This window comes from Nilaparvata lugens, chromosome 1 (assembly GCF_014356525.2).
Source record: "Nilaparvata lugens isolate BPH chromosome 1, ASM1435652v1, whole genome shotgun sequence".
Lineage (NCBI taxonomy): Eukaryota > Metazoa > Arthropoda > Insecta > Hemiptera > Delphacidae > Nilaparvata > Nilaparvata lugens.
Window position 1 is genome coordinate 49,808,334 of NC_052504.1, and position 235,387 is coordinate 50,043,720.

Sequence of the window (235,387 nt, forward strand, 5' to 3'; positions counted from 1 at the left end):
GATTTTACACTCAACAGTATCTGTATAACGACTGCAATAATCGTACGGAGATGCGTAAATGATACATGAAATTGAAGAGAATATGTTTCTCTAAGGGCTCATGATTAGCAAGGATTTTTCAATTTATCGTTAAAAAGTTATAAGGCCAAAAAGATGAAAAAAAATCATAGCCGAAAGGGGATTTCTTCAAAATGTGATACCTTCGAGAGCTCATACCTAGTAAACTATGAATGATATGTAAAAATGTTACAAATGAAACTTGTAGGTTAATTTGTAAGCTTTAATTTTCTATTTGACAAAAAATTTCGAAAGACGCATACTGATCGAGATATACGCCAAAAAGCAAAATATGGTACTTTCAAACCATCCCCACCCCCTTAGCACAGGGGGTAGGAGTAAGGACTTTTGATTTGTTTACCCCTTACTATCCTTATAAGAGCTGCGGGGTCAAAAATTGTGTTCCAAACTTTTCCCTCTATACCTTTTTATGAGAATTCGTTGCCTGGACCCTGGACTATAAGTAATCATTTTGATTTGATCTGTTTGAAATCAAGTGAGTTGAGTCTTCTATAGGTACGGTACTAATCAATCTTGAGCTATTAAACAGAGTTGATAAAAATTATGGAAACAGCTCAATATTACTTTTACCTGGATAATTTGACAGAATATTTCATTGGGGGATCCTATTCCAAATAAAAAATCTAATTTTCTGTCGCTTCAAAATTTAATCCGCCATCTAGGATCTGCTATTTTGAATCCAAATTATTTTTTTTATGGGTAGGTGTGATAAGCTAATCTCGATACAGAATTTCAGCAAAAACCGCTCATCGATATATCAAAAAGTTCTAAAGCTATTCAAAGTTACATTGAAAATAAATAATACAAAAATGAAATTTTAATTTTTGCATGATTTATTTTCAATGAAATTTATTTCATTTCTGTACGATTTATTAATATCTTTAAAGATATATTGATGTGCGGTTTTCGCCATTCATTTTCTCTTGAAATTCTGTATCGAATAAATGTATCAAATAACCACCTTCCCATAAAAAATTAAGTTTGATTCAAAATTTCGGATTCAAAATGGTTGGCCAAAATTTTTTCTCGACAGAAAAGTAGTTTTTTTTTAATTCGAATAGGATCTCATTGAAACCTAATTCACTGTCAAATTAGCCTTGTAAAAGAAATATTAAGTTTTTTCCATAATTTTTATCAACAATATGTACATTCAATTACCTAATATGAATAATATTGTAATAAGCTTGATTCTAGTAAAAAACCTAATGGTTGGTTTTCTTGTCCAGTCCAATCACAGTATAAAGTATAAATGATTGATATGAAAAACATAATTATAAATGTAACTTAAGTTATATATTCTTGCAAAGCATGAAAATAAATTGTACCTGTCAGGAACCTCTGAATTGAAAGCAGAACTCTGTGAATGCCAATTACGAGCACATATCATTATAATATTTAAGTACGGTATCCAGAATGTGCATGCCACCAACTCTTCGAACGTGATTGAGCTGTTATTCATGGTTTACAACAAACATGAATGTTGAAAAATAAATTGGCTACGGTATGATAATGAAGTTCTCGTATGGTAAATTATTAAGAAAATCTCACTTCTGACAAAAGTTGTTCCTATTATTCTACATGATAAAATTGGGCGCGAAATTTTCAGCAAATATAAATTTCTGCCCATTAGAGTAAAATCTATCGAGTGGAATGGTGATAATGTTTTGTCCATGAAAATTTATGAAGTGTTTGTTTCTTATCAAAGCATTCATGACCATGATTTGCTGAACTATTTTTTATGAGAAGATGAAATCTAGTGAAAATCCTACCGTACCGGTATCTTCTGTGAATATATATCTACTTTTTCTTATCTTGCATTAAATCTTGTGGAGCAAAGAAAATGTTGCATGAATTTATGTGGTCACTGCATCCAATTACGCACCTATCACGAGTTCTAGGTACATTTCCTCTCTCAGTAAAAAATGAACGGTTCAAAATTTCTAAAATCCAATTTCTATATTCGTGGATTCTGATGGTTTTAACATGGATTCATCTCATATCTCTACCACTCTACATCTTGATACTGAACCTATCACCAATCTATCCATGGTTGCCAAGTCAGGAATCAGTCATTATGCATCAAATGAGCAGTTTACTGCTTCTGAACATAAATTCGCACATTAACAGTAAAAGCGTTTTTCTTAGGATGTTCAACGCTTTGCTCATATCATTAATGGGTGTCTCAGGATTCTATGTGTGCATATTCAAAGTTACTCCACTTTTCCTGAGTTTCTACATAGAATGGACAAAGCTGATACAATATTTCACAGATTTAGACAGCAAAAATTGTTGAAATTGAATATCAAACATAGAGAATTTTGTAATAAACTAAACGTGCTATTCTTTGTATTTGGGATTTCAACATTCCTGTTTTATATAGGGAGCTTGTTGATTCAAAGAGGCGTGTCCTTCACGTTGTTCTGGTGTTTATGCTTGGGAACTGTTAATCTAGTCGCTTTAGTTGTGGAATTGCAGTTCAGTGCTACTGTTAAAATGCTGCAGATCAGATTCAAAGCGATTAGTGATATCATAAAAAATTACCATAATGATGATCTTCAACTCTGGCAAAGGTAGAAACAAAATGAGAAATTGAATAATTTGAACACTGTATTCAGACAAAGATGTTTCTTTTTTATTTCCTGTAGAAAAGACAACATATATACTGTACCTATTGTGTTTTTAGTTGATGTGAAATAATTTCTTTGGACTACAATTCACTTGATCAATTATTAATAATGAATCTACTTATCGATCAAGATTAGTTCAAACTTTAATGGAAGAAAAATTGACTCTCACCAATTTCAACTTAACAACAGTCAATAGAAATAAACCAATTATAATCTCATGAATTAATCATAATTATTATAGTTGTCAAGGGCAAACAATCACAATTTTGCTAAGAAACATAAGATATAAAAATTGTTTATTTCATACTGGTTACAAAGGTAATAAGTCAGTGTGCCAACCAATTTGTGCAGAGTGGCTGATTGCATTTATTGAGAACTCTGAGAATAATTAATAATTTTGGGTTGCACAAATGGGATCGATTTTAATCCTAGATCAGTGCAATCTTAATTTTTCCATTAGGTTGAGAATGGAATATTCATTTATTTTGATATAATAATACAACAGATTAATCTTTGAGAAATAAGGTTCTTGAACTTGACGCTATTTTAAGTCGTAATGAGGTTGATATCATTTGTTTGAGTGAACACTGGTTACGTGAGGATGAGATTAATTTTTATGTGCCTCAAAATTTCAAACTATGACTATAGTTTATAACTATAGCTGGTTTTTACCCTATGGCGGTTCTTCAATATTTGTGAGGGAAGGAATTGATTTTAATATTATTGACATTACCTCTTACTGTTTTATGATGAATAGAGTTTATGAGGTTGTTACCGGTATATGATCAACTGGTCAACATATCTAATCCTGGTTGGAGCAACCCAGCACAAATGATTAATTTGCCAGAATAACGTAGTCTTTTTTCTCACTCTCTACTCTACTTACTTTTCATTACGGTACCGTACTAAATGTTTAAGGTTGATGCTATTTAGCTTTAAATTAAGATTCACTTTAAACTGTCAGCATTGATTGGATGTAAAGCATTGATGTTATCTAAACAAAATTAATATTGAAAGTTTGTAGTGAATCTTACTCCAGTTGGGTTGGTAGGATATTTTTTTTATTCAGCACATAAATAAATAACATGCTTAACTTCCATAAACTTTTGTACTGGAATATGAAAGAAGCGATTCCTTTTTCTGTTGTATCGATACAGGAATTCTATTACAATAATCAAGTTTTAAGTTAGTCAACAAAACTCGTGACAAAAGAGTGAAACCTTGAGAGAATTAAAAAGTAGAATATTGCCATAGATGAAAACTTTATTGGGATATAAATGAATGAATACGATACCTACTAATTATTATGTTCAATTGAACTTACTTCCGTATTACAGAGATCAAAATAAACTTTGGAGATTTGCAAAGATATACGAAACAAGACGGCTCACCAATAACGGCTCAAATATTTTTGTAACAACCAGAAGAGTTGTTAATCTGCGTCAAGTACCGCTGAATACAATTGAGTCGCTGCACAACTATTACCGAGAGCTGGCCGATCTGGCTTGGCTGCTGAACCGAATCTACGATTGCCACCTGTTGATTTCCACTAGTTGCTGCTTCTCAAAGTTGGTGCTCAACTTGTACTTCTCGATACTGGGATACGTTGTGAGCACCGGCTCAGTGCGGGTGGATGGGCTCATTGGCATGGTGCGGACAGTTATCTGGACATTCCTCTACTTTTGGAGAATTTTCCTCCCCACACTGGTTTCTTCAGAAATGGCGGTGCAGGTGAGTGCGAAACATTCATTTATCAGTATGTATGACATGTGCTTCGCACCGGTCTGCAAAAAACACCATGAATAGATGGCATTATATCAGCTCCCTAGCATTGGCGGTTCCCCACCCCCCGAGAAAGTTAAATGATTATTATAGATCACATATTCAATTTTTCGTCCAATTTTAACCTAAAAAAGTATCATTATTAAATATCAGATAGTTCATCGTTGAAGAAGAATTACAAAGAAATACTCATGTGGGCATTGACCGATTTGCAAAGAAGGGGTCCAGAAGATTCGGTTTCGTGGAGGCGCTGGTAAGCTGCTGTAACGTTCAGATAAGTTAAACTCCATGCGCCTGCTTCTCCCGTTGTAATGGTGTCTACCATAGAGAGTATAACTCTCTAACTATCATTATTTATGAGTATAAAAGTCGCTTGCCGGCAATTTGAAACCCACCAAAAGCTGTAGGTCCGCTCATCTCTCATCATCATCCGTCTCATTACTCACCTAATGACCACCTTTTGATTTTTTCCAGGTCAAAGATATTCGCCATTCTCTAGCGTTAATCAATAATAGATTTCTAGAAAAAGAAGCTAAAGAAGAGGTAATTCACAGCTTCTAATATTATCAATATTTTATGATATCTCTTCATTATTTAAAAATGCACAAGAATCAAATAATAATGTGTGCAATCGATCACTTATTTATAATAAATGATACCTTATTATCATACCTTACTGCTCAAAGTCTATATACACACATACCGTAAATTAAGATATTTATTAATATCTATATGGATATCCAGCCATGAAATATTATATCACTGAATTCCAATTCCTAAAAAATGTTAATTCAAGCAGAGAATTTCCACAAAAATACACAATGATTAAATAATAACTTATTAACTTAAAAAAATTGATTTAAGATTTGCATATAAATGAATGAATATTTATTGAGATTAAATTAATTTATTATTCTTCTTTCATGTTGCAGCTTATGATTTTCATGAAATATGCATCATATAGACGAATTGAAATTGATGTTTTTGGTATATTCACACTAAATTTCAACCTTTTTAGTTCAGTGAGTACACGTTATAAATTATTTTTATCAACTAGCTTCGTACTCCATTAGCATGGCAAGTTTTTTTCTAAAAATAAAACTTACTTCTTATTTATTTGTATTTTTTAACACATAATTTAAAATGTTTTCGTGCAAACCGCACCTATCCAAACGTTCGGTTAGTATGGACTCTCATTGGTTGAAAAAGCATTGTAAAATAATATGAGGATTAAGATATGAATCAGCTATCTGTCTTTGTAATGATTCACTTCACTGTTTTTAAAATAGTAAAAAAACACACAATTCTTCATTGCAGGCTATGAAATATGGAACAACCTACGTGGTTATTCTTCTGCAAATGGTTGGCTATGAAGCTAAATAAATTCTCTCACTTGAAATTATTCGAGCGGCTCCTCATTCCTGCCCGTGAGTTTGTTTTTTTTTGTACTACCGATAAGGCCTATTTAAGTAGGTCACTCTAATTGAAAAGTAATAATCACCAACTAATCAAATTTGGTGAGACTTCAATTAAATTTAAATTCATTTCACACACTAAATGCATTACGATAGATTACATAAGTCATTCAGTCATTACAATGCATTAGGCTTACATACAGACATAGGAACTGATACCACTGCTGGTATAAGATAAACATGTTCGCCAGATGAAGAATGAGTCGAGTCCGACGGCTGTAATCAATACAAAAATATTGACTCTATGGTCGTCTTGATTGATAGACTCAATTTATTTTCAGTTTTTCATTACTCCTATCAGATTTAATTTGTAATAATATTTTCTTATCATTTATTGGATGGCTTCTACTTTGAACAACTTCACTTCAATTTATTGAACACCGATTAATTTGATTGACTCGAGATGAATTTGAAATGATTATATAATACCATACTTTGCAACTTACCATACTGTCTTGCATTGGCATTCGTTCATTGATACAGGATATAGAAAATTATTTTTTCAAATATTGGGCATAAAGGTGAGCGTAAATTCGTGAGGTGTGCTATTCACATTTTACAGTTTTGCATCGTCGTACCTCCCATATTTTAAATTGGGCACACTAATAATAATAATGTTTCATAAGGTACGTTAAGTTACAAGGAAATTAGCGAAATTTCGAATACGTACACCTTCAAATACCAGCTTAGTAGATAAAACATTTTAATACTAGGAAATTTGAAAAATTAAATTCCCCATTTAAAATAAAATATTTTTCAACTGTCTAATTAAATAAAAAAAAGTTTTTAAATCTATTCTACTCAATCTACTCTGAAAAGACTAATAAGAATTTTCTCCCTAATAATGGATTGAATATTAATAAGATAGATAGTTCTGAGAGTGTATAAGATATTTGTATTGATTATAACCGTATTCACCAAAAATTCAAATCCACCTCAGACTGGAATAATATTAATGAAACCCTTATTCAAATGGCTATAAAAAACTCAAAATTAAATATGCAGATTATATAATTATAATGAACATCTCGAAAGGTGAAAGTAGAATATATTTCAAGATCTAAAAAACGTATACTAGGTACTGTAGTACTTGACAACAGGTAAGTGACCAAATTGGCTAATTCACAATATTTATCCATCCACAGGTATCAAAATTAAATAAAAGAGTATTTTCATCTCTAATTTGTATTGTGTTCTTGGAAAATTAAAATGATTTAATAATCATTTAGGGTTGATGATATTATGTTCCTTTCATAGTAAAACCAATCAATTAGAAATTTGAATTTAGTTGATATTATCAATATCATAAATGTAATGAAAAATAATGTAATTGATGAAATTCTTTCTTAAGAGAAAACCACTATGAGATCAAAAGTTTGCAGCGGGTGAAATGATCAGCAGACAAGAAAATGAGAATATTTCCATGATATACCTTACATTAAAGCCTACTGCCAACGTTTTGATACATTATTGAATTATTATAACTTTATTATACAGTACTTTAATAATTCTATTTTCAGTAAATCGTTGGATCCTGATCGAAGCGAAATGCTTCTACAAGATACTATTAAAGAGAGCAATGTTCAATCATTGAAACCATTAATTAGCATGGCGCAAATATTCAGTACAATGCCTCTCCGAACCGGGAAAGATCTCAGGAAATCCATAGCTGCATTCTCAATAACTTCAAGTATATTGCTGGTTATTGGCTCCTACACGTTTCTAGTACCTTTGGTGGCTTTGCTCGGCAATCAGACCAGTTTGTTTATGGTGATGGACTTGAAAAAGGTGCAAGAATTTGCGTTGGAATTCTATGGGCTAATGATCAATGTAGTGAAAATCACGAATAAACTGAGAACTCATGACAAAGTGAACAAGAAAGAAGAAACAGATTTGATGCAGTTTGCGGACCCTTTCTTTGTAACTGCTACAGGTCTTGGCACGTATTTTGTTGTTCTCTTTAAACTTCCCAGAAAACTGCCGGATTTCCACCATCGACTACAAAGAACTGACAGACTACTCCACAAAATACAATCAAAGTCGTACATAGAACTGAATTATAAAACAAATTACTTCAGTAAAAAAAGTGTGGCGTTCATTGTCACCAACTGTTTTTTACCTGTGCTTTATTACACATATCGTGTTTATGATAGTGAAGGTTTCACTATTGCTGCGACTTGGTTCAGTTTGCTTGGAGTGATCAATTTAATTGTGTCGACTGTTGACATGCAGTTCATCAATTTTGCGAACTTGTTTCGGCTAAGATTTGATGTCGTTAGCTCTATAATTAGGGCAATGGGCAAAAATACGGAAACTAATGAAAGAAAAAACTCTTTGCAGGAAATGTAAGTAATTATGAATTTGATTATAAAATTCTGAGTCTTACCGTATGAATTACCGTCTCATATTTTTATAAATCAAGTTAATCTTAGGTCCAGTTGCATTAATATGAAATTCTTGTATTCAATAAATATATTTTGCAGATAACTTAATGCTCAAAGTGGGAAAGTATAGGAAACTCACAGAGGTCTCTACAGCTTAACGATCGTATTTTTTTTGAAATCTTCATTAATTTCAATTTTCTTAAATTTTATCTCAATATAATCATAATATTGTGAAAATTCCGCTATATTTATCCAAGTCAAATATAATATTCATTTGAAACTTGAAGGCCTATATATTTGAAGTAACATAGCCTACTCTGTAACTCGAAACTTGTTCAAGATCTAAAAAATTAAGATGTTTCTTTCAATTTTCAACTGCTAATGTGGCCAATATAGACGAGTATCCTCTACTGTATACAGGATGAATACCAACGGTTATGGGGCGCGGCTATTCCGCTCTTACTGTTCCCCATTGCATACATCTAGATGCATACACCATTAAAGAGTAAAAAAATTCTATCGCGACTGTTCCGCTCGTATAGTAGGGTCCCAAGTAGAAGAAATTACAATGAATTGGATGCAAGTTTTGCAAGTGCATATACTAAGCATATGAATAAACTATTGGCACAATCAATACCAGAATTTTCCAATAAAACATAAAACAGGTTCATAAAACATTAATACCGCAGTAGAAAACAAATGTTGAAACATAGAGATAAAGAAAACAATTGCAAAATATTTTTATTCGTAACAGACTAATCATAAACGACCATCCTTATCCGTTTCTTCATTCATTCAGGAAATGCAGATATTCAAAATACGTATGTTGTTTGACTACCGGCTGTAAAAATAAATTAAATAAAAAATGGCTTTGCACAAAATTTCATTGTTGTACTGTGTTTGAACAGATATCTGAATATATTTTTAATAAAATCGTCAATAATTTATCAGATATTTAATCAGTTTTTCAAAATCTGCAATTTCAAAATTTTTTTATGCTCTAAAAGAACTTTATCTCAGTTTGAAAAATAATCGAGTTTTCATCTTCTTAGTTCCAGCGGTAACCTTATAAGAAGTCGAAATAATTCGGAACGGTTAATTATTTCAAGGAATGTGAGTGCTCTAACACAGAAAACACAATTTGAAACTGAGTACCTTTCAACATCTGCCGAAATTGAAGTACTGCGCTATTACATACAGGAATTATTTGACCTGGTGGAACAATTGAACAGTATCTATGCAGTTCACCTGTTTTCCTCGGTTATTGGTAGCGTTGCAAGGGTTCTTTTCGAAGTCTACTTCTTTTTGAGTGGACAGCTATCGTTGTGTGGCCTGTACCTGCCGCATCGCAGCTACAGTCTTATGCTCATCCTGTCCATATGGACCTACCTCTGGAGAACACTGGCCCTCACAATCATCTCTTACATGGTGGGCAATGCGGTCAGTTAAACAATCAACAAAATCAACTTTTTTTAATTCTATACACTAGCTAATATTTTATTTTATATATTGAGTTCAGATGTCTATAATCACACTACTATATGGTTGATGTAGAAAAGAAAACATTTTCTACAGTTGCGGTAATATAAATATTAGATTGAACAATACTTGTTTTTCCATTATAATTTTAAAGGCATCCATTGTTTATCAGTGGAAAGACTGTACTGAGAGAGTAGAAGGTTCTCTGTAGATTGTGAGCTAAATAGGGTAGACATTCACTAATCATTTTTCTTGATTGAGTGGTCAGTGAATTATCTGTTAATGTATGGTACTTATTTTCTGATTTTTTTCTTTGTTAATTTTGGTGAAAACAAAATTTATGAATCGATATTTTTGGTATAAATAAAATTGTGTCTACTAGGTGTAATTTTATCTCATTCATTGAATTGATTATTATTTTATTCAATAGTCACCCTGTGATTGATGTTGCAAATACTTATTAGGAGAGATGAGAAGATATAAGAATTATCTGAGATAAAAATTCACAACACAGTATACGAGTTACAAAAATGCTTTGGAGTACACCCATGTTCACATTCAGTCATATTGGAACAGTACAATTTTCTCTAATAAATCACCCCTTAATAGATAGATATTAATCTATCAACTACAGTAAAATGACTACTCGGTGTTATTTGTGAATTGGAATGACGTGACTTTTGAGTGAAATTGCCTTTCATATGTGACAAGCTCGTTACCTGTAGGGGCAGATCCCAAGGTATCTATTATTTGAATGATTATAGCCTTCAACTGCCATGGGATTGTGCTACAAATTGAATATCATACACATTACAAGAAAGTGATAGAAGCCAATAATTTATTTGCTTGTTACATGTGTCATATTAGATTGTTGTGTTATTGACAATAATTTCCATTTTTCTGATGTACTGCTGAACATCAAAATAGATCACAAATAAGTTGTATTATATTAAAGGTAACTACTGAACCTTTTTCAGTGCATAAAAAACTAAAATTCACTCATTCATTTAATATTTGTGGAAATTCGTTCATTTGATTGAATTTGTAATTACTCAACTTTCTTAGCTTTGAGTAAAAGAATATTAGGCTAATTTTAATATTATTCAATCGTATATGAAGTACCATAAGATTTCTTTTATCCGAAGTGAGTGCTTGAAAAACTGTTGTTGGAGGGAAATCTTTCAATACATTGAAGGATACGGTAGTTCGAATAGTGATATTCAATTCAATACTAGAGATGTTTGCATCTTCCACTTGTATTAGTTTCATTGAATTCATTGTTTCTACCATTGAATCTATTAGATTTTAAAGAAAGATGAGGGAAGGAGACGAAACAGTTTCTGCATTATATCCAGTGATTTTGTTGTCTCGAATTTTTGGTGTGATGCCTTTGAAATTGAAAAAATCTGGCCTGATCTATTCCAAAGCCGATCATTACTATACGATGTTCCTGCTAATGTGTGTACTAGTGCTAGGCTTATCTCTGCCTATAAGCGTAGTACTTTTGAATAACACTGCAAAATTTCAAAACAGTACGGTAGTTACTAGAAATATCAACGAATTGATTGCTTACAATGCGCTCTTGAAATTCGACAGTGAGAATGGAGCAATCCAGATCCTAACTTTGAAAATAGTGAGTCCTGTTTTGATATTATGTATTGCGTCAAGTGCTCTTTACATAGCAACTTTTTTCATTCCGAAATTATTCCTGAAATTCATTAACAAAGTCGATGAAAGTGATCTTATAATAAAAAGTCTTGAGTTACAAAAAACTACCGCCGCAAATAATCAGTATACAAGTACTCACAAAAGATGTGCAATTACTTGTCTCATATTTGGCGCCACTGCAATTGCATTACTATTTTATTATATAATTCCGGTTGGACTTGAAAGATGCGCTTTCACTTCTTCCTATGTGAGTTTGATGACATTTTTAAACTTTTCTGGGCTTTGTGTGGAACTACAATTTGTCAATTGTGCATATCTTCTGAAATTGAGATTCAGAGTTGTGAATGAAATATTGGAACAATACATGCAGAAAAGAGAGGTGCTTCATCAGAGGTAAGAAGGTTTCAATTGGAACAAGTTGCTATGTAATATGTAAGTTGGTTGAATATGTAATTTCGATGTATCCCTACTAAATTATAGGATATTTTCAGTTCAAATCATAGCTACAAGAAAAATATTTTTTTATTTCTAACTTTTTCAAAATAGGTTGTATTATCGTTAATTGAACAATGTTTAATAAAGTTTTTATAAAGTTTAAAAAACTTATTTGATAAATATTATATTTTAAAGTAAATTTGTGAATATGTATTGCAATATAGAATGTTGATGATGAGTAGCCATGTATTATGATTGATGATGGATAATATATTGATGAACATTAGCAATTACCGTATGAGAAATAGCAGAAGTCCTGGTCGGAATGTTAAAAAAGTTTTACAGTATTTCTGTCATCAATATTATCAATCAATCAAGAATCTTCTTTATTTCACAATGCATCACTAAGTACAAAAATTATCATATAAAAATAATATGAAATATAAAATAACAATACCGTAATTAAGTACTTAAATTAGGGTGCCATATTATAGATTACGGTTACGATTTGAATTTGCTGTTTCATCAAAATCATCAATAATTACAGTTCATATCAATTATTTCTTGTCATTTACAGGGAAAAAATTAAACTAATAGATTGCAGACAGAAAATCTACCCCTGCTTGAAGAAACTTGAAACGAACTTGCACTCATCAGACATAATCCTTCCTTTGTCGATGGTGCTGGAAACACTGCTATCATACTACCGAAAGCTGTGCAGCCTTGTCAAGATCGTCAACACCATCTATCAAAATCAGTTGCTCTTCTCGACTGCAGGCTGTTTCATCAAAATCATCCTGTGCGTTTACTTCTCAACGTTTGGTCACGTTGTGAGCACGGGAAGCGTCAACACTCAACCGCTTCAGACAGTTCTCGAATCAGCTGTTTGGACTACCTTCTATTTCTGCAGAATATTCAGTTTCACGCTGGCCGCTGATAGCTTGAGCTATGAGGTAAACGTCTCAACAATCATGCTGATATAACAGTATGCCTAGCGAATTTCAAGAATTTCCCTGGCTGCCATACATTTGAAAACCAATACCATCAATGAGAATCAGGGGCATTTATAAGATGTACTAACAATCACGAATCATTGCAGATTTTGATAAAATTTCTTGGATGATAATATATTTTATAAATATGAATTTGTAGCAGTAAGTGAAGTTGAAAAATTTATATCTATAATAATGAATTTATGCCGTCATGCGGAGCAGAAAAGAATTATATTTGTTAGTTACGTGCGTCCTAACTGGAAGGGGATATTTTTGTTCTTACCTCCCTCTACTGAGAGCCGTCAAAGAAAAATGTGAAACTGAAGTGATACTCTTTCTAAGCATTCAAGCCTCTGAACTGAACAACTACTTGCGTATTATACAGTACCGGTACAGCTAGTTGCTGGAATAAAACATCTTCAATTAGCCCCCCTCCCATGAGAAATGTTTTTCTAGAAACTCCCCATGATGATTGGGACGTCTTTAGGAAGAATTTATTTTATCAGAGTGATTTCGCTAAATAAGAACAATGATCTATGTAGATTCTATAATTTTATTCCAAACAATAAAATAAAAAGATCTATGAATGAATAATATTTTCATCCAAATCCTCTGGAATTGAGTCTTAAGGTCTGAAAAATGGAGCACGCGAATTAAATATAGAAAAGATAATAAACATGTAGAATATTATAGGAAATAAATGAATGAAGTTCACCCTTTTGAGTCATAATTGAGTCTACTAATTGGCGATATCTGACATGAAACATTCAAGTTGTTACATTATTTTTAGAAGACTTTTGAAAAATTGACCTATGAAAATTCAAATAAAATTCGATAGATCAACCAGATACCTTATGCAAGAGTTCTTGTTTGGCAGTTCAACATAATATATTATATTGCATTTTTTTCAATTTCATGACCACACAGGATCACTGTAGTCTCTGGTTAGTCCTCTTTCTTCGTTTATTCGCTTCAATTCTCTTCCTTTCTTCCCAGTACCTTTTCATTCTGTCAGATCTTTCTTTTCTCAATTCATCTGAACAAACCTGTTGCCTTCTCCTTATTGTTTTTATAGATAAGATCCTTTTTCTGTCCGTGATGGTTTCCCTATAGATTTTTGTGCGATTTTTGACATCGTCAATAGTTAAATTTAGTTCCGATATGTCTTTTTTTATTTCCACAAGCCAAGGAATTGTGGCTCTGTCTGTTTTCGCACTCATGAATTTTTCAATAAGTCTTCTTAACAATCGATTCGCTGGGGTTCTGAGAATATGTCCAAAGAAAGAAATTCTCTTTTTGCGCATTGCGTCAGTTATTGGTTCAATTTCTCTATAAATCTGTTCTCTTGGAAGGAGTCTGAACTGGTTGTCAACTACATGTTTTTTATTTATGCAGGTTCTAAGAATCCGTCTTTCAACTCTTCTTATAGTTTCTTTAATTCCATTTCCATCAATATTGAAAAGTGTTTCACTGCAATACATTGCTTGTGATCTTAGAACTGCCTTGTAGTGTTTCAGTTTTGTATGAATGGAAAGACTTTTTCTCTTATAAGTGTCCCTAGTTACATGCTGTCCCTTGGAAAGCTTTGAAATTCTGGCCTTCCATGAGGCCTTCTCACTAAGATTATATGTAATCGTCTCTCCTAGATATCTAAAACTGTCCACAATGTCAATAAGACTTCCGTTAATATTAATTTTATTTATACACAAAGGATTACCGTATATTGCATTTTAGAATAAGTAAAAATCGTACTATTTATTGATCTTAACTATGAGAAACAAAAAAATCAATGTTTTCTAGTGCAATCAACCATTCTGAAGACTCGTTAACGATTACCCGTTAACGATACGGTACGGCAAATATTGACAGTGTAATTGAATAGATAATGGATCAATAACTTGTACTAGGTATAATGAATTTACTTTGGTCTGCCAACATTTGTTGAATAAGAAGTATTGATTTTCTTTATAAGGGATTTTGACAGAAGTGAATCTGACATAATTATTTGCCCAGATTAATCGAACCCATAATCATCAACAGTTCAGATGACTTTCATCAATTTGTTTTTCAATATTTCATTTTTACATTGCAACTAGTTGAATAGACTCTTCAATTTTTAATTGTTCCACTTTTGATACTACTTCATCAAAGATAAACAAAAACTGGGTCCCAATGGAAAATATTCTCAAGAATTGAAGTTACAGTCCACAGCTTAACAGGTCAATACTATGTTGAAAGATGAAGCAAGAGTTTTTTCCACCACTCTCCTTCTACTATCAAAGCTTTTCGGAGCTTTTTTATTGTTTGACAATTATTTTAGTTCTGTTTTAACGGTTTCTCTAACCGGATTAACTACTGTAACTCTTATATTTTCTCCAACATTATTTGAGCAATTCATCAAAGACAAGGTGACAGAGCTTCAGTCAACCATCAACTCCACAAAGAGCGAGGAGGATGTGAATAATTTCGGGTTTTTCACAGCCATGTGCTACCCGTGGTGTGTATGTTCCATGGGTTTGAGCGCTCATTTTACCGGCTACCACATCTTCAAAAAGTATCGAAACACATTGTACAGATATTACAGGGAGCATTCGTGCTTGATAGATATTCAGCAGAATTACAGCAGAGAAAAAGTAATCTTCTCCAGATTTTGTTCAGTGTTGATATTCTCTTTAATTCCCAACACAATTATGTTGATGATATTCGTTTTCATGAATTATAGAGGATTGGTAATTTCGAAAGTGTTTCTCTTCATGAACGTTCTGAATGTATGCTCGACATGTTGTGAGGCTCAGTTCTGTACAATTAGCTGCACATTGAAGCTAGCGCTCTGTAAGTTGAATAAGAAGCTGGAATGCCTGGTCGAGGCTATCGATATGATGATTTTGTGGCAGAAGGATCAAAACTCAAATATAAATCAGGAAAGTGAAGAATTAGTTGTGAAAGAACACAACGATCACAGAATAATTCAATTCGAACAAGAAAGTCAAACATGTGCCGTTGAAAATCAAAGTTCTAAAGAAAATATATTAATTCACCCTAGAACCTCAAATTACACCGAGAAATTCCATTCAGCCTACCCCAACTTCAATTCAGAACTTAGAGCAAGCCATTCAATCTACCGAGAAAACTGGCAGTTATTCTCCATTATCAAGTCGGTATACAGTTTACAAATGCTTTTCTCCATAACGTCGTTGTTCGGTTTGATTCTGATGAGTTTGCATTTTCTAATACTGAAAATAACTGGAAAAAGTAGGGAGAGAGCAGGTCTCAGTACAGTCGAATTCTATCTTGTACACAATATTATACGATTCATATTGCTTTTGACTGTTGGACACCAGTGCTCCACTAAGGTATTGTTAGCAACAATATTATTTTTGAATTTATTTTCTTTTAGTAAAATTGATAAAAATTCAACTTTTGATATTGAAAAATTACAATCTTGAATGTTGAAACTACAAGATTTAAAATATTTTTTATAGATCTATATTTTTTCTTTTATATCTTGTATAGGCAATAATTATACAAGATATATTGTCATGCATGTATCTAAATGTTTCCACTTCCTTCCACCTTCTAACCTACCTTCAACGCTCCATTATGCCTGGACACTTTTTGTGTCCCTTTACTCGTTTATTTATCAATATAATATATATTTATCGATATTCAACTATCCATTATTTATCTACGTCTTACTAAATACGGTATGTAGGCTATTATGTGAACATACAAAAAAAATAGCATTAAATATGTTGGTACCTAGTCCAGTCACTATATACATTGGCGCTTGCAATATAATTATATTGTAGTTCTGATTTTTTAATATATTATTTGGATACATGAGAGAATTCCAGAACCAATTTCTCCATGCAAAATTTCCTTGTGCTAGATACAGAGTGGCCCAAAAACCTCGTATTTCCGGTTCATTTTCGAGTTTTCAGCTATTTATACCAAATCCAGTAATCGGACAAAAATTTACCCCTCTTTTTTTTAGATTATAAAATTCTGAATAAAATGAGATCATTCGATCATTAGTTTTTGATCAATAATATCTTCCGATTGTTACCATTTAGATGTGTAATTCAAAATCCCTCTGGGCGTAATGTTGATGTGCTCTACAATCTGAAACCAGGTAGAGAGCTCAATCTCATATACAGGGTGATTCATAATTATGGTAAAATAATTTAATACGTGATGGTAGAGGTAAAAATAAGAAAAAAGGTTCTTATAAACATATATCCATAAACGCTTCATTAGCGAGCTATACAGGGTGAAAGATTTCGCCTGGAATTCAGTTCCTCTGGTGAAATACACCGATGCTGAATTGCTTGGGGACTAGTTTTTGAAAAACTTATGCTGGAGTCATATGGAAAAATATCTGAAAAATTGAATAAAACTAGTCTGGAAGCTGTAGTGTGAGTAGTTTTTGAGAAAAAAGTTGAAATATGCAAAAAATTCAAGTAGAAAAACATAGACTTCTACGTTTGATGCCCAATAACTTTCTTTAATGACCAGTAAACAAATAATTTTTCGCAATAAAAATTGTAGAGAATTAAATTCTGAAAAGATTGATGTAAGCTGTGTAAACTAAATTTGAATAAAAGTTGGATAAAATGTATTCTTATGTAGTAGGTACATTACACCACAAAAATTTGCTGTTTTATGAGGAGAGAACTAATAACTCATAAGTTGTAGCTGATTGCAAATAAAATATTCGGTTTTTTATGAAAAGTTTTTTTTATATGAAAGTAGCATATCTAAATTACATTAAACTTATACCAAAAGACTAGTAGATTATGCCATTAAGCCTGGGAGGAAGCTCGAACAGAAGTAGATGATCTCCTATGATTCCTGCCCAAATGTTTACTGAAAACTGATGTTGTGGAAGATTAGGATTGATAGCATGTGGATTCTCAGCTGCCCAAATATTTTAGTTGTGGACGTTAACGATAGCTGTTCTTGTAAAGTGTGCCTCGTCGGTAAATAAAACGGTTGTTAAAAAGTTTGGGTAAACAAGTTTTACTAAAAACCATCGGCAAATACCAGCACCGGGAATACAGTCTCGTGGCAATAGAGTATGAACTTTCTGGAGGTGGTATGGATGTAATTGTTGCTCTTTTAGTATCCTCCAAATAATAGATTGATTGACATTAAACTGCACTGACAATTCTCTCGTGTTCTTCTCGGGATGTTCATAAATTTCATTAAGAACTTGTTCTTCTAACTCAACAGTCTTAGTAGATCGGGGTCTGCCTGCATAAATGTGCTCTTTGGATATCAAAGAATCTGTCTCAGACAGACGTTGATGAATAGTGGCAAAAAACCTTGAACTTGGACATACTCGGTTAGGTAAGTTCTCTTGATACAAACGTCTTGCTTCAGTACTATTACAGTAGTGTCCCATTCCATACATTAAATGCATGTCAGCTAATTCGGAGTATGAATAATGTCTAAAATTACCTGCCATTTTTTAAAAAGTTAACACTTAACACAAAAGCAAAGTGAAATGGTTACAAATAACTGGTTAATAGGTTAAACAAAAAACACAGCGCGGCTACAGTAGGCCTAACTTACAGTTTGTTTTTTTTGTTCAACAGTGAGCTAAAATATTTCTGAAAATAATTTTCAGCTGATAATTTCTTTTAAATATTTTTTTATTTAAAACAAAATAAATCAGCTGTTTTGGAACAGCTGTTCTTAAAATCAATGTTCTATTTGCAATCAGCTACAACCTATGAGTTATTAGTTCTCTCCTCATAAAACAGCAAATTTTGTGGTGTAATGTACTACATAAGAATACATTTTATCCAACTTTTATTTAAATTTAGATTACACAGCTTACATCATTTTTTTCAGAATTGAATTCTCTACAATTTTTATCGCAAAAAATATTTGGTTACTGGTCATTGAAGAGAGTTATTAGGCATCAAACGTAGAAGTCTGTGTTTTTCTACTTAGATTTTTTGCATATTTAAACTTTTTTCTCAAAAACTACTCAGATTCCAGACCAGTTTTATTCAATTTTTCAGATATTTTTCCATATGAATCCAGCATAAGTTTTTCAAAAACTAGTCCCCGAACAATTCAGCATCGGTGTATTTCACCAGAGGAACTGAATTCCGGGCGAAATCTTTCACCCTGTATAGCTCGCTAATGAAGCGTTTATGGATATATGTTTATAGGAACTTTTTTTCTCATTTTTACCTCTAATATCACGTATTAAATTATTTTACCATAATTATGAATCACCCTGTAGATTTCCAGGTACACCCGACAACAATGCTCCTTGTATTGTGAAAACACCCTATTTTTAGCTTCAACCATCATCATCAACTAAATTGTCCACATTTTTCTAAATATTCGAATCTCATTTCACAAACATTTTTTTCCATGAATCGTTTACAGCAAATAAAAGAAAAGATTCCATTGTAGCCCACATTTCAAGATCAAGTAATGTTTTTTATAATAACGGGTTACCGAGATACAAAGCTTTGAATTTAGAAATTATTTATTTTTCTGTGTATTGAAATAATAAGGGTTGAAGAACTCTCAAAAATTTATTTTCCATTTTTCGAACGAATTTGACTTATGATGCATGATTTTACCTTGACGAGCCGAGAAGAATAAAGTGTAGTGCGATGAGATCCGACCATTGTGACAAAACTACGGTTAGTCCAGTCAATATAGACATAAAAAAGGGGGTGTGCTTGCAATTTATATTGTAGTTCTGATACTTTAATATATTATTTGGATACATGACAGAAGTCCAGAACCAATTTATTCATGCAAAATTTCCAGAAAAAAGCGAGAGCAAATTTTTCTGTCCGATTACTGGATTTGGCGGAAACAGCTGAAAACTGGAAAATGAACCGAAAATTCGAGGATTTTGGGCCACTCTGTATCTAGAACAAGGAAATTTTGCATGAGCAAATTGGTTTTGGACTTCTTTCATGTATCCATATTATATACAAAAAATCATAAATACAATAGATATTGCAAGCATACCCCCTTTTTATGTCTGTATTGACTGGACTAACCGTAGTTTTGTTTGTTTTGAAAACTTGTAGACTTACAAAATTGAGTTTATAAGCATATAAGATTACGAAAAATACAATATACGAGTTTATATATTATCATTTAATATTATATTTGATAGTCTCTTATATTAATTTGATTCATATTTTCTTGTTGTGTTGCTACATTGAACTGGATAATATAATCAATCAATTTGTACTTTATGTTCATGAATATGGACATAACTTTATTCAATTATTTATTACGTGTGATTCATTCCCCATTATCATCAAGCTAAGTGTGTGCAAAAAATTGGAAATTCCAAATAGTTCGTCTAAAATCATGTTGCACATTTTCAACTCTTTCGCAAATGAAGTCTCTTTTTCCATTTTTTTAAAGTGATTCCTAGATACTAGTAGGTAAACACTAATTAATAAAAAACTATTCACGGTAGGTAAGCATTAATTTGTTACCGGTAGCCAAAGCACAATGCATGGAAGTCAATAACAAAAATCCAAACCTTCCAGCTCATCATTAAAATACAGTTCATAATGATGTTGAAGATTTTGGGGCTTTTTTAATTTTCGACAATTCTTTCAACATGCTCCTAACATTTATTCTGATGTCGCTCACAATTTTAACTTTCGTTTGCTCTCCAATGATGTTGGAAGACATCATCGAGGATGAAGTCACATCTATTCAAACCTCCGTCAACTTCACTAGAAGTCAGGAAAACGTGAACAACTTCGGCTTTTTTACAGTGATATGCTATCCGTGGTGTGTATGCTCTATGGGCATAAGCGCACACGTAACGGGGTATTATCTTTTCAAAAAACATCGTTCCACTTTGTATGAATACTATGCCAAGTATTCAACGTTACTAGAGCTAGAACAAAACAGAAACCGAGATTTAAGATTGTTCTCAAAGTTTTGCCTGATTCTCATATTTCCACTCATCCCAAACACCGTCTTCTTGATTGTATTTATATGTATGAATTACAACGGGCTAGTTGTCTCAACAGTTTTCATCGTTTTGAACTTTCTTAATGTATCGTCCAACTGCTGTGAAGCTCAATTCTGTACTATCAGTTACACATTGAAATTGGCTTTTAGTAAACTAAATAAGAAACTTGACCGCCTTGTTGAAGCGATTGACACAATGATTTTGTGGCAAGTGGAGGAAAAATCCGATACAATTGAGGAGAACAAAAAAAAATCTATAGAGAATAAAGAGCACACCACAATTTCATTGGAGCGTACAGATCACCTTCACAATAAAATGCAAAGATCAATGGAAAGTACTCACAGTCATTCCTATTACAATAGAAAATTCAGTACTTTGTGTCCAAAATTCTATGCAGAGCTGAAAACATCGCACTCGATGTACCGCGAAAATTGGAGACTATTTTCTATTTTGAAGTCGGTCTACAGCTTACAAATGCTGTTTTCTATTACATCTTTGTTCGGATTGATTCTTCTCAGTCTGCACTTCTTGATTATGAGAATAACAGGCAAAAGCAGTAAGAAAGCTGGTTTCAATACAGTTGATTTTTATCTGTTACACAACATTGTTCGATTTATATTGCTATTGAGCATAGGTCAACAGTGCTCGACTCAGGTATTGTCCACTCTTCATCTTCCATTTATCACGTTTTTCCATTGTACTGTAACAGAATTTTAAACCCCTTTTTAACTGGAATTGTGTGTAATTTTCTATTACTTCTTATTTGTTTGTAAGAAATCTCATCAAAATATCAAGAATTTCACCTCAACACCAAGTTGTTGTCAACAACCATTGATCAAAAACTGATAAATTCATATCTATTAAAATTGAATAAAATATTGATACATGTGAATGGATTGTTTGTTGTTTTTACCCATTTCTGAATTCATTTGTTATAAAATTTCTGAAATTTTATAAAAAAATCATTAAAATGAAATGAATAATAATGTTCAAATAATGTTCATTAACTTAATGTTATAGTTGCTTTACTACGTTTACGTCGACAATCACTCTCATCTATTATCTCATAAACTTTCCTAATCTTAAAGATTGTGTACCGTACTTGGTCTTACACACAATATTGAAAAATTATCGAAGAATATTAATTTCATATTGTATAATAATAGGCCTGCAATGTTTCAGGCAAAGCAAGTAAAACATCTGGTTGCGTCACTCAATAACAGATTTCTCGATAAGGAGTCCAAAGAGGAGGTAATCAAAGCAAATTTATTTGTTTGATTAGGCTATGCTCTAAAACACTCATTTATAAATTACTTAAAATATACTATTATTTAATAGATTGACGAACTTGAAAAAATATAGTTGCACGATTTTATACAGCTATAGTATTATTGATAACAAGTTACAACGTGTTTCAATGGTACCTACTTTTCAAATTTTGTTTTTCGGATCATGCATGATTTTAGACGTGGACTTGCACATAACATAATTATGTATTCAATTTGATCACACCCCAAGTTTCATTATTGATAACAAAAATGAAACTTGGGGTGTGATCAAAGTGAATGCGTATATTAGGCTATGTGCAAGTACACGTCTCAAATCATGCATGATCACGTTGTAACTTGCATGTAGCTGCTCACATTGAACGCAACAAGCAAGTGTACGCTTTCAGTGTGTTTCTAATGCCCAGATTTTGTTTCTCATCTGCACGCTTGGTAATGCATAACCAAGCTTGCACTTGCACTGATTGTGCCCACCAACAATGATGCTTTGTTTAAACAATCAATGAGCTATCATCAAGTGTAGCCCATATCTACAAGAGTCGGCTGCGATATTCATGAACATATCTCTTACATTTAAAGTATGTTTTACATATTTTTCAGCTCATGATATTTTCAAACTACGTTATGAGTCATGAAGTGGAATTTGCAGCTTATGGATTTTTCACACTTAACATGCGTCTTCTTACCTCGGTATGTTACGGCGATTCTTTCATAATGTTATTCCATCATGAATTCATAAAATAAACTTATTATTGGTATGATTGAATACATAAATTATAGTTCATTGATGATATTTCAATGCGAAATTTATGGTAACTTTATGTAATATGGTGTAAAATCAAAATATTATATTATTTCTGCGCTTTATAAAAAAAGTTTTTACCACTTTATATTACCGTACAGTTATATGATGACAATAATAAGTGGTAGGATTTTTTTTCAATTCACAATAATTCTTCATAAATCAAAGTATGCTTTACTGAAATTTTCGTTACCTGTAATACTGTGCTGTGATCCTTGAGAATAAAGGATGATTGTACTGGAACAAGCCACTGTCTCCAATATTAGTGATAAATTATTCCAGCTTCTCTGAACCAATTAAAGAGTATTCAAGAGAGAATGAGTAGTACAAATCTCTTCAGTTGACAGCTGCAAAATGCAATATTTTCAAGTAGATAAAATAATTATTAAATTTGTTTAATACATATTAATCTTCAATTAATATAATCAATATATATTAATCTTGTGGTACTGGCAACGAATGCTCAAATAGAGGTATAGAGGGAAAAGTTTGGAACACAATTTCCAACTCCACAGCTCTTTTAAGGATAGTAAGAGGATTATCATATCAAAAGTCCTCACCCCTACCCCCTGTGCTAAAGGGGTGGGGGTGGGTTGAAACTACCATTTTTTCATTTTTCGCATAATATGCATATATTTTTCGCATATATTATATCTCGGAAACTATACATATTATGAACATTTTTATCCTGTAAAAAATTAGTTTTTTCTTCCATTTTTTCGCTCTTTCAAGTCTTATAACTTTTCAAAAATTAATGAAACAAGAATGTGCTAATCACGAGATTGTAGAGCATTAAATTATCTTTCATTTCATGTATAATTCAAATATTTCACGCATTCCCATACGATTGTTGCAACAGTTTTAGTTTTGAGAGTCTTTCTTTGGTAGGAAGTTTAGAAACACCCCCTGTGTTTAGTTCCGCAGACATTCCAATAGGTACTCAATATGAATGATCATACTGGAGCACACTGCCAATTCATGATGACACAATAGTGTGATATTCAAAGAAAGTCACTTGTAGCAAATCTTGAGATTTGACACTCAAAACAAACACTTGCAACAATCGTATGGGAATGCGTGAAATATTTGAATTATACATGAAATGAAAGATAATTTAATGCTCTACAATCTCGTGATTAGCACATTCTTGTTTCATTAATTTTTGAAAAGTTATAAGACTTGAAAGAGCGAAAAAATGGAAGAAAAACTAGTTTTTCGAAAATGCATCACTTTAGAGCATAAATATCTCGAAAAGTATCGGATTTATCGAAAACCTCTACTAGACAAAACTTGTAGGAAATTTATTATGCTTCATTTTTAGTTGATTATGTCCATAGAACACATTGTTGCCAATATATTAGGATGTAAGTAATAAGTGGAAAATGCAACTTTCAAACCACCCTTATACCTTCAGCACATGATGTAGGGGTTGGGATTTTTTATATGCTCACCTCCAAACTCCATTGATCTATTGTTGCTGAACAGAAAATTTCACTCTCAACACTAAAACTGCTGCAACAGTCGTTGGGAAATGCGTAAAATAGTGAAAATATACATCAAATTGAAGATAACTTGATGCTCTATCAGCTCATAATCAGCACGGATTTTTTTCATCAATCGTTCAAAAATTATAAGGCCGAAAAGATTAAAAAATTGGAGGAAGAAGTGTTTTTCAAAAAATGTCTCACCTTCAAGAGCGAATATCTCAGAAACTATGAGAGATATGGGAAAAATGTAAAGGACAAAACTTGTTGGTAATTTTGTAAGCTTCAATTTTTCACAGGATAAAAATTTTCATAATATGCATAGTTTCCGATTTATATGCGAAAAATGAAAAAATGGTTCTTTCAAACCACCCCTACTCCTTTAGCACAGGGGGTAGGGGTGAGGACTTTTTATATGATAATCCTCTTACTATTCTTAAAAGAGATGTGGAGTTGAAAATTGTGTTCCAAACTTTTCCCTCTATAATCTTTCGTTGACTGGACTATAATCAATAATTGAAAAGTGCAGATTCGCGTTTGAACCAACAGCTGAAGATGTGTTGCTTTCAAATAGGAATCAACGATACTTTGGTTTCAAATCAAACTGAATAGACTTTACAATCAGTGTTTTTCAATAGAATATAAAGTTTTGAACAAATTATACTAATGTAGCATTCTTTTTTAATTCAAAATGTGTTCTATGGCTTATATTCATTTGAGAATTAGTATTAGATATTAAAAATTAAAATGTTGAAATATCGTTTCCAATATAAAGTATTATAACTGTGCATATTCCATTTTCAATTTCAGGCTATAGCAGCAGGCACAACTTACTTGGTGATTCTAGTGCAATTTCATTCTGGATAATTTTGAACAGTTTAATTCGATTTAGGTGAAGCTAATTAGATTAGATTGTGTTGAACAACTTATTTGGCCCTGCTTGACACATCACATAGTCTAGTCATCATCTTAGAAGATTCAAAAATCGAATCTAGAGTATTATAATGTAAAAATAGTGGATTTACAAAATAGCACACTCAATAATTGTAACTTTTGAGCAGAACATTACTGAGAAAATAAATTCCATACTATATAGTGATCACAACATAGAAGTCTAATCAATTAATATTTTATTTATAGAGTTTAAATCAGATAACTGATTTCAAACTGTGGTTTGTCTTTTATCGAAGTGTTAGAAGATAAATTGGAGAATCTAGAAGAATTTATAATACAAATATATAGTTTTACTTCGTCTGCACAAGATTATTTGAAGTTTTAAATGAAGCTGTAGATTATTGATTTGTTGATTTGTTTCTGATATTAATTAGGGAGGGTGAGTGAGTTGTAAAATGTGAAGAGAACTGTAAATTTATGAGTAAGTTAAGCATCTAATAAAAATACGAATTATAATAACACGTAAAGTTACCAGTGAAAATTTGAATATGCACAATCTACATCACATGAGTCTTTTTAATAAGGATTCAATTGATTTGCAATATTATTACTTATAGACCTACTATCTATATCAATTCTTAAACAAGAATACATATTTCATTGTCATTAATAAACGCTTCAATACAAATCTAGTCCAATTTTTATTTTTTTAACCTGAATTTCTCTAATTATTGGTTTAATGCGAAAATTAATGTTATTATAAGGAAAGGCTGACAGTTTCAACAAACTTTTCATAAATTTAGTAACGGTATGTATTCAAATAAAAAACTGTAGATCTATTCAAAAATTTAATGAAGGAAAAATATAAATTACAATTGATATATTTACAAAATTAGATTGATGATGTAGAACGATAATAATTTACAAACATAACTTACATACTTTTACATTTTGTGAGATTCATAGTACATGCTGTTCATCACAAATCAAAAAGTAAAATTTTATTTATATTGGGATGCTTAGATGACTTTCATGAAAGTAGAAATTTTGTTTGAAACATTATATATATAAAGCTTCTCAATTTTAATAGCTTGATCAATATTGGTTAAGCGTAATACATGACATAATATGACAATTTTTCATAAATAGTAATTGATTTTGATGGTTCCATTCTTCAATTTTGATGATATTTCAAAATTTTGATTGAGAAATCTTTAAAAAATAATAATAAACTATTCGTGAATAAATACTGAACTTATCTGGGTTGTTAATTGTTGTGAACTACTATTTTGCCAGTTGTACAGGTAAGTCAATAATATTAAACGGTCAAATCAGTCATTGGAGTTACGTTCTCTACAGAATATTGAGTAAACTTACATTCAATTTTTTACAATCGTAACATCATTTCGTTTTCCAGAGTATGAGATGTACACCGACTATATGAATAACAATATGAATTTTAATAACACGCAAAATGCTAAAATGAACACAAGTATTCTAATAACTGTCCAAAAATAGGTAACTTTATAGCTGAAAACCTATCTAAAAACAGACAAGTAATGCGTTCTTAGTCAAAATGTCTTTCTCCTTCGATTAGTCGTCATTTTTATAACAATTCAAGTCTCAAATCACGATTTACAGATAAAATAAAGCTTATTACAATAACGTCTTAATTTACAGTCTAGTTAGCCATCAATAGACTTGTCAAATTAAACAAAGACAAAAATCTCCGTCATATTCATTACAATAAATAGGATGTTTCTAGTATGAATAAATACATTTGTAGAGGAAAGGGTAAATATGTTATTTGATAGGCATTATCGATAAAGTTGCTTTGTAGAGCCGTATGTGGAGAAAATAACGACTAAAATTCAGTCTAAATAATATTTAGGACAGAAAAGGTAGGAACAAGTCATTCTTGCATATAACGACAAAGTATTGCTATATTATCCAACTTAGTATTTATCAGTTTGGAATTTGAAAAATCAATAACTTACTTTAAAAACATATTATTAGCGCCCACCACTGTATTTTTAGAGTCCAATGAAAAATTTATAATTCTCTAAACGTCATAAATAATAATTTATGTATTTATTCTTTTCAAATAAAAAAAATTGTTTTGACAATTTTAGATTTATTACAGTAATAATTATTATGATTTAAAAATTGTTTTTTATGAAATTGGATGAAGCATACATGAAATTGAAGTTTATTTCTCATCATCATAAGAAACGTTACTGTACCTAATGTTTATCTCGTAGGTATGTGGAAAGAACGTCAAATCGGGTTAATCAAATTCATTCAATTTTCTGTTTCTAAGAATGCTGAAATTTTAGAATTTAAAAATTTATTTAGAATATTCAATTATTTGAAATTAACGGTTTTTTATTATTCGGTTTTTTAAATTGATTTATCATAAACATATTTCAAGGGTATGGTATGTACATGGAAATTCATGCAACATGGATATTAATTATTATTCCTATTCAAGAAAAGTAAAGTATATCTCAAGTCTACAGTTTTTGTATTCCCAAAAATTTTACAAAACATTGAATTAAATATGACATCTATTTTCCCACGAATAATTTTTATCAAAGAGGTCAGTACCTACCTTACCTACAATAGTCATGAATCGATCAATTGTTACCTAACTGATTAAAGATGGGTAATATTGTTACAGTATTATTATTATCATGTTTAATAATTTTTATATTTGATAGAAAAATAAAACTTTCATTATCAATATAAATCATGCGTTTTAAGGGTTTACAACTTTCCTTACATTTTTAGTACAAAACGAAATAATAAATTATTTTCGTTGAAAGGTTTCATGTTGAAAGATGAAAAGTCATTCTTCATGCAGGAAAAACATTGAAATATAATTTATCATTTAATTCTTTTTCTAAAAACAAGTATTTTGCTATGAAATTACCATGAAAACTGTACTAAATACAGTTTTCTGTTTAGAATGATGAAAATAATAAATTAGCTTAAGACTGAATGTCAAGGATTAGCTTTTATAATAATATTCTCTCACACATTGAACTGGCATTTATAAAATAATAAAATTACGTAACACAATCAAGTGTGACTGTTATTCAATTAATGAAATGAATGGCAGTACGGTATTTGACAAAATGATCTGCCATAGCCTACTAATCTACCTTCTTTGTAGTGAACTCCACGATAAATCGATAATAATATAGATTTATAAAAATGGAAGTATCATTATAAGAATAAAAACTTCACATTAAAAACTGTAGAAATTTGAGTAGAAATGTGAAAATAAAATGAACATTCAACAGCATTGTTTGAAGACTAGAAGTATATTATAGTATTTGGCAATTTCTAGTCTTTCTCAATTCATTGTCTAGGACAGTGCAAGAGTATGATCATTAATACAGTTGTAAATCATAATTCAAATACAATTAAACTTAATTAGTCTGATTTAACTCCATGGTAACTTTTAAATTGACTGTATCGCTTATTTGAATCATGAATGATAAGATGATAATGAATGTAGCAATACATGTGATTTTAATATTTTATATTAATTAAATACATATTAATAAATAGGTATAATAATTAAGTTGAATAGGTTATATATCATTTTTTTAACTGCAGAACTACAGATAATAGACAGCTGAGCATGATCTGTTATGAATACACTCAAACTTACAAGTTTCAATAGAAATATACATCACAGTCTTTTGACAATAATCATATCAACGATACATTAAGAAAAGCTTAGTTGTATTTATAATATTTATTAGAAGTACTTCGTTAGAATTTTTATTTTCACGCGTTTAAATTTATTTTATATAATATTAACATGCAATTAATTATCTATTATTAGTCTTGATAAAGCGTTTGGAAATCTGTGCTTGACATTGATTAAATATTAATTAGACATGTATTGTTTGCTAAGGAGGGGGAGCATTGGGGAGATATAGGAGGGGGAGGTATATAAGTATATCACAGGTATAGATATTATGACAATAAATTCTCTGCAAAGTATGAAGTCATAACATGAATTCGGTGAGATACTGAATTATAAAGATATAGTTAGAAGATCAACGATTCTTGAATAATATCCTGTTTTTAATAAGAGTCCAATTAAGAAAACATTGCATATACATTCGAAAAATATTCTGGTAGTTTATAAGTCAAATGTTGCCTACAATAATGAATAGAACTTATCAGAAAAATAATTCGAAACGAACTACGTAAGACGAAACGTTTGATAGAGGATAATTTGATAGTTGAAAACAAAATATACTAATATAAATATAAATTTTGACAAAATTACATGCAACATAAGACTGGAGAAACCTATACAAAAGTAGACCAATTTTCAGTGATGAAGTTGAGAAAATAACGTCCCATATTGTAATAGCGTTCTAATATCAATAGCGTTCATCAACATCAATATGAAATGTATTAAATGATCTGCCTCAATATCACTCACGTTCACTGCTTCACAACAAGCAAGTTAATTTTTCTTGAATAGTAAAATTGTTAATAATATTCAAAGCATTTATCAACTTTCATTAATCGAATAATGATTTACGGTGTTCTGTATTTTTGCCCAGCACTATAATCATGTTAATATGATATTTAAACGTTCATCAGCTTTCGAAGAAAAATGTGTGACACATATGCCATCATAAAGTCATCTTCACTGCTTCACAAAATGAGAATCATGTCCTATTTATAATGATATTAAATCATTCATATACTTCCTATATGAAATGTCCTGACATTTTGTTTATGATGACATAATATTATTTAGAATAGAAAGCATTCATTAACTTAAACTGTAATATAGAATGTCTGACGTATTTATCTGCCCCAATATCACTGCTTCACTGCTGCACAGAATGAAAATTCCATCCCCGTATATTGTTATAGTAAGATTCACTTTACTGATAGAATTTGTTTCATGAATAACACCGACGCATTCATTCAATCCATGCTGATAGTTGCAAGTGAATCTCACTATGTATACAGTAATAATAAGTGGTGATGAAATTTCAATTTCCGAAGCCCAACTTGGGTTTGGCGGGCATACGCAGCGTGATGGACACGGGGCGGGGGTGGAATCAGGCCTGCGGAATAGATATGACGACTGCGTCGGCTGACAGCGAGCTGGGTTCCAGGATGGCGGGCAGACCGGAAGTGGCCGGTGCTCCGGAAGTGATGACGTCAGCCGCCTGATTACTTCCGGCATTGGAGCGCGATTCGGCCAGCTGATGAAAGAACAGCGAGCGTAATGAAGAGACAGTCCTGCAATCAAATCGATGCCATGTTACAATCAACTGTCACTGACTCAACAAACGAGCAATTGATTGTCGTTCTAATGTTTAGTCCACACTCTTGCCAAGTCGCTTGCCAAATGGTCAACATGAGCGGCTCGCCATCCATTTCACAATGTGAACAGGAGACAACCAGCCCATTAAGATTAGTGATAGGAAGCCACTCGCCCTCGCTTGGCTTGCCTTTGCTCGTCTCGTCTCCTCAAAAATCGGAGCGAAAGCAAGTGAAGACAACCGGTAGCATAGTAGTCATCCACACTCTCGCGCTCGTCGTCATTTGTACGCACTCGGCAAGAGTGTGGCGCCGGCATAAAAGTGACAGTCATAATATGGTTCTAACACCTTCAACAGACATAACTGGGGACTTGTACACTGAATCAATATTACTTATTATGGAGAAGGAAATCACGACCTATATAGAGATATAGACATTATGAGAAAATGGTTTCTAAGAAAACTTTGTCAAACCTCTTCTAACTCTGTAAGGTTGATAGTAAGTTGAGGATGATTCCAAACAAGATTTACGTGCTGTCACTTTGTTAGGTTGGCAGTAAGTTGAGAATACACACGTATATTAAAAACAAAGACGTTATAATTAAAATCAAAGACGTATTAAAAACCACCAAAAAATTAAACAGGACACTGCTGCCTCAATCATTGGTTTCTTCTGTTAGTTATTTAAGATCAGTGGTTTCTTCTGTTAGTTATTTAAGATCAGTGGTTCCTAATATAACACACAGAGAGGACAGAGAGGGATCATAGCGGTCTTAGGTAGGCCCATCTATACCAACATCCTCCTCTCCAACCTCTCTGATCCAATATCGCTCCCCGTAGCCCATATTCTCTAAAATTATTTGTTTTTCAAATTTGACAATGTGTACCGTAGGCTATCTAGATGGATCTATTGTACTTGCACTACGAACCTTGATGAATTAGCTCCACTAGCACTGGGCTCAGTACTGCTATTATGCTTTCTGGTAGATTTGCAGTGTCCTCTTTCGGCGTCTATGAAACTGACATTATCGTCAAATCGAACTCTCTCCAGTCCAACCTCGTCACCGCTATCACTTGTCTGCAAATTTAAAAATAATTGATAAATTTCAAGATAATATATCTGCTAATAACAATGTTTCTTGTTTATAACTTTGATAAAAGTTTTCTCAGTATCTGATACAATATGAATTGTTCATTCTTGTTAATAGTGATCAAGTATATTTTATTTTTCATAAAAATATATTTTTTATGATTATTGTAAAAATTCATACATTATTTTCATAATAATAGACTATTAATAATAATAATAAATATTTTTTTATTTTGGTAATTCATTATATTTCCACATGATCTAAAAACAAGCTAGCAATTTTGCGGAGGTAGAATAATAAAATAGAGCTATAAGCTTTGTCTAAAGTGGGACAAGGTTGGCAAATCAATGTTAATCGAAGCTGACCTTATAAGGTAAATTTCACTACTTAATACAGTATATTTTATAATTTATTATTCTATAATAATTGTAAAGCATTCTGGCTGACCTGTCTATCAAGCGGCAAGCGCCTCCTCGCCACTCGACGCATGAGTCCTGAGGCGAGTTCCTCGAGTGAGCTGAGTGATGCCTCGAGTGGATCATTGCGCAAGTCTCCTGCGCATGGGGTGGGGGTAGCCCCTCCCCCCTCTGTGCTGCTGCTCCCCGTCGCCGTGCGGTAGTTGGAAAGTGAGCCGTTGTCTATCTGCTCAAACAATTATTACAATTTATTGTTATACATCTTATTATACATCATTCAAGTTACAAACGTAACAATATTGCAATAAAAACTGGTACAAAACTTCTTCTGTTCCTAAATTTTCCCTAATAAATTGACCAATGTAGAGTAGTGGCGGCTCCTCTTAAGGTTGCACAACCCCCAACAAATAAGACAATAGAAAGAGACTTTCCTCTTTTAAAACATCCTAATAAAACCTCAATTTGATGGTAAAATTATTTTCTTAATTCCGGCAAAATTCGTACAGCAAAAAGCCAGAACAGATAGTCCAACATTTTGAATTTGCGCGGTCCGAAGAAAGAACGCATAGAATCTGCGTTCGCATAGAATCGTGAGCGCTTAAGTACAAGCGGCAGTAAAAAAAATATATTTGTGCTATTGTATTCCCAGGCTTATAATATCAGGACTTTCTATTTCTAATGTATTGTTTGAATCTTGTAACTTATTCATTTCCTTGTTATCTCTTACAGTGACTTGGAATTTTGTTGAAAAAATGATATAATTCAAGTTCTATGTAATGACAATTTAATAATCCGTATTTATTGCTTTCTTATTCACTATGAAAGTTAGGATTGATATTTGCAACCTCTTAACTATTTTTACACCAGCCGCCACTGATGTAGAGTTATTCCACTTTCAATTAGGCTACAAACTACACTATAGTAATTAATACAGTGATGATACGGTCAGACAGTGAAATTCAATTTAAACTATCAGTATTCTTTTATAAAATATATCAATGTTTCACGTTCAAACAATGCTGACAGTTGAAAGTGAATTTCACTACAGCTGCATGCGTGTTGATATTCTGTAAATAGGAAAATTCGCAAGAGAAACAGTTTTGTATAAATCCTTTCCCAACCATTGATTTGACCTGTACAGATCATCAACTTTTCAATATAAAAGTTTATGTTGAGAGGAAACAGTAGATGTTAGTATACTAACGCCATCCACTAGTGTAACGTAATCGTGTGAGGAACCTTCTCTATACAATTTTGATATTATACAATGTAATTCTCTTCTTAAGAATATCATTCAATTAAAATTAATTTCAAAACGTTTCCTCTGACATTATCGACAGTGAAACAGTTGAAACCCTGATGGTTAGTGCTATTAGCTTCCAACGCAGGTGTGCAGTCAAAATCTGATCACCTGTCAATCGTAAATATCCGTTAAAACATCATGTAAGTGGCTAACCAGAGCAAGGTAAATCAAAAGGATAAGACCATTTTTATGTGAGATTGAAACATGAATGTAACCAGCGAACGAAACGTATAATAATATGGTGTCTATTATTTGTACCTTTTCTTTTTCTCTGGGCGTTTCTTTAGTTTCAAATAGTTTAATATAACGCGAATATGGAATATGATGTTAAGTAAACTGTATTCAACTTCTAAACTGTCATCTTGAAATAAGAAAATGAATGGTCAAATAGATTGACTTTGAAGGTTTGTTCATGTATTAGGCAGACCACTAACGGCAGGACAAGCACGATACACAAGTGGCCATAAATTGTTGTGTCTTAACAGCAAAAGGCTTCGAGCTAAATTTTTTGATATCAGGTTTTCGTACCTCCGATTTTTTGATGTTTATTTCTTCTTCTCTATCTGAGGTTGAATTTTATTTCTATAGGTAATAATAATTATTTGTAATTTTCCAGTGGTTTATTTAAAGTTATTGGTTGTTTATTTTATGTTGAAAGCCTCTCGCTGATGACAAAACATGCATGTTGACCCTATCCCAACCTTCCCCGCATGTAAATATAATATAATATACTGTATATATTTTCAAACGAAATAGATCATTTTGAATTGAAAAACCTTTTCTATTTACCTTGAAGTTAAGGACAGATCCGGCGAGGGCACGAGTAGAGGCTGCTCCATCGTCGGCCAGTGACTTGTCCTCGGAGAGAGAGAGCGAGGTGGTCGCCGACGCCGTCTCACTGCTCATGCTCAGTCGCTGACTCGACGCCACCTCTGCTTGCACGTCCAGTCTGAATCACCAACAAATTCGGTCAAGTACAACGAAATAGGAATAGAGAAAGATAATCTCTAACAATTTTTTTTTTTTTGAAAATATAATATTTATAACATAAGTAGAATAGATAAAATGTGAAATGGATCTAATTTAGACACATTTTTTTGAAAATATATTTATAATATAAGAATAATAGATAAAATGTGAACTGGATGTAATTTAGACACTGATACTTAAAAATTGAAGATCGACTTCTGAATTTATTGTATTTTAAAAAATTGTATATATGTACAATTTCCAATTTAATCTTTTGTGATTGTTTTGCAATAAATTATTCAAATTTATAATATTCGATTTGCAGTTACTGTTATAGTTAGTTACTGTTACTCGATAGTAGAGTCCTGCTTTCCAATCAATTTTTGTTCTTCTGTTATGTTGAGTAGAAATATAATAATTTATTATGGGATGAGAATATTCAAACATTGGCAGACTGCAAGAAAATGATATCAATGGTTCTTTATGGGAGGATTCACATATTGGTATATTGCAATGTGAAGAGCTATAAAAACTCCTTTTTCTTGAAGCCGTTCTCGGGATTTGCCGTTTCGTGTGAAGCCGATTTTACAAATAATCTAGTTAAGCGTACATTTTCGTTTGTGCGTAAATTTCCGCAGTCGACGACGACATGCATTGTTGACATTCATACTGTCCAAATTTAAAATGTGCTAAAACAGCTGATCAAATAACATTTCATTATTTGTGTTTATTATTCAAGAATCGAACATTTCTAATAATATCAACATACTGCTATTCAAAAGTATAAAAACGTATAAACTCAACCTCCCCCATTAAAACATAATTGAACATAATCTTTTAGGTTATTTAGACAAATTGAAATCTACCCAATCTGAGATCCTCACCCTGACGTGGTCGATGACAGCATTTACACACAAACGAAACCCCAGGTTTAGATGTAATTTTTTCAGGTTCACGGCATCTGCTGTATTTTACGAAATACGAAACATACATCGGTCTTGTGCCTAAACAGCCTATTTAAATCTATTATTTTTTGGAGATACCAGTGCAGCTGGCTGGCTTCTATTTCTGCTATTTGATCTGAAGAAAAACATTTGTGGTTTTGTTTTTGGATATTGGATGACTTATATAAAATCCCTAGTCGACTTTGGATATTTTCGAATGCACCGGCCTCAGAAAAATAGCTAAGTTGCAAAATCCATTCTCAACTTCTCCAGGAATTGATAAATCAAGTGATATTCACACTACTTGCAGACGAAATAGAGTATTGTACTTTCAGCAAGTGAAATTTATTATTAGACTACTGATTCACAAATTTTGTCCTGGTACACATTTTTTGGAAATATGATATTTATAATATGAGAAAAATAGATAAAATACTGATACTTAAAAATTGAAGATCGACTGAATGCATTATTGTCTTTTGTATAATAGTTACTCGCGCTTTCGCGCTCGGCAGGGGGCTTCGCCCCCTGCACCCCCAGTAGGATGGTTTAGCAGCCTCCGCGCTCCGGCTGGGAGTTATTAGTTAATAATTAGTAGCTTATTATTTTGCATCTCACTAAGCTGTTTGATTTTGTTATCTTGTTACTTTTTTGCAACTTAGAGTGGCTTCTCGCACCCCCTCCGCCATCGCTCCTTATCTCTCCAGTCATCCTCTCGCAAACCTCTGCATTCCATCTCTTCCAACATATTTCCTTATTCGATCCATATTTTCGTATTACTTATCATTGTAAATATTGTGAATTGTATAAATAGAATTTTGATTTGGAATATGCCCAGTGTCCCATGCTTATCACTCCTTATAATATAAATGTTAAAATGTAACACTTTGTCTGTGGCACCAAACAGAAAAGATAGCATGAGAAGATATCCCATGGTATAGGACGTTTATGCTTTCAATTTCACTGTTAACTCAAGCCGATATAGTCCTACAGTGAGGTCCACGTTATAATGGCAGTGTTGATTACCAATGGTATTGCTATCCTTGTCTATCATTGATCAAAGCGGATAGTGCTATCTCTTTCTCGCTTTGCTCTGTTGCCAGATCGTCTTTTAACAGTGTAGAATTAAAAATTAATTACATTTCATCTTAATTATGGAAAGTGTTTATTGAATTATTGAAAAATATAATTTCTTGCTTAGAATATAATCGATCATTTTAAATGAGAATGAACAGTTAATATTACATCAATAAACCTGTATCAGCTACCGTCTATAGAAGGCATTGACAAGACTGAGGATCGGCAACGTTGCTCTCCAATCTTTCTCCACTGCCATTATAACGTGGACCTCATTACAGTAGTTCTTTATCGTGAAGCTATACTGAAGCTAGTATAGAACCAGAAGCTAGTACTGTGCCGTTCTTTCACTCTCACCCGGCTAAAACAGTAATAGGACAGCAGTCGACAGTAATCGGCTTGAAATTTGGAACATAAACGACCTATACCATGGGATGCTATCTGTGATGTCGATGGTGGTACTGGCACTGACCTGTTTGCACCAGCTATGCTTCCGGTGAGGCCGGCCAGACTGGCGGATTCGCGATCGGCGTCCCTCTCGCCCAGCTGACTGCCACTGCCCAGCGACAGCGACACCTCCCCTATGCTCGGGTTGCCTCCCGGGTGGCTCACTGTGTCACCATCTGCCACAAAACACACCATAAAACACTACACAATAATGGCAATTTCATCAATTTACACACAAATATCGGGGCACCGAGCTTCGCTCGTTATTTATTTATTGATAAACAGAACTCAATTCTTTAAAATGATTGGGAAAGGACTAACAGGCACAGCCCAAAACTGTTTCTTCCCCGAATTTTGATTTATACACTATAACTATTCTAAAAAGTAGGTTATGTTCCATACACTTGAATTCAGGTCAAATTTTTAGTCCAAATATTTGAAAACATGAAAGTCCTAATTTAGATTGTTTACATACCAAATTGAATAACAAAATAACCCTCACTAATCACTTAGAACTGTAAAATAATGATTAACTTTGAATATTATGATATATACCATCTCATGTCAACAAATCAGTTTATTTTGATCGAGTCAATTAAAATTTCTAGATTTCTCGCGAGATACGGTAAGCTAATTGATTACACAGCTGATCTCCCACACAGGCACATGCATATTCTGTTATCGACAGACGACGAAATTATCATCTGTTTTTCAAAGAATGAATTATCGTTTTAATGTCGTTCAGCGAGTTTTCCCAAGGATGAGACCTAATGCAATCGAATTTTTATATCATAAACCTACTATGTTCCAAATTACGTGAAAATCGTTAGAGCCGTTTTCGAAATCCGTTGAACATAAATAACCAGATATAAATATAAATAAATAACCAGATATAAAAATACAGAAATTGCTCGCTTAATAAAATAGGATAACAAAGATTGAAATATAATATGATTGATATTGATAGTTGTTTTTAATCGGATACATGTGATTATAGTTTATGCAAATGTTGTATTATAAGAGTCTTCAAAGCATGAATTGGATGTGAATATTATCTCGTCATAAAAGCATGAATTGGATAAGAATATCTCACGAGTGCTTTGAAATCCGAATACATAGTATGAATTATAGACTTCGCCAATTCTACATACAGCATTTCATGCAGTTGACATTGAAAGATAACTAATAGGAAACATGTGATATAGTTTATGCAAATGTTGTATTATAAGAGTCTTCAAAGCATGAATTGGATGTGAATATCTCACGAGTGCTTCAAAAATCTGAATACATAGTCTGAATTATAGACTGCACCAATTCTAAATAGCATTTAATGCAGTTGACATTGATAGATAACTAATCTCTTTTAGGGGATGTCTCTTTTAGGTTTAATTACTTGTAGTATCCTAAAACATTAATTATTATCATTTTACGTCTGTAAGAAATATTATATTGTAATTAATAATTATTATTGCTCTGTTTCTTTTGTTTTCGTAATATGATATGGTTTAGTGCTTATTAATGGTTGAAATTGTTTTGTTCTTTAATTGTGTTTTTATCATTATCATATCTATCATTGTATATTTAAGTATATGGAATTGTAGAGAACTCGTTCCTCACACACAGGCTTTGCACATGTGAGGAACCTTCTTCAAGTTTTTTATATGTATATTGCTTGTACTTTCTAAGAAGAAGAAGAATTTCTCTGATTGCCAATGAATTGCAACCAGAGGAGTTTATTGACAAAACATATACATAATTGTTATATTATACATTCAAAATTGCTAATACTAAACTTATTCTAATTATGAAACCCTTATTATGAATAAAGATTAAATTCAATTTCAATAGATAACTAATTGGATACATGTGATAGTAGTTTATGCAAGTGATAGTGGTTGTATTATAAGAATCTTCAATGCATGAATTGTATGTAAATATCTCATGAGTGTCTCGAAAACTAAATACAACAGTTGCAACACTATTTGATAAGATGGTCGGAGACTCACCGTTAGGTTTGTTGGCCATGACTGTCATGATTTCGTTTTCGTCGTCGAACTCGAATCGCACGCCGGCGCTGGAGGTGGAGACGCCGCACCCGCCCGACCGGCACAGCGACACCGGCACCACGCCATACACGTAGAACAGCAGGATCGGCACTCCGATGCCCACCGCCAGGCCTGCCAACACCGGCGAGATCAGCACCTGCAACACACACCAAACAAGCCGTTCAGAAAAGCAAGTCAATCATGAGACTATATTGGTACTAATAGATAATACTATTGGTAGGCGCTATAAGTACTAATAATACTAATATTGGTACTAGTAGTACAATTATTAGTACTATTATATACAATAAGTTTAAAATATAAAATTAAAATATTTGATTCCCAACTTTATTTAAGAAATTAGTGTTGTCTTACCATCTATTGGTACCAGCTTGTTCTAATACTTATATTACAGCTAGTACATTAATTATTATTGGTACTATTAATACTAGCTAGTAGGCTACTATAGATAGATATCACCATAAGACAACACTCAATTCATTGAATAAAGTTGGGAATCAAATATTTCAATGTCGAAAATCATAACATAGACCAGACATTATTAGAATAATATGTTTAGAAAAGCACGCAATCATGAGAATATATTGGTACTAATAGATACTAGTGGTAGGCTACTATTAGTACTAAAATAGTACTTTTATTGGTACTAGTAGTACAATTATTAGTACTATTAAATTACAGTATAATCATTGCTAGTGCTAGCTGGTACTAATAGATGATAAGACAACACTGAATTCATTGGATAAAGTTGAGGATCAAATAATTTAATTGTATGTCTAAAATCATGAACATAACCAAGAAATTATTATAAGAATATGAATGAATATAATCAATCTATATTTATTATAACTACAACAAGCTTCGCTCTCTTGAAAAAATAAAGGCAGTCATTCTATTCTATTCTACAAAAAATAATTCAGTCACGAAACAAACGTCGACTGCCCTTATTCTGCTGCAGCAAAATCAACTTGTTCTCGTCATTGAACTATCAAGACGTATAAGGCGGGTGAAGTTTTGATAAATCGGAATCCCATTTACAAAAATACAGATTGAGATTAAGCAACACACAATGATGAGATTCGCATCCCACACCAAGAAAGTGGTTTGTCTTCTATGAAAATAATATTCATTTATTCATGAAATCAATACAGATTGATATTGAAGAAGAGTAGAAACAATGCCATAAAAAAGAATTCAAAATACAAGTCAATAAAGAGATTAAAAACTAGAACAAGGCAAGAAAAACCAGACTTCGTATTTTAAGTCAATAAAATTCTAAAATCTGAAACTCTTCGGGTTTATCGGAAATTTGACTCCTTTTTTGAAACTTGTAATCTAGAACTGGGACCTAATTGAAGACAGATAATTGAATTTGAGCTCAACTTATCAACATCATTAGCTAAGAAAGGTGTAAATGATTTTTTCTGTGCTACGGCTGGATTTGGCGAAAATTGCAGAACACTCAAGAAAAGACTAAAATTTAGAGGTTTCGGAACATTCTGTAGGAAGCTCAAGAAGGTTGATTTTTTAAATTAAGTAGACTAACTATTCTCCAGAATAATTGCACGAGAAATTAAGTTAGGTACCGTATGCTTTTTCCCGCAAAGGGAACATGGTTGTTTTCATCGGATTCGATTTCTTTGTACTATTATAGAGTTTTGACATTTTTTATTGAAAAGATATGCTTCAATTTATATCTCCATATGTGCGTAAAACACTACTTGATTCAAATCTAACCTTGTTTGAGATTACAAATCCTTTCATAGAACCTGAATTGCTAGTCTGGGTTAAGTGTTAAGATGTATGGTACACTTCAACTCATGTGTCATACATGATATCAAAAGACGTCTTAACGTCTAGAGTCTAGGGAGCTCCTTTGTAAGCTTCATAACATGTAATGAAGGTTGAAAAAGGCCTATATCTTGTAGCTTGCTTCTCTTCAAAGTGCTTGAGCATGAAACGTGACAGTTTACTGAAAGATGTATTCACACAAGATTTATTCAGTATAATATCCTTGACTAGGAAGCATTATAAAATGAATGGCACTAGACCAGTCTGCAACACACACATAATATAATATGACTATTGAGTGAGTAAGATGTTATGTAACTCACTATGATGATCTATATTGCCCATTATGATACATCCTCATTAGAGTAGGATTGCATCTCTTGATGAGACCCACACAAATTGATCACTGCCAGGTATTCTGGTGACAATCATTGATGTGAAACTGTATCCAGCCCTAGTCACAGCCTCAAACAATTTCATCTTGATATAATAATCTACAATGAGAATTTATTTTAATATGGTACTTTAACAATATTGCATGATCATCAAATAATAGCTTTCATAACTAACATCCAATTACATTACCACAATGCATTTTTTTACAATGTCTTGATCAAGATGTAAATTTCGGATTGAAAGATATCAGGCAAGGATTATCATATTTTTTCCACGGTTAAACAGACATTGACCAAAAAGAGTCAAAACACCGCGGAAAACTCAGAAAAACAGTGGACAAACAGCGGTCTGGTAACCCTAGACATATCCTAGATTTCAATTGATTCTTTCAAGAGCAAGCATATAATTGCCTGATCCTTATTCAATATTAAGAGTAAATTCTGTCTCAAGATGCTGTGTGGAAACAAATAATAATTATATTTTTAATTTTAGATAAAATTAATTATTGATAACATATACATTTTTGTATGATAGTATCAATGAATTTTTCCGTCATTTAGCATAATATTGTCGATCAAAGCTGACGTTGATGACAGTGATATGAAAACATAGGTAATCACTTTGGACTCGAAATCTTAAAAAGTGAATAATTGTGGCTCATGAAGGTTTTACACCCTTTCCATGCGGGCGTATGAAGGATATGATTATAAAAATTGATAGAAACGAGATTAATTAAGATTAAAAACTTAATTCATAAAATTTAGTTTGTGTTAAAAAGAAAGTTGCTTCAACGATATTTTAGAAATTAATTCTACAATTCTAGAGGTAAATTTTCATGTGAACCGCAAACGAAATTTCCAACCTCTAAAAAGGACCGCAATGGGAATTATTATAAAGGGTGGAAAAATGTTTTCCACACTGTTAGACAGGGATTCTTCAGAAATACATTTCTTTATGAAAACCTACTCGTGTTGATCTCATCAACAGAGGATATTTGAACAGCAAATTCGAAAAAGCAATGCGAGCATTTTTTGTAAAGCCATCTGTTGGGAATTACCTCTCCCCGCAGCACCTGAATTCCAACTTCCCAGAGCTTATAAGAGTATGCTTAATCAAAGCTTATAAGCTCAAAAGCTGATCTCCCCCCGTTTGAGCTTATAATTCGAGCTTACTTATGTGAGAGAGGTCCGTATTTGGAACAGCATTACAACTCCCTTGGAAATATAGAGCGCGAAGTGAGGAGAATTTTCTAGAAGATTATACCTGGTATGCTTTTAGCATTAAAAAGAAAAACCTTATCCTAAAAGGGTATAGTGTTTTAAGAGGAAGATGTAGACAGGATCCAATTCAAGTTAATTGGAGTTTGTTCTATGAATATTTTTTCTAGCAGAAAATTTCTTCAACATACGATCTGTTAGTAGTCAAGTTAGTAAACTTTATCCAAAAGCTGAAAGTTTTAAACGTGATATCCACTTGAATTACATGAAAAGCATTGATGATACAAAATGAATAAACATAGAAGTCATGGAGACTTCATTATGAGTAAGATAAAAATGTAAGGATATAAAACAAAAATGCAATTGCAAAGACTTTGAGACATTATTCATGAAAATTAATATATTTCATTCATAAACATTCCTCAAAGTAGATTTATCATTCACCTCAGTAATAATATCGGAGTAACATTTGAGTAAACAACGCTTTTTTTATTATGGGCTTTTATTGGTAGTTTTCTCTGCACCCAAAGGGTGCATGGAGAGGTTCTGCATGAAAAGGAAATAACGGCTTCCTTTATAACAAAAATAAATTCTTTACAATTTTTTTCTATGTTTTTTCATAAAAGAATTTCTCGTCATTCTATGAATATGGTGGCGTTTGGGGAACTGTTTCCTAGGTTTAATATTTACAACAATAGAATGAATACATTAATTTATAAAAAAATCCTTTGAACATCATAATAGTGATGAGGCTCGAATATTTCCACGATAATTCATTTCATCAAATTATTGTCATGCTATCAATACATTCTTGCTAGGGACACATTCCCTTTTGAAATTTCAACTCAAGTTTTAAATTTACAACAATAAAATCCAATTAAAATACATTTTCAGGGTGCATTTTTTTATCAAACTTTTATGGATAAATTCGTGCTTCGTGCACGCCCACTTATAAAATGTCAAACCACGATCAATATTTACAATGGAATTCAATTAAAATACGTTTCAAAAAAAAATGTCTTTCAAACTTCCATTGCCATTCTGTAGGGCTTGCAGCACATGTAAATAATTCGTAAACGTAAACGTTGCAATATATCTGGGACCTGGTAGAATCGAGCGGATGATACAGGCGAACAAGTCTATTGAGTGAAGTTGCAAAGGGTGACCTTTACAGAGCGGCGGACGGAGTTACACTTCATTAAACCGAAAAAGAGCGCTTGTCATTATGCGCTCCACTCCACTCCCCTCAGCCAGTTCAGAACAGATCTCTCATCGCTTCAAACTCAACCGCCCCCACACCAACTCAGATATTTCATTGTTAACTATAATCATGCCAGCTTCAATGGCTCACCCCTTTTCCACACCTCCACCATCCCCGATAACATCCCGTTCAAACATTCTCTTATCAGTTCAGAGAAAATTCTGAGCAAAAAAGCAACAAGTTCAAGCACTTGATCGATTGCACAACTTGCAAATCATGTGAATTTTCTTTATAATCTTACAAACTATGGTAGAGAATGAATATTTTATTAGTTTAGGGTTGTTTGATTAGCAAAAGTGTGTGCTTAATTGCATAGCTGGGAAAATCTTGATGGATGAGAAAATTCTTGAGAAAAAAAGGAATTTCCAATATATAATAATATACAAGGGTGGGTGAAAAGCCCGAGAACGGCTTAATATCTCATACACAAAAGTCATTTGATTGTGGGTGTGATTGGGGAACCTACTCAAATTGAAAATACTACTTTACCAAGACTTCAAAAATCTGGTCCGCCATCTTGGAACCGCCATATTGGATGCAACTTTATTTTTTTAAATAGGAAGGTGGTTATGCGATAGATGATTTCGATACGAAATTTCAAGAAAAGAAGAATGGTGAAAACCGCACATCGATATCTCAAACCGTTCAGAAGATATTCACATTATTAATCAATACTATTCAAAGCAGAAAGGAGAGAAAAAGCCACACCCACCATCAAATTACCTTTGTGTATGAGATATGAAGCCGTTCTCGGACTTTTTCTCTCCTTTCTGCTTTGAATAGTATTGATTAAAGACGTGAATATCTTCGAAAAGGTTTGAGATATCGATATGTGGTTTTCGCCATTAATTTTTTCTTGAAATTTCGTATCGAAATCATGTATCGCATGACCACCTTCCCATTAAAAAAAATAAAGTTGCATTCAATATGGCGGACCAGATTTTTGAAGTCATAGTAAAGAAGTATTTTTTACTTCCCTTGCCCTATTACCATAGGTAAGGAAAGTATTGCTTTCTGAAAAAAATAAGGTACCCCAATTTTCTAAATTTCTATACGTTCCAAGGTCCCCTGAGTCCGAAAAAGTGGTTTTTGGGTATTGGTCTGTATGTGTGTGTGTGTGTGTATGAGTGTATGTGCGTCTGTGTACACGATATCTCATCTCCTAGTTAACGGAATGACTTGAAATTTGGAACGTAAGGTCCTTACACTATAAGGATCCGACACGAACAATTTCGATCAAATGCAATCCAAGATGGCGGCTAAAATGGCGAAAATGTTGTCAAAAACAGGGTTTTTCGCGATTTTCTCGAAAACGGCTCCAACGATTTTGATCAGATTTATACCTGGAATAGTCTATCAACTGATAAGCTCTATCAACTAAATTGATAAGATTGAATTGATAAGCTCTATCAACTAAGAGAAATAACCGAAGTGCAACGGCCAAGAACACAAATCCACCAAATCAACTTGGGAGGGAGAGAATTGAAATTGGGAGATGATGATAAAGATATGGCGAATTCTTTCAATGAATTTTTTATTAGTATTGGATCAAAACTGGCCCAGGACATTCTAAATAGCGATTGTAATGGCGCAGATGAGCATGCGGCAGCTGATCAGATAGTCTGCCGGTCATTATTCTTTACACCTGTCAGTGAGGACGAAATGATAAAAATCATTAATAGTCTTAAAGCTAATAGTGCACCTGGACTCGATAATTTAAAACCAGATTTTTTCAAACAGAATAATACTATACTTGCCAAGCCTTTAACACATATTGCAAACAGAATTTTTGAGGAAGGTGTTTTTCCACAGTGTCTTAAGGAAGCTGTCATTTGTCCAATCTTCAAAACAGGAGATAAGAAAGATATGAATTGCTACAGGCCCATATCATTACTCAGTACATTATCAAAAATTTTTGAAAAGTGTATCAAAACAAGACTGATCACCTTTCTTGAAAAAAATAATCTCCTATCGCCAAACCAATATGGTTTTAGATCTAGTCGCAGTACAAATGATGCTATCCACTATGTGACCACTCAGATTGCCGATAAAATAAACATTGAAGAGAAACCATTAGCAGTATTCTTAGATTTAAAGAAGGCTTTTGATATGGTGTCACATGACATTCTTCTTTCAAGGCTTGATAACTATGGAATAAGAGGAGTCGCATGGAATCTTTTCAAGAGCTACCTATCAAACCGAACACAATGTGTCAGAGTCAATGGATGTATAAGCAACAAGCTGACTGTAAAGTTTGGAGTGCCACAAGGAACAGTACTAGGACCAATTCTTTTCCTTCTCTACATAAATCCATTATGCAACATGGTAATAAATGGATCAATCACCACCTTTGCAGATGATACTGTTATACTGTTCTCTGAACCGACCTGGGAGATGACCTGGAGAGAAGCCGAGACTGGACTTCAGAGGGTGTCTCGCTGGTTGGCTGAAAATCTGCTAACATTGAACCATGAGAAAACCTTCTTTCTGACCTTTTCGGCGACTCAACATGGAGAGCCAACAGGAGATGAGATAGTAATCAAGAATCAATGGAATAACACTTCATACACAGTTCACAGGAAACAGACACAGAAATACCTGGGAGTTACTATGGACTCTTTTCTGCGCTGGGATCATCATCTCAATGAATTATGCGGGAGACTGAGGAAGACCATCTACAGATTCAGGATTCTGAGGACACTGGTCGACAAGGGATGTCTAAGGGTTGTCTACTTCTCTCTAGCGCAGTCCCTCATGCTGTATGGGATTGTGGGATGGGGAGGTGCAAGCTTCTTGCACATTGAACCGCTCCTCAGGGTGCAGAAGCTGATCATGAGGGTCATCAACCAGAAGCCTCAACGCTATTCATCATACCAGCTATTCAATGAGTTTGACGTGATGGATGCAAGACAGCTTTACTCCAAGGAGATACTATGCAGATTACACAAGAACCCAATAACATTTCAAACTAGAAACCACAACCACAACACCAGATACAGGAATCTTCTCATCACCAGTGTTGCAAGGAAGGCACTATACCAGAGACATTTCAATCATTTAGCACCAAAATTATATAATCTACTTCCTGCAAACTTTAAACAGATTAATCTTCCTAGAAAGTTCAAAGCAATAGTACACAATTGGTTAATGAGCAAAGGAAGACAGAACATAGAAAACATTATTTCAAATAACAACTAACCACCTAATGACTTACTAAACACTAACTAATTGATAATACACACAAAAAACTAACAAAACCTACTCTAGAACATGGTACGCCATAGTGGAGTAGGTCAATTTCCACACAGAAAAACTAAACAAGTAGAGAACACATTATAAGAACCTTTTGTAACTAACTATTGTATGTAATATTGTAATTTATCTAATATTTTTGTAATTGATGTTGTAGTTTTAGTTTTTTGGGAAATAAACATTTATTTATTATTATTAACTGCAACAAGTCGTATATCTGTAAAAATTTCAGGAGCTTTGCCTCATCTATGCAAAGTTTGATTTTAGATTCTCAATTATCAGCCTTCATATACAATTTAAACAAGGAATTTCAAGTGGAAAAGATTGAGAATGAAAATCTCTGCAATTAATGTCCAGTAGCATTTCCACCTAGAATTGAAAATAAACTTGAAATCCGAGAAAATGTGATTATTAAAATTCAACAAAACAAGTCTTAAATAAATCAGCAGCAAGCAATGGAATAGAGTTTATAGAGGCACATTTGCATACTTTTGACAAGGACTGTACACGGCACGGATAGACAGAGAGGTTAACCAACAACCCGTCTGCGGTTGCTCTGCGTGTTTTCGTAGGTCACCCTCTATAGCGACCAGTGTCCAGTCTATAAGACCACCTGTAACTCCCTCGGCTTTGATTAATGGGCCAGTCTATTTGCCTATGTAAATTTGGATCGACATTAGGTACACACTCCTGGCCAAACGAGGCTGCCTGCCTGATGATAAATTATTAACAACTGTGTCTGCTATAAAATACTTATCAACCCTCTCTGAGCCAATAATAATGATTAATTATTGGATACTCTTACTCTCCCTGTGGATTTAAGTAGAGATGTAAAGTTATTTATTCCGTTTCACTTTGTGGTTTAGTGTGGAGCCGCATGTATTCACAATATTTCATCACAATTTACAACCAGAACAAAAAATTTAATTTTTCATGACATTTATTAACATTAAAGCACTTTTCTTTCAAGTGTTTATTATAGACGCTATTATAGATCAAACGTCCGATTGGTTATAAGAAATTCACTCGCTATAGAATACACCAGCTATAAAATTTATTAAGGCGAAATAAAGAATTTGGTTCATTTTATCGAAGCTAAGATCAAACGTTCTGTTCCTACTTTTATCAAGTAACACAATGTACTTCCACTATGTAGTCATTGATTTCGTCTAGTCAACTCACAATTTGTCACAATCCTTTGAAATTTAATAAATAAATGTATTCTAATTATCGTACAAAGGTACTTATTTTTTGAGTAGAGGTACGCTTATTTACATAATTTCTTGAATTTAACTTGACCTGTATCGTTCAATGAGAAGAAGCCGCGTTGACAACGATACAATGTGCGATATGTAGTAAGATTCACATCAAATTGTCACCATTCCTTGAGAATAACATCAATGCTTCTCGTCCAACTAACGCTGAAGTGAATAGCATTATAAAAACATCGACGCGCGCATGAGGGAAATTCGTGCCGCTCGAAGGGAATTTAGCGCTGGCTAAGTTGGTGTAGCGTGTGGCGGGGATTCGGCAGACTATCGGCAGACAGTACAGCATGTCGAGTGGTGGCAGCGGCAGCGATGGAGAGGGCGGAGGCGGCGACCTGGAGGAAGGCGGGGGCGGATGTCCGGTGACGAGCGCATGGCTGGAGGCGGTGCTAGCCGAACACCATGGCCTGCCTGCCGACTCCAACAACGACGACCTTCTCACAGTCGAGCAGCTGTCCGCCCGCCCCGGGTGTGATGCCGCTGACAGCGTCCTCTCCGACATCCTCGCCGTCTCCGTCCGCTACCGCCTCCACGACCAACCCCGCCACCTCCACCTCATCGTCAAACTCCTGCCCCAAGATCCCTTCAGTCGCTACTTTGTCACCGAGGCTCAGTTCGACCTGCGCGAAATCAAGTTCTACACCAAGGTGGGCAACACGATCCTCCCCAAAATATTCTCTCAATAAAATGTCTTTCCTTTTCCTCATCTACTAGTTGGTTTTCAAAGTGCCTTGTGTTATCGAAATAGCCAACCATTTTCTCAACTAGTATACGTGATGATTGGAATAAATCATCTTCGGAATCGGGTGTGTGATGAAGGGTGCTTTGCCATTTCAATAACATTTAGTCTCTTTTTCTACAATTTGGTTTTTATAGTGCCTTATCATGTCCAACCTATTTATTGACTAAAATACGTGATGATGGAAACGAAATGACTGAATTCGAGTTGGTTTTTCATAGTGTCCATTGGGATCCCACAAATGTGTTCTTTCAATAATAAATTGATGTCTCTCCTTTTTCCCAAATGGTTAAGAATCACATTTCCAAAGAAGATTTTTGATAGTTTATTGTATGTTCCCACAAAGTGCTCTTCCAATTAAATTTCTATACTTTCCCCAACTAAAAAACGTGATGATGAAAGAGATCATATTTTTCAATGTAAGTGTCTTGTGTGATGGTCTAACCCAGCCCAACCCCAGGTGTTCGATACTTGTGATAGTGATATTGTGATGTGCAATGTATAATTGTGAGGTATAAATTACACTATCAATTCATCAGCTAACGCTGGGTTGCAACAGGCACAGGCGATTTTCAAAATGTTGATAAAGAATAAGCAAAAGTAGCAGGTAGGACAACGATGTTGTATTTGCACAAGACGTGAACTAAGTAATGAGAATGAAGTTATGTTATAATATTATAGTCAAAATAATTGTAGATAAATAAAGGTCTACAGTGTGTATAGACTTCATATGTGGATCTCCTACACCTGTAGCCTCACTCAATATCACTATGTACAAGTGGGAATATATTTATACAATTGGGTGCTTATTATTCCACTTATAATAACTTTTAGTCGACTAATTATGAGGAAACATGAAACATTTTTAGTTTCCAACCACAATACCAAACGAATTCAAAGTTTACAAACATACTACTCTGTCATCAGTCAATCAGTAGTCAATTAGTAGTGCACGAAAGCACAGTACCTTCCTAAGAAGGTAATAATAATAGTACCGGAAACTTCTAATAATTATGCACTATTTTAACGATACTATAAGTTACACCTTATAAAATTGAATAAAACTAGTCATGATTTAAAAAAAACTGTTGTTAAAACCTGCGAGAAATGGATTATTCTGATAATTGGAAAACTTGCTGTTTGGAAACAATACACATTCATTGTAGAACTTTTCTACCAAATTGTTCATTAATGACATCATTGGGGACTTTGTTGGTAATTAAAATCAATATTTCAAATTCTTAGTTCAATGACTCAATGACATAATTATATTATTGTTGAATTTACAATAGGGATTGAATTTTTTTAATTAATGGGAATCCAGTTGGAAAAACCTTTCAAGATATAATGACACGGTATTATTTTAATTTCAAAGACCAATGCATGATTAGTACTCTGCAGCTAAAATAGAAAAACAGCTAGCAGAATTGTAGGTTATGTACTTCATTTTAATACAAACAATATGAATCCATCGTTTCTGCTATATAATATAATGAGATCTATACTTTATAAATGGTATTATTATTACTTCTTAATTATTCATGTAGTTGAAAACCTAACCCAGTCATCTAGTTTGATAAATTTAGCTTGTACAATAAACTTATTAATCGTCTTACATTAAGAGTCGATATAGTAGCCTATAGTATTTCATTAATAAGGATACTAAATTCATGTTCAGGTGCAAAGTAGCTTTTTATCTGTAAAATTTTAAAGTACCCTAATATTTACTGATAGTAGAATGAGTTTCAAAGGGAATTAAGTAATCGATCGATTCATATTGATTGATTCAATTTCAATGCAGTTCAACTGCATTGCAATTGACTATGATCAATTGAAATGAAATTTGAAAATATGATAGAATAGATTCAATTCGAGCGTTACTATTGTGACAAATTAAATCAAATTTGAACATTGTTTAAAAATATACCTCTCACTTTGGCCATGAAAAACCTCAAAAACGAAATAAAATGATTAATATTCAATCAAATTGTCATATAGTAAAGATACATTATAAATGTGGAAAATAATGATAGGAAGAGAAACAGGCAACAAAACTGGTGTGAGTCACGCGAATGTTCAATATAAGTGCGTCAGTATGAGTTATTATGAGCATCGATTGGCGAAGCTGAGTGCTAGATTGTGATAAGACTCGCAGCAACACTCCCCGACCCCGCCACAATATAAAGCCATCTGTGAGTAGACAATGTACATTATCATTTATCATCACACAAATGCATCTAGTATACAGTTTGAAGTTCCGAAAAAATTAATCATGATTTTTTTAGGCAGGGTAAATCTAATTAAATTTAAGAAGAGATACAAATAGGGCAAACGGTTATCTCTATTTTTAGAATTTGCATGTTCAAATATCAATTAGAACTTTTCGTCATGAGTGATTCATATATTCTAGCTATACTTTCTCAGAGAATTCCACTAATGAGATCGAAATTCGACTGATACAAAATACTAATTTGAATTAATCAAAGTTCTTCACAAGAAAACTGAACATTTGAAGATTTTCAATCAATTACTAGTTCACGCACCATACCCTATCATATTCTGATATAAGATATTATAGAAGAGACTAATGGTTGAAATGAGATTTTCGATGTATTCATTTTATTACTAAATTTTATCAATATAATCAAAAAGTGAATATTATTGGCATAAATTTGGTCTTGTTAGAATTAATTGTTCTTTTGGTCTTTGTCTTGAAACCCCGTCCACTTTCGAATCCGTATTAAATTCATCGAATAACCTCCTATGTGGTGAACTACATGTCTAGTCTTGTTTGTCTTTCTGTTGTAGTAATATGTAAATAAGGCTTTGACAGTGGAGAATAGGTATTCCATGTGAAACGAATATCATGACAACGATGAGGGGGGGGTGACAAGTGCCTCAATATTGTTCTAATTATACAGAAATGTACATCAAGATTCAGACTTATATGTAGAAATAATAATATTTGAATATTATTTGCAGGATATTTAGAAATATTACAGCGTTACTAACTTAGAAAACACACCTCGTGAATAACACTAGCAATGAAGAAGAGATATTCCATCAAGACAATAAACTTGTAGAAGAACAGAGAGAAAAAAGAGCTAGAGAACACCAGGCTCAACATGACATCTTTTCAGTTTCTTGTTTGGTTATAATTATTTTTTTCCACTATTGCAATGAATGATTGCATGAAAATATAATATTCATTGTATGAATGATGAGAAGATTTTTGAATTTTTACAAACGAACTTTGATATGGTTCACTATAAAGATCCATTCCACGAGAGGTATTCCATCTAGACAACATTTATTTGAGAATGTTCTGGGTTAGAAGAGGTATTCCATCAAATCACACCATTTTCAATTCAAATCTTTGTAACCAATAAAAGAGGCACTCGAACAAACCCACGCCATTTCCAATTAAAATTTTGTCCTAGAATTAATTTTCTTTGATAAAGGGTTTTAAAGAGGTTGGAAGGGGTATTCCATCAAATCCACACTATTTCCAATAAAAACCTTTGTGATCAATAGAAGAAGCACTCCAACAAACTCACACCCATTTCAATTAGAATCTCGTCCAAGAATTGATTTCATTTGATGAAGAGTTTTGAAGAGGCATCCATCAAACCGATACCAATCTAGAAATGACCGACACATGTCAGTTTGGGACAATAGGATCCTGATGCATGTTTGTGACAGGTGGTGCCAGACCTGCACAGCCTCGACTCGAGTGTGGAGCTACCCATTCCGCAGTGCTACCACGCGCGCTACACGGCCGACGTGGAGTCAGTGCTGGTGCTCGAGAACCTCAAGGAGCGAGGCTACGAGGGCGTCGACTTCTCCAAGGGCCTCACGCTGCCTCAGGCCGAGTCCGCGCTCGAGGCTGTCGCGAGGCTGCATGCACTCGGGCTCGCCTTCAAGGTACTTTCAATCAGTCAATACTCTATTTATTTCGGCGATTCTTTCTGAAAACTGAGGAGTTGGTTGCCATTCAATGTACCCTCCTATTCAGTCTCCATTTGATTTAATAAATACTTTATGAAAATCGAGAAGATAATTATTTATCATTCACCACCAAGCTTTAAGGTACACTTCCTTCTCAATTACTGCATAATTATTAACATAAAGCAGAAAGAGAGGAATTTACATTTTCATCCATCTTCAAAGTAACTAAATCCACCTCATCCATCGGTGATCATTTTTCATTTTTATTAAGGAGTTACTAATTATTATAGAAATCACTGATATCATCTTTGGTTTTTTATATAAACACAACTAGTTTCAAGCACTCATGCCATTTTCAAGGAGTGGGGTAAGCATGGGGTAAGCGATAAGGTACATCTTAAGTTTTTTATTATTTATAAAATTCTTTTCAATTATTATGTTTTAACATTTTGAAAGGATTATTTGAAATTAATCTTGAATTATAATACATCCTCCCTTCAGATTGTTTATAGATTTACACTAGTTTCAAAACAATGTAGTCTATCAAAATTATTCAAGGAATTTAACTTTTTCATATAAATCAACTTTTAATATAAAAATCTTGGTTAGCTAAGCTATCTAAACCAAAACTTTCCTTTACAAAGCTAGTTTCCAGTGATATTTTTCTACATTCATACATGCTCAAACGTGTTGTACATTAATTCACTCACAACTGTTATACAATAATACTGTTTTCCAGTAATTCACTCACACCTACATTACACATCAGCCCTCTCTAGTTGGATGTCTCGGCTGGAGGAGAAGGGCAACTGAACTAGGTTCAGTACCTAGCCACCCCAAGCTAAAAGCAGTGAATCCAAATAGACGTGATAGAAAATGATGTGTGAAATGAATTGCATTTGAGCCAGCTCTAATTGAATGTTCTTCCCAACGAGTTGTCAACACTGTAGATGTAGGTCTAGAAACAGCTGGCAGCTGCGACAACTACCGACTTTTCATCCGTTTTCCACTGCTTTCAAGTCGACTGTACTTATTCATGCAGCATTGCCATCCTCACTAGGCCGGTGCATGCTGTTAGAGGTGGATGTGATTGCATGCATTCAATTTTTATGAGAACAATTTGTAAGCAACTTTACGAGTAACACCAAAAGACATAGATCAATGGATGAGGTCTAAAACTAAACTAAAACGATAACAATTGACAGCAGTCCAATCTAGCCAGCTGACAGCTGAACCTAGACCTAATATTACAGTTGTACCAGCTGGCTATGCCTACATTCATAAATTATTATTGAAATAAATGTACTTGAATTTGACGAGATTTGAATTTGTTTGACAGATAAGAGATAAAGTAGCCCTGGACGAGCACTACCCGTTCCTGTTCCAAACGGCTCGCGCATCCGACTCCTATCAACAGCTGGTGGAGCGAGGCCTGCCACAGCTGGCAGCCTTCCTGCGCACGCAGCCCCAAACCGAGCACCTACTGCGCAGCCTGAATGACATCAGGCCGCACACCAAAGACATCATAGCCGCGCTGCTGGCGCCGCAGGAGCCCCTCGCACTCATCACGCACACCGACTTCTGGTGCAACAACCTGCTCTTCACACAGAACGACCAGTGTGCCGTGCTCGACTGGCAAATGGTAACAGTCCACTCACTAGATGCTCAACAGATTGATCCACAATTTGTGTAACAAGTGTGCGAGAATCAACTTTGTCAAACAAGATATAAGGATGATAGATAGAATAAACAGATCAAGAAATTTATCAAAAGATAAATGCCATAGAGATCTATCGAGTTTGGTAAAATGTTTGTACTGTATTCATGTTGCAGACTACACCAAGTCACTTATTGTCGATAATTTTCCAGTTTTATTCAATTATCATTTCCAGCATAATATTTCGTAGTCTTCCCAATGACTAGTTCCAACTTGTGTTATCACCACCTTTCATCAAATTCAATCGTTTCAAGGCTTATATTTCTTAGTTTTTCCCCTTGCAATAATTAATTGTGTGCAACATATTGTACTCTGGGTAATAAATTATGCATTAATATTAATGCATCATGTTATTCAATTGAGTGAAGTGTCTGATACATATTCTGTTCATATTTTCAAGTTGTAATCAGTTCATACAGCGATTAGGCTCATGCATGTGCAGGGGGTCCTGTGTTTTCCATGCTCATTCATTGCATAAGAATGTATTTGTAATAATGTTGAGTTGAAACTTGAAAGAGGAAATTAATTCAAATTTGAATTTTATGTCCGATAGGTAACATACAGCCGGCCAACCAACGACGTGGCCTCCTACTGGTCAGCTCCCTTCCGACGGAGCTGCGTCGTTCGCACACCTCTCACCTGCTGGACCACTACTGGACGACGCTGACTTCCCTCGCGCGACGCCTCCGGGTCGACATCGACGCCGACCTCGGCTACGACCGACGCCGTCTGTCGGCCGACTTCCGGCGGTCACAGCTGCTCGCACTCCTACTCTGCATCGGGTCAGTCGACGTCGCCCTCGGCAACCCCGCCACCGAGCAGCGACTCATCGACGTGCTGCACGACCTGCACGAGGACGGCATCCTGTCGCTCGAGGTGCTCGATCTACCCAAGCACTAGGAGGCGCCACCCACCGTACACCGATTATTGTCACAACAGTACCCGATTCTGAACACTTGTGATTACAATATGATATGAATGTTGATATTTTTTGCGAATGATATTATTTCAAGTAAAACAATTCTGGAGAGAGAAATTATTAGATGTCAATGTTTGGGAATATTATTCCATTATTGAAATGTTTCGTGAGAATGATATATGAATTCTGTACACATGAGTATTCATTATTAGAGTAACTATGAGATGTTAATTATTTTGAAAATGATATTACTACATTATTGAAATGTTTCACATGAATGGTGATTATGAGTTTCTTAGATTTCTCGAAAAAGTTTTGAATTATGCTTGTAAATCTTGGTTTAAGCTTGTTTTTCTTTCAATCGGTGTCATGATAAGTAAATTGTTCCCGCTGACGAGTTTTTCATGAAGCGATGTTTTTATCGAATGTGCCAATAATGTACTTGAAAGGTGAAGTGAGGGTGAAAATACTTATTTACCTCAATGTTTTTTATCATCTGATGAAACTATCTGACTAAAATATTGATTATTGTGGAATATTTATTTATAGTTGAAATGTCAATGATAAATGTTTTTAGGACGTACATGCATACAAGAATGTGTAATGAAGGTAGTATTTAATATGAAATTGATTTGAAAAATGAATTAATTAAAAAACGTAACTGAATTGGTTTTTGAAATGTGCTAAGATCGGAGTACGGATTTTTGGTGGACAATATGATACCCAAGACATCCCTCCCCCCTCTAAACATGAATACCATTCTTCCCCCCCACTGATACCAAAAATCGCACGCCCAAATTCTATCTATCGCTATCAAATTATAATAGTATATATTATTATATTTTAAGATTATTATCATGACTATTGATTACAATATAGGAAATTGTTGTCGAACGAAGAGTTTTAAATATTATATGTATATTAAAATATTGTACCGTATTTGAAAAGTTGCATCTTTCATTCATTGGAACCTATTTTCATCACTATGCATATTGTTGAACAATAACTCTATCAACAAGTTTTAACCGATAATAACAAAATCTGAACAATTAGAACAAATTTATTTGCTATTTTCAAGACAAACAAAATTACAGAAAATGAAATACATTATATTAAGATACTCATAGAGCAAAGGATTTCCTAATTGGAAATATTGTATATTACTAGTTCCACAGAACTTATTTGACCGTGATCAATTACGGTTTGAAATATCCAAGAGGTTCCAGATTTGTTTAAGCATAGAAGTTATAGAATAATGTTCAACATATTCGAAGCATTGATGTGGAATACAATGTTTCAAAGTAAAATTATTCAACATAAATATGAGAAAATACATGAACTAGTATAAATGGTGAGAAAGCTCTAAAACTAGTAACAACCAAGATTACAGATTTCTATCTACTGCACAAAAAACCAATACCAATTTTTAGCTTCAGAGAGTTGTAAAGCGATAAACCTAGTAATAACTCTGACAATAGAGAATAGCTTTCTATCAATTGTACTTGGGAACAAAACTCACTTTTACTACTGTTTTGAGAAGTACGAAGTAAAAAATATGAAATCGAGGATGCTCGATTTTTGACAAGCGTTCTTACTTAAAACCCATATTCTACAACAAAAATGAATACTAATCAAAAAGTATACTTGTTTCCAAAGATTCACTTCCTAACTCAGTATCAAATCCAAGACCACCAAAGTAACAACCCATATTTCCATATATGATCCCAATGCAGTATCAGTTCCAAGTACACAACAAAACACAATAATACAATAAAAAGAAGAGTATGTTTCCGCAGAGCAACCAAAACCCATTTTCCATGCAGAGCTTCAACATTCAACATGTGATTCGTAATGCAGAATCAATTCAGTTGTGATCGATATGGTGGGAAGAACATTCTATTATATTTGATGGGACAAAGTAGGGATGCGGCCCACATCATTCTTGAGACGATCTCGAACGCATCGACAACTAGTACGTGAAGCAATTTCAGAAAGAGAGAGAGAGTGTGTTGCCGAGTGAATTATGACAAGCCGTCGTCGTAACGGAAACGAAAGAAAATTTCGGTCGGGAACCGCAATATTGGATAGAGCGGCGAAATTGAGGAAATAAGGAAACGGAAATAATAAGGAGGATGAATAAGAGGAGGATGAGGATAGGAGGTGGAAGTTGCATGAAGAGGAAGAGTAGATATAGACGTTGAATGAATCAAGGGTGAAGGAGAGGAAAGGGGAAAAACGAAGAAGTTGTGAAATAGGAAAAACAAAAATGGAGAATTGAGGTTGAAGTTGAAGAACTCTTGAAAAGAATGAGTTGAAAATTTCATCCAAATATTAAGCAGATATGGAGGAATAGAATACAAGAGAGAAGCAAGAAGATAAATGCAATGAAAAAAGAGAACTTGAAGGAGAAATGAAGTTAGAACAAATAACTATTTAAGTGAAAGTTGAATGAGGAAGATGTGGAGAGAGTGGGTGGAGGAGGAGAAGATCAAAAGAAGAACGAGAGGGAGCATTATGTCTCGTACCCCTCGTTAGATATGATGTTTAAGAGATTGTGTTAGAAAAGAAAAATAGTAGAAGAGTAGAAAGATGAAGTGAGAGAGCATAATTGATGGAAACTTGGGAATGTTGACTTGTGGATGAATAAACATAAGAACAAGAATCAAAAGTTTGGTAAGGATGAGCAGGAGAAGAAGAAAATAACTTATAGAATTCATAGGGAAAACAGGAGAAGGAGAAGGACTATGTAGAGCGAAACGAAAATCATGACGATTAAGATTATAAATAATTAAATCAAAAGGAGGAACTTGAAGATGAAGGTCTTGTGGATACTGGAAAAACTATAGAAAAACAGAATCAATGGTATGAGGAAAAAGTAGTAGGGGAGAAATAAGAAAAAGCAAAATAGAAGAAGAAAAGATAAAGGATTTTATAAAATAGAGAAGAAAATAAAGGAATGACAAAATGAAGACTTTTCCTTGTATGGTGCGAACGTGACGCACTATCGGCAGTATCTGACGCACAAGAAATGCGAATCAGGCTGCTTTCCCTCATCAAATACTTCCCTTTCCCAGCACTCACTTATACCTCCTCACTCCTCACCCAATATTCAACTCGTGCTAGGCGTATAGGCGTATCACCTCAATTACAATATCTTCATCCGCCTCCCTCTAATTAGGCAAACGAGTCTTCCAAATCACACAACTATGTTCCTAGAATCTAATGTGGAAAATGTTATTCGTACGAACATGGTGCTTGCACAGTGTTGACTTCGAATAATTCAACTAATATTCATATCAAGTAGGATTCAAGTTACAGTTAACACAATGAGTAATAATATCGATGACATTTGTAGGATTGATATTGATGATTTCACAACTACTTAAATGAGAAACTAAATTTTGTTTCGCTGAATCGAGAAATTTGCTACACTACAAATCACAAATATTTGGTAAAGTAAAGCTCAAACATCTTCCGAGCAGCCAAATATGTATAAACTAAAAACTATATAGTTTACAGTGAATGGAGCCGAGATAAGACACGCCCATAGATGACAGCATTCAAACAACAGTCATGAAACACTATCAAATAAAATCTAAATAACCTACAATATGATAATATGTATAGACAAGATTGCAACCATTGGTGGTTGATTCCACTAATCATCAACATCTTCTTCTTCTTCTAAAATAACGACAAAAACAATATTTTATTTTCATTTTTATCTTCTTTTCCTCTTTATAATATGTTTCCTCCTTTTTTGAAATTGGACTACTAAATATATGTTTTACAAAAGAAAGGACGAGAAATAAGAATGTTTTTTCCAAGTATTAATCTCTTATTATTAAGGCACTTACATGATCAAACATATTTACCTGGATAACTATCATAATAATTCAATACATATAAACTAGAGCTTCAAGCACATTTTCAAGAAACAATTTGATGATTCTCCTCTATTCAATGACATGAATTATTGGCAATTCCACTATACCAACAAGTTGTGAGACGGAATACATCTGTGTTAATATAAAGCCATTCTTACCATAAGATGTTATACATCTTTCAAAGTAAACTTGAACTTTCAAAGAAACTAACATTTTAAGAGACAAGTATTTCGAGATTCATTTGGTGATGTTGTATATCTCGATAGCCTACAATAATTATGAATGCACAATTAAACAAAAATTATGAATGCACAATTAAACAAAAACAATTATTTTGCATGTACATTAATGCAGTGTAAGATTAATGCAGCTTAAGATTTGCTAGACAAAAGCAAAGTACCCAGTGGTTTACAATATTTTAGATGTATCAACGAGTTCTACAGCAATTTCTAGATGTTACAATTTCTCATGATTTAAGGGTGGTAGTGTTCTAAGGGCTGTGCTGGATGGGGATGATGACTAAGCATCGGGGAACGAATTAGTGAAGGGGTGAGAAAGGTCTATGACGTCATTATAAAATGCATGAATTTATTAGGTTCATTAGAGTACCATCATTGAAAGTAACAATGATTGATTTAGCTACTTCTAAAGTTCGTGGATCAAGAGTCTTCAAAATTCACAATAGTACTCACTTTTAATTGTCATCATTGTGAAAAAGTATGGGGGGCATTGATATTATTCATAAGCAATGCTGGGATTTCATAGTGAATCTCACTATCGACTTATTTTACCATAGACTGCTTTTTAAATAATTCAGATTGATAAGAAAACAAAGATATTGTCAAATTTCACAAAAATTTAACTAAAACAGAACCATGGTTCTGTTTTAAAGTTTTTAATAAATTGTTAGTGAAATTTGACAATATCTTTGTTTTCTTATTAGGGAGAGATTTCACAACATCACCATCAATTCTACTAATTTTTATTCAGATTGACTTGGTGATGATACGCAGTGTTAATGCAGCTCAATGTTTTCTATTCAAATCAATAAACATTATTTGTATCTATCACTAAAAATATCGGGGCACCGAGCTTCGCTCGTTATTTATTTATTGACTTTTGAAACCGAACACAATTCTTTAAAATGATTGGGGAAGGACTAACAGGCCCAGCCCAAAACTGCTTTTTCCCCGAATTTTAATTTATACACTATAAATAGTCCAGAAAGTAGGTTATGTTCCATACACTTGAATTCAGGTTCAATTTTCTGTTCAAACATTTGAAAACAAAAAAGTTCTAATTTAGATTATTTACAAACCAAATTAAATAACAAAATAGCACTCACTAATCACTTAAAATTGTCAAATAATGATCAACTTTGAAAATTATGATATACTCTAGTTTAGAAGGATTATCATGTCATGTCAACAAATCAGATTATGTTGATCAAGTCGATTAAATTTTCTCGCTAGATAAAATTTCTCGCTGATTGATTACACAGTTGGAAATAATAATTCTGTCTCTCTCCCAGGCACTCACATCTTCTGTTATTGACAGATGATGAAACTGTCATATGTTTTTCCAAGGATGAAAAATTGTTATTCTTTTCATGTCCTTCAGCGAGTTTTCCCAGGTATGAGACCTTGTGCAATCGAATTTTTATATCATGAACCTACTATGTTCCAAATTTCGTGAAAATCGTTAGAGCCGTTTTCGAGATCCGTTGAACATAAATAACCAGATATAAAACACTACTTATTGACATGGGCTGCTTTTAAACTAATAAAACAAAATAAATCTTATAGCACCCTTTATTCTTTAAAGGTTCAACTATTTTAAAGTTTTTTAAAGAATAAAGGGTGCTATAAGATTTATTTTGTTATACCAGATATAAAAATATAAACAGACATACAGAAATTTCTCGCTTAATATAATAGGATTTCAAGTATTCATCGTTGACGAGTCGACTATTCAGTATTATTCATTCTTGAAGAATATTTAATGGAAGAGTAAGTACGTTAAAGGGACATAATGAACTAAAGATGTTTACTTGCAATTACCAGATGATGTCCCAGCTACCCAATTAAACTATAGATTAGATCGTCTGACGAGGTTTTTCAATGCAGTGCACATTATTTACAGAGCCTGAATTTTACAAAGGAAAAACCTTGAAAGTTTGATGATCGGGCAGAGCGTTGAGCGTGGAAAATGATCTAGGTTGAAGAGAGATAAAGAGAGCAGAAGAGAGAATGTGAAAGAAAAACAGAGATGATAACTACTTGGAGGAGAAAAACACAGCACTAGGCCAGACAGACCTACGTGCTTCTTCAAGTGAATGGAAGACTCGGGAAAACAGGTCACCTCTTTGGCTCTTTGGCTTGCTATTGCTACCGAGTCAGGAGACATCACCAGTTTTCTTCTGCACAGATAAACCTCATGAATAGTACTTGATTATTTCCATGTCGTAGCCTATCATTTGGCAGAGATGAATTTTGAGAAACATACTTCTTCATTTCTAGTCAATAGTCTCAAAAAAGTTACTTAAACTCAATATTTCATTTTTCTACTCTTTTATTCTTATTTTTGACCAACCCTAATTGATAAAACTTTCGTTTAGTGGACATTGGAAGAGATAGAATAGTAGAATGGAATAGATGGTTTACGGCTGTTGAAACCGTATCGGGCAGTAAATGCTCTTTGCTGGTTGTTTCTGGGTGATGTAAATCTTCACACTTTCAATTTTTATATATTCTTTCCTGATTGGTCTACAATGCTAGCTACAGAAAGTTCTAAATTCTGCCAGTGGATGGCAGTATTTACTGGGTGTAAAAATATGCACATCTTCCAAGCTCTCTATTCTACATTCTTGGAAGTTGAATTTAAATTTTAAACTTCTTTTGATATTGCGAATAGTTTAATATCTATATTATATTATTTTTTCTCAATTCATCAGTACTACCCTATTATTAAAAAATTATAATTTACGTATATATTTGAAAGAATACATAGTAAAATCTTCAAATAATTGCGCTCCGCTTGGTTTAAGGAACCAACATTTTGAAAAGCATCCACATTTTCTAGTAATGCAGTGTAGATTCTTTTTATTAGAATTTTATACAATTCCATGCATTTTACAATGCAATTTATTTTTATGATCAGCACTATTGTCTATGGTAAATACTCTCCCCCAACATCCATAGAACCTTTTTACCGCAAGAATGACACAGCATAAAAATGCCATCTTCTTTCCAATCATAGACCATAACTCATTGCTTGAAAATTGACTATCATTACAAAGCAATCGGAGGATAGTCAGAGAAGAATGTGACTATAACTAAGAATGCAGGCGAGTGTGGATACTTCAATGAAAAGTAAGATTGTACAGATGAAGCTGATCAAATCGAGCGAATAAGAAAGGCGTGTCTCATCCTCCACCTACTCCTCCTCATCCTCTTATTCCTCTTTCTCCTCCAGCTCCCACTTACATCCCTCACGTGATCGCCCCTCACAGGTGAGAAGATGCCTCTCCACTCTCTTTCAGCTAGATCCGGAAATAGCCGACTTTATCGTCAAAGCTTGCAAGCTGCTCAACATTATGAAGACTCAACCACTATCATCCGTCACTTGAATGTACGTCTCAGCATCTACTTCATGGAAAGGCATTAGATAAATCCTTTTCCGCAAACTTTTTTCCATGTTATACTATTATTCGTGAATTTACATTCTACTTTACATCCTTCTACCCATTCGAAAAGTATGCCAAATTCATACAGATAAAATTACATTTTTTTGTATTTAAGTTTTGTCTTCTTTCTTCTCACATGAAAGAGCATAGATGTCTTGACATAAATATAGGCTACAGTCAGATTGAAAACTTTCCAAGATCGAGTACTGAGCACTATCTGGTACTGTATACAATATTTCATTATTGTGGGAAATTTTAACCTAACAGTTGGCAAAATATATAATTGCACACATTGGTCAAGTGACGTGCTCTTCATACTCCCGTTGCTTCAGGCCAGCTTCACCAACCATATTCAGTGTTATTAATTCTATTACTCTATAGGCTCAAGTGAACAATCCTAGGAGCATCACCCTCACCAAACGAAGGAGTTGCTATTCAACAATAACCAATTCAATTACATGGCAGGGAAAAGATATTGCAAGACAATATTGTTCCATAAATATTTTCTACTTCAAATAGCGTAAACGGTACTATCGAGCTGGACTTTGAAAAAATGCAATCTAACATAGGCTGGGCTGCGAGACCAGTGTGCACAGTACAGCAGTTAGCAATTGAATTATAGTTGGCGACTCCCTGCAAAAGACATAGACTCGCATTCAAGCGTCATTATAAACGCAATGACCCGAAACAACACAACGACCTGCAACGAAATCCAACGGAATCGCGTTGTTCTATTCCCGGCCAACCAAGACATGACTCAGCTCCCGGTAAAATGAAAACGATTATTATTTGCTAGTGTTTTGTTCCGGAGCTGAAAAGTTACTATTTTCTCTTGGCCATAATTTAGTTAACTAAAGTGGCAATATAAATAGAGGTAATTGACTTGGAACAGTAGTAAGCCTGAGTAGTAATAACTTCACAACAGTAGTAACTTCACTTCTTGGAATAAAAGGAAAATGAAGAGTATATGCATCATTCTCATTCGAGTACCCAACTGAAATTAAAACAAAAAATATACAGATCAAGGATTTACTTCAATCGGATATACTCAAAATGAGCCCAAGTACCACCTCAGACGCATCCTTAATTTATTGGACATGGGATGAAAAAAAGAGTGCTTCCGACCTCCCTATCAAGATAAATCTTGACAAAAAAGGTGGCAATCGATTTGTAATTAAATTTACAAAAACAAGTTATTCTTGTAAAATCAACGGTTTTTTTTTGATATTCAAGAAATACAATTTTAACCGACGACCATTTTGTTTTATAAGTTTTTAAAAAATGTCATAATTTTTTTTGTGGCTCTGTCCTGTTTTCATAAATGATTTTAAAAGTTTCATTTCCGTATGTTCAGCCATTATTGAAAAAAGAGAGTACCCTAAGCGGCTGTTCAAGTAGCTAAGGACAGTTTGAAAGTAAAATTCAGATATGTTTCGTACCCAGGAACAATGCCCTAAAATATTGGTATTTAAAACACCCCATATAATAATACTCTAACCGGTACCGACTGACTGGTTAAAACGAGATGCTCTGGTCGTGTGTTGAATTAAACTAAACAGGATTATCTAAATTTAACTATAGGCTATAGTTATTAATACAGTAGATCATAGGTGAGGGAGACATGACATTGTAATGCTTTATTCATGGCAATGCTGTATCATGAATAGTTGAGTTGAATATCTAACAGACAACAGGGCGTATTTCGAGCTCCAAACTCCGTAGTTATTGCTACAATAGGAGAGGGGGAAATACGTACTCCAACTCGACATTCAATTAAACTCATTACGTACTTGTCACAATCAATTGAATCATCGTCCAGAACCCAGAAAACAGCTTTACACAGATTCACTCCAAACTGGCAGCATTCCTTATAAATAATGCCAATCATTCCCATGCAACCAATGCTGATTCAAAGTGAATCACACTATACTACGTACATTTCTCATGACTACTGACAAAGGATTCGGCATTATGCAACAAATAAATTAATTCATTGAGCAAATGAATCCGTCATTATGCAGCGAATGAATCAATTCGATGTTGTGACATGTGTTGGGTGCTCAATTTGATTAATAGTCAGATTACAGCGTTCTGAATGTGGAAATACAGTACTTCACTAACGATAATCGACAATATTGATTAATTGTTACGAGCTGATCTAAATAAAACTCTCCTTTGAATTATTAAACTCAGTAATTGGAATTGAATATAAGAAAGAGAAAGAGAAAGAGAGAGAATGAGAGAGTGAATGTGCATAAATTGAACACAATCTCGCAAACGAGCATGTTTCACAGAAAAATTGATGTATTGTAAATCGGTGAAAGCCGACAATAGTATATGTTGTAAACTCACTATTTTTTATGAAGTACATACTTTAAATTTATACATACACACCTTTCTATACTAGTGTGTATTCATACAAGTCAGTATTGTTTCAATGGGAACCATTGATGCTATTTAGATTAGATTAGATTTCTTTATTTATGTATGTTACAATATTTACTGGCTTATACACTAATTTACATTAAATGACGGTAATGCTATTTTGGCGATAATGCTATTTATAAGGAATAACAGACGAATGACAGTGAATTTCATTACAATGTGTGACAATAAAACTTTGAGCAGTTGCTGTTGGAGTAAGTGCTCTCATTACTCCCATTTGGAGGGTGATTGCTAGAGCTCAGCTCAACTAACAGCGATGTGCTTCCAAATAAATCGGGTGGTTCAGTTTCCATGCCAGGTGGTTCGGAACCCACATCAAACTGTAATCCCATTAATTTTCCAAATTTCCGAGAAAGGAATCCTCAGAATTTTCCGAGAGCAACCAATTTCCATATCACTGAAAGTGGAGCTCCACGAAATGAGAGATGAAATTGGTAATTACGATCTTAAAACTTTGTGGAAAATGAACATGTATTCTACAAGTGGCGTCTTTCAATTCTGCCACTCTTTTTTCAACTTTTGAGAGGAATTAAAATGGTGGCCCTCGGCAGCACTTGATGCGGCGGCCTTTGACTGATCAATTGGGCGCGTTTTAGTACACTTCTATCACAGTGACATTCACTCCAAACTGGCAGCATTGTTGAAATGGGAAGCATTGATGTTAACACTATCAGGAAAGCTGACAGTTTGAGGTGGATCTCACTAGAGAGGGAGTACACCACTGTTCCCTGCCGACTGCAGATAAGGAATTAGAGGTGGTGGGGGGAGGTGTTGTAGGGATGGGAAGAAAATGGATTAAATAAGAAAAGGAGAGGAAAGGGTGTATGGGTAGATTCATGAGATGGGGTGGAGGAGTGAAGGGAGGAGGCAAGGTCGTGCACTAAAGGAGGAAGAGGAGAAGGAGGAGGTGGAGGGAAAGAAGGAATTCGGGTAGGTGTTTGAAGGAGAGGGCAGGAGCAAGTAAAGGGATGAAAGAGGAGGATTTGATGGGGAGAGTAAAAGGAGAAGGAAAACGCGTAGGAGTAGAAGGAGGAAAGGGAAATAGGGAAAAGGAGTCGAAGAAGGAGAATAAGGAAGAGGAAAAGAGGGTGGAGAAACTTACGAAGAAAAGTACAATAGAAGAAAGAGAAGAACTCGTAAAAAGAAATGTAGCTGGAGTAGGAGAAGGAAGAGAAGGGGAAGGAGAGGAGGAGGTGGTAGTGATAGGGGAGAAAGAGGAGGTAGAGGAGGAGTGATTTATGAAGATGAGGGGCAGTAGAAAATGTGTAGGTGGAGGATGATGAAAAAGAATGGGAATGGAAGCAGAAAAACTGATTGAAATTAGGAGTAGAAGGAATAAGACAGGAGGAAGTAGATGATGGTAGCTGTTGAAAGAAATTCTAGGATAAGGAGGAGGAATACGAGAAAGAGAAGAAGGATAGGTAGGAGGAGAAGGAGAAGTATGAGGAAGAGAAGTGAGAGGTAGAGCATGAGGTGAAGGAGGAGGAGGAGGAGGAGGAGTAGTAGGAGAAGATGAGGTGGAGGTGGTGGAGGAGGAGAAGTAGGGAGTGGTGGTCGAGGAGGAAAAAGAGGAGTAGGAGATCCAGAATGCTGGCTGACTGAGATGCTGCAGTCGAGATCAGCTGGTCACTCACACACGCACAGGCGCGCGTGCCCTCCGCATGGCAACGACAACCGATCAATATCATGCGACGCTGTCTGGCTCTGGCTTGCTCATAACCTAACCTCCTCCCCCCCCCACACACACAATTCATTCCAGTGAATCACCTACTAGCACCCTTCACCCTTATCTATCAAGTCAAGCACCGGCAATTAGCGCCTCAAGTACACTCCTAGATCCGATTATTTTCGAAAAAACCGTAATTGCATTTCAGGATTCATAATTGCTTTCGTACTTGAAACCACACTGAAGCTGCATAAATGATGTAATTAGGCTATCGCTATTCAAATATTGCATAGCCTATGATAAAAAAACATAATTGCATCAGGAAGCTCATAGTTGCTTTGGAAACTAGCCTGAATGTTGCATGAATGTCTCATAAATGTTACAATTATCGTTGTATCAAGTACGCATAGAACATATATTATGAAAAAATTAATTTGGAAAGCTCATAATTTATTTCAAGCTTTGCATATATTGAAAATTGCTTAACCTAAATGATATTATATGTTATCTGAAATGACATCACCATACTACTTGTACCTCGGATTATTTGAAAACCTCTATGATTGCATTATTTGAGAACTCGGTATTACTATAACTTGAAACTATAATGCATGCTGAGTAATTTTGCAATGAGGTGATGGGTTAGCACGTACAGTATTAGGTGGGTTCCATACGCCGCAAGGTAATACTGCATGTCATAACAACGGAATCTTTGCAGAGTTGGACTCAAGAAGATAATACCCTCCCAATGGAAAAATCGAGAGCATTAGAGCGATCAAATGGGTTTTCCTGCATGGATATCCTCACTAAGTTTGTTTGAGCTGATATTTAGGCAATTATCTATTCTGAAATATCATTGAGCAATTTAATCTGTGCTGTGGATACAGACAAATGACATGCAATACACAACATGCCAACGGATAAATGTATTATTTATTCATGTATGACAGAATTTCTCCAAAAAGGAACTTAATGATTTTTCCATTTCAGTGAATATTTTCCCACACTCATCATAAATTGAAATTCATTTCTTTGTAGTAGTTGAATTGTGTTAAATTTCAACATCAAATAGTTTAATAATTAAAGGTGATAAAACTTAAAATTATTTCTCGATTTTTCAATAAGTGATTGTGACAGCTTCTAGTCGTTTTATAAGAGTACAATATTAGAGCCTACAATGCACAGTTGAAAAAATGGGTAGGTAATAACCTTACTTAGTGATGTACGGGACGAAAACCAATTTAATATTGAAACAATATGCCGTGAGGAAAAGCCTTACTACATCCAGCTATATTGAACCAGTGATACAATGAGAGCTCAGTTTGTCGCTGGCTCCCACTTTGTCAGCATACGTTGAATGGAAAGTATTAATTTTATTCATACGGAATGCTGACGGTTTGAAGAGAATCTGACTACACGGCTCAGCATTGTAAGAGTGATGCTACATCACTCTCAAAGGGGTGGGTAGTGGTCGGAGGGGGGGGAGCGATACTCATATCACACAACACTTTTGACCCGAGTGGCGCAGTTCTAAATATTTATGGAACTTTATGACACCTGTTGAACAAAGATTGCTGCTGTTCTATGGCTCTCTATTTCTGTACCTATTTACGCTAGAAACAATATTATGCCACGCCCCATCTGTACCGTAAGCAGTGGAGGCTTCTCATCCAATTAATGAAATTTATTTCACACAGAAGATTTTTCTCTACAGATGTGATCTATATTTAAAGAAATAGTATAGCTGAATAAGGATGATCTGAAGTAAGATTATAAACAAATATTAATAATGACAGAAAATGTACGGTATACAGTAAATTGAATGATCTGTTATCTGATATCAACTGATTTCCATTATCAAGATCAATTAGTCTTAGTTGGTATTTGATATTGTTACTCGCCTACAATTTAGATGGTTTCCGAACCACCGGGAAGTGATTTTGAACCTCATAGCTATCAGGTAATGAAGTAGGGATCAATGTTCAAAGTTTATCAGTCATTAAATTTCGCAATACAGTAGTTAATTAAAACCAGTTAAATGAGAAGACATGTCATGGCCCGATTTTGTTCCAGAAGCACTGAAATTATTAATTATTCCTAGTATAAATATGCCTGGTGATGAATGCACTATAGTGAGATCCATGTTAAAATGGCAGTGTTTGATTAGCAAGGGTATAGCTATCCTTGTCTATTATTCAACAAAGCGGATAGCGCTATCTCTTCCTCGCTTTGCTCTGTTGCCAGATTTTAACAATGTAGAATTAATAATTAGTTAACAAAATATTTCATCTTGATTTGAAAAATCATTAGGCTATGAAATTTTTGAAAAATATAATTTTTGCTTGGTAAAAAATAATTGATTATTTAAAACGAGAATGAACAGTTAATATTACATCAATAGACTTGTATCAGCTACCGTCTATAGAAGGCATTGACAAGACAGAGGATCGGCAACGTTGTTCTCCTATCTTTTTTCACTGCCATTATAACCTCACTATAGGCATGTTAGACAACAAATTGAATTATGATTTTGAGATAATTGTTAGGTACAAATCTACATTTGAACAAAATAATTCCACCCTAAAAACGTCGAGTTGGGAATAAACGATCAATTTTTAATTTCTAGACAGCAAGAAATGGGAAGAATAAAAATGTCATTTGAATGGGAAGTGCTGGAAGAGCAAACAACATTTATTCTCATTGAGCATTTGAGTCTGTGAAGGCGCAGGACAAACTGTGTTGAAATGCCGCATAGAATTATTTACAACGGAATCAATTTGTCGGAGCTTAGAATGAAAAGAAGATACTTTCCATGACAGACAAATAGACGACAGCAACAGTTGTCGGGGAGTGAGGAAGGGAATTTTTTGAGGGGGGAGGGGTGTCGTGTCAATGAGGAGGATCAACACGGATTGCACTGGAAGTATAGAGAGAGAAAGAAGAAAAGGATAGATTTACTGCACGATATCTATCTAGTGTCCTAGAATGCATTTAAGAAAGAGAAAAACTGATGAAAAAATGTCGAATGAAAGAGAACGAGGAAAAGAGAGAGTTAGAGAGAATCACGTGATCGACGTTGTCCTCGGAGGCCGATGAAGGACAAAATGCAAGCATGACTCATCCATACTTCACGCTTGCATTAATCATCAACGCAATCACGCCACGAACCACTGACTATAGTGAGAATCTCTTTGAAATGTCAGCATTGACTGAATACGAGGCACTAATGTTAATAATATGGAGTTCTGACAGCTGTTTTTTGCAGCAAAAACCAAGTTTAGTTTTCGTCACTCGTGCACAAAATTAATCGAAAACCAACCTTCACAAATTAGGCCTGATAGGAAAAAAGTTTGAATCTTCTCAATCAGAACTTATAGTTTCCTACATTATTGAACATGATAATTTATTCCCTGACCACATTGTAAATAATTAATGATGGAGTGGGGATTCAAGATGTCTTTCAATGATGGAATGGGGATTCAAGATGGCTTTCCATGATGGAGCAGGGCATATTCAGTAAGAACGGAGTAACACTGAATTTTTACAATGTGGACAGGGAATAAATTATGCTCAATAATCTACTAACCTAGATCTGTTCTGATCTAGTTCGATAATCAAGTAGTTGATATCTATTTCTTCTTATGACCCACACCTAAAGAAAGATTGGCGTCAATCGATCACATTCTGCAATCAATATTTAGGCCCGGCTGCACAAAAGCCGGTTAAATTTTAACCGTGATTAATTTCACGAGAACCAATCAGAGAAGGCCTTCAAGATAAGACGGCTTCTCTGATTGGCTCTCGTAGAATTAATCATGATTAAAATTTAACTTTTTTGCACCAAGTCTGTTAATAAATCTTTGTTCTGAATTAGTTACTTATTATTGATGAACAAAATAATTAGATTAATATTATAAGAAGAAATACTTTAATTCGAACATTCTCGATTTTAATCGAAACGTCATCTTCCTTCATATCTGTAAGAAATACGAAATCTTATGGACAATTAATAAATAGCAAGAACCAAATGTGACAATGGATCAGGACCGAGTTTTGAAAGGAAATTGTGCCAGGACAGAATCATTTTTAAATGTTATACAGTCGAAACCTAGCAATGCTACGCAATAAAAATTGTATGGGTTGTTCTCATTTCTAGAATATTTAATAACAGAACTTATTTATAGTTCACATGTTTGGCTCAATGATTTTTAAATATGATCATTAAAGTTACAGGTTACATGATCATAATATGACATGACATTACATGATCATAATAACATGTTACAGGTTACAGTTTACATGATCATTTAAAGTTGGCTACATGATTTTTCAATAATTAATGATTTCATTGTTATCATTTATTATTGTTATCAAATTTTTATGAACAATTCACCAGATGAACGAAATTCAGTATTGAGTCAGGGCAGAATGTTTTGAGATGGAATATAGTCGGTACCTACCGTTACTAATACAACCGTATAATGCATAGTATTGGAAATGCTCTGCCTACATTATTTTATTATGAGAGCGTGCAAAGGTAATAACTCCGCGCAAAATGACGGAGTATGTGGCGATTCTAAATGAGATTCACTGTCAGCATTGGATGAATGGAAAGCATTGCTGTTAATCATAAGGAATGCTGACAGTTTGGAATGAATTCCACCGGCTCTCGAATTGAAGCGTGCATAGATCTAATCTGCATCAAATTCACATCGGAGCTGCTTCTGCTCTGCTCTGCTCTGCTCTGGCCTCTGCCCTCTGCCTCTGCCGTGCAGCGTTGTAACGTTGTAATGACAGCACCACCGGACATCAACAGCAAACAACAATACCAAGCCGAACTAATTGACATTCATTATTCCCGACTCCTCTCCTCCATCATCCTTGTTCTTTTCTATCCCAAATTCACTCCCACTAACTCTCACTGTTTCTCTGTGTATCTCTTTCTCTTTTCCTCATCATATTCTTATAATCTTTGCCTTTTCTATCCCAAATTTACTCTCACTGTTTCTCTGTGTATCTCTTTCTCTGTTTCTCATATTTTATTTCAAATTCATTTCCACTTACTCTCACTGTTGCTCTATGTATTTCTCTTTCTCTCTTAATATCTCTCTCTTCGATCCATAATATTGTATAGACTATTCATCTGGCTTCCGCACACATGACACATACTCGAGGTTTTAGTAGCCTACGCCCAATATCACTGAAGCGAATCAGAAATACACTTTGTTAACCAGTCGAAACTCAAGTTATAAAACCGAAATTAATTTAGCTACAACAAAATTATTCTAGGATTTGAATATTTTGGACTTGAAAGATATACACAGCTCATTCCTATAGGACAACTATAGAAATTCAGAAACGAATTGGTGCTTCACGTTATTCATTCTTATTCTGAAATATGGAGTTCTACATTTTGATTCTGAATACTATTAACGATCATGTCACGTAGTTGATTTTTCAAGATCCCTTGACTATTCACAATCAATAATAAAGACCAATTATTGAAAAGATCAGAACGATCAATTACTGAAAGGTAGGAACAAGTTTAGTATTTGCAATATATTCTAATTTAACAGAAATATGAAAGGGAATTTTCCAAATTCTATAAAGCGGCCCATACACCTACAATATTATTGCGGGTTTATTTAATTTTGATTGCACAATGTTTTGATGGTGGCCTCTAAATTGTCAATATTAAGGTTCGTACAAAATATTGAACTGTATGGAGACGATATTGAAGGTTGTGCGATATGTTGCACAATTTGAGCACAGACACTACAACCACAATGTGCAAATAGAAGTCAATACCGGAATTTTATACAGAGTTCTAGTGTTGAGCTCTAAATATTTTTCTTGTGTGATGATTGCTGTGGCTGCAAGTCGAGGAAAAAAGGCTCTCAGAAAAGAAAAAAATGGGCCAAACAGTGGTTTATTGATACGGAAAAGTATTTCAACGATTAATTACTCAATGATTTGAGAGTAATAATTGAACCAAGTGATTTCAGCAACTTTGTATGTGTGGACGGAAAATAGATTAATTATTTTTACAAACACTAAACTCGTTTGGATATATTTCATACGATTGAAAAATATAAAATTATTACAGTATAATGAATTATGATTCAGGATTATAATTTTGTGGATTTTTGATAGATATGGCAAATCTATTCATATAATATTGAAGAGGCAGTAACTCATTAATTCATCAGCAGATCTGAAAATCTACAGAACTAAAAATATTGAATAAATTACAAATTCTAAGGACTGGGAAATGTTCAGAAATGATTTGAAAATATAAAAATCACATTTTATGAAGTTTAAAAAAATGAATCAATTGCCACATTGATATCTAAGAATATTACTCATTTCTTGTTATAAAGATTCGGGAAAGTCTCAGTTCGTCGAGACATCACGCGTCAACTTTGACCATTTTTTGAGATACAGAGACAAGTGGGAAGTTAAGCTGGTATTATTTGGTAATTTTTGAATTATTACTATATCCACTAGTGTTTCTGGAAGCAACACGAACTTGTCGAACTGAAAACTGGACGTACTGAAGTTGCCTACTTGGGCTGATTCTTGATCAACTGAGATTTCGATGAAGTGGATGTCAACCAAAAATTCGTAAAAATTTGAATTATTAGTTACATTGATATTCTTGTATCATTCTGGGGGAAAACCATTCATCGATCAACACAGGGACTATCACTTTTAATATAGACGTGGTTCATCGAAAGGATTATAATCGTCAAATATGAATTTGGAATGTAATTATAATTTCAAGCCAATCCTATATTTATTTAGTTTTTATAAGCTATTCGTTCATTAATTGAAAATTCAATCACAATTCATTTAATTGCAATTTCATAAATGACCTGCCTGGTTGGTCTAGTGGTAAGGAGCGTAACAAACTTCGGTCTGCTAGCACCGCAAGGTTCGTGGGTTTGAATCCCGCCGATGGCATGAACGTTTGATCATCTCATCAATTCACCAACACACTTTCCATTACCCACGCATAAGCCAAGATAAAATCTCATGTGGGCATCTTCCGCAATAAAAAATATGATTCGGAGAGAACAACAGGCATAGCCCAAATAAGTTATTCTGCAAATTTTCATTTATTTAACCGTTCGAAGCTTGTACGACATTCTTGGACTCGATAGACAAGAGGTGTTCTTAACAAACCTGTACTACATAGTTTATAATCCGTATTGTACTTGAACAAAGCATGAAACAGAAATAGAAATAAGAAGACATAAAGTGTTGATGACTCACCGAAGCTGTGACTCCACTGATAATCGCCAGATTCCTTTTGTGCTTGTTTGCATGTTCGTAGCGTGTGTACAGCTTGCGTCCAACCCATACTGGTATTCCTGCAACAAGTATTTAAAAGTGGTGTTTACAATATTGAATTTAATGGATTGTAATTTTCAACAGTTTTAGTGATAATAATAGTGGATTCCAATTTAATTCGATCATTTATTTATCAATACAATATTATTACAATAATCTATAATAGCAGATATCATAATCTGAAAGTGAAAAGCTAAGCTTAGCTTGTACTATTCCTCTTTTAAATTTTAATAGTAATGAAGTCCAAAAGGTTGTGTATGTCATGCACTTAAAATTTCTGGTCCGAGAATACTTCTTGAGAATAATTGCGAATGATAACAAATTTGAATTTAGTAATATTGTTGGAATATTCAAGGTTGATCATTTCAATAATATTGAATTAGAAATAATGAGCTGAAATTTTACAAACTATGAAGCTTAAGTAAGTTATTGAAAAATAGTTTTCGTTTTGTTTTTCTAACAAAATACTGGTATGATTTTTATTTGTGGCATCTTATTTCAAGATAAATAATTAGAATTTGGTAGAAGAGATTCCAATAAAAAGTTGAATTTTGTGATGAGCATCTCACAAATGTGAATGCATCCGCTTTCAGTAAATACAATATTTTAAATGACTTTTTTCTTGTAAGTTACTCTGTTTTAAAGAGCTCGAATTTGAAAAAATATAGGAGGTCTAACTTCAATTTCTGTTCGGAAATTAATTAGTATTACATTTAACTGAATGAAAATTTAAATTGACTATCCACAAAATAAACTTTTCAATGAATCAATAAATCAAGAGAAAATGTACTGGTCAAACAGTATTGAAGTTGAGTTTAGAATGAATAAGTCATATTCCTGTATGTAGACAAACCAATCATGAAAATGTTATTATTGTGTGTAGACGATAATATCATCATAGAAGTTTTAGTCGACTGTCATTGATCTCAAAATCAATTGTCAGAAAGGATTGGTATCGAGCATTGTATAAAATCTTGTACTACTGTTTCAAGACAAAGTATTGTCTGGTACAGACAATTTTTTTAAACATTTCTATTATTTAAACCATTATTCTATCATTAAAGAATTACTGGAATACCTTATAATATCTTAATAGGATGATGTTAATGTTGTCTGGCAGTTTTGTGAGAGTCGTCAACTTACAATTCGTAAGATTTATCTTAAGGTAAGACTTCGGTGTTCATCTACCTGTCATTCAATCATTATTAGAGCCTACTTGAATCAACAACCACGCTGTTGCAAGTTAATTTTCATCCATATAATACTCTCAATTCCATGAAATAATGACCGATGATCATAATTATGAAGTGATTGATTATTGACTTTTGTTAGCTTTTACCATAGACTAAGTAATGTTAGATCTGTGCTTTTACATCACATAACAGTCAATGTATTCGTCAACAGAATAAGTAACAAGTGCAGTCCAAAAATGTAGTAAATGTAAAAAATAGATTCAATTGAATTTATTTGATACTCAGTGTGTATTCAATCAAATTTAATACTACTGTAACTGGTGAATCTACATATAATAACATGTAAAGCTCACATTGTCCTGTAAATTGATTATTGACTGCTATGATTGCCATTCAAATTTCGCTTCTAGTAAATTTATTCGTCCCAACTAGCATCAGAACAGATTTCTCAATTGCTAGTTTTCTTCACAAAAGAACTTGGAAAGTACTTGACTTTGACACAGTTAATCAAAATCACCATGTTCTGGTATCAAATAAACATGCAACCTTAATAAGTGATGTACAAGGGGTCCCAATTTTGAGCCAGATCATAATAAATATGGTGGTGGCAAATATATCAGAAAGGATATTATTCATGATTGAAAATGTAAAGAGGGAAGAATAGTCAAAAGTGGAATGTGGATGCATTGAAACGGACACAAACAAAGAATGCTTACCAGAGGGCAATAGGTGAGAAATTAAATTGCTGGGAGTAAGAGACTCTAGAAGAAGAAAATCTAGATAATGTTTGGACTAAGCTGAGAGACACTATAATTGATTCTGGTGATAAAAATATTGGAAGGAAATGGAGAGAAAGGAATGCTGAATGGTATGACCAAGAATGTAAGGCAGCTGTTGAGGAAATAAACAGAATGAGGCTCACTGTTATGCAAAGAATCACAAGAGGCAATGTGGAGATCTACAGGGAGTGCAAACGAAAGGCAAAGAATTCAAAGTACCTCAGAAGACAAGATGAGTGTATACAGGATTCGCACACACAGATTTTATAAGACTGTGAAAGCCATGAGTCAAGGATTCCAACCAAGGACCGATATGTAAAGATAAGGATGGTGAAGTGATTTCAGAAGAATCACAGGTGTTGGAGAGATGGGCAGAGCATTTTCAACATGTGCTGAATGGAAATGAGAATGGAGGATATAAGAGATTCGGACCCCATGTTACCAAACAGCTGATATTGAGGTTGAAGCTCCTAATTGGAGAAGTACTTGAACCGTTGCAAGTCACCAGTTGAAGACTCCATAACAGCAGGGATGCGGAAAATGGAAGAGATAAGGTGATAGATGAGATTTTTTTAACTAATACTGATAATATGGAGGAAAGAAGAATTACCCAAGGAGTGACGATTTTCTTAAAAATACTAAACTCACTCTCTGAGAGAGAGAGTAATTGGTGAATATCAATGTGGCTTCAGGCCAGGAATAGGAACAATTGACCCACAGTACGACAGTTGATAGACATATGCACAGAAATCAATGTAGATTTACACATGCTATTCATAGATTACAAGCAGGCTTCCAACTCTGTAATAGTTGAAAATCTTTTAGAGGCACTAGACATTTTCGTATTCCCTAGAAAAATTGTAAAACTAACAAGCAATAATGTCAAAGTGGTGATTGGAGGAAAAATGAGCAGAGCATTTCATATTTATCAAGGAGTGAGACAAGGAGATGCGTTTTCAGCACTACTTTTCAACCTGGTTCTGCAAAAATTAGTTGAAAAGTTAAAACTCATAAGGAGTATAATCTTCAATCTAGACAAGGACTAGCCTATGCTGACATAGTATTGATGATTTGCAATACAATAGAAATTGAAGAGATTTTTCTTACACTAGAAAAGGAAGGTCAGGAGATAGGCCTTGGAATAAACAAAAACAATACCAAGTATATAAAAGTGACTTCATCTCTGGCAAGGACGATCTTCAAGTCGGTGAATACAGATTTTAAAGTGTTGCGAATTTTTTTTACCTTGGTACTGAACTCTATATGAATAACAATTTTACCAATGAAATAAGAAGAAGAATTGACCGAATTGACCATGGTAACACGGTATACTTTGCAAACAGGAGCTTAATAAGATCTAGATTGATATTAAGATGTACGAAAATTAAAATATACCGAATACTGATAGGACCGGTTGTTAAGACATATGGTTGTGAAGCTTGGGTTCTTAGCTCTCAAAACACAAATATCTTGTGGATTTTTGAGAGGAATGTTTTTAGGAAAAATTTATGATCAGATATGTGAGGAGGAAGGATGGCGAATAAAAACTAATCCTTAAATCAACACCATTTTACAAGAAAGAGATAGAGCACTGTATATAAAGTCTAGAAGAATCAGCTGGCTAGGTCATGTGCAGAGAAACGAGGAGAGCAGAATGCAGAGGCAGATGCTTGTTGCAAGGATAAAAGGAAGAAGAAGAGGCCGCCCTAGAACACACTGGCTGCAGGATGTAGAAATGTAGAAAAGGACTTGACATGCTCAGGAGTGAGGAGTTGGAAGAGGCAGGCATGTCAGACAGATTATTAGAGACGGATTGTCGAGGAGGCCAAGGTCCACGCCGGGCTATAGCGCTCCATAAGTAAGTAATTGAGTAAATTTATTCGGCCACAAAAGTAAGTAAAATGCTACAGGTTAGAAGATAATACCACTTTAGATAATTAATAATCATTCAAAGAATGATTCAAACTTTACATTAGATTATGAACATTTAAAGAAGGATGAAAACTTTACCCCATTAAGGGCCCTACACACTTACGGATTTTGCCTGTGTCCTTGAACGGCTCGGTGCAAAATCACTACACACTTGTTGTGAACAACGCAAGTCTCGTTGTACTTTTCAAGTCTATCCTCTCCACCGAAATCTGATTCGTTCAATAATGGAGATATAGGAATTTTGATTTCAGATTTGGATTCATCGGCCCCAAATTATTTAAAGCGCAAGTCCATTTTCGAAAATATCCGAAAACAAGGAATTTATGGCTGTTTTTGAAATATCTTTCTATTATTATAGTAAAAACGTACTAGGGTAATAAGATAATAATTCTTCTGCTCACAAAGGGACAGACAAAGGTTTTTAGAAGTTTTTGAACACTTAAAAGTTTAAACATGAGAATTTTAAAACTTAAAAGTTCTATTTTTTTTTAATTTAAACTTTGAAAAGATGAATCCAAATATGAAATCAGGACTTCTGATTCTGAAATCAGGATATGAAAACTTTTTCCATTATCACCTAATAGAATAAAAAATGAATAAATTTCTTCATAGAAATAGAATTCTTCATTAATAACATTCAAGTGTTCACGGAGTTTTTATCTTTTGACTATTTTTGTGTTCCCGCCAACCATTTTATTAATTTGAGGGCGCTGAATCCGAATCTGAAATCAGAATTTTGCTATCTCGATTTTTAGGCGATTTAGATTCTCTATAACTTCACGCGCCCGGCCGGAAGAGCCTGCACACTACAAATTCTCTCCCGAGACGAGCCGCGCCAGTAGCCCTGTACGGATTTGACCTGGCTCGGCTCGGAAAAAAATCGCCTACACACGTTTTGCGACCGAGCCGAGCCGTGCCAGGCCAAATCCGCTAGCCGCCACAGGCGAAATCCGTAAGTATGTAGGGCCATTTAGATTAAGAATGAACAATGGATTAAATCTCAAGAAAAATGAATAGCTTACCAGATCCGATAATGTTCGAACATTTCAAGGAAAATGACAATTTATGAAGAAATAGGAAAGTTTATTTACCAATGATGATTGCAGGTACAGCAATGCCGGCCACTAGGCCTATGCCAACAGGAGCGCCAACCAATGTGCCCAACTGCCACAGAATCTTCTTTTTCCTCGACCACGGCTTTTTACCCCAGAACGTGCATCCCGACGGGCTGGAACATACGACAATTACAAATTACTCATTTATTAATTCAACTTGATACTTATAAAAAAACATGCTCCCACTTGCATATCAATTACTTTTTATTCAACAAGTGGTACTTTTGTTTTGTTTATTTAATTTAATCCAGTATTCTTAATGTAACGATCTATTCACGTAAAATATAAAAATATCAAAAATGGTGTCAGTCATAATCGAGTTTTAAACAATAAGCTAACATTTCAACCCTGCTATCTGCCATCTAGCAGATAAGGCAGCTCTAGCCCAGCTAAAGAGATAATACTTCAAAAACAATTTAGGCACCTCTACCCTTCCTCATATCCTTACTGGCAAATGATAACAGGAAAGTACAAGAAACAAATTGGCCAGTGACGGAAAAAGAGCAGTGCGGTCCCAAAAGTTGCTGTGTCGAGTTGCCGTATCATGTCGAGTCTCGTGCCGTGTGTTGCCACATGCTGTAAAAAATCCACATTAGCCGATCAGCCAAGCCAGTGCATGCAGTTGGGCTGAGAGAAACGCATGCGCGTAGGCGAATCATTAAGAAAATCACATTTATTATTGTCATTTGCCAGATTCAAATTATACTTATTTTATTATGGGATGTTCATATTAAATACATATATGTAGAAAAATTAGATATTCATATTTATCTTTTAAATTTTACCAAGTTAACAGAATTCTTAATAAGAACCACCTGAAAATGATGTATCATGCTCTAGTCAAGTCACTTCTGCAGTATGGCATAGTTGTTTGGGGAGGCTGTTTCAACTGTCATATTGCTGAATTATTTGTTGCACAAAAACTGATAATTAAAACTATATTAAGCAAACCTAGGCTCTATCCAACGGATATGTTTTTTAGTGATTTTGAGGTCATGACTATATGTCAATTATACATAAAAACCGTAATTGAGTACTTAATAAAATATAGATCCGATTTTCCTCTCACAATAAACTCTACACTTAATTATTATAATCGAAGGGCCACTGCTAACAAATATGTAAACTATAACACTAATATTGAATGTATAAGGAGGCAGTTAATTTACATAGGTACTAAAATAATAAACCTCATTCCAAATCACTTTCTCATGGACAATAAGATCAGCGGAAAAATTAAACTGGATATAAAAAACTGGACATACAGTAATTTCTTCTTCCATTTAGATATATGACTCGAGATTTCTGCTCCAGCATTATTTTTCATTTTTCAGTGGACTCGCTTACCTTTATTTTGAGTACCTATTCCTCTGTTTTCTTACTTCCCCCCATTTCTCCCTTACCTTTTTCCCTCATTACTTCTCTTCTCTTCTTTGCCTGCCTATTACATGGGAAACCATAGTTGGCTAGGTATCTTCCTCTCTTTTTTTCTCTTCTCCAACACACCCAACCACAAAGCTCATGGTTTTTTATATTTGTAACATTTTATTGTGTTTTATTTGTTTCATAATTCTTTGTAATTTTGTTTTGTCTTGTTTTGTGTGTTTTTGATAAAATAAAATTGATTGATTGATTGATATTTACCCATCTCCTAGTATATTATTTTTATCCATAATCATCCTAAATAATATCAATTTTCCTAATTATATTTTCCTGTATTTTAAAAATAAATTTAATTCCAATCATCATAACCTCCTTTTAAAAAGTTTACAAGTTATTATTTTTGATAAAATAAAAATTCCATACTTGGCTATCTGGAGCACCAAGTTTGAAGAAAAATATTAACTTTCAGTAAAAATCGTTACACATTGCATGTTACACATGGCTCACGAACAGTGACAGTTCATAAAAACCGTTACATTATCAATAAGTGCAATTGTATTATATATATTTTAAGGTAAGCACTTTATAATTTTCTTCAGCATTTGGTAAACGAGAACTTGCACTCCTTTCAATATTGAAACTCTTTCTTATAATTTCACTAGAATCCTTTGAAATGATTTAGAGAATTTTCAGGATGTTCTAAGGAATGCAGTATTATATAGTTCAAAATTACAGCCATCAAGCAGAAGTTTCTTACTGGTCATAATAAATATTACAGTATTTCAGTTGTTTATATAATTTTTGAACAAACATCTAAGCTACACATTATGAAAATAGCATTCAAATTTTGTTGAAAGATCAATTTGTAAATAGTTTGTAATATAATCAAAAGTACCTTTCTGCCTAGCCCTGTATGGGAATAAAAAATTACAGAAAAACAAAAATATTGGAAATGCAAGCTCTATTATGTGGGGTGCTATGGTGAGATTTACTTGTCAGTATTGGTTCAATTGGATTTACAAAAGCAACCAATCTAGTGAACACTGGCGCTTTAGTAATTCAATATATATATATATAGAATTGATGCTATTTATAAGGAATGCTGACAGTCTGAAGTGAAAATTATATATATATATATATATATATATATATATATATAATATATATATATATATATATAAATGAATGTCTGTGTGTTTGTTTTTTATGTTTGTTCCCTATAGATTTGAAACAAACACACAACTTGTACTTGACACAACGGTATGAAACTTTGGGAAAATGTTGTGTGAATGGTTTCTGACCAGAAATTTTAATAGGGGGGCTAATAATAATTAATTATTAATCAATTTTTAGACGTATATTTTCGAAATTGTCGGGCGAGCGGCTACCGAAGAACGGAAAGATGATCATGATTCAAGACCATATTGTGATAATATGATTTAGCATCTAAAGCTACCAGCTGTAATAATAAAATCGAATGACCTGGCTGGCTCAGGTCTGGTGTCAGAGTTTTCAGGGCCTCTGAAATTACCAGCTGTAATAAACAAGTCACCCTGTGATAAATTGTGTACTGGTATTGAAACGATAGTTCGGAGTTGAAGTGTAGTTGATTGGTACCAGCTGTATAGATAATAGTTCTTCCTTAGAAGACCTATACAAATAATATCACTCCCCTATCATTGAGAAACTGGAGAATGTTGGAAAAAATGACTCACCTCATGAAAGAGTTGTTCATATTGCATTCATTAATTACTAAAGAATGACAGAATAATTGAATTTTTTTTTTAATTTAGCTTAGCTTATATTCATACTAAAATAGAAGATGGAAAGAATATGGAACTCTTCATGATTCATCGTACATCGCAAATTTCCTTGACCATCTATTGACAATCAACAACTATGAACACATTAAATTCATCTTTGAAACACTGATTTAACTCATCTATTTTTTTTTATTTCAACTCTTTACTGATAGAAATTACTACCAATTAATTGAGAAGAATATGTTTTCGGAATAATAAATGATGCATGACTAAGCACATAGGGAGTCCGTATTGAGATGTAAATGAAAATATTGATTGTCAGATAAAATTCATGATTCACCAAATAAAGTCAAGTGTGACATGAGATACATTGACTTTTTGGCGGTACGAAGTTCGCCGGGAAGGCTAGTTGTTCATAAAGATTTTCAAGTATTTATCATAATTTATCTGAAAAGTGTTCAAACTGTCTTTTTTTGATTGTCTAGAATCCAAAAAAACTTTTCAAACTTATTTTTCTCAAGATGGGTAGTGGTTTTTTGGACACCTATTAAATTTAATAAACCATTAAAACAATAGGCTTAAAAGTCCATTAGATTTAATAGGTGTTTTAGAAACCGAGTCTAAGGCCCGTATGCAGATGCTCGGTTAAAACTGAGAAATTCCAGATGTTTGTTTAAACCCCGTATGGAACACATTATGATAAACACAACCATATCTACTAGTAAACATGGTTTAGCATTAAACGTAGGTTATGCATAATATGGCCCCCAAGTTTTATTTCTGAATAGAACGCACTGCTGGCATTTAATATTTTCTTTTGCCTGCAGTGCCAAAATTATATTTTTTAATGTCAAACTATTATTGATTATTTTACCTATAATTGTTTATGTAAAGTTTTCATTATGAGGTCCAAGTTGAAAGTCCCAAAGACAAATTCAACAAAATTTCAAAGATGTTTCCTATTTCTTGGGCCAAAATTTCACAATATTCTACCAGATGAAATCAGAAATGAGATTAATTACAGACGATTTATCCGTGGAACAAAGAATTGGCTATGGCTTCATTCACCTATCGAACTGGAAAATTTTTTCAGGGTGGTGGGCTGACATGATTTCTTATCAATCTAATTTACTGTGCTTGAATATAATTATGTTTTCATTCTCTCCCCATTTTCCAGAACAAACACCTCATGACCTGTATTATATGACTTATATTGTTGACTTTTTGTTTTCTCTACGTTCTATATGAAGGTGTAAGCTTCAATGATTGATTTCTATTTGTGGTATTCTGTTATTTAAATACATAGACTGTTCTAAGTCTATATTTTGAAATATGCTTGTGAGTTAATGTGTGTGTGTGTGTGTTTTCTTTTTTCAACTCCTGCTCTCGTACAAAAGCTTCGTGCTTTTTTGTTAGTGAAATTTATTGTTTGCTTAATTATTTCTTGACATCATCATCATCAGCATTTTCAATATTTTAGTTATAACTAATTTTTCATGGTGGAATTCATGTGTATTTTAAATCAAATTATATTACTAAAGAAAAGTTCTTTTACTGATGATTTTTATGTTACAAATAATGTGAACAATAAAATTGATTTGATTTGATTATGGTTTTTATTGTAACTAGTAGGAACCGCAACCAAGATTGAAATAATTAATAGAAACTTAATACTATGCTATGAAAGTGAAGCTCACCTCAAATAATGGAGATCACTGATTTCTTTCATGCAGAGCCAACAGAACTCAGCCCCACAAACGGCACAAGTCATGTGGTTGCACGAACCGTCATCCATCTTCACTATCAGCACCTGACATCTCGGGCATGGTTTGATGTCATCTCCTAAATTAAATCATACTTTTCAAATTCATTTCATCAAATCAAATTTCCTAAATACATCAATTATTCGATTAACAATATCAAACATAAATTTCTACTCCTGCAATGGATTTTAATATCAATATATCTCGAAGCAATACTCTGATGTATTGTGTGAGTTCAGATAAAAGTTAGTTGTGTTGTATTAAGTTGTCATGTATTATGTATAAAGTGTGTTAAGTTTAAATACTTAGTTGGAGTTGAATTGTAAAAGTGGTATGAAATAGTATTGAAGTGAATGACATTGAATTGTAAGCCTTGTGTTTGTGTAATATGTGGGTGTTGTTTGTGGGTCTACGATAATATTGTAGATCTATTATGTTGACGATCTGACATCACAGATTTTAGTTCAGATACAGGTGTGGTGAATATAGTTCAGTAGTGTTGTACTATTTGTGTTTCTATGGTGTATTGTCATAATGTGTTATAATATTATATCGAGTGTTGTGTTGAATTGCTTTTGTGTATGGAGTTGTGTTTAGTTTTTTGTGTTGTTTTGTAATATGGTTTGAACTTATGGTGCTGACCGTATTGTGTAAGTTGAATCGTGTGATTCTGTTTTGTGTAAAGTATTAATGTGTATGTTGTTCTGTGTGTATTAAGTTAGCTTGAGTCTAGTGAAGTACATTGTGTTCTGTGTTGAGTTCAGTTTTTGTATATTGTATGATTCTATTGAATTTTATTCAGTGAGTAGTATTGTGTTCATCATAATAACATAACCTACAGTGCATTTAAAATGAAGTTTTCTTTACTGAGGATGATGCTCACATGAGCTTTTAGCTTGTGCGGAGGTAAATTAATGATAAGGTCATATCTCCGGCGGGATTCGAACCCACGATCAGGTAGCACTACCAGATTGAACGGAGCAACGCCTTAGTCGTCCCGTCTAGCCAGGCCGGCCAAAATAGATTTAGTTCTTGGTTAACGATGGTCATCTCCTACACCTGCCAATTAATAGGTGGCCATCTTTTATAGACCTTATATATACAGTGATGTATATATACAGATCCTGTCCGGAAAGTAATGTCAATTAATATTCTACGACGCGACTGTAAATTACAGAGTGCTGCGGCTGTGGAATAGTAGTGGTGGGGGATCTTGGGAACAAGGCCGACTACGAGCAATTCGTCTCCGCCCTGCCGGAGAGTTGCTACAAGCATTTCCGTGAGAATTGTTTTTATCCTGACGCATCAGAGTTCCGAATGAATATGAAACGGCTGCAGCGCTCTCTCAAGCCATGCAGTGTAATGAGGACCCAGACTTTATGGAAATGTAGTTGACCAATGAAAATGGGTCGTAGTCGAAAACCCAAGACTCATCTCCAGTGATTACAACTCCTACAGCCGCAGAACTCTGAATGAAAAATCAGTCGCGTCGGAGAAAATCATTGACATTAGTTTCCGGACAGAGCAGGTATATATTTAATCGAATATTAGTGATCAGGTCTTTGTGATTAGTGATTGTCTGTTAAACAGCAAAGTTTTGGCTGAACAAGGAGTCCCTTCGAGCATGGAATACATACTGTGTTGCGAGTCCTGGCTGAAGGAGATGGACGACGAGCGTACGTTGGGCGATCGCTGGGCGCGCGCCGCGTCGCACGTCTGGTTGGGGTGCCAGCCGGCCTTGCAGTGGTAGCAGAAGTACGAGTCGCAGCCCTCTCTCTCGCACCTGATCTTCGGGCAGCTCGCGCAACCTGCTGCTATTACTGCATAGCTGCAAAACAATTCAACTCATTACAACATTTGTAACTTTTCCGTGCTGAAAATTCCCAGTTATAGAACCGGTTGCACAAAAGTTCTAAGAGCTTCAACCCTGATAAAGTGCTACTGCATAAAATTAAGTTATTGCATAACAGTATTAAAATCTTTATGGAATTTGATAATATCATTAGGTTATACCATTTGATAAAACTATTATATCATTTGATAAAATCATTATAGCACACGGAAACTTTACCGTGTTGAAAATTCACAGTTTTAGGCCCGGTTGCACGAACATTTCATGAAATTCAACCGTGATCAAGTGCTGATTAAAGATATCATCCGCTTTTCTCATTTGTTCTCCTGACATTCAAACTTCATTTAATCACGTTTGAAATTTAATACAATTTTGTGAGACCGGGAGTTAGTTTTTAGCATAACCCGACTTTACACAAGATTATCGTTGTTTATTAGCTAAGGGTACGTTTATGTCGGAGCTGTGATAAACGATCCTAGTAACGATGAGAGAAGCGATGCTAGTAGGGAGTAGCGCTCAGCTTCTATCGACTGTTCATGCCGACAGTTGTGCTTAAAGCTTGATTCGTGAGTTCATGTTTTGAAAAACCAATTTGTATATGCTATAATGAGTGATTCTGATGAAGATTTTATTTTTGCATCGAATACAGTATTTTTCTTAACTATATGAGAATGGAAATAGAAACTTTCGACTACATTTTGACGAGAGTTTCCAATAAGTCCTATCATGGCAGAGGAGCGATTGATGCTAACATTAAGGTAAGTAGGTTTATACAAAAAAGTTATATTCTTTGATAAAATAGAAACAATTGAATTTATTCTTGAAATGCATACATCAAGGTCTATATTATGTTTCATTATTATCATTGACAGTAAGAATTTTGTAATTGAATAAGAAATACTTTAATAAAGTAAAGAAAATGTCACTTGCTTACGAAACTCCACATATAAATCAACCCAAATCATGAAAAAATATTGGTCCATGTTTGTATTTTGTAGTCTACAACTCGATACTAGCCTCGATACTAGCTTCGAAAATGGACCGAGCCATTATCGATGCTCTTATCGATGGTCAGGACCCAAGGTCGATTTTCATCGCAGCTCCGACATAAACAGGCCTATTAGAATGCACGTTGGTATTATCTACGCGTTGCTAGAATCGCAGCTTTTATCACTAATCGCAGCTCCGACATAAACGTACCCTAACTTATAAAATATATTTATCATACTCTCCACTATGAAGAGCTTTAAATTCCCTATCGAAAATGATCTTGATAATATCAATAATTTATTGTTATCATTTCACAAGATACTCGTACAATTACTATTCGATCAAATAATTTTTAGTCACAAGTGAAACTCAGTGGAGTATGGAATTTTTTCAAGAACCATTACTGCGTATTTTAGCTATAGTGAGAGTCAGCATCCAATTAACAATAATTTACTATCCTTGTATGTCATTAGGCAAAGCATCTACTGTAACTCCGCACCGTTTCCAAATTAGCAATATTTGCATTGCCTATATAATATTGCAATGAATCGACAATAATTGATATTCAAACCATATACGGGGATGAATTGAATCAAGTCTATCTACTATAGAAGACGGTCGAAACGGGAACGTGGCAAGTATGCTCTCCATGGAATCCACTGACTTTAAAACGTGAATCTCACTAAGTAGTAAAATTCTGAGTCAAGTTTGTCAGAATAAATTTCTGGAAGGCCCTCTGAATAAATTTCTTAAAGAATATAACTTACTGCGAAGATAAATTTTAGATCGTAGTGGTAGCGTGGCTCACGTCCGGTTGTTCCAAATTTCTTTCCTTCGATTTAATGTAGCATAGTCCTCGCGATGGGGAAATATTAATTTAGCAACTCATGTCTTAGAATGACTTCACTGAGTTCATGAGAAATTATTAGAGTTAATTACATTTACTTGAATGAAAAATGATTATAATTTGTGTCTCATGGATTGGGCTGTGGTCTCTAGGAGTTGTGGCAGGCGAGTGGGGTGATTTTCTCTTTTCCTTTCTCGAGGGTACTTCCTTATTCCTAATTTACATAAAATTTAAATAGCTAACCCTTTTGGGGACACACTGTCAATATACTGATACTGAAACTTGTAATCATGGATCTTATCAACTACAGCAGTTTCACATCAAACTATCTGCAGGTTAAATTTCATTAGTGATATAAGTGATGCAATGTAACCATACTCTCCATTTCTAGCAGCATCATCATAATCCTCCAGCTCATACTAGACTTGGAATTCATATGCTAAATGAGTTGTCTGCAATAGATTGAAATTGAAATGAGCAATAGTTGATTGAATGAGAAGCATCTACGTTCGACGTTATTTGTATGGAATGCAGGCAGTATAGTGAAGTCACTATACTGTAGTTCAACATTGATAGAAAATGGTGATAATCATATCTCATTCCATTAGAAAATTGTTTCCTGATCAATTAATATTGAATTTAAATATAATGATAATAATTGAACGAGCGTAAGCGAGTTCTCACTTCTGACTTGCTAAAGGTTAAAGTCGTTGTCCGTCTGTTGTTCGTTCTACAATAACTTAAAAAAAATAATTGATCTCATAGAAAATTGAATTCATTGCAAGCAATAAATAACTACAGTTTTCCATTCATTCATTTATAACATCGGCTGAGGCTATTTGGGAGCTATCACACCCACTGACACGTCATGATTTTACTGGTTAATACACAACATAATTATTTACAACTTTTAGATCAACAAAATGATACGTGTTGATATATCAATGATCCCCGGGTTTAAACCCTCTCAATACCAAAAGTTTTTTAACCAGATCACTCTCGTGTTATCGGATGGGCACGTTAAACGGTTGGTCCCGGCTGAAGTATGACAATCGTAAGGCCCATTGACGACTTAAATTATATATTCAGGCGGTGGGACCTTCCCGCAAGGGACTCCCCACCAACAAAAGCCATACGAATTTACTTTTTTATTAATGTGCGGTTTTCGCCATTTAGTCCAGTCACTATATTATACATTGGTGCATGCAATTTATATTGTAGTTCTGATTTTTCAATATATTATTTGGGTACATAAGAGAAGTCCAGAACCACTTTCTTCATGCAAGATTTCCTTGTGCTAGATACAGGGTGGCCGAAAAATCTCAGCTATTTCTGCCAAATCTCGTAATCGGACAAAAAAAAATTTGCTCAAATTTGATCAATTTTGATGAATTTTAGTTTTTGATCAACAATATCTTCCAATTGTTACCATTTAGATGTATAATTCAAAATCCCTCTGGGCGTATTTTTGTGCTCTACAATCTGAGATCAGGTAGAGCGCTCTATCTCATATAGATTTCCAGGTACACCCGACAACAATGCTCCTTGTATTGTGAAAAACACCTAATTTTCAGCTTCAACCATCATCAACTACATAGTCTTCACATTGATATTTCGCACAATGACATAAGTTCATAAGATTATGCTCTATGTTCTATGAGAATCACCCGATAGATGCACTTCATTTCAGTATTTCCTAGTGGAGAGGCGCGCTTAAGGACACCTCAAGGATCAAAATTTCAAATATTTATAACTTCTGACACAATGCTCAGATTTCATCGTACTACACTTCATTCTTCTCGGCTCGTCAAGGCGGTCCAAAATCATGCATTAAAAAGTCAAATTCGGTCGAAAAGTGGAAGATTTATTGTTGAGTGTCAGTACTAAAGCCCATATTCCAATACACAGAAAATATCTAAATTTTCCGGATTTATTTCACCAATCAAATCTCATTGTATGGAAATATTTTTTCATAAATCGTTTACAGCAGGTGAAAGAGGAAATTATATTGTACATTTCAAGATCAACTAATGATTTTTATAAATAAGGGGTTACCGAGATACATAGCTTTGAATATAGAAATTGGCCATTTTTTGTGTATTGCTTTAGTACACTCAACAATACATTTCCCACTTTTCGATCAAATTTGACTTATGATGCATGATTTTGGACCGCCTTGACGAGCCGAGAAGAATGAAGTGTAGTACGATGAAATCTGAGCATTGTGTCAGAAGTTATAAATATTTGAAATTTTGATCCTTGAGGTGTCCTTAAGCGCGCCTCTCCACTAGGAAATACTGAAATGAAGTGCATCTATCGGGTGATTCTCATAGAACATAGAGCATAATCTTATGAACTTATGTCATTGTGCGAAATATCAATGTGAAGACTATGTAGTTGATGATGGTTGAAGCTGAAAATTAGGTGTTTTTCTCAATACAAGGAGCATTGTTGTCGGATGTACCTGGAAATCTATATGAGATAGAGCGCTCTACCTGATCTCAGATTGTAGAGCACAAAAATACGCCCAGAGGGATTTTGAATTATACATCTAAATGGTAACAATCGGAAGATATTGTTTATCAAAAACTAAAATTCATCAAAATTGATTTTTTCTTCAAATTTCACTCATTTTTGAAAAATTATAACTCAGCACTCATTAGAGATAGAGAGTTTTGAATGATCTCATTTTTTTCAAAATTTCATAATCTAGAAAAAAGGCGAGAGCAAATTTTTCTGTCCGATCACGAGATTTGGCAGAAATAGCTGAAAACTGGGAAATGAGCCGAAAATATGAGGTATTTGGGCCATCCTGTATCTAGCACAAGGAAATTTTGCATGTAGCTGCGATATGCGCTTGCTAATACTTGTCGACTTGGACAATTCAATTAAAAATATGTGCTTTAAGATCAGCTTGATAAACTAGCCACTAATAATCCAAATATATATATTAAAATCTCTAGTACTTAGCAGATTCCTTTGTATCGAATATATATTTTTATCTCAGGGTGCAAGATTCGGCACCTGACGGAATAGGTAGAGCCATTCATCTAGTGAATTAGAGCTATAACAAACTATCGCAAATTATATTGCAAAAATTAAATATCATATGCATATGTTTTAATAGCCTAGATTTTATACTTCTTTGATCCAATAGAATTTTCTGAAATGTATTGATCTATATTTTTTCTTCAATAAAATACCTTTAATACTAATTTACTTGCGCAAGTATTACTCTTATTAATTCTTAATTTATGATAAAAAAACCCTTTCGACGAGCTAGCTTTGATTATTAGATTAATTCGAAGCACTAGGGCGCCCATCACTAATTCAATATTTATCACTCACGTGTCGAAAATCTTCTTGTAAGCCGCCGATGTCAATCCAACTCCATGTGGTCCGGGAATATGGTAGCCGGAACCATATCTACTAGTAAACATGGTTTAGCATTAAACGTAGATTATGCATAATATGGCCCCCAAGTTTTATTTCTGAATAGATCGCACTGCTGGCATTTAATATTTTATTTTGCCTGCAGTGCCAAAATTATATTTTTTAATGTCAAACTATTATTGATTATTTTACCTATAATTGTGTATGTAAAGTTTTCATTATGAGGTCCATGTTGAAAGTCCCAAAGACAAATTCAACAAAATTTCAAAGATGTTTCCTATTTCTTGGGCCAAAATTTCACAATATTCTACCAGATGAAATCAGAAATGAGAATAATTACAGACGATTTATCCGTGAAACAAAGAATTGGCTATGGCTTCATTCACCTATCGAACTGGAAAATTTTTTCAGGGTGGTGGGCTGACATGATTTCTTATCAATCTAATTTACTGTGCTTGAATATAATTATGTTTTCATTCTCTCCCCATTTTCCAGAACAAACACCTCATGACCTGTATTATATGACTTATATTGTTGACTTTCTGTTTTCTCTACGTTCTATATGAAGGTGTAAGCTTCAATAATTGATTTCTATTTGTGGTATTCTGTTATTTAAATACATAGACTGTTCTAAGTCTATGTTTTGAAATATGCTTGTGAGTTAATGTGTGTGTGTGTTTTCTTTTTTCAACTCCTGCTCTCGTACAAAAGCTTCGTGCTTTTTTGTTAGTGAAATTTATTGTTTGCTTAATTATTTCTTGACATCATCATCATCAGCATTTTCAATATTTGAGTTATAACTAATTTTTCATGGTGGAATTCATGTGTATTTTACATCAAATTATATTACTAAAGAAAAGTTCTTTTACTGATGATTTTTATGTTACAAATAATGTGAACAATAAAATTGATTTGATTTGATTATGGTTTTTATTGTAACTAGTAGGAACCGCAACCAAGATTGAAATAATTAATAGAAACTTAATACTATGCTATGAAAGTGAAGCTCACCTCAAATAATGGAGATCACTGATTTCTTTCATGCAGAGCCAACAGAACTCAGCCCCACAAACGGCACAAGTCATGTGGTTGCACGAACCGTCATCCATCTTCACTATCAGCACCTGACATCTCGGGCATGGTTTGATGTCATCTCCTAAATTAAATCATACTTTTCAAATTCATTTCATCAAATAAAATTTCCTAAATACATCAATTATTCGATTAACAATATCAAACATAAATTTCTACTCCTGCATTGGATTTAATATCAATATATCTCGAAGCAATACTCTGATGTATTGTGTGAGTTCAGATAAAAGTTGTTGTATTCAGTTGTCATGTATTATGTATAAAGTGTATTAAGTTTAAATACTTAGTTGGAGTTGAATTGTAAAAGTGGTATGAAATAGTATTGAAGTGAATGACATTGAATTGTAAGCCTTGTGTTTGTGTAATATGTGGGTGTTGTTTGTGGGTCTACGATAATATTGTAGATCTATTATGTTGACGATCTGACATCACAGATTTTAGTTCAGATACAGGTGTGGTGAATATAGTTCAGTAGTGTTGTACTATTTGTGTTTCTATGGTGTATTGTCATAATGTGTTATAATATTATATCGAGTGTTGTGTTGAATTGCTTTTGTGTATGGAGTTGTGTTTAGTTTTTTGTGTTGTTTTGTAATATGGTTTGAATTTATGGTGGTGACCGTATTGTGTAAGTTGAATCGTGTGATTCTGTTTTGTGTAAAGTATTAATGTGTATGTTGTTCTGTGTGTATTAAGTTAGCTTGAGTCTAGTGAAGTACATTGTGTTCTGTGTTGAGTTCAGTTTTTGTGTATTGTATGATTCTATTGAATTTTATTCAGTGAGTAGTATTGTGTTCATCATAATAACATAACCTACAGTGCATTTAAAATGAAGTTTTCTTCACTGCGGATGATGCTCACATGAGCGTTTAGCTTGTGCGGAGGTAAATTAATGATAAGGTCATATCTCCGGCGGGATTCGAACCCACGATCAGGTAGCACTACCAGATTGAACGGAGCAACGCCTTAGTCGTCCCGTCTAGCCTGGCCGGCCAAGATAGATTTAGTTCTTGGTTAGCGATGGTCATCTCCTACACCTGTCAATTAATAGGTGGCCATCTGTTATGGATGTGTTCTGAAGAACCAAATTCTCTTGATCTTGACCAATTTCGACATTTGATGGAAAAAATAGTTTTACATTTCCAGAGATTTAAAACACGAGCACATACTTAGTGCTATGAGTATTCCTGATAATAGAATATAAAAATGAAATTAGATTGATCAAATTTGGATAAGCCAACTACCAACTATTATAAGTCTTAGGCCTTATTTATATGTTGTATATATACAGATCCTGTCCGGAAAGTAATGTCAATTAATATTCTACGACGCGACTGTAAATTACAGAGTGCTGCGGCTGTGGAATAGTAGTGGTGGGGGATCTTGGGAACAAGGCCGACTACGAGCAATTCGTCTCCGCCCTGCCGGAGAGTTGCTACAAGCATTTCCGTGAAAATTGTTTTTATCCTGACGCATCAGAGTTCCGAATGAATATGAAACGGCTGCAGCGCTCTCTCGAGCCATGCAGTGTAATGAGGACCCAGACTTTATGGAAATGTAGTTGACCAATGAAAATGGGTCGTAGTCGAAAACCCAAGACTCATCTCCAGTGATTACAACTCCTACAGCCGCAGAACTCTGAATGAAAAATCATCAACATTAGTTTCCGGACAGAGCAGGTATATATTTAATCGAATATTAGTGATCAGGTCTTTGTGATTAGTGATTGTCTTTTAAACAGCAAAGTTTTGGCTGAACAAGGAGTCCCTTCGAGCATGGAATACATACTGTGTTGCGAGTCCTGGCTGAAGGAGATGGACGACGAGCGTACGTTGGGCGATCGCTGGGCGCGCGCCGCGTCGCACGTCTGGTTGGGGTGCCAGCCGGCCTTGCAGTGGTAGCAGAAGTACGAGTCGCAGCCCTCTCTCTCGCACCTGATCTTCGGGCAGCTCGCGCAACCTGCTGCTATTACTGCATAGCTGCAAAACAATTCAACTCATTACAACGTTTGTAACTTTTCCGTGCTGAAAATTCCCAGTTATAGAACCGGTTGCACAAACATTCTAAGAGCTTCAACCCTGATAAAGTGCTACTGCATAAAATTAAGTTATTGTATAACAGTATTAAAATCTTTATGGAATTTGATAATATTATACCATTTGATAAAACTATTATATCATTTGATAAAATCATTATAGCACACGGAAACTTTACCGTGTTGAAAATTCTCAGTTTTAGGATCGGTTACACGAACATTTTATGAAATTCAACCGTGATCAAGTGCTGATTAAAGATATCATCCGCTTTTCTCATTTGTTCTCCTGACATTCAAACTTCATTTAATCACGGTTGAAATTTAATACAATTTTGTGAGACCGGGAGTTAGTTTTTAGCATAACCCGACTTTACATAAGATTATCGTTGTTTATTAGCTAAGGGTACGTTTATGTCGGAGCTGTGATAAACGATCCTAGTAACGATGAGAGAAGCGATGCTAGTAGGGAGTAGCGCTCAGCTTCTATCGACTGTTCATGCCGACAGTTGTGCTTAAAGCTTGATTCGTGAGTTCATGTTTTGAAAAAATGCTATAATGAGTGATTCTGATGAAGATTTTATTTTTGCATCGAATACAGTATTTTTCTTAACTATATGAGAATGGAAATAGAAACTTTCGACTACATTTTGACGAGAGTTTCCAATAAGTCCTATCATGGCAGAGGAGCGATTAATGCTAACATTAAGGTAAGTAGGTTTATACAAAAAAGTTATATTCTTTGATAAAATAGAAACAATTGAATTTATTCTTGAAATGCATACATCAAGGTCTATATTATGTTTCATTATTATCATTGACAGTAAGAATTTTGTAATTGAATAAGAAATAGTTAATAAAGTAAAGAAAATGTCACTTGCTTACGAAACTCCACATATAAATCAACCAAATCATGAAAAAATATTGGTCCATGTTTGTACTTTGTAGTCTACAACTCGATACTAGCCTCGATACTAGCTTCGAAAATGGACCGAGCCATTATCGATGCTCTTATCGATGGTCAGGACCCAAGATCGATTTTCATCGCAGCTCCGACATAAACAGGCCTATTAGAAAGCACGTTGGTATTATCTACGCGTTGCTAGAATCGCAGCTTTTATCACTAATCACAGCTCCGACATAAACGTACCCTAACTTATAAAATATATTTATCATACTCTCCACTATGAAGAGCTTTAAATTCCCTATCGAAAATGATCTTGATAATATCAATAATTTATTGTTATCATTTCACAAGATACTCGTACAATTACTATTCGATCAAATAATTTTTAGTCACAAGTGAAACTCAGTGGAGTATGGAATTTTTTCAAGAACCATTACTGCGTATTTTAGCTATAGTGAGAGTCAGCATCCAATTAACAATAATTTACTATCCTTGTATGTCATAAGGCAAAGCATCTACTGTAACTCCGCACCGTTTCCAAATTAGCAATATTTGCATTGCCTATATAATATTGCAATGAATCGACAATAATTGATATTCAAACCATATACGGGGATGAATTGAATCAAGTCTATCTACTATAGAAGACGGTCGAAACGGGAACGTGGCAAGTATGCTCTCCATGGAATCCACTGACTTTAAAACGTGAATCTCACTAAGTAGTAAAATTCTGAGTCAAGTTTGTCAGAATAAATTTCTGAAAGGCCCTCTGAATAAATTTCTTAAAGAATATAACTCACTGCGAAGATAAATTTTAGATCGTAGTGGTAGCGTGGCTCACGTCCGGTTGTTCCAAATTATTTCCTTCGATTTAATGTAGCATATTCCTCGCCAATGGGGAAATATTAATTTAGCAGCTCATGTCTTAGAATGACTTCAATGAGTTCATGGAAAATTATTAGAGTTATTACATTTACTTGAATGGAAAAGGATTATAATTTGTGTCTCCTGGATTGGGCTGTGGTCTCTAGGAGTTGTGGCAGGCGAGTGGGGTGATTTTCTCTTTTCCTTTCTCGAGGGTACTTCCTTATTCCTAATTTACATAAAATACAAATAGCTAACCCTTTTGGGGACACACTGTCAATATACTGATACTGAAACTTGTAATAAGTGGATCTTATCAACTACAGCAGAGTTTCACATCAAACTATCTCCAGGTTAAATTTTATTAATGATATAAGTGATGCAATGTAAACATACTCTCCATTTCTAGCAGCATCATCATAATCATCCAGCTCATACTAGACTTGGAATTCATATGCTAAATGAGTTGTCTGCAATAGATTGAAATTGAAATGAGCAATAGTTGATTGAATGAGAAGCATCTACGTCAAGCAGTATAGTGAAGTCACTATACTGTAGTTCAACATTGATAGAAAATGGTGATAATCATATCGCATTCCATTGGAAAAGTGTTTCCTGATCAATTAATATTGAATTTAAATATAATGATAATAATTGAACGAGCGTAAGCGAGTTCCCACTTCTGACTTGCTAAAGGTCAAAGTCGTTGTCCGTCTGTTGTTTGTTCTGTTTGTTCTACAATAACTTAAAAAAAAATTGATCTCATAGAAAATTGAATTCATTGCAAGCAATAGCTACAGTTTTCCATTCATTCATTTATAACATCGGCTGAGGCTATTTGGGAGCTATCACACCCACTGACACATGATTTTACTGGTTAATACACAACATAATTATTTACAACTTTTAGATCAACAAAATGATACGTGTTGATATATCAATGATCCCCGGGTTTAAACCCTCTCAATACCAAAAGTTTTTTAACCAGATCACTCTCGTGTTATCGGATGGGCACGTTAAACGGTTGGTCCCGGCTGAAGTATGACAGTCGTAAGGCCCATTGACGACTTAAATTATATATTCAGGCGGTGGGACCTTCCCGCAAGGGACTCCCCACCAACAAAAGCCATACGATTTTACTTTTTTATCAATGTGCGGTTTTCGCCATTTAGTCCAGTCACTATATACATTGGTGCATGCAATTTAAATTGTAGTTCTGATTTTTCAATATATTATTTGGGTACATAAGTCCAGAACCACTTTCTTCATGCAAAATTTTCCTTGTGCTAGATACAGAGTGGCCCAAAAATCTCAGCTATTTCTGCCAAATCTCGTAATCGGACAAAAAAATTTGCTCTCGCCTCTTTCTAGATTATAAAATTCTAAATAAAATGAGATTATTCGGAACTCTCTATCTCCAATGAGTACTGAGTTAGGATTTTTCAAAAATGAGTGAAATTTGAAGAAAAAATCAATTTTGATGAATTTTAGTTTTTGATCAACAATATCTTCCAATTGTTACCATTTAGATGTATAATTCAAAATCTCTCTGGGCGTATTTTTTTGCTCTACAATCTGAGATCAGGTATAGCGCTCTATCTCACATAGATTTCCAGGTTCACCCGACAACAATGCTCCTTGTTTTGTGAAAAACACCTAATTTTCAGCTTCAACCATCATCACCAACTACATAGTCTTCACATTGATATTTCGAACAATGACATAAGTTCATAAGATTATGTTCTATGAGAATCACCCGTTAGATGCAATTCATTTCAGTATTTCCTGGTGGAGATGCGCGCTTAAGGACACCTCAAGGATCAAAATTTCAAACACTTATAACTTCTGACACAATGCTCAGATTTCATCGTACTACACTTCATTCTTCTCGGCTCGTCAAGGCGGTCCAAAATCATGCATTAAAAGTCAAATTCGGTCGAAAAGTGGAAGATTTATTGTTGAGTGTACTAAAGCCCATATTCCAATACACAGAAAATATCTACAATTTCCGGATTTCTTTCACCAATCAAATCTCATTCTATGGAAATATTTTTTCATAAATCGTTTACAGCAGGTGAAAGAGGAAATTATATTGTACATTTCAAGATCAAGTAATGATTTTTAAAATAAGGGGTTACCGTGATACATAGCTTTGAATATAGAAATTGGCCATTTTTTGTGTATTGGAATATGGGCTTTAGTACACTCAACAATAAATTTCCCACTTTTCGACCAAATTTGACTTATGATGCATAATTTTGGACCGCCTTGACGAGCCGAGAAGAATGAAGTGTAGTACGATGAAATCTGAGCATTGTGTCAGAAGTTATAAATATTTGAAATTTTGATCCTTGAGGTGTCCTTAAGCGCGCCTCTCCACTAGGAAATACTGAAATGAAGTGCATTTATCGGGTGATTCTCATAGTACATAGAACATAATCTTATGAACTTATGTTATTGTGCGAAATATCAATGTGAAGACTATGTAGTTGATGATGGTTGAAGCTGAAGATTAGGTGTTTTTCACAATACAAGGAGCATTGTTCTCAGGTGTACCTGGAAATCTATATGAGATAGAGCGCTCTACCTGATCTCAGATTGTAGAGCACAAAAATACGCTCAGAGGGATTTTGAATTATACATCTAAATGGTAACAATCGGAAGATATTGTTGATCAAAAACTAAAATTCATCAAATTTGATTTTTTTTCCTCAAATTTCACTCATTTTTGAAAAATCATAACTCAGTACTCATTAGAGATAGAGAGTTTTGAATGACTTATTTTTTTCAAAATTTCATAATATAGAAAAAAGGCGAGAGCAAATTTTTCTGTCCGATCACGAGATTTGGAGAAATAGCTGAAAACTGGGAAATGAGCCGAAAATACGAGGTATTTGGGCCACTCTGTATCTAGCACAAGGAAATTTTGCATGAAGTAATTGGTTCAGGGCTTCTCTTATGTACCAAAATAATATATTAAAAAATCAGAACTACAATATAAATTGCAAGCACATCCCCTTTTTTATGTCTATATTGACTGGACTAATTCATTGTCAAAATTCAAGTATTTGAGAGTGATCATTATCAAGCAGTTCGTAATAGAAAGAAACATTGAAGAGTATTCATTTTCTCTTGGCTTTTTGTGTAGTTGAGAAATTGATATTGTGGTAATTATTTAAATTGAATGAAAAAGACTAAGAAATTGTCAAAAAACCACAGATTTATCGATACTTAGATTTCCAAGTATCAATAAATCTGTGGTTTTTTGACAATTTCTTAGTCTTTTACATTCAATTTTCTCTTGGGACTCTGTATTGAAATCATGATCACCTTCTCATTTAAAAAAATGAATTTGGATTCTTATGAGGTTCAAAGATGTTGAAGCAACAGAGTAATATTTGAAGAGTATTTTTCATTTCAAATAGGATCCCCAATGAAACCTACTGTCAATTTTTTCTTGTAAGAGAAATATTTAGCTGCGTTTTTCATAATTTTCAACAACTCTGTATAATTAAAAGTTGCGTGTTTCAAATATTACAATACAAGCTCTTGAGCGAGTTCTCGAACACAGGTGGTCACTAGTTACTAATAATTAGTTGTAGGATTGTACCTGCAGTCGGGTGCCGGACACCAACGCGTGTCAGGGTCAACTGCCAACACTCTGCGCACCATGAAGTCTTCATATTTCTCATATTGCGTCTTGTCATTCAATATCATCCTTATATCTGCAACACACATCATACATCACATTAATCATGCACGCTTCAACCTATCAAACTTTGTAATAGATTCCAAAAAGTCAACTAAGATGATAAGATCGAATTAACAAAATACTTGAAACTATACGAGCGGAATTCCAAGCGTATAAAGACAATGTATCCCGTCAACAAGCGTTCAGTCGCCTCTATTCAGATTGTATAGGAGGGGCATAAAGTCTTATTAGAAAAGACTTCCAGAGATCCTCTATTGAGAACTAACAAATCGAATAGCAACTAGATGAATTATTTCAACAAAACTGTCTTTTTTCTTTAGGGCTAGCCTACTTTTGAATAATAAAAATAATATAAATCTGAGTACTTTTTAAAATTATTACGTCACTTAAATAATAATTAAATAATCAATTTAAAAAGGGTACTCTGGTTTATATTTTTATTTATTATTCAACAAAACTCTATGCTCAAAACTGGTTGAAAGATTCAAAGATGCGAGGGCTGCTCTGTGCGACTGTCGGTCTATAGAGTTCAGGCAAACAAAGTTGGGTTGGGAAAGCTTAAGTCAATCCAGTCTTATGCAATCAATCTACAAACATCATGAATAAAAAGTGACAGTATGCATAGTATATTACTGAAATTGTGAATATCAACTACAGAGGAGTCACTGTGAGAAGCGAAACCAGGAATTTGTTCTGATACTCATACAAAATTGTACCGCTTCTTATGTGATTTGTTTATATAATAATCGTCGAAAATTTTGACTGAACAATTTTTTCAGGTTCTATTCCAAATCGGTAGCATGATTAATATTGGAAACTGGTCAAGTTTTTATTTGAAATGTATTGTTAGTATGAAATTAAATTATAAATATTCTTTATTTAGCGGAGTAGATTCTTTATCATTGGATAGATTAAATTTCAACTACATAATGCTCAAAAAGATACCTATTTTAATCTTACTTAACAGAAATGCATTATTCTTGTTATGTAATACATGGAGGAAATACCAACACACTGAAAGAAAGATTGTGTGAGATTTTCATATATTCTTCATTCACGTTGTTTTAGTTATCTACCTCATTGGCTACTTTGGCCATGAGTCCAATACTATCAATACATTGATTTTTACTTTTAATGACAAAGCTGTTAAAACAGTTGAATACAACTATATTGACATATAAATCATCTGACACGCACGCACGAGCAAACGAACGAATACATTAACCACTTGTGGCTACTTGCAGATCATAAAAATCTGATCTATATTTCAACCTATTTTTACTTCTTGCAGTGAGTTGCATGTATCTAGATGATCTAACGTCATTATAACATCTAGTCCTAGTAGGTCGCGCTAGGAGTACTGTTATATATAGTACATTATAACAGATCAGTGGGGAAGTAAGAGTGTTCGCTAGGCCCACTCCAATCCTATGAAGGAGACAGAAGTGATAATTTCCGAGCTCGGGATTTAGCTAAGTTCTAGACTTTGAACAGCTGGAGTCAGAAAATTGACTTTCCGAAATGGGGCGTAGTCGTAGTCAACGTTTAAACTAAATTTCGAAAAACTAGAAAATTTAAGACAAAATAAAATAAAGAGAAAATAGTGTAAAGTTCCAGCTATTTTGAATTATTTAGGAATGTTTCATTTCGCCAAGGAAAAACGTTTCCAATTATAGAATAATGAGAAAATGAAGATTATCATAAAAACTACGACTACGCCCAGTTTACTGAGCATTATTATTACCTTAGTACTGAGGTTTATTTTTATATATGTCAGAGTTTTTAGGTTACACCTGACCTGATGGGTCTTTCAGAGCCTCGGACAGGACCTAACGACTATAATAAGGCAGCCGGGATGACGACTAGACGTGTCCATCCAAAACACAAATTTATTTTTACTATGTTTATAAACCAAGGCCCAGATGATGAAAAGACTGACCGTTGGGGTGCATAGGCTCAGAGCACTCAGGACAAGCGACTCCTATCCTGGACTCAGATATCTCGATGCGCAGATACTGCTGGAAGCAGTCGTAGCAGGACCGGTGCGGACAGGTGCACAGCCGAGGGAAGTACTCTGACGGCAGCTCGGCCAAGCACAGTGGACACTCCACCAGGCCACCCACATCACCGCTCTCACTCTGCAAACACAATATTTATTTATTTAATCATTCAGAATTACACAACTTACAGAAAATTACCACAGGCTTATAAGCCCAAAACGGTTCCAATTCTAATTTATACAACAGTCCAAATGTAGCTAGGTTATGTGTCACTTAACATAATATAATCCAACATTCAAACAAATTCAATAAGTAGAATGTTTAAGCAGTGCGAGTTGCTTGACACAAACTGCTCTAATGACGACCTCCTCAAATTCAATGACAAAGCCCTTAGGGTGGCTAAATTTTGGACGGGAAATAAAGTATAATGGTTACGGCAAATAGTTACAATACATTTATGAAACATGAAATAGTAGTGATAATAATAGATGACCTCCACATCACCACTCACTGCCAATCTGTTTCACCAAATGGTCCCAAGTGACTGATTGAGTATTATGCTTGAGGGATTTTTGCGAGGAATGAACGGATTTTTACCTTTATATATTTCAAATAGCAAGAGAAGAGAATTAATAATTAAAGTTTTGACATTCCTAAAATAGAATGAAAGCCCGCATTCATGTAAAGCCTTTAGTTCATTCTTGAAAAAATTGCCAGCTTCAAAGACATTGATTCTGTGATTTAGTCTGTTGTCAGTTGAGAACTTGAGATAAACCTAAAAGAGGCGATGTACAGCTTCTTGTGTAGGAATGAAAATCCTAAAATAAGATCTATTATAAGAACTAACCTAACCAAGTATCTTATAACCTACTATAAGACTTGAATTTTAAAAACACTTATGGAGTGAAATGCACTTAAATTGGTAGTGACAATCGGTTCGACCTGTTGTGGGTATACAGTCTCCGATCGATCAAATTAGTTTGTATATTACTTTGATCTTGTTTTGGAGCGTTTCTATGTTTTTGCGTTGTTGATATTGGAGATCCAGTATCAAATAAAAACGTTTGAAATTTTCACAACCACATATACATTGAAAAATTAAAAACCTAGTTTTGGATGCTACCCACCATGAATGTAGTGGGTACACTTTAGTTTAATAGAGATTGATAATGGAATAGTGTACAGTAGACTACAGTTTACTAGAGATAGTGGCGAAGAAACGGATAATGTTGAAAAAGAATCGTGGCAGTGACGATGTGTAGAAGTTTCATCATCTCATTCCAAAATCTTATCTTGGTCTAAATTGGAATTGGAGTGTTACACTCTTAACAAACTATACTATAATTGAATAGAATGTACAATGTGCAAAAGGCAAGGAAAGCATAGTTTCCCATACTCTTCCAACATAAAGTTCTCATAAATTCATCATGATTATCGATAAGACTAGACGTTTGTGAACAGGTGCAACAAATACCAGGACAAAACCCTGATAACAAAAAGTATGTCATTCGTGTAGAAATAGAATTGTGTGAGCAAATCGATACTTCAACTACCTGCGATAATTGGAGCATACTGTTAGTGTGTTCACAGCAGTTTCTAATTAAAATTTGTAGCTGTCATTTTACCAGAGAAGTATTTTAGTTTCTACATGCGATTTTATGTTTATTAGTATTATGTTTGTGATGTCACATTCAAGTAAAACATGTTAATCATGACAAATGCATAAATTTATTCATGTCTGGGCTTATTTTACACACATCAATCGTTACGGATTATGTATGTACAGTTGCTATTTGAAAAAGTTATTCATTATTATGTCGTTTTCTAGTTATTTCTTGTGAGTGGTGGAGTAGATATATAGCAGAGAGTAAAAACATTACAAGATTTCAGGAATTTAACACAATTTTTTCAAACTTTATGTTCGGCTCAACAGCTTTCTGAATTATGAGTCCAAAGAAACTTCAATAACCGTCTATATTAATTAACGATTCATAACATCAATATAAGCTGAGTTCGACTGGATGACTATTAGCCACATACAAAAAAAATACTATAGAATCGTCTGATTGGTTGCTGGACATTTTTCAGTTCCATTGAATAGTTAATATCGATTTTTATAACATCATGTATATTATGTGAGAATAGAAAATAAATTTGATTTGATTTTGAACCAAGTCGAACCCAACAAAGTTCGATCATGAGAATCGTTTAGAAATAGCGCCCAAAACTCAAGCTACAAGTTGAAAAACTGTTATTGGTGAATGGTCAGATGTGAAATTGATTAAATGATAGTCTAGATAAATAATATTAATGATAATAATTCTAATATTCTCATTCAGACATATAAGACTTGACGTTGATCAATAATTTAGAATTGATCTCGCACGATGCAAGAATAACTCTCCAAGATTGGGTGTTTTTTTTCTGGATTATCCATGTCCATGTGAGCTTTTCTAATGAGAGGACAACATGATGCAATAAGCAAACAACCAATCTCTTGATCAGCTGTGTAACCACTACTACGATTACAGCTAGATTCCATAAAGGTTAATGGCGTCTCATCCTCTTCGACTCTCGGAGTTCTCATATTTTTACACTTTGAGATAATAAGTAAATACTACTCCACCCAAACAAAATATCAGTTAACTAAGACTGGGAGGAATATGTTTGGTGGATTCCATATTCAATCATTGATATTACACACTCAATGATGAAACATCATCACATTAATAAATATAACAATAATTCAAGAAATCCTTACCTTTGCGACAGACGCTTTGCTAGAGCTACGAGGCAAATCGCCTTTCTCCATATCACGTGATTGGCCGGCTTTTGCATCTCGTGCCCCAGCTGAAAAAATTAAGAACAATTAAAAAAAAATAATAATGAATTCGAAACGCAATAAAAGTAAATTTAATCAGAACCTGTTCACCAAGGTTCAATTTTTTTGGTTGAAAAGAAGGTAGAAGTAGACACACTTTAACAGTTAATTTGAATGCCAAATATTTGGCTTAAACGCTATTAATGGTCATAGTTTTATCCTAAGAAACTTCTTTTGGTATGAGTATACCATAAGCAAATTTATGCTCATTTTACAGTCTAAACAGGGGACTTTGGCAATTCACTATAACATTACCAGCTTGATATACACTTTTTATCATTCTTTCATTTTCATTACACATCATTAAATTAGATTCACTTCACTAACATTAACTTAAAATTTCCGAGTAAATGTGAAAGCATGATTACATAAGGTGATAAAATTATGCATCATTCTATCCTAGAATAAAATAAACACAAATTGAATATCAAGCTCTCAATTATTGTCAAATTCAATTCAATTTCACAATTTTAATTTTAATCAATGTCCAAGGAGAAACCATTATGATAGATGGTTACATAGACTGGCATACACTGTAACTCGTTGATAACAGTTTTGTATTGATGAGTTCTGCCTTATATTCTTGTTCATTAGTTATCTGCTTCACAAATCAAGTCCGGTTTTGCATTGAAATGACAATTTCATATTTGACAAGTACATATATTGTTTCTATTGCGTGTATATTATATTATGTATATTATCATATTAAATTAAACAACTTCAATTGATTCAACCACTTGATTATCAAATTATTTAGAAACTAGATTATACTACTATGAAACTCCATGAAAGTGTAAAATCAGCAGCCTAAAATATATAGTTTGATTAGAGCAAAATTATTAGTAATTGATTGACCTAACCAATATTCATTCAACTACATTATATTGATCCAACCAGACTATACAGTATATATTATCTCAAGTTTCAATACTTGAATTACGACATAGCAGTCTGATTTCTATGTCGTATTTCAAGTATAGAAAAGTGATCATTAACAAGCAGTTCGTAATGGAAAGAGTATATATTTCACTGAGTTCAATAACTAACAGGATGTAACTCTCCAAATACAGCTTGGTGAGATATAGTGATATTTATCCATAATAGAACACTGGAATATTGTCTAAATATATCACGATTTTATTAAAAAGTTACAAACATGTTTGAATACCTATGGTGCCATATTCAGTGTTACAAACTTTAACAATTCAATGGATGTAACTCTCTTGAGGCAGCAGCTTTTACCCAATTTTTTGAAATACCTTTAATACATCTGTGCTCAACTTACTTCCAACCTAACAAAGCTGGATAGCACCAGAGAGTACTATAGAATCTAACATACCATTTAATTTCTATACTATCTGTACATATAGAATATTACATTCTGTACTCTCTGGACAGCTGATTCTATACTCTCTGGACATATAAAGTATTACATTCTATACTCTTGAGATATTATATTATAGAATATTACATTCTATACTCTCTGGACATATTATATTATATAGAATATTACATTCTGTAACCTCTGGACACTCTGGACAGCACCTAAATCTTGTTTGGATATCAACTTACTACCAGCTCAAGGAAATTAGACGGAGCCCTTGTCAGGCACAGTAGCATGGTTCAACTCCAAATGATGGTATTATCTAGTTCAGTTAGAAGACCTACGGTATTGGTTTTGTTAATTTGAGTTCAGGTTATTATTCAGTTCAGAGAGTGTGTGTTTTGCTAATTTGAGTATAGATATGAGTGAGTGACCTGTCTGACAGAAAGTGGCCCGGGATGGTCCCCCAGTGGCAGCGGCGCGAATCCGCCTGGCCAGCAGCGGACTGGAGTAGAGCAGACGTCGCAGCGAGAATCGCGCCAGGCCTCGTTTGTTGCGAGACGCCGACGCCGACGCAGACGCTCCTGACGAACACGTCGAGTGACTGTCCGCCGTCGTCTCCGACTTACGCATCCTGCAAAAAAATAACGAAAAATTAGTAATTCATTCATTCAATCTATAGATTGTACGTGGAAGACAGTGTTAAATAGTTCAATTTCAAAAAGTGAAAAACATTACCTACTTTTGATTTTCTCTATCAAACTTTGGAAAAGAGACAGTTTTGGGATAGCCAGTTGTTCCTTTCCCCAAAAATTCGTATGATTGGTCCATCATACGAATGCTTGTGAATCAATAAAATGAATAAAATTGTGGGGTATCTTAACATAAAAACCATCAATAAGACAGACATTAAAATATAATATTGTAAATCAACACCAGCAGAATTCATTTTTTTCTGATGATGATGATGCCCACATAAGATCTACGCTTGTGCTTGGGTAATGAGACGGATGATCATCAGAGATGAGTGGAGCATTGTTGAAGTATGATACACAATGCACGACCAAATAAGTTGCTAGAAAACAACACCAGAAACTAAAAATCATCATCATGAACTCAAAATACCATTAGAAACTAAAACACACTTGTTGATAACTTGATATTTTTGTCATAAAATTATATCATACGATGAAACTGTATATGATTGATATATTATTATGTGTTCAATATATTGAGTATTGTAATAGCAGATTGTATAAGGCCAACAGTTACAATAAAGTACATACTAACAAGAAACAATAAAATTCAATACGACTAATTTCTTTATGATTTTAAATACTGTAAATGATGTTCAAATTTAGATCTGGAATACACATAAGCCTTGGAAGTCTTCAAGAAGAAGAGCATACGATTATTATTTTGAATGGAAAAGATATTTCTAAGGAATGAAAATTCATCTCACTATTTATTAAATCTTGGGAAAATGACATTTTATACTCTTTCAACATGCTACGAAGGCCACGTTCTATTTCTATGGTTAGATAGTGCATTTCTATTTTCTCACATTCTAAACGAATTTCTAATACCATTACTATCATGAAATGCTGTTTTGTACAGAGATTGCTTCCTGACATCATGATAGGTCAAAGGGTTCTGCAAGAAACGATTGAAAGAGGTTGCCGGTTGCCGGTGAGAAATTCATCAATTTGAAACATGTGGGTGAAATTATTCCTTTATAACGATTTTTGTAAATAATTGACTAAAAGCCTGACCTACAGTCAGATGCCTGAAACATATTTTATGATACATAATTGTATCATATGCCTAAAGAATAACACATCAGGATTAATATATCGGGGACCGAGCTTCGCTCTGGAGTACAAAAGCATTAAAACTTTATTACAAAAGAAGAAATCATACAGAAATGTTTCATCTAATAACAGTAAATTGAGATTAATTCCCAGAGGAATGCAAAAATTTCCCTTACAAAGGCCCAGTTGCACAAAAGCCGGTTAAATATTAATCCCGATTAACTTCACGTGAACCAAATCAGAGAAGACCATTTCAAAAAGATGGATCTACTGGAATTATTCAGGATTGAAAATAACCCGGCTTTTTTTTGCAACCGGCACTAAGTACCTGATTGAATGATTACAAAAGTTCAACAGCTGAGTCATAATTTTGACACAGTCCTATACACATGAACTCGCTCACTCACTTCCATCACCAACAGACGACGAAATAATTATTATCAGATGTTTTTCCAAGGATGAATAATAATTATCCTTTTAATGTCCTTCAGCGAGTTTTCCCAGGAATGAGACCTAGTGCAATTGAATCTTTATATTATAAACCTACTATGTTCTGAATTTCGTGAGAATCGTTAGAGCCGTTTTCGAGATCCGGTGAAATACAAACATATAAGCATCTAAACATATAAACAGAAGTTGCTCGTTTAATAGTATAGGATAATACCTCATCAAGAGGATTGCGGAACTGAATTGTTCATATTTTCAAGGAAACTGGATTAAAAAATACAGTTTTAATAATAAGAGTTTGATAGCCAGAATTCGCTCATGTTTAGCCATTTATTCCACAATTAAAATTAAAGCATCCAGCAAAGTGATGAATGACGCGGTTAAAATTTAATTACTGTTATAAAGAAAACTAATGACTGTTATTAGAGCTGAGCCGTTATCATACTCCGTCAGTGGAACTTCATTTCAGAGATATTTCTAGTCATAATTAAAAATAAGTCAATGACATTTGGCCGTCAAAACGGAATATGGAATTTCTCTCTTTTTTGAATTATAGTTGTTATCAGTTTTAAGTTTAGATAAGGAACGTTCAAGTGAAATAGAAAAATATAATACATATAACTTTCTCTATGTGATTCAACCCTCCTTGAAGATTTTGACAAAAAATGCATTGTTACTGTATTGAAGTTTTTTAGGCTATGTAGTTGTCACAAAGCCTTGATTATGTCTCACAATATACAATACACAACATTATTAATTTTCTTTTAAGTTTACAGAAAAATCATTCATACTTTATTTCAATCTATCAATTATTTTTACGGTATTTTCAGAAACCATGACAGCTTTTGCCCAAATCTGCGTTTTTTCCAACAATCTGAATTACCGAGAATATTGATTGCTGTGGATTATGGTAGCCTATACCACGGATTAAAGAACAACAATTTTCTATTCTCTGTGCATATACCCTAGGTTAGTTTAGTTTCAAAAAGATTGAATTTATTTAGCTCAATTACATGTATTCATTTATTGAATCACTATCCAATTGTATTTGATAATTTTATTACAGGAGTGAAAGATCCAAATCGGCAATCCGATCCTGAACCTAAAACATAGGCCTACAGAAAGTATTTCAAGGATTAAGACTCCTGAAAACCCAAGATGATCATCACAAAAATATTAACAATAAAATACTTTTGTGAATTACATTACTATACTTTCAACTTCCTCTATTTCTTTCAATACTCCTTATTCATACTTTCCAGTCATACTTGGAATAGAAAGGATTCAGACCAGAAATATGAATAATATCGTAATGTCAGAAACTACAAAGACATTTTCAAGGATTGAAAAGTAGACACAGTTGCTGAATTTAAATTGCATATTACAACACAATAGAAAGCCGAACATCAACCAACCATAAATAGTTCAATGTCCTAATGCATTTCTGAAAAAAATTCAAAGCATTTATAAAACATCGTGGAGCTTTAAAGAACTGGCACTATTCCAGAACATTCCCAAAACTACGATCTTCCTCTCGGCAAGAGAAGTTTTCAATTATTCAAAACTAAAATTAAATACGCATATGTGCCAGATCCACCTTTATTACAATAAGTAAAAAAATCATGACGGGGTAAAACATTCTTATTTAAGTTCTGAAGTTACAGTACTTTGTGGATTTCTAAAAAAATATGAATGTACCGAGCATTCATGAATTTCTAACTGAACTGGGATGGTGAACTAACAAAGTTTATTTTCGTTCTGGTTTCCGGTGGAACTCATGCATGATGAATGAGAAAGCTATTTCATCTTGTTTTTTTAAAGCAACAATATTCATGACTGTTGAAATAAATGCTTTTTCGACCTTATTATTTGAGGAGTATTGATCTACCTCATTTCTTCCAACTTAACTCATAGAATTGAATTAAAATGGAAGCAGAGTATAGAATGTGATACATTTATAGAAGCAGATTGGATACGTACATTGAAGCAGAAAGAATTAGATGTGATACATTCTATACTCTCTGGAGGGTATAGTGAGGGTAATGGTGAATTTGATGAGATGATAATTAAAAGCGTCAATACCAAGATACATCATCAATGAAAATTGCATTACATTAGAATTCTTTGCATCCTACCAGAAAGCAAACCAGAATATAAGTACATAGCATAACAGTTCCCAGTAAAAATGTTGAATGAAATTAAAAGTTACAAGTAAAAGAGAAAAGAAAAGGAAGAATTTGAAGAGATGATTATGGACATTCACATCCCATAGGCCTTCATCACAAGTGAAAAATGCATGATCTAAGAAAATAACCATGAATAGAATACGCTCACAGACTCACATATAGTGTTCCTATGAGTAGTTGATTAGTGAATGAGAGAAATGATTAGTGAATTAGTGAAAGAGAGAAGACAAGGAAGACTAACCCAAGTGAGTTGATGATTGAAAGTATCCATCATATATCTTAGGCATCATCATTGAAAATTACATGGTCTCAGAGAGCAGCCAAAATATATATAGCACTTCCTAGTGAAAATAGTGAATGAAATGCAAAGTGACAAGTTAGTGTGTGTGAGAGAGAAAGAAAAGAGAGAGAGAGAGAGAGTAGATGATTGAAAGTGTTGCATGTCAGCGTCAACGAATCAGCTGTTCTCGTAAACAAAGTACGCGGTCTCGAAGAGGGAGTGAGAGAGTGTGTATGAGAAGAGGGAGGAGTAAGAAGAGCTTCCTGATATGAATGAACGGGCCCAAGATATTTATTAAATTTTTCACAGCCGTTGACGGGTAGAGAGGCGGACATTCAGCAGCACTAACTTTTCACTTCTTTCAGTGTCTATTACGTCGAGGCAACGTAACAGATTAATCCAGTTCAGTGCTCCATATATAGCCCACAGCAAGTGATGCTCCAAACCAATTGTGCTATTCAATATTCTCACTTATGGAAAATCTCTACTGTTCACATTCTAAACCTTGGGATTCAAGCACATTCTACCACTAAACATCTCTTGAATTCACAAAATCCAAATTTTAACTCCCCGACTCTAGCTGTACCTTTCAGGTCTTTCAAAAGACATTTAGACGTAAGGTCTTTTGAAGTCTTGAGTCTTGTCAAACGAAAACAGCTATCATTAGGATGATCACATACAGAGATACAGTAATCAGTATATTTAAGTATAACGACGTTTATGTTTCTTTTACTACAGTAATCTGTATACTTTATTATAAAAACGTTTGTTTCTTTTACTACTGATTGAAACGATTTGCTTCAAAGGAAGTTCATAAGTAGACTGGTCTTAATTTTGTATAATAGTATTTTAGTTACATTTTTTATAAGAAAACGTTGAATACGATTGATCATTGACTTACTGCTAGTACAAAGCTTATACTAAAGTGCCTATAAATTATAAACTCAACCACGAGTATTTTGAGTATTTTGTTTTTTGAGTAGGCTACTTTGTAAAACGTGCTCATATCTATCGTATCATCATAGTGATCATTTGTATCGTACTCATGAGCTTTGGTATATGTATGTTTATTTTTATTCTATTCTAAATTATGGTTGAATCTATTGTAAAATTGAAATAACTTTATTTGTTTGAAAATTATTAAAACGAGAATTGATGAATAGTCAAACGAGTGTGTAATAGTCAAATAGTGATTCATATGAGATATGATTAACATGTGATGAGATTTAGTAGAATAGTACTTGTGTAGAGTGTGAACATGTATAAGAGAAGAATTCAATGATACAGTATTATAATCAAGAGTTTTCGTTGAAAGACTTCTTAAATATATATGAAACAGGCTCCCAATTCAATATCAATTTGACGTCTGATTAATCTTCTAATCCTATAAGAGCGGCGCCAAACACCCTGCCTTCTCATCTGTGATGGAAGACTGCAACCCTATAATCACCTGTAATTAATGTCTTGCAAAATTACGTTCCACTTGTAATCGATTGGCAACTGACATCAGAGGAAAAACGATTCAGAGTGGGTTTTCCGGCATAACAATAGCAGTGCTCAGTGATTTGCTTGCTATACATTATTATGCAATAAATTTGTACTTCTATTCCTAGGGGGTAGTAGATTTTTTTACCAATTCATTCCTAACATTGAGGTTGCCTATAAATAAGTTCTATGTTCATAGAACTATAATAATAGCTCCATATTATTATAGTTCTATATGAGAGGTATTGGTCTATGAACAATCAATGAGAAACAAAAATATTATTTCGCTGTAGGATGAGAATTATATAAGTATTTGATTATGCTTGGGTGATGAATTGAGAGATGATCTAAATCCTAGACGCTTGGCAGGATTCGAAGATTCGAACCAACAACACTGTTTCAGCTTCAGCATCAGCATCAGTCTATCGAACGTTGATAGATGATAGCGGCATTTGAAGAACCAATATATACCACTATACTTATACAGTATAATGATTTAACTTATTACAGAAAGTTTTAGTAGTAAGTTTACTACTACTCAAGTAGTATTACTAAAGTTTATTACTAAAACTACTAAAGTTTAGTATTTTAAGTTAAAAGTTTACTACTACAATAGCATTAGTTTAGTTTCAATTATTCAAGTACAGTTGTATCATCGTTGATGATTTATTTTATTATCAAACAATTTGAATGGTGAGCTGAATAGTGTTATAATGGTAAATTTGTAAACAAATTGAGCAAGAACTAGAAATTACAATTTATTAATAGTAATTTATTCAAGAGAAGATTCAATGAAATTCAAGATTTTAATACTGTAACACCGTATGAACAGCAAGAGCACTACTGAATGGAAAATAGCTAGAAAAGCATCCTACTCCATCATTATTTACTGGTGTTTCAGATTCGATAAACATTATGGAATATTTCCCGCATTTGATTATGATTATTTAGATGGATTAGAGCGATAGCCTACCTACTCGTTATGAGTTCGGATGGACCAATTAAGATAATTGTATTCATTCAATTGATATGGGGAAAACATGAAAAAATATTAGAAATTATTCCTATTTGTCAAGACTAGATTTACCAGTTACTTGACCCAGTGATTCTTATCAACTTGTTATTATCAAGAGGGAATAACTTGTTTTCGAACCTGGGAGTGCCCCTGTATCAGTCCAATAAGGCCTCTAACTAATCAGGAAGATTAGAAACTTAATCAGATATTATACTAATATTGGCATTTGATATTATCCATATTTAAATAGTATGAGGTTTTTGCAAAACTATCTACAAGCAATGAGAACATTGAGTCAATTGAAGTGTAGTTTGCGCCAAAGTTAGCGTTCCTAAATGAGCAGGTTTCAACTTCAAAATTAACAAACTTCAACAAAAGCTTCAAATGGGTGAAAATTGAATGCTCATTTGAAATATTATTATATACCTTGAAATTTATTTTTGACAGACTGGTTGGACTTTGATAATTAATAGTTAATGAGTGCATTGAGGAGACCAGAAAAGAGCATTGAATAAACGGCGTCAGAGCAACAAGAGAGCAAGAGACACTTTGTGCTATGGTATGGTTAAAAGACTATTTACCTGATAATATTTCAACGACTGAATTTCGAGAAGCTTGGAGATAGTTCAAATAGATTCAATATTGTAAGATATTGATAAACTCATACTCGTGTTCAAATTATAACAGATGTAGACCTACAAACCACTAAGTAAACTCGTGAACAATGTATGAGTCATCAAAATAGAATTACTGATAGATTCATAAATTATTCATAAAAGTAGACTGATAAGAGTAAGCAACAGTATTGAGCAACATTATCTTACAAAATTAACAAAATAGACATAAAAACCACATTTATGGCATCTCCATGCACGAGATAAGTGTGTTTGGATTTGAAATTTAGAGATGAAGCCAATAATGAAGTTGCATCTTTTTATACATAAATAAATGATTATATAGCCCATACTTATTTGATTATTCTGTACATCCAAGTCTTTAATAACTTGACATATTTTTTTAATGTAGACATCTTCAATATTAACGGGAATAAATATACGAACAGAATCCAAAGCTTTCATTGGGTAATCAGTCTAGTTATTTACAGATGAATTGTGCACTGCACATATACAGTATTCCCAGTTCTCTCCACTATAATTTCTACTTATACTTCAATTGTTGAAATTCGAAATTTTAAGCAATTTGGGACCAACTGTAAAACACAACTGAACACTAAAACAGGACTAACATTCTATGAGCTTTGATGAATAGAAAATAAATGATGAACCAACGACCCAGAACAGCAAAAATTAGCAAATAGCTAACAAGAATCCTAATTGTAGCTTTTCCTTCTATAGTTTGTACAACTGATAAAATTTTGCTGTCATATCAGAAATATTGGTCATAAATGCACAAGAATTCTGGACATTACATATTGTTAAGTTAATTAACAATTCAATTATTTTAAAGTATGGAGTACAAATCTGAGAAGAGTTTGTGAGAAGGACATGATTTATAAGATTTAATGTTATATGATTCTTGCCTTTCATCTGGTTGAAACTAACTTGGTATACTGATTGGATCAAATCAAAAGTGTATAATTATTTGTAATATCATCGATAGTTCCTGTAAATGATTAATTTGAGCTATAATTTCAATGAAAGTTTTCTACTAAACTCTTCGAGAGCTTTTCAAGCATCTTAAACTTTGTCATAACTGGCAAACTAATTTCTTATTAAATTCAACAATCATTATTAATTTCACTTCACTTCTTCAACACTATATTGGATATTGATACTACTAGTATTACAGTTGTAACTGAGAGTTTCATGTACTTTTGTTCATATGAAAGATGTTCATGTTATTTCCAGACTTTTTCAGTGTCCAATTCAAGAGACATTCATATCCTAATCTTGACCCGATTTTTCAAGGATAATTTGAGAATTCTATCATGATATCAATTAATTATGGGTAGTCTCATCAACAGTATTTTATTTATTTTTATTGACTAATAATATAAATGGGAAATTATGTAACCCGATATGATCATGTTCAGATTGACTGTGAAAGCTGAGAGTAAGGACACATTTTATGTCTAATCAGATATTGCTTCTATGAAATCGATTTCTATTGCGTAATAGCCCTGGTTTTATTGGTTACAATAAACCATTGTGCTATTACAATAGCCGCGAAGCAGCACGTCATCCGGCATATCGTAGTTCAACATTTAACCATACTTAAAATAATGATTAATCACCAACCAAAATAGTAGAGATAAAAGTTTGACACTCAACTTGATAAGTTATCATTTAACTCATTCAAAGAATGATCATAAACACATTCCTCATATGTGATGCAAACAACTATTAACATTCTCAATAATAACAATTCATAATCATGAATAATTGAATCTGAACAGTATGAATTCAGTGATATAATGTTAAAAAGCATTGTAATTAATCTATGGGACCACTTTCTAATTACAGTAGTTCATCTGATACGTTTTTTAGAAGTGGCGATATTATTAATTACTTTAACGGCGTACCATTAACTTACATATCGACATAACTGGAAGGAAACATCAAAACTAAAAAAAGAACGAAGGTGAAATTGAGACAAAGTAACGATCAACGCAATGGATTTTCTCAAGGAATCTAATTATTTGCTCAATCACATTGAGCAAAACTCATTTGATTCAATTTTCTTCAAAGCTGAAGTAAGTTGGGTGAGTATGTTCCCCATGATTTTATGGAAATAACGAGATATCTAGTAAATATGTATAATGGTTTCTCTATAATAAAATATACACTACAGATTAACATTCTAACAGAGACATACTTATTGATGTGCTTCAAATACATCTACTCAAGACATTCTATCCACGAAGATTTGGATATTGGATATTCTACTGAATAGCAATAACCTTTTTTTTAATGAAGAATTTTAAATTTTCAAAGTCATGCAAAATAGTTTTCGATAATTTGATAAAATTTCTCACCTAGTTTTGAAAAACAATCCAAACTACAACACCACAAAACGTAAATTAGCTCAACTGAATACACACACCAACGAAATAAATTAAACCAATAATAGAAAATAGCAATTTTATTCGCAGAGCACTATTCACTTACAGAACAATTTGCACACTCAATTTAAACAACTTCAACTATTGTCTGCCAAATTTTCACAAAATAGAAGGGGATAACTCACTCACACACTCGCAATGCACAACGACACGTACACACTGATATGGGACGCAGTACAACAAACCGGATATTTATTTTTATGCAAACAGCATCAGATATATTTATACGCGATGGTACGGAGTAATTGCAGTGTGTCTGTCTAGCAAGCATGTTCTCAAGACACTGATAGTGCGATCACTAAATTTGAGAGTACTGACTGACGTTCAAGACCAAAACAACCAGCTGATACATTACATATCAACCCCCTCTTGCCACTCCCCTCCCACACACACACACAAGCTCTACCTAAGATGTGACGCACCGCGAGATGATTCATCAACCGACGCATGCAATAGATAACTGTTTTGCAAATTTCTGTGCAGAATGTTGTTAACATCAACTATTGTAGTACAGTTTACTGTAGATACAAGTGTGGAGTGTTCATGCAGTTTATTGCTGAAAAGTGCTGATAGGGTGCGTTAGGATTTTGAAACTCATGCCAGGAATGCGGCCTTCTAAAAGTTTAATGGTCCAATTTATGAATAAAGAATGTATTTTTTAAATTAATGAGAAAATATCCAATTTTACAATATTTCAAGGACCAACTCCTTACCCAATGATTAACATACCCAAGACCAATTTTTTTCGCTGAATAGTATGCTCACACGAGTCCTAGAATTCTGGGTGGAGCACATTTTCTGATAATTCAACCAATGTACAACATCCTGTTGTTCATTTACAAAAGTATAATTTCAAATGATTAAATACAGAGAAATGTGTATTCGATTTGTGAGTTAATTCAAATCTTATGATTCACAATATATTATTTTTTATAATTGATTTATTAATTGCAATTGTAACATTAACATCATTTATTAATTTTGACCTTTGGACGTTTGTAATGGGCTGGGCAGAGCAAGGTAGAGTGCTATTATTTTGTAATCGCCGAGTATTTCTTTTAAATGTTGGAATTAAAATAAATTTCCAAAAAAATATTTATTCATTTAAAACTGAGGAGTTATTTTAAGCTAGAACCCTGAAATTTAATTAGCAGTATTAAAATGAATACCCCTTGTGGACGGAAATCATGCTACCACTTCAACACATTATATTTTAAGGTCCATCACACGGATGAGGTTTACATTGACATTTGTGATGAATTTTTTAAATAGACCTCATGAGAAGAGAGAAAAATTGTGATTACCTTTTAAAATGAAAGAATTTGCTAAAGGAATAGTTAGCGACCGAGCGATAAAGCTTACTTATCAGTAACTGTATATTAGATAAGAGTACCGTTCTATACCGAATATTTTCTAGAAAATTATTCAATAAAATTATAATTATTCTGCAAATAAAGCACGAATTAAATACATAAAGTCACAAGTAAGAGATGGGATGTCGAAAAACTTAAAAATCAACAGAATCGAAATGACTACATTAGACTTGTTCAGATTAAAACCAGAGACATGTTAGGCTCAGATGGGGTTGAAGAAGTATGGTCCAAACTAGCCACTGGCTTGAAAGAAGCAGCAGATGAAGCGATCGGTGAAAAGAGATGGGTGAGAAACGAGAAATGGTTCGACGATGAGTGCAGAGAAGTAATAAGAGAGAAGAATGAGGCAAGAGCTCGGATGATTCAAAGGGAGACTAGACGCAACTGTGAGGAGTACAAGCAGAAACGCGCGATAGCCAATAAAACATGTAAAAGAAAGAAAAGAGAGGCAATGAAGAATCAATTGGGAGAAATAGAGTGCTTGTACAGACAAAATGAAACACAGAAGTTTTACAGTGCTATGAAGAAAATTAATAGAGAATATAGGCACAAAATTAGCTCCTGCAAAGACAAAAGAGGAAAAGTTATAAGTGAAGAGGACAATGTAATGGAGAGGTGGGCAGAACACTTTGAAGAACTGCTAACATCAGCAGAGACCAATGAAGATGAGGGTGGTCGAAACGGGAAACGGGATGAGGAACCACCAATCAACACAGATGATGTACCACAGCCAACATATGAGGAAATAGAGGCTATTGTTAAGCAGCTCAAAAATGGCAAAGCAGCTGGGGAAGATAATATACCTCCTGAAATGATAAAATACGCTAGTCATTTCACAGTGCGGAACATACATGAGCTTATATGTATGATTTGGAGGAAAGAAGTCATGCCGCAATGCTGGAACATAGGCCTCATATGTCCCATTTATAAGAAAGGAGATAAACTAGAATGCTCCAACTACCGTGGGATAACTCTGCTCAGTGTAGTTTATAAAATCCTTTCAAGTGTAATCAACAAAAGAATGACAATATATGTAGAACGAATCATTGGAGAGTATCAGTGTGGTTTCCGTCCTGAAAGAGCGACAGCAGACCAAATCTTTACAATAAGACAGATCACAGAAAAGTTCTATGAGCATGACCTCGACCTACACATTTTATTCATCGATTTTAAACAAGCCTTCGATAGTATAATAAGAGGTGAGTTATGGAAAGTACTAGATCATTATGGCTTACCGAAGAAGTTGATCAAACTTGCCAAAATGTCAATGAACAAGACTACGGCCATGATAAAAGTTGGATCTAGAAAAAGTAGAAAGTTTGAGTTCAACACTGGCGTAAAGCAAGGTGACGGACTGTCAGCACTCCTATTCAATGTTGCATTACATCGTGTGATAGACGTCATTGACAAGAGAGGCAGCATTTTTCATAAAATGTATCAAGTATGTGCTTATGCCGATGATGTAGCCATAATTGCCAGAAGAAAAGATACCCTCCAGGACACGTATAAATTACTAGAAAGAGAAGCACAAAAGATTGGTCTCCTAGTCAATGAAAATAAAACAAAATACATGAAAATATCAAGAAGTCAAGCGCGAAGGGTTCCACAGAGTCTGAGAATCGATAATAGGTTGTTTGAGGGAGTGAAAAACTTCAGCTATCTGGGTGTTGAATTGAATAATCAGAATATGATGAGCACCAGTATCAAACAAAGAATATTGTTGGGAAATAGAGCATACTACAGCAACATGAAGCTTCTAAAGAGCAGGCTCATCAGTAGAAGCAACAAGCTTAAGATTTATGAAACCCTTATAAGACCTGTAGTTACCTATGGCTCTGAATCATGGACTTTGACTAAGGAAGACCAACATAATTTAAGTGTATTTGAACGAAAGGTGCTTAGAAAAGTGTACGGTCCTGTAAAAGAAGGAGAAGAGTGGAGAAGGAGAACCAATGCTGAACTTGAACTATTAATAAAAGGCCGTAGTATAGTACGCTTCATAAAGGCACAGAGACTAAGGTGGTTCGGACATATTTATAGGATGGAGGAAACCAGAATGCCAAAAATAATGCTTAAAGAGAAGCTTCACTCAAGAAGAAAACAAAGCAGACCAAGAATTCGATGGGAAGATGAGATAAGGGATGATTTGATAAGGATGGGTTATAGAGGATGGAGAGGATTTATAATGGATAGAAACGTTTGGAGGAATGTTGTGGAGGAGGCCAAAGCCCACAATGGGCTGTAGAGCTATAACAGAAAGAAAGCACGAATTATTTATGAATTGCTCATTGAATTTTGAGGTTACACTTTGTTTACTATCGATCAGATGTTTTTAAAGCAGTTCGAACACAGCTGACTGATTCAAAGTATTGTCAAAGTATTGCAAGGTATAATATCATTCCTAAAAATTAAAAAAAACTATCAATAAAGGACCAAGAATTTCGAATAAAAAATAAAATGTGTGTATTTTTGTTAAAATTATTTATTATTTAAGAAATTATATTATAATGTCAAGTCTTATTGTAACTAATTAGGTCATAGCATGAACATTATATTATTGATAAAATGGCAGAAATTAATTATAACAGTCTCAAACATAATAAGAATTGTATAAGAATATTAATTTATTAATTATTACTTCAACTGAACCACATGGTAATTAAATCTCTTTGGCAAGCCTAAACCAATCATAGTGCATAGAAATAGCACCAAAAAGGTGATCGTTTGAAAGCAACACATGTTAATCTACTATCAGACAACAAACCTGCCTTATCATATACGCTAGCACATATACATTGTATAAGAGGAACTATGTCGAGGAGCTTAAGTGGTTTTAAGAATTATATAAATTGAACTATTATCGTAATTAAAGGAATTATATTCTACTGCCTGCCACTGACGTCACGTCTACGTCACAATCGTTCTACCAATGGCAAATTTTTATGCAAATTTACTACACCGAGATTCTCAGAAGAAAGGTCTAGCCAAGAAGCTTAGAGAAAAAGACTTCACTTCCCTTTTGAAATCCTCACCGTTCAGACCTCGTTATAGTTACCAAGACCTATTTGTAAAATTTTCGTTCGATTTTATATGTTTTATTTGTGAGCCAATATTTTAGGCTATTCTAATTGTTATTTGTAAATCTATTTTTCATCAATCGATAAATTAAAAGTTTAAAGTTAAATCATCCCTTAATTAATTTGGTGAAGGAAATATTAAATTAAAATTCCCCACGTGCTGAGACCGAAGCCTGGATTGCTGCCGACCAAACAATTTTGATCCAAAGAAGAAAACCACGACCGCCAAGGAATTTCACGTGAGTTATAAGTTTAAAGGGGCCCCAATCTACGCTTCGAAAATATTACAGTGCAGAAAAATATAAAATTTTCTTCGTTAAATTATTGGCCACGCCGACAAGCGCTTTTAGTTATTAAGAGCCTAGAATTTATTCCTATAGAATTTATAAGAACTTGTAGTTGATTAACTATCCTCCGCTGCCAGAACCACGACCCCGAGCAAACTTTTAAAATATTTTATAATTTATTTTCACCATTTTTCCACAAACTGTTAAATTTTATCAATTGTAAAATTCTGTCGAATCATGCATGGTGTCATGCAAGCACAAGAAAATTTTTAACTCTTTTGTTAATGCTAAATTATTATCAACCTGTAAATCAAATTCTGAATCTGCACTGTATGATCATATATTTTATTATAATATATTTCAATTTTGTTAATTTGTTTTCTGAGTTCGATTATTTCTTAAGCCTGTCAATTATTGTGTCTGATACGTTCTATATCATCAAGAACCGATCGAATACGATCATTGCAATAATTGAATTAAGCTGGATATTGGAACAGGTCTAAGTGGATGTAGTGAGTGGGGTCAGATCGAGATATTTGTTCTTTGTCCTTACCTGCTCATATATCAGCTTTTATCTGTTACCAACCTCGACTTAGGAGCGAATACATCAACAGTACCGCAGATGCAGCCAGAGATCATATAATTTCCTACAATAGAGCTTAAAACCTGACAAGACTCTGTTCTCGAAGTATATTCTGAACGATATTTGGTCCAAGTACCGTCTTTTAATCCTTCAGAACTTATTAGAGACGCAGTCCCGTAAATTATCTACATCGGGATTTTTGCTCGACCTGTATGATTTTGTATGCTCATTCTTCACAGGTAATAATTTTAAGGTATCCGTATTCAGTGTTTAGCGTCCGCTACACTACTTATAATAATTTCATCACCATACAATCTGTCATAAGAAGAATCAAGGGTGAGCGAGCGTTTAGGCCTCCTGCGATTCCGACAATTGTATTGAATCTTGTGGTGAGTCAATCAGACTGGTGTACACTTAGCGTCCACGCACGCAGTTACCAAATTTATAACCTCAACCATTGATTCAGTGCAAGATTCACTCTACATGTGTGAAGCCGTTAAAAAACGCTTTACACATTGTAGAGAAGATTTACAATCACAGAAAATAATACAACAGCTTTCCAAGAATAGCTCATAAGAATAAAAATTCAATAAAAGACAAGACTTATCAAAACAAATCCTTCACATGACTATGATTTCAAATAAACTAGAAATGAAACTATGTTCAAAGTGCGATTTTGGTATGAATATGACAGTATTGTGAAAAATATTACACATGTAATCCAAGTCTGTAACTGTAATAGAATTCCAGGATATTCATGGCTTCCTGTTTATTCAAATTACTCATCTAGAAATGTGTGGAAACATGATACTCTAGTATTACCATGAAAAAGCGAGAAAACGCAAATCAGTTACTCAAATTTCTTATAGGAAATTTTTTATTTCGGGTAGGAAATAAAAATGTAATTTCGCTGTGCTATAGAACAAGGAAATGAAATTTGATTCGGCAGTGAAGAAGAAATCAACTATAATAATTCTATAAACTTGATAACTTAGAATAGCATTCAACTCTTCCCGAATATATTATTCGCTCAAAACTTTTTCAAAGTTTAGTATTTTACATTTTTTTATAGTTTTATGGTAATATTGATATGAATTCAATATAAATATACTTCAAGATGTATTCAAATTATATGAGTCTACATGAATACAAAGTTTTACTTTCTGTGTTAGTGAGTGAGTTAACAGAACTTCAGCGAGTTGAAAGCTCAAGAATATGATAACGAGAAAATCTATTCCAAGGTAGTTTCGAATAACTTCATCAGCATTGACGTTCAACTTCATTAGTATTCTCTGGAATAGAAACACTGACAAAGTGCTTGAACTTGGGATCTAAGTTTGATCAAGTCGGAACTTCGGAGCTTGAACTTGCAATCACATGATGTGACTTCGGAGAAAGGATTACCACCATGGTACCTTGAGTACCATGAGTAATCCGAGAATAATTAATTAATAAGATATTTTGGACTACGTACTTTGATATATTATTAGAATTTGGGAAAGAAACAGGTTCATGTTGATCACTCCTGACAGAAAGTTGAAAGAAACTCATGTGTTATTTGTTGTAAAGTGATATCTAACTTATTTGTTTATTTATTCATAAAATGATAGATACAATCCAGGTGTAAGGAATTTGCTCAAAAACAGCTTTTAAGCTTAATTTGAAATAATCATTCCAGATGTTATGTATACAGTAAGTATATAACCATGGTTTTGAGTTATGTAGTTATGAAGAGTTCATGATTTGATTTACACACAAAGTAATATCAATCCCTATATTAGTTTTAAAAACATTTATTAAGGATTCATAATATTATTTTTTCATTTAAAAAAACTAGAAATAAATAAAAAGTTAATGTTCAAAACAAATGAAGCTGTAAGTTATTTCATCAATAAATCAAATTAAGCTATTTTTTATTATCTTTATGGTTCCATAATACTATTGAAAAGACAAAGCATTGACTAGTTTTAATTTTGTTAATTTCACAAGTTTAATACAAGAAAAATACAACGTTAATAACAATGAAGTGCTACAATGAATTATATGAAATTCATATTATCAAGGTTAAGAAAATAAATTTCAAGAAATCTCACTAGAAAAAATAATAATAATTTAAAGATGTCTGAGAACAAAGGCAGTGGGATTCATAAGACTAATATTTATAATAAAACAAGTTATTAAGTAAATAACAATGGAATAGGTTTTTTGTATGAGAACGTTTAGAGATTATGTCAATGAGCCTAGCCTAGCTTATACTGTGTTCTGTGATGTGAACTTCTAATTCCCTGCTGAATGAAGTGATTTGATACATTACATATACACCGTGTCCCACGAGGAGGTTTACACGTTCAATTTTATATTATGTGCCCATTCATACACCGAACTTTTTTAAATTTTATACAGTTTAAAAAGTAGGTTCTGAAAATATTCTGGGAAAATTTCAGCTCCCTAACCTTCGTAGAAACAAAATGGCGGCATATTGAAAAACGATACTCTAAAAACATTAAAAGTAAATTTTCAATATGCCGCCATTTTGTTTCTACGAAAGTTAGGGAGCTGAAATTTCCCATGAATATTTTTAGATCCTATCTTGTAAACTATGCGGAATTTAATAAAGTTCAGAGCATGAATGGTCACATAATATAAAATGAAACGTGTAAGCCTCTTCGTGGGACACGGTGTACATCTTTCATCAAGGACAATCATATTAGCAACAAACATAAGCAAATAGGTTTTTTCAACATCTCAAGCGAAGCATCAGAAAAGATGGATTAAGTAAATCCATTTAAAAAGTAAAAAATATTAGAACCACAATTTCAAGAATACAAAAGCCGGTTGACTCAAATTTTATCATTTTTCAAAACTTTACAACTGGATTTTAATATAAAATATTTTTCATTGAAAAGTCGAAGTCGTAGTGTTTTGGTGAATGTATCCTTCACTACAAAACTAAGGTTTGAAGGTATGTGTAAAATTGAAGCTCTAAAAAGTAACTAAAATTAGTTCGCTACACAAATTAGACTAGTGACGCGGAAAATTTGTGGTAAAAAGTGGCTAAAAGTGTCAATTACTTTTAAAACAAAAGAATATAAAATAATTTTAATGTGGAATAACTCCAATCAGAGAACAATGATGACCTTTTATCTGCATGTTTCACAATCACAAGTTCATCAAATGCTACGCAATGTGATATTGCACTATTAATTCGACGAGGAGTGACTAATATAATGAAAGCATCGCGAAACAATAATTATGACTGAAAGAGCAGTGGGACATCAATTTGAGACACTAATAATGAGGTACACAGATGACCCACTTTAATATCTAATGACCATCACGCTCTATGGTCATCAACGCTCAATGAACATCAACAAGCGTTCAATAGAGACTGAGTCTACTAACAAGGACTTCACTCCTATGAGATTCACTTATAGCTGTCAGCATTGGTCTAATGAAAATGAGTAAAAGGAATAATAATGACAATTTGAAAATATTGAATCTCACTATAGACGAATAAGATTGCATTCTAGATGTACGTGATAGAATCCAACTTCTCTAATCACAGTTTTATGCATTCGATAATGCACATTGTGGAAAACATTTTTTTATTGCTCGTTGACATTCCAAGGCAATGAGAATTATCAGTCAATTTCATTGATGGCACCATTGATCATCAATTCTAACTACAGTTATGAAAATGTGAAGGCCAAACCAAGTCTGGCAGCTTCTTTACCATAATAATTTAGAAAGAATAACACCGGAACAATAATGGAGAACGTTCGTCCTTCGACAGACCTGGTTTACATAATAATTAGCTCGGTTGGCAATGAAAAAAGTCATTAGACTTTGTGAATAGATGCGATGCTACTGTATTTAAGTCTGAACCTTATCGGTATATCAGTAGACAATTACCTAGATTTTCACACATAACTATAGTTTCATCCTGATTTGGAAGAATATTTTATACCTAGTTGTGAATTATTACTTTGAAGGTTGGATATAGCTAACCTCACTTTAACTTCTCAAAGAGAAAAACAGAGTCAATTATAAATAGGTTATCTTTAAATAATGGAATCGATTGTCAATTTCCATACTTATCGGAATAGAATGTAATTTAGCACTATCAATTATTAATGAGACAATTCATGAATGAGAGCGTTCCACCACGTGGACCACGACAACACGACACCCAGAATGTCCTACGATTGGCTGAAGATCAGCTCAGCTGTTGGTGGATTTTAGCCAATCCAAGGAAATTCTGAGTCCTATCGTGCTGGCTTGGTGGCACGTTCGCCAGTGGACATCAATTATAACTTCTAACAGAGTTGAGAATTACTTGAAATAATATTATAATGTTCCAACAAGTGAATCTTTAGTCGTGATTGGATTCGATATTTTAGATTTATTTTAAAATTAGAATAAAAGGTGATCAAGTAAGAGTAATCAAGAAATAAACAAATAGTAAAAAACAAGTTCAATTACATTACAACAGAAACGCATCAGTACTTGAAAACACGTATTATTTCTCAACTTCATTAACTATGTTTTATTGATATTGATACGCATGGTGTGTTATTTATAATTATTTTTGTACTTTATTACCATTTATGTTTTATTGTTACATAATTGAACTTAATACTGGTGTGAAACAACTTCAGTTGGAGAAATTTGCGTAACATACTAGATCACTTTCGAATGACATTCAGTGGAGTAGATCGGCAGTCGGAATGTTTATGAGTTCAAGCTACAAATCATCCGATTTCGAGGAGAATTCAACTAAGTGTTCGATCTTGGAATGAATCGATATCGACGGGGGGTGGAGGGAGGTGGTTCCGGGAAACAATCAAGTGGAAAGCTCTTGAGATTGATTTCCACAGACGAGAGGCAGTGCAGTGCAGTGCAGTGAAATGGCTGCAAACTAATTGCCCGGCCGACAAATGTCCGTCTATTTATAAAGTGAGTAAATGGAGGCAAAGAAAGTGCGTGCGTGCGTGCGTGCAAGTGAATGGAACCTAACCGAACCGGACATTCGCGGGAAGTTGGATCGCAAGTATTATTACAGCGGTTACATAACTGGCCGCACAACGCTGCAGAGCTTTGTGCAATTGCAAGGCAATAGTGCGGTCGACATAAGAAGCGACACGATGAATATAAGCACCAAGCAAAAATCCTACAGATTGCGTGTAGCTTCTTTGAGCTATAGCAAGATTCACTACAAACTGTCAGCATTAGTTGAATGGTCCAATTGGTTAAATTTATAACGAATGCTGACAGTATGAAGAGAATTGCACTGAAACAAGCTAGCATTCTCCTACACGAAAGTCTTTCACTTTCTCCGATGACTTATCATTTTACAAGTGACAACGCAACAATCACTTACATAGACATGTAGATAAAATATTGATGAAGTGATATGGTCGTAAGCTGAGTTGAACCTGCCGGAATAAAGGTACCTAGAATACATTGTATTCTAGGTACATTGGCCGGAATGAAGTTTGGCGGAAATGTACCACAGATACAGATAGCAGAAGGTTTTAGAATAAGAGATGAGTATATTGTGAGCCCATTTGGTGAGTGGAAATCTGTAGTGAACGATTTTAGAGTATCGCCTACGGCTCGGGCATAAACGTTTCTTTCGGTGCAGCAATCTGTCACTTTGCGCACTAGTTGCACAAATAACTATTGTTATACACTTCCTTGATCATAGAGAGTATTATATTGTTATTATAGAGTATTATATTATTATTGCTGGCTGAATTACTACTTCTTAAATAGAATGCTCTCATGACACGGAACCCATACAAGAGTCTATTTGAGAGGAAATATATGCAAATGTAAAAATAAAGGGTTTGATTCTTCTCGACTCCCCTCGAACAACATCACTCACTATTTTCTTCTGGGCTAATTTTGTATTTTCTTTTAATCAGTGGCTTCAAAGACCAGTAATAAGTTCCTCCCCACAATGTCACCCCGTATTGTAGACTAATTTGAAATTCATTTTGCATGATCTATAGTTTTCAATTTTGAAAACTGATAGAGAACATTAGTAGCGAAGTAAATGAAACTTTCTTAGTAGGCTTAGAAATAATTAATAGAGAATAATAATCACAGAAATATAATTCATTCGTAATCCCAACGTATTCCTGCCAATATTATCTTGGAAAGTTTAAAGATTTTATCCATTAAGTTATATAGGAGATGAACCAGACATTCGATTAAGGCTATTCGGTACACTTTTTTTTAATTGGCTAATCTTTTTCAATATAATATTGTTAAGATCATTCATTATAAGAGTGAGAAAAAGTGGCAACTGACATTTTTAAGTGTTCTAATAAGCGAGTAATGGGAGTTATGGATCGTTGAAGTGCTAACTCCGTTTTCTTTTCAGATCAAACGGTTTCGACTATATTAAACAGAACTTCTGTTCTGTTCTCTTATAATGATTTTAACAATTATATTGAAAAAGATTATCCAATTTAAATAAAAAAAGTGTACCGAATACCCTTAATCATTGTCATTATCATTAAACACAATCATAACATTATAGATGCATTGATCCATATATTTTCTATTTGTGGTTTCACATAATCAATTGATCCAATAAATTGAAATTAAAAATTAAATTGACATTGTAATTTTTATGTCAAGTCTTCTACACTAGAAAATTCAAGTATATGAGCTATTTCATTGAATGAATATGAACAACTTATCTGATAGTATTCGTAAGCTGAACGAGATATAATGACAAATATAATTATTAAATAATGAATTAGCTAACCAAACTAGCAGCTCAGTGATTTCATGGCTAAATTCGGTCAGATGTCTCCACTGTTCAACTTGTTAGCCCTGAAGTTATGAGGAAATACACCTCAGGCTAGACATAACTTGTATGTTGATCGATATCTGTTTTAAAACAAGTAACCGCATCATTCTCTCTATAGTTCATGTAGTTTTCTTTCAGAATGTTCAACTTCTCAAGGTAGAATAGGTACTTGTGGCTCTTGTGAATGAATTATTACTGTATGAATTTATTTATTTGTATAAATTATTGTTAATGATAAAACACACTTCAAATCTTATAGGAGTTTTATTATCCATGCGGTCAATATATGACCAATTAGTATGTTCATAAGTTGAGGAGCTCAGTTAGCTTGCAGTTACCTATCAAACGGGATACCGAGAGCAATAAATTTTTATTCATATTATTTTCCTTTTTGACAATAGGCTACTCGTATAACAAGAGTACAAAACAGAAATGAGAAAGATTATGATAAATGAGAAAAAGAGCATGCTATTTTTCTGAACTTTTCTTTGCATTAGTAGCTTAATATGTGATGGAATATGGTATGTGGTATCCATATTGAATTAAACAACTTTAAGTTGCTACAACTACTTATCTGTTGAAAAATCAAGAAACTAATTTCGGTTGTTACACCAATCTCCAATAAACTTTCAGTGATTGTAAAAACTTCATGTAAACTCTTAGCGCTTGTGACAACTTCAAGTAATTTCTTTGAATACTTATCTTTTGTTAGGGATTAGATATGTCGCTAACCAATGGACCTATTTGAATTTGTTTCATAGCTGTTTTTCGCAATTTCGTTTTTCATGAAAAGAAACAAGTAGAGGAGTAGTGAAGCAGAAGAGCAGAACAAAGTTGTAAATAATATAATGACTTGAGACAGCTTTCAAGTAAAATATACTTCTCTGTCGTGACTGATGTGGAAGAATCTATAGTTGGCATTGGTTGGGAACATGGGAAGCAGTGATGTTTTTTATAAGGAAAGCTGACAGTTAAAAGTGACTCTCACTATATTTCAAACAAACCACTTGTGAGTTGATTCAATCGTCAATTAGCTAGCCGAGTGGGTGGAGAGTGATGCACACAAGTTTCCGTTGCGAATGAATGGATTTGGTTGGATGTTTGCCAGAGAAGGGTTGTTTTTCGGCCGGCAATTGATCCCCTTTCACCCTCTACCCTTGACAAGAGCTCTACGGCATCTCTGGTTGACCTAGTGACATAATACTCTGATAATATTATGACCGCTTTTTTCGCCTGACCTTCGCCACATGTAGCAGAAATCATTTTCTGCAAAAAGTAATATCAGTACCATCATAGCCGAAACATGAAAAATATAGTCCTTAGATAAACGCTTTTCACCTTATATTTTCCCCATAATCAATAATCTTGTTTTTTCGATAATATCATCTTGTAAATTGATCACCATTCCCATTTGAAATGTTTGAACTCCAAGTAAAATTTGGAAATCAATCCAGTTAACTAATAGGAAGTTTGTGTTTTGCAGTGTTTATAATAATAACATTTCACATAAATAGAAAAACTATTATGTGATAGTCGTTTCACAGAAGTCTTACAAAACATGATGAACAACGTTATTTATTTTTCAATTTCAAGTGTTTGATCATTTGAGGATCAAATGTTTGAGGAATGAATTGTTATTTCAAATAATATTGTTAGATAGCGTTACTGATGTTTTTTAAAGATAAAAAATTTCAGTTACTAAGTAGGCTAAAACGCACGCAAATCTGGTTTTCAAAGAATCTAAATACACTGGTTTTTGATCATATATCCTAATGGTATTTTGTTGTGCTATCAATGTTCCTGGCGGCAGGACGAACTATCATCGCGACTACTCATCCTGATTTATAAATTTTAAATCAGTTTTCACATCGTCCAAATTCATTTCTCAAATAATCAGGTTCTTTTTCAATTCAAAAATCACGATTTAGCAAATTTTGTGACATGTCTCGATTGTTTCTGCAAATTAAAAAAAATCTGATGTGGTACACTCACACAACTTTCCTTGCTCATTGATCTATAAGCCTCATCAACGAGGATAATTTAGGGAATAACATTATGCCGATTAGTGGCTAAATAATTAAAACTACGATTATACTATTGTGATTGTGTTCAGAGTACAGTACCTACATTTTCCTTTGGTTGAATAAATTATGAAATTTGAGGATTTTTTAAAAGTTGTCAAAACAGCTGTTCTACAAATAAAATATCGACAAGATTGTGTTCTTTTGAATGGACTGCTCTACCTACCTACCTCACGCACGAGAAGGAGGTTACAAAGTAAATTTCTCTAGGATGGGGTGGACCCCCTGTTAATTTCTCAGGGAGGAGACTCATGCCAGTTAATAGAGCTGATATAACTATACAGGGTATGAATTTGAAAAAAATCGGTCGAGTCGTTTTTGAGAAAAAAGTGATAGAAATTTAACAAAATTCATTCTTCTCAGGAATATTACGGAGCCCCTGCTATTTTCCCAGAAATGAGACTCATGTCAGTTGATAGGGCTTATAAATAGCTATCTAGGGTATAAATTTGAAGAAAATCGTTAGAGCCGTTTTCGAGAAAACCGTGAAAAACATGGTTTTTTAGCCATTATCCGCCATTTCGAATTGAATTTTATTGAATTTCTTATTGTCGGATCCTCATGTTATAAGGACCTTTAGTTTAAAATTTCAAGTCAATCGACTAATTAGGAATGGAGTTATCGTGTTCACACACACATACACACACACACACACACACACACACACACACACACACCACACACACACACACACCAACACCCAAAAATCATGTTTTTGGACTCAGGGGACCTTGCTTGAAACGTATAGAAAACATGAAATTAAGGTACCTTAAATTTTTTTGGAAAGCAATACTTTCCTTACCTATGGTAATAGGGCAAGGAAAGTAATTATTAGTAGTTACATTGGACTCGTCGACAAATTCCATTCAACTCGAACCACCTCAAGTTGAAAATTTTCATTTCAGTAAAATTTGAATGATAGAGATGGAATATTCACTTGATATAATGAAATTTATGTAAAAAATAAAGCATAACTTGAAAAATAAATGAAAATTGGCATATTTTCTAAGATCAATATTTTTGTTAGTACAGTATCTTCTATTAGAATGCTGTCTTTTTTGTTTGTGGGACACAGTTTGTGTAGTACAAGTGATAGTGACTGTGACTGCTTTCTACTGTGAGATTAGTTTTGAAGTGTTAGCATTTGTTGAATGGGAAGTATTGATGCTATTCATGACGAATGATGACGTTCCCAGTCCCACTATAGCCGATAAGACCTTGGCTGCTACACATGTAGTCATCTCAGTTGGTTGGGAATGTATGTCACAGATTCAACTCAATCACGTGTGTCACCTGGACGGACTACCTTCACTATAACTGCAGGGGTTGGCATGGGCTTATTGTCACATCCTTTCAAATTGATTTCTCAATCCCGTTTCTCGATAATAAATTATTCAAGCGAATAGAATTCTTTATTGTCATTAAACTTATAGTGCAGTAGACAGCCATCAGGGAACATACAATATTTATACAAACAGATAAAAAATGAAGCGTTTAACACAAGTCAAAATGGAGTCTGGACACTCCAAATACAATGGTTCAAGCGAAAATTTTGGTTCTTGATACTCATCGACTTGGAATTCAAAAATTGTATTGATTCTATACTTGGGCTTATTTTATTTATCTATTTACTTGATAGGCGAACAATGATAAAACTTAGTAAATCGATGATTCGCCCAAAATCTTTGTTAATTCCAATTTCTGGATTTTGTCAATTGGTCCAATTTAATTTGTTTCTTGATTTTCTATCGAAAATTTCACTCAGCAAATTGGAAGCAATCAATTGATAAAACAAAAAATTCGCATTCAAAATACACGCCAACAGCTGGTTGGGATGGCTGTAAGATGGCTGAGCCGACAAGCGCGCGACCTAGTGGGAAGAATCATACCTAACTTCGTTTAATCCAGCTAAAAACAGTATTCAGATATTTAGACTAAAATTACTGAAAAATACTATCAGTAAACTAAAAAATATTTATAAAATAACATGAACAGCAGAAAATATTTTATTGTAGTATATTCTAATGTTATTTTACTAATTTTATTGACATGGATTTCGAACAGTAATTATTTAACCTGAAAATTCGAATTTAATAATGTGTGTTTGCTACATTTCTCATTGCTTGGAGTTGAAATAATTATTACTGAAAATAAACATTATTTATTATTAAATGATGAGAAGTTATTTTTTAATTATGATTTAGATAAACATTATTCTTGTTTTGGATTTCTAGATTGGGATTTTATCATAAATGTAGGGTAGCCATTGAAATGATTCTTATCTAAATCTAACCACAGTCATTGTTACCAACTTAATTTTTGTTTTCGTGCACTAATCCTCCATATAACCCACCAACTATTTTGTGTTGCCATGTTGCAAATCTGGAGTACAGAATTTTTTTTTTCCCGCACTAGAGCGGAAAATTGATTCTTTGCGTTCTATAATCAGTGCAGGAATGGCCACTTTTCAAGGTAACTGTAGGAAAATGTAATTCCAAGATCATACACGGGGGCATTCAAAAAACTTTCATACCGTACGTGAGTGATATGGTAACAATCAACAATTGTTATCTTGAGATTGAACTTTGAATAAGTGGGAAATGGAGAACCTTACCGATTTGTAAAAGTAGTTGAAATTTATATGCAAGTACAGCATTGATTTACCTACTTTATAATTGAAACGAAAAATGGAAATCCAGGGGAATGGGAATGAGGATGATTGAAATAACATCTGCTGGAAGCTTCTATTTTGAACCCGATCAGAAGAGCATGCATGAGCGATGTTGATGTTATTCATTAGCCGTGCTTTGCAATTAATACATTCGCTTTTAAGCTGCCACCGCTCATTAAAATCTCAAAGAGCCCAATTTAGACTGCAGGATAATGGCTAAATGATGAGCAACATATTTTCATCCATCAAAATATATTGGATGGCGGGTTATAATCAGTCAGAAGTGTTGTAAGACGACAATATTGCTGCTCTCTCATTGGTCAGTTTGTGATTGGCTCAGTTCATTCTTCTCTACTCTCTTTGGCTGTCATCATGACAACGGAGTTTCTGCATTCTCATTGGTCAGTTTGTGATCCGTTGCGTTTCTTTTATTCAACTACCATTGTTGTTATGATGAAGAAAGTGCTATTCTTCAATTGGTTCACTCATTGTTCAGCTAGTTGATTGGAATTACCTCTCTCTCACTCTCTCTCTCTCTCTCTGTCTCTCTCACACACACACACACTCTCTCATTGGTTTGCTCAAGCTTGAATGGGTTCTATATCTCACTCAATTCACATTGCCAATAATCATCACAACAAATTTGCTACTATCTCATTGGCTAACCTAAGATTGGTTGAATATCTGTTAGTCAACTTCCATTAACTATCCCATATGAACCTTTTTTATCATATTTACTGGTATGATGCGTTCATGAAACGCCAATTACACTGACAAAATCATCCTGTATAGTAATTATTCACTATGAGCTTCTATCTTCTATTCTCTCTCACAGCTAGAGCAAACTAAACAAAAACAAAAAGTACTGGTAACACCAACAGATTCTCCCTGTATAGTATAGTATAGTATCCCCCCACTTTACTCCCCAACTTCTCTACTCTCTGCAGGAGGGTATCTCGATTGGATAACAGACCCGTTCAGCGAGTTGCTCTTTGGGAGGCAAGAGGTGCGCAGACTATCACTATACACTTTTCACTAAATGCATACTATTACTGTATCTGCGGATTGCACAAGCGCATAGCTTAGCTGGTACCTGCTGCCTGCTGCACTGAGTTCAGCGATCAACGATAGGCAATCAGCAATCAGCAGTGTGTCGCAACAACAAAACCAGCTACAGAGACCAAATCAGCGATCGCGTCTACCTACTTAGAAAGTTACACTCACTCACTGACTACCGATCCCTACTGACCTTAACCAACTGACAGACTATTCATAAGTAGGTTTATAAGCTGCTGTCTCACTGTCAGATACAGCATACAAGACATCATATTCAATTCAATTTCTTTAATATTACATACATTCGTACAAACTAACAACATACAGAGGCTTACAGCTTCACCCCAAAACAAACCTAAGAACAGTCTGATTTCACAAAAGAGCAATTATACTTATCAGAGGAACAGTTTTAAAATATTAGATGAACAATTAGCTGGAACAAACAGTGAAAAGGGAATATAATACAGAATAAACTAAGCTGTAATAGCTGAAACCTAGAAAAAGAGTAGGTAGGAGGCCGATTTTATCTAAAAATTTTAAGATAATTTCAATTTACAGTCTGCAAAAATGTGTAAACAAATATAATTGAAACATATTGTTAACATTTGAACATGCCTAGAACACAGAGACATGTTGCTCAAAACTTACCGATATATAAATAAAAGTAGTCTTTTTGTCAATATAAAATGAATAAGAGCAGCATGAAGACAATATTCAACATAAGCTTGAAGAATCTAGTGTGAAAATACAATTAATGAATCCTAGGGTCTTTTTCATGAACATCTATTTAGCAGCTTTGAAATACAGTAGAGTAGAAGGGTCAATGGCATGAAATAGCAATGGCTATGGATATTGTGTTGGATGACTTGTAATAGGAGGAATTAAATGTCTCTCTATTATTATACTGTAATTAGTGGTATTGTCTGTCACAGTGTGGAGCCTATACACTAGAAACCGGTTCATGTTGTGAGTCATGGTAATTAAAAATAGCTGGTGATTGAAAAAGAGTAAGTGATAAACACAATTTTAACTTTTGATCATAATTACTGTTTAATAGCGTTTGTCGCTGCCTTTGAACCGGTAATATCAAACACATTGTACCACTGTAGACTGCACCAAATGCGAGAGTGGAAACTACATCAATAAAATACTCCTATATGGAAGAAAGTAAAGATTGAGTCATTTACTACATTAACATAATGAAGAATATAACATAAGGAGAATATTTGCAGGAAAAATTTTCACAATATGTCTTTTCTGGTACCTGTATTTTCATATATTGAAGCTGTGCAAAGGCTAAACAAACTTTCTACTGGTGATATTTTTTAAAAGTTTTTGATTTGTATACTATCAAGCTATCAAAATGAAAAGTTCTCCCAGGGAACATTTTCTCCGATAGTTACTTTTTGAGATATGAGCGCCTAAAAATTGATTTTTTGGGACAGAACATTTTAAATTCAGTAAGAGATAAATCCATGAAGTTTTGAGGATAAATTCTTCATGCTACTGTTGATTGAATAAAACAAAAAAATCAAAAATATCAATTTTTGAGAAAGTTATTCAATTTACTAAAAATGACCAAAAATAACTTTTAGTTGAGTTATTAAACGCTATTAAACTGTCCTGAGAAACTTTTCTAATTTTGATAGCTTGATCAAATCGAAAAACTTTGAAAAATATCATCAGTGGAAAGTTTGTTTTTAGCCTTTGCACAGTCTTAAAAAACATGTATATTCTCCTTCCAATAGCAAATTTATAGGTCTACATTTAAAATGGATATTCCAAAAGTCAACAACTACTCCTCTTATCTATGAGTGGAACTAGACAAAGCTATAAACCAACTATAGAAAGTTAGGCAAAGCTAACACCTTTTTTCAGTATCAAAATGACTATAAATAGCAAATACAGTACAAGTGTGATCGTGTGACGTGCATAGATTTATATACCAACTATGTATTAGTAGGTGTTGATGCTCTACAAAGCAATATTTCAGGATATGTCACATTTACACCAGACGTCAGTCACCGCAGTTGGTAGATTATAATGGAACTGGATCCAATTTGGTGTGTGGTTTGGCCAAATAATCTATACGGCACAACGGCAGCCACGTTAATCAAACACCAAGCGACCAACCAACCCATAGTGACATTCAATTAAACTGTCAGCATTCCCTGTAAATAGTATCAATGCTCCTCATTCAAACAATGCTGACATATTAAAATGGATCTCACTATAGCCTGAAAGCTTTCCGGTGTTGGAACTGTACCGAATTAGTGCCGCGACTAGAATCCCAAAACGAACGAATTAGAAGTCGACTGAAAAACGAAAAAGATGGTCTCTCCACTACCTCCCATCCAATCTACAGTCACTACCACTCTCTATACTCTGTAGCTAATAAGGAATCAATCAGCTTTGACTGTAATTCCTCATGGCTGCTTTGAAGACAGTAACGAGGAGCCGCTCGCAAAAGCACATTACTTGATCAGCTGGGACATGCTTTTAGCATAAGCTCGTTACGCTTGAGCTATAGATATGCTCAAGCTCGTTACATAACTCATCCGGGAAACGAATTGGCAGGATTTCAGAAAATCCCTCACGTGATTATTCTACTCAAAGGGCTAGTTTTGTTGCAGTGACAAGATTATTGCGATTTAAATCCCTCCAACAAAAGTTAACCTACTTCTGGGGCTACTTCAAGCTTCCCACGTGTACGAAGAGACATTACTTTGTTGAAGTAATAAAATATTGATCAACCGTGCTTCAGCTCGTTCCAGTTCAGGTTCAAGAGCTGCAAATGAATAAACCACCAAACACTGATGCAAGAAATACTTCAATATGAAATTTCAAAATCCGTAAATCATTACAGTTTACAGATAAAATGAAATTCTAGCTATATTAAATGCTAGCTACATTATCATGGATTTGAGTTGAAACTGAGGATTACGCTGATTTTTCCACATCACTAATTAAATATGTCTCCATCCTGAAGTCAGCTTTCATCAAAAATCTCATCATTTCTTAGGTATGGTATGTTGTGAAACGGCAGTAATAATTAAAAATGCCTATCTTCTTTATGATCGAATATGAACGATAGAATCACAAGAATTGCTGTTATCATTCCTCTTTTATGACATATCATGAAAAGCCTATTTGAGCTAGCATGACATGATAAGCCGGGGCAATTTAGATAAATGCATATGGATCATACAAAAATAATGCATTCAATCACTTTCTGGTTAAGACTAGATAATCTCAAATCTAACTCTCCATTGACACAGGGTTTAGTTGCAGTTGAAAACATTACATCAACAAATAATAATAAAAGTTGGAGATAATGGACTATGAAATCACAGCATTCATATGCAGAACACATAAACTAATGTTTCAAGATCCTTCAACTGAATATCAGTAGATCATAATCGAAAATACTGCAAAAGTTTGTAAAAGCATTTTTTCAAGGTCTTCATTAATGAGATCTTATCTGATACACTCAACACTTCTAACTTGGTAAGAAATTAATCGGTATAAGATTATGTTGAGCCAAAATAATAACTAGTAAACAACATTGAACATTTAGAATTATTAAATAGTGAAATCCAACATTTAGATTTCATGAAGAGAGTAGCTGAGAAAATTTCGAAAAGCTCACATGTACCAAAGATATTCTATTCTGCTCATCAGTGCTTTATGTACCTGAAACAGAAAAAAGTCAAAATAAGTTTCTAGGTTACATCCTATGACAAACTGAAAATAATGATGTTATATATACAGAATTTTGCATTTTTTATAAATTGAGTTAATAATAGTTTACTATTATGAATTGTAAATTGAGTTTACAATAGTTAGGTTATGCAGCCACCTGAGTTTTTTTTTTTAATTTATCAGAATATTGATTCTTTCAAAAGTACTTGTACTTGTATCCTGTATGTTATAATACCCAAACTTTTGTTCATCTAAACTGTGTAATATTTTTTGTCAACAATGAATTAGTAACACTGAAAGTTGTACTTTTTCTATTTTATTCTGCAGATCATAACGAAATTTATGTTATGTAAGATTGCATATTATAACGGATTAAAGTACCATAGTAGTAGGCCTAAAACTTGTACAGATATGGAGAAAGATTCAAGATGAATATTACTGAGACAGACATACATGAACCTAGATTATTATACACTTTTTATGGTAGAACAATATTCCTTTTTCTGATAGTCATTCTGTTATGAAAACTGTAAATCATCAGACACATAATAAAATACGAGACATAAAGAAGAAATATTCCTTAACTGAACAATCTTTAACACGTTAAACCATTACTGAATAAATATTTCAATCCCCATAAAGGTGGATTCTTGAAAGTTGAAAGTATGAAAGTATGAAAACTCTAGCTGCATTAGATGGGATATGAAGTTATTGTTTTAAAATGAGAAATAATATTATTTTAATATCACCAAATGAATCTGAATGATTGAACAAGTAAATTTTTGTGAAACTTCAATTACGTTTTATAAAAACTTTGAATGAAAAAGACTAAGGAATTGTCAAAAAACCACAGATCTATTGGCATACTGCTGCTCTTGTATTTAGTTTTAGTTTATCAGAGATTGACAATGGTGTAATAACCGAAACCGGTCTTTCTAAGTATCAATAAATCTGTGTTTTTTGACAATTTCTTAGTCTCTTTCATTCAATATGAATAATTACCACAATATCAACTTCTCAACTACACAAAATTTTTTATAAAAATCATGTGGAATGCATCAAATAGAAGAAAATTTTCAAGATTGAATGCAATTGGAACAATTCTGAAATACTCAATTTGTTGATCAAATCAAAATCTGTTGTTTTGATCTCATCAAATCGATTGTTTCGAAGCATTGAAACCTTGAAAACAGCCAACTTTTATAGATCATGGAATCAAATATCAATGTTCAAGTCTCTTAATTTTCGAACTTTATTTGAACTGTAATGATTTTTCGATAGGACAGTATTTTTAGTTTGTGAATTGATAATATGATTGGTTGAATCATTGGTTTATTCACGAAATTCAGATTTGATTATCTAAAATATTGTCAATAACTTATTGTTGGATCAGAGCTGTCATGATTTAATTTTCCACTGATAAGGAGTACCCAGTGAATTTTTTCTACATCAATAATTCGATTGTTTGGATGCCGATATCAAAACAGAAACCATCATCAAATGAGCGTGAGCGTTAATTGATCTACTTCAAACTGGCAGCGTTGGTTGAATGGGAACCATTGATGTTATTTATAGGGGATACTGACAAATTTAAATGAATCTCCTATAGATAGATTCTTTCGCAATGCACTGAATGATTCGACCGAGTTCAAAGAGCAGTTTCTTTTTTATTGAAAGAGTATCAGTGGATTAATGAGTTGTCAGTCAGTCACTGCATCCTCTTCGTAAACTAAAGGTCACGTTAATCAAGACAACATTGTTAATTCTAACGTTTGAAGAATTTAAACAACGAATAAATTTGATAAACAATTGGAAATAAATGAAATATTGTCAAAATTGAAAGGCATTTAAAACGTTTGGAGCTTTATATATATATATATATATATATATATATATATAATATATATATATATATTACACTAACGAATTAGATAAACAATTGATTTAATATTGGAATACAGTATTTTGCTTTAGTTAGATTTGCATAGAATTAACAAAACTCTTGTGGATAAACTGATTTCCGAGGATAATCATTTCTAATACAGCTAAAGACATCTTTACTAAGGACTGAAGAGTATAACAATTAAAAATGTATTTGTGTAAGGGAGGAATTATTAGTTTCAACTTTGAATTGAAGGATTATCAGCAATATAATTCTTCACAGAGAAAATAAACTCTTATGAGTCGAGATCTAGTGAAGAGGGGGGGGGGGGCAAAGGATGCCTTGAAAAGACGATGGTGAATTTCCAGTTCCGAGTTCTAATTTCTCGTTCTTCTTATCTTTTTAGTTGAGGAAATTGAAAGAATGCGATCAAAGAAAACAAAACGGAAATGAGGAGGATACGGGAGCCGTTGGTTGCAAGACAGAAGAAAGGATCAGAAGATGAAAATTCTCAGAAAACTGACCTACATTACTTCGAAAAGACGGAAATAAGAAAAGAGAACAACAATTGAACGTCAGAAATCAAAGAAGAGAGAATTTCCACCCTTTGCTGGCTCGATTAAATTATTGAGGCCCGGTCGCACAACATTCGGTTAAATTTTAACCGTGATCAATTTCACGGGAACCAATCAGAAAAGGTGTTTTTGAAAAGACGGCTTCTATGATTGGTTCTCGTGATATTAATCACTGTTGTGCAACCGGCACTGAATTGTTTAAATCCTTTAAAACAAGCCTGAATTGGTTGAGGAAATTTTGTGTTGTAGAATTTTGAGATTTGACAATTTTCAACAGATTTGCAGTCCCTCGCCTTCATCTATCCATTTCTGGAACGTTGTGCAGTATCAGTTATTGTTACTGTAAAAGTTATACGTTATAAGTTATCATTTCACAGTTAAATTACTTATCTGGAGCACTGAGCACATCAACACCTACAAGTCTGCAATTCTCATCGAGTACTGAACTGTGCATTTTTCCAACATGAAGAGAATCTCCAGACATGAATTCAGTGAGCGAATGATGATGTCTCATACTTGAGCAATAGAGAGAGATGATTCCTTTTCTAGCACCTACTCAGACTCTGCCTTGGATCCTCTTGGTCGACTAGAACCTAGCACTGTAGCATGGCTTTCTCCATTTCAAATTAGTGTGAACGGGGGGGGGGTTGGGGAGGGCTTTGTGCTTGTCTCCAAGAGCTCTCCCCTCAGCTGAGCACTCATTGTTTTCAACAAGTGTGCTGCAGTCAGTCACCCACAACTGTCAGCAAACCTTGTTTGTAACATCAATGCTTTTAGATTCAAACAATGCTGACATCTTTAATTGAATATCAGTGGACTATCTGTCAAATGGACCTAACCTGCATTTTGAGCGTCTGGCGGCTGCTGCTGCTGCTATATTATTTGTACTATAGTGAGATTCTTTTATACAGATTCATTTCAAATTATCAACATTAGTTAATGGGAAGTATTTCGGTTTTTACAAGGAATGCTGACCATTCAAAGTGAATCTCACTGTATCCGACAAATGGAACTGACCTGCATTTTGAAGCTCTGTTTTCTGCTATTCCTACCTGTTAAATATTTCAACACATCAACTTCAGACTCCTCCAGCTGAGACAATAATTGAGACTCATGGAATTTCTTTTCTAAAACGAAAATAGAGAATGAAATTTCTCCGTTGAATTTCACAACGATCAAAGAGACATTTCAAATGAAATTGAGCATAAGCTTGTCTTCTACCATTTTTACAGTAACATTGTCACTCAGTGCTAAGAATGGATGAGAAACTATAACATTAGAAATCTCAAACTCATAAGACTGAAGCAATGTATTTAATCTCAATACGTTCAAAGAACTGAATAACTATTTTTTTATGTTATGGGTTGAAAATAGTAAGTTATTAGAAAATGTAATGATTTGGTGGATATCCATATTGAATGGAAACGAAATGATATTGACTACAAAGCCACTAATTTAATAAAACGAATTGAGATACTAGTACTGTACAAATTGCAATACTGTAATTACAGATAATGTAAATATTCGAAATATTGATATCCAAACATACACTGAACAACGTGATGGTGTGCTGTAATGGTGTTTGATTACTGAAACCATATACATATAGATAATAGATAGGAAAAACCTAACCTTTCGTACATCTTCTCTTCAAATACAAAGTTCAACTAATTATTACGTCTTCAATTTTTTTACCAAAACTTTGTCTACTATTCAAATCATACAATGTTTGCCGTTTGCAGCAATGACCTGCATCAACATGCTAAACTTGATGAGAATTGGGCTACGAGGGAAAACAGTTCAACAGTCACATAACAAGAAGCCAAGCCCATTATCATGAATGAATGTAACTGTAATCAAAGGATTTGCAAAGGAATCCGAACAATGACATGCGCTAAACCCTCATGTGAAAATACTGTATAATATTGCTTGCATAATAGGTCAACACAGACAATATTACATAAGTGGAAATTCCATCGATCTATAAAAATCGAGAGAATTCATTGCAGATCTTATTCTTGTGGATGATGAGTCTGAGAACGGCAACTTTTTTCATCCTTAGTATGTATTTGATATATTCTCAAGTGAGGAATACATGAATCAGATTCAATGTCAGAATCAGTGCAAATAAACTAATGAAGGTAACATGAAGATGGAGTTCCAACATTCACCTAACAAACTTCTATGTGATGACAAACACAAGATGAACTCTGATATCGACCTTCAACGTCTATTAGCATGTTAGGCCTACATGGGAATATGAGTAAAAAATAATTTGAAAGTGTCAAACGCTTCAAGGTTTATGCATTTTTAATTCAACTTGAATTGAATTTTTTCATCCTGCGATACAAAAGTTTTTGCACGTCATATCTCAATTTTTGAGTGAGCTAGATAGAAGGAATTTATGAATCAGTTTGTAGTGAAATATTATTTCTAATGTAATTTGAAAGCAGAGTGCATGTGTGATTGGTTGATCAAGATGACAATTTAGTTTCACTATAGAATATCTAGAAGTCACCGAGCATACAAACTTTCACAGAACCAACTACCTGCTAATATCTAAGCTTATGACATAACGACATTACTAATATACAGTAGAATACCGCACAGCAAAAACGTTTTGAGAGCAAAATAACTACTATAAGTTACTATAGTGAGGTCCACATTATAATGGCAGTGGATAAAGATAGAAGAATAGCGATGCCGATTCTCTGCATTAATTATATTTCTACGCTGTCAAAAACATAATTGGTATCGTTGTGGACCTAGAAGAGGATAGTACCACCGGCTTTGTTGAATGAAAGACATGGATAGCAAAACCAAAGTTGATTGAATACTGTCATTATAATGTGGACCTCACTATATAGGCCTACAGATAGTAATAAATACAAGATACGTAATTTTTGAAAATATAGTTACAGTAAAGATAAGCAATTTTATCGCCAACCACAAAAAGCCAGTTCAAGGTTTAATAGGTAATAAAGCATCGAATAGTTGCGGTTAACGTAGACGTTACAACTTCAAGTGAACAAACTCAAAAGCAGTAAAAAAATAAGCTTCAAAACTCATTATGAAATAAACGGAACAAGAAAATACTGTGCATCCGGAAGTTATCACGTAATTCAATGGAACCGGTTTTTGAAGTGATGTTGAGTTGACCTTACGAGGAGATGTTTACACATCTAGATTGATTAGAACACCATCCTATCCTATCATTATAAAATTATTAAATATCGTGCTGTGGCACTATAGTGAGATTCACTTAAAATTGTCAGCATTGTCTGAATGAGAAGCATTGATACTATTTTAAGGAATGCTGACAGTTTAAAATGATTATCTCTATAGAAGTAGGTGGAGAGAGATTAGATTAGATTTCTTTATTTATGTATATTACAAAATTTACTGGCTTATACACTAATTTAAATTAAATGACGATAATGCTAGTTATAAAACGAATTTCACAAGGTATAAATAATCAATCAATGAGAATAAATATAGAATGCAATTAGAATAACGATAATATAATAATGTGATGTAACTTCATAAATCGGCGGTGTTTCAACAAATAATTGTCGATTCTTTTAGAGGGATATAAAAAATATCCTTCCCATTAACACACGACCGGGTTGTGATGAATTAGAGCTATTGGGAGTTATAACTCGAAGGAATGTTCAAATAAGAAACTCTACTTAATAAGTTAAAAACTAGTTGATTTGAATCTTTGAATTATGGGATGAATGAAAGAATGAAATATAGAATGATAGTGAATACAATATTGCATTGATAATCAAAATTAGATAAATGAAACAAATGTTATAGGGTGGGATATTTAACTAAAATTTCAGAAATTGATTGGGTAAAATATTAACAATATACAATACTAAAGAACAGAAAATCTTGAGATAGGAAGATGAATACCGTATGTATTATGTAGAATGTAGATGGGATGTGGGATGTAGAGATTGATTGATTGATTGAGTACTTTATTTATGTAGATTACAATATATACTGGCTTATACACTTATAGCTTACAATACAGCAAAATTATAGATGAATTTACAAAATATAAATTAAGAAAATAATTATTGAGCTGTATATGATATGGAAAAAAGCAATATTTGTAATAACTATAGATAAAATAGATAATATTGTTATGCATCTACATAAATTGGCGGAGTTTTGGACATATCAATGTCCATTCTTCGGAAAGAATATTCGAAGTATCCTTCCCACTAACTCTCTACCAAAGAGAGAGAGAGAGAGAGAGAGAGTGAGAGAGAGAGAGAGAGAGAGAGAGAGAGAGTGAGAAAGAAAGAGAGAGAGAGACAGTCCAAGAGTTGAGATTGAGAGCCTACCGGCTGAAATTACTGTCATTACAGGTAAATTGGTAGCATTATTACCAGACAGCTCGATTTTCAGAATGGAATTTCACTTCCAAAATCACTAATAGACCTTCACTTCTGATACTACCAAGCAGAGAGTATCATATTAATATTAAATATTAAATTCTATACTCCCTGCTACAAAGAGAAGCGATCAAAAAAGTTTATTATAATATGTCCAAAATTCATTATGTACACAAATAATGCATTATAGTAATAAAGTAGTAGCCTACGAGAATAGTGGTGTTTACTTGATGTCTTTCATGAAAAATAATAATAAAAACCGTTGGTTCGGAACCCACCTATCCTCTCATCACTCATCATGAGCATCCTTACCCATTACTCATGCACAGTACAGATGCTTATATTATGGGCATCACCCTCAACCCAAAATAAAATACTTGCAATAATAATGTTATTTTAATATGTTTCAATAATCTTCCGTTAATTTTGTATTATTATGTCGCAAAAGAGGAAGGTTGACAATCACCAAAAATTCATTCCTTATCCACTAAAAACAATCTTCCCGTATTGATATTAAAATTACAAACAGTAATTATTGTATGAACATATTGACTACAGTACTTTAATCCTGTTGCATGTAATTAGAATTCAAAATATAAATCAATGAGTTTGAAAAGTAATGTACTGTATTGGAATTTAGACCCTAGGGGGTGAGTAATACATGGAATTATAAAAAATACTTTATTCATTTATTATTGCGAATGATTCCCACATAAGATCCTCGCCTGTACGTGGATGATTGATACGATGATCAAACGTCCATGTTTACCGGCGAGATTCGAACCCACGAACCAGGCAGTGCTAGCAGACAGAAGGTTGTAACGTCCCAGACCACTAGACAAACCTGTCTGGCAAGTTATGTACTTTCTACTTCATGTATGTGGTATGTACAACAATTATGTACTATAGAATTGAAATACCGTATATAATCTTGATTTGAAGTTCCATTACTCGCTTTCATTAACAAGTCATTAGCATCTCCAAAATAAGATTCTATTTTAAGGAATTTAATTTGTACCAAAAAGATTTAATAAACATAGATTTCTCGGAATAAGGTAATTTGAATTCATAGTATTATGTCCATTTGGTGGTGTGAAGTCATTAGTATCTTCGAATTAAATTTCCTTTGATGAGTAAGTTTTCATTTGTAAAAAAATCAATTAACAGACATGTCTCTAAATAAATGAATTTGAATTCATAGTATGACCACCTAGTGAAGTCATTGGCATCTATGGAATAAGGTACCATTTTTATCAAAATAGTTCCAATAATCAAACATTTGTATAAAAATAGATTGAATAATCACAAATTTGTAATTTATCTTTTCTCTAATCATGCACTGGAAACGACAGAAAAGCATTGATGCAGTTGGTCACGTCTGCACGAAATTTAAAAATAATCAAAAAATCTCGACAGAAATGAACTGCAACCGGTTGGCGTTAGAAGAGACAGGTTTCGAGTCCCACAGACCCACACATCTGATTGCAAGTAGAAGCACGCTGGCTGCAACGACATAAATAAAAGACACCTAGAGCACTCCCTTGGCATTCCATCCACTGGCTGGAGTGAGGGGAAAGCAGAGGGAATATAAAGGAGATTCGATAAAGTCAAGAAAGACTACTTGACATCGACCTTTTCCTGTTCAAAACATGCTAAAACTTTCAGACTGAATCCAACTGTGAACGTGAACTCAGGCTGTATGAGTCGTCCTACAAACTGGTCAAAACATATTTCCAATTAAGGCTAAAATGTTCCTAAAAACCTTATTTCCAGTAGGCTAAAATTTTCCTAAAAACCTTACGCACAGAGAGTATGGTCAAGAAGTTATGTTTGTATAAAAGATTCTCAAATTCTACTACTTATACAATCTTCTGATTCATAGTTACTGAAATCCTTTTGTTACTTCAAATGTTATACTTTCTTGACTAATATTGAAAAATGTAAAAACCCCAGAAAACTATACCGGCTTCATGTAACACATGTCAGAGGTATTTATTAAACATGAATAAAAAACATTCACAATATGGAAAAAAGTTCTTTACATACTTTTTTCCGATTAATTTCCTTAAACTATCGTGTAGCATCCCACTATAATATTCACTGTAGCTTTTTATGTTAGCAGATGATATTTTGTTCATTTCCTCTCATAAATCTTTAGATGTGGCCGAAACCCGGTTACAACATGATACCAATACTCTAGCTAAATGGTCTCATAATAATTGTTTAAATATAAATGTTACCAAAACCAAGGTGCTACATATAACCTCATCCTACATGAAAAGAATTAGGGAACCCAAAATTAAGCACCATTGCTGTGAATGTTTCCAACTGCAGGAGCAAGATATTTTCATATGTACAAGAGATTGTCAGTTTATATCGAATTGTATGAATTATAAGTATTTAGGAGTAACAGTTGACAGTCATTTTCGTTGGGATATCTATATAAAAAGTGTTTGTAATAGACTCAAACAGGTATTGGCCAAAATGTATTATATTAAAGATTTAATACCTAATAAAGTGAAGAGGATGATGTATATAGCCTTGGCAGAGTCTGTTATGAGATATGGATTGCAAGGGTGGGGTTTGCTAGCAATGTTTATCTTAGGAGAATATCTTCGGTACAGAGGAAGATTTTACGTTTGGTCAGCAATTCTCAGGGAGATATTTCACTTGAGAACGTTTTGAATAGATGCAAGGTTTTTAATATAAAAGGTATATTTTTGTTTACTTTGATTTTAGAAAATTACTTCTGCAAAAAATATTTAGTTATGAAAGTTAATCGATATGATTTAAGGAATGAGAGGTATGTTGTACCATTTACTTCGAATAATTTAGCCAGAAACACCTTAATCTACATTGTACCAAGAACTTTCAATGATTTACCCGATAATTGTGCTGAGTTTGTTAATATGCACCTGTTGAAAAGAAATTTAAAGATTTGGTTGAATAATTACACTTTAGATGTAACATAAGGTAACTCATTATTAATGTATTGTATTGTTGTAATTCATTCTGTTCTATTTTTTGTATGTAAGTTCAGGTTGACTATAACACTCTTTAGATTTTTGAGAGCTGAGCCAACAATTAATTAATTAATATCATGATAATTTTATCTGTTAAGTAAATTCTGTAAATAAATTTAACAGTGTAATAAACTGATAAGTAAGTTTAACTGTTTTAAGTAAAAATAAAGTTCACTGATATATGTATAATTATATTTGAATTTACATGTTTTGTATAATAGTAACTTGTCAAGCAGCCTCTTTGAGGTTCGCTTAACGTAGCTTATTTATTCAATAAACGTTTTTTTATTCTATTCTACTATAGAGTCTATGAAAGGGTATAATGAGGCTTCACAAGTACAGGTTCTATTCTAATTTTGAAAATAGCCATGTTAGTATGGTGAAGTATGGAAAAAGGAAGAATATTAGTGGCCCGAACTTATGTTTCTTTGATGTAACTATCTTAGCCAAAGAAAGCGGCATAATCATATTATATTATACTTATACTGTACATAATCGCAAAATACTGAGTAATAACTTGAGCTTGATCTAATTATTTCTCCTGGAATAATAATAGGTTACTCATACTCATTATAACTGATGATTGCTCCATTCTACATGCTATTGCAATTTTTGAAGTTTGATTAGGGCCTAGCCATGTGACATAGGCCATCAATAGGCTATAGTGAGATTCACTTCACTACTGTCAGCAACGTTTCCCATTCAGCCAATGCTCACGTGAATCCTCACTACAGCAGAAGCAAGCACTTTCGACAATCAATAGATTTTCGTCAATCAATAGCTCTGTTGTACAGAATAGACGGTGATTAATCACTTCAGTTGTTCAATTCGCGAATCGAATGAGTCCTTATTTAGGCACTAGCGAATAAAGAGATGAATAAAAACAAGGAAATCAAACGGCAAAGCAAGGATTTCAGATCACACAAACAAGTGGGACAAATGAATGGAGCGCACAGCAAAACAAGTCTACAGTGAGATGAATTTGAACAGTCAGCTTTACTTATACATAACATTGTGCTTCCTATTCATTCAATCAATTCTGACAGTTTAAAGTGAGTCTCACTAAAGAATGATTTCATGATGGGATTCGCAAATCAGGAAGTACGAACTGTAGACTAGACTTGTAGAACCGGTAAACATCCACTAGTAATGGCACTATGCAAATATATTTGTTTTTTACAGGCTCTTACTTCAATACAGTACCTACATCAAACAACATAATTTCATAAAATACGAGTAATTCCAACAATAGCTTCACTTCTGAACAAGGAAGAACCGTTTTCTCATTTGACACAAACTGAATGTGCCATCATCTTTGGACAAGAAAAGCAAAAGCCAATCTCATAAATGATCAAATTTTGTAGTGCTTTACAGCTACTCAAAAGATGGTGATAATTCTAAGACCGAAACACAATTCTGTCTCCTGATTACTATAAACTTTTTATATACAACATTATTCAGACAGTATTTAATTTTTTTTTCACCGTATGGTCTCCTGATTACTATCAACTTTTTATATACAACATTATTCAGACAGTATTTTATTTTTTTTCACCGTATGGTAGAGGGGGTGTTATGACGTAAGATGTAAGTTATCCATATTAGAAATACTAAACCGCAACCAAAATAGTTTCTAGTTATTTTAACAAACAAGTGGTTGAAGCAATTTGATGTATTTTGATATTAGTTTAATTCTGTCACATCTTAATGTAAAAAATGCACACTTTCAGTTTCAATTTCTTTTGTAATTCTTAAATATGAAAATCAAATGGGTTGATCATTGTTATTAAAAACATTCCTTTAATTATTATCAAATACGATTTATTATTTGTTGCTAGTAAATTGGTCCAGTTTAATGGGCATGCTAGTTTAATATTCAATAAAGTAACATACAGAAGATAAATACATACAGTTGATAAATAGATTAATATTGAATTTAATATAATATACTTAAAAATATCCATACCAAATATGGTATATATGATTATTGGTATACATACCAAATATACTCAACAAATAGTTTGATTACTGATATGAATCCTAATTTTAGCTTCACAACATATTTCCAAACTTTCAACAGAAATTTAAATGAATAAGAGAGAAAAGCTCAAAACAATCGTTTTTATCACAAGGAAAGAACTCAAAATAGATAGCTTATTACAAGACCAATTTTTTCATAAATTATTTTGATCACTACTAGTCTACAGTACATAAGTGTAGGAGTATTAGAGCTTAAAAACAAATTATGTACAGAATTGAGTAGACTATAAATAATAAGAGTGATCAGAAACTCCGTAATTGCTAGATAACAGCAAAGACAGAGAAAAAATAAGAAAACTCACATTTTCTAATTATTTGACACGAGTCCCATGACCTTCAACAACTCTGTTCGAATAAATTTTAGCTCCTCACCTGAAAAAATATATATTTTAATTAATGGAAATTCCAACAAATTATAAAAATGATATAATATTATTGATTTTAAATTTTTAAATTTCAAATGAAAAGTCCCTTGATATAATTTATTTTTGTAAGAGAGTCGGAAAGCGTAAGGCACTCCAGATTTCTACCACAACAATACTTTATCTCATTTATCACATTACCATAATTATCACACTCACTACAATACATCATAAGAAAAAATAGAGAATTACCAATACAGTTCAAATAATTATAAGATTTTTTTTATTTTAACAGATAATCATACAATGATTGGGAATGAAAAAACAGACAGCCCTAACTATTACAAACACGAATTTTAAATTTAGTCGGAAAAGGTATGTTTCGTCAACACATTGAAACACAGATATATTTGATCCCGAAGTAATGTTTAAGAAATTTCAAATTTGGAATGTAAATACTGTATAGAAAAATAATTTGAAAAATAAAATTATTAAATAAACTTTATTAAAAATATTGAATAAACTTTTTGTAATATAGAGTATATAGAAAAACGTCTCTGTATATAAAAAAGACAAATATTTTAATATGCTCATGTTTCAAAACTAGAATTTGAGTTGATCTGGTTATTTTGATATATGGTTATTTTTTCATATCTGGTTATTTTTATATCTGGCTATTTTCATATCTGGTTTTTTATGTTTTAAGGATCTCGAAAACGGCTCTAACGATTTTTACGAAATTTGGAACATAGTAGGTTTATGATATAAAGATTCTATTGCATTTGGTCTCATTCTTTGGAAAACTCACTGAACGACATTAAAAGGATAATTCATCCTTGGAAAACAGATGATAATTTTGTTGTCTCTCGATAACAGAAGATGCGTGTGCCTGTGTGGGAGAGAGACAGGATTATTTCTAGCTGTGTAATCATAATCAATCAGCAAGAAATTTTATCTAGCTAGACAATTTAATCGATTTGATCAACATAATCTGATTTGTTGACATGACATGATAATCCTCCTAAACTAGAGTGTATCATAATTTTCAGAGTTGATCATTATTTGACAATTTCAAGTGATTAGTGAGTATTATTTTGTTATTTAATTTGGTTTGTATATAATCTAAATTATTATTTTTTTGTTTTCAAATGTTTGAACAGAAAATTGAACCTGAATTCAAGTGTATGGAACATAACCTAATTGAAAAATTGTAGATTTCCATTATTTGTTGTAACACATGCTCTGAACATATGGTATTGTGAGAATATGGACACTCGAAGAGCTAGAATAATAAATAAAACCGTTTCTCGAAACTATTGAGAATACAGTTGAATAGCCTACCTAGCCAGAGGACAGAGGTATTCTTTTCAAAATAGTTTGAAACAAAATCAATTCTTTCATAGAAACTTGCTAACAATATTCTTAACGTTATTCACAGACACGTTTACAATAGAAACCACATGGCCCACTATGTTTTATGTTAACCCTTGTATATAGCTATAGCATAAGTTGATGGCAGGTAAATGTAGATTGCATATAGCAATATTGAATATTGATATATTGAATGAAAAAGACTAAGAAATTGTCAAAAAATTGTATCAACTTCTCAACTACACAAAAAATATAGATATATAGTTAGGAGAGAAGTGAAATATAGATATTATTTAGTTTACAACATTACCACGTGGTTAGCATATGAATATTATTGAAGCAATTATTTGATGATCAATTATTTGAATAAACATGATATGAGTAAATGTCCATATAAATTAGGTCATGAAGTAGGTTAGACTATGTAGAAATTATTTAAAAAATATATGTTGTACAATGAATTATAATTTAATAATTAATATAAGCTAAGTAAGTTAGTTAAACCCAGATTCTTAGGCTAAGGACAAATTTGTAAATAGAATTAGGTATGTTTGATTGAAACATGTTAACAATTATTATAGTTATACAATGAGTATAAGAAACCTGTTTAATCAATAAGTATCTTGATTTATTCAATTCAATTGTAATGATATATGGTATGACATTGTATTTTGTTCTTCATTTCATGTATTTATTATTGAAGTATTTTCCATATTAGATTTATAAGATTGATTACTGTATTGATCAAATTCGATGAGTATGTATTCAATTGTCAGTATCCAAACTTCAGAGTTTAAATATTGGTAAAATGTATGATATCATTTGTTTTAATAATGAAGGGGAGCCATAGTTTAAAATGATATATCATAATAAACATTATAGTGAATTTAAAATGATATTTGAATTCAGTTTGTAAGCTGAAGAATTTGAGTGTAGGCGGTGCTAGAAGTCGAAGGGTGATGAGGGGTGGAAAATCGTGGTTCTAGTATATAAGCAGGCAGACCATGTCTTTCGAGTTTAGTTGCTCGGAGTCTCTCTTAGTCTCTTGGATTTTGGACAGTGTTCAGTGTAGGTGTGATTTTTTGGTTTCAGACTTCAATTATCCTATAGGGAATTGACTGAACCAGGTAAAGTTTGTATTTAGAATTTTCAATTTTTCTTATTTCAAATCCACAACACCCCACCCTAAAAAGCCCAAATAAGTCTATTGAATTTTATAGCATCATAGTAAAAAGCAAACTTAATTATTACTTATTTTTAAATACATATCTATAGACACAGTCTTAATTAATTTCTTGAAGCATATAGTTGAAATTTTTTTCTAAGCACAGACAATAGTTTATTGAAGCAAGGCTCCCTAATCACAATCATTCTTTAAAATTTATCAACTCTTTTATTTTTGACTATAATCGTATTTTTAACTAGAGGTGTTCAATATTTAGATTTTATATCTACTCTTCAAATAACTAAATAAATGGGAACTGTTTGTTAAATTTTACTGTATGAAATTAAACTTGAACTGTAGTAATATTGTAGTATACTCAATCATCTTGTATATTTATTTCTAATCGTTACTATATTTTTGATCAATCTTTTAATAAATTCATTTCAATTTAAAGTTCATTAATAAATTCATAATTTACCTTTGTTTGCCTTCCACTTCATACATTCCCTTACACACGACCCTGATCTATCTATTTTTATCTTTTTCTTCTATACTATTATTAGTTCAGTGATTGAAGTTATAGTACAGTGTATTTTATCAATTCATAGTAATTGATTGGCGCCGGGCAAAATTCCGTATAGAGTGAGGGAGGGAGTTCGAAACCCACTCTAAACAAAAGACCGACAGTGGAAAGAGTTCATAGAGTATAAATCAAAATTCGGGAAAGAAACAGTTTTTGGCTGTGCCTGTTAGTCCTTCCCCAATCATTTTAAAGAATTGTGTTCGGTTTATATAAAGTCAATAAATAAATAACGAGCGAAGCTCGGTGCCCCGATATTATTGTATAAAGTAGAAAAGCTAAACAAAATTACATTAAATTTAAAAATATATTCAATAAAAAATATTTCGAAAATACGACATGATGTGCTATACGGAGCCTTGGTAATAAACTTGGCAATAGGCTACCTCGTACTCGTTGATTTCAACACTAATATTATTGAGGACATAAATCTTAATTCAAATAATATATCACATGTTTGGGCTATATCAACTTCTGTCACGCATTACAAAGGTTGGCGAACAAACTTGTTTTTATTCATACAAGGTGTCAAAACTAAATGAATGAGAACTCTAAAACTCAACAAGGTCTTACATCAATGAATAAAATTGTTCTAACGTTGACTTATTATTGTTGTCAAATAAGCGTAAACATCCTTGAGTACTTGAAATATAAAAAGGAATCGAATAACCAATGACAGCTCATCTTGGAAATGGTTCCACCAACAAGCATTCATTTTCAAGGAAATTATGTTGAATAATCTATTAGTGCCAGTAGTTAATGAATTTGGTGAGATACGCCTCATTGATGCAGTTGGAACGTGACGAATTGCTCCATTGAATATTCAAACATTTCATACATGTTAGAAACATTTTGTGCTTCATGAATACAGTAGTTCAACAGGTGAGCATTATTATTTCTCAATTTTACTTCCCTTAAATCCCAATATGTTTGAAAAGTACATAAAAATGAAAGCCTCATCAGTCTACTACTTAATAGCCTAATACTTTAAATTGTAAAATAAGTAGTTTACAAGAAGAGCAATTCTGTATGACAAATTAGAAACCTTGAGACTTGTGCAGATGTGCACAGCACACTAGGGCATGTTGCCGTTTAGCAAGTCTCAAAAGAGTGACTAGGACTAGGCCTGGGTTGGCAGTTAGTCTGCCATACTGCAATTCAAAGCTGTATTGTATTCCCGTCTGTATAAAACAGTTTTGATGTTCATAAAATTATTAATAGATAATCGTATATTATGTATTAAATTTGTTTGTAGCCTACCATAAATTTGTTCAAGTTGTTCAATAATATGAAGCAGTTTCAGGCATGTATGTCTGTTCAATCTTCCCTCATTGTATATTAATTGTTAATACATTATTAGGAGCCAGTAAATTAATTTCTACAGTTTTAAAATACATTTTTAAATTCACAAGTCTTCTAACATTCAAAACTAACTAGTTTCCAGTTAGTGAAACTAAAAGAGAGCCGTTTTTCCACACTATAAATCTATTATATTCTAAAAATACTTCACTTGAATTGGCTACTTTTTTTTACAAATTAATAAAAACAAAACTTGTAGTACCATTTTTATTTAAAATATTTCAAATAAGAAAGGGTACTACAATTTTTCATATTGTTTCTATTATATTCTTATAAAAGTCGTATATTCATTAATGAAAAAAGGCTCATAAATATTGTACACGCTAGTTACAGAACTTCTAAAATAAGGCATTTTTCTATACCTATCCAGTACTATGAGACTATATATGAGCCTACTAGGATTTTTAAGGAAAGGAAAAAAGTCTAATACTATGGAGAAAATGCTATAAAACACTAGTCAGATTTGAAAACCTATTAGCTCGCCATACTATCCATGCTCTAGTGAACAATTCTAGAGATAGCATGTTTTTTCTCAGTGATAGCAGTTTTTATTAAACGGGCAAATGACCCCTGTTCAACAACAACTTCAATGCATTCATACCTATTAAGATGAGACTTCACTTACTGTATAACTGTGAAAGGTCAATAAAAGGTTACAGGATAGTAGTAATGGTGAGCGGTTGTTATTGATGCGTGAATAATGTTCATGACCGAATCCAAGTCCATTTGATGGTACAGCGAGTTTCAGCCAGATTTGCTCGTTAACCCTTGATGGCTCATCCCCTAACTGGAGCATACTACCTCCAGTCCAGTGATCCTTATTTCAACCATCAGCCTACGCCTGTCACGCTTCCAAACATCATTTTTTGATCATCTTCAATTGGCTAGATCTCTGGACATTCAACTATTAGTATTCTATGTGATATCAAAATCCACATTCAGAGGCACATTATTCCATATTATCACATTATTGAACGAGCGTAGCGAGTTTTCACTGATGACTCAAGACTCGAGTCGTTGTCCGTTTGTGGGTTTGTTTGTTCAACGATTTATTTTTATTGCTTCCATCAATCGAATTCAAATTTGCAACACATATTCTTTGAACCAATATACAGAATTTATGAACAAACAAAATTGACTCACTCCATCGTCATTTTAGAGGATATAACAGATTAACATTAAATGTCATTAATTATCCAGATGTCTGCTGATTTGTGTTGGGAGTAAGGCTCAACTCTCACTTACGCGACTCAGGTCGAGAAGAGACTCGACATGTGTTTCCAAATGGTGACTCACCAGTCGATTCTCTATAGTGAGGTTCACGTTATAATGGCAGTGGATAAAGATAGAAGAACAGCGTTGCCTTGCCACTGCCTTAATTAATTACATTTCTACATTGTCAAAAACAGATTTGGCATAGTTGCAGAGCTAGAAAAGGATAGTACTATCTGCTTTGTCGAATGATATACAAGGATAGCAACATCAGAGTTAATCAAATACTGTCATTATAACATGGACCTCACTAGTCTCTGCGACGTCACAATTTGAAAACACATGCTCTCGACTAGAGTCGAGTCTCTCTCTTCTCGACCTGAGTCGCGTAAGTGTGAGTTGAGCCTTATACTGTCTGTCAGACTGTCTTTTATGAGCCGACACGTGAATCCAGATGTCTGTCTTAAATTTTGATTCTGATGAATTTTTAAAGGTTAAACCATTATTTACTTATTACAAATGGAGTAAACTATAATTTGCTATTGATGCTCAAGCCCGGGGGCTCTCTAGTATGATAATATTATCATATTATTATGAAATATGATAATGATTTCGGACTCTTGAGGATGGCCAAATTAGTCGGAACCGGTCGTAGCTACACAACAAAAATAAAAGGGTACTAAAGGATACTGAAGGGTAATTACTTAACTAATTTTAGGTAATGAGGGTAATGATTAATTTCAGCACAGATGCAACTACTGTTTTGTCTGTGTATGATACAGACTGGTAGTCTATGTACTAGTTATCACAATAAGAATCTATCAAGTAGTCCTATAAAAATTATAACAGAAATACAAATTGTATGAATTTAGAAATAATATTACTGGTAACATGGCAATATCACAGATAAATATTGTTATTTATTGATTACATTTTATGTTTATGAATAATTCATATTTTATGATAATGTTTATATTTTATATTAATATACTGTAATAATAATGAGTACAAAACGAAAAGGTAAAAGCATGTGTGTATAAGTATTTTAATATATATATATATATATATATATATATATATATATATATATATATATATATATATATATATATATGCATTTATTTGAATAGCACAATAGAAAAGAAAAGGCAGAACAAGTCCAAAACGTCTATTCTATCTCATGTTCTTTTCATTCTAGCTGGAAACCACGATTCTGACAGGGAATGATTGGGAAAATAAAACTTCTCAAGCTGAAACAGTGTTCATTGAGGTTTATTGCGGGAAATCGAGAAATAGGAAAACAGCAACGAAGAAGCTGACACGTGTGGCCTGGGTTCGATCTGATAAGAAGAATTAGTTCACCCTTCTCCGAGTAGGAGGGATTCCCAAGTTGCAAAGAAATAGGTCAAGGACGGCCTGAAATGGATATGGCAGAAGTTTACATTCTTGTTGTGAAGCTCCACTTATCATCACTGTGTGTCTCATGCCTCATCTGTTGCTAACTTATTGTTTGGGCTTTCGCCCGCTTCCGACAAACAGACCACTTCCAGCAAATTGCAACTTCGCAAAATTATTATGCAGCTTACAATCCGACGTAACACAAATTCAATTATAAGTTGAGCAACAAAATTTCACTCATCTTTCAGGAAAGGATTAGTTCTGTATTTTATGGGGTTATACCCAAAATCTTCAGTAATTTATAAATTCTAAAGCTAAGTTAGGATTGAGGTTCTACCGTTGTAGTCCAGCTACATTATTAGTTATCATTTGATAATAAATGCTATATTAATCGATGTCCGTTAAAATAAAATGGCAAGGAAAGTCTTTTTCAAACGGCTTTTTCTTTCAGAATATGATTGAAATTAAGCAAGGAAGAGGTGTTCAAATGAAGAAAAACGTCAATAGCGAATAAAAATAAAGGTATTCTAAGATAAGAAAACCAAATGTTATAGAAGTTGGGAACTGTGCACTAAGTACTTTCAAAAATTAGTAGGACCAGGACAGTCTAGTTTTGACTATGATAAATAGATATACTTCAGGCCTATTCCAATCGTGATAGATGGAGGATCTTTGGACTAGAGAATCTTAGAAAATAAAAATATTGTAGAAAATAATTTTTGTCTTTTTTCTTTAGGGCTACTTTTAATATAAAGAAATACAATTAATCTCAGTACCCTTTTAAATTATATTATCACAACATGTTTCGGACATGGACATAAAATAATCTAAAAGGGTACTGAGATTTGTATTCCTATTAAATAGGATTATTTTATAAAATAATTGTTATACAATAACAAATCCATGATAAACATAACTCAAATTCTAAAAAATCTAACAAGGTTCTTATGTATCTCAAGAGAATTTTTATAATCTTTAGAGAATCTCAATTCTAGAAAAAAATACCAAATTTGTACTATTGTACTAAATTTCATGCCTTATCAAACCAATTTACGATTAAAATAAATTACCGATACAGGTGAACAGAGAAACCAATTACTACATTCAAAAGCACTGACATAAGAAGTAACACTTCATCGTCTTATTAGAGATTACAAAATTAGACCAGAGAATGGAAAACTGCAAATTGACGCTGAAGATGTTCTTCTCAATGTGTCGGATGGAAAATACCACGACAATACAACATAATGAGCATGTTGGGCACAAATCGACCAGTGGTTACGGTCCAACCAAGGACGACGAATCTACACTCAGATTCACTTCTAAATGTCGAAATTGGTTGAATGGAAAGCAACGTGGTTGCTAATATGGAATGCTGACCGGTTGAAGAAAATCTCACTCAAGAGTAGACTGTCTAAGCGAGAGGAGAATATCGGTCAAGGCAGCCGTCGCCTGGGAGAGTATACAAGTAGTAGTATAGAAATAGTAGTATACCTATAAAACTCCCTGGAAACAGGCGTAGCAATCAATATACTACCATAGAATGGCTAGCTGACTATAAGCATCATATAATCATTGTTGTAATAGTAGTAGTTGTTATAGTAATCATAAGTTGTAACTAATTGATATCAATTTCTAATCTGTTAAGGTTCTCAGACGAAAATTTGTACAAAAAATTCACTCTAACACGTTCATTTATTCAGGGATACATTGACTCGGGAGCAAAATATAACTATATCCATACAGACAGGAAATATTCAACTTTTTAATATATAGTGAGATTAACTTCAAACGGTCTGCATTTCGTATGGATTTCATTCTTGTCTCTCTTAATCAATTTTGACAGCTTCAACTGCATCTCATATCATACATATTTATGTAAGTAAGCAGTAATATATAGAGTAAACATAGAACTACATGTACATAATAAATTTATATAATAAGAGAGAGTAGGGTTGTGTTTGTTCGCATCAAAACATGTCAACTTGTGGATTGCATACCGGAAAAACGGGAATGATTTAGATCTCCAAATTTTGCACATAGATTCTAAAAATATCAATTTTGTGCACCTCGAAGCCCACATTTCAATTTTCCTTCTAGATTTTTCAGAATTAGGCCTGATGTTCAAATTTCATTCATGGGACATGCAATTTCTACGGCATGCATTGCTGTAAAATGTGTTTGTATACGGCAAGCTCATAGACAAATTTATTGATACACTGGTGGCAATGTGTAGCAACATGTGTTTCGATACAGGAAGCTCATGTTTCGATACAGGAGTTTTGATACAAATGCTGGCTTACTGATAAGATGATACTTATACTGATAAGATGTTACAGGACACATACAGATCACAGGCCAAAGCAACATAATAATTATATTATAAAGGAAAGAATTGGCTAGAAATTCACAAATGACGCATCACCACGTGTCAACTACTCAACTGATTAACTTGACACTTTGCATATCGATTCTTAATTTACCGAGGATGGTTTTAAGCCTATTTTAAATTCTTCAAGATTTAAGTAGGTCAAGTTCTCAATTACACCCTTGCGGAGCACGGGTTAACTGCTAATCATTATAATATAATAAATATACAATTATTATTTGGGGAGCAACGGCGGTGAGAAAAACGAGTGACATGAGAAATTATACGGTAGTGTCATGTGATATTATAACAATGGTTTCATCCTGACACCAATCAGATTCATGTCGCATGAACATGCTGAACAATTATGCTTACACTCTGACAACATATTTATTCATCCATAGTGAATTCATAATTATTAATTAATCAACTCAAGCTTGGATTGATAGGTGATAAAATATTTCTGATTCATTTTTGCTGAGTATGATGCCCAAATCAGCCCTATGTTAATACGTAATTAATGAGAGGGATGATGGAATAAATAGAAAAAATCAATGAACATAGAATGCCTAGATGTATTGGAAAAAACCCCTACAGTTTGAAGGGGGTTAAAATCAATAAACATTGCGTTTTCTTTTCGCAAAAAAACACCTGATGAGTCCATCGATAAACCAAGGAAAGTACCTGATACACCAAGAAAACTCATCAATGAGTAATAACGCCGAATGAATGACATAAGACACATCATTATCTTGATGAGTTGAGCTGTGGCATACTTGATTGATGCGGACAAATTGGAAGATAGTAAAAGCAGTCATTTTCTACATGTAATGGCGGAGAAAGTTTACGAATAATCTTTTTTCTTCCGGTGGAGAATTTCGTGTTGTTATTCGGAACTCACAAATACACACTAATATTTAGTTATTTAGTTCCTTACATTTACATATTGCGTTCACAGAGCATGATAGAGAGATGAGAATGACGAAGAACCAAGAACATATTATATTTTGGTGCAATGGATGGCTTTCAAATGAATGTAGAAGAATTGTAAAATACACTACAATATAAAGTAACTAACATTAGTCATTCAAGCACAGAACTATTTGGATTGGACCATGTAAAATAGGTATTTGTTAGTGTTCTGTATATTATTGTAAACTCCAAAGGGGCTACTGTACTATGATATAGAAACATATTATTTCTGATTAATAATTTAAAATATTATTTCTATACAGAAAATAATATATAGAGAAGAGGATGATCGAGGAGGAAGACGCGAAGTAGAAGAAGAAGAAGAAAAAGAAGGGATAAGTCATGAGAAGAGTGGGGCGATAAAATAAAAACTGAAGGATGAGAATCGAGAAAGACAAGAATAGAGATAGGAAACAAAAAGAAAAACAAGATAAAAAAATGAAATGAGAAGAGAATGAAGAAGGTAAAAATGAAGGAAGAGGAGAAGGAGATAAAAAGAAGAAAAAAAATGATTTAAGAATGGAGAAAAAAAGGAAATAGAGGGTGACAGGAGGAGGCGGAGGTAGAGGAGGTAGAGAAGGGAGGATGAAGATGGAGGAGGAGGATGAGGAGGATTAGAAGGGGGATGATGAGGAGGATTAGAAGGATGATGATGAGGAGTGGGACTGGAAGAGAAAGAGAGAAAATAAAGGACTCAAGGAAAAGGAAGAATTGTTGATGAATGTAGAAAAGATAATAACATTCATAACTGATAATGGCTAGACAGACATAGACAGTTTTATCAGCGCACTGGGGACTGGGTGAATGCATGTGCTGATATCCTTGTGGCTACAGGTTGATCGATTTCCTCAAACGGTGAAAGCTCTGCTCTGCTCTGCTCTGCAGCACGTAACATGATTACGACCAGACCATTCCTCCTCCTCGTTACTCGTTACCCAACACCAATTTATGCTCTTTTTCTTTTGCGGTGAGACACACTCGCGTTGCTTGACCTTATTCACTTTGCTGATTAATACACTCAGGGAAATATCCTGAATAATAGATTCTCTTGGAAGACTAAATTTATCATGCCGAATGGATATTTCTTTCGAAATTTAGAGTGATTGATCGCTTTCTCAACCGAAAAGAATCAAGATCAAAGGATGTAGATAACGTCACATATTTTATTAATAAGAAAAATGAAATACCATAACCTACTTCTTTTGTGGTAACAAAATGCTGAAACCTGGATAAGGTACTTGAAAAATGCCATATCATATCCTGATGATGAATGAGGATAATATAATATCTTTTTTAGAATAATATAAACTATTAAAATAGAATATAAACTGGATTGTTGACTACTAGCATCATACAGTGTCCCTAGAGGAACGACCATAATATGGTTTTGAATACAATAGATTTATTTATTATCAAGAAAAGCTTTACCCCACACCAACATACCGCATTTAGATTACTCACATTAGACTTATGTGAAGGGAAATACATTTCAAATTATAAATGTATATCCCCTGCACAGAAGCACAGACGACATCATCTGCTTCTATTTTTCAAATTCATCCCAAACTGTGGGTGAGATAGAGAATCCATTCATCTGTCTTCTGCCACTGAAGCTACTTTCTGTTTGTTGATATCAGTGGCTCAAGAGCTAATTTTGGAACTTCAACGCCATGATCAAGTTCATAATATCATCAGTGCGGCTAATGGAGGATATTGATTGATTGATGATCCATTTTCGTTGACAACAGTCTTTTCATCTTTCTTGAGTGATTTAGTATGCCATGTATAAGTCATCCTTGTGCTAGTGTTGGGCCGTATTCCCTCATAAATCGTAGATACTGTGTATTTGAAATCGGGAAAGTAATTAGGGCTTCTCGTGATTGTTAGAAATAATACATAATAATTCATGGGATTTTTCACTTGCATAAGGCATTTTAAACTAATTGTATGTAACCTTTTTACTTGCAAAAAGAAATATTATTTACTTTCTTAAGAAGTTATGTGCTTCTATGACACACCTAAGGTACGCTGCACATAGGAATAATAATAGTAGCTTCCACTAACTGTCGCGTGAACGCAGAATTTGAAATGTCAGTAATGTTCCGGACATTTCCAATTCCGCGTTCCCGCGCCAGCTAAGGACAGATCAGTGCAACGTTGCCAAATAAGAGTTTATCAACGTTCTCTACAGCTCATTATAGATGAGTATTATAATTATATTAAGCGAGCAATTTCTGTATTTATATATCTGGTTATTTTTATATTTGGTTATTTTTATATCTGGTTATTTATGTTTAACAGATCTCGAAAACGGCTCTAACGATTTTCACGAAATTTGGAACATAGTAGGTTTATGATATAAAGATTCAATTGCTCTGGGTCTCATCCTTGGGAAAACTCGCTGAACGATATTAAAAGGATAATCCATCCTTGGCTGAAACAGCTGTGGATAGTAAAAAAGTGAGTATGTGAAAAAAAATCGCATCCCCGAAATTCATAAGATGGCGTATAGCCAGCTGTGAAATATAAACACGATCATTTTAGAGAATTGTGTTCTGTTTATCAATAAACTTAGACCAGTTATAGAATAGACACGGCCATTGTATATTCATACTGAAAGTCGATGAAGCCAACATCTACTGCCAAATCCACCCATCTTGACGTCACAACAGTGACGTCACGCATCGTATAGAAATAATAGAAACCTTTTTGAGTTTGTTGTGTAACTTACGTTTGTGGTATTTAACTTACATTGTTGTTAAACAATGCATTGTTGTTAAACATAGCTTGTTTTCCATAGCAGATTATTATTTATGAAAATGGCAATCTCCTGCGCAGCATATAATTGCACTGAATTTTTTAGGAAAAAAAGTGGAATATCTTTTCATGCATAAGTTGAAATTTATACACATAAATATTGTAAGTTGTAACTGTAATATTATCCTTGGTTATGATGTAAGTGAACTCATTGCAGCATGACAATAAATTAGTTTTGTAGGCTAACGTACCTTATTATTTTCAAAACACATAACTTTGAAGCCGATGTCACATAAAACATTATAACTTAACCGATATCGTTTTTGCACGTAGCTATAAATAACCTAAAAACACAATGAATCTGAAATAGACACAATCTGAAAGTTTTCCATACGATGCGTCACTGTTGTTACGTCAAGATGGGTGGATTTGGCAGTAGATGTTGGCTTCAGAGGCTAAACTTCCCAGTGTGTCTATTCTATAACTGGTCTAAGTCAATAAATAAAAATAACGAGCGAAGCTCGGTGCCCTGATATTTTGTATAATACGATTGACAAAGTCTATGAGTGTAGGTAGGGGGGTGAGTTGGGACTCATTTGCTCCAATTTCCATCGGATTATTTTTTAATATTGGGGGACGAGCTTCGCTCTGGAGTGTAAAAGCATAGAAAATTTGTAACGAAGGATTGAATTTATAGTTTTTTTCAGTCGAACAATTATTTTTACAGTTATATGAGGAGCCACCACATGTCCAAAACTGTCCCTTTTCAAATCTATACTACATTCCAAATCAAAATCTAGGTTAAGCTACTATCACTCATCAAAATAACAGTTTTTTCAAACTTCAAAAAACAAACACATCATCAATTACAAATAAATATACTATGAATTCGATTTAGAATGATATACTATGTTTGCTACAATATTTGTTAATATACTATTTAATATTATTCACTAACATCATCCTGTTACTACTTTGGACTTCCTGAAGTAAACATGTTTTCTAAAAAAAAGGGAAATAAAAATAAGTTTTTCTTACTGGATTATTCTTCTCGTGAGATCAGCTGAGGAACAGCCCAAACATGCACTCGCTCGCTCACTTCCATTACGGTATCGACAGACGACAAAATTTTCAGCTGTTTTTCCAAGGACGTATTTATCCTTTTAAAGTCCTTCAGCGAGTTATCCCAGGGTTGAGACATAGCGCAATCGAATTTTCATATCATAAACCTACTTTGTTCCAAATTTCATGAGAATCGTTAGAGCCGTTTTCAAGATCCGGTCACATACAGGAATATTAACATTTAAACATATAAACGGAAATATTGCTCGTTTAATAGTATAGAATAAAAAAGTAAATAGATATAGGCCTAATCCATGTGTGCAGGCTGCTATAGAACTGCACTTTACAACTCGCAGCGCACTATTAATGAGTGTGATAATTTTGTTTTAGAAAGAAATAATCTATTGTTTTTATAGTATTATTGTATTTTGTGTTGTATAAGTGGAAATGAGGGATTTTCTACTTGCATAGATGTATTTTCCAAACTTGCATCGCTGAAAACTCATCTGTGAATGTTAGTAGAGGAGCTGCGAAAGACAATGAGCAAGGTCCTTTCATTGAGGGCAAGTACACGGTCGACAAATTCAATCTCTCTCGAATTTCAAATAAAGAAGTCAAGTTCCTAAAGAGAGCCGAGTGTTCTATAGAACAAGTCGAATCCAATTCACCTGCATAATGGAATACTGCATCTATATACATCTATGAATGGTAAGATTCACTTTGAACTGGCACCACTCCATACAAATAACATCAATGCTTCCTATTCAAACAATGCTGACAGTTTCAAGTTAATCTCACTATATAGCTCAGTCCAAACGGGAAAATGCGAGGAGTAAGGAAGGAGTTCCTGGAAGTTTACAGCTGAAGCGGTACTTCAATAAATATGGAGCACCAGCTTCAACTTGGTATTATAACCAATGGGGAAAATGAACCAACTTTATATTCAGCTTCCAGGAATAATCTACACTCACTGCAATATTCCTTTGATTTATCTATAAAAGATGAGAATACATAATTCCACAGAGAAGCAAGAGAAAAAAGAGAAGAAAGCAAATTCTTTCTACTTTGTGATAATTCCAAGTCTGCTCATTCACAGATACTTGACCTGAATGAAGTATAGATGTATAATACTTGTGTACCTAAAATCACTTCACTTATATGGGCAGCTTTATTCAAATTAACAAGAACAATATAAACACTTGTAGTACCCTTTTATTAAACATTTTTAAAGTTAGACATTATAAAAACTTTAAAAATGTTTTAATAAAAGGGTACTACAAGTTTTTATATTGTTTTTATTTATTTACTAGTGTAGGCCTACCTGTATCTTATAGTACCTTTATGATACTCAACTTGCAGAGCAATGAATTTAAAAGTCATAGCAAAAGTATGGGAAGCGTATAGAATACTCAATAATGTATTTAATAATATATACTTCAATACGTTAATACTTTATAATATATGCAATACATAAATTTACAAATACTTTCTGAATGGCATTTTATATTGCTTTTTAAGCTGTATAACAACTCTTGAATGAATTTAATACAATTATCAAATTAATTGTATTAATTGATATGCTATGAATATCTACTGCCTGAATAGGTTTTTACATATCACTGTACATTCAGTTTTAGCCTTATTCCAACTTATAAACTATGTATACCCTACGTATTTAAGAAACATATGACTCAACTAACAGTATATATCAGAATACATTTCTAAGATGTAAAATGATGCAGATGAGAGATGAGATATTGTATATTGAATTAATAAATTCAATTAGAAGATACTTTATAATTTTCTATAGCTTAAATAGTTTGAATAAAAGAACTAGAACAGATTTTCCAACCAAAACTGTTTCCTTTATTATATTATTGTAATTGTAATGTACCGTATTTTTGAATTTTAAACAACATAAATGAGACAAGTTTCTTTGTAATATAATTTTTCAACAATATTATTTTTCGACAAAATGTCTTTTTCAGGGACAAATAACGGTGAACTATCTCAACAGGTGAACTGTAAAAAATTCAAATACAAGAATAGAAAGCTACAAAATACAATAAATAATAATGATAGAGCACGTGAGTTAGCTTGGAATAAAGCATAAAAAATGAATATGAGATTAAAACTGTTTTATCCTATCAATTCAGAATTACCGAACGATATTCAGTATTCAGCATAACAGAACTAGACACAAAAAAGTAGAGGATATTCAATTCGTGCAAACTCGCAATTAGCCAGAGAAGCTGATGAGTACCTGATCTCAAATCAAATGTGTTAAAATGAAGGTCGTTTAGATGGATGCACCCGACTCATTTAATGTGTACAAAAACTGGAACATTTAATTTAAACCAAAGATAAATGAACATTGGATCAAGCTGAACATCTCTATACAGTCATGAGATGCTCGCCTTGACACCTACCAATTACATGTTTTTCATTTGTAATCACGATAGATTCCAAACCCGGAACAAAATTGTGAATTACATAATCGGAAAGTACAACAAATTATTGAGAGCAGCTTCTGCCTTATTCCAGATCCCAAGAAATCTTGTTTTTGACATGAGCTGAATTAGGCCTAATTTACTCCTTTCCAAGTTTGTTAACTAGTTGATCTAACAATATCAAGAGATTTGATGGCATCAATATAAAAATCAAGACGATGGTTTCTCAATCCATTCCGAGCTGCAATGTATTAACACACTTTTTATGTAGGCTATTTCACACGGCATGCTGTCAAAAAGTGTGTATAAAATACAATTGAAATGAAGAATTTTTTAAGACTCAAGAGAGCTAGATTTGAAAATCTTTTTATACAGTGAAAAGAGGCAACACCACTCTTGTTATAAATTATTTTATAACAGTGAAAAGTGGCAACACCGCTCTTGTTATAAATCATTTTATAACAGTAAAAAGTGGCAACACCACTCTTGTTATAAGTTACTGACATACGGTAACTCAATAATACAGAACAAGGTATTTTGAGCTTCACTTAGAATATTGAAGAGTGTTGTTGATAGTTATTGCCAATAATTCAAATAACTACAAAATTTCAACATAAATTCTTTGAACCATTCATTATACAGATCAAGTTCGATGGCTAACGAAATCGACTCACTTCGTCCTATTTGAGGACAACATTATTTGAAGTGCATAAGACAAAAAAAAATTAGTAATTCATCATTACATATGAAGAGTCAGCTATCATTATTATGCAAATTGTGTCCGAATTTTCTTTAAAATTAGCTGGGTCAGTTTAGTTAGGAGCCGCTATTATACAAGACCAAGAGAATAATCTAACCAGTATCTGGTATCTGCCATTGCTACAGTAACTTAATCAAATCAGGATTGGAAGTATTATTACAGTGTTTAATTTAGTACTTCCAAAGTAAAGGACCCTGAATAAAAATGATTCAAGTTCTTAATTTGATGATGTTTTTATTCTTCAAACAGCTACTTATTTTTAGAGTATATGCTTTGACTGAAGCATGATTTCCTCTATGGGAATTCCAGTCTCAGTGCCGGTTGCACAACAGCCGGTTAAATTTTAAGCGTAATTCTACGAGAACCAATCAGAGAAACTGTCTTTTCAAAAACGCCTTCTCTGATTGGACTTGTGAATTTAATCACGGTTAAAATTTAACCGGCTGTTGTGCAACCGGGCCTCACTCTTGGTGTGACGACAGTGCCGATCGCCTCCTATATGGATATCATATCCATACGGGGGACGCACGATAGTGTTGAACCTTCTGCATGGTTGGCTCTCAGCTCAGGAATTGATATTCACACACAAGGTGGGCTTAGCTAGCTAAGTTCATACCATAGAGAAATAATAGCGTAAGTAGATATCCCATAGTATAGGGCGTTTATGTCGCAACTTTTACTGTTATCTCAAGCCGATTACTGTCGATTATTGTAGATTTTTACTGTTTTGGCCGGGTGAGATTGTATGAACGGCACAATATGAGAGACTACCAGCGTCACATAGCTTTATGGGAAAGAACTACGTGGACTGTCGGCTTGAGATAACAGTAAAAGTTGCGACATAAACACCCTATACCATGGGATATCTACTTACGCTATTATTTCTCTATGGTTCAAACTAATTGAGCGTGAATGCATTTCACCGTTCTAATTCAAATACACGGGAATAAGAGAGTGCACCATTTCTCATCTACGGTATATCTTCTACCGTATTTTGTAGCTTTTTCATTTAAAATAATCTGTCATTTATTGAAAGTCATCTTAAAATTCTTATGAATTAGTTGTAATTTTTAATCGAATAAAATTATTTTGATCAATTTCCTTGATTGGCAGAGTGTAGCTACTAGGCCTATTACTTTTTTAATTCTAGGCTCTGACTGGAATCTTTATGACGATTTCATACAGTTTTAGGATTTTTTCATGATTTTTACACGTTTGTTTCTTCAGTACAATATGATTATTCCAATCCCCAATTTCTAGATTGTAGACTAGACCATTCCTTGTTTTATCACCTCATTCAAAAACCATTTAAAGCAAAAAGCTAAATAAAAACTATTCACAACGTTAATCAGATAAAAACTTTCAATTACAATGCTCAACACACTAATTGAACATGATATAATGAGTATATTATTCTAGACAATCACCTGTCATGGAAACAGCATATAGAGAGTCTATGTAGAAAACTTTCATCAGCAACATTTGTCATTAGGAGAAAAAGAAATATAACCGATGAAAAAACAGCAATAACTGCCTACCACTCGCTATTTGTCTCACACTTGACGTATGGTATAGCTGCCTGGGGATCGTCTGCAAAAGAAAATCTAGAGAGAGTTCTGAAAATCCAAAAGAGAGCAATAAGAAATATTTTAAGAACCAACTACATTGAGCATTGCAAACCACTCTTCAAAAAAAAACAGGAATACTAACGGCAGTCTCCATATATATCTTGGAAGTCGTTATTTTGGTCAAGAAATCAAATCCAATCTTGAGACAAGACAGGCACAGCTATGATTAAGACATAATCACAATATAGGCCTCCCACAACATAGATTGAAAAAGCACAGCGATTTTCCGTCTTATGCAGGGGCATACCTGTTCAACTTGCTCCCAGATAGTCTAAAACTACTGGAAAACAACAACGCGCTAGCAAAGGGTTTGAAGAGGTACCTAATGGACCGGCCTTATTACACCGTTGCAGAATATATCGTCGAGCATACATACACCCACCTCAGATAGCGGCTAGAGCCGTGGAAAAACCAGTTCAAGGGACAATGACAATTCCCCGGTCAGCACTCAGCAGACTGCGGCGAAGACAACAGAAGTAAAAGAAGTAAATTGTAAGTAAAAGTAGTATTCTTAACAAAATAGCTATTCATTCCATATTATAAATTCCTGTCAATTAGTCACTTAGGATGCAGAAGTCAAGTTGACATATGAGTTGTTGTCAAGCATGAATTCAAATTGAGATCCATTATTCCTAATAAATTCAATTGAACCCAACATTTCATCTAACCTATTAAAACGCATAACTTGAGTTTTTATCCTGAAATTTCAATCACAGTGTACAAAGGGCACTCATTACCCTAAAACAAAATGCCATATTTAAATGCCACGGAGAAACTTTTTTGTGGGCCTAAAGATATGAAATATATTATATTTTATTTAGTAAGAATAAAAATTAATATCAACCCAAATTTAGAACAATTTATTCCAATTAACTTGGTGATTTTTGAAGATTATCTAATTTTTTTAATACCTAGTGTCAATAGTCTATAGAAAAAATAAACATTAGATACAGTAGTGGAGAATATCCCTTTAAACTCATTTGGCCACTGTTAGCAAGTCAGCATTCAAGAAACGTATTTAGGCAACATGTAAATTCCACGTACTTTATGTGTGATTTTGATTTTCTCCGACAACGAAAATAGCCTACTAAATATTTTCCTGATGTCTAATTTGCAGCTATTGCTCAAGGTGTTTGGGAAATATTAACTCTTAATTGCAATAGAATCGAATAAGTAAACATAACTCCAAGATAAACAGCTCCTTCTAAAGGTAAAAATTTCAACAAATAGTAGCCTACAGTACCTTCCTTCAAATAACAAATTTGAGATCAACTAATAGAGCATTGTGGATTACCTAGTCACCTGGGCTAAGTTGAAAATATTAATGTTTTCAGTTTTACACTTCTCATTTCATTTCATAAACATGACATGTACTTACTTTAATAACATATTAATTTGGTTCAATATTGTATGATAAGCAATTTTGACCAGCTTGTGGTTTGATTATTATTCACATTGAAAATGGGACCAGCTCTTCAGCAATAAGTGTGCATAGCATAACGTTCATTCTAAAATCTAAATAAAGTCCAACATCTACACAGCAGAGTAAATATCAGAGACAAGGGAACACTCACCTTATTTTAATTATCAGAAGACTCGATCCTTGATACAGCCAAGTAGATGTTAAAAAAAAATTCAGGCAAACTTCCAGATAAGAGTTTTACACATTCATTTAAAATTGAAAACAAAGTGCACTAAGCCGAATTTCACTGATGGATTTAATAAATCATGATTTAACAAGATCACTATAATAATATTGTGTATGAAAAGTCGAGAATTTACTTTGTGCGAAGGATAATCACAACCAAAACAATCAGACGTCAGACAGACAGCCAGAGCCAGACGTCATCAGCTCACTACGATGAAAACCAGAGTTACCATAACATCAACCTGAAATTAGTAAACGTTGATCTCAAACGAAAAGATTCCTCACTGAAAAAATCTGATGCTGATCTCAGAATGGAGCTCAAGAGCGGCGAACATCTGTTCACTCTACATCAACATATTGCCAATATAGCAAACTTAAAAAATATCTACCAACTTGAATTTATAAAGTGAATTGATGATTCTCAAAAAATTCTATTAATAGAACTGACTATTCCTCTTTTATGAGTAAAATATATTGTACAGAAAAGGAAACGTGTGTAAGAGCTTTTCAGAATAGTACTATATCTGGACACAACCAGAGTGGATCGATGATTTCTCTGTTGTAGAGTTTTACCACCGATAAATGTTTCCGAAAATATACTGGCAGAGCTACAGGTGAACAGGTGACCAAAAATGTTTCCAGATTTAACATTTTTGTTTGACTTTGATGGTTAGGTTAAGTTTGAAAAATTGAGATTGGGGTTCTTTGAACCTTTGGATCCTTGAATCCGTCCCTTCAAAAATAATAATTATCAATATTGAATCCGTCCCTTCAAAATTATAGTAATTATTATAAGGGCGGATTCAATGATCCAAAGGTTCAAAGGACCCCACACGTCAACCGAAGCTTATTGTGTTCGCAAGTAGTATGTTAGTTGGGCAAACCAATACCTATGTCCTTTACAAGAACCAGGAGTTTTCCCTATACTAACATCCCATTCATCACCTGGTTGCTTGTCGCAATCCAGTGTGATATGCTTGGCAGTCTCTTCAGACTGATTAGTCCTTGTGACCTACATGAGTTCCACACCTGGCCTTCTTTGAAGGTCCTTCCGCTGAAGAAGGGGCGGCCAAGTTGCCTCTAGGGCGCCTGGTCACCCTTGACTCAGCCTCTTGACCCACATTCGTGCCTCTGGAGTTTCACCCATCTCTGGTCTCTTGGGTTTTACTTTTTCCCCTCCGAAACTCTGCAGGGTCAAAAGCCTCACCTCTCCCAAGAAGTTTTGCCTGAATGGCCGCCCTTTTTAGAGCAGTGGTGAGTTTTGGCCTCTCCACCCACAAATTTGTGACCTACGTGAGTTCCACTCCTGGCTTTTTGTAGGTCCTTCCGCTGAAGGAGGGGTCGCCAAATTGCCTCTAGGGCACCTGGTCACCCTCGACTCAGCCTCTTGACCTAAATTTGTGCCTGGAGTTTCACCCATCTCTGATCTCTTGGGTTTTTCTTTTTGCTCCTCTGAAACTGCCCTGATAGGGCAGATCCTGTGGGTTTGGAGGCAAGGCAACTTCGGGTTACTGTGGGTGAATTCTGGTTCTCAACACTTTCTTGAGTACGAAGTTTGACTCAAAGTTCCCCCAACTCACAGGGGGTATAATAGTAATAATAGGTAGTGGGAGCGATTAGTGAAGGAAAGAGCAACGGGCCTCTCTTTTTGCGAAAGAGAGTCGTGTAAGGGCTAATGTAAGGCACGTCATATTTAAGGCATTCCACCCTCTTGTGTCAAGGCGCTACATGTGTCGAATCCCTGCCGGAAGGAATGGACGTTAGATTCAAATAGCTTCGTCATCTTATAATTTTTGAATTTCTATTTCTTTGCTGTGTAGCTTTTTATGTTTATTATTGAAACACAATGTTACACTTCTGTTTCCAGAACGAGTTCTGTCTTGTATATTCTATCCAACTTTGAGAGAAGATAATTTTCCTCTTATTGATTTTGTTGCAATTTATCTTATTAAATATTCTAGAATTTCTCTGGTTATTCATTAAAAAAAATGACATACAATTTTACTATAAACGAATGTTTGAAGTGAGTTGCTTTCAAGCTGTCGAGTATTCATAGAAGAGGTGAACTAGTGAATAACCCGAGCATCTATCATAATTCAGAACACTTTAATTGAATGGGAAGCATAGATGCTATTTATGAGGAATGTTGAATGAAAGCATTACAAAATTATAAGTCAATTAATATTATTAAATGCATTTATTAACAAACGATGCCTTACATTAAACATAATATCATTGTGCAATATTAAAAATTTCTGTACCTCTATTCTAACACTAATTATTTATAAAATATAGACAAAACAAAATTATCAGAGTGCTGCAAATTATAGTTCAACATATCCATAATTTAATTCCATTTCAATTATTTACAAGGATGATAAAACACTGTTAAAATGGCGTTCTATATAATGTGATAAAGGACAGAAAGGGAACTTCTGTATGATAATTATTATCAATAACAATAAAATAGGGTACAGTGGTCTTAAAAAAACTGAAAAAGAAAACTAATCAATATCGGAGATGGGACAGGCTGTGAGTATTCTACAGGTGAGGTCGATTATAAAAAAGTTTGAATAACTAAAATCTGAGATGAGCTATATAATATATGCCGTAAAATAAAATAATTCAACCGAAATTTGATCAGTTGCTGAATGATGAATCTAAATTTATCTTACATGACATTTTTAATCAAGTAGATGATTAATAATGAGAGGAACAACAATAATCTTTATTAACTTGAACGACTTATATTATTTTTTATTACTTTTTTAATCACTTAATAGAAAGTATTAACTCAGATAAATCAGCTTTCAACATTATTTATTTACAAAAAAATACTACTTCTAGCAAAATGACATATAAATAAGAGTTTTTACAAATACTTACAAGCAAATTAAAATCAAACATCCATCTATACAACAGTCACTTACGCTGCCTATCCACATATCTATTAAAACAGATCCTATATTTTTGATTTGCAAACTGGGTAATATATACAGAGCAAATATTCTAGAAAAACGGTTAGTTCATTATTATTGCAAAACTGACACACCTCACAGCAAATGCAATTTTAAGAAGATAGCTAGTACAAAAATACATTCTTTTCAATTTTGATAATGTTCTATACAAAACATTTAATACATTATTGTGATGTTAATTCAAGTAACCTACTATAATCCTACATTTAATTATCTAACATTAAAAAAAAATAATTTTACGGGAACGACTACTATTTCACTATTTACTGGTTTAATACACTCCAGACATGATAAGACATAAACAATCCAATGATTCATTCTATTACAATTAGGCTATCATAATTGGAGGTAAAAAATCAACATTGTAGTATCCACAGTGATTACATTATTTTAATAACACAATAGAAAGTAATAAATGAGTTACTTCGTTCGAAAATTTTCCAAATACTTGCTCAATCTCAATCAGTGAAGTAAACAATACAAATATATTTACAACAATAATTATACCAGTAATCATTAGAGTAAATTCAAAAATGATTCAACTCTTCTCAAATAAATGCATATTAGACAAACTTCAGATTAGAATGTGGTGTATAATTTATAACACTAAAACCGAATTGGTCTACTTATACTACTTTGTGTTTGGGTGCATATACATTTTTATAATCACTTTTTCGTTTGATTGAATTTGTATTCAAATGTTTAGGATGGTATGTCAAATATAATTAACAAGAGGCTTTAAAAGACCAGCTTTTTGTTGTAATACTAAACAAAAATTCAGTCACTTTTCACTTGCAAATTAATAAATAGGTCAATTTCTTAAAGTCCAAAAAAGACTTCTGAATCAGAAATCCAGGAAAAAGTACGATTCTGTTCGTGTTGTAGGAAGTAATCTATTATTTTGTCAAGACAAGATTCAATTTCTCTCTCTCAAAAAAATCAATAAGAATATTATAAAACTTGATTCTTAAATAGAATAACTAATCTACAAATGAAATTGGCTCAATCTACGACAAGTAAGAGAAAATACAATACCATTGTTGATACAACACTTGCAATAAATTTGAGAAATTATCATACTCATTTCGAGAATTATACAGTGAAAATGTCATACTTGATGCTCATTGGCAACAAGACTCTTTATAAGAATTTATGTACATGAAATTATAATCTAAATTGTAAACTATAGAAAACTATTATGTTTAATCTCATGCATTCAAATATTTTGATTTCTAAAATTTATTCAATGTAAATAACTGACTTCGATGATTAAAGTGAATCTCTAGATAAATTATAATTTATATCAAGTTGTCGACATGACAACACAAACATTAACAGAATATAAAATACTAGTCAACGACATACTTTCAACTTTATTTAATTTATTTACTTTAGGCTAATTCAATAAAATTAATGATTCAGGGACTCAAGTAGATTACCTATAATTTAATAAAGGTAAATTCTATTTCCCTATAAACATTTTATATGCTTTCAAGAGCCACTTTGATTCATGTTTAGTGAACAATAAACCAGTCACTCACCACATATAAAAGTGAGTACCACTTATTAACATTGATCGGAGAATATCTTGAAATAACATGCCAGATGGTCCAAAAATTGTTCAACAACTTGCAATTACCATGATCTACAAGAAAAGTTCAATAAATAGTTATAAAAACTTTGTGAGATGAAAATAAAGTAAATAAAATAAAAAAGTTAAGAATCACTATAAAAAATCTACGTGGGAAATGATAAGGGTTTGGTGAATCTACACCATTTGGTGGTATTTATTACTAATTTCAATAAAAAAATATTATAGGATTAAAAAAATTATAGTAGAGTTACTAAATGTAAAATGATAGTCATAAAAGCGATACAACATTATTGGAGACTCATTTTATGTAGATTCGTTATGTGTAAAAATATCACAATGTATCACCGGAGGCAAAGCGATCAATAAACGTAATAAATCTGCATTTTATAATTAAATATATGAAAATAAGTAGGCGAAGTGTTATAAATTCAATAATTAATTCTTACTGTGTAATTCAGTAGAATTAGAAACAGTAATTATTGTAGCTGTAGGCACTATTAATGAATGCAAGTGCCTTAGCTGTACCTAGTCGCGTCCACACTATGCCGAATGGGGTCGATCGACACTGTCGATCAAGTGTGGACATGTCACCCGGCTTTGTCGAATCATGTCGTCCCGAACCGAATCAACTAGTCTACATTTACTAGTCCACATTCAAATATTGAACATGTCGATCGACACGTGTGGAAAGTCGATCGGCATAATGTGGACGCGGCGCGGCTTGACAATCATCTATCTGGCTTTTCAACTAGGCTATTAGGCTACGCAACGCACTTCTATTGAATACAATGAAGACACTCCACAGGCTTCAGAACAAGTAGAAAATAACATTTGGCTGCTAAACTGAGAAATATGTGGATGGAACTTTTAGTGCTTAAACACTTTGACAATTTTGTGATTGTAAATAATGGATGATGTTCTAGCTAAAATACGAAGTAATTTCACATTTTCAACTGCTCAGAATGCTTGATGAAGCATTTTGAAAATTCTGGAGATCGCTCTCCTTTTCACATGTTGTAGGTTCTATTTTGAAAAGTACATACACGACTAAAAACAATGTTTGTAGTTCCAGCTACAAAAATAGAATAATTTTAAGAATAAAATTATATCAAATTATGGAACAGTTTATATATTCTAGAAATACGGTTACATTTTTGGCAAGTTATTTTTATTTGTCTAGCGCTTGTATAACTAAAAAAAGCATTGTTTCGCTTTTCAACTGAGCAGAACACTGATGAATCATTTTGAAAGTACTGGAGATTACAAATTCCTCTTGACATTTTGCAAGTTCAATTAGACAGAGTTCATGCACAACTAAAAATAACGTTTGTAGTTCCAGCTACAAAAATAACAATTATGAAGACACTCCACACGCTTCAAAAGATATACAAAATAGTATTTGACTACTAAACTGAGAAAGACTGCAAAAATCAAGTAAAAATAGCTATTGTAGTTCCAGCTACAAACTATATAACTTCAATTTTCATACACCAATACACTTGTAACTACATTTTTAACAGACATTTTGAAAATACACCTTAATTTCACATTTTGCAAGATATATTTGACAAAGTAGATGACATTTTTTGAAAAAACTGGAGATTAACAAATCCATTTTAAATTTTACAAGTTGTCTAAGTGACCAATTAAATACTTTTAGATGACACTTTAGCGGCGCATGGGAGGCATGGACGAGTTGAGAGACTGCATGGGCAGACTGCTGATGTATCCATATGTGTACATGGAGTTCTGCTGCTCCTGGTGGTAGAGGTTCTGCACGGGGAAGGTGGCCTGGCTGTGGCCGGTGTTGATGAAGGAGGCGGCAGCCGTGTTGGTGATGTAGCCGGTGACAGTGGCGCCACCCCCGACTGAGCCGCCCCCGGCACCCGCCACCCCCATGCGGTAGCCGTTCAACTGCACCGAGCTGTACTGCGCCATCAGGTTGGGCGATATGCTCACGTCCGCCCCACGCGAACTGCTCGCTGCCACTGGACAACACAACAACACCAAACAAATTAATAACAAACAATACAAATAAATATACACATTGTTAATAATTATACTGCACTTTGATGTTACGCATTTTGAAGCAGCTTATTTTAAAATCAACACCCAAATTTACGAGTATTGTACTCAGCGCTATTACGCCGTTTGAAGCAATTTATTAATCATTTATTATTATTGAACGAAAATCCAAATTAAATGCTGTAATTCACCCCGAAGACTTCTGCTACTGCAAATATTGACAACCGGGTAAACAGCTAGATGGAAATCCGATGAGCGCTACTATTCAACAATTATTTGTCAGCCCGGGAATTTATTAATCCTTTTTACGACAGTGATCAATAAATGAATTTTTTAATAAAGTATTAGGGCTACTAGAATATTGTTTATCAATATAGAAATAACTACATAGTACCCTTTTTTAGAACTTTTCATATAAATACAACTGGGACACTTGAAAATGGCTTGAAAGCCGAAATAGGTTGTGTTTATATAAAACGTTTTAAAAAGGGTACTATGTAGTTATTTCAATATTAATTAAATGTATTTTTATTTGTACAAATAACATTAAATGTAAAAAAACATTGGAAGGGAAAAAATAGGGAATACAATGAGCTATTTTATTCCCGAATTTAAACAAATAAAGGTTAGACTTTCATTCATAATTTGAACACAGTTCTCAGTCCAAAAATGATCCTACAACTATAAATGTATTGAACTCTAACGTATTCTTGAGATTATTAGATTTATATAAATAATTAATATAATTTTCTTTCAATTACTACGATCTCAAATTGAATTTCAATTCCAGGAACAGAAAACTATTTTATTCCTCAGGGACCAAAGTTTTATGAGACACAAAACATGATAAATTATTGATTAGGGAAGATGATGGATTGAGATTTACAGAGTCGATATACAGAGTCACTTCTGGAACAGAATATTCAAGTGGCTAACTTTACCCTAGGGACTAAAAGTAAATAGGGTACTCTACTCCCTGTGGAATAAAAGTAATCTCAAATATGATATATTGAAATTGTATTTTTTGGCTTCTCAATTTATAATGTGTATTAATATTAGATTTAGTGACGATATTCAACTGCATGATGTTTCGTTTTGCTGTATTGAATAAAGAAAATATTATTTTCTATTGTACTCATGGTGTGGACAGCCCCCGTGATAGGAACGGAGAAAATATAGTAAAGCTTTCCAACATTATCGCCATTAATCTAGTGCTCATGTCTGCATCAAGTTTGACAAAAACATTTTTTATTATTTCATTAGTGTGAGATTAATTTCATCTCCCCAAGGATTGTTTTCCGAAATTTATTTCAATTAATGAGGGTTTGAGGCTATATAATTTTCAAATTGTCCTCCCTTATATAGTTTTTCAGAATGACAATAGATTTATGAAAAGTAACTATGGGCAACTATTATAATGGCAAATTCAATTTCAGGCTTATTTTTCAAGTTTTGAAAAATAACTAGGAACTCAGATTATAAACTGATGATTTTTTTCATTATTATTAAACCCTCTTGATTTACATTTAAACTTTCCTGGTAAAATTAGAATTAGTTTGAAAATTCATAGTTTCAATGGTTATAATAACTAAACAATACAGCTGTCATTATAATCGATCATAGATTTTGTAAGAGGAGAGATATTTTTTGTAAATGATCCAAGATTTCATACGCTCGACTTCCTCAACATAATCGATCATTTTAGCAACCACAATAATTTGCAATGAAAAGATCTAACAAAAGTAATTCATTAAATCTGACAAAATAATGCAATAATTGATTAAGTAAAACGTGATCAAGGTGCAAGTGAAGCATGCAAAATTGAAAAAATAAAATATTAAACATTGCTGCATTGTCACAGGAAAATAAACTTTCTCGTGTCAACACAAAATACGTCTAAGAGGAAAACTGACGATTATAAATTTTCAAATTTCACTGCATGCACATTGTTTAATTTTTTTAGTATATTTTCGCAATAACAATTCTTTCAAACATCAATCAACTGATACTAATCAATTGTTTTCTAGCAGAAATTTGAGATTTGGATAGAAATTTATTCAAATTTAGTTGAAAAATTGTTTACAAGCATTCATTTTCACTTCGACTAGACATAAACATTCTATGGAATGTTATATTTTCTTTTTCCAAAGATAAAATTGTTTTTTTCCAAATGTGTATTAGAGGAAGAATTCACATACCTAATTGTAGTTTCCAATAGACAATGCATACCAAATAATTCAATTATTATAAATAGAGTAAGGAAAGAAAAATAACAACGATGTTCGAAGAACTTTTCTTAATCTACTTCTATTCTAAAATTTTATCCAAGGTTGTTGCGTATAATTTCTATTATAATAACATCTATTGAACAAAGAAATAATAATATAAAATTGGAGAAAGGTCTTCACATAATTAAGAGTTTCACTTTATTATCATGACTTTCTGATAGTTGTATAAAAATATGTTTGAACAAGTAAATTTTTATTAAATTATCCGCAATATAATTAACAAATAAATTTCTATAAAATTATCAGCAGTATCATGTACTGATTATATCAATAATTTCAATCCTAAAATCTTTAGGACTTTACCACAGTCAAATTAGCTAATTCAATGTAACTAACTTTATATGAAACGGTGGCAGAACTTTGCTCAAGTGTAAATTTTGACATGTTTAGAAAAGACGTCATTGAAGCATAGGCAATCGAATATCATAGAAAAACTTCGAGGACTAGGATGTAAAGACCTTTCTAAACTAGATTAAATTGGATAAGGATTACCAAGGTTTGGCGTACAATAAAGAAAAAAGGAAATAATAAAACTTGCAATGAACTTCAAACAAGGTCTGGCTTAATTGAAATAAGACCAATCAAAGTTTCAATGAACTTGAACCAATGTATGGTCTAAAATCACAAATAGAAACAAATCTAACTAGCTATGAACTTCAACCAAGGTCTGGCCTAAAATAAAAATATAAACGAATCAACTTGCAATGAAATCTAAACAAGGACTGGCCCAAAATGAAAAAAAAATAAACCAATGAGCTTTAAAAAAGTCTGACCTAAAAAACGAATTCAACTTGAAATGAACAAGGTCTGGCCTAAAATTTAAATGAAAATTAATGGCACTTGCAATAAACGTTGAACAACAATAAAGAATAGAGTAGCAGTGTTACCTAACAGTCCACTCAGCTTCGCCTGAGTACCTCACAACTTCCTCTGAAGGTATGGGGTGGCCAGGGCCAGACCTGAACCAACAACATTACAGGGACACCAGTCTTACCACATCATCATCATCATCATCATCATCATTGAAATCATGCTCATAAAATCACTATTCAATATGCATGCAGACTTTTCAAGAGAGTAACTTAATTGTTATTGTTCCTTTGATGCTATTAAGCAAAGCAGTTTCACTTGATTTCGCAAGTAAATATAAAATATTAAAGCGTGCTTAGCTTATGGGAGAGAAGTTTTGATGTAGAATAAAGTTCTACATAAACTTTATTTAGTCCTCCATATATCTGTCATAAGTGGCCTACGATTATGACCAACATTTCAGAAAATGTTCTAATGTCATCAGTTTGCATAACATTTCCAAATTCCGTCATTTTGCCTTCTTGGAACCAAGAAGTGCCTATGATATTAATTTTGTTCCAGCATTGACAACTATTTAATAACCACTAAAAGCTCCCTAATAAAATGTTTTCAATCGAATTATTGTCGAATGTTTCTTTAGAAGATATATTTAATAAATAATAATTATTAATATTATCCAAAGTCTGAAAAAACAGTTTTTGATAAAACAACATTAGGCTATTTTAAAACCGAATTAGTAATTTCTAAATTGATTATAGTAGTGATATTATTGTAATACACAAATATATTGCAAAATATGAAGCATTTATTCGATTTTTTTAAGCAATATTGTAATAAATTATCCTCATGGAACCTAGAAGCTGGAATGAAACATCTGTCGCAAGACTATACTAGAATATACTCTGTAACCGTTGCAAGTATTATTATTCAACTATAAAGGAATATTGTGGATGCTTTTATCAACACAGTTGAAATTGAAAAGGAATTTGAAGAGTATAAGATTAGGTAAAAAAGAATTCAAAACTAGAGAAATGAAAATGAATGCTGAAGCTTTCCGGAGTTGAATTTGTCTCTCCCATCAATTACTAATAATGGATAAAAGGCCAATAATTGGACAATTTCTAGAGAAGAAAAGTGGCAATACCAAATGACCAAGGAGGTAGTACCAGAAGCTTATACAGTAATTTGTACATGAATAGCAGATGAAATTTTTGTTTTCATTGACAATTTGTGTAAGTCTAAAACACAATTTTATACTTGGAAGAAACCGATCGAAGAACAACCTGAAGCCATTCAATCTATAGAATACGTTCAAAATGAATCTAGTTCCAATTACGCTCTTCGAAAGATATTCAAACGATTAATATTTTGCTTATTAGTGAAATGGTAGAAACTGAGCTAGATAACAGAATGTGATAATGACAAGTCAAATCTAGGTGAATAGCAACAACAAATTGTAAGGGAGCTTGGTGTTATGGGTGAAATATTGTGCTAGACAATTTCATGTACAGCTCATTCATTTTGCTTCAACGGTTTGGAAGACAAAATTCCTAGACATTAGAAAAAAATTGGTTATACGACGAGGTGGAACAATCTTTGGGCTACTCCATCAACAGGAGCAATAAGATAAAAAATAGATTTTGCCAATCCATGTGATGATTGATAAGTGAAGGTGACCAACCTTTTGCTCATGGTACCATCAGCAAAATCAAGATATTATTGTCTTGTTTGAAAATATCTTGTCATTGGCTAGTTGGATTGTATGCATAATGTAAAAAGTTAGAATTAATAATTAGGATTTAGGATGAAGATCAATCAACTCAGTTGAGAATGAGAGCAGTCATACATCTTAATTCAAAATTTCTGGTTTGCATATTTTGGACTCAAATTGTTAAACGAAAACACAGAGCCTACTTTAGGAACAATTTCTGTCAACATTTGGGAAAGGATCAGTTTTTGGCTATCATTGTTTATCATTAAAAATATAAATAACCTGTATTCCAAGTTTGTTTACTACTTTTGATCCAATCAACAAATTTTTTTTAATAAAACGTGAAATACTCCAATAAACATCCATATTTTGTTTGTGCAATCTTTTATTTCTGTATTTCTTGTATTCTGTGATATGTTGTCACTGGTGTCATTTTAAATCCTAAAATTCTCTCATGAATCTATATAATTTGAATAATTTAATGAATAATTATTTTTGCCATATGCGGTAGCAAAATGAACGAGCTGCACTGATAAACGTATGATTTAGTTGAATTATAAAGGTATGCTAGAGATGGACTTACCAGAGGTAGACATGTGCGGGCGAGACGAAGTGCGAGCAGGCGGCAGGTTGGTGGGGTAGAACTTGTGGTGGTAGTTGGGGTGGATGTTGGGGGGCGGCGGAGTCATGGTGGAGTGGTGAGTGGAGGGGGGCGTGACGGCGGCGGCATTCGGGGGCGGTGGAGTCATCGACGAGTGTTGGCCCGGGGGTGGCGGCGATATAATGTCCAGACCGTTAGTGAGTTGTTGCAGCTTGGCGAGGCTGGATGAAGGGGTTGCCTGGGGGGTGGGGTTGGAGGAAAGGGCAGGGGAGGAATGAGGGTGCAGGTAGAAGTTGGTCGGAGTGGAGACTGAGCATGATCGGGCTGCGTTCTGCTGAGCCATGCGGTGCTGGATGACTGTGGGCATGCTGACATAGGAGGTGGGCTGTGGAGGCACAATGTAACTGCCTCCCCCCGCCTGCTGGCCCACGTGGTGTCCGCCCACCCCCACTCCATACGCCCCTGCCCCCTGTTGGGCCACAGCTGCGTGTGGGTGGGCGTGTGGATGCCTGAGCACCGGCTGTGGTTGCGGTGGAGGTGTGGCGGTTGGTGGTGTGCCTCTGCTGCGGTGTTGACTGCTACTACTCTTCCTGCTAGCAGTGCTGCTGCCGCCACCGCCACCGCCGCCATGGTGGTGAACAGCCGCAGCATGAGTGTGACCAACCACACTGTGCGTAGGAGCAGCGCTCAACCCGTGGTGACTGATGATGTGAGTTTGGTTGGAGACAGGGTGGCCTTGCACCAGCACGTTGGTGGTGTGGTTGTGGAGGGGGTGTGGTGGCATGGCGTGGTTCTGAGTGACCACGTGACTAGTGGTGACGCCGCTGCTGGTTGTTGCTGTTGGATGGTGACTATTACCACTACCGCCAGACCCCAGCGGTGGTTTGACTGGGGGCTGGTACTGATGCGGTGGTGCCACGTGGTGCACCATATGGTGATGGGGGTGATGTTGCAGCGACTGGGCACAGTCAGGGTAGGGCGCAAGCGCTGAAGGGGGCCGCGGTGCTTCGGGCACAGATGGGTTGTTCATGTCGTTGGATGATATTGACGCGGGCGACTCCAAACCCAGCTGATTGACGTCCATGTCACACTGGCCATAGCCATGCATCGAGTGCACCGAGTTGGTGGTCGAGTCTGGTGTGTACACGCCCATACTGGGCATCTCGTGTGGCATGCTGTATTTAACACTTGACACATTGTCCGTCAGATCTGTTGCTTGTCTCTCACTCTCCCTATCAGGCGACGACCGACTCTTTGTTCTCATCTTGGGAGACGATGTTTGCATCGACCTACTATCCTCATCACAAACATACTCCTTCCGTTTCGCTGGGTGTTGTTCCCGTTCGGACACTGCCTCACTTTTACGCGAATACTCTTTACTCTTACACCGGTGGTCAACTTTGCTTTCTGCTCTATCAAAGTCATGATAAACTTTCTCCCTACTACTCGCAACTATTTCTTTTGGAGGCGACAATTTCTTAGGAGAGAACCGTCTCTCTTCCTCCATACTATAGTTGTCACCTTCATTCTTTCTCTTGGGCTTACTATCGCCTTGAGTGAGATCGACATCAACCTTCTGTTTTTCCTCAACTTTCTCAAAGTTATTTCTGAGCGGTGTTTCTCCACTATTGTTTGCCCTATGTCCATTGACAGCCTTATCACACACCCCAGTGAATTCCAGTCTCGGAGGAACATGCTGGTTTTCGTAGCCTTTTTGCTGTATATTTGGTTTTGGATCAGTTGTGTTATTGAAGTTGGCTTGCGAAAATGTTGGCTGGCAACTTTCCACTGGCTTATCTTTGATGTTGGATTCCACGCTTCCTTCAAACTTGCCGTCATCAGCTTTGCTCACTTCGTTATTGTCAACCTGTACACAGAACAACATAATTAAGACTTTCAAATAGGTATAGACAGATTGTTTAGAAACATTCTATTGCCTAAATTTGGTCAACTTCTAAAACATTCAACTAAACCTATTGATTTTAACTAGAATAAAACAAATACTGTAATTCAAAATTGACACTCATAATTTGAAAATGTTATGCATTTGATACAAATGCATAATTTTTACACTGGTTAGAAATGAATGTTTGTTACACACTTATTACTTAATAGGCCTACTTGACAATGATCCATTTTTATTAACGAACACATAGATTCTTACATTTTGCTTTTCTACAAAAACCACATGATATTAAATATACATTCAAAAACAATTTATTTCATTTATATTTTTAAAAAATATTCAATTTTACAAAAGCAAAATTAGGTAATGTAATAGAATTTAATACTGAAGTTTAAATGAAAAATAAGACTTTTTTTTTTGAAGAGGTATATCTTCAATAAGGAATCTGTTACATTGGAATTAGGAAATTTTGTAAAACAGGAATAGCCTTCAGTTGTATGTATACACACTAGAAAATCATGAAACGAAATGTATTTAATAAAATAACGCTTGTATAGTGTAATTGAATACTTCAAATGAGAAGATTCCTAGTTGTGATCCCTAAATTTGATATGGTAAGTAGAACGCGTGTAGTCTGAAGGGATCTCTCTAGTTTCTAGCTAACCAAATTATTTTTCCCAGTGCCCGATTTAAAAGCTAGTCATTTATTAGCTACGAATTTGGTTAAATAAGAAGAACCCTAGTTTTACGGGGGTTGGGCAGAAGTTGAAAGAAGTCAACTGCGTAGGCTATGCCTGACTGTTGAATTGCTAGGCGCTTATTCAAAAAGCTGGTAAACACTCAGCTCGTTGATCAAATGTTCTTGCTATGCATAGTTCCGTCTTGATACTGTGAGAGGGGTAAATAGGTCCAGAGATCTAGTTATTAATCCGTTTTCCGGCTGCACAGAAGCCTGCTAAATTTTAATCATGATTAAATGCCACGAGAACCAATCAGAGATAGTTTTTTTGAAAAGCAATCTTCTCTGTTTGATCCTCGTGGCATCACAGTTGAAATTCAACAGCCGAGCCCGTTACTTTATTTTGTATTTGTACTTAGCTGGATCAGTTTTACAACTCCTTTTTCTCTACGCACCCATAAATGATTTGACAATATGTGAGTTCACACATATTCAGTTATACCAGTCATAATAAGGACTTCCAAATCTCCAAGAAAAATAACCCAGAATAATTTCTATAATTTCATTAATTATTATTGAATAACGAAGAATATTTTCAAGATAAAAATATTCATTTATTTTCAGAAATTTGTGTGCACATAATATACTGTCAGCTCTTCTCGTTTAGTGAGACCCTTCAAGGAACGGTCTAGAATAATATCCAGAATAAATGAGATAAATTGAAAAAATGCTCAAAAAAGAACAGACCTTGAACGTGGTTTCGTCGTGATCGGGGGGTTTGGCATTGGAGTTGGGCGCCGAGCACGAAGAGTAGCTGGGAGAGAGAGTGATGTCGGCCTCCTTGTCAGACGTGGGTGGCGAGGAGGGGGAAGGGGTGGGGTCGCGAGGCGGGGAGGGGGGCGACGCGGGCTGGGGACTGGGACAGAGAGTGTGGTCCCCCTTGCCCCCCGCCTTCACCTCGCCACGACTCGAGCAAGACGAAGACGAAGATGGTGACGAGGGACCACCAACTGTCTCTTCTCCTCCTTCACTATTGCCCCCTTCTTTCTTCTCCTCCTCTCTATCAACCACTTCCTCCTTTTTCACCTCCTCCTCCTCCTCCTCGTCCACCTTTGCAACATCCTCCTCACGAGACACACTGTCGTCATCCTTGGTTTGACATTCCTCAGCCGGTGACACCACCTCCACTTTCATCTCTTCCACTTCTTTCTTTTCATCAGTGTCCGCTGCAGCTGTCACAATCGGCAACTTTTTCTTCTCCTCCTTCTCCTTCTCCTCCATCACTCCCTCCTCCTCTTCTTCATCATCAACTTGCATTTTCTGCTCTTCGTTTGATTCGTCAAGATCCATCTGTCAACAAAAGCATACACATTTATTTTTTCATTTCTTTATTTACAATATGGGAGCACATAGAGAAATCTCAAAAATTACTCCCCAATCAAGAAAATTACAATAAAAATAAATTTAATTGTTTGAGAAAGAAAAAATATATGAAAAACTATTCGATATCAGTGAAGAACAGATTATGAGAAATTACATATTATACTCAGATACTATACACAAAATGAGAAACTAAGATAAGAGGAATCAAGAGACTATGAATAACAATCTAGAGCTACAATCTAGAAATATATTATTATTATAAATTATTATGATAGATTATTATTATAAATATTCAATGCATTGTACTTGGTATTGGAACAGGTGAAGAAATCCAATTCGTAAATTTAATCACGTTCAAGTGACTTGACATCTAATCGAACTAAAACATAGTGGTCAGGTTGTCATAAATCCGTGGTTCATCACGGTTAAATGAATTTGAAAGTTGTAAGTGCAACTGGAATTTGGTTTCTTATTCGACCCAAGTTAAATTAATACTGAATATTTACTAATAACGTATTTTGTTAGGGCTATTTGATTTGTTAGTTATGCTCCTCACTTTTACAGTTGTTAAGTGTATTTCTTAGTTCAAATCAACCAGTTCGTTGTGAATTTCTCCATTATATCAAAAGAAAAACTGAAAATAAATTGAACATCCGAAACTAATTGTTTTTGTATTTTATATGAAAAAGTTTAAAAAAGGGTAAGCCTACTATGTATTAATCTTGAAAAATTATAAAAATATGTATTTTTCCTGGTTTTGAATGGTTTCTATTTTGCCCGCGTGAGCACAGCCTTATACTATAAATAATACCTACACAGGTACAGAATTCATTTTTGTTGTCCCTGTATTGTCAATACCAAATAATCTTTTGTGCTTATCGAATGTAATCATGAGATCAATGTTTCTCCTTATTCTACAACAGCTTACCTTTGGAACCGCCTCGTCGACAGGGGAGGCAGAAGCATTCTCGACCGGCAGTGAGGGCGGTGAGTGGGGGGAGAGGGGGTGGAGTGACGGCCCGTCTTCGTCCCGTGAGCCTTGTACCTCCGGTGACAACAGCGGCATCTCATCCAGTTCTTCTTCAACTCCTCCGTCATCTTTGTCTTTCGTCTTGTTGTTTCTAAATGAAAATGGTTGCAATAATTATCATTGTTGATTTTTTATCACAAAACAAAGCTCAGACTATACAAAAAAATTATAAGTCCAGTACTACTCTACAGGTGAACCTTGGAAAATTACAAAGAAAGAGGAACAATAGCTCATTGTGCTCGAAAGTAAAGTGGTACGAAAGATATATGGGCCCACGAACGAGCAAGGAGAATGGAGGAGGAAACATAATAAGGAAATCAAAGACCTCTACAATAACCCAGACATTGGAAGCGAAATAAAATGTAGCAGATTACAATGGGCACGGGTACGTGCTCAGAAGAGTCCAATCTGGAAAAAATTTCAGCACCCAACCCTTCAAGAAAAAGACCCCGTGGGAGACTCAGACTGAGATGTTGACAACAAGTTAAGACTGACATAGGGAGGCTTGGAGCGACAGAAAAAAATGCTGAGGAGCGAACTACGTTGAGACAGTTTGTTGGTGCGGCCAAATATCAACTTAGATATACATTGCCCTGCGATTAAATAATCAAGTAATGGAAATTGAGAAAAAAATGCTATGCTAAATGGAATACATTTAAGGCTAATCAAGATAATATGGAGATATTATGACATAAGATTGAATAATTTAAACTGTACGTAATGAACTCCAAGGTATTGCAAACTTTCAATTACTCCTGAAAAAAGAGGTCTTTGTTCTGTAAAGGAGATAGGCTGATTATCACTAAATCACCAAGAACTAAGCATTATTTTCATTATATTTCATATTCAATGAAATCATAGTGGGGGCCACATTTTCTCAAAACAGTACCTATATCAATATTTTTTGCAAATAATTGTACCTTCATATAATGTTACCGTATAAGTAACAAAAATGTCTATATTCTGAAGAAACTGCTCTGATCGTACACCCACGACAAGAGAAATTATTATTAACATCAAAATCAGGAAGTTGTTTCTACTACGTTATCTGCTGTACGCATTTGTGCTTAGCAGACAGTAAATGACTTGACAAACGATTATTACCATCAACTTTTACGGTGTAAGTTTAAACTGAATATCATCAGCTTGTGATTTTACATCATTTGAAATGAATCGCAAAGTTGCTAAATGTCGTCTAATTTAGAGCATATGTACTCGTCGAACAACGAACTAATTGATGAATAACCTCTAGAATATTGTGGGTAATTACTAAGTGATTATCGTTGATGCTAAGAACTTTTCATAATGAATAAAACTATTTGTATTTTTCAACTCTCGTTTTGTAGTATAGAATCCTAGAACATCTGGTAGTAATCAATCAATCATTTATCAATAGATTTATTACTATTGATATCATCATCTGGAAGAGGAAAACTAACCAGCCTTAGCTTGTACTATACCTCTTTCAATAATGTTATTGTTTATGTGGTTCAAAGGTTGTGTATGACACGCACTCAACATCTCTGGTTGAAAACTTAAGTACAGTACGCGTCCCGTAGTTTTGCCTCCTCCATGACTTTGAAACGGCACATAGGCAGGCAAGGTATGGTTCGCGGGGTAATATTCACGGCTTTGCAAAATCAGGCTTCAGAGACCCTAGATCCCGAGATGGAGGAAGGTCCCTACAGAGCTTCCTTGAAAGAAGCTCCCAACAAACAGAGATTCTTCATGAATGAGAGAGTTGCAACGTATCACCAACAATGGAAACAGCATGTTGAACGCATGTCAGCTGATAGGCTGTGTTGTGCTAAAAGGACGTAGCTCAAAAACCTTCTTTTCGGATGCAACATGTTGCTTTTGAGAAGATACAAAAGAGCATCTGTTGTTTATTGAAAGGTACAATAATGTGAAATATTTCTTCTATGTCTGGTTTTGAAGCATCTAAATTTAAAACTCTACTTTGAGAAATTAAGGACTGAACATTTTGTGAAGTGAACAACTACAAGATTAACCTATTTCGGACAATGTGTAACCTTATCTAAATTAGGGAGAAGAAAGGCACAAGGTTACCTTATTTTCTTTCTCCCTATCATTTTGATGATGTACTTATAGTATGAATCAATAAAGAATAAAGATACATTTTCAAAAATGTTCTATGTCTTTGGACGGGTAGTATTGAAGTGTAGTGGCCCTCCGCCGATAGGCAAAGTTAAAGGACCCGTACTATATCATTGTAACTGTTGTCAACATGTCAATTGCCCTCATAAATGCAATGCAATGCAACCCACATCATGAAAACTACAATTCGCCAGCCTCAACAATACCCCCCCCCCCACAGACACACTATTTAGCCAATTTCAAGTTCTTAACATTAGGTTACTGAACTGTATGTCAAAACCCTGATTTTGTATATTTTTCCAAGTGCAAGTTTTCTTTATTCACTAATATCCGCCACAATTACCAAATTAGAACTGCTCTGAACACAGGTATCATCACTCCTGGACTGCTTTAAACATTCACAACGACATCCTCGCATTATAAAATCAATTATGCTATTCCCCAAGCTACCAGAAATTATAAAAAATCCCGAAAATAATGAAATAAGCCATTCCAAGCAAATAGTCAACAAATGGATACTTAGTGTGAATCGTGAGGAAATGGAGAATTATATAGTATCAATTTATTCAGATCGATAGGTGGTCGACTAGTATAATAAGATCGCAAGTATACAATACAATTAAAAATGAATATAGAATATGAATAAAAATGAAAATGAAACATTTAAATAGGGAAGTTCAAATTAATGTATACGAATTTTAATGTGTACGGTGTGTTGAGGGATTTTGAGTGTATTTGGGATGTCTCTTTTAGGTTTAATTACCTGTAGTATCCTAATACCATTAATAATTATTATCATTTCACGTCTGTAAGTAATATATCTTGTAATTAACAATTATTATTGCCCTGTTTCTTTTGTTTTGGTGATATGTTATGGTTTAGTGCTTATTATTGGTTGAAATTGTTTTGTTCTTCAATTGTGTTTTATCATTGTCATATCTATCATTGTTTATTCAAGTATATGGAATTGTAGAGAAACTCGTTCATCGCACACAGGCTTTGCCCATGTGAGGAATCTTCAAGTTTTGTTTATGTATATTGTTTTTACTTTCTAAGAAGAAGAATAAAGATAATTTCAATTTCAAAAATATACAAATAGTGAGTCGTGTGATGAAGACTTGTTCACTCAGGCGCTACTTACTCAACATCAGTGTCTTCTTGCTCGGATTTGGAAAGTGCCGCTTTCTCTCTCTTCAGCTTCCACCGTTCAGTGGCAGCCTGCGATTGGCGCTCCTTAGCCATTTTTCTCTTCAGTCGCTTCGACATCGGTTTGTCAGAGTCAATGTTATCGGAAGCTGGAGCGTCTGCTGCAAATATTAACAAAATCTCCATCAATTCACAAATTACTACAACAGGTTGTGAGGAACAGTAATAGGCTGTCTACCCAAAACTGTTGATGGATTGAATTTGAACAATCAATCCAATTCAGATTTACAGTAAAAGGGAGCTATTCATATCATTACTATTTCCACATAAATTTCAACAATCAACCGAAATATAGGTTTACATTCCAAGAAAATCATAAATATCACATAACTACAATATTTTTCATTAGTTACCTTGTATCATAGAGAAAAGATAGCATAAGATAGCAAAGATAACTAATGCTATATTTTCTCTATGCTTGTACCCACTTCTTACTGAATTACACCTTTATTCTTCATTTATTTGTACAAATGGCACTAAATGTAAATAACATTGGGAGATATAAGTTAAGCCTTGAGCATACTCTCCCACGTTAGGCACAATGACACAGTATCAAATATGGTCAGTTTTTATTATACAGTAGTTGAAAATAAATAAAGAGTAAATTGGAGGTATACATGTGTGTTAATGCCTTTTTTGTATATTTATTTAATTAGTACTCTCAAACAGACTGGTAGGTTTGTACAATTTGCAATAAAATATGTAACTTGTACTCAGTTAACACCAGAGAGATATCAGATCAAACCATTCCAGTAAAATAATCATAAATAATTTTTATAGTTCACATACCAAACCAGAATCTCAATAAAAAGACTCCCATTATTTGTATTTACGTTATAAGTTTGTGATTGTAGATCACAACATCAACAGAATACATTTCAATTATCTAATCTAGTAATGTTTACCTTCAGTTTTAAAATATTGTAATTTCACAAGAATTCTATATTCTTACTAACTCTAGAATTCTATAGAATTCTAATTCTATACTAATACTAACCAGTGCTATTATCATCTTGTACCACTGGTTCTTCTGCGGCAGGCGCTTTTTTGGCTTTAGCATTGAGCAATTTCTTGACCTTTCCTTTTCCTTTTCCTTTACCTTTAGCATTCTTCGCATTACTTTTAGCAGTCTTCACTTTGCTTTTGGTATGGGAGTTCTTCTGTAAAAAAATTAAGTTTTAAGAGAAAATTATAAATTGAATATCATATTACAGTCAACGCAATAAACGACAAATACACACACACACACACATCATTTATCGGAGTAGGAAATAAATAATTTTATAAAATACTAGTTAAATACAATTTGCTAAGAGGCATAATCAATTTTGTGTCAGGTGATTTTATTCATCATTACAGTTCGATCATTCAGAATATATTGTGAGAAGTGAGATTCTCTTCAAGCTGTCAACACTGATTGAATTAGAAGCGTTGATAATATAATTATTAGAAATGCCGCCGACAGTTGAAAGTGAATCTTACTATAGCAGCATGTGACTAACGCGACACTGAATGGGTTGACTCACTCTGTTAGCCACAAACCCAACTTTACTCCAAATAAAATAACTTGAGACTTGCGCCACCGCGAACAAAATATCAGCGTTGCCATATTGCATGGCACTGTCACATTCACAAATTTACAATTTAGCCACAGAATTCAATTCAATGTGACTCAGGCCCGTACGCTTACCAGCGATAATAATTCAAGTTTAAATAAATCAAGGATTTGATGAAGCTATGATCGCATTCATTATGTGATACAACTGGATTAGTAGATAGTTGAAACTTGAAATGTAATTCAGCATTGGGGCATACAGTGAGATTCACGTTATTAAGTCAGCACCTGATTAACATTGGTTTGTTATCCTTGTCTGTCATTAAACAAACAAAATAGCTCTATCCTTTCCTACCTCCGAGCTATTCAATTAGTTGTTAACTATGAAGAAACATAATGAACTTTCAAAATCAATTACGAGAATTTATTATTAAATAATAAGAAAATATATTTTATTTTTTGACGAATAAAATATATTTGAAATGCAATTGAACATTATAAACAAGAATACGCTATTAATATTACATTGAATAAACCGGAGTAACTCTAATCACAGTTATCAAATTAATGGAAGCCAGTGGTATCAGAGAATCGGCACACTGTAGCCACTTTAGTCCTATCATTTCCACTGATTATAACATGAAAAACTATAGCCTGTTTTATCTTTTCTCACTATTGTATTGTAAGCTCTATCCAATAAATAAAAATCTCACTATAGATTCGGGACAACACTGCCGGCTCTAGAAGCTGCAAGTTTTAGATCTTAGTCACTTATCAACAGTGCTTAATCGAAAAACGAATAATGAAATAAATGAATAATTAAGTAAATGAATTAAGATTCAATAAGTTCATAAATCAAGTTTATGTGAATGAATAAATCTCAGCATAACAGTACCTCAGTGAAGCGCAAATTTTCTCCAAAATCCCGTTGAAAAGACCAGGTGGAATTACTGTATTTCAATTTGAAGGTGAATTGTACTCACCAGTGGGTTATCAGCAGCGATCTGAGTGCGACTCCTGCTGGAACCGACCTGGTTGGCAGCACTGGTTGCGAGGCGACCCGCCTTCACTGCAGACCTGCCGCTGGTCTCCACTGCCTCCTCAACAACCTTCGGCTTCTTGGCCGGCTCAGACGGTTCTGGATCGTCCAATCGTCGCTTTCTCCTCGACACCTTGTCTTTTTCCACATGTTCACTGGCAGGCGAGGCTGCAGGTGACGGCTGAGCCTTCTTAGGGGAATTGCCCCCTTTACTCGCAGCGGCATTCGTCTTCAGGTCGCGTTTCCTGCCAAAAAAGTCGAGCAGCAGTCTGAAAAACGCAGAAATTGTTTAGTTAGTAAAATTTAAAAAATATTCCAATCAATAATTCTATTCAACACAAAATAAAATAAAATACAATCAAAATACAAATTTCTAATAATAGTACAAGAACAGGACTTCATGGTGGGGTGTTCTGAATAGAAAGAAAGGAGGAAAAATACCTAGCCAACTATGGTTTCCCATGTAATAGACTGGTAGAGGGTATAAAAGTAAGGAATGAAGGGTGAAGAGGAGCGAAAAAAGGATGTATGGTAGAGGAATTAGTGGAGTACTGGAGTTATAACATCTTCAATGTCAACAAAATCATAAAAAATCTTAATGTTAATAGTGAAGCAACAGGCATTACATTGTCGTTATTTTGCAAAAAGGGAGCCAAAAACTTGGCTTGGCAAACCAAGTAATAGAATGGTTGCGAGAATTTTTATACAATACGATAACTATGAAGTGATTGACGAGTCACAAATTGTAACAATTTTGAGGTTTCGGACCACTCTCTATCTCCCTTTGATGCGGAACTTTGAATCACACGATTGAAATTTAGTACCACCTTTTTTCACTTTCTTTTTATCTATATTACACGTAATCATATAAATCGTATCAGGACTCGACAAACAATCAAAAGAGAAGATTGATTCGAAAATAAAATAAAATCCAGTAGCATTCTTTTAATTATCCGTGTAGTATAATTATTGTGGCAGATATCTGAATTGATATAGAAAGTAAAGAAATATTTTCATAGATATCAGTATTGAAAATAATGTTCATTCAACTTGAATACCGAAACTAATTTCACTATGTTTACAACTAGATAGTTGCGACTATTTCAAATGATTAAAGTGATTTGACTGACTTTTGTTTGGTGGAATTCTTTTTGGGCGAGGTGATGGGCGTGCTGCTGGCATCGGACTCGTCGTCATCAACCACAATTGGCTTCTCTTCGGTCTCCTTGACAACAAACTTGCCCATCTTGCCAGCCGCCTTGGGCCACCGGCCGCCGCCCTTCACTTTTCCGCCGCGGGCGCCAACTTTCTTCGATCCGCCACCTGCCTTCTTGCCGGTAGCTGCAACCTTCTTGGTTTCCTCCTTTACCGCTGCGGCCCCCCCTGATTTGCGTTGTTGTTGTTGCTGCTTCACTCGGTTTGCCCCCTTTTTCGACGCTGACTCTCGTTTAGCCACCAATTTCGAATCATTTTCCTGCTGCTCGCATTCGCTGTCACTCTTATTGCTGGCCACATCCCCACTCTCGCTCTCGTCTTTCTTCTCCACTTTCACAGCCTTCATGTCGTTGTCTGCTTCAAACTGTAATATGAAACAAATTATTAGATTACTTACAAATTAAAATTAAAACAAGAATTAGTTAGATGACTTACTTTTAATTTTCAAATTCATAAGTAGTATGTTCCTTGTTCTAAAGACGAGTGAATCATTGATCCTAAAATGTAATGTACATAACCTAGATTTGAGCTTTCTGTGTGGGGGTGACGATGATAATGTGGTAGCCATATTTAGTAAAAAGACAGCGACTTAGAAATTTATGCTTGTAATAGCTTCGTAGCTTTTTATACACTATAGTTTTGGATATTTTCTATGATTTTCTTTCTTTTAAAATATCTCCTCTATTTTTTCAAATAAATTTTCTCTATTCTTATCATTCCAACAAATTTGTAATTTTCATTTTTTCAATGATCAGATTCTTCCTTTAATCTCTAGTTGACTCTTTCTAATCCAAAACAAGTCAAATCAACTATTGAAGGATATTTTTCTAACTCATAGTTGTACTCATATTTCTTGTTGATTAGTTAATTTTCCTTGTTAATTAAATATTGTATTGCTTCACGACGAGGTTAATTCTAGATTGGACATTACTATCCAAACTTCCCCACATCATCAAATAAATTAATAATTCTATTCTATTCCACATTCTAATTTCTGAAAAATATACTTTCTTTATATCTGCAGTAAATGTTATATTGTATTGTTAATATTTTGAACATTTTATTTTATTGCTTGCTTGCAATTTGTATTTTAAAAATGGATGAAATGTATTTATTTATTGCAATGATACAATGAAATACTGCTAAATCGATTGAATTTGAAAATCTGTACAATATGTAAACTATTCAACAATTTTTTTATTAATTTCGTATTATCTTGCAATGAATCATTTGATCGTCCATTTCATGGTTCAATTGATGATAATACAGCACAATAGATGACATACCCTGGTGACGATCTCTCTGAACGGATTGGCGATTGTGGAAATGAGAGGCGTCCACCTGAGGCACTCGGCATCTATCTCTATCCTTGTCCTGCCTCGAGCCATGTAGGCGTCGACCACCTGCCAGTCGACACACAGCTCAATGTCGCCATCACCTGTCTCGCTCACCATCCCAAGCAGCTCCAGCGTCGTCGATATGTCGTGACTGAACACACCTGCAGCACAAAACCACAACACTCTATTCATATTCGATAGTCAATTAAACAGGCTATTCATTTTGATCGAATGACTACATGATAAGGTTCATGCAATACAACAATGCCTAATACCGCATCTAATGAAGGCCAATTGTCGACCAGCGCCAGTGTGTGGATGGGTGGTTTGCCAACTCTGGCCTTGGCCTTCATTTAGCACTGGTCAAATTGCAGACTGGCCCAACATGTAGATGCGGCGTAATATGTATCAACTCCAATAACGTCTAAATAAAAATTGTTGTTTTAAACTTAACATTTTTTCTATTCCTGAAGTTAGAAAATTCCAAACTAGGTTTTCTTGGGTTATATTAATATTTGATATGAAAAATCATAATAATTTCAAACAAATCAATAGAAAATTTGTTATTCAATATTTTGAATGATGAAAGCGAATTTATGAGTTGATAAGATGTATCAAATTAACAAACAAGAAACTAATTGTCCCAAAACACATTGTTTCATATTAGCAAACAAAAAACAATTACAGATATAAGTCAAAAGTTGGGGTGCTGAGAAGATAGGCCAATAAACAAAAATGAGGTCAAGTTAGGTGATATCCTATATTAAGGTTATATCACTATAAAAATTACAAAGATGATAACTATATTGTATTTGTATTTTTCTTTGGTGTGCGAGATGCAGAGATCAGTAAAGTTGAAATTGGATGGAGAAACACAATTTTATTTGTTATTTTTTCATCTATTAGTACATGCACATAGCATGTAGAATAATTGGGGACGAAAAAGCAGGCGAACACTAACTATTTCTACCCCGATACATGAAAAATACATAACTGTATGTGTTGCTTATTGCTCCGATCCGCCAAACACATTCTAAACCCAAGCCTTGGCTCCCAAGGTCTATAGAAAGAAGTCAAGACAGATCCCATGATGCATTGCAGAACTTCCATATCTAGTTTACTATAGTTTAAATTAGGTTGTTAAATTTGCCGCCAAAGTAGTTTCAATATGGCCGCTCCAAAAGTAAGTGATTGGTGTCAAGACGTTTTTATCTAGACCTTGTCTAAACCTAATTTCTAATGAATAGAAATCTCCCTCTTACTGTTCACCAGTTACATTGACTGACCGGTTTGGCGACTGATGGCCTGAATGGAGAAGGGCTGGTGGCGATGCTCATGCAGGTACTGGAGGATGACCGACTTCCAGTAGGCGTGGTAGGAGACGCGACCGAGGTCGGAGAGCGGCTTCTCAGGTGTGCCTGGTTGGCCCTCCTGCCGCGACAGCAGGTAGCTGAAGTGGATCAGGAAGCGGCCGTAGCCGTGGCGCTGGTACTGCGGCATTGTCATGATGCACGACACGTTGTACTTCTGCTGGCAGTGCTTCTCCTTCGAGAAGTAGCCCACCAGGTGGTTGCCCTACAAACAGCCACACCACACAACATCACCATCACCTTATTCTGCTTCCTTCAACCAAATTCAATATGATGCTTTCACATTTTACAAATGCCTTTTAGAGATTTCAGTTTTGCACTTGCCTACATTGATGCTTGCACTGTAGTGCAAGTGAAGAGAGTCAAGTGAATGAAGGGGAGGGGGATGACTCTCTCAGCCTCAACTTTACCCACAACATTTTCGTAGTCTGGAGTGTGAAGTCAAGTCAACAAGTCAATCAACAGATTTATAATTCCTGTAACCCGTCAATTGTTACACGAAAGATGTCATGATGATTATGATTATTATAGAATAGTTATTTATTTAGTTGATATTCAATTTTTTCAATTCAAGTAAATAAGGAAAGAGCACTGAATGAAGTTTTATTTTTCATTTCAATACTTCATTGATGATCCAAAATACAATAATTCAAATGAGAAATAAGCTACATCAAAGCAATGGAATGACGAAGTCTCCAAATCTAGTTTCTAGTGAATAATGGAGCTATTTTGGAAAACTCACCTTTACGTCATTTTTCGTGAGAACGTAGAAAAGGAAAGGTTCCACATCATAATAAAGCGTTTTGTGATCCAGAAATAGTTTTGCCAAAAGGCAGAGATTCTGACAATATATTTTGTTGACATTCCCATCAACCTGGAAATAAAAAAGTTATTCACAATTAATGCCAATATGATATGGTATTTCATAATTAGTACACATATTATTCAATTCATTCCTTCAAGTTGAATAAAATGTGCAATTGATTTTGTTTTTTTGTAATAATTATCTTTATGACTGACATAAGTCCAGAATTAAATTACCAATTACAACGATTCTAATAGCTTGTTCAACTATTCTGATAATGTCAGATTAGTTCCCTTTCATTGATGACTAAATCGTACTCTACAAACACATAGAAAACGCAAGTATGCATAGAAATTGTTTATAAATACAGTACATGGAGTTCGGTGCAACCTGAATCACTTTATTTGTATTGAACTAGAGAAAACAATTTTCGAAGTGATAATTAGAAGATCAAGGAGATGGTGTCACCTGGCAGAAGATTCTAAGAAACAGGCAATTGAAATAATTGATAACTTTACTGATTATTGAACAAACTATTCCTGACAACCAAAATTTGACTAGATGTAAAGTCCATTTAATTTATTTCAAATTACTGAATATTTCCTAATTATAGAGCATACACATTGGGAATTGAATGAACAATAATCAATAATGAACTTTAAAAACAACACTAGTTAAAATTTAATGTCAAGTACTCACTTCAAACACAGAAAGATCATTATTCCTATAGATTTCTGTTCCCGGCGGATACTTCCACGTACATTTTTCTTGATGCCTCTCAAGCACAGCCTTACTTTTTGTGTATTTTAAACAGAACTCACACAGAAATAACTTTGGTAGCCTGCAACATAGAGGAATAAAATTGATGATTATTTTGAATTTGATAAGCAAAATTTATCAACATCTTTGAAAATAATTTTTAATTAATTTATTTACAGTTTTGAATAAATACTAGTTACTTTATTCTTGGATACTAATATCATCGGTCTTACATTGGTAAGACAAGAATATTATTATTTATGTATTAATTGCAGTAGCATTTTTGCAAGAATTAGCAAATTATTCATTTGTAAAAAATAATATTGAGGGATGTCCATCTGTATGTAAACATGTTCTTCACCAACACAAACACTAGTTTGGTGAGTCTCTTCCCTCCTTGAAAAAAGTTAGTTCATAATTATGATCAACATGAGAATAAACGGCACTGTTCATAATTGTATGATAAACTGCTATTTCTACTTAATATAACCAAGATGAACGTCAAGATTTCCTTCATCCTTTTTGGGACAATATGTAAGTTTACAACCAATAGATACTATTTGAGTATCAAGTCACAGATTAATCATTTAAACTAATATAAGTTATATAATGATAATGATGATATAGTACAGTTCAGAGAACTATAATAATATTATGAATCACTCGAATCAAACTCACTAAAGAATGAGACAATAAGAAGAATGAGACTACAAATGAATCTTACAAAGTTTTGAGACTAACCTTGCATACTCTTGTGGGAAGGGTGACGAGTACCACGTTTGTATCTCGTACTGGCCGAATTCGATGGCCGCCGGACACCGCGGCTGAACCAAGGCAGCAGGTGTGTTCTTGACTGCAGAAGGCGTGGCCTTGACTGCAGAAGGCGTGGCCTTGCCTGCAGAAGGCGTGGCTTTGCCTGCAGTAGGCGTGGCCTTGGCTGCAATTGGCGTGGTCTCTATCCCCACCCCTGAGTTGGATGTGGTTGCGGTGTCCCCTGTAGCACCATCCACCAGCAGGGGCATGTACTGTACACTCTGAAACAACAAACATGTAAAATAATTATACTATTCTTCATTCCTATGAATCTTATAGGCTTGTAATATGTCAAAATAAATTTGATCTTATATTATACTTTTCTCAAGTGTTTATTTTTGTCTTATATTCTAAACATCACTAACAGAAGGAAAAACTTTGAAAAATTGTACATTATCAAATATTGACAAAAATAATTATTTAGTATTGGAAAACATCAAGAGCGCATTTTATTAATATACATTTAGTATGGTCATTTCTTTCAATCCCAACTTTGATGGATAAGATAGTGAAAAGATGTTGAATACTCACTTGAATAGACCGCTCTCGAGTCTCTTTGAAGAGTTCTATATCTTTGTGGGTTACACCAGGCGGCAATTCCGTCGCCAAAAGGCTGTTTATGTGATGTATGACTGTAAAAAAACATGATAATAGTTTTAGAATAAATGTAATCATTCAAACTAGTTTCTTAGCAGGAAAAGTTTGCACAGTATGGCTGGCCACTAAAACATGCATGTCCTGTCATTAGTGGCCAGCCTTACAGAACAGCGAAAATTAAGCTCGAATAAGGCTGACCACTAACAACAGGACATGCATGGTTTCATACATTGTTTTGTCATCACAGCAAAAGATTTAAAACAAAATCTTTCGAGGTTAGGTTTTTGTATCTTTGATTTTTTGTTGTTTTCCCTTTCACTACTCTATTTGATGTAAAATGATTTTTTATCATTTTAATTTATAATATCTAGGGGTTTATTTATAACTAGCAGATAACCCGTGCACCGCAAGGGTCTAATCAATAGCATAAGAAACTAAAAACTTGATGTAATGAAATCTTGAAGGATTGAAGACAGGCCTATAACCATCCTCGGTGAATTAACAATCTTTTTTCAAATTTCAAGTTAATCAGTCCAGTAGTTCAGACGTAATGATGCGTCATTCGTGGATTTCCTATCCCGTACGTTATAAGCCAATTCTTACCTTTATAGATATTATAAATATTGATAATTGGTTGTTTATTTTATGCAAGAAGCTGATGTGAAACAACTAATTTTAGTTCAAAGCCTCTTGCTGATGACAAAACATAATGAACATGTGAGTAAGCGTAATAGAAATGGATTTACACACATGTTTATCATGCATGTCTTACTGCTAGTGGCCATAGTAGTTATTTTTAGAAGCCAACTATTACATTTTCAGAATATTTTTAGCATGGGTTTTTTACTCGATTGTTTGCTAAGCAAATAATGATTTTATCGCTCAATAAGTGTATATTTTAACATAAGTGTATATTTTAACATAGGTAAGTGTATATTTAACGAGATTAGGGATCTTCGTTTTATTTGGACAACGAAAAAAAAATCGTGAAAAAAGTTCGAGCAAAGTTGATTGCTACCAATTTCAATAAAGAATAAACTGGCAGTCATAGAGCCTGTTTTCACAAGTTAGAAAATCCTCAAGCATATTATGCTATGATTCTTGAATGCTCTAGTAGACGTAAAATAACTTTAGTATTAGAAAATCGGCCTTTAATATTTGCAACATATCCAAAGAATTCAACATTAAAAATCACTTCACTTATATGGGCTACTTTATTCAAAATAATAACTTTTGAGTCGTTAAAATATGTCAAAGTTTTTAATAAAAGGGTCTTACGAGTTTTTATATTGTTTTTATTAATCCAACATTAATATTAGTACCAGTATAGATGAGATTCAAAAGTTATCAAAGCATTAAAATTTACTACAGTAGCTCATTAAAACAAATTCACAGGGAATCAACAGAATTTTCTTCAATCCATAATTTAAAAACAAACTACAAATAAAAAAAGTGGTTTTTACTTGGTTTATTAGAATTACAGAAGAGTTAATCATGATAATCCTCAAACATCAGTTTACTTGTGAGAAAAATTAATAATATAGTTAAAAATAATAATATTGTCACTTCATAATGATAATAACTGTAACCAAGAGTTCACTGGTATATCACAATGAATCCTATGAATTCGGAAACAATGAATAAATATCTTATTATTAAAAATTATGTTATGGGATTATAATTGTATTTTAATAGTACTGTAAATTGACACTTCAAATGGACAACAGAAATAAAATATCATATTCTAGAAGTGAATAGATTACAAATGCGGTATACAGATATTAAATATGTTATGTGATTGTTCAAATATTTGGAATCTCTAAATTGAGACTCTTTTCTATTGAAACATGTTTCTGGTTTATCATGCAATTTGTCTAAATCAGGGAGGGGTATAGTTCATCAAACCAAATCAAACAAATTGTGACAAAAAATAATTGCAATATTTCAAATGCAATCTGCAAACAAAATGTCGAAAACTGCATGCAATGGAATTCGTGGTAACATGCTTCACACACTTCCAAGATCACAGTAAAACGTAACTCGCTAACAATAGGTGCATTCTTTATAAATCGTTTCCCACCATGTGACCGCATTTCATATTAGTAGGATAAACAAAGAAATTGGGTAAAGGTAGGATTCCGCTTCGTCTCGCAAGAAATAAAAGTTTTTAATTGTTTTTAGATGTATCTATAGGCTTAAGAAATACAACAGGAATCCCTATATAATAGTATTAATTCTCATAACTGATTGAGAAAGATGTAATCAAGGTTTCATTTTTAGAATTGGGAGAAATTCAGTTAGTATTAAAATGTCAAGAATAGCAAATAATAAAAAAAACAAGGTAATAATTTTAAGGTTTAGTTTGTTTGGATACATACGATTATCAAGATTAGTATTTTATATTTTAATTAATAATAGTATTATTTCTGGTTACAATAATCTTCAATATTTTTCAAATTAATTCTACGGTTCATTTTCTTGCCAGAAATTAAAAAACAGTCAACTAAAGATTAAATCAATATGAAAAGAATGATACAAGGTAGTTTACATATGAAAAGAATTATACAAGGGTAGGAGTAATTTCTTTCAAAAATTTCTTATAGTAAATATAATATACGTTTTAGTGGATGAAAGTGGTCAATTCAAGGGTTTATAAGTGAAAGAAAGATATCAAGCAAAAACGGTAGATGACGCAACAAAAAAGAGTTTGACGATTTAAAAAAATTAGATTCGTTCAAAAATAAACGGGTAGAGGGATTCAGGAATGAGAAAAAATAATTATGTGCAATTGTGTGTGTGTATGTGTGTGTGTGTGAGAGAGAGATTTAGTACTTCCCGCCCGTTCCTGTCTTATAAGGAGTATGTTCCAGTGCCATAAACTTGTTCACTTTGCCAAGGCTAGCTTCAAACTGTCAGTATTGGTTGAATGGGAATAACAATGTAATATTTGTAAGGATTGCTGACAGTTCTAAGTCAATCTCCCAATAAGAGAGTATACATAGTTAGGTTTTAATATATGATTTTAAATATAGCAGGACTCAATCCGAACTAGAAATCTAAACGAATCAAAAGGGCACGGCAAAATTTGTTTCATACAAGTATTGCAAATTATATAAAACAAAGCAATTTCCGTATTCATATCCTGAGCATTACAAGTAACAGAAAATACTGCGATTGTAAGGAGGTGGAGAGTAAGGAGATTTGAGAGCTGACCAGAGTCAACTTGTTAGTTTAAGATGATTCCCACAAGAGTACTGAGCATGTGCATGAGCAGTTGGAGATATGATTTTGAGAGGTGAAAAGACCTAGTCTTACAAGGGTTCCATACCACCGGGAAGCACGTCTATTAGTGGAGTTTGCCTGCATGGGGCTTGTCCAACCTGTGCAAGTAGATATCGAGTTTACTGGTGGAAAAATAACTTAATTTTATACTAGAATTGATGAGACCTTTGTATTGGAACAGTTCCTGTATAATAAGTTTTATTGTTTCTAATACGGTATTAATTCTCATTTTCCATTCTATCCTATGTATGAAGATGAAATAATTCGATCCAATAAGAGCCCTGCTTTGCTGATCAGGAAGACAATATCATTGGCTCTTATGGGCGTGTGTTTACACAATAGCAGTCGGCACTCTCATAAAAACCAATGTATTCTCATCCTGCCCAGCAGAGCCAATTCACTGAGAAGTATGATTTAAGGCATTACAACAGGTTTTCAGGAGAACTTTCCTAGCAATTCAGGGTATCAGAGCCTAGTATTGACAGTTTTGACACAGATCATTACACAATATTGGTGCAGATATAATACTAACAGATAAATTAATGACATTTTGAGAATACATTGTTCGTAGTATTGTTTAAAAATAAAATTGCTACTAAATTAAACTACTCCAAATATCAATTTTAAAGAAATTCATCCTTTTTCAAAGAATAACTCAATTTGAGGGGAGATTAATTCCCTTGAAGCCATACCAATGTGAACAAGATGTAAATGGAGAAATAATAATTAAAATTGTAGAATGTGTGTGAATTAAAATAGTAAAAATAATGATAATAATAAAGTAGGTATTAATAAAGCGAGGAGTAAAGAGCGAGCGAGGTTAAACGGAGAGGAGTGGGTGGGGGCCGGTAAATAGTCTTACCAGATTGGTCAGTCGGTCGCACGGCGGGCGAGGGCAGTACTGAGGAGGAGGAGGAGGAGGAGGAGGAGGAGGCCGGGATCGGGAGCGGAGGGTGGGGTGAGAAGGGGATGAAGAGGCGGAGGAGGTGGAGAGAGTGGGGGCGGGGGTCGGGGGCGAGAGCCAACTTGGTGGTGCCTTGGTGGAGGCGGCTGTACTGAGGAGGTGCTTGTCAGCGACCAAAGAGAGCCGCGGCGGCGTGAACCCGTTGAAAAAGCCGTTGTTCTGGCCGAAGCAGGTCTTGGGGGGCAGCAGAGTGGTGGTGGGGGCCAGAGGGGGCAGTGTGGGGGCCGACGGCACAAAGCCGAGGCGCAATGGTGCTTCGGGACACGGACACTTGTTGACGGCCGCCGCAGCAAAGCCCCACGGCTTCTCCTCCTCCTTCTCGCCTCCTCTGCCGGCCTTCTTGTCTAACAGCGGTTTGACCGGGACTGAGACAGCAGATGACAACGGTTTGACCGTTGGACAGGGTGATGACACCGGTTTGACCGGACATTGCTTTTTGTCTTGTGTTGCACAAGACGACACCGACTTGGTTTTTGTCAGTTTAGCTGGCTGAATGGGGTTCGATATCACAGACTTCTTCTTGGCTTGTTCGGTTGTTGCCTTCTCTTCGACGGGGGCTACTACTGCTTTGGCTACTACTTTCCTTAACTTAATATCACAATCTTTCGGTTTGGACTCGGCTGGAGACTTTGGCGAAACCTTACTAACATCGTCTTCCTGTTCGCTATCAGAAGAGCTCGAAGAGGAGGAGGATGATGACGATGAAGAGGTGGAGGAGGAGGAGGAGGAGCTGGAGGTGGAGGATGAGGATGATGATGAGGAAGCGGGTGAAGGGGGCGGCGAAGAGGAGGATGAGGATGAGGAGAGTGGTGAGGGAGGAGGATGAGGAGGATGGGGTGGATGACGAGGGGGGAGGACTAGGGCCTTTGCCTTGGCCTTGGCTTGCTGGTGGCGCGCGTAGAACGCTCCGCTCAATCGAAAGAATTTCTGTTTCTCTTTTGAAATGCGGTCACTGGTCTTCTCCAGCACCGGACCCCCACCCAGAGGAGGAGGAGGGGTGGGGAGAGTAAGAGGGGAAGAGGAGTCATTACCATCCTCGCAGCTGTTCTCCGCAGCCGACGTCGCACCACTTGCCGTTCGCTTGCCGCCGCCTGCACGAGACGTCAGTCCTCGAGCTGCCAGTCTGCAACATCAATGCCATAAAATTAATTACAGAGAAGTATAATGATCTATATTTGTGATTTTTTCTAAGGATACTTCATAGTTCAAGACAGATAGTTCAACAGGGAAACGAAACTGTATACCTACTGTACATTCTTATCTCTCTGTATACTCTATTTCTAGTCCAGTCTCTATATACATTGGTGCTTGCAATATATATATTGTAGTTGTGATTTTTTAAAATATCATTTGGATACATGAGAGAAGTCCAGAACCTATATCTTCATGCAAAATTTCCTTTTGCTAGATACAGGGTAGCCCGAAAACCTCGTATTTTCGGTTCATTTTCTAGTTTTCAGCTTTTTCCGCCAAATCCGTTAAACAGACAGAAAAATTTGCTCTCGCCTTTGTTTTAGATTAAAAAATTCTGAATAAAGTGAGATCCATTTGTTGGTCTAGTTACAACCCCTAAGTCACCCCCTTATCTTAGGGGTTGAAATCCAGTTGTACGTCAAAAGGTGGAGTATTCGACCAATAACTTATTCTGAAAGTTGATAGTACTATATCTCTAACTTATTGGAGGGCTCCCATGCATATGACTCACTCTATATTGCAAGCACACCTCCTTTTTTATGTCTACTGTATATTGACTGGACTAGTCATAGTTCTATCCATTATTATGAAACCTTGTGTCACACATGCAAAAACTGCGTAAATCTATTTGACGAGTGTAAAAAAATTAAAAACAAATAAGACGCAAGTTGATTACTTCACTTTTTAAATTTCTTGTCTTTAAGCTCATATTCATTTATTTTATTAATTCAATTTCTTTTATTCCTCATAAAACATTAATGAACTTTAAAATATACTAATAATGAAATTATTTTACAAAATATAACATTAGGAACAACTTCCTCAAAAGATTGTGTTAGAAATTGGAACATTTACTCTTAACCCCCGGTAATTTGTGGAGACACATTTTTGCCCAATATTGTATAATTATACACATTATACCCAATAATATCAGAAATGAGTAAAATTTTATCGAGAGTCATTTTTCCATTGCCATGTATGATTTAAGCTTGTATTGATAAATAAATTATATAAATAGGTAATAAAAGAATATCGTGCACGTTGATTACCTTTGTTTTTTCAACTCCTTGTTGGTGGCTATTCGTAAGCTATTGGTCAAGGCCTTTGCCTTGGGTGTGGATGGGGTGAGAGGGGGTGGTGGGGGAGGAGGGGTGGTGTGGTGCTCGAGACAGTGGGAGCAGCGCCAAGGCGTCTTGGGGCGTCGTTCAGCCGGCGGCTCAAGGCACTCCACATGGTAGCCGCGTTCGCACGTGCGACAGTTCAGTAGGCAGATCTGAAACAGCACATTCACTCATTTATCTAGTTAATCATCTATTCAACAGGCAACACCACTCTAAGGTTATTTGAGAAAAAATATTTTAATTCATATTATATTAACATGAAGTATTTTACCACTGTTTTAGTTCAGAAAATTGCTTTCTAATATAACAAAAATTAGATGTGGTAAGTAGAAAGCGTATTCTGAAGGGATCTCACTAGTTTATGCCCCCCCCCCCCCCGCTAGATTGCAAAGCTAGTCATGCCTTAGCTACTGTTTGTTCGCAAACAGGTGATTCCCGGACTGACCGTCTCTAAACACAACGATTTTGCGACGACACGACACCTGCAATGTCAACCATTGCCCATTGCAATTCTGGGCTCCCATTACAATTACTTTTCAAACTGCTACATTATTGTACAATGATGGTTTTCAGAATATTTTAGAGACAGTTAAAACATCCAGTTCAAAATTTAAAAAAACTGTTCCTTCAATTTCTATTGGCCATTTCACACTGAAATACGTCTTTGACTTGACCGTCGGAACAGTTAGCCATCGTATCTCCTAATGTTGAATCTACGCTACGCCGGTTTAAAATGGACAGATTTCTAACATTAGGAGGTACGTCGGCTTCGTCCTAAGACGTCAAAAGACGTACTTGAAGCTACGTTACGGCGGTGTCAAATCAGCTAAGGAGTTGGCTGCCGGATCTGTAGCCACTGCGCTCTTCTAACATGTAAAAGGTTCAAAAGTAGTATAAAAATAATAATTATTATTATTATGCAATAATAAACTGAGATAGGAAAAACTTGGGTTCAACTTGAGTGCAATCATTCTACTATACTTGATGAGGCACTCAACTGAGTAAAACACTATTAAAATACATATTGGTATTAACATGTCTTACAAGATTCTTCTCAAATAACCTTTCCAGGCGTTACCGGCAAAGCCAAAGGTTTGTGCGCTACAATGAACTTCAACCAACGAATTATCCAAGAAGATATCCTCATTAATTAAATGAGGAATTTAATTTTTGTGTTGAGATGATAATTTAGATTGATTTTTCGATCTCGTTTGGGAAACATGGTGCTCAAGTGTCTTAGCAATAAATTCTATTTCAGATACTGTTTTTGGTGAGATATAGTTATATTTATCTATAATTCCAATTTTTGAATTTTCACACTGACAATGACAACAAAGATGTTGCAACTTGTATATAACTTTTTAATAAATTCCTTATAATTTTAAACAGTATTCTAGTGTTTCATTGAATTATATTTGTTTAGAATATGGTGTTGTCTGGAGGAGACCTGCAAGTACTAGCCACCTTAATTGATTACAATGTAACTTGGATATTGCGGCCTCGGCCATAGCGTCAACACGTATTAACGTCATTTATTTATAGGACCTGCCAAATTATATAAGTAATTTACATTGTGGAAACCTCGGATTCATCGTCAGTAAATTAAAAAACCTCCTACATAACGTCAAGAAAATTGGGCCGAGAACTGAGAAGGTAACATAGCCAGACGGATATTTTGATTTTTGACTTGAGTTTTCAGGTAAGATAAGGGACAGATCAGGTAAGATAAGTAATTTAAGTGACATTAAATGTGTTTTCTCTTGAATGACGTTATTATAATCAAGTTCCACTGTAATTGACACTGACCTGATCCTTGGCGGCATTGCAGCCAGCACACACTCGGCACTCCTCGCAGAACCACTTTGACGGCGGCTTGCCGAGCCTCAGCAGCGTAGCCAGCTCGGCACTCAGCGACGCCCCAATGCAGGACAGATGCACCGACGTCCCGCCGCATCCGCCACACGCAGACAGCTCCTCCGCCTCCCCCGCACCGTTCTTCTCCGCCGTACCCAGGCACTCGCTGCAGATCGGCAGAGCCGACTTCTGAACAACACAACCACACCAACACATTAGATCCAGCATTCAGACTCAAGTGATTTATATGAATAGATCACCTGATAGAATTTATATATCAATTATGCTAAATCTACGCACGCCGGTTTACAATGGAAAAATTGCCAAACATTGCGAGATACGTCGGCTACGTCTTCCAAATCACGTATATCAAGCTAAGCTACGGCGGTGTGAAATCAGCAACAATATACCAATATTGATGAAGGAATTCGCTGAAGAACACAATTGTTGTGTTTGAAGATTTGCTGGGACCAGTTGGATCAAAAAGGTTTGAGCAAAATTGGAGACAAGCATGTTTTTTTAAATATTCAAAATAAGTCAATATCAATTAATAGTTTTATAATAGAAAAAAATTTATATCGTTTTATATATACATTTTCATCGATATATTATTTATATGACTCGTTATTCTATTTTTGTTCACAAAGTAACAAAAAATATCGACAATAAATTTGATTCCAAATTTCTAGTGTTTATATTTTTGGACGGTAAAATTTTGTGAAATAATAGGTATAGTCCAGTCAATATAGACATAAAAAAGGGGGTGTTGCTTGCAATTTATATTGTAGTTCTAATTTTCTAATATATTATTTGGGTACATAAGAGAAGGCGAGAGCAAATTTTTCTGTCAGATTACGAGATTTGGCAGAAATAGCTGAAAGCTGGAAAATGGGCCGAAAATACGAGGTTTTTGGGCAACCCTGTATCTAGCACAAGGAAATTTTGCATGAAGAAATTGGTTCTGGACTTCTCTTATGTACCCAAATAATATATTAGAAAATCAGAACTACAATATAAATTGCATGCACCAATGTATATAGTGACTGGACTAGTATAACATATTCAAATATGTAACTACATAAATAACAAATTATATTGGTAACAAAACTTCATTCAGACTGGCTCATCAACTAACTAAATTTGAGAGAGAAATAGTTTTGGATTGATTCTGTTGTTTCTGACCCAATCATTGTTTTGATTTTGTGCATGTGTAAATGAAATAAATAACCCACCGATATTTTCTACAAACCCGTACAATGTTCAATGCCTCAAAAAGTAATAAGAAATTTGATAATAACATTTCCACTCATGTAGCCCTATTGCGGAGAATCTAATGGAAATATTTTCTGCAATCAAATGCAATATTTCTATTTAATTATGAATCTAATCAATAACGAAAAAAATATGTTTTCTATAAAAAAATTGGAATGGAAATGGTATGAAAGTGAAGACCTAACCCTACTTTGGACTATGTCATTTCATCTAAATTCGGGAGAGGAATAGCTCATGGTTTTTCAATCTTTTTTCTTTTCTCGTTACAATGCTAAGTGTTATTTGTGCAACTGTTAAAATAAAAAAGTTTATAAAAATTAATTGGATGTGAAATTCTTTCAAATAGTAGAATTGAGATCAATGTAATGACACATGACTTAGCTACATTCGGAGTGTTTTATAATTTAGAAAGGTGAGAGTTTTGTAATGCCTGTGAAGCATGGCTCACACGAAGCAGTTCCCAATAATTCTCAAACCTGTTGTGCATCCAAAACTATAAATAATTGATTCAATAAATGATCGAATATTGAATTAGATATTCACATCCTTTAAATATTAATAGTAACAATACTTAAATTAGATAATCATCTCATATGTAAAACTCTACATGCCAATTAGAAAAAGTGATAAAGAAAGAGAAATACCGAGCAGATATACTTATAAACTTATATTACCTTCAGAAAAAATGTACAAGTAAAATATAATGAATTTATCAATCCAGTCAACGAAGGGTTATAGAGGGGAAAATTTGGAAGACAATTTTCGACCCCGCATTTCTGTTTAGTGTTGTAAGACACATATCAAGTGAATACATATCAAAAATCCCCACTCTGTGGTAAGGGGGTGGGGTGGTGAAAAAGGTACCATTTCTTGGTTACTTGCATATAACTCGAAAGCTTTGGACATCTTACGGACATGACTATACAAAATTGTAGCTTACATAAGCTTCAATTTTGCACAAAAAAGTAATGTCCATAAGACGCATAGTTTTTGATATTTATAAGAAACCCCAAAAAAGTTAATCTTCACATCTTCATAAATGTTATAAATTATATATTCACAACCATGTTAAAAAATAAACATGCCACATTGTAACACATAGATAAAGTAGGCTAATCATAGTTCATGTTGGTTTTGATTTTGAGACACTAAAATTGCCCCTATAAAAGTATATGGTAGGTTAAAATTTGATTGAAACTAAACCCTTTAGAACAAGACTTTGATAAGTGGAAAGTTAGTTACTAACTGAAGTTCTTGGCCTAGACCCTAGAGAAACCGTGACCAGGCGTGAGTGTTGGGTACTGAGGTCAGGTATAAATTCATTCTTCAATACATTTGAAACATTCCTACTCGTAAAACATATAAAAAATTTATTCAATGAAAATTCATACAAAAAATTTATTCAACCTATTTTTGGACAATTTCTATTCAAATTTGGTTTATATATTCAAAACTGGTTTTGGGCTTTTCAAGCTGTTGTTCCTTTCCCAATCATTCATAGTTGAGAATGATATTGTATGTATCAATGTATAAATAAAAAAAATATTCACAAAAATAAAGAACAAGTTTACAAGGCATAAATAAAACTAAATACTTACACTATAAAACAGACGAATTAGCTCTTAATTCGTTTTTGAAATATTTTTCTGCAGTAATTTGTTATTTAAAGTTTTCTTGTTGGAAATTAGACAAAGAAGAATTGAACATTCATATTCTGAATTCAAAATTCTCTTGAATAAAATGTTACGAAGTATTTATAATAAAGATTAAAACTACGAATATTGTTAGCCCATTTAATACAGTTTCGTTCCTATATTTAATCTTCCTTTTGAGGACAATACGTCAAGGCCATTTAACAATTGCTAAAATTATGCACAGGTAATTAATTTATTACAGTTAGTTCAGCCGTATACGAAATCATTCTTTATGACGAGCATACATTTTTTTCTAAACATTTCCATCAAAGGAAAACCATGCTAATCGGAGAAAGCTCAATTTTTCAACAGACTGTGGAACTACTTCAACTTATCTACAGCACTTGACCTACAAACCAGTGTTTATTGACGACACTCTTATTTAGCAATTGAGCTGAGTAAACCTTGAACAATTGCGATTGTTGATACAGTATCAACATACAATAACAGTAAGTTCAATAAACTGCACTATTCAATGCACAGGATTAGAATAATGACCTAGAAAGCCTACTATTCACTTGTATATATCATGACAGCAACCATTTGCATTTTAGCGTTAATGATTATAAAAAGACAAGAATTTTGTAAACAGTAGTATTTATGATTATGATAATCGCTACCTACTTTATAAAAAATTAGGTGTATTAAATAACTTCATCGCGATAGGACAGGACAATAAAATAACATTAATTATACAATAAATAGCATAAATATTATTTATGGAAGATAAATACTAATATAGCATAAAAAGCATCCGGCTGTAGAAAAAAACAGACCCAGGGATGAGATGAATGCAGATTTTCCGAGAAAGAATAATTTTGAAACGTTCAGGAGGTTATGAATATAAAATTCATTCATGAGATTGAATGATATTTGGAATCGAAAAATTTTAATAGAAGCGGTAAATTCTACTGAGATCATATAAAATTAATTCACAAGATTAAATTTTATATAGTTTGGAATCAAAAATTTTAATAGAAGCAGTAAATTGAACTGAGATCACAAACCAGTAGGCCTATCGACAACGCAATTCTTATAATGTTTTGGTAACAATGACGCGACTATAAAAATATGCATGCGTCCTACTACTAAAACAAGTTGAGCAATTTGAATTTATAGACCTTCACTTGAAAATGTAGCTTCAGCTCATTTCCACCAGCTCATCATTTCCACTCAATCGAATGCAAAAACAAGATTTTTCGTGACGAAATAACCGAGATCAAATGGGACTTCCGAACAATAGACGTGGAACAACATTATATTACTACTGTTTCCAGTATTGGAAAAAATATAATATTGGAATAAAATCCAATATTGGTCTAATTATATTAGAACTGTTTCCAGTTCTATGATTTCACGATTGCATCCAAGAGGAGCAATTACAACTTTGCGTCATTTTCATATTGCATTGGGTAGGCAACAAAACAACTTGACAAAGATGAAACAAAACTTGGTACTTACTTTAAAAAAAGTTGAGAAATCATATTCGCGTCTGCTATAGCGCATCTTGGGCGGATATGAAATTCTCCTCACCATTGGAACTTTTTTTAAATCAGTTATCCAGAATAATGAAACACTGAGACACTACTTATAGGATTATTTCTCAAGGTAACTTCAACCACTCTCTATTCTAAACAATTCACAGAATTGGTAATAATAGATGTATTTTCTTAGGTATTCGAAAAGTCTGTTACTACAACAAACAATATTATTCACTGGGTTAGATTTGTAAGAACTACTAGGTGTATTTTTCAGCAGCAACAAACTATCAAACGGGTTGAATTAGAGGAGTAGGACTATCGACTTATGAAAAACTTGAAGTCTTTCAAAAAATACATTTCTCTAGAAACAAATCACCTAGACGGGAGAAAGACAGGGTCGTCTATAAATCGATAGAAAACAGATCACAGTTGGTATTCCTACAACCGGGCAAAAGAGAATTAGTCAAATGATACTGAGCGCACTAAATGGATTAGAAGAGCAAAAATATTCCAACGAAGAGACCAAGACTGACTGGAATAGGAAGCAATACAAGTGTGCATCAGTAGGCCTACATCGTGCACCGAACCAAACATGTCACTGATTGCTCGCATAGTGCCCGCACGCACGCTCACACACGTGTGCAAACACGACACTTCCAGCCAATACAAAACTGAGCTACACGTTAAAAAATAATAACACAATAGACTATAGCTAGTGCAAGCATTCTCATGGGTAGGCCGTAACAGATAGCACAACAATCACACAAAACGATAATAATTATTGTCACAAGAGTAGCTACGAAATCGTTAAATATGCAAATAGCTTCGTTGAAAAGCCTAACACTCGCCGAAAAGTGCCCCTCCAGTAGTTTTGTTAGTTAGATTCACTTCAGCATTGGTTGAATGTGGAACATGGATGTTAATCATAAGGAATGCTGACAATTTGAAATGACTATACTGAGTTGGTTCATTTACTGATAATACATGATAAGGCTGCTATATTTGTGACTAATTGCGGTGACGTATGCGTGTGTATGAAATCATATTGCATGCAGTGAGTAAGCAGGAGAACTAATAAGAATCGTAGACAGTAGTTGTTTAGCTTTGACAACGTTAATAGTTCACAAGTAGAATGAAATACAATACTTGCAATTGTATCAGGTTAATTTGAGAACCGCAAAAATTCATTCATTCATTCATTCATTCATTTAGGCTGTTCGGTACACTTATTTATTATTTAAATTTGATAATATTTTTCAATATTATTGTAAAGATCATTATAAGAGTGAGAAAAAGTGGCAACTGAGATTTTCAAGTGGTCTAATAAGCGAGTTATGAGCTTTTGAAGTGCTAATTTTCCAGATTCTGTTTTCTTTCCAGATCATAAACGGTTTCGACTATAATATTATTAGAACTTCTCTTAAAAATTCAAAAAATGTATCTTTCCAAACTAAAACATTTTATTCCCCATATAGTTCATAAATAAAAAGTAACATTTTTTGTGAATTCGATAACTTCTTTATTTTGGCATTAATCGCGAAAACCCGCTTATTATAACAAAGCCAATGATAATATTGAATGTATTAAAAAAACCCCAATGGAAAATTCGAAACCGTTTATGATCTGGGAAGAAAACGGAGTTTAGCACTTCAACAACCCATAACTCGCTTATTAGACCACTTAAAATTTTCAGTTGCCACTTTTTCTCACTCTTATAATGATCTTCACAATTATATTGAAAAAGATTATTCAATTTAAATAAAAATAAAAAGGTGTACCGAATAGCCTTAACTAAGGAATGATTATCTGTTAACTATAGATTGAAATGCAATGAACTTGATATTTGATAAGTCATACACTCATTTATTTCCCATTTTAACTTTTCATAAATATTTTTAGACAGTAAATTATTAACTAATAAGAAGTTTAATAAAAGTTCAGGGGGAACTGAGCTAGTATTATACTACAGTACTTGAATAATTCCTCACCCTTTATGATTGTCCTGAGTTGAAGTAATATTGGTTGACCTTGCTAGCTCTCACAGAGATTATACTCAAACAAGACAGACTTGAACACTTTAATACTTAACAAAATCGGACGACTAAATTTCAGAGCTGGAAAAGCTGAACTAGCAGAAGAGTGAGCACTGAGTGAATCTTTTGATTATGTATGAGTAGGCCTACTGACAAGCAATACCACTGACATTTCTACGAAAATAATTGCAGCAAGTTGTTAAAAACTTTGAGGTTAATCACGAGAGCTGCTACCACAACCACAGACCACTCTCTATTGCTTCAGCTAACACTAGAATGAAAAGCCAATTTGTAGCGTTCAGTGCCCCATCGACCGACTGATGTAACTTTAATAAGTTCTATAATAAGAGCCCCTCATTTCCACCCTTACGCGAAAAGTTACATTGGACGAAAACGTGCCCTATGCACACGCTATAAATAATAAAGTTGACGAAAAGGGTTGCACAAGTACAATACTAATACAGAAATAGCCTTTGTCCCTAAATATAATGGGTTGCTTTTGATATTACAACAGTGTTGGACATCAATGTATAAATTATCGACCACATAACTATTTCTTAGTAAGCATCGGTTATTAAACCATAACTATTTGTTAGTAATCATCGGCTATTCAACCATAACACCAATGGTAAACGCCGGAAAACAACGCACAAGGAATATTAATGAAAATTGATTGTATAGTTGGAAATGCAATATATTTTATAAGTCCATAAGATCACGTTCTTTGAGAATCGCCCGTTAGTTTCACTTCATTCCTGTATTTCCTAGTGGAGAGACGCGCTTAAGGACACATCAAGAATCAGCATTTCAAACACTCATAACTTTTGACACAATGGTCGGATCTCCTCGTAATACAGCATATTCTTCTCAGCTTGTCAAGGGGGTTAAAAATCATGCATAATCAGTCAAATTTAGTAGAAAATTGAGTGTGATTTAACCAATATTTCAATACACTAAAAATTATCAATATTTCTGTATTCAGAGCTATGAATCTCGGTAACCCGTTTAAAAAATACTTGATCATGAATTGAAGAATAGAATCTTCTCTTCCATTTCCTGTAAGCGATTCATGAGAAAATAGATTCCTAACGTAAAAATCAAGAAATTGATGATATTTTCGTTAATTATTAACGATCTCAGCAGTTCTCTAATAGGAAACAGTGAGTAAAGATCAATTTTAGGCAAGAAATTCATAGAGGAAGAAATTCTCTACAATTCAGAACCATATAACATTTTGGAACTATGCTGGTGTACCACAGGGCTCCATTCTTGGTCCCACATTATTTATTATGTACGTAAATGATCTGTCATCTTGCTCTACTAAGCCACTTATTCAGTATGCCGATGACACATCTTCTATTATCACTAATTCAAGTTTGAGAGCTGTAGTCACCCAAACACAGGAAGAGCTACTGAATATCAAGAGATGGTTTGCTGCAAATGGTCTGTCTATGAATTCAAGTAAGACTAAGTTCATTACCTTCCAGCCCCCCCCCCATTTTGCAGCCAGAAACTTTAATGAGTTGGCCGATTTGAGTGTACCCCAGCAGAGCGTTGCTGTTGATCTTCTAGGAGTAACACTAGATAGTAGATTGGACTGGTCAGTACACACTCAAAAAATATGCTCCAGGGTTAACTCGGCTATTTTCTCACTGCGAGTGCTCAAAAACACATTGAGCTTCAAAGCCCTCATGGTGGTATATTACGGTTATCTTTTTCCTTTCCTCAAGTATGGCATAACCCTTTGGGGAAGATCAAAATTCTTCATCCTAGTATTTAGATCTCAGAAAAAAGCATTAAGAGTTATTTTTGGTAAGCCCCCCCGATATCCCTGTCGAGAACTATTCCTTAGTAGCAGGATACTTACACTGCCGTCACTGTATATCTTGGAGATCTGTTCATACGTTCACAAAAACCTACCAAACTTCACCCGCAATAATGAAATCCACAGTTACAATACAAGGCACTCAGCCTCCCTATCAGTGGCTGCTCATAGAACCGCCATGTTTGAAAAATCTCCGCAATATATGGGCCCAAAAATATATAATAGATTACCTCAGGATATTAGAGACATGGCGGACTTACGAAGATTCAGAGGAATGTTAAAGAGGCTGTTGCTTGAAAGGTCATACTATTCTGTGGATGAGTTTCTTGCAGGAGTGATATATTATTGTTCCTTGTCTTTGATTCTTCCCAGGTCCTTGTACATAGGTAATCTTGACTAACTGCGTTTTCATATATACTATATATATATATATATATATATATATTAATATTTCATGTGACTATTGTATAATTACAGTATTTTATAAATGTATTATGATATATGTTGAGAACCTCCTTTAGGTTGCTCTTTTTGACTTATCCTCAGTCTGATTATTCGGATGTTTGGGATGCAATAAAAATAATAATAACTAAACATTTAAATGGTAAAAATCGGAAGATACTCTTCACTATATTGCACCATTATTATTATTAGAAGTGTCGTCTTTGTTATCTTACATAACATCAAATAATATTCATTGTAACACATATGTTCTATATGTATTTTCATATTTGAATAATTTTGACTTGATATTTTCATATATGATTTATAATGACACATATTTTCATAATATTTATGTTACACATAATTCATTGTAACAAAAATACCGCTCTACTTCTACGAATTTACTTTAAAAAAATATATTGGCTATATATATATATAGCCTATTACAATTATTTTTGTTTATTATTAATTAGTTGTATTTTTATGAGTATATTTTAACCGTGTAAGTTTAAAGTTGAATTTTGGGGTGGAAATGAATTTGTACTGTATTTAAAAAAAAACATGAATCAAGGAATTTCGGTATGATGAGATAGCAAAACAATGTAGCGCCAAGCTACACGTGAAAAGTAGGAATTTTAGCGAAAGTTTCATCAACTTAGTTGCGCTACAAACACCCCATTCTATTAAATAAGATTCGACCATTCCATTGTCGTTTTAGTACGGTACCAGCCAAAGGGGTTGGCAGAAGGCGAAAACAATGAGGAAGAAAAAAATACGTGTGAGTTTAGTTGATGATAATAATCTGATAGGACCCCCAATGGCGGTGGTGGGGGGAGGGGTTGAAGAGAAGAGTTTCACTTGTAATCAATAAGAGGGCAGCACAGGGCAGGGCATACGCCTCTCACCAATATGACTCTTTCTTGGTCGGCGGCGGCACGAGCCTTGTTTGACGGCTACGCCCTCTCTCTCGCACCAGAGAGAGTGAGAGAGAGAAGGGTTGGTATCCGATCGATGATGGACAGAGACGGATAGTAGAGAGCCATCATATCCGCACTCTCCAACACAAATACGTCACTCAACTGGAATGGTGACGAAAATGTAGGTTAGCTCCTCCAAGCCAATCGACTGATGATCACTGCACTGGCTGCTAAGTGCTAAGCTCAAAGCCAACCAAACTGTCATAACAGAGTGGACTAGCACATCTAACGTTTCATCGAAATAGACGATACGATACAGCAGGAATAGGCTACACACAAATGTTGAGTTTTAATTCAATAAACAATACAAAATAAGAGCTAATTTTATTGTTTAAAAAAGAAGGACGAATCGGATTTTTGACTGGTGACCGCGAATTAATTCATTCAAATCTACTCATATCATCGATATCTGTGAAATGTACAATTCTTATGCATCATTATTAACCACTTATAAATTTGCAAAGTAAACCAATGCGAAGTCTGCCAATCTACGACCGGTTACCAACAGTTGATCAGAGATCAATCTATGATCAAATTTAATAGCTCTTTAGCACAAGCTAGCTATCTAATCTTGACCCATTATTATGAATTACCCTTTCGAAGAAATTGAAATAGACGTTACACTGTACTGGAGATACAACAATCTAACGTGGTAAAGCTAGTGAACGTCAAGTCTATTATATACTAGTCTATTATATATTTTCTGATGATGCCCACATAAATATGCCATGATATAATAAGTATTATAAGCTAAATATTATAAATGCCAGACGGAATGTGAATCGAACGCATGACAGGCACAGTGGCAAACAGAAGTTGAACAACTAGGCTACGACCGCTTGGCAATGGCAATACTCTTCTAATTGCGTGTTTCTCTTAAGTTTAGTGCATTTCATATCATAAATGAAATGAAAATTACTGGCAATTGTCGGTGGGAAGGGGGGGAGCCTTCTTTATGGTACAGTATGCAAAACTATTATTTATTAAAATCATAATAATAAATTGAAGCACGGGGTTGCATTTCCGTGCACTTGAGGGGGCAATTACTGGCCTACATTTTTGTTACACAAACCGAAAATACACCGCAAATAGCTCTGAATAACTTCAACGGATGATATTCAGAAACTGAATGAATTATATTCAGAGAAGGGGAGGGTAATTGACTATTCGATTACTCGCATGCACGAGACTACATTGCCACAGTACCCAAGCAACAGTTGGGTGCTTAAAACGCATCTCTCCATATGAAACAGATCGCTAAGCGGTTAAGCCCCCCTGCACACTGCGACCACTAGACTTGCCCATTAGTAGTGGCTTCTTTTGTCCCTGTATAATGACGTTTTGCCACTAGTGACGGCTACTGTTGGACGCCAATATTGTCACTGGTGGAGGGGTTTTCAGCCTTCCTCTGAGTTTAAAGAGTTTAAACTAACATTTTACAGTTCTTAAAATAGTTAAGAATGAATTTGGCATTACTAGAGATTATTAAATAAATTTTGGAGCTACACCAAATGAATAGGCGGTTCTAGACTATTATTTCTGGCGGAAGGGGTAATGTTGGGTGGAGAAGGGTGTGAGTCCATATTGTTAGTATTTGATGTCTGTAAACGTTGCCTACTTTCTGGACAAACTTCTATCAAGTTACTGATCTTTGTTAAGCTGTACATGAAACTAACATTATTTTACATATTTACACTAACATATTTAATTAACATGAATGTTAGCTAAATACATTATATTGAGGGATTATCTTTAAACTAGTAGATTTAATAAATTACAACAACTTCAAACATCTAATACAACTGAACTTGATAATTTGAAGCAACTTTGGAGAGATTTGAAAATTTAATAGCGATTTACAACTACAATATTTCTCAAAACAACTTTTTTGAACTTTTGAAAACAAATTCAATCAGTCGCACATGCAAACCTATAGAAAATGTTATAGCCTATTGCTAGTTTCAAAATGGCAGATATGATTTTTATTATATCTACTGACAACTATACGACTACTAACGTACTAAAGTGTGTTAGATTGACTAAAATTCTAGTTTGATATGAATATAAATAATTTATTTTCACTTGACAAATTTCAAAAAGTACTGAAGAGTTTCAGGATAAGCAAATCATCTTAAAATGAAGATCGTGAATAGAAAATAATCACATGCTGTTAAGTTTGGCAGAAGTAAAACCAAAGGCGAATGCAAATAGATCAAATGAAAGGCGTTGAACTAACCAACAATTTTTCGACAAACAAGAGATATTACAAGTTGGCAGTCTACCTATGATTCAACAAGCTTTGCCAACTGGTGCAGTACATTAAAAAACACGTGAAACTTGATATTACACCATAAAATTTTATAAATAATTTTTTATTTTTTTAAATTTATTATTTTTTATTATTAATAATTTATAATGGGCTATCATCAGCAAATAATGTGAATCTCAACCTGGAAACTGGGTTGAGTCTTGAAAACGTTCTCTAGCAAACTAGCAACCAATAAAAAAACAACCACAACGATACATTCTAGTAGATGCTCTATAATTCCGATTGGCTAATAAAATTCTCAAGAATCATTTATAAATAGTTTCATTTTGTTATTTCATTAAGCTAAATAGACAAGTAAATGAAAATTTGAATACCTGTAAATATAATTCAAACCAAAACAATTTAATTATTTTTTTACGAAAATATTAATGCCAATAATATTGGTGTTCAAGCTGAAGGTAATCAATCTGCTTAAAAATTAAACAAGCATCTAAAGAGCCAATAATATTTATTGTATTTTTCTCATTTTCATGCAGAAGATTTTAGTTGTTTGATACAGAGTTGATGTTCGATATTTTTTCAATTAGTCATGTTAGTAAAATTTAAATAAACTTATTAATAGAACTTCAAACTGGTTATCGTTGAAGAATCGTATGCCCTGAGGAAGAATTCTTTGTCTTGTTTCAATTCAATATAGATAGTGACGAGCGCTCAGTAGTCCTGTTGGATAAGTAACAGATTGATGTGATCTCAAAAAAAAATCTTCAATATAACTTCCCAGTGGTTATAAACTTATATTCAACTCTTAATTTTTTTCAGAAACTCATCATCGTCCATCGCATGATTCTCATGCATTATAAATTCCATATCGGCACACATGTGGGCTTCAAGCCTAGTTTCCATTCTGACGATCCCATTATTACAAGTTGCAGTAATTCGATCTCTAGTCATGTTGCAGCGCTGAATATGTGGTAATGGAAACGAGGCTTCACACTCAGAAAAAATTAAATAATATTTCTGAATTTCAAATCAAGTTTTAAATCAGTTCACTTGACGTAAATCCGTTCACCTCTCGTAAATATTCACTACTCATATCATACCCCTCTAATTACTCAAGCACAAGACTCATTCTTACAAATTTAATTTCAAACTACCAAACGTTAGTTGTTAAATGAATTTGATGAATGTTCATCATAGTTCAGCCACATAAAAGAAAAACGTTCATTACTCCGTGGTTGAGCTCTATTTCATCAGCATCATCATCAGCTTGGCCCAAATACCCCCACGCACAATTCTCTGGTTAATGCGGCAATCATCTTCAGCACATAAGCTTCAAACACTCGAACGCAATAAAATAAACACTTTGTGCAAATAAATTGTACAAATATCCACTTGAGTCTCTAACCAAGCTTCATTTCAAATCAATTGTAGGCTATAAAAATTTTTTTACTAGAATTCACAAACTTAAATAGTTTTATATCAAAGGAGTAAACCATCACCTGAGTCTCAACCAAGCTCAATTTCAAATTGATTGTGCAAAGCATTTTAACTCTAATTTCAATCAAAACTTTAAACCCTTACCATTTCATGTCAGATGTTCACTTGAGTCCCAAAATAAGCTTCATATCAAATCAATATTGTATTATTGGTCACTGAAATTCCAAACCAACCTTCGACCCTCAACCGTTGCATGCCTAACAAATAAATGTTCACTTGAGTCTAAAACCAAGCTTCAGGTCAAATGAATACTGTATTTAACTGTTCACTAAGTTCCAAACCAAACTGCAATCGTCAAACGTTCACTACTTTGTAGAAAGTTCTTTCTTACCTTGGGCGATTCGCTGATGCTTTCGCGTGGAAAACGCCTCCTGCGCCGCTTGCCCCCGCTGAACTTGATGGCTCGCTCAGCCAACACGTCGGCAGGCAGGTTGTACAGCTTGCCATTCTGCACCAATGCGCCCTTTTCTACGGCCGTCTTCAATGAGGACTTGAGCACAGCGCTCAGGTCGGTGTCGGCGGTCACATCCAACGCGTGCGACTGTTGCACATAGCTCTCGATGCTCTTGAACGAGGAGCCACCCTCTTCGTTCAGCTCCCTTATAGTTCTGATCACAATTTTCGACAGGTCGGTGGTTTTTGTGACCTCGATCTGTCGCCGCTGCACGCCGCTGGGGTCCTTGTAAGTGTTCTGGCCTTGGTTGAACACCTTCAGCACCGTCCCATCCACCACACATTGTTCCAAATGTTCGATAATCACCTCATCCGGATAAACGTGCGACTGGCGGACAGTGTTGCAAATTCGCTCAACTGACGGCCGTTGTTTTTGGGCGCGGATTTTGATGATAGCATCCAGCACCCATTTCTGCCAGACAGAGTGGCTAACCGTGTCCTGTTCTCTCATTTTTCAGAGCAATCAATGCAAATTCAGAGAGTGACGACACACATCTGTCCTCAGCGGCAGCATCGCTACCCAACAAATATCACTTACATCACTGCACTAACATTGTCTGCAGTGCAGACCTTGGCAGTCTAGCACACACCGCCCCCCAGACATCACTCTGCCACAAATCTGCAAACAAAACACAAACATAATTCTACATCAGAACAAGTCTCGAGATCCACAGCACAGCCGACCAACGGTTCTCAAACTGGAGTTATTGGTGTGAGCAAACCATGAGAGAAAATGATGAAATATTGTCAATTAGGCTAGCTCAAATTGATTTAAATTTTGAAGTCTGCATACACAATTTTTGTCTTTCAAGTACAATTGTTGGAGCATTAACTTAGTAATAAAAGAGAATGAACTTGAAAAAAAGAGACATTTTCAAGACATATAATCTGATTAGGTACCACCTGTTGTATTTAATTATTAAGGTTTCAAGAAACTAAGTTTTTATCCAGCATTATCAGTTATAATTCAATTCATTTGTAACTTTATCAGTTATTATAACTTATAATTGCATAATCAGTTGCACCTGATCCCTGAAAGTGCATTATCCAGCTAGAATACATATTTCATGCAGTTTATTATGCAATCAGTAAATTTATCCATTTTTGTAAAGATATGGTATAATCACAAGGCTCATAAATAGTCCATTCATTTCAATATTTTATTAGTACAATGTACTTTTGAGAACAGTAATCATTGTTTGAATTAAAAATTATTCATTATATAGTTTGATAATTATCTCACATATCCCTATGAAATAGAAAGCTTGAGCAAAATTGGTGAAAGGATTCTGAATCCATTAGTAGAATACATAAAAAATACTCGTTCAACAATAGACACTTCATAATCAACTCATGAACGTTATATTGGTCGAATCTACATACGGTTTGTGGTTGGTGCAGGTTTGATATATATATATATATAGCCTATATATATCTTACGTTATTTATCTGTTATATATATATATATATATATTCAAGAAAATTACGTTATTGGATAAAAAATTAAATATAAACCTTAAGTACATAAAACGCATTTCGTAGGATTTGAAGGAACTGCTTCTACTAAATTACTAGATTTACTAATACTTTTTTAATATTATAAGCAGGTAATTCAATGAAAGGGATTTACGATTTGCAATGTATAAAATGAGACTTGGATTTTATAATCGTATAGCCTAGGCATGAATATTATGATATTCAGTAAAAGGCCTACTTTGAAATTATACTTTCTAGAGTCAAGACACATTGACAAGGATTTGATGGTGCGGGATCATTAATAAAATTGAACAAATATTGTTTTTGTTTTGTCCACTTCAAAATAAACTCGGAAATTATTTTACTAAATTATCTAGCCTACTTGAAAAAGTTTTCTTTTGCACATGAGAAAGCTAATTAGTCCAGTCAATATAGACATAAAAAAGTGGGTATGCTTGCAATTTATATTGTAATTCAGATTTTTTAATATATTATTTGCGTACATAAGAGAAGTCCAGAACCAATTTATTCATGCAAAATTTCCTTGTGGCCCAAAAACCTTGTATTTTCGGCTCATTTTCCAGTTTTCAGCTATTTATGCCAAACCTCTTAATCGGACAAAAAAATTTGCTCTCGTTTTTATTTTAGATTATGAAATTCAGAATAAAATGAGATCATTCGGAACTCAAATGTTGAGTCAAATTTTCCTGTCCGATCAAGAGATTTGGCATAAATAGCTGAAAACTGGAAAATGAGCCGAAAATACGAGGTTTTTGGGCCACCCTGTATCTAGCACAAGGAAATTTTGCATGAAGAAATTGGTTCTGGACTTCTCTTTTGTACGCAAATGATATATTAAAAAATCAGAACTACAATATAAATTGCATGCACCAATGTATATAGTGACTGGACTAATTACATTCAATTACTTTGATAATACAATTAGAAGAACTGAGAAGCAATAATTGCTATGGATCATATTATGTTCCAGTGCACTTGCTGTAAAGAGTAGAACTTTTGACCTTGACCTAGATTGTGAAACTTGGTAAAAATGAAACAGGGAGATTTTGAGGACATGAAACATTACAAAATATTCCTCCAATATTTGAATAGAAAAATGTTTCTATCTGTATTTCATATTTAATGTACCGTAATACGGTGTCGTATATTACATATAATTCTTAGAATCAACAGCTATTTAAAAAAGATAAAATGCTCAAGAAGGATTCTTGTGAGTGAGCTATGAGCTGCTTCTGGAAGAAAATTAAAAAGAAAAAAGTAACAGATTTTAATAGCAAACGTGATGTTATTAGGCCCTATATCCCGCTATTTTCTTTTCATTGCTTCTCAATCTCCTTTATCTAGAAATGGGAGGGTAAGAAGGCTAACATTTGAAAATTAAAGTGAATATTTATGTATGAATATTCAATAACTTTTAACATTACTTACATGACACCATAAAGAAAAATAGTTTTGTTTTTGATGAAACACATCATAACCTCAAAGGTTGTGTAGTTTATTTTCAATAAAAAAAATCAACCTAACTCAACATAGCTTTGTATCACAAATAAACTGAAAAGCTTACTAATCATCATTATGATCCAGCAAAATACATTTGAATGTTCATATAACAGAATTTGAGTTATTAGTATGTCCAAAAACCGTTGCCTGTTATACTGTAGGTTAGGCTACAAATATTCTAACATACGTAGTTCTAACAAAATGTAATACGTCAACTAATTATTGTAATGTATAAAAACGTATATGGACAATAGATTGATATACTGCTTAAAATTAATTATGATTTTATAAAGAACAATACTGAAAAATTTATTTAAAGTATCCTTTCTTCATCAGCCCGCGAAATACACACCACATACGGCATGTTAATCCACCCACCAAGCGGGATTTTCACACAACAAATTTCAATGTAAAAAATTGGAAACCGACAGATAATTATGATGATTGGTCAGAAACGATATAATATTATTATTCCGAAAACCAAAAAGGAATTTTGCCACTAAAATTAAACAACAGACACTCATATAAATTCATCAAAGCTGTTAAGTCGCCATTTTATCTTTGTTGAGGATATAACAAAATCGTGTTACGAAGCCTACATCATAAAGAATCAAGGTTGTATTTATGACCTAATTAAAACTAGTATATCAGTATTTATTAAGAAGTAACTGTTTAATGAATCCTACTCTTAATTAAGTATAATTACCCAATTTTAATAACAGATTCCACATAAATAATAGGTGAATGAAACGTAATAATTTAAGTTATCAATAAGAAGGAAATAGATTATTTACCTGCATAATTTCCTTAAAACACTGCACTGATAAACACACTTATTTGATAATTTTCATCAACAGATATCTATTTTTTACCACTTCACTAAATAATACGAGCACAATCATCACATAAACACTTTGTTCAAAACATTATAATGGCAAGATGGCCGATCACTGAGCTGCCGCGCATCTCACTTTCCTGTCTTCCAATAGGAGAAAACACAATTGATCACATCACAACAGAATTGGCGTGTAATTTAAAAACTCACAAAAATCGAAAACTAAATAGATTAAACTTCTAGCATTTAGCCTACTGAACCAAAAACTGAATAAAATGAAAAATTTTTATGAGACAGAACAACGGAAGGTTTAGTAGACCTGATATTCACCTTAATTAGCGGCAATGATCAGCCAATTTGTCATTGGCTTCTCCTCTTGCCGTCATTCCGTTTATTGGTCAATGAAGAACCCGTTTCCTATAGTCAAAAATGTCAGCCAGTTCAAATGTGATAATGGTTCACGTTACGTTTAATTCAACTTTTTCAAGTCTAAAAATAGTTTCATGAACTTTATTAATAAAATACTTGGGCGGGAGAATTACCTATTAATTATTTTAACTTACAAAAATTTCTTTCATCCATTCAATAAAGTTTTTAGAAAGGAAAAAACTTTTTTACTACCCGTATCAGAAAATATCATTTTAAAAAACTACTCTTACCTTAAAACTCTTTTTATAAATGATTTCCTTGTATTTTTGTAATTTGCTTTTAACTTATATTTTATACATAGGGTTTTTTTAACTCGGTTTTCTCCAACAAAATCCCTAGTTTTAACGCCAAAATTGAATATAAAGATGCCAAGCTTTTTATATCTGTATCTTACCGTTTCTGTAAAAATACAGATATAGTCAGCTGATTAAAAGTGAATTGCTCATGTTCGCGGCGCGTCCGCGTATATCTGTACGCACCTTAATATTATAATAGCTTCAGTAAGTGGAATCCACGGTATATAGAAGTTCTCATCTAAATACCGTGGTGGAATCCACTCCCATACACCCTATTAATTTTTTCCTATTGGGAAATAAAAAACTAAGGATATTTCGGATTTTATCTTGATTCAACTCATATCTAACTTACTGAGAATGCAGAGCTAGATAAGAAAGGGCGGCTCCATGACAGTTTCCTATATGAGTGGGGGGGGCATGCATATGGAAAATGTACAATATAGGCTATAAACTTAGTACCTATTCTTAGTTAACCACTCCCCCCCTACCAAGGCATTTATCAATGCTTTATTAGACTATACATTAATATTCGTTTAATTCAACTGTTAGTAGGTAGACTACTGCTAAATAATTAATTCATCTAGCCTAATTTTAGTCCAGTCAACGAACGATTATAGAGGTGTAAGTTTGGAACACAATTTTTAACCCAGAAGCTCTTTTAAGGATAGTAATAAGGGGGTAAACATATCAAAAGTCCTCACTCCTACCCCCTGTGCTAAAGGGGTGGTGGGGTGGTTTGAAAGTACTGTACCATATTTTGGTTTTTTGCACATATCTCGAGCAATATGCGACTTTCGGAATTTTTTTTGGAATACAAAATTAAAGCTTAAAAATTAGCCTATAAGTTTCATCTGTAACATTTTCCCATTATCTCTTTTAGGTTTCCAGGTATAAGCTCTCGAAGGTGTCACATTTTGTAGAAAAACCCTTCCGGCTCCGATTTTTTCATATTTTTGGCCTTATAAATTTTAACGATTGACTGAAAAAAAACCGTGCTAATCATGAGCTTAGAGCATAGTATATAGAGCATTATAGCTTATAGCTTATTATATATATATATATATATTATATATATATATATTATATATATATATATATATATATATATATATATATATATATATATATATATATATATATATATATATATATATATATATAGAGCTATAAGCACATATATAGCTTATAGCAATATATAGCTTATAGTCATAGTATAGAGCATTATATCCTCTTCAATTTCATGTACCATTTCATTGTTTTACGTATCACCCTATGATTGTTGCAGCAGTTATAGTGTTGAGTTTATAAAATCTTCAGTTTAACAACAAAATAGATAAATTGACAGGGAAATTTGGAGGGAATGTTTAGAACACAATATTTAACCTCGCAGCTTTGTTTGGACTAGTTAGAAGGTAAACTTACATATCAAAAGTCCTCATTCCTTCCCCTTGTGCTTAAGGAACCAGGGTGGTTAAAAGTTGCGTTTTTATGTTTGAGATTTTTTCATTATAAGAAGTTAATATTTTTCTCCACTTCAAAAAAGATATATATTTTTTATATTAGGCTAAGAGACAATGTCAACCAGGGTTGGGGTGACTGGCTCACTTTGAAAAATAAAATACCGTATGTAAGAAAGTTCATTTTCAAGAGTTAGACAAAGTGAAACCAACTGTTAACCTTTAAAATGAATAATTACATTGAAAACAAATGAAATCCACATCAAGTAATCACAAATTATTTTTTGAAAAATATTTCAGTTTGTGCTGTCCAAAGATCATTTTTTGCGTACAGGCATGTTGGCTCCAGCTTCATTATCAGCTAAAAATTAATATTAAGATCGTATTAATCTCAAGCAAGGTGAATACTTTGTTTTATTAGGTAGAATACATAAAATTTAACATACCTATTACCTATGGATTACATATTACCTATTAACGTATTACCTAGGGCAAGGAAAGTACCTATTGCTTTCCGAAAAAAATTAAGGTACCCCAATTTCTACATTTCTATACGTTTCAAGGTCCCCTGAGTCCAAAAAAGTAGTTTTTGGGTATTGGTGTATGTGTGTGTGTGTGTGTGTGTGTACACGATATATGATTGAAATACATGATTGAATTCCATACATGATTGAAACAATTCCACTATAAACAAATTTGTTTTGTAGGTTTAAGCCATGTTATTTGATCTTAATACAATAGACTGAAGTCCTCAGAATGGTTTATACATGTTTAGGATGTGCAGTGGTATTGAATGAATACAAAAACAAATAATTATGGTAAAAGACTTTCAACTCTTTGTTATGAAAGCCTCATACCTAATATTGTTGTTGTTCATGAGGTTTTGATCAAGTTACAAGAAAATGTTATAAATCCTTTTTAAAACGGTAAAAGATTAAGTAATTTTATTTGAACGAATAAGAGTAACCATGATATTCTAAAAAGATCTAATAATTTGAATGACAAAATTATTATGTAGTTGATCTGCTACATTGTAGCATCGTTATATTGTACTAATTCTTATTACTGAATCATAATCTTCTTCATTCTACATGTACCGTATAGTACTAGAATTTTTACTTTCCTTGCCCTATTACCATAGGTAAGGAAAGTATTGCTTTCCGAAAAAAATTAGGTACCCCAATTCCTAAATTTCTATACGTTTCAAGGTCCAAATCAGTCCAAAAAAGTGTTTTTTGGGTATTGGTCTGTATGTGTGTGTGTGTGTGTGTGTGTGTGTGTGTGTGTGTGTGTGTGTGTGTGTGTGTGTGTGTGTGTGTGTGTGTGTGTGTGTGTGTGTGTGTGTGTGTGTGTGTGTGTGTGTGTGTGTGTGTGTATGAGTGTATGTGCGTCTCTCATCTCCCAATTAACGGAATGACTTGAAATTTGGAACTTAAGGTCCTTACACTATAAGGATCCGACACAAACAATTTCGATCAAATGCAATTTAAGATGGCAGCTAAAATGGCGAAAATAGGGTTTTTTGCGATTTTATCGAAAATGGCTCCAACGATTTTGATCAAATTTATACCTATAGAATAGTCATTGATAAGCTATTCATATCATCTGCCACATGTCCCATATCTGTAAAAATTTCAGGAGCTCCGCCCCATCTATGCAAAGTTTGATTTTAGATTTTCAATTATCAGGTCTTAGATATAATTTGAACGAAAAATTTAGAGTGGGAAAGATTGAGCATGAAAATCTCTACAATAAATGTCCAGTAACATTTTCACCTAAAATTGAAAATAAGCTTTAAAAATTAGAGAGAATGTGATTATTCAATAAATTGCAAACTGTTGGCAACTGTTGATTCTATTAAATTATTCACTATGAAGAGATAGCAGATCTCGTGTGTATCCAGCGTTATTGTCCTGTCACCAGCTGGCTCAGATCTTCGAATAGTAGACTTGAGATGCGCGTGAACACTAGCGTCAGGTGATCAATTTTCATAGCGGCAAGGAAAGTTGTATGAGTGCGCCACACCAGAGTTCTATTTTTATTGTATTTGCATCATATCCTGCATAATATATCACAATTTTTATACTGGGACAAACTCACCCCAAGTTTAACCTAATATTGACCTCGTTGTATTTAACTATAGTAACAGAACCCCAATACGTCACTATGGATATTATAGATATACCAATTGAAATATAATATAAAAGGTCAAAATAATATGTTTTCACCGATATCAAAAGTCTTTTAGAAATAAGTTTCTAATACGGTACGTAGTTTTCCGACAACGAAATCACAAGATGAAGCAAGCAGTATGGTTTTATGTCGATAATTCAACTAATATATCGAGATTCAACAAGATATCAATTGTAGATCTTCGATAATGATCAGGGCTACGACTATCGATGTTGAACATTGATTTAGGATAACGGAGATCGGAGATAAACTGATTTGAATATTTTTATGCGAGGTGGGACAAAGTCACCCCGGTCGACGGTAGTGTGAAATCTTTGAGAAGACAGGTTTTCTTCCAACTTTTTGCACTTTCAGGTATTATTACTAAACAACAATGCATCGAAAAAATAAGTACTGAACTTTGGGTTGTAGAGGATTCAATTTTATGTATTATTTCAGCATTTTATGCTTTCCATAAGTTATATCAGCTGTATAGTGTTGAGTGTGAAATTCTCGATACAGCAACAATAGATCATTTGACCATGTCATTTGGACACAATATCTGGAACACAATTTTGGACTCTGCAGCTCCATTAAGACTAGTTTGGAGCTGAACATATTGAAAATCCTCATCCATTATCCCCTGTGCTACTGTGCTAAAGGTGGAATACTCTTGTTGCTGGATTCGACAAACATTTCCGAATGACGCATGTTGTTCGAGATAATGATATGTTGAATAAACCAAAATAATGTACTTTCAAACCACTTCACCCCCTTAGCACATGGGGAAGGAGTGAGGACTTTTAATATGTTTACCCCCTTACTTACAATCCTTAAAAAAGCTGTGGGGTCAAAAATTGTGTCCCAAACCTTTCCCTCAATACATTTTTTTGGGTATTCGTTCTAAATTGGACTAAATTGCAGATGATTTATTCGATTATTAGATACAATCAGGACAGGGGCGCCATTCCACCAAACTGTTGCGAGGGGGGGGGCAAAAACTAATGCGTATAAGAAGGGGGATTTGAAATACCTTCAAGGGAACAAGCTCCGGGGTTTTTCCCCAAAAGATATTACATTAAAAGATGTAATTATATGCAATCAATCTATATATACAGGGTGATTCATAATTATGGTAAAATATTTTAATACGTGATAGTAGAGGTAAATATAAGAAAAAACGTTCATACAAACATATATCCATAAACGCTTCATTAGCGAGCTATACAGAGTGAAAGATTTCGCCCAGAATTCAGTTCCTCTGGTGAAATACACCGATGCTGAATTGTTTGGGGACTAGTTTTTGAAAAACTTATGCTGGATTCATATGGAAAAATATATGAAAAATTGAATAAAACTAGTCTGGAAGCTGTAGTGTGAGTAGTTTTTGAGAAAAAAGTTGAAATATGCAAAAAATCTAATTGAATGAAAAAGACTAAGAAATTGTCAAAAAACCACTGATTTATTGATAATTAGAAAGACCGGTTTCGGTTATTACACTATTGTCAATCTATGATAAACTAAAACTAAATACAAGAGCAGCAGAATTTATACTAGTAGGCGAGTACTGCTATTGGTCGAGGGCATGAACGCCTGCCATTGGCCTAGCTAGACAGTCTCCTCCCCCTCAACGGTGTGACAAAATGGCGGCTTAAGCAACAGAATCGCCATGATAATAAAATTTACTTTTAGTACAAAATAAGAACCAAGAAAACAAATGTGAAAGATAATAAAACAAATATGTAAATGGAAAAACTATTGACTAATGTATGCTTACATGTTCATGATAAAACTAAATTCGTAGTGTTGTACTGGTTGAAATGAATCTGGTCATTTAAACTATACTGGGGATTTTCCTTAATTACTCTTGTTATTTCTAAAGCCTCTAGAATATTCAAAGATCTGCCTTTGTTATCAACATGCAGAAACTCAACATTCTCCTTAACTGTGAACTTGTGATTATTTGTTATCAAATGTTCTGCAAAGTTAGATTCCCCATTTTGTTTATTCCAATCTCTGATGTGTTCTTTAATTCTACTTTTGAAACTTCTACCAGTGTGACCCACGTAACAAGCATTACAATCATCACATTTAAGTTTGTACACCCCGCTTTTATCCCAAATATCAATTTTGTCTTTACTCCAGCTAAATAGACTATTTAAAATCGGTTTGGTCTTGAAAGCAACATGAAATCCATTCCTCTTCAATTCCCTACCTATCTTATCAGATACAAGGCCTAAATATGGGATTGTTATCCAAGTCTTCTCCTCACAGTTTGAGCCTACAAAGCTAGAATTGATTGAAATTTGTCTATTAATTTTACTCAATAATCTGTCCACCATACTTTCTTCATACCCATTTGTGACAGCTATCTGTTTAATTTTAGTGATCTCAATATCAAAATCATGATTGCTCATAGGTATTGTTAGTGCTCTATAGACCATGCTATTGAAAGCAGCAAGTTTGTGAGAAATAGGATGACAAGAATGAAGAGGAATGATAACGTCAGTATGGGTTGGTTTTCTGAAAATAGAAAACTTGTGAAAACTAGTGCTATGATCTATTCTTAAATCTAGAAAATTCAATACACAATCCTGTTCTACCTCTACAGTGAATTTTATACTCTGATGTAATCCATTCAGATAGGAAAGAAAATTGTCTAGTTGTCTGTTACTTCCTTTCCATAAGCAAATAATATCATCAACATATCGAAACCAGTAAACAATTTTATCTTTGAAATTACTATTTTCAATGATTCTACTTTCTAACTTATCCATAAATAATTCAGCTAGGAGTGGTGAGAGGGGTGACCCCATTGCCAACCCCTCTCTTTGTTCAAAAAACCTATTGTTAAATTTGAAATAATTATGCTGAGTGCATAACTTCATCAAACCTATCAGTTCTTCTCTGAGTGTATGATCATTTATAGAGGCTTTCATTATTTCCTCAGCTCTTTCAAGACTTTCTCCCACCGGAATGTTAGTGAATAAATTAGTAACATCAAATGACACAAGTTTATAAGATGATAGAACAGGAATATGCTTTATATTGTTGACCAACTCCAATGAATTTTTAATACTAAACTTTGGTTGAAAACCTGTTAATGACCGAAAGGTGCTATTCAGTTTGTGAGCTAATTTGGAGCAGGGGGAATTAACAAAAGATACCACTGGTCTTATAAGAACATTAGTTTTGTGTAATTTAGGTTGACCGAAAAGTCTAGGTGGATATGGATTCATAACTGTTAGATACTTAGTTTCTTTCTTGTTAAATAATTTGGTGGTGGTGGTCAACTTATTTCTAATCAAGCTATTGATTTTGGTGGTGGGATTGGAGTTAATCTCAATAAAATTGTTATCTACAATGAAATGGTTTACTTTACTTAGATATTCGTCCTTATCCATTATTACTGTAGTGCATCCTTTGTCAGCTTTCAAAATCATCAGGTCATTGGTTTTCATCTTCTTCTTTAAATTCTTCATGATGTCTGCCGTTTTTGTGATCTCTGGTCGAAGTTCCCTTGTCTTTTCTTGAAGAATTATGTCAGCACATCTGTTAGTTAGTATTTTGTTCTTTGAGGCTTCCCAATTGCTATCAATGCTGCATGCTAGTCGTTCGAGTTGTTGGTTATCTAAATAGCTATGACTACTGTATTTGTTGCCTCGTCCTAGTAACTCTGTCTCTGAGGATGAA

At 33.9% G+C, this 235,387-nt stretch overlaps 4 protein-coding genes across 9 annotated transcripts; 2 read left to right on the forward strand and 2 right to left on the reverse strand.

Annotated features, from left to right (window-relative positions):
* The first annotated feature begins 9,694 nt into the window (after window positions 1-9,694).
* Window positions 9,695-25,755, forward strand: LOC111045121 (gustatory receptor 68a-like). Of its 2 annotated transcripts, XM_039435777.1 has the most exons (5): window positions 9,695-9,786; window positions 12,506-12,881; window positions 22,081-22,149; window positions 22,785-22,874; window positions 25,281-25,755. In XM_039435777.1, the coding sequence occupies exons 1-5, from the start codon at window positions 9,782-9,784 to the stop codon at window positions 25,335-25,337; spliced, it is 597 nt and encodes a 198-aa protein (XP_039291711.1). In that variant the 5' UTR covers window positions 9,695-9,781; the 3' UTR covers window positions 25,338-25,755. The 2 variants fall into 2 exon arrangements, with proteins under 2 accessions (XP_039291711.1, XP_039291706.1); XM_039435772.1 differs by lacking the exons at window positions 9,695-9,786; window positions 12,506-12,881 and adding an exon at window positions 20,493-21,552.
* Window positions 25,756-26,199: 444 nt separating this feature from the next.
* LOC111045130 (E3 ubiquitin-protein ligase RNF19A) lies at window positions 26,200-171,637 on the reverse strand. Of its 2 annotated transcripts, none has more exons than XM_039435784.1 (15): window positions 171,256-171,637; window positions 106,787-106,986; window positions 104,909-104,997; window positions 102,087-102,285; window positions 100,046-100,160; window positions 94,421-94,611; window positions 92,552-92,696; window positions 79,526-79,662; window positions 74,453-74,550; window positions 38,927-39,122; window positions 36,946-37,096; window positions 34,273-34,432; window positions 32,212-32,406; window positions 31,603-31,751; window positions 26,200-30,650 (listed from the first exon to the last, which is right to left on the reverse strand). In XM_039435784.1, exons 2-15 carry the CDS (start codon window positions 106,983-106,985, stop codon window positions 30,467-30,469), a joined length of 2,208 nt encoding a protein of 735 aa, XP_039291718.1. In that variant the 5' UTR covers window position 106,986; window positions 171,256-171,637; the 3' UTR covers window positions 26,200-30,466. The 2 variants fall into 2 exon arrangements, with proteins under 2 accessions (XP_039291718.1, XP_039291725.1); XM_039435791.1 differs by lacking the exon at window positions 171,256-171,637 and adding an exon at window positions 116,572-116,953.
* Window positions 48,437-56,441, forward strand: LOC111045131. The gene is given in 5 exon segments (XM_022330438.2): window positions 48,437-48,818; window positions 52,613-52,834; window positions 54,198-54,500; window positions 55,129-55,156; window positions 55,159-56,441. Coding segments are annotated over 5 exon segments (1,230 nt in total). The 5' UTR covers window positions 48,437-48,458; the 3' UTR covers window positions 55,476-56,441.
* A 1,874-nt stretch (window positions 171,638-173,511) lies between the features above and the next one.
* Window positions 173,512-227,740, reverse strand: LOC111045132 (histone acetyltransferase KAT6B). Of its 4 annotated transcripts, none has more exons than XM_039435811.1 (19): window positions 227,300-227,740; window positions 223,387-224,127; window positions 209,516-209,752; window positions 207,638-207,861; window positions 206,426-206,517; window positions 201,083-201,183; window positions 200,480-200,772; window positions 199,679-199,820; window positions 198,917-199,048; window positions 198,091-198,379; window positions 196,754-196,965; window positions 195,383-195,831; window positions 194,197-194,521; window positions 192,656-192,818; window positions 191,594-191,759; window positions 188,233-188,425; window positions 186,669-187,271; window positions 183,319-185,203; window positions 173,512-177,889 (listed from the first exon to the last, which is right to left on the reverse strand). In XM_039435811.1, exons 2-19 carry the CDS (start codon window positions 223,957-223,959, stop codon window positions 177,570-177,572), a joined length of 6,399 nt encoding a protein of 2,132 aa, XP_039291745.1. In that variant the 5' UTR covers window positions 223,960-224,127; window positions 227,300-227,740; the 3' UTR covers window positions 173,512-177,569. The 4 variants fall into 4 exon arrangements, with proteins under 4 accessions (XP_039291745.1, XP_039291749.1, XP_039291756.1 ...); XM_039435815.1 differs by lacking the exon at window positions 227,300-227,740 and adding an exon at window positions 226,434-226,967; XM_039435822.1 differs by lacking the exons at window positions 223,387-224,127; window positions 227,300-227,740 and adding an exon at window positions 213,991-214,755.
* Between the last annotated feature and the right edge of the window lie 7,647 nt (window positions 227,741-235,387).

What these genes read in the sequence shown, in the direction of transcription:
- LOC111045121 (XM_039435772.1), top strand. Translation starts at nt 20,536, where the DNA reads ATGCTCCTAACATTTATTCTGATGTCGCTCACAATTTTAACTTTCGTT. An exon ending in GTCAACAGTGCTCGACTCAG is followed by an intron (nt 21,553 to 22,080) that starts GTATTGTCCACT and finishes GCAATGTTTCAG; the next exon opens with GCAAAGCAAGTAAAACATCT. An exon ending in ACATGCGTCTTCTTACCTCG is followed by an intron (nt 22,875 to 25,280) that starts GTATGTTACGGC and finishes TTTCAATTTCAG; the next exon opens with GCTATAGCAGCAGGCACAAC.
- LOC111045130 (XM_039435784.1), bottom strand. Translation starts at nt 106,985, where the DNA reads ATGCGTAAGTCGGAGACGACGGCGGACAGTCACTCGACGTGTTCGTCA. An exon ending in TCAGTGGAGTCACAGCTTCG is followed by an intron (nt 39,123 to 74,452) that starts GTGAGTCATCAA and finishes TGTGTGTTGCAG; the next exon opens with GTGCTGATCTCGCCGGTGTT. An exon ending in GCTTGCCGCTTGATAGACAG is followed by an intron (nt 31,752 to 32,211) that starts GTCAGCCAGAAT and finishes TTAAATTTGCAG; the next exon opens with ACAAGTGATAGCGGTGACGA.
- LOC111045132 (XM_039435811.1), bottom strand. Translation starts at nt 223,959, where the DNA reads ATGAGAGAACAGGACACGGTTAGCCACTCTGTCTGGCAGAAATGGGTG. An exon ending in CTCGAGAGCGGTCTATTCAA is followed by an intron (nt 200,773 to 201,082) that starts GTGAGTATTCAA and finishes TTGTTGTTTCAG; the next exon opens with AGTGTACAGTACATGCCCCT. An exon ending in ATGATCTTTCTGTGTTTGAA is followed by an intron (nt 199,049 to 199,678) that starts GTGAGTACTTGA and finishes TTTTATTTCCAG; the next exon opens with GTTGATGGGAATGTCAACAA.